General features: G+C 41.2%; 2 protein-coding genes across 8 annotated transcripts; one reads left to right on the forward strand and one right to left on the reverse strand.

Moving 5' to 3' along the window:
• Window positions 1-2,135: 2,135 nt before the first annotated feature.
• On the forward strand, window positions 2,136-211,210 carry UNC13B (unc-13 homolog B). 7 transcript variants are annotated; one of them, XM_045882625.3, is made up of 40 exons: window positions 2,136-2,489; window positions 49,917-49,946; window positions 55,361-55,460; window positions 59,806-59,923; window positions 61,093-61,216; window positions 65,236-65,309; window positions 78,734-78,791; window positions 107,760-107,994; window positions 111,985-119,991; window positions 122,141-122,455; window positions 124,929-125,019; window positions 168,856-168,902; window positions 171,744-171,822; window positions 174,015-174,089; window positions 174,588-174,807; window positions 177,372-177,599; window positions 178,203-178,344; window positions 182,360-182,529; window positions 182,993-183,108; window positions 183,432-183,595; window positions 186,335-186,485; window positions 188,060-188,128; window positions 189,530-189,619; window positions 189,961-190,089; window positions 195,851-195,978; window positions 196,620-196,705; window positions 201,909-202,035; window positions 202,287-202,383; window positions 202,603-202,746; window positions 203,071-203,148; window positions 203,667-203,744; window positions 203,986-204,074; window positions 204,310-204,462; window positions 204,582-204,705; window positions 204,814-204,870; window positions 205,058-205,138; window positions 206,005-206,152; window positions 208,799-208,891; window positions 209,290-209,449; window positions 209,616-211,210. In XM_045882625.3, the coding sequence occupies exons 1-40, from the start codon at window positions 2,468-2,470 to the stop codon at window positions 209,899-209,901; spliced, it is 12,783 nt and encodes a 4,260-aa protein (XP_045738581.2). In that variant the 5' UTR covers window positions 2,136-2,467; the 3' UTR covers window positions 209,902-211,210. The 7 variants fall into 7 exon arrangements, with proteins under 7 accessions (XP_045738581.2, XP_045738579.1, XP_054365246.1 ...); XM_045882623.3 differs by lacking the exon at window positions 111,985-119,991 and adding an exon at window positions 207,674-207,730 and having other exon boundaries at window positions 2,145-2,489; XM_054509271.2 differs by lacking the exons at window positions 49,917-49,946; window positions 111,985-119,991 and adding an exon at window positions 207,674-207,730 and having other exon boundaries at window positions 2,145-2,489.
• On the reverse strand, window positions 63,748-64,710 carry LOC129046068 (threonylcarbamoyl-AMP synthase-like). Its single transcript, XM_054509533.1, is given in 1 exon segment — window positions 63,748-64,710. A coding segment is annotated over 1 exon segment (963 nt).
• Window positions 211,211-218,778: the final 7,568 nt, after the last annotated feature.

Here is a 218,778-nt window from a genome sequence, read left to right on the forward strand (position 1 = left end):
GCTTTGATGAAGCAAGCAGCCATGTTGGAAAGGCCCAATGACAGGGAACTGAGACCAGCCAATAGCCAATAAGGAACCGGGGCTTTCAGTCCAACAGTCTAGGAGGAATTGAGCCCTGCCCACAATTATGTGTGTGAGCTTGGAAGTGGATGCTTTTGCAGTCAAGCTGGCACTTTGATAGCAGTCTGTAAAAAGCCCTGAACCAGAGGATCCAATCAAGCCATACTCAGTTTTCTGACCTACAGAAACTGTGAGATAATAAATGTTTTTTTTTTTTTTAAAGATTTTATTTATTTATTTGACAGAGAGATAGCGAGAGCAGGAACACAAGCAGGGGGAGTGGGAGAGGGAGAAGCGGGCTTCCCGCCGAGCAGGGAGCCCGATGTGGGACTCGATCCCAGGACCCCGAGATCATGACCTGAGCCGAAGGCAGACGCCTAACGACTGAGCCACCCAGGCGCCCTTTTTTATTTTTTTTTAAAGATTTTATTTATTTATTTGAGAGAGAGAGAATGAGAGACAGAGAGCATGAGAGGGAGGAGGGTCAGAGGGAGAAACAGACTCCCTGCCGAGCAGGGAGCCCGATGCGGGACTCGATCCCGGGACTCCAGGATCATGACCTGAGCCGAAGGCAGTCGTTTAACCAACTGAGCCACCCAGGCGCCCAATAAATGTTGTTTTAAGACACTAAGTTTTGGAGTAATTTATTACACAACAATAGATAATATACCAGGTGGATCTGATTGGCTTCAAAGTTCATGCTCTCTTCAATTTTATAAAGGACAGCTGGGCTAAATAACTAGGTAGCCCAACCTCTAGCAGTCCAGAGAATGCCCATTATTTTTAGGGTCAGCATCTCTGTTGACTAGGCTGGCTCAGTTGACTTGGTCAAAATCTTCCTCAGGGTATTGCTCCAAATTTGGATGAACGCTGGAAGGATCAAGTCTTCTTCATTGCATTTGCTGTTGCTTGCTATTGCATTTGGAGTGTCACTCATAGCAACTATTCCAGTGAGAGAAATCATATGATAGCTAGGTTTGCTTTTGGAGGGCAAAGACCCTTTTAGATTGACAGACCCTCCCTCGGGCTGGCAGGCAGAATCCCATGGGGCCAAGAGCTTGCAAATGCTGAAATCTGAGTTGGGCTAATGAGGCCTTGGAAAGCATCTCCTCTAATGGTGCTCAGCCCTGGCATCACATTAGAATCACCTGGGGAGCTTTTACTTTTTACTTTTTATTTATTTATTAAAGATTTTATTTTATTTATTTGACAGAGACAGCGAGAGGGGGAACACAAGTGGGGGGGGGATGGGAGAGGGAGAAGCAGGCTTCCTGCAGAGCAGGGAGCCCGATGTGGGGCTTGATCCCAGGACCCTGGGATCATGACCCCAGCCGAAGGCAGACGCCCAACGACTGAGCCACCCAGGCGCCCCTCCTGGGGAGCTTTTAAAACATAGAATCCCTGAGCTTTCACCCCCACCAATTAAATTAGAACTGTGGTGTGGAAGGGGTGTTGGACCTGTACTTTATACTCTGTCTTCCTGTATTCTGCTCCGGTCTTTTTCACATCCTCACATGTTCACCTGTCATCTTACCAGAAGTCCTAGCTTAAAAGACCTATCTTCCCTCTATCCTTCATTCAGTAAATATTTACGGACTGATTTCTATATACCAGGTACTACTATAGCCATTGGAGATACAATGGCATGCAAGAAAAAAAAGGTCTAGATAAGAACTGAAGTCTCCAAACATTTTACTGTATGCTCACTCAGTTATTTTCCTTTTTTTTTGCTGTAGTTGCTAATTAAAATATGCTTGCCTTGTGGTACGATCTTGTTAAATTATTCCAGATAGAGTCTCCATCAGCCGTAATGGATAGACTAAGAAGTCGGATGGAAATTCTTCAATGAAAAGAATCTTCTTGGGTGGGAGGAGCAGAGGGTTTCAGTTACCTCCTCACACCCGTGAGGGAAAGCCCCTCCCTCTCTGTTCCAAGATTTATTAGTGGGCGGAGCTGCCTTCATTCTTGCACGTAAGGAAAGAGAAGGAAACCCCGCCTCTTACGTGCTTATGGGAGGCGGGGTCGAAGGACTGGGCGTGAGTTGATTGGCTGGGAGGCGGAGCGCCACGGGTTGGCTTCTTCCAGAGGCTCGCCGGGATCCCGGTGGAGGGAAAGGAGGGGGTTAGTCCCGGTAGTTCCTGCCTCCCAGCGATGGCGCCGCCGTGCCGCGCCCAGTCTCCTGCCTCCCCGCCCGTATTCACAGCTATTGGGAGCCCAGTCAGACGGTGAGAATTGAAGCGGGTCCGAGGGAGCGGCGGGACGCTGCCTGCCACCGGGACCATGAGGAGCCGTCAGACCTGTGGGGCCGATAGCGGGAGCAGCCGCGGCACCTGCTGAGAGGAAAGAGGGAGCGGCCGGGTGCGGCGGCGCGGCTGGGGTACCGCGGAGGCTCGCCGGTGCCTCGGCCATGTCGCTGCTCTGTGTACGCGGTGAGTGTGTGGAATCGGGGGGGAGAGGGACGGGGGTCGCGGAGGGGTCTCCACATGTTTCCAGTGGGCTTGGGGTTACCACCTTTTCCAAACTTCACTTCCCGTCAGTGCCTCGGGGGGCGATTATGTTAACTCAGTTATAAACATTTAAAGAGGTTCTTTCTACTCTTCCTTGTTTTTCCTCACTCTCCTGTGAGGGACTGTAAACCTCTCCATTTCGGTGGCCATGTGACAGAGTTGTTGGCTGGAAGGCCCAGATACTATTAAACAGTGACTGGGGCTCTTTTCTAGTGAGAGTGGACTAGCTAAGAAACCGCCAATAGTTGGTGTCAACAGTGGGCAGTCTCCCTTTCTTTTTCTTCCTTTTCCCTGCACCGTGAAACTGCAGACGGATTAGTAGAAGGTTCTTTTTATCGCTATTTGAACGCGATGTGGTACAGCTGTCACATCCCTTCTTCCATTATATTTCTTGGCTTGCACCTTCTGTTGCTTGTCTCGTTCCCTGCTTCTTTGTAGTGTAGGCTAAGATATGCTAATATTCGACTTGGGAAGGTGTGTTGTCTTCTCTCCTTTTGGAGCAGAACATAAGTCTTGTGACCTATATGTATATTTATTAGCTTCTATTACAGTGGCTAAAGGGCCTTTATTGCTTTTTCACTGAGGACACTTGACCCATCTAAGAAGATATTTTAAGGCAAGGGCTTTGGGGTTTAAGATGAGGCAAGGTGCATGGATTAAGCTCTATGAGGGTAGAGACTGTTTCTTACTGGTTTTTGTATTCTTGGTGACTGACACAGAAGCTCAATACTGGCTTTGAATAAATGCATGCAAGTACTGTGATTTTAGAGATTATCTGATTAGAAAAAGCAGGGTTTGGATTACGCATTGAATTTGATCTTGGAAAATTTAAGTTACAGCCTATCATATCAGTTTTCAACAAGATGTAGGATAAGGTGGCTTGATGGTGAGAGAGAATTTATCTGCAGGAGCCTTTTCCTGGGGGCGCCTGGGTGGCTCAGTCGTTAAGCGTCTGCCTTCGGCTCAGGTCATGATCCCAGGGTCCTGGGATTGAGCCCCGCATCGGGGTCCCTGCTCTGCAGGAAGCCTGCTTCTCTCTCTCCCACTCCCCCTGCTTGTGTTCCCTCTCTCGCTGTGTTTCTCTCTGTCAAATTAAAAAAAAAAAAAATTGTTAAAAAAAAAAGCCTTTTCCTGGTACCCTTCACTGGATAGAGTTCATGGTTTTTTTGGCTCTGTGGATTAGAAGCATTGTTATTTGTGATCTCTCTGATGGGTGTTTCCCCCAGCTGCTGGCAAAGGGAACTGTTTTGCTCCCTTCTCTTCCACTCTTCCACTGTTTTGTTAAATCTCCATTAACCCAAAATGGATTTGACTATTTCCAGGGATTACAAGACAATTTTTTTTCTTCATGGTTGATTTTTTCATTAATGAGAATTTTGCTTTGCTTTTAGTAAGACATTTTCTCTCAGCAGCTGGGAATCTATTTATTCCTTTAGATCCCTGCTGTTGAGTAGCAGGATTTGGGAGGCTGGGTTTTGCAACGTCCGTTGGACAGTTTAAATCTCTACTGCTATACCGTATTACAGTGCTAGTTCTTATGAAAGAGTCTTTAGGCAGCAACTCTCTTAAACCAGAAATTCCTATTTAATTGCATTTAAATAACTTCAGAGAAGGAGCTGCTGCTGTTGTTCTAATATTGGGCAACTTTCGTTGTCTAGAAATTCTGCTATTTAGGGGCGCCTGGGTGGCTTAGTCGTTAAGCGTCTGCCTTCGGCTCGGGTCATGATCCCAGGGTCCTGGGGTCGAGCCCCGCATCGAGCTCCCTGCTCCGCGGGAAGCCTCTTCTCTCTCTCCCATTCTCCCTGCTTGTGTTGCCTCTCTTGCTGTGTGTCTCTCTCTCAAATAAATAAATAGAATATTAAAAAAAATTCTGCTATTTAGCTAACCTCTTTCCCTTTTCACATTATATTAGTCGAATGTCTCTTCTTTTGAACCTGGGGGATTGGAGACCAGGAGGTCATTGTTTTTTGAATGGAGATCCTGAAGATTATTAATTACTGAAACAAGCAGGTACCTCGTACAGAAGTATTCATATTAAATGGCAAAGTATCCAATCTGGGGAAACTTACAGAAATAGATCAAAATAAAATCTTTCTAAAATGATATTCCTGCATTATACTTTGGCAGTTAGGAATGTTCATGTTATGAAAGAAGCCTGTGTAATGATATTGTATAACTCAATATCAGTTCATCTTGGAGTAGAATTGAATTAGAAACTTTTTCCCTGTAGTCAAAGTTCAAACAGTAGTAGAAACTGATGCAGAAATGAGCAAACTGGTATTTAATTATCCCCAGAGATCTAAAGAAGTCAGTTTTGGGCACCCCTCGTTGGGTGTAGAGATTACTTAAAAAACAAAACTTCATTCCAGAGGACAGAACTGGGACAAGTTGATCGGTGATTGAAAATTATAAGAAATTCTACATCTCTCCTAAGAAGTACAAAATTACCAAAGGCACAGTCATTGGAAATCACTAGAAGAGGGGCACCTGGGTGGCTCAGTTGGTTAAGCATCTTCCTTAGGCTCAGGTTATGATCCCAGGGTCCTGGGATCGAGTCCTGCATTGGGCTCCCTGCTCAGTGGGGGGAGTCTGCTTCCCCCTCTGACCTCCCCCCACTCGTACTCGTGTGCACGCTCTCTCTCTCTCAAAAATCTTAAAAAAAAATTTTTTTTTCTTTAATTTTTTTTTTTTTAAAGATTTTATTTATTTATTTGACAGAGAGAGATAGCGAGAGCAGGAACACAAGCAGGGGGAGTGGGAGAGGGAGAAGCAGGCTTCCCGCGGAGCAGGGAGCCAGATGTGGGACTCGATCCCAGGACCCTGGGATCATGACCTGAGCCGAAGGCAGACGCTTAACGACTGAGCCACCCAGGCGCCCAGTTTCTTTATATAACCCTTTAATTATGGCTTATTGCCTACAGGTTAAGGTCTCTCAATAGTCTGACTCCAGCCCTCCTTTTTGGCCCTATTTTCTTTCCCATACTTATACAGATATTTAGCTGTAGCACTAACTCTGCTCATTACTGCCTCTGCACCACTGTTCTGGATTTGTACCCCCTTGAAATATTCTTTTTGAATTTTCTGCTTATCAAAAATGTATTCTTGGGGCACCTGGGTGGCTCAGTCGTTAGGCGTCTGCCTTCGCCTCAGGTCATGGTCCCAGGGTCCTGGGATCGAGTCCTGCATTAGGCTCTGATATAAATAAGTAAATAAAATCTTAAAAAAAAATGTATTCTTCCTTTCTCAGCACAGTTTAATTTTTATGTTGAAAAGTTTCTGAGTTCTTGTCCTCAGTGATCTTTTTCTCCTTTACACTTTTTTTTTAAAAGATTTTATTTATTTATTTGACAGAGAGACTGAGAGAAGCGGGAAGCCTGCTTCTCCCTCTCCCACTCCCCCTGCTTGTGTTCCCTCTCTCGCTGTGTCTCTGTCGAATAAATAGAATCTTAAAAAAACAAAAAAAAACAAAAAAAAAACCTTCATTGCAGGGGTGCCTGGCTGGCTCAGTCGGTGGAGCATGTGATTCTTGATCTCTGGGTTGTGAGTTTGAGCCCCAAGTTGGGTGTAGAGATTACTTAAAAAAAACAAAACAAACTTCATTCCAGCGGCCAGAACTGGGACAAGTTGACCAGTGATTGAAAATTATGAGAAACTCTACATCTGAAACTAATGATGTACTATATGTTCGCCAATTTAAATTAAAAAAAAATTAGAAGGGGCGCCTGGGTGGCTCAGTTGTTACGCGTCTGCCTTTGGCTCAGGTCATGATCCCAGGGTCCTGGGATCGAGCCCCACATCGGGCTCCAGCCCCACATCGGGCTCCCTGCTCAGCGGGAAGCCTGCTTCTCCTTCTCCCACTCCCCCTGCTTGTGTTCCTGCTCTCTCTCTGTCAAATAAATAAAAATTAAAAAAAAAAAATTAGAAGAAACGATTTTAGTTTAATGTAAGGAAGAACGTTAGAGTTCTTAACAAAGGTAATGGATTAGGAGGTTTTTTTTTTTTTAGGACATTTTAAGCAGAAACTGAATGAGTGGTAAGGGTGTTCTAAAAGAGATGTTGACATTGAGTGGGAGGGTAGACTTGATGAATTTTAAGAAACCGCCCGTTCTTTTCTTTTCTTTTTTTTTTAGAAAGGTAAAAGTAATAGTTTATTTTTTTCTTTTATATATATATTTTTTATTCTTATGTTAATCCCCATACATTACATCATTAGTTTTAGATGAAGTGTTCCATGATTCATTGTTTGTGCACAACACCCAGTGCTCCATGCAGAACGTGCCCTCCTCAATACCCACCACCAGGCTAACCCATCCTCCCACCCCCCTCCCCTCTAGAACCCCGTTTGTTTTTCAGAGTCCACCGTCTCTCATGGTTCGTCTATCCCTCCGATTTCCCCCGCTTCACTCTTCCCCTCCCGCTACTCTCTTCTTCTTCTTCTTTTTTTTTTCTTAACATATATTGCATTATTTGTTTCAGAGGTACAGATCTGAGATTCAACAGTCTTGCATAATTCACAGCGCTTACCAGAGGACATACCCTCCCCAGTGTCTATCACCCAGTCACCCCATCCCTCCCACCCCACCCCCCACTCCAACAACACTCAGTTTGATTCCTGCGATTAAGAATTCCTCATATCAGTGAGGTCATATGATACATGTCTTTCTCTTTTTGACTTATTTCACTCAACATAATACCCTCCAGTTCCATCCACGTCGTTGCAAATGGCAAGATCTCATTCCTTTTGATGGCTGCATAATATTCCATTGTATATATATACCACATCTTCTTTATCCATTCATCTGTCGATGGACATCTTGGCTCTTTCCACAATTTGGCTATTGTGGACATTGCTGCTATAAACATCGGGGTGCATGTACCCCTTTGGATCCCTACTTTTGTATCTTTGGGGTAAATACCCAGTAGTGCAATTGCTGGATCATATGGTAGCTCTATTTTCAACTTTTTGAGGAACCTCCATACAGTTTTCCAGAGTGGCTGCACCAGCTTGCATTCCCACCAACAGTGTAGGAGGGTTCCCCTTTCTCCGCATCCCCGCCAACATCTGTCGTTTCCTGACTTAATTTTAGCCATTCTGACTGGTGTGAGGTGGTATCTCATTGAGGTTTTGATTTGGATTTCCCTGATGCTGAGCGATATTGAGCACTTTTTCATGTGTCTGTTGGCCATTTGGATGTCTTCTTTGGAAAAATGTCTGTTCATATCTTCTGCCCATTTCTTGATTGGATTCTTTGTTCTTTGGGTGTTGAGTTTGATGAGTTCTTTATAGATTTTGGATACTAGCCCTTTATCTGATATGTCATTTGCAAATATCTTCTCCCATTCTGTCGGTTGTCTTTTGGTTTTGTTGACTGTTTCCTTTGCTTTGCAAAAGCTTTTTATCTTGATGAAGTCCCAATAGTTCATTTTTGCCCTTGCTTCCCTTGCCTTTGGCGATGTTTCTAGGAAGAAGTTGCTGCGGCTGAGGTCAAAGAGGTTGCTGCCTGTGTTCTTCTTTAGGATTTCGATGGACTCCTGTCTCACATTGAGGTCTTTCAACCATTTGGAGTCTATTTTTGTGTGTGGTGTAAGGAAATGGTCCAGTTTCAATCTTCTGCATGTGGCTGTCCAATTTTCCCAACACCATTTGTTGAAGAGACTGTCTTTGTTCCATTGGACATTCTTTCCTGCTTTGTCGAAGATTAGTTGACCATAGAGTTGAGGGTCCATTTCTGGGCTCTCTATTCTGAAGAAACCGCCCTTTCATAGAATTCACTTAGTCTTTCTTTAAAAATTTGGCACAACTTTCCTCATATTACTGATATCTTTTTACATCCATAGGGTCTAGTACCACATGAGCAATTTGAGTAAACTAAATCAAGGATTTTCTTTAACTTTTGGTGTCTTGGTGTTTGTCACTAGTTTTTCCAAATCAATTATAAGCATTTTGAGATTGAGTCTTTCCATATTTTTTTTTTTTAAGATTTTATTTATTTGACAGAGACATGGTGAGAGAGAGAACAGAAGCGGGGGAGTGGGAGAGGGAGAAGCAGGCTTCCCGCTGAGCAAGGAGCCCAATGTGGGACCCGATCCCAGGACTCTGGGATCATGACCTAAGCCGAAGGCAGACTTAAAGACTGCGCCACCCAGGCGCCCCTCCATATTTCTCTTTTTTTAATTTTAATTTTTAAAAGATTTTTATTTATTTATTTATTTATTTTATTTATTTTTTTTAAGATTTTATTTATTTATTTGAGAGAGAGAATGAGAGAGAGCATGAGAGGGAAGAGGGTCAGAGGAGAAGCAGACTCCCTGCTGAGCAGGGAGCCTGATGCGGGACTCAATCCTGGAACTCCAGGATCATGACCTGAGCCGAAGGCAGTCGTTTAACCAACTGAGCCACCCAGGCGCCCAGAAATAAAATCTTAAAAAAAAAAAAAAAAAAAAGAAATCTTGGCATTTGCAACAACGTGGATGGAGCTAGAGAGTATTATGCTAAGCAAAATAAGTCAGAGAAAGACAAATACCATATGATTTCACTCAAATGTGGAATTTAAGAAATAAAACAAATGAGCAAAGGGGGAAAAAAAGAGAGGCAAACCAAGAAATAGACTCTCAACTATAGAGAACAAATGGTTACCAGAATGGAGGTGGCTGGGGGGATGGATAATATAGGTGATGGGATTAAGGAGTTGCACTTACTGTGATGAGCACTGGGTGATGTATGGAAATGCTGAATCACTACTTTGTACCCCTGAAACTAATATTACACTGTAACTAGAATTTAAATAACGTAAAAAAATACATTTCCAGAAATTTTTTTGCAAAATTATTTTCCATACTGAACATTAATTACTTGTGTTTTAAACCATTGTCACTAGTGATGAGAACTATACCAGGTCATTTATATTTACTTGCCCTTAGAAAAGCTTATATTTATCATCATTTATTAGTTACTTAATTAACTGAAAGAATACTACTGGGAAACTCCTAGAAAGTGAATTCTGGGCGTGCCTTGGTGGTTCAGTTGGTTAAGCATCTCACTTTGGCTCAGGTCATGATCTCAGGGTCCTGGGATCAAGCCCTGGGTGGGGCTCCCTGCTGCTCAGTGGAGAGTCTGCTTCTCCCTCTCCCCCCTACTGGTGCTCGCTTGCACGTGCTCTCTCTCAAATTAAAAAAAAAAAATCTTAAAGGTGAATTCTGATGGACATTCAGGACACATATTGATTATAGGTCTGTTTTAGGCTGAGGGGACCTCAAATATATTTTGGCTTACTGCCACTGTGGAAAGCAGGAATAGTAATGATTTTTTCCTTTCCTTTTTTTTTTTAAGATTTTATTTATTTGTCAGAGAGAGCACAGCAGGGGGAATGGCAGGCAGAGCAGGCAGAGGGAGAAGCAGGCTCCCCGCCTAGCAAGGAGCCTGATGCGGGACTCGACCCAGGACCCTGGGATCATGACCTGAGCCGAAGGCAGACACTGAACCAACTGAGCCACCCAGGGGTCCCAGATTTTATCTATTTTTTTTTTTTTAAAGATTTTATTTATTTATTTGACAGACACAGCGAGAGAGGGAACACAAGCAGGGGGAGTGGGAGAGGGAGAAGCAGGCTTCCCGCTGAGCAGGGAGCCCGATGCTGGGCTTGATCCTAGGACCCCAGGATCATGACCTGAGCCGAAGGCAGACGCTTAACGACTGAGCCACCCAGGTGCCCCAGATTTTATCTCTTTTTTAAGTAATCTCTATACCCAACTTTTTGGGTTCAAACTCACAACCCTGAGATCAAGAGTTGCACTCTAGAGGGGCCTCTGCAGGAAGCCTGCTTCTCCCTCTCTCACTTCCACTGCTTGTGCTCCCTTTCTCGCTGTGTCTCTCTGTCAAATAAATAAATAAACTCTTCAAAAAAAAAAAAAAGTTGCACTCTACCAACTGAGCCAGCCAGGTGCCCCAGAATAGTAATGATTTTAGAATTTTCAGGCAAAAAAACAGTTTAGGGGCGGGCGCCTGGGTGGCTCAGTTGGTTGGGCGACTGCCTTCGGCTCGGGTCATGATCCTGGAGTCCCGGGATCGAGTCCCACATCGGGCTCCAGTCCCACATCGGGCTCCCTGCTCAGCAGGGGGTCTGCTTCTCCCTCTGACCCTCTTCCCTCTCATGCTCTCTGTCTCTCATTCTCTCTCTCAAATAAATAAATAAAAATCTTTAAAAAAAACAAAAACAAAAAAAACCTTGGAGGGCTCATTTTAAAACAAACAAACAAACAAACAAAAAAACAGTTTAGTCAGGTATTTTCTTCACACCTTATTTTTTCCCTAACATTGTCATCTGCCTCTGCTAACTCCTTGCTGCTGGTTCCTCTATCAGATCATGGTTTGAGTAGTTAGTTCCTGCCCTTAAATGCAGTTGCTGCTGGGTTCTTTTCACTTAGCTATGGCATCAGGAAGTTGATTGTGCCTTGTCTGAGCCAGGCAGCAGTGGAAGGGGGAAAGGACCAATTTCCTCTGCCATGGATAGCTGTTGTCATGAATTGTTCTCTTCCTAAAAAGCAGTACATTCTGTAATTCCTAGTTTCTAAAAGTGGGGTTTCTGGAAGTTGTACTTTTTAGGCCAGTGAGCTGAGTTTTTACCCTATATTGCCTGTGCTATATATTTCAGACTTTGCTATGTGACTTTGTTTAAAGTTTGGGCTGTGTATCATTAGTAAATATTTGTTGAGTACCTTCTCTCTGCCTGTTTATGATACATATCTATATAGTAGATAAGAGCCCAAGGAATCTAGATGGGCTTTAAAACATCTCTTCTCTCTTCCTGTAAGCAGCCTGAGATGATCTCTGAAAATGATTTGCTATTCCCTTGACCCAGAAAACCCTACAAAATCATGCAAATCAGGAGGTTCAAATCTTCATGTTCACTTAAAGTACACACATGAAACTGCCCAGGCCATCAAGGATATGCATATCTGAAAAGCCACCAAGTAGCTGAAGGATCACTTTACTGAAGTGTTGTGTGCATTTCTTTTGCTAGAATGGAGTTGGTAGGTATGCCCAGGCCAAACAGTGGGGTTGGATGCAGAGTTGGTGGCCCAAGAAAATTGCTGAAGTTTTACTGCACATGCTTAAAAATGTGGAGAGTAGGGGTGCCTGGGTGGCTCAGTCGGTTGTCTGCCTTCGGCTCAGGTCATGATCCCAGGGTCCTGCAATCCAGCCCCACATCGGGCTCCCTGCTCGGCGGGGAGCCTGCTTCTCCCTCTCCCTCTGCCTGCTGTTCCCTCTGCTTGTACCCTCTCTCTCACTATCTCTCTCTTGCTCTCTGTCAAATAAATAAATAAAATCTTTAAAAAAAAATGTGGAGAGTAATGCTGAACTTAAGGGTTTAGATGTAGATTCTCTGGGCATTGAGCACATCCGGGTGAACAAAGCCCTCAAGATGAGATACTGAACTTACAGAGGTCATGGTTGGGTTAACCTGTACATGAACTCTCCCCGCCACATTGAGGTGATTCTTACTGAAAAGAGCAGGTTGTTCCTAAAGCAGAAGAAGAGGTTGCACAGAAGAAAATGATACCCCTGAAGAAACAAAAATTTATGGTCCAGGAGTAAATCAGCATAAAATAAATGCAAATAAAAGTTAAACAACAAAACAAAGCAAAAATCACCTTTCTTAGATAAATCCAGAATTAGGACTATTAAGTCTGACCTAGATAAGCAGAGTAAGTTAAGTTCTTACTGGAGTGGAGAGATACTGCACTATTTTTTTTTTTTCTAAGATTTCATTTATTTATCTGAGAAAGAGAGAATGAGAGAGAGAACACGGGAGGGGGGAGGGTCAGAGGCAGAAGCAGACTCGCTGCTGAGCAGGGAGCCCGATGTGGGACTCAATCCTGGGACTCCAGTATCATGACCTGAGCCTAAGGCAGTCGCTTAACGAACTGAGCCACCCAGGTGCCCTGCACTATTTTTTTCTAACGTTCAAAGCGAGATTCTTTAAGTTGGAGAATGTTTTAGATGGTCTAGTGGACTGTTTTTATTAAAAGTCAGGGAAGATTTGCTATTCGTTTATCAAACTTTTTTTTTATTGATTTACAGTATATGTACAGAGAAGTACACAGATCTTAAGTGTATGGCTCACTGAATCATCACAAAGTGAACATACTCACGTGACCATTACTTTGGTCAAGAAGTAGAACACTGCTAACACCTCAGAAGACCGTCTTAGTAATCCTGTTAATCATTATTTCCCCCCACTTTCCCAAAGCTAACATTGTCTAACACCAGAGTAGTTTAACTTGTTTTTCTTAAATAATTTTTTTTAGTTATGTTAGTCACCATACAATACATCATTAGTGGGGCGCCTGGGTGGCTCAGTTGGTTAAGCGACTGCCTTCGGCTCAGGTCATGATCCTGGAGTCCCAGGATCGAGTCCCGCATCAGGTTCCCTGCTCGGCAGGGAGTCTGCTTCTCCCTCTGACCCTCCCCCTCTCATGCTCTCTCTCTCTCTCATTCTCGCTCTCAAATAAATAAAATCTTTAAAAAAACAAAAAAAAACACAAAAAAACAATACATCATTAGTTTTTGATATAGTGTTCCATGATTCATTGTATAACACTCAGTGCTCCATGCAATATGTGCTCTCCTTAATACCCATCACCGGGCTAACCCATCCCCCCACTCCCCTAAACTTAATTTTTTAAAAAAGATTTGATTTTGGGGCGCCTGGGTGGCTCAGTTGGTTAAGCGACTGCCTTCAGCTCAGGTCATGATCCTGGAGTCCCTGGATCGAGTCCTGCATCGGGCTCCCTGCTCGGCAGGGAGTCTGCTTCTCCCTCTGACCCTCCCCCCTCTCATGTGCTCTCTCTCTCCTCTCATCCTCTCTCTCAAATAAATAAATAAATAAATCTTAAAAAAAAAATTTGATTTTTAAGTAATCTCTGCACTCAATGTGGGGCTCAAACTCACAACCCTGATATTAAGAGTTGCATACTCTCCGAACTAAGCTGGCCAGGTGCCCCAGTAAACTTCATTTTTTTTTTTTTTTTTAAAGATTTCCATTTATTTATTTGACAGAGAGAGACCCATTAAGAGAGGGAACCCAAGCAGGGAGAGTGGGAGAGGGAGAAGCAGGCTTTCCGTCAAGCAGGGAGCCCGATGCGGGGCTCGATCCCAGGACCCCAGGATCATGACCTGAGCCGAAGGCAGACGCTTAACGACTGAGCCACCCAGGCGCCCTGAGTTTGATGTTATTCTAAACAGCATTGGGCCTAACTGAATGGCTTTAGGCAAGATCAATGCTTTGACTTATGTTTTACAAATGGCAAGTTTGTGGTGAATAAACTGGGGTGGAAGCCATGGCTAGCAACACTGGAAGCAGGGACCACTTGGAGCATCTAGGTAAGAGATGGATAGTGACTTGGACTAGGGTGGTAGTACTAGAGATGGTGAAAATATCTATAGCAAAGTGTTGCTGAGCTAATTGTTGTGACAATGATTAGCACTATCCCAGGCCTAGAATGAGTACTTATTTTACTATAAAAATAGTATTAATGGTTCTCATTCAGCTTTATGCCATCTATCATCTAAGTCAGGAAGCTGGAAGTCATCCTAGATTTCTCAATCAAGGAAGAAAATACAGAGAGGAAAAAAAGTTGTTAGGTTCAGTTGAGTTTATGGTGTCTGTAGAGTAAGTTACCTATAAGATATGTTGAGATGAAAGTATCAATAATCTTGCAAGATGACCCTAAAAATAGTACCTGAAAATGTAGATCTATAGCTTTAGAAGTCTTGTTAGAGACTTGTTAGAGACTTGTTAAATATTTGGGAGTTGTAGGTGTTTGGTAGTATAAAGCCATTAGCTTGAATAAAATTGCCTATCTTTATAGAGGATAAAAGAGGAGAAAAATGAGCTAATGCTGTAGCTAAAGGAATGGGCAAAAGAAGAGTTGATAGGTGGTCCGAACTGCAGGAAAATGGAGAATGCTTTGTCAGTGCCTGAAGCCTGGAGTAGAGGGAATTTCAAGAAGGAATGATTGGAGGATAGAGATGAATGATACTGGTTGAGGGTAAACAAACCAAGGTCACTGGGTTTGAAAACTAGAGCAGTTTCATTAGAATAGTGGGAGAGTAGGCATCATATTACATGGTTCCAGGAGTATTTGGGAAGTGAAGTGGAATTAGCAAGTGTAGGCTACTCATTTAGAAGAATTACAATAAAGAGAAGGGTTGAGTGTGTCTTAAGAGAGAGGATATTTGGATGTTTGGAGCCTGAAAGGGAAAGTCAAGATGAGAAGGGGGTAAAGGAGAGATGATGAATGATTTTCCTATAAAGTAGGGTGCAAGATTATTAGCTGAAAATGAGGTGGTGGGGATGATTAGCAAGTTTGAGTAGAGTGCTAAAGGTTTCATTCACTCATTCTTCCAGCAGCTATTGTGCCAGGTACTTGGGGCAGAATTGTGATTAAAAAACAAAACGGGCACCTGGGTGGCTCAGTCAGTTAAGCGTCGCCTTCGGCTCAGGTCATGATCCCAGGGTCCTGGGATCAAGCCCTGCATCGGGCTCCCTTCTCCGAGGAGAACCTGTTTCTCCCTCTCCCTCTGCCTGCTCCCGCTCCACCTGCTTGTGCTCGTGCTCGCTCTCTGTGAAATAAATCAATAAAATCTTAAATAAAAAAAGTATTTGAAACAAAACCCTTCCTTCTTGGGAATTGTACAAATTAGTGAGGGACCTAGACATTAAGCAAGAAGAATCATACCAATTAAAAATTATAACTAGAGAAAAATACAACCATATTTGTACTACAAATGTGAGAATGTGAGTACGTAATGTTTTGAGAACATGTGATAGGGAAAGTTACCTACTCAGTTCAGAGAAGCCTTACCTAATGAAGATTGAATTCAGATCTGGAGGAAGAGGAAGGCTTACCCTGGCAAGGGAAGGAAAAGAATATTCTAGGCAGAAGAAATAGTATGTACAAAGGCCTTGTGGTGAGGGTGAGGAGCTGAAAGAAGGCAAGTATTCCTGTTGTGCACAGAGGAAGAGAAAACATGGGTCAAAATGAGGCTAGAGAGGGGTGCCTGGTTGACTCAGTCAGTAGAGCGTGGGACTCTTGATCTTAGGGACGTGAGTTCAAGCGTCATGCTAGGCAGGGACCCTACTTAAAAACAAAACAAAAAACCGAGGCCCCAAATGTGGGGCCCTTGTAGGCCACATTAGAAATTGAGTGGGAATGAGACTGAGGGAGGGGCAGAAGTTTATAACCTGAAAGCATGGGATTTGTAATTAGATTTGAGTTTGAATTCTTTTTTTTCCCCCCCAAAGATTTAATTTAATTTAATTTAATTATTTATTTGACAGAGCGCAAGTGAGCTCACAGGTAGAGTGGCAGGCAGAGGGACAAGCAGACTCCCCGCTGAGCAGTCCCACTCCCCATGTGGGACTCCATCCCAGGACCCTGGGATCATGACCTGAGCCAGGCACCCCTGAATTCTTTTTTCTATCACTGAGAACTTTCGGTAAGCCTCTTGACTATTAAGTTACAATTTATTTTATTTTCTTAAAAGATTTTATTTATTTATTAGAACGGGAGAGAGGATAAGCTGCAGTTGGAGACAGTTGGAGAGGGAGAGAGAGACTCCCTGCTGAGCAAGGAGCCCGATGTGGGGCTTGATCCCAGCACCCTGGGATCATGACCTGAGCTGAAGGCAACTGACTGAGCCCACCCAGGCGCCCCAATTTATTTTATTTTTAAAGAGTTTATTTATTTGTGAGACCAAGAGAGCACACATGAGCAGAGGGGCAGAGGGAGAGGGAGAAGCAGACTCCCTGCTGAGTAGGGAGCCCTTGCGGGGCTCAATCCCAGGACTCCAGGATCATGACCCAGCTGAAGGCTTAACCAACTGAGCCACCCAGGTGCCCCTATTAAGTTACAATTTAAAATGAAGTGTTGGGTGCCTGGGTGGCTCAGTTGGTTAAGCGACTGCCTTCGGCTCAGGTCATGATTCCAGAGTCCTGGGATCGAGTCCCGCATCGGGCTCCCTGCTCCGCGGGGAGCCTGCTTCTCCCTCTCCCACTCCCCCTGCTTGTGTTCCCTCTCTCGCTGTGTCTCTCTCTGTCAAATAAATAAATATAATCTTTAAAAAAAAAAAAAAAAAAAAAAAAATAAATAAATAAATAAAATGAAGTGTTACTCTCTGTTCAGTGTATCTCATTGAGTTGAGAATTAAACTCTAAATGAGATCATATGTGGGAAAGTCCCTTGGATGTTATAATAACTTTTACTTTTGGATAGTCTAGTTTTTCTCCATAGAGGCTTAAGTATTCTTTTAATTTATTTTCTTTTATTCTTATGTTAAGAGGCTTAAGTATACTGAAATTTAAAAACAAAGAGGATGTGATCAGTTCCATAAACATTTATTGAACACTTAACTATGGGTGAGGCATTGAACTAGTCACCTTGGGTATGTAGAAGTGAGTAAGAAATGGGTCTGAAGAAACAGCCAAGATGGGGAGATAGCCATTTATACAACTAAATGTATTGCAAGATACAGTTTGGTAATTTCTAAAACAGAGGTACAAAATAAAATGGGGTGTAGAAATGGAGTGATTGATTCCATCTGAGAGACAGGAAAGGCCTTAGCTAGGGGAGGAAGAGGAGGAAGGAGGTAAAAGTGGAGTCAGGTTTTTCATTGTGGTGTCATTAATTGGAATATGAAACAAAGAATAACAGCTGGGGAGATGATGATTTTGGTTTGGGACAAGTTAAATTTGAGGGTCTTGCAGTCCATGTTTTACAGTGGGAAACATGACTAGGGAGATCATGGTTGAAGGTGTAGATTTGTTCTATTCTTTGTGGATCTGTTGGGTGGAAGAATGGTGGCAGGGTAAACATTTACTTATAATATACCATATTTCATCAACTCTAAGAAGCTAGAGATTGTAAGACACACCACTAAGGAAAAAATACTATTGATTGTACTACAACATACCTTTGACCTTTTTTTGCTTTAAATTTTTTTTGAAGTTGAAGTGTAGTTGACACAATGACATATTAGTTTCAGGTGTACAACATAGTGATTCAACAACTGTATACATTATGCTGTGTTTATCACAGGTGTAGCTACTGTCTGTCACCATACATGCTATTGTGTATAGTACAGTATGTATGTGCAGTACCATTGACTATATTCCCTATGTTGTGCCTTTCATCCTGTGACTTACTCATTCTGTAACTGAAAGCCTATACCTCCTACTCTCCTTCATCTCCTTCATCCCTTTTGCCATTCTACCTCCTTCCCTCCCACCCCTTTGTTCTCTGTACGTAAGGGTCTGTTTCTGTTTTTTATTGTTGTTTGTAATTTTTTTTTAAAGATTCCACATATACATGAAATCACATGGTTTTTATCTTTCTCTGACTTAATTTCACTTAGCATAATACCCTCAGGTTCATACATCTTGTCACGGATAACAAAGTCTCATTCTTTTTTTACGGCTGAGTAATACTCCATTGAGTATATATATATACACCACATCTTCTTTATCCATTCATCTATTTGTGGACACTTGGGTTGCTTCCATTTCTTGGCTATTGTAAATAATGCTGCAGTAAACATGGGATGCATATATCTTTTTGAATTAGTGTTTTTGTTTTCTTTGTGTAAATACCCAGTAGTGGAATTACTGGGTCATATGGTATTTCTATTTTTAATTTTTTGTGGAACCTCCATATTGTTTTCCACAGTGATTGTACCAGTTTACATTTCCATCAGCAGTGCAGGAGGGTTCCTTCTTCACATCCTCTCTAACACTTGTTATTTCTTGTCTTCTTCATAGTAGCCATTCTGACTGGTTTGAGGTGATATTGCATTGTTTTTGACTTGCATTTCCCTGATGATTAGTTGAGCATCTTTTCATGTGTTTGTTGGTCATCTGTGTGTCATCTTTGGGGAAAAAACAACAACTACATAATTGATTTTAAGACACATTTTGATTTCAGTTGTTAAATGAGAAAATGTCCCACCATCTTAGAATCAGTGAAATACTGAAGCTAACATTTAATGAGCCTTTTTCTCTTTGCCACGCTGTCTGCCAATAAGCAGGTAAGCATTAATAATTTAACTCTAGGGGTGCCTGGGTGGCTCATTCATTAAGCGTCTGCCTTCTGCTCGGGCTGTGATCCCAGGGTCCTGGGACAGAGCCCCGCATTGGGCTCCCTGCTCAGCAGGAGGCCTGCTTCTCCCTCTCCCACTCCCCTCTACTTGTATTCCCTCTCTTGCTCTCTCTCTCTGTCAAATAAATAAAAAAAATCTTAAGAAAATAATTTAATTCTGATAATAATCTTGTTAGTTTATCTTTATTTTCATTTTACAGATGAGGGCACTGGGCTCACAGAAATTACAACTTTAACATACTGTAAAGCTGAATTTAGATTTTTTAGCCACAGTATAAGCTCAAAATTAATAATACAGGGTAATGCTTTGGAACATGAAAAAAATCTTTATAAATGTTTAGAGGAAGATAACTTGGTGCACTGTTGGTTATGAATCAGAGTGTCACTATAGCTGTGGTTTCTGTTTAGGAGGTATTCAGGGGCAGTATAATAACAGGTGTTTTATAGATTGGAGAGTTCATTATGGCTCTACTGTAATATTGTTTGCAACTTAAATTCCTTTTATTCTTGGGATGACATGTGGTATAATGGAAAATCCAGGATTTTGGATTTAAGAGAACACTGTTTTGAGTCTCACTAGGTAGTGACTAAAATTTTATCTATTAGTCTTTTAACTTCATTCAGAATCATCTGAAATGGGAAATAAAATACCTGTATCGGTCTTACTGGATTGGAGTGAGGGTCAAATTGACGGATAAAAAAAGTACTATGTAGTTTTAAAAAACTCAGTGCAGAGTGGTAGGTATAATTATTCTGAAAAGTTTAGGAGCTGGAAACTATTCATAAAGCCTGACCTAAGGGGCACATGGGTGGCTCAGTCGGTTAAGCCACTGACTTGGTTTTGGCTCAGGTCATGATCTCAGGGTTGTGGGATTGAGCCCCCACAGGGCTCCATGCTCAGCGTGGAGTTTGCTTGAGGTTCTTTCTCCCTCCCCCTCTGCTGCTCCCCCCATGCGCACACTCTTTTTCTTTCTCTCTAAAATAAATAAAATCTTAAAAAAAAAAATTAAAGCCTGACCTAAGATATAAGAAATACTTGGGAATTAACTGAAACACAGCCGCCTTTCATGTAAAATGAGAAAGGTAATCATTATATTGGGACATTAGAGATAAAATTGTAGACTTTACTACTTGATTAGGTTTGGCAAGGTGCTGGTTTGCTGGCCTGAGGCAAATGATACTGGTCTTGAATATACCTAGTTAAGAGAACTGTCATGTTGGTAGATGCATGATATCTATCTATCTGTCTATGAAAGTTTTTGTTGCTGCCAATGCCATGGTTTATTCAAGAGTCTAAGTGCTCTCTGTGAAGGTAACTTCATATGCCTGTTTTCAGCTGAAGCATAAAGCTGCCTTAGAGAATGCATATTAAGGCCTTATTGTGTACCCCATACTGTGTTGCTTACAAAGATAAACACATCTGGTTCATCCTCCAACTACTTTGCACTCAACAGGGAAGACAAATATGAGAGAACATGCCTGACACAAAACAGAATGTAAGTGACATTATAGAGGAAAACTGAAAGAGAACAGATTTCATCTGGGGAGTGATAAGGGAATGCTCTTCGGTAATAGTTATTTTTTCTCATATGGGCAATATATGTGCACTTCAGAAATTTTGGGAAATACATCATCAAGAGAAAAATAAAAATCATAATTCTACTGGTCTGTGTAGGGTGTGTGTGTATATATAAACTTTTTTCTTTTTTTTTTTTTAAGATTTTATTTATTTGCCAGAGAGAGAGATTGAAAGTGCATAAGCAGGGGGAGCAGCAGGCAGAGGGAGAAGCAGGCTTCCTGCTCAGCAGGGAGCCCAATGCGGGACTCAATCTCAGGACCTTGGATCATGACCTGAGCTGAAGGCAAACGCTTAAGTGACTGAGCCACCCAGGCATCCCTAAACTTTTTTCTTTTACATAAAATTGTATCCTACTTTATGTACAACTCATCCTGATTTCTTTTTCCTGGTGGAATATTATCATATATATTAGAATTTGATAAGTCTTCTCTGGGTTATATCTTTACTTTTTGGAATATGGAAAGGATTTTTAGAATCTAGTAAGCTAAAACTCTAGTAAGCTAAAATGTACTAGTGTGATGATTTATTGAAGTTATGATAATAGTTTATAAGCTATTTGAGAAAGTATGTGAAAAAGTAGTCTGGGGCATATATTAATTGCTATATCAATAAATCTAATTTGCTCACTATTAAGAGATCAGTGTAATGAAATAAACCACAATAAATCACAGAAATGAAATAAGGCACCAATATTTGATATTTGAGGATGGTGCCAAACAAGTCTTCATGGTGTCAGTATCTGTTGCTCTGGTTGGAATGATCCAGCCATTTCTAGCAGTACTGCAGTTGAGAGTCACTTACAACTTCTAGGCTTTCAGGGCAATAACAGGTGTTTCTTGCTATGATCTGTGAATGCTGTTTTATAATGTTCAGAAAACTTGCTTTCTTTATTTCTTGAGATCTAGGTCTATGCATGCTTTGTTGCAACTAGAGAAGGGAGGTAAGCTATTAAAAAATCACACAGACACACACACATCCTGGTAAGGATTGACAACTGGCTGGCTCAATTGGTGGAGCATGCAATTCTTGATCTTGGGGTCATGGATTCATGCCCCACATTGGGTATAGAGATTACTTAAAAATAAAAACTTAAAAAAAAATTCCTTGTCAATAAATTTCTGGTTGTATTTCTAATTATATCTCAAGGACAAAGTCCCAGAAGTTGGGATTATTAGACTTCAATGAATGAGTATTTTTTAAGGTTCTTTATACAATTTGTCAAATTACTCCGTAGAAAGAAGTTTATTTACTACCTCATATCAATTTATATTTTCATGAGTTGTGTGTAAGAGTGCTCATCTCATCAAACCCTCACCAGCATCCAGTTTTCTGTCTCTATTTTGATACCTTATTTTTGTTTTGCTGTAAATTTCATGAATTTTTTTTTTTTAAAGATTTATATTCATTTATTCATGAGAGACAGAAAGAGAGAGAAGGAGAGGCAGAGGGAGAAGCAGGCTCCCGAGCAGCAGGGAGCCCAATGCAGGACTTGATCCCAGGACCCTGGGATCATGACCTGAGCCAAAGGCAGACGCTTAGCCATCTGAGCCACCCAGGCACTCCTTTAGGAATTTTTCTAAATGTACTTTGTACATGTATGAAGTTAAATAAACTTTAATGTTAGAGTAGAAATTTTTTTTTTATGAATCACCTATTGGTGCCTTTGCCTATTCTTTTTTTTTTTAAGATTTTATTTATTCATTTGAGAGAGAATGAGATAGAGAGAGCATGAGAGGGGGGAGGGTCAGAGGGAGAAGCAGACTCCCTGCGAGCAGGGAGCCCGATGTGGGACTTGATCCTGGGACTCCAGGATCATGACCTGAGCCGAAGGCAGTCGCTTAACCAACTGAGCCACCCAGGCACCTGCCTATTTTTTTATATTAGTGTTTTATATTGATTTGTAAGAGCTCTTTATATATTATCATTAATTATTGATATTTTGATATGTTGATTAATTAGTATGTTAATGATATATTTGTATATAATACTTGCAAATAACATTTCCATTTTGTAGTTTGACTTTGAATTTTATTTATAATGTTTATACAGCATCAACATTTCAAGGTATTAACCCAACTTAAATATAAAACACACACACACACTCACACACATACTTTGATGACTTGAGTTCTAGCTTGTAGCTAGTTTGAGTATCTTAAACAGGACCAGGGAACCTTTTACAGGATAAGTGATGTTCAATAAACATGTGATTTGATTTAATATATGTATGTATCAACATTTATCCTGTGGGCTTCTCTGTAGGATAATTACTGGATTTTAATAAAGACCAAGAAATAGGAGTTATCAGCAAGATAAGGTATATTACTATGATAGTTTTAGTTATTAAAATTAAAACATTAGGCTGAGTGAACTAAATAATGTCCTGATTGTTCTTTATATTCCATTATAGCCTGTAAGACAGTTGCTTAATGAAGGAGTTAAGTGGATAAATGGCTAGACTGACCTTGTGCAATCCATGTATAACTAAGCTTGAATTATTTCTGATAAATAGTAACCATAGAAATCTGATTGTATATTAATGTAAACTCTATTCCATCTAAGGTTTATTTATTTAGAAAACATTTAAAAAGGTATGTGAGCACTTGTATGTGCTCAGTTATAACCTGGACTGTGTTTACTTTAGAATTAGTCATTGGCTTTGTTAGTTGAAGTTTGACGTAAGTACTTGTTTGTCTTTTGGTTTGAGAAGATGCTTATAGGTAGTAAATCTTGATTCTTGCAGAAATTTTTTTCAAGGGCTGGGTAGCATATTTATGTATTCTTCATTAGTATTCTGTTTAAGTTATGATAAATAGCTATGAAGTAAAGTAGAGGCTTAGTAGTGATATTTTTAAGACTTTTCTAGAAATGTGTATGAATGAAATCATAGGTATTTACTTGTTTGCAACTTTGATTTTTCTATTACTTTATGCCACCATATTTTTTTTTTTTTTAAAGATTTTATTTATTTATTTGAGACAGAGAGAATGAGAGAGAGCACATGAGAGGGGGGAGGGTCAGAGGGAAAAGCAGACTCCCTGCCGAGCAGGGAGCCCGATGCGGGACCCGATCCCGGGACTCCAGGATCGTGACCTGAGCCGAAGGCAGTCGCTTAACCAACTGAGCCACCCAGGCGCCCTATGCCACCATATTTTTATACAATTTATTTTTCTTTGCCTTGGTTTATGTGGGCATAAATTGAAGCTTTAGCTGTCAATTTGGTGTGATTTTGGCATTAATACTGCAGGGAGAAAGCTGTGACTACAAGACGTATATAGGCTTTTGAATCTGGGTTTGAGTTTCAGGTATCGCTGTTTTAAGTCTGAAACCTTGGACAAGTTACGTAACATCTCTGTTTTAGTTAATCTCTAAAGTGGAAATTGTGCACTCTATAGCAGTATTTTTTTCAAACTGTAGGCCTGATTCATTAGTTCTGAAATCAGATTAGTTGATGAAAGGAGAAAAAGACACAGAAAAAAAAGTTGCATTTAATAAGGGAAAATATTGTTTTGTGAGACTTTTGTTTCATAATATGCATACATACGTAATACATATGTGGGTAAGCAGATGGAAGCTTTGTTGCATTTTAAGATATATTTCTTACCATAGGCAGGGTTAAAAAAAGTTTAAAAAATATTTTCCTATGAAGTTATTAGGATTAAGTGCTTAACATAGATAGGCACTGAAAGAAAGATGGAGAAATCGTATTGAATATTTTGGCTTTCTTGTATTTTGTTGTGTTTATACAGATTTGATCTTTGTTCCAAGAGCTATAAAATAAAAAACTGGATTGTCACTTCAAATTTAGAAAATCACTTGACACAGAAAGGTTTTGGGAAAGTATGGTTTTGGGAACTCATACATAGTAGGTGGGAGTCTAAGTTTATATGACCACTTGGAGTGCAATTTGGCAATGCCTAGTAAAGTTGAAGATAGTGTACGCTACAGCCTAGTGATTTCAATTCTTGTGGTTGTGTCAAGGGAGACATGCAGGAGGATGTTGATTGCTGCATTGTTTGTAATGGCAAGAACTTAAACAACTTAAAAGTCCCATCTCAGAAGTTTGGATAAATGTGATATGTTAATAAAATGAAATGCTAAACTTAGTTAAATGAATACAGGAACCTGTATTAATAATGATCAATCTCAAATCAAAATGGGTAGAAAAGCAAGTTGCAGACAGATATAGTATGACACCATATATATATATATTTTTAAGATTTTATTTATTTATTTGACAGAGAGAGACAAGCGAGAGAGGGAACACAAGCAGGGGGAGCGGGAGAGGGAGAAGCAGGCTTCCTGCGGAGTGGAGAGCCCGATGCGGGGCTCGATCCCAGGACCCCAGGATCATGACCTGAGCCGAAGGCAGACGCTTAAGGACTGAGCCACCCAGGCGCCCCGACACCATATTTTTTTTAAAAAAAATTCATCTATCTGAGAGAGAGAGCAAAAGAGAGCGCGCGCGAGAGCGTGCATGAGTGGGAGAGGCAGAGGGAGAGGGAGAGAGAATCCGAAGCCAACTTCACACAGCATGGAGTCCCACGAGGTGCCTGATCTCATAACCCTGAGACCACGACCAGAGCCGAAACCAAGAGTTGGATATCCAACCGATTGCGCCATCCAGGTGCCCCAACACCATATATTTAACACTTAAAATCATTCAAAAACAGTACCATATATTGTTTATGGATACAAATATAAAAATAAAAATTTGGACTGGAATGATACATATTAGTGTCAGGATAATGGACACTTACAGGGAGGGAAGGAATGGGATTAAGTAGGAATTTTAGTTGTATCTGTAATAAATTTTGGAGAGAAAAAAATCTGAATCCTATATGGCAAAATAATGGTCTGGCCAGTCTGGCTGTTAGGTACATGGGTGGTCATAATCTTCTTTTGTTTTTCACTGTCTGTTTTAAATATTGAAATAAACATGCATTTTCTTAAAAAGTTTAGTGCTCAATTCATGACACTGATAAAACACTCAGTGGTATCTATTAAAAATAGCACATTGTTTTATAATCTAGAGAATAATGAATTTTCTATGAACGAGGGCTTAACCTACTTAGGTGATCTTCCAGGCTTTCCAGTAATAGGGAGGGAGGGAGAGAGAGAGAGTGTGAGAGAGTGCACGAGCCGGGGGAGGGGCAGAGGGAGAGGGAGAAGCAAACTCCCCGCTGAGCAGGGAGTAGACATGGACACGGAGCTTGATCCCAGGACCCTGGGATCATGACCTGAGCCACCCAGGTGCCCCTCCAGTAAGATTTCAGTTCAATGTAGACATAGGTAAAAATACATCAAGTAGAATTATTGGGTGTATTTCCATGATAAGGAACCAAAGCTTCAACCTAGACATTTTTCTTTGTATGAATCTGTCTCCTTCCTATGCATGTTATTTGCCCACTGCTCTACAAGCATGAGTCACAGATTTGTGATTACCCTTAAGAGGCCCCTGTAGTTTTTCAGATAGACTTTTGTTATAGTTAAGCTTTAGTATGTCTTAGCTTGGCTCCTGCCCTTACTATGTTATATATGTCCTTTGCTGCATCATCATAAACAATTTCTTGACGATCCTGGTTAACTAGTTGTAGTACTTACTCAAAGATCTGTTGTACCAAGCATTGTAAGGCTGCATTATAGATTCTCAGTATGTTATAGTCAAGTGCTGTTGGATAGAACTTTCTGCAATGATGAAAATGTTCCACGTTGGTGCTTTTTCAGTCTGGTGGCCGCTAGTCACATGAAACTATCCGGCTCTTCCAATGTGGCTAGTATGACCTAGGGACAGAATCTTTAAAACTTAAATATCCATTTGGGGTTGCTGGCTACCATACTGGACAGTGCAGCTCTAGTCTGTTGAATGCTAGGTTTGGGGTACCTGGCTGGTTTAGTCGGTAGAGCATGCAACTCTTGATCTTGGGGTTGTAAATTCGAGCCCCATGTTGGGTGTCGAGATTACTTTAAAAATAAAATCTTTAAAAAAAAAGTGCTAGGTTTGATTACTAGCACATTAGTGAATTTCCTGAACCTGTTTTCCTGTGTGTAAAAGGGGACTAATAATTCTTGCCCTAACCACCTCTGGGGATTCTACAGAAAAGTTAAAGGAGAGCCTCTTGAGAAAAGACCAGTCATATGGGATATTATATATTAAAAGCCATTAAACTGTACTTTTTATTTGACTGCAGTTTTACTTTTTTTTTTTTTTTTAAGATTTTATTTATTTGAGAGAGAGAGAATGAGAGAGAGCACATGAGAGTGGGGAGGTCAGAGGGAGAAGCAGACTCCCCGCTGAGCAGGGAGCCCGATGCGGGACTCGATCCCGGGACTCCAGGATCATGACCTGAGCCGAAGGCAGTTGCTTAACCAACTGAGCCACCCAGGCGCCCCTGCAGTTTTACTTCTAAGACTTTATTCTAAGAAAGTAAAATTTTTGTATACCCCTGATTATCTGTCATCCAAGGTTATTTATAATTGTATTAATTTTCTAGGACCACTAACAAAGTACCACAAGCGGTGGGTGGCTTAAACAACAGAAATTTGTCTCATAGTTCTGGAGGCTTGAAGTCCAAGATCAGGGTGTCTGCAGGGTACTTCTGAGGGTTGTGAGAGGATCTTTTTCATGCCTTTCCCCTAGCTTCTGCTGGCTTTCTGGCAATCATTGGCGGTTCTTGGCTTGTAGAAGCATCTCTGCCTTATCTTCACATGGTATTCTCCTTTTATGTATGTCTCTGTGTCCAAATTTCAGGATATCAGTCATAATGGGTTAGGGTCTACCCTGAGGACGTAATCTTAACTAGCTATATCTGCAGTGATCCTATTTCCAAATAAGGTCACATTCTGAATTCCTTGAGGTGAGGACTTCAATATTTTAGTTTTAGAGGAACACAGTTCATCGCATAACAATAATATCTGATAAACTGGGTGGCTTAAACAACAGACATTTAGTTTTCTCAATTCTGGAGGCTGGGAAGTCCAAGATCAAGTTTCTAGCATGGTTGAGTTCTTGGTGAAAGCCATCATCTTGCCTTGCAGGTGGCTGCTTTCATACTGTGACCTCATATGGTAGAGCGGGAGAGAGCTAGCTTTTTGGCCTCTTCTTGTAAGGATACTAATCCCAGTATGAGGACCCTACCCTCATGACCTCATCTAAACCTAATTACCCTAAAAGGCCCCACCTCCAAATATCACATTGAGGGTTAGTGTTCAGCATATGAATTTTGAGGGGACACATTCAGTCCATAACAGCTAATAAAAATCATGTTATAAATGAATATCTAATAACATGGAAAAATGCTTCATAAAACATTTTTAATGGGGAAAAACAGATTGTAAAACCAGCTAGGTACAGTAAGTTCCAAACTAGCTAAGTAAAATTAAAATAATATATATTGATAAAAGACTAAAAATATATACATAGTAATGTTAAAATGATTAACATGGTAGAAGTGTGGAAAATGTTGATCTTTTTTGATGTTTTCAATGACTATGTAACAGTTTCATAATAGAAAAAAACCATAATACATTTCTAAGAGTGGAATTGCTAGGTTAAAAGCAAAACATTTGAACTTTTTGCAGTTTTTTTTAGCAATCTCTATACCCAACTAGGGCTCAAACTCACGACCCCAAGATAAGAGTGTCATGCTCTTTGGATTGAGCCAGCCAGCCACCCTAGAATTTGAACTTTTTGTGTTTTTTTTTTAAAAGATATTTTATTTTGGGCGCCTGGGTGGCTCAGTCATTATATGTCTGCCTTCGGCTCAGGTCATGATCCCAGGGTCCTGGGATCAAGCCTCACATCAGGCTCCCTCCTCGGCGGGAAGCCTGCTCCTCTCTCTCCCACTCCCCCTGCTTGTGTTCCTGCTCTCGCTGTCTCTCTCTCTCTGTCAAATAAATAAATAAAATCTTTAAAAAAAAATTTATTTATTTATTTTTAAAGATTTTATTTATTTATTAGACAGCAAGAGAGGGAACACAAGCAGGGGGAGTAGGAGAGGGAGAAGCAGGCTCCCCTCTGAGCAGGGAGCCCGACGTGGGGCTCCATCACAGCACCCTGGGATCATGACCTGAGCTGAAGGCAGACGCTTACCGACTGAGCCACCCAGGTGCCCCAGATTTTTATTTATTTTAGAGAATGAGCAAGAGAGTTTGCGAGCAGGGGGAGGGGAAGAGAGAGAATCTCAAGCAGACTCTGAACTGAGCACGTGGAGTCCGGTGTGGGGCTCGATCCCATGAGATCATGACCTGAGCTGAAATCATGGGCCAGATGCTTAACCGAGCCACCCAGGCACCCCTCCAAGCTGTTTTTTTTTTTTTTTTTTTTTTAAAGATTTTATTTATTTGAGAGAGAGAATGAGAGAGAGAGAGAGCTTGAGAGGGGTAGGGTCAGAGGGAGAAGCAGACTCCCCGCTGAGCAGGGAGCCCGATGCGGGACTCGATCCCGGGACTCCAGGATCATGACCTGAGCCGAAGGCAGTTGTTTAACCAACTGAGCCACCCAGGTGCCCCCCCAAGCTGGTTTTTAAGTATTGAGTTTATGCTAGTTATTCTTCCTTTTGAGTATATTCTCCTAAGTTCTTATCATTTTACTCTTCTCCTTTTTGTGTTCCTTTGTCTTGAACATTTCTGTGCTCTCCCTCTAGATATTTCTTACTGTGTTAAGGGATCTAAGAGAGACACATTCAGCAGATTATTCAGGTTAATAAACACTCTTTATTCTAAACCAGGGCATCTACCTTGATGCTTTATCTGCTTTCCTTTTCCAATGAGCAAAGTAGAGATCTGAGGAAATCTCAGTATATACAGGTCCAGGCCTAAGTACCTACTTGATTATTTTTTTCTGGCCCTAGCACTGCTTAAATCCCCTGGGCCACGGGTTTCCTAAAGAGAAGGCATTATTGGTGCTCTGTCAAAAGAGTAGAGATGAGAAAATTACTACTTCCTGGTCTCATAATTTTGTAATTCTTTTAGTCTGCTTATTTAGATTCAGAGAAGAAGTATCAATTATCAAATTGCAGGAATGAGGCCAACAGACATGTGAAAAGATGCTTATCACTTATCAGGGAAATGCAAATCAAAACCACAATGAGATTTCACCTCACACCTGTCATAATGGCTAAACTCAAAAACACAAACAGCAGGTGTTGGCGAGGATGTTGGGTGGGGGAAGGAATCTTCTTACATTGTTGGTGGGAATGCAAACTGGTGCAGCCACTCTGGAAGACACTGGAAGTTTCTCAAAAAGTTAAAAATAGAACTCTGTGATGCAGCAATTGCACTACTGGGTATTTACCCAAATAATACAGAAACACTAATTCAAAGGGATACATGCACCTCATGTTTATAGCAGCATTATTTACACTAGCCGAGATAGGGAAGTAACCCAAGTGTCCATTGATAGAAATGAAATCTTAACATTTGCAACAACACAGATGGAACTAGAGAGTATAATGTGAAGTGAAAGAAGTCAATCAGAAGACAAATACCATATGGTTCTACTTATATGTAGCATTAAGAAACAAAGGAGCAAAGGGGAAAAAGAGATAAACCGAGTAATAGGCTCTTAACTATAGAGGACAAACTAATGGTTACCAGAGGGAGGTGATGGGGATTAAGGAGTGCACTTGTGATGAGCACTGGGTGATGTATGAAAGTGTTGAATCACTATATTGTACACCTGAAACTAATATAACACTGTTAACCAACTGGAATTAAAATAAAAACTAAAAAAATAAACGAATAAAAGGAGGGGCTCCTGGGTGGCTCAGTTGGTTAAGCATCAGCCTTCCGCTCAGGTCATGATCTCAGGGACCTGAGATCGAGCCCCATGTTGGGCTCTCTGATCAGTGGGGAGTCTGCTTCTCCCTCTCCCTTTGTGCCCCCCCCGTCAAATAAATAAAATCTTAAAATAAAAGGAAAAATACAAGAAATTGTAGGAATGAGTTGAATACCTGAAAATATGAAATGAGCCAAGGAACTCAGTTACAGGTTGGGAAGTTAAATTTAAGATGGGTCTAGCAAACATTTCAGGACTGAGATATCAGTCCTTTGCTGTTTTTTGTTTGTATTTTTTTTCTTTACAGATTTATTTTAAAGAGAGCATACGAGTGGGGAGTGGTGGGGGGCAGAGGGAGAGAGAGAGAATCTCAAACAGACTCCTTGCTGGGTGCGGAGCTGGAAGCGGGGCTTGATCTCACAACCCTTGAGACATTACCTGAGCCAAAATCAAGAGCTACCCAGGCACCCACCCTTTGCTGTTTTTGTTTGTTTGTTTGTTTTTGTTTTCATTTTTTGTTGGGTTTCAAAAAAAAGTTGACTACTGGAGCCCTTTGTGGGCCTGAATGCTAATTAAATTGTTGGTTTGGTATTGAAACTGGAGAAAGAATGTCCTTCAGCTCTGATGGTTAGAGTCAAACAGAATCTGGACGTCAATAGCACACTGTCTGGTGCAGTCATTGCCTTACTAGATTCTGAGACCCTTGAGGGCAGAGACAATATCCTTATCTCTCTTATTCTGTTATGTGGCACATTGCCTGACAGTAGGCACTTAATATTGAAGGGATGGAAAATGAAGAACGAAAACGGAAAAAACATCTGTGTATTAGAGACTGTTAATGTTCATCTGTTCTGCCTTGGCTCCAGAAGCAAATTCATAATCCTTCGCAGAATTTATTTTCCTAGTTCTTTCTTCACCATCTCTACCTCTACTACATTAATGCAAGTCACTGTCATCTCTTGTCTGGACTACTGAAATAGCTTTCTAATGTATCTTCTTTCTTCCATTTGTGCCTTTTTTTTTTTTTTTAAGATTTTATTTATTTGAGAGAGAGAATGTGCAAGTCAGAGAGCACAAGCAGGGGGAGCAGCAGGCAGAGGAAGAGGGAGAAGCAGACTCCCCACTGAGCAGGGAGCCCAACGTGAGGCTCGATCTCAGGACCCTATGATCATGACCTGAGCCTAAGGCAGCCACTTAACCGACTGAGCCACCCAGGCGCCCATTTGTGCTTTTCTGAGGTACATTCTCCAAACAGTAATCAAAGCTATTTTTTCTAAAAATGTAAATCAGATCATGTCACGTGTCTACTCTGGTCTTCCAGTGGCTTCCCAGTATATATCTCTCACTTTTAAAATCTGTTCTATTTCCTGAATTAGGAGAGCTGAGATTCTGATACTGGAGGATTCTTTTACAGAGTGTTTCTATTCCCCATCTCCTCCCTCCCACCACTGAAAATATGCCTGGAAAAAACAACATTAGCAGGCAGAAAAGCTTCAAAAGAGAGGAAGAAATACGTTTTAAGAATCGAGATCCAATTAAAACATGAATGTGAAGATTCTTCTACCTCTCTAACCACCTCATCCAGTTCCTCAGGAAGGCTCTCTAATGTAATACATATGACATGCACCGACTGAGCCTTTCTCTAGGTCTGAAGGAAGAAATAATTACTAAATTCCTTGAGCCTCTTCCACTCAAAATGAAGGAATCTAACAAGGATACCTATCCATACTATCCAGGCCATGAGAATGGTAGTCTACCATATTGATTAAGAGTATAGCTAGATCTTGAAGTCAGATTGCCTGAATTTGAGTCCCAGCTCTATGAACTATATAACCTTGGGCAAGATGTTTAAACGCCTCTAAGACCCAGTTTCCTTATCTGTAACATGCTTATCTGAAAGTTTCTGTAGGGATTAAGAGAGCATTTAAGAGATTAAGTATAGTTAGTGTGTTTTCAAAAATGTTGTAGTTACTGTTTTTACAGTTCTCACTATTACCACTATAATCCTACCCCATTCCAAGGAAGTGTTTTATTTATTTCCATTATAGCATTTGTGTTGTAACTTTCTATTTCTATATTTATTTTCCCATAGACTTTAAGAGGCTCATTTTAAAATTTGTATTCCACAGTGCCTAGTATACTTGATATGCCATCTATATTTGGGTTAATCTGAATAAAGACTAATGTTTGAGTTCCTCTAAATTAGTGGACTTTTGTACACAGTACACAGATTTAAAAAGTATGGATAAAACAAGCAAGCTTTTATATTGCCTCCCAAGATCTGGTGGGGAAGAAAGGGATAATTCCTTTGCTAAATATGAAAATTGAGAGTTACATTTTTTTTTTTTTGCTGTATACCGACATCAAAGAAGGATGGGTAGAATTCTTTTGACAGCCTTTGGGTCCCCAAAGAACCTGAGCCCTTCAACCACCAGTTCCATTGTCTCTAGCTGTCCCAATGAAATGGCCGTTGGTCCTTTTGTTTTATGGGGCCAATTAAATGTCTTGACTCTTTAATATGTCTAGGCATTCAGGGGCTAGGCACTGATAATCCCTTCTTAAAAAATGTGGAAGTAAAAAGCCAATCATACATTTATATTTTATATGTAGCATTGGCACCTAAACTCAAAACTGCTTTATTATAACTAGATTGCATCAGCCGATTTTATATGTAAGGCCCATAGATTTCTAATTAGGGAATTGTTAGCTGGGTTACTAAAGAAAGTCTTGTGGCAAAAAGGTATTTATATTATCTGGAAGAGTGTTATAGGTTCCACAAAAGAAATTGTCTCAGGGACTTCTTACCAAGATTACACTCAATGAATTTTAGAGAAATAAAATGATGGGGGAAAAAAAAAAGAATCCTGTCCTTAAAGAGCTTTTGCTCATTATGGGAGTTAGGATTTGGTATAAATAACAGCTGGGCGGGGGAAGAGATAGAAAGCAAGAGGTACATAAAAACTGCTGTGGGAATTTGGAACAAGGAGACAGTATTTTTGACTGATAGTATTTGGGGGAAAAATTGGGAAGTTTAGTAGGAGAGAGAATATTCGTGTTTGGTGTTGAAAAAGGAATATTTTGAACATGTGGAAATGAAGTATATTGTGAACGTCCTTATTAAAGACAGGAGTCATATTAATAATACGTAATCTTCTTGGCTGTTATTTTTTAAAAAGATTTATTTTAGAGAGAGAACACACATGCAGAGGGGAGGAGCAGAAGAAGAGGGAGAGGGAGAGAATCCCAAGCAGACTCCCCACTGAGCATAGAGCCTAATGTGGGGGCTTGATCTCACAACCCTGAGATCTTGACCTGACCCTCCATCAAGAGTGGGATGCTTAATCAACTGAGCCACTCAGGCGCCCCCTTCTTGGCCATTTTTGAAAGCAGTATGAGTAGTCATCATAATACCTGACATTTATTGACTGCCTATTCTTTTTTTTTTTTAAAGCTCATTGCTTCTTTTTTATTTTTTATTTTTTATTTTTTTAATTTTTATTTATTTATTTTTTTTAAGATTTTATTTATTTATTTGACAGAGAGATAGCGAGAGCAGGAACACAAGCAGGGGGAGTGGGAGAGGGAGAAGCAGGCTTCCTGCTGAGCAGGGAGCCCGATGTGGGACTCGATCCCAGGACCCTGGGATCATGACCTGAGCCCAAGGCAGACGCTTAACGACTGAGCCACCCAGGCGCCCTTGAGTGCCTATTCTATGCCAGAATCTGTTCTAAATGCTTGACCTTTATTAACTCAGTTTTCAAATACCTGTTATCTTTATTTTAAAGGAAATGAGACATGAGGCCCAGACAGATTAAGTAATTAACTTGCCCAAGATCACACAGTAATAAATGGAAGTAGCTTGGGTTTCAACCTCTGTAGTCTGATTCTAGGACTAACTACAACTATTAAGCTGGAGGTTTTCTCTCTCTCTCTCTCTCTTTTTAAAAAGATTTTATTTATTTATGAGAGAGAGAGCAGGGCAGGAGCAGAGGGAGAAGGACAGCAGACTCCACGCTGAGTGCACAGCCTGATGCAGGGCTCTATCTCAGGACCCTGAGATAATGACCTAAGCTGAAGCCAAGAGTTGGACGCTCAACTGACTGAGCACCCCAGGTGCCCCTAAATATTTTCTCTTTATAATCTTTTTTTCCTGCCTTTTTCTTTTCTCCTAGATGTTGCTTTTTTTTCTTTTACGTTTTTATAAAAGTTATATGTGCATATAATTTAAACAACCAATCAGTAAACATTATAAATTTTGTTAGGACAAACAACATCTTCCCCCCTGCCCCTTCTCATTAGAAGTTTAAGTTTAGTGCTTGCTACTACAAGCAAGGTATTGGAGGAGAAGCTGTGTATTTGCTCCACTCTCCCCTTGAGATAATTACTGTTTGCTTTCCTTATGCTGTATTTTACCTTGGGGTATAGGGTGGCTGGCATTCAGTGCATCTCCAGTTCTATAAGGACATGTCAGCCATGAGTTGTAGCAGTTGCTCAGCTCTCCCAGTCTTTGGCTTTCCTGTCAAGAACTTCATCACCTTTTCCTTCTTAGCTTCATCTTTCTTTAAGTTCTCACTGCCTAGGTACAGGCTGCTATCCTCTCTCACTTGGGATTCTGCAACAGCCTTCTTACTGGTCAACTTGCCTTCCTCCAGTTTATTTTCTACACTGAAGCCAGAATAAATTTTCCAAAATGTAAATCTGATCAGGGCCCTACCCTGCTTAAAATCCCTCAGATTCCTAACCTGGTTTACAAGACCCTTCATGGCTATCCCTGGCTTTCTCCTCAACTTTCGCCATTTCCTATCCTCACTCTTTAAGTTCTGATTATAATCAAACTTCAGTGATTTCTTTCTTTTTTTTTTTTTTAAGATTTTATTTGTTTATTTGACAGAGTGAGGCACAGCGAGAGAAGGAACACAAGCAGAGGGAGGGGAGAAGGAGAAGCAGGCTTCCCGCCGAGCAGGGAGCCCGATGTGGGGCTCGATCCCAGGACCCTGGGATCATGACCTGAGCCGAAGGCAGACGCTTAATGACTGAGCCACCCAGGCACCCCAAACTACCAGTGATTTCTTAAATGTACTATTTTTTCCCTCACCTTTGATGATACCTGTAGAAGTAAAGATATGAAGATAACTGTCAAATGTGCAACCTAGCTTCATAAAAACCAGCAAAGCCACACAACTAGGTTTCCTAGGAAAAACAGAAATCAGTCCAGTCCCTCCAAGTAGAACTTAGAGTTTGGGAACTAAAAGGTTGTTCAGGAATGAATGCAATTCTAATAAACAGGCTATCTTGTTACCCCTTAAGCTTCAGGAATTTGTTAAAATGGAGCAGAGACAGTGTTTTGTTCTTCTCCTTGATTTTTTTTTTTCTCCTGTAATTTGGCCTTACTCCCAACTCTCAGACTTGTGTCTGTGAGTTACATTTCTTTCCCCTAAGTAAGTTGCTGACTGATTTGGTTAGTCATTGCCCCTTATAAATGTTTACTTTTGGCACAGTTTTTTCTTCAGGACATTTGTTAAGCTGCTGTGTAGTCTACTGATTGACTGCCTTTGGACCTGAGAATCACCCTTGATAAAATCAAAGGAGGACAGGATCATGGGGTTACATTGTGGGCACAAGTACTTAAAAATGTGAAGAATTGCACTGGGCTGCTTTCCTTAGCTGAGGGCCAATGATAAGGTATTTATTTTAGTGAGGCATCTAGAGCATAATGGACTCCTTTTTCATATGTGAATGGTTAACTGGCTGGGCATAGAGTTCTTGGCTTGTAATCTTTTGTCATTAGAAGCTGTAGATAGATGGTGCTTTTTTTCTTTTTTAAGATTTTATTTTTAAGATTGGTCGGTGGAGGGGTGCCTGGGTGGCTCAGTCGGTTAGGCATCTGCCTTTGGCTTGGGTTGTAATCCCAGGGTCTTGGGATCGAGCCCCGCATCAGGCTCCTTGCTTGGTGGAGAGCCTGCTTCTCCCCCGGCTCTCCCCCTGCTCATGCTGTCTCTCCCTCTTTCTCTGTCTCTCAAATAAATAAATAAAATCTAAAAAAAAAAAAAAAAAAAGATTGGTTGGTGGAGCATGTGACTCTTGATCCCGGGGTTGTAGGTTCGAGCCCTCTGCTGGGTGTAGAGGTTACTTAAAAAAAAAAAATAAGGTCTTAAAAAAACAAAACAAAATAAAACTTTTCTCATGTTTACTTCAATATGCTTATCTCACTGAGCTTCCTTTTTATCTGCCTCTTATCAAGCTTCCTTAGTATTTTATTTTTTTTATTTTTTAAAGATTTTGTTTATTTGACAGACACAGCGAGAGAGGGAACACAAGCAGGGGGAGTGGGAGAGGGAGAAGCAGGCTTCCGGCGGAGCAGGGAGCCCAATGCGGGGCTCAATCCCAGGACCCCGGGATCATGACCTGACCCAAAGGCAGACGCTTAACGACTGAGCCACCCAGGCGCCACCAAGCTTCCTTAGTATTTTAGTCTTTTGTTTTACCTTTTCTCTTTTGCTTTTGTGACTCCATTAAAAAAAATGTAGAGAGGGGCGCCTGAGTGGCTCAGTCGGTTAAGCGTCTGTCTTCGGCTCAGGTCATGATCCTGGGGTCCTGGGATCGAGCCCTGCATCGGGCTCACTGCACGGCGGAGAGCCTGCTTCTCCCTCTCCCTCTGCCTGCCATTCTGACTATCTGTGCTCTCTCTCTAGCTCTCTGTCAAATAAATAAATAAAAATCTTAAAAAAAAAAATGTAGAAGCTGTGAAATCTACCTAAAATCTTTTTTTTTTGCAATCCATAATTTCAAAAGTGTTTCTTTACCTTTGAATGTTATGTTCTTAATTGTTTTAGAATCATTTCATGGTCTTTTTTTTTTTTTTTTAATGGTCTTCTTAGAAACAATTTAAAGATTTTATTTATTTATTTGAGAGAGAGCACATGAGAGGGGGGAGGGTCAGAGGGAGAAGCAGACTCCCTGCCGAGCAGGGAGCCCGATGTGGGACTCGATCCCGGGACTCCAGGATCATGACCTGAGCCGAAGGCAGTCGCTCAACCAACTGAGCCACCCAGGCGCCCCTTAGAAACAATTTAAATGGGGGCGCCTGGGTGGCTCAGTTCGTTAAGCGTTTGACTTTTGATTTCGGCTCAGAAAAAAAAAGATTTTTTAAGTTTATTTGACAGGGGGAAGGGTAGCGGCAGGCAGAGGGAGAAGCAGGCTTCCTGCTGAGCAGGGAGCACGATTTGGGTCTCGATCCCAGGACCCTGGGATCATGACCTGAGGCGAAGGCTGATGCTTAACTAGCTGAGCCACCCAGTCGCCCCAGAAACTTCATTTTTTTTTTTTAAGATTTTATTTATTTATTTGACAGAGATACAGCTAGAGAAGGAACACAAGCAGGGGGAGTGAGAGAGGGAGAAGCAGGCTTCCCGCGGAGCAGGGAGCCCGATGCGGGGCTCGATCCCAGGACCCTGGGATCATGACCTGAGCCAAAGGCAGACGCTTAATGACTGAGCCACGCAGGGACCCGAAACTTCATTTTTTAACAAAGGAGGATCATCTTTTACTTAAGGACCAAATTTTATTTCATTTTTTTTTAAAGATTTGTCAGAGAGAAATAGTGTGCACAAGCAGGGGGAGCTGCAGGCAGAGGGAGAAGCAGGCTCCCTGCTGAGTGGGAAGTCCAATGCAGGGCTCCATTCCAGGACCCTGGGATCATGACCTGAGTTGAAGGCAGATGCTTAACCAACTGAGCCACCCAGGCACCCCTTAAGGACCAAATTTCATTTTCCCTCATAAAAATGAATAGCTTGAGACAGTGTAAAAGTAGTAATTTGTAAATATGTGATACATGGAAGAATGGTTTAATATATAATATGGTACTTAAAACATGATTATTTTAGGGAACGATTAAAAATGATAGTTGTAAAGACTGAATAGACATGAAAAAATATTTGCTATCACTTTGAGAGGAAAATGATTTTTCACTGTATAGTTTTCTTTTTAGAGTGTTCACATTTGCTAGTTACTCATAAAGGAGGGGAAAGGAAAAAGGACACCTTGTTTGCCAGTCATAATAACTAAATCAACTCCTGTGGTCATTTGACAGAGGTCACAGTAGTGCAATTTTATGTCCAATAATTTGACAAATGTAAAAGTATAATACAGCAAAATATGCAAATTAATAATTGCAGAGATATATATACACACATATGTATATATAAAATATGTACCGTGCCAGATTGAAATGGCAGTGGGATTATATGATTTCTATCTTTTGAAATGTTAACTTCTAACAAAAAGGAAATGGTGGTTATTTGAGAGTTGGCACACTCCTTTAATGCTAGATTCTAAAGCAGGAAGGTTGCAAATAGGGACTCTAGTGCTGCAGCGCTTTAGGAAGTGTTTCTTGCAGGACAGGCTTGAACAAGGCAGGTTAGCCATTCCCTATGTCTGAGGAACCAGGTCACTGGCAGAGTCAGTGTGAATAGAATTATTTCTTGTAATCCCAAGGGTGCCAGTTGTAGATCTGATTTTTCAGCAAGGTCAGAGAAACTCAAGAGCTGAAGTTAACAGTTTGAGGGTTAGGCACTGTGTATCTTCTCTTATTTCTGCTTTTTTTTTTTTTTTTTTTAAATTTTATTTATTTATTTGAGAGAGCGAGAACACATGAGAGGGGATAGGGTCAGAGGAGAAGCAGACTCCCTGCCGAGCAGGGAGCCCGATGCGGGACTCGATCCCGGGACTCCAGGATCATGACCTGAGCCGAAGGCAGTCGCTTAACCAACTGAGCCACCCAGGCGCCCTTATTTCTGCTTTTTATTTGTAAGGAGCCTGGGGCCAAATGCTCTTCCGGTGGATTCTCTCTTTAGTCCTGACTTCTAGGGTTTCCATGTTTGCTGGAGTATTAAAGAGCCTAAGTGTTCAGTTATGACTTTTTTTTAATGCACAGTAGTAGTGTGGAATTAGATGATAAAAGGGGATTGGAGCCCTTCCCAGTTTTGTCTGTGAGAATACTACTTTTAAATTAGTTTCATAATTAGATATCAGGTTTGTTTATCAATCTATTTTTTTAACAATTTGAGGAAATAGTTGATAGTGTAGAGCCATATAATGTTTTATTTTATTTTTTTAAAGATTTTATTTATTTGACAGCGAGAGAGAGAACACAAGCAGGGGGAGCAGCAGAGGGAGAGGGAGAAGCAGGCTCCTTCTTGAGCAGGGAGCCCGATGTAGGGCTCGATCCCAGGACCCCGGGATCATGATCTGAGCCGAAGGCAGACGCTTAACAACTGAGCCACCCAGGCGCCCCTTATTTTATTTTTTAATTTTTTTTAAAAGATTTTATTTATATGAGAGAGAGAGCACCAGTAGGGGGAGTGACAGAGGGAGAGGGAGAAGCAGGCTTCCCACTGAGCAGGAAACCCAACGCAGGGCTAGAACCCAGGACTCTGGGATCACGACCCGAGCTGAAGGCAGACGCTCAAATGACTGAGCCACCCAGGCACCCCTAATGTTTTATTTTAAATACATATTTAATGTTTTTCAAACTTTAAACCTTTCAGACTTCCAAATTAATACCTGTTTGTTTTAATAAGTGAACAATATGAAGATATGTAAGGATTTAAAAACTTTTAAAAACTTGGTAACCTCACATCTATCCCTATCTCATTTCCTGAGGTAACAGCCCACATGATGTGTATCTTTCTATGCCTTTCTTCCTATTTATAACAAATATATAAGCATATATACATATATATTAGTTTTTTTGTTTCCTTTTTAATTTTTTTTTATTTATTTATTTTTCCTTTTTTAAATAACAGCTTTTTTTTAAGATAATTCACATACCCTACAATTCATCCACTTAGTTTACAATGCACTGGTTTTTGTATATTCAGAGTTGTGCAGCCATCAGTGCAATCAGTCCTAGAACATTATCACCCCAAAAGAAACACCTTACCCATTAGCAGTTACTCTGCTTTTTTCCCCCCAAGCTCTCTAGCCGTAGGCAACTGCTAATCTACTTTTTCTCTTCATACAATTACTTTCCTGGACATTTTATATAAATGGAATTATAAAATATAATTGTCTTTTGTGGCTGGTTTCTTTCACTTAGCATGTTTTTGAAGATTATTCAAGTTTTAGCTTTCATCAGTACTTTTATCCCTTTTATGGCTGATTAAGATTTCATTGTTTGGATATACCACATTTTGTTATCTGTTCATCTGTTAATAGATGTTTGGGTTGTTTCTGCTTTTGAGTTATTATGAATAATGCTTCTAAGAACGTTCATGTACAATTTTTGTGTAGGTATATATTTTTTTAAATTGAGGCAAAACTCATAAAACATACAATTAACCATTTTAAATTATAGTTCAGTGGCATTTAGTATATTTAAAACGTACAATCACCAACTCTTTCAAGATTTCAAATGTTTTCATCATCCTAGAAAAACACCCCATAATTAAGTAATCATTCCCTCTTCCTCCATCTCCTGGTAACCACTAATCTGCTTTCTGGCTTTTCCAATTTTGGATATATTGTATCATGTAAAAGGAATCATACTGTATGTAGTCCTTTGTGACTGGCTTCTTTAATTTAGCATAATGTTTTCAGGCTTTTTGTATGTTGTAGCATTTATCAGTATTTCTTTGTCTTTTTTAAGATTTATTTATTTGAGAGAAAGTATGAGTGAGGGGAGGGGCAGAGGGAGAGGGAGAAGCAGACTCTGCTGAGCAGGGAGCCCAATGCGGGGCTCGATCCCAGGACCCTGAGGCCATGACCCAAGCTGGAGAAAGATGCCCAGCCAACTGAGCCAACCAGGTGCCCCTCAGTATTTCATCTTTTTTATGGCTGAATAATATTCTGTATGGATATATCACATTTTATTTATTTATTCATGGACATTTGGGTTGGATACTATGAATATTGCTTGATATTATGAATAATATTGCTTTAAACATTTGTATACATGTTTCAGCGTGGGCATATGTTTTCATTTTTCCTGGATATATACCTGAGAGTGGAATTGTTCCTAAGAGCCAAATGGTAGCTCTGTGTGTAACGTTTTGAGGAACTGTGAACTGTTTTTTAAAGTGTCTTTACCATTGTGCATTTCCAACCAGCAGTGAATGTGGATCCTAATTCATCCACATACAAGCCAACAGTTATTAGGGTATTTTTTTATTTTACCCATCCCAGTGGGTGTGAAATGGTATCTCATTTTACTAATTTTGATTTACATTTTTGTTTTGTTTTCATATACATTTCCCTAGTAACTAATGATGTTGAACATCTTTCATGTGTTTATTGGTCATTTGTATATCTTTTTTGGAAAAGTATTCAAATTCTTTGCACATTTTTTATTTATTTTTATTTATTTTATTTTATTTTTTTTTAAAGATTTTATTTATTTGACAGAGAGAGACACAGCGAGAGAGGGAACACAAGCAGGGGGAGTGGGAGAGGGAGAAGCAGGCTTCCCGCCGAGCAGGGAGCCCGATGCGGGACTCGATCCCGGGACCCTGGGATCATGACCTGAGCCGAAGGCAGACGCTTAACCATCTGAGCCACCCAGGCACCCCAATTTCCTAGTTTTGATATTGTACTATCATTATGTAAGATTATGTAAGATTTCTGTAAGATTTAACTATTGTGGCAAACTGGGTGAAGGGCACATTGGACCCCTCTATTATTGTTGCAACTCTCTGTAAATTTATAATTATTTCAAAATAAAAGTTAATCCTATAGTAAACATTATACTCAATATTGAAACGTTAAAAAATAGTTATTTATGTGTATACACACACACACACAAAGGAATATCACTTAGCCATAAAAAGGATGAGATCTTGCCATTTGCAACAACATGGGTAGACCTAAAGGGTATTATGCTAAACAAAATAAGTAAGAGAAGGACAAATACTATATGATTTTACTTGTAAGTGGAATCTAAAAAATAAATTAATAAACAAAATGCAGAAACAGACTCATAAATACAGAGAAAAAACTGATGGTTGCAATTGTGGGGGTGGGATGTGGTAGGATGGGAGGGGAGATGGGCAAAATGGGTGAAGAGAAGTGGGTGGCAGATAGAGGCTTCCAGTTATGGAGTGAATAAATTACAGGGGTGAAAGATTAAAGCATAGGGAATATAGTCAATGGTATTGTAATAGCACTGTTTGATGACGGATGGTAGCTATGCTTGTGAACATATGGACTTGTTGAATCACTGTTGTACACCTGAAACTAACTATATGTGAATTATACGTCAATAAAAAATTTAAGTTCAAGGAGTTAATATTTAAAAAATTCCTGGTTGGGACGTCTGGGTGGCTCAGTCGGTTGGGCGTCTGCCTTCGGCTCAGGTCATGATCCCAGCCTCCCTGGATCGAGCCCCCATCAGGCTTCTTGCTTGGCGGGGAGCCTGTTTCTCCCTCTGCCTGCCGTTCCCCCTGCTTATGCGTGCGCATGCTCTCTTTCTCTGACAAATCTTACAAAATTCCCACTTAAAATCAAACAATTCAAGGATGCCAACTTTTATTATTTACATTCAGTAGTTTATTAGAAGTCCTAACCTGTGCCATAAGATCAGAAAAAGAATGAGAAGATTTTAGGTTTGGAAAGAAATAAAAAAATGATAGATGATGTGATTTTTCTATTAAGAAAACTAGAGAATCTAGGCCTAAAAGAAGAGCGTAACAGAATTATTACATTTAAGATAGTTTACAAAAGTTAGCTGCATTTCTATGTAGTACAAATATCATTGGCAATAGCAAAAACAAAAGAATGCTGTAGTGAAATCTAGCAAAATATGGGACAAAATTAAATTTTGTAGGAAATTATAACCAAGACATTAAAGAAGGGTTAAATAAGTAGACATGCTGTTTTCAAGTATAAGAAACCTAAAAATTTCTGTGCCACCCTCCAGCGGAAACAAATATTTTATTATTTTATTTTATTTTTTTAAAGATTTTATTTATTTATTTGACAGAGACACAGCGAGAGAGGGAACATAAGCAGGGGGAGTGGGAGAGGGAGAAGCAGGCTTCCTGCTGAGCAGAGAGCCCGATGTGGGGCTCCATCCCAGGACCCTGGGATCATGACCTGAGCCGAAGGCAGATGCTTAATGACTGAGCCACCCAGGTGCCCCAACTTAAATATTTTAAAAATGTAAAGTTTCCTCATTTGATTTATAGATGTTAACTGTAGTTCTGATCAATCTTTTTTTTTTTTTTAAAGATTTTTATTTATTTATTTGATAGAGAGAGAGATAGCGAGAGCAGGAACACAAGCAGGGGGAGTGGGAGAGGGAGAAGCAGGCTTCCCGCTGAGCAGGGAGCCCGATGTGGGACTCGATCCCAGGACCCTGGAATCATGACCTGAGCTGAAGGCAGACGCCTAACGACTGAGCCACCCAGGCGCCCCTGATCAATCTTAACACTGATTTTGGGAACTTCCCATTTGATTCTAAAATTTACAAAGGTTTGGTTATCATCTGAAAACCTGTTTATGTAATAGTGACATTAAGAAATTAATGGGGAAAATCCTTATGTGAAGAGCTGCAAAAAAAGAGTAAGCATAACAGTGTAGAACTAGGCAGGAATCTCTTGCCTTAGCTGGTATCAGGATTTCAAGAATAACATTATAGTTATATAGAGAGAAGTATGTGATACTTAAATATACATATATTATGACAAAGTAATAAATAGGATGTAGTTCAGATTTGATACAGTATTCTAAGATTTAAAATAATGATAGCTGAACCAATCTTTGTTACTCTCTAGGTATAAGTATCCAAATTCCAGAATAAATCAGTAAAACGAGGTCACCAAGACTTCTAAGGATTTTATTTTTCAAGTAACACCAGTGGAGTTTGACTTTTCAAGTGAATTTCTGGTCTGTTGCTTTTACTAAAATATGCATGTCATGAAAACATTTTAATTTACAAAATTAGGAGTTAATTTAAAAATGGGAACTGAAATAAATGCTTTTTTACATTTCAGTGTCCTTTCACATCAATTCTTTTATCTCCCTCAATATACAAAAACCTTCATTTTCCACAACAGACATAATATTCACCTTCTATCTGAAAACCCCGAGGGCTAAGATATTACTTTTTTTTTTTTTTTTTTTTTTTTTGTCTAAGGGCCCACAGATGAGCAGTGTCAGAGGCAAGTCTAGAGTCAAAGTCTGGTTTCTTGTCCTATGCTTTTCCCAAATAACTGCAATGATTTTCTAGCATTAGCAGCTGCTATTTTTGTTCCACTTCTGTAGGATTATTATAATATTTCAGGAGTTGTCATTGAAATGTTGGGAAACACTCAGATTTTAGGTGCTGTATCTTCATGACAAATACTTAGAAAAGCATGTTTCTATGATAATGATTTTCTCAGGGGCCTATGTTTATTATACCTAGGGCTAGAGTAGACCTTGAATTAGCAATGATTCCATCCAGTTCCAGAGAGATACTTGCAAACACCATGGAGCAAACACCATGTAATTAGCCCATTTTAATAGAACAAATAAACATAAGACTAATCAATAAAAGTAGACTTTTGCAAACATAGGAAAATCTAATGAGAATGACAACATTGCAAAAAGAAATTTTATTAGCAGATGCTGATGCATGAATTTCCCCTTGATATGCACTGTTTTGTGGATAGATGTGCATTTTTTCTGGAGAGCAGATTTGTAGCTTTTGTTAAATTATCAAAGGAGTCTAACTTTTAAAAGGTTAAGAATTTACAGTAATACACAACGGGAGGGAAGGCATGTTGGCACAGTTTCAAGGAGGAGCAAGTGATGATAAAAAAGAGAGGGACTGGGGCGCCTGGGTGGCTCAGTCGTTAAACGTCTGCCTTCGGCTCAGGTCATGATCCTGGGGTCTTGGGATCGAGCCCCGCGTTGGGCTCCCTGCTCCGCGGGAAGCCTGCTTCTCCCTCTCCCACTCCCCCTGCTTGTATTCCTGCTCTCACTGTGTCTCTGTCAAATAAATAAACAAAATCTTTAAAAAAAAAAAAAAAAGAGAGGGACTATACCTAGGAAAAACTGAAAAGCAAACAAAATGTATCTACTTCATTTCTGGACTTTCTGGTATCCTTGTGCTGCTATCTTTCCAAAGGAGATTTAGAAAGATTTCCTTTTTTTTTTTTTTTTTAAATTTATTCTTAAATAGGAAAAGCTCTGGATTTAAGATACTGTAATTCCTTTGTTTTAGCCCCGTGTCTAACTAGCTCCAAATACCTGTACCCAAACTCTTGGAGATTTTGCGGGGCTAGTGGACTTTGCCTGTCTTTGGAATGTTGGGAAACACTCAGACTTTAGGTGCTGTTATCTTCATGACTAACATGTAGAAAAACGCTCTCCTCTATGATTTTTTTCATGGCTTTTTAATGCTGTTTCTTATGTTTCTTTTCTTATCTATATTTTACCCATTTCCTTAGTCCTACTTCTGTTTGATGAAGTCTTTGATTATTATCCCACCCTCCTCACCAGTCCTTTCTTTGTGGCACATTTTATCTGAACACTGCATTTTGGTTTCTAGACTGACAGTGCATTATATGATTGGATCTTTACTCTGTGTGCTTGCATTTTTTTTTTTCCCCAACTTCCTTAGGGTAGAGACTATGGTTTTTCATTCTTTCTCTTCCTTCTGCTGTTGCTGTGGCATTTTGGTGAAATGGAAAGAACTAGATTTATAATCAAAAGACATAAATCCTTTATCAAGTTCCATTATTTATTATCCATATGATGTTGCCAACAGATTCTTAATCTGACCCAGCCACAGAAACTCTCTGAGCTTGACTTTTGCTAATCTGTGAAATGGAGATAAAAAGGAAAATTAGCGTAAGCTCCCAACATATGTTAACAAGAACGGTCCATTGTGGTGCTCTAACACCCTGGAAATTTACTATTGTCCTTTAGAACTCTACTGTTAGCCATTCATGACCTTCTACTGGAATACCAACTTCTCTACAGCTTTCTCTAAACAACCCTGCATCTTTGTTTCACTCCCTCAAAATTGAAGTTGGGAGCATGTGATTACTGCATCTAGGTCGGCTGCCTTTGGCTTCTGTCGTGTGTTTTAGGTCCTGCCTCCCATCTCTCTCAGGATTCCTTCAGAAGAGTGTTTTGATACTAAGGCGCCCAAAAGACAAATAGCTACCTCATCCATTTAATTCAGTCTTTAGGCAGTTTTTTTTTCTTGCTTAACACCATTGTTTTAATTTGTAATTCCCTAATGACATATGATGTTGAACATCTTTTCATGGAGTTACTTGCTATCTATATATCTTCTTGGGGTGAAGTGTCTATTAATGTTTTTTGCTCATTTTAAAGTCAGGTAGTGTGTTTTCTTAACTGTTGAGTTCTAGGAGTTCTTTGTGTATTTTGGGTAACAGTCCTATATGAGATGTGTCTTTTGCAAATACTTTTTCCCAGTCTGTGGCTTATCTTCTCATTCTTTTGACATGGCCTTACACAGAGCAGTTTTTAATTTACTGAAATCCAGCTTATCAGTTACTTCTTTTGTGAATTGTGCCTCTGTGATATGTCTAAAAAGTCCTAATCATATCCAAGGTCATCTGAGTTTTCTCCTATGTTATCTTCTAGGATTTCATAATTTTGTGTTTTACATTTAGGTCTATGATCCATTTTGAGTTAATTTTTGTGAAGGTCTGTCTCTAAGAATTTTTTTTTTCCCCACCATTTACATGTCCATTAGTTATAGCACCATTTGTTGAAAAGGCTATCGTTGCTCCATTGTATTGCCTTTGCTCCGTTGTTGAAGATTAGTTTACTGGGGCACCTGGTTGGCTCAGATGGTGGATGGAGCATGTGTCTCTCGGGGTTGTAAGTTTGAGACCCACATTGGATGTAGAGGTTGCTTAAAAATAAAATCTTAAAAAAAAAATTAGTTGACTATATTTATGTGGGTCTATTTCTGGCTCTCTGTTCTGTTCCATTTGATCTATTTGTCTGTTCTTTCACCAAAATGATACTGTCTTGATCGCTAATAGCTTTATAGTAAGTCTCCAAAGTTGGGTAGTATTGGTCTTGAACTTCAGCATAGAGTTGGCTATTGTGGGTCTTTTGCTTTTCTGTATAAACTTTAGTCAGTTTGTCCATATCCACAAGATAGCTTGCTGGGATTTTTTTTTTTTTTTTAGTAAAGGATCTTCTTTTACTTTATTTTGAAAGTAGCAGGCCAATGAATGAAGGAGTAAGTGACATTTTAAAGGTTAGCAGACTTTGTCAGAATTCTGTTTAATTACATAGTTACGGTTTATCACATGATAATACAAATATAAGTGAATCACATTATAGTGCTAACAATATTAAATAACTCTTGGGTAAAAACCATCAGATTTAGGTGTTCAAAATCTCAGTCATGCAGGGTTGTGGTGTAGAGTAGTTTTTTTTTTTTTTTTTTAAGATTTTATTTGTTTATTTGAGACAGAATGAGAGAGACAGAGAGCACATGAGAGGGGGAGGGTCAGAGGGAGAAGCAGGCTCCCTGCCGAGCAGGGAGCCCAATGCGGGACTCGATCCCGGGACTCCAGGATCATGACCTGAGCCGAAGGCAGTCGCTTAACCAACTGAGCCACCCAGGCGCCCTAGAGTAGTATTTTTGAACTGCTTTTTTTAAGTGATGGAGGAAATTTTAATATTTTTTTTTAAAGATTTTATTTTATTTTATTTTATTTTGAGAGAGAGAGAATGAGAGAGAGCACATGAGAGGGGGGAGGGTCAGAGGGAGAAGCAGACTCCCCACCAAGCAGGGAGCCCGATGCGGGACTCGATCCAGGGACTCTTGGATCATGACCTGAGCCGAAGGCAGTTGCCCAACCAACTGAGCCACCCAGGCGCCCGGAAATTTTAATATTAACTTGCTGGGATTTTGATTAGGATTGTATTGAATCTCTAGGTCAAGTTGGAAAGAACTGACATCTTGACAATATTGAGTATTCCTATCCATGAGCATGGATTATTTCTCTGATTACTTCTTTCATATGTTTCATCAGTTTTCCTCATCTAGATCTTGTACTTATTTTTTTAGATTTATACTTAAGTATTTAATTTTTTTGTGCTAATGTAAATGCTAAGTGTGTTTTTAAAAAATTTTTTTGTTTTTAAGTAAGCTCTATACCCAATGTGGGGGTGGAACTCATGACCCCTAGATCAACAGTCACATGCTCTACCAACTAAGCCAGCCAGGTGACCCCCTTTTTCCAGTTTTAAATGTGGATTCTTGATTTCTTAGTATTGACTTTTGAGATTTCTTCTTACAGTCCTTTATCAGTCTTATTATACATGTTTTATAAATATTTCCTCTTAAACTTGCCTTTTTTTTTTTTTTTTAAGGTTTTATTCATTTACTTAGCACATGTGTGAGCCAGGGGAGGGGAAGAGGGAGAGAGAGAATCCCAAGCAGACTCCACACTGGGTGTGGAGCTGGACTCAGGGCTTGATCCCATGACCCTGAGATCACGACCTGAGCTGGAATTAAGAGTCAGAAGCTTAACCGATTGAGCTACCCAGGCACCCCAAACTTGCCTTTTTTAACAGTGTCTTGAGGAATGCATGTTTTAAATTCTCAGTCTAGTCTATCCATTTTTTTCTTTTAACGTTCATGATTTTGTACTCAATTTAAGAAATCTTTGCCTAGCCCAAGATCACTAAGATTTTCTGTTTTCTCCTAGATATTTTATAGTTTTGGCTCATATTTAGTAATATTCATGATTCATTTTAAGTTTTGCATGTGGTATGAAGTAAAGATAATGTTATATTTATATATTCCATATATATATTTCAATTTTATTTCATTGATCTATGTCTGATTTTATGCCAGTGCTACACTATCTTGATTACTGTAGCTTTATAGTAAGTCTTAGATTAAATGAAACTATTAAAGAATAATTGGGAAGAAGGATTGATGTGAGACTACAAGGGACAGTCCAGTGGGAGACATACTTTGATTCAGTAAAATAGATTTTAGCATTAAGTGTTGCTTGAAAATGGAGAGGGTCTTGTAAAAACGTACTGAATTACCCATTCTCTTGGATGTGTTAGGCAGAGCTTGGATGTCAGCTAAGGTGAAGCTTTCAGTTGTAATTTAGGACAAGGAGAGGGGCAGATCTATACCCTCAAGTATCCTTTTCAGGCATTGTTTTGGGATTTCCTTTTATTTTCCCCCTACTCCTGCACACTTAGTCTTAATCTTCATTGATGGGAAAATATTTGGTGTTTACTGGAATTTGGCAGTTCTCCTGCATCTTTGTTGTCTTTGACCTTTCTTAGAAGCGGCATGCTGCAATCCTAATGTGGGATTCTTTCTTTTGCAGTTCTGCACTGATGTTTTGTAAATAGCTCTTTGTGGTCATTTGGATAGGAGCTTTTCTTGTTACCTTGTTTATTCCCAGCAAGAAATTACTTCTCCCCCTTGTTTAAAATCTGTTGTCTAAATCTGGCCTGTTGAGCTCTTTTGGCATGAATGAAATGGGGGGAATTTCTATGATGGGCTTTAAATGAGAAACATATATAACTTAAACCTTAGATATGTGAAATGAAACAGGTTGCCTGCCAAAGGAGTAATTGAGTTTCCTCTATCATTGTCAAGAGGCTGTAAGAGATTTCTGCATTGAGGATGAGATTAGATTGGATGATTTGTAAGGGCCCTTCTAACTCTCTGCCTTCAACCTTTGGTGAGAAGTCTCAGCATCTTTTCTCTTAGACTTAGACTTACAAATCTAGTCTAAAACTCTAACCTTGGCATATAGTAGATGCTCAAGAAATGTTGGTTTAGTTAATGAATTTGCAAAAATTCTTCATGGTGTCCTCTTTTTTTCTCTTGCAGTTAAAAGAGCCAAATTCCAGGGCTCACCAGGTAAGGCTGGCCTTTAATTATATCTTTTCCCTTCATACTTGCTGTGATTTAAAATCAGCCTTTAGGGGCGCCTGGGTGGCTCAGTCGTTCAGTGTCTGCCTTGGGCTCAGGTCATGATCCCAGGGTCCTGGGATCAAGCCCTGTATCGGGCTCCCTGCTCAGCGGGAAGCCTGCTTCTCCCTCTCCCCCTGCTTGTGTTCCCTCTCTCACTGTGTCTCTCTCTGTCAAATAAATAAGTAAAATCTTAAATAAAATAAAATCAGCCTTAAAAAAATCAATCTTTTAAACAGTCATTAATTTCATTTAATTCATTGATTAAATAAATTCACAAAATTTATTAAATTATTAAAAATCAGTATGGGGAGATGTTGGTCAAGGAGTACAAAGTTTCAGTAATGCAAGATGAATAATTTCTGGAGAATTAACGTACAACATTTTATAATTAATGAGTACTGTATACTTGGAATTTGCTAAGAGGGTGGATCTCAAGCTGTCAATGTGCACATACACACACTTGAAAAGAAAATGGTAATTATGTGAGTTGTGATGAATATATTAATTAGCTTGATTATGGTGGTTATTTCACAGTATGTATCAAATCAAGTTGTACATCTTAAATACATACAATTTTAAATTGTCAAACCTCAGTAAAGCTGGAAAAAATCAATGCTGTTGTAAAACATTAAAGAAATCTATCTAGTGAAAACTTAAAGTCCCCTCACCTCAATTTTACTTCTCCCCAGTAACTATTTAGAGGTTTGTATATACCTTGTCAGATTTTTTCTGTGTATATGCATGTATAAATGAATAGATTAACCTTTTCAACCTGCTTTTATTCCAACAACACGTTACTTTGAGTGTGTGTATACATATATCTGGTTCTTCCTTTTCTTTTTCTTTATTTAAAGTGAACTTTGGGGGCACCTGGGTGGCACAGTGGGTTAACCGTCCAATTCTTGGTTTGGGCTCAGGTTGTGATCTTAGGGTCTAGGGATTGAGCCCCACATCAGGCTCCATGCTCAGCGCAGTCTGCTTGGGTTTCTCTCCCACTCTCCTCTGCTCCTCCCCACTGTGCCTGTGTCTCTCTCTCTAAATAAATAAATCTTAAAAAAAAATAAAGTTAACTTTATGCCCAGTATGTGCCCAGAATTTTGTTATAAGTTTGTACCCTAGGTTGCTGATTGATGAATACTTAGCTTGTTTCCATTTTTTACTATTTTAAGCAAATACATGTTTTTGTGCACTTATCATTGTCTGCTTTGCAAATGTATCTATACACTAGAGTCCAGAAATAGAGAATTGCTGGGTTAACGGTATGCATTTTTAAAAAATTTGGTAGCTGCTGCCACATTGCACTTCTGAAAGTTTTGGGGGAGATTATACTTAAACTAAAAGTATATGAGTGTTGATGAGCACTGGGTGTTATACGCAGCTAATGAATTATTGAATACTACATCAAAAACTAATGATGTATTCTGTGTTGGCTAACTGAACATAATAAAAAAAAAATGAGTGTTTATCCAAATCCTTATCAACATCAGGTAGTATGAAACTTTTTAATCTTTGCCCATCAGAAGGTGAAAATAGTATTTACTTGTTTCAATACACATTTTCTTAATTATGAATGTCAAGTTACAGAGACTTATTCTGGTTATTGCTGGGGAAAAGGGAAGGTACTGGGATTACTTGGAAAAAGTGAACATGATTGGGAATCCATGGAATGCTGAAAAAACCAAACCTTGGGTACAGTAGGAACTAAGACAGTTACTGAGCCTATTCTCTCCACTAGCTAGGTCTCTCTTTCTTAGAATCTGTTTTGTTTTCCTTTCTCTTCTAGCTGGCTTTCTTTCTTTTTTTTTTTTTTCAAGATTTTATTTATTTATTTATTTATTTATTTATTTATTTATTTATTTGACAGAGAGAGAGGGAACACAAGCAGGGGGAGTGGGAGAGGGAGAAGCAGACTTCCCGCGGAGCAGGGAGCCCGATGCGGGGCTCGATCCCAGGACCTGGAATCATGACCTGAGCCGAAGGCAGACACTTAACGACTGAGCCACCCAGGCACCCCTCTAGCTGGCTTTCTATGCTTAACTTTTTTGCACGCAGCCCATGATGGCTGCTCCAGTGGAGTATATATACTTCTCTGAGCTCCAGCACCAACTACCAGTTGTGTCACTATTTCTTTTTCTTTTTTTATTATGTTATATTATTCACCATACAGTACATCATTAGTTTTTGATGTAGTGTTCCATGATTCATTGTTTGTGTATAACACCTAGTGCTCCATGCAATACATGCCCTCCTTAATATTTCTTTGTTTTCCTTATTTAAGATCTTTTGAGAGGGAATTGGATTGGTTTCTGTTTTTTTGGCCAGTTCATGGCATCTAAATCTGGTCTGGTCAGCTGTGGTTGAATGTGGGGGGTGGAGTATAAAATCATGATAGGAAACATAGCTCAGTGGTCTATTTCACTGCTACTGGAGATGGTTGGGGATTCTCTCATGTGGGTAGGCTTGTATTTTCATATATCTTAGGTATAATTCTGGTAAACTTCCCATGTCTAAGTATAAAACTATATAATTTTTTAATAATTTCATAAGGATTTAATAATAGTCCTAATAGTTAAAATAGCTATGATTTATTGAGCACTTGCTGTATCAGGGCATTGCCTAAATACTTTCACAAATGTCTTATTTAATTATCACAACAAACTTAGAACATTGTAGTATTCTCACTTTTATTATTTAAATTTTTTGGGTGGGGGAGGGACAGAGGGAGAGAGAGAATCTTTTTTTTTTTTTAAGATTTTATTTATTTATTTATTTATTTGAGAGAATGAGAGAGAGAGAGAGAGTACATGAGAGGGGGGAGGGTCAGAGGGAGAAGCAGACTCCCTGCCGAGCAGGGAGCCCGATGTGGGACTCGATCCAGGGACTCCAGGATCATGACTTGAGCCGAAGGCAGTTGCTTAACCAACTGAGCCACCCAGGTGCCCCGAGAGAGAGAATCTTAAGCAGTATGACCAGTGCAGAGCCCAATGTGGGGCTCAGTATCACAACTCTGAGATCATGACCTGAGCCAAAATCGGAGTCGGACACTTAACCAACTGAGCCACCAGGTACCCCTAAAATTTTTTTTTAAATGGGTATAGTTGACATACAATGTTATAGTTTTAGGTGTACATCATAGTGATTCTACAAGTTTATACATTATGCTGTGTTCATCACAAGAGTAGCTACCATCTGTCACCATACAGTAATATCACAATACCATTGACTCTATTCCTTTTGTTGTGTCTTTTATTCCACTTACTCATTACATAACTGAAAGCCTCTATTTCCCACTCCCCATTTTACCCTTCCCCACCCCTCTGGCAACCATCAGTTTGTTCTCTTTATTTATAGGTCTGATTCTGCCTTTTTTTTTTTTTTTTTAAGATTTTATTTATTTATGAGAGACAGGGAGGGAGAGAGCAAGTGAGGGGAGGGGCAGAGGAAGAAGCAAGCTCCCTGCTGAGCAGGGACCCCGACACAGGACTTGATCCCAGGAGCCTGTGTTCACGACCTGAGCCAAAGGCAGATGCTTTACTGACTGAGCCACCCAGGTGCCCCATAATTCTGCTTTTTGTAAAACTGCATAATTTTAACGATGCTCCAGAGAAGATTTACCTTCTGCTAAAAGTGCATGGCAGGGCCTATTTTCTCACACTCCTAACATTAGGTAATCATTTTAAGTAATCTTTGCCTATTTGATGGGTCAAAAATGATAGTCTTTTTTTTTTTTTTTTCATTTTATAATGTTAAGATTAATTTCTTACACAGAAAAGTGAACTCTCAGTTCAGTGCCTCTAATCACGGTTCATGTAAATGTAGTAGGGGGAATGCAAAAGGTGCTGTGTTTAAGCAGTAGTACTCAATTTATATTCTCAGGTTAAAGAATCTCCTTTTCCCAACTCTGTGATAATATTGCCTTTTTTTTTTTTTAAGATTTATTTATTTGATGGGGCACCTGGGTGGCTCAGTCGTTAGGCATCTGCCTTCGGCTCAGGTCATAATCCCAGGGTCCTGGGATTGAGGCCCACATCAGGCTCCCTGCTCGGTGGGAAGCCTGCTTCTCCCTCTCCTGCTCCCCCTGCTTGTGTTCCCTCTCTCTCTGTCTCTCCCTCTGTCAAATAAATAAATAAATAAAAAGATTTATTTATTTGAGGGGTGCCTGGGTGGCTCAGTCGGTTAAGCCACCAAGTCTTGGTTTTGGCTGGGGTCATTATCTCGGAGCCTGGGATACAGCCCCATATCGGGCTCTGCTCAGCATGGAGTGTGCTTGAGATTCTCTCTCTCCCTCTGCCCCTCCTGCTTGTGCTGTCTCTCTTTCAAATAAATAAATAAAAAATCTTAAAAAAAAAAAGAGTTATTAGAGAGAGAGAGAGAGAGAGAGCACGAGCGCACAGTGGGGGAGGGACAGAGAGAGGGAGAGAGAATCCCAAACGGACTCCTGCTGAGTGGGGAGTCTTTGGGTGGAGGGGTGGGGAACTTGATTTGACCTGCTGAAATCAAGAGTCAGATGCTCAACGGACTGAGCCACCCAGCTGGCTTTTTATGTAAGTTGTGGTTTATGCCAGCCTGAATAGATCAAGCGTGGAATTCCTTTCCTTTATGAGGCTTTTTTCTCAATTCTTGTCCCTGTCAACAGCTAGAGGTAGCCCTTTCCTCTCCTTCAATCCTTTATCATTTTTTCTCTTTCTCTTATGGTATTTATTCCTTTTTTTGTTAATTTATGTATCTTATCTTTTCTATTAGATTAATTAGATTTGTTTTTTTCAAACTGAAGATGGGTTATAAAATCAATTGGTTATGATTAATTTTTAATTTTTTTTATATTTTCTTTATTTGACAGAGAGAGACACAGCGAGGAGGGAACACAAGCAGGGGGAGTGGGAGAGGGAGAAGCAGGCTTCCTGCCGAGCAGGGAGCCCGATGTGGGGCTCGATCCCAGAACCCTGAGGTCATGACCTGAGCTGAAGGCAGACGTTTAACGACTGAGCCACCCAGGCGCCCCATGATTAATGTTTTAGTAGTTTAAATAACAGGAAATATCAATGTATCACATCTTGTATTTCATGAAGCTTTTGTTTTCATGTGTGTGTGTGTGTCTACAGGGTCAAATATGTATTTCTAAAATTTGAAAAACTATTATAACTTATACTTTTGAGAATAGAATGTATTTTATAATTTTTTTACAGCTCTGTATGCTTAGAATGATGCCATATAGTACAATATATAGTTTTACTTTTTCTTCAACATAAAATACTTTAATTTGGGTTACTCAGTTCCAAAGACTTTGTGAGATTGAGTAACAATCTGAGCACTAAGTATTACATCTTCATTGTGCATTTTTTTTTGCTTTTTTTTTAAAGATAAATTTAATACATATGTAACCTTGAAAGTGCAGAATGTGAAGAGCACAACCGTAGCAGTTCGTGGTGATCAACCTTCTTGGGAACAAGATTTTATGTTGTAAGTACCTTGCAGCAGTAGCTGCCTACAATATCTATGAAAACTACAGAGTTACGGGAATAAGTGAGGGGTGTTGTGGAGTGAAGTACATCTGCAGTTTTGTTCTCTCCTGCATTTGTAATTGATTCTACATTATGTGAATTATGAATGCAAATAAACTCCCAATTCATTTATGTGGGTAAATATACTGCCTAGTCAGATTTTCCCAGTGGTCAGAATTAGGATATAGTACAATATACTTAGCATGATAGTAAACATAATTTAAATCTTGCTTCGATTCTCAGAAGGCTCCTTGCAGGAATGTGTTGTGTGCACATGCGTGTGTGTGTGTGTGTGTGTGTGTGTGTGTGTGTGAGAGAGAGAGAGAGAGAGAGAGAGAAAGAGAATGTGTATGTGTGTGTATACCCAGGCTACCTGCTATTGAAGATGAGGATTTCTGTGCTTAAAATCCTTTTGCTTTATGGAGTGAAATGTCCTACCTTCTTCTAATAAATAAAAATGAGTAACCATTAGGATTTCTTACATATGACACAAAATGTAGCATATTATTGTAAGCTCTGGCTTTAAAAACTTGACACTTCGTTTTTTTCCTCTGAAATTTGAGGCATTTTTTTTCTGCTCTAGAAAAGGGGAGAAAAATATAGAATATCATTTTGAAGGACTACACAAATCTTTGAGCTTCTCTGAGTGCCAGTTACTTTACCTGTAAAGGTCTGTCTTTCTTACAAGGTTATACTTGTTTTCTGGGAAGTTAGGCATGAGGGTGTCAAACAAGAAAATGTATTGAAATTGCTGTGAGTTTTGAAATGGAAGTGAAATTGACTTTCCAAGTTTTGTAGTGCATCTCAGAGGCACATAAGGATGATTATTTTCACGTAGATACATTCCAATCCTTCGGGATTTTGATGTATTGCTTCTTACAGTACCATTTAGGAAACTAGATTATAAATACTTTAAGGGTAAGATTATGAGTGGCTGGGCTAATAAGACAGTAGCAGAAGGGATAGAAAAGGATGGAAAGAAGGTGTTAAGGAGATAGACTTGTCTTGCATGATTGGGTAGGTATTGTGTTACTCATTAGGATAGCGGACAATATAAATTCACTTATGGACAGACTTATATTTGAGGTTCTTATAGGACTAGTAGGAAGAGAGGTACAGAAGATAGGAGCTTGAACCTGGCACTCAGGAAAGAAGTAGGGGTTGGAGAAATATTTTAGTAAGTTGGAGCTGTAGGCTTAGATGAGGAAGCTTGGGGAGATGGTGAGTAAATTGAGAACAGGGCCTGGGGTAAAGCCTGGAAGGGCACCAGCATTTAAAGTGGGACAGAGGGGACTAAAAAGGAATGAACAGAGAGATAGGAGAAACAGGAAACTGAGAGAGAACTGGGGCTTCAAGAAGAAAGAGAGCCAATGTTGTCACATTTCTCACTGGTTGTCTCTCTCAAAGTTATAAACCTCATTCATTCCCTTTCTCAGTTACAGTGCCGTGAGAGTGAGACTGTGTGTTTCTCTATACCTGTAGTGTGTATAGTCAGCTATGAGTGGTTTATTCAAGTCTCTTCCCATGGCTGTTTGGCATATAAAATCCAGAAATCCTACCTTCTTCTGATTTCCAATTGGCAGTGATAATCACTTACTGTTAAAACTGTTCCCATTGTGTGAAACCTAGCGATCTTCTGTAGCCTCTCAGCAGAACTAGCTTTATTCTTATGTGTTTATTTTCCAATTTCCTGTAGCACTTCCTCTTTCAACCCTTCTGTGATATGTGTGAATTTTTTTCGTCTCCCACGTTGAGATGCTGTGTGAATTTTGCTTTCTCCTCTGTTACACATGGATTTTATTAGCTACATTTTCCTCTTTTGTGCTCCTATTCCTTATTCCTCCTACCCTGCTCTTTTGTTACTGGCAGCTCCATTGCTGGTCTCTTGTCTCCCTTTCTCCTTTTTCCTTCTTCCTGATGTATTATATGGCAGTATCTAATACTCACTTTTGTATTTTTTGTTGTTTATCTTTAATATTTCTGTATCTTACTTCCAGGACTAGATTATTCATTTAAGGGTAAGCAGGGCATCTTTAGTTACTGTGAATTTGCCTAGCTCCAAATCTTGTATATGTATATGCACATATATTATTGATTATTTAATAGAGAAAAGAAGTTTCCCCAGAGCTCTGGGGATGAGGCATAAACAAAGCTCTCAGACTTCTTTTAAGTTAGGCCTGCTGGACACACATAGATGAGATGAGAAGCTTCTTATGGGAGATATCCTCTTGGAGTTTTATTCCCCAGAGTTCCCTAAAGAACTTTTTTCTATCCAAGCCAAGCTGTAAAGACCTCTGGCTATTTCTTTCATCTATTGGCTTGATTGAGATGTTGCTTAGGACTTGCTTTAGGAACATTATATATGTATCCCCATGCAATTTTTCTTTTCCAGATTCAAAAGATTTGGGGTTGTCAGATGTCTTTTCCAAGGCAAATTGATTAATTAGGCTGAATGAAACTGTGGGACAAAAGCTTAATTTCCCCACACTGTGAACACCTTAACTTACTGGCTGGGTTTAGTCACCCACTTTGTGGTTTTGAACAGCTCTCAAGATAGTTTAGAAGGTTTTAGAGATAAGAATTAGGTCCTATATTGTGTGTCTTGCTCAAAGTACCAAACCATACGTATTATATGTGCTGAGGAAACAATTAAATGAACAAATGAACTCAGTACATTCTCTGTTCTAGTGTATTTAAGTAAAAGGGGTGAATTTTCTTTGCTTCCCTTGTTTTCAGCACATTTGATGAGAAGTCTATGGCTGTCTTACCACATCCTAAGTGTGTGATTCTGAGAACATGTATTTTATTTTTTTTAAGATTATTTATTTATTTGAGAGAGAGAGAAAGAGAGCACAAGCAGGCGGAGGGGCAGAGAGAGAGGGAGAAACACTGTTGAGCAGGGAGCCTGATGCAGGGCTTGACCCCAGGACCCTGGGATCATGACCTGAGCCAAAGGCAGACGCTTAATTGAGCCACCCAGGTGCCTGAGAACATGTATCTTAATAGAACAGGGAAACCAAGCTTTCTCTAAAGTGTGAACTTGAAACTTCATGTGATGGATAGCTGTTGTCTCCCTGAGAATACCTTTCTGCTTTTTTGCTAGAATGGGCCTTTTTTCATTTTTCTTGCATTTCCTTTCAAATAACCCCGTATTTCAATAAGAGCTTTCTGGAGGATGTTTTTAGCATAATATAAGTGTTTGCTTGTTCCACTTTAAGACTATAATTACATTTGAGTTGGCCCTTCCAAGCTGATATTCTACCATGTATGATGCTGTTTTTGCTTAGTGGTTATGTGGCTCTTTCTGGAATGATTTCTTTTCAAAAAATTTTTTCCTATTTGTTATTACAGGATAATCATTGTGTTTATCTCTATCCTCTGACAAATATTTTGTTTATAAATGACAGTGTCTATTTTAACTGGGATCTCCAGGGGCTGAGTGGAGTGAACTGGTATACTCCCAGTGTCCCTTACCTGCCTCTGACCACAATTTCCCATCAGATTTAGATCTTCTCATGGGCTGTTTTACTTCTGCTTGGACTCCCTTTCATAAATCTTGTAAAGAAGCCTTGCCTTTTCCTAAGTTTCCTATATATAGTTTGTAAGTTGAGGGCACTGTTACTATAAATAATAAAACATAGAGGGTGCCTGGGTGGCTCAGTTGGTTAAGCGACTGCCTTCGGCTCAGGTCATGATCCTGGAGTCCCTGGATCAAGTCCCGCATCGGGCTCCCTGCTCGGCAGGGAGTCTGCTTCTCCCTCTGACCCTCCCCGCTCTCATGTAGTCTCTCTCATTCTCTCTCTCTCAAATAAATAAATAAAATCTTCGAAAAAAAAAAAAACATATAAAACTGCTTGGTAAGGGTAGAGATTATAGACTTGCAGACCTGGCAGTAATGCCCTCCTTACTTACCCCCATTTTTTTTGTGAAAACGCATTAATCTAACGATGTTTGTAGTTCCAGAGGCGAGGAGACGGATGGACAAAGGCATTTTTGTATGGATCCTTACATACTTTTCTAGGAACCTAAAGAATGGTTGTAGCATTCTGGGACATTTTGATTTTCCCTGACAATAGGATCCTGGTGAGAAAGTATTCAAGGTTTAGCAAAACAGGAGATGTAGATGTAGGAGATGTATATTTCATATTATTTGGCTTTTTCTTTTTCCTCAAATTTATTGTTTTTAGTAATCTCTACACCCAGCATGGTGCTCAAACTCACAACCCTGGTATTATGCTCTTCCTACTGAGCCTGCCTGGCACCCCTATCTGGTTTTCTTTAAAGGGATTTATTCTTTCCTTCAGTGAGATTAGTCGCCTGGACCTGGGTCTAAGTGTGGAGGTATGGAACAAAGGACTGATCTGGGACACCATGGTGGGGACCGTGTGGATTGCACTGAAGACTGTTCGTCAGTCGGATGAGGTTAGTCAATGCGTTGCCCGTTTGGAGGTATAGTTCTAGCCCATGCTTGTCCCCATCCTAGCTCCATTCAGCTAATATTCACCATGCATCTCAGATTGCTCTGTCCCCCTTTCTAATTAGTGAGCATGCAACTAGCCTATTCTTAACCTCACACAGAGGTTCAATGGATTTTATTTAAGTCTTGTCTTCTCTCTACCTTATGACTGTACTCAGAGGTGCCAGAACTTCTCTTTAGCCATATCAGGTTGATAGCCCCTTCTGAGTACTGTATGTGAGGAAGAAGGAGAGAAGAAGGGGAGTAGGTGTGTGTATGTGATTTAGGATACCTGTGGTTTCTGCATTCTCCTCTAAGAAGCTATCTTGGGATAAGTCCCATTAAACTTCCTCAGCCTGGATCCCGTTCTCTGCTTTATTTCTTTGAGTCACCAATTCCCAGGGAACTGGTTTCAGTCTTCCATCTTCCACATATAACCCTAACAGAGTTTAAGGAATTAACATGGGTGGCAATTGTTATACACTCTGTCTCTATACATTATTTCCAAGAGTGGTTTTCTACTCCATTTTCCCAGATTAAAACATAACTCAGCATCATTTCCCCATAGACACTCACTTTGAACCTGAAAAAAATGTACTGTATTCCTGTTTGGCTTACCATTGACTATGTGTTTTCTCTGGGAGTTGGGATAGTGCAGGTGTGCCTCTCTTTCCTAAAGTCTTTTAGTTCTGGCTCTCTCTACTTCCCCAGGCAGATGGGCCGTTCATTTTTATTGTGGCTCCAGTTCAGATCTATTTTAAGTAGCAATGTTAGTAGCTCTTTACTGATTAGAAGTAGTAACACATATTAAGTGACACAGTCATTAAAAATTGTGCAGATTAAATACTGATCTATAAAGATATTTGGTTTTTGAGTTTGGGTACTCCAGAATTCTATGTTCAGTGGGCTTGCAGAGAGCTGAGCACGGTGAAAGCTGCTCTTCCACCAAAGAGGGAGAACAGAAACCACATAGCCGCAGAGGCAGGTGGTGACAGTGGTGTGTTTGCCTCATCAGGATGTGAGTGGTCCCCAGGAGCTCTCCAACAATGACATTGAGAAAAAAACACCAGCTCTTAAAACAGGAGGAGGGGAGCCATGAAGAAATAAAGTTTAATCTTAGATCTCTGTTTTCTAGGAAGGGCCTGGGGAGTGGTCCACGTTGGAGGCAGAGACATTGATGAAAGATGATGAGATCTGTGGAACTAAAAACCCAACTCCTCATAAGATTTTGCTTGATACAAGATTTGAGTTGCCTTTTGGTGAGTCTATTGAATTAGACTTTAAAAACCATTTAACGCTTTTTACCATATTGTTAACAATTGTTTGCTAGTCTCATTACTGTATTTTTTGTATTGTCAGCTGTCCCCTTTGAGGGCATTCTGTCTTCTTCTATCCTAGTCCCTATAACACCTAGCCCAGGAATGGTACAGGCTGTAGATACTCATTAAATAATCCACACTAAGCGTATTCTCTTCAAGTCAATAGGTTTCTCTGACTATTTTAATGACTTAGGAAATACTTGCTTGTTAGAGAGCAGTGATTTCTTCTTTTTTTTTTTTTTTTAAAGATTTTATTTATTTATTTGAGAGAGAGAGAATGAGAGACAGAGAGCATGAGAGGGAGGAGGGTCAGAGGGAGAAGCAGACTCCCTGCCGAGCAGGGAGCCCGATGCGGGACTCGATCCCAGGACTCCAGGATCATGACCTGAGCCGAAGGCAGTCGCTTAACCAACTGAGCCACCCAGGTACCCGAGCAGTGATTTATTCTTTTGATAATTTAACATTCATTGTCTTGAAGTGAATGTATACCTTGTGATTTGTCAATTTAAACATTGAAGTAGCATTAATAAATAGAAAAGTATTTAAAAAATAAGTCAGAGAAAGACATACCATATGATTTCACTCATGTGGAATTTAAGAAACAAAATAGATGAACATAGGGGAAGGGAAGGAAAAATAAGATAAAAACAGGGAGGCAAACCTCAAGAGACTCTTAACTCTAGGAAACAAACTGAGGGTTGCTGGAGGGATGGTGGGTGGGGAGATGGGGTAATTGGGTGATAGGCATTAAGGAGGGCACTTGATGTAATGAACACTGGGTGTTATATGCAACTGATGAATCACCAAATTCTACCCTTGAAACTAATAATACACTACATGTTAACTAAATTGAATTTAAATAAAAAACTAAAAAAAATAATTTTTAAAAACAAAAAATACATGTTCATGGCAAAAATAGGTTTTTTGTATATATATACAGTTTTGCTAGAGAGTGGATCTGTGGAGCTCCTTACAACTGTCAGTCCATCCCTCATTGCATTTTATTTTACTTATTTTTATTTTAAGTAGGCTTCATGCCCAATGTGGGCTTGAATTCAGGACCCTGAGATCAAGAGTCGCATGCTCCACAGACTGAGCCAGCCAGCAACCCACAAGGCATTTTAAAAAGACATTCCTCTTTCAACACTGCATCATTTATATCGTGTCATTGGTGGCAGTGTACATTTCTATCTAGATTTTGAGTTTCATGAGGGCTCTTGTGTACTTTATTTTGGTATCTTTAGAGTTTGCTTGGCACATAATAGGTGTCTGATAAATGGTTTTTTGAGTAAATGTTAAGGTAAAACCTCAGATAAGTGAGGTCTGTCTTTGATGTGAGTTAACGTGACTGTGCTAAGCTTGGGCCTCTGTGATAACCACATTTGGCATACAGTTTTCAAAGGCTTAATAAAGGGAGGCGCCTGGGTGGCTCAGTCTGTTAAGCCTCCGACTCTTGATTTCAGCTCAGGTCATGACCTCACAGGGTCATGAGATCGAGCCCCAAGTGGGGCTCCCTGCTCAGTGCAGAGTCTGTTTCTCTCCCTGTCCCTCTGCCCCTCCTCCTGCTCGCATGCATGTGTGTGTGCTCGCTCTCTCAAATAAATAAATAAATCTTCAGAAAAACTGAAAATAAAAGGCTTAATAAAGGGTCTTTCTATGGGAAGAATTTTAGCTTACAGTGTGCCATATTTTGGCAATGGAATTTTCTTTTGGATAATTCAAAAACCTGTGAAATACTCTATTCAGTTATATACCTTTTTTTTTTTTTTTTTTTTAGTCAAGAATAATTCTGTTTAACACTTGGTATACATATGAATAAAGGCTTTGAGTACACACTGGATTCAAATAAAGGTATTACAGGCATAACTCATTATAATTTATTTTACAACTAAATAACAAAAAAGCTACTAGCTGAAAAGAACAGTGGAGATTTGTTTTCCAGTATTCTTTGATTTGGACTTCCCTACCCCCGCCCCTTGCCAACTGAGCTCACTTCTCACCATTAGTCCAAAATGCTGACTTCTCTCCACCAGGCCTTCTGGCACACCACACCACCGGCCTCTCCAGTTCAGAGAAAATAGTGTCGGGCCTGTGGCTCAACAGTCTTTATCCTACTGTGGTTCCAGCTTCGGTGCCTAAGTACATGCCTTTGGTCACTGGAGACTTTTAAACAGCACCAGCTGGTGCTCTGGCTGATTTGGACCTTAAATGCCACTACCCGCCAGACAGGGGGCTCCAACTGGATTCCAAATCTGTTCCTCAAATTATTTTTCAAAAAAGATTTTTGAAAAAGAAACTTATTAGAACAAGGCCATCTTAGGAATGTTCTCAAATAAAGTCTCTACGTCAGCTTTTGGCTGATATTTAAAATTACGGATAATGAATATGACCTCCCCATCAGGTGTGAGGCGAAACCAGCAGCTTCTGGGGCTTGGTCTACAGTGTTCAGAAAAAGGCAGTGCCTTAAAGAGTCAGACTAGTGACGTCGCAGCCCCAGTGGCCTCTGTCAATGAGGCCTTGCCAGTCCCCAGCGGACAGACACACAGTGTCCAGCACCAGTCCTCGGGCCCTCCCCTCTTCCTGAGATGCAGAAGCAGGATCAGTGCGAGGGGAGCAAGCAGCCGGTACTTCTGCTGGAGGATGGCTGCAGTACTCTCCAAGGCACGGCCTGGACGAATGATGTCAAACTTTCCAGGTACAGACAAATCAACCACAGTTGAGCCCAGGCGATACTCCGGGCTCTGGCCATCCCCAGTTGGTCCCCCATCAATGACCAGGGACAGCTGAGGCCAGAGGTCCTGGAACTCCTCGCCATTCAGAGAACTGGCCTGGGAGCTGAGGTTGGCACTGGTGAGAGCGACTGGTCCCCCAAACACCTGGACCAAATCCTGTATGAAGGCATGGTCAGGAATCCGGATGCCTACAAGAGGAGTAAAGGGGTTCAGGTCCTTATTGAGCTCCTCCGAGCGTTCCAACACCAGGGTCACTGGTCCTGGTAGTAAGTCTTTCAGGAGTCCCTCAGGTACCCTCACATGGCAGTACCCGTAGACGTCGGCCACGCGGCCCAGGCAGACGGCCAGCGGCTTGGCCTCGCTGCGGCCCTTGAGGCGGTTCACAGCGCCCAGTGCCGCCGAGCAGCTCGCCGAACAGGCCAGGCCGTACAGCGTGTCGGTGGGGACGGCCACCACGGCGCCAGCGCGCAGCTCGGCCACGGCGGCCCGCAGCGCCTCGGTTCAGCCGGCGCGCTCCAGGCTTGCGGCCCGCACGGCCCCACTCCCCGGGAGCCGCAACAGCCGGGCCCCTGGCGCCGCCGGAGCAGGGCTCGGCGGGCGGAGGAGGCAGCCCCTCCGGGCGGAGCCCCCCGGCCCCTCGCTCAACCCCACGGTGGCAGCCACCGTGGCCCTCAGCCCCGTGCACGGATGCGCCGGAGACATCCCTATATGCCATTATTTTTTAAAAATAGTAACATGAATTTTTTTATTATGTTGAAAGTTCAGAAAATACAGGTATGCAAAAAGAACAGTAAAATTTCGTGTGTGTGTGTGTGTTTAACTGATTGAGCTATCCAGGTGCCCCAAGATTTCATTCCTTTGCTGGCCGAGTAATATTCCTCTGTGTGTGTGTGTGTGTCTCACATCTTCTTTATCCATAGAATGGAGTTTTCTGTTTCTGCAAAGAACCATTATTGAGATTTTGATAGCAATTGCATTCAATATGTAGATCACACTGGGTAATGTTGACATTTTAACAATATTAAGTCTTCTGATCCAATGGGAATAATAGCACATTATTTTGGTTTTTTTTGTGAAGATTCAAGATCAAGTTCATGGCAAGAACCAAGCCCACCAGTAAAATTAGTCCATCACTTTCTAACTTTGATTATTTGATGAAATAAAGGATTATTGACCCATGATTAAACTAATAACCTAGTAATGTAGTTTCTTCTTTTTTCATGGTAGATATCCCAGAGGAGGAAGCCAGATATTGGACCTACAAATTGGAACAAATCAATGTCTTGGGAGCTGACAGTGAGGTAGGAATTGCCTTATTTGCAATACAGAGAGATGGGGAAAATTTCTTTCTAGGACACTATAATTTGCCAAGGGAGGGACCCAGGAGCATGTTAAAAAATGAAGGAATTTAAGCTGCATTAAGGAAAGAAGGCAACTGGAAGATCACTGGACATTCATTAGAAGGACCTGTCTCCCACTTTTTCTATTTTTCTCGTTGTCCCCCATAAATGGCTGAGTTGGCATTTAGTCTGACTCTAGACTCTGAGTGAGAGCTTATACTAGGGCAACTGTCCTCTTGTTACACAGATGAGCAGAAGGCATTTCGTCTGCTAATCCCCAGATTTTTGGATGTACAGTTGACCCTTGAACAATAGGAATTTGAACTGTGTGGGTCCACTTGTACACAGATTTTTTTTTTTTTTTAAAGATTTTTATTTATTTGTCAGAGAGGGGGTGGAGAGAGAGAGAGAGTACAAGCAGGGGGAGCAGCAGGCAGAGGGAGAAGTAGGCTCCCCGCTGAGCAAGGAGCCTGATGCGGGACACTATCCCAGGATGGTGGGATCATGACCTGAGCCCAAGGCAGACGCTTAACTGACTGAGCCACCCAGGCATCCTGTACCCAGATTTTTTTTTTTTTTTTGGATAAACACTGTGCTGTAAATGTATTTACTCTTACGATTTTATTAACATTTTTTTCCTCTAGCTTATAAGAATACAGGATAGAACACATATAACATGCAAAATATGCTTTAATTGACTGTTTATTGGTAAGGCTTCCAGTCAAAAGTAGGCTATTAGTAGTTAAGTTTTTGGGGGATCAAAAATTATATGTGAACTTTTGCCTGTGTGGAAGGTCAATGCCTGTAACTCTCCATTGTTCAAGAGTCAACTGTATATTGTTATTTGTATGTTATTTTTAGGGATGCTTAGGGTATTACATTGCTTGGTCCTGTCTTATCTCGAGAGAGAAGTCTGGTGCACAGAAGGGAACACAGTCAACTTAGTCTGAGCCATCAGGAATGGGGGATGTGTTTGTTATTGGTGGTGAAGGGAAAAGATAAGATTTTCATTTTTGGGCATGTTGGGCTGTTAGAAAATTGGTCTGATTATAAGGTAGAATTTGGAGTGCCAGTGGATATTTCAATGGAAATGTCTGATAAGGAACTTTAGGAAAGAATATGAAACTCAGGGTTAGATAGGGTGAGGAGCTATAGGCATAGAATTTGGATTCATGAATGGTAGCATTGATTCATAATGGTAGCATTTGGAGTCCCAGGAATAGAAGAACTCACTCAGGTAGAATATATAGAAAGTATTGAAGAGGAATGAGGACAAAACCTTGGGGGAACATCAAAGATAGAATATGGAAAAAAAACAAAGAGATGGAGAAAGAGTTGCCTGAAGAGAGCAAGTAGGAGAAAAAGGTTCATGGAATAAAGGAAAAAAGGGTTTTAAGGCAGAAATTCTTGATACTGTCAAATGTTATTAAGAACAAAGATGATAAGTAATGAAATGGAGCTGTTGCACTTGGCAATTAATGACCAGTATCTTTGGATTAGTGCAGGAAGCCAAAATGAAGTGTTTTGATGAGTATATGGGTTTCCTAAGGCTGCCATAACAAAGTACCACTAACTAGGTGGCTTACAAAAACAGAAATTTATCTTCTCACAATTCCGGAGGCTAGAATTCTGAAATTAAGCTATTGGCAGGGTCAGTTCCTTCTGGATGTTCTAAGGAATTGTCCTATGCCTCTCTTTTGCCTTTTGGTGGTTTTCAGTAGTCCTTGCTGTTCCTTGGCTTGAAGATACGTTGTTCCAATCTCTGCCTCTGTTATCACATGCCTCTCTGTCTCTCAGTCTGTCCTCACAATGTGTTCTCTTGGTGTGTCTCTGTCCAAATTTATATTTATGTTATAAGGGCAACAGTCCTTGGATTAATTGGATTACATCTATAGAACCCCATTTACAAAAAAGTCACATTCACAGGTACTGGGGATTAAGACTTCATCATATTTTTTTGAGGTACACAATTCAACCCACAATGAGTTAAATCAAAGATGAAGAAATGGAATTTGTGACAAGTGCAAACTACTCTTGTCAGGGTTTTCTCGTAATTTAACTGAATCCTCTATAGGCTTCCTATTATTAAACTACATAACTCTTCTCATGCCCAAGCCAACATCTCAACTTTTCTTGTTTATTGAAATCTCCACATCTTTCTTTTTCCCCTGATAAATGCCAGATCGACACTATCTTTGTATCCATTTTACCCTTCGTGCTTTTTGTTTTCCCATAGCTGGTATACAGTTTTCCAAACTCCCATCTTCTTTTTTTTCCTAGTAGAGAAACACATTGCTGAATGCCTAGCTGGCTCAATTGATAGAACATGCAACTCTTGATCTTGGGGTTAAGTTTGAGCCCCACATTGGGTGTAGAAATTACTTAAAAATAAAATCTAAAAAAACCCCCCACATTGTACTTTTGATTTTATAGGCTTACTGTGTGTCACTATGTAGAATCAGATGAAGAAGTTAAAACAATAAAAAACCAAATGTAACTTATACAAATATTGCAGAATTTTATAAGTTCTAAAAATGGTGGTTCTTCGTCTGTGGTTCTCAACTTCCTCTAAGATTTTTGCTTTTTGTTTCTATTCTAGGATTTGGAGTTTACTAAGTTTACCTCTTCTATTCCTTCCTTTATAACCCTCTTGTTGTTTTAAATTTTTTTTTTTTTTAAAGATTTTATTTATTTATTTGAGAGAGAGAGAGTGAGAGACAGCATGAGAGGGAGGAGGGTCAGAGGGAGAAGCAGACTCCCCGCTGAGCAGGGAGCCCGATGTGGGACTCGATCCCGGGACTCCAGGATCATGACCTGAGCCGAAGGCAGTCGCTTAACCAACTGAGCCACCCAGGCGCCCCCTCTTGTTGTTTTAAAGATCTGTTTATTTAAGGGAGGGTGAAAGAGAGAAAGGGAGAAATGTGGGTGTAGGGGCAGAGGCAGAGGGAGAGAGAGAATCCTCTAGCAGACTCCCTGCTGAGCATGGAGCTGGATGCGGGGCTTGATCCCAAGACCCTGAGATCATGACCTGAGCCAAAATCAAGAGTCAGCTGCTTAACTGACTGAGCCACCCAGGTGCCCCATCCTCTTGTTTATTTAATAGTTTTTTGAAATAGAATTCACATACCATACAGTTCACACATTTAAAGTATACAATTTAGTATATTCAGAGTTGTACATCCTTAGAATATTTTCATTACTCCATAAAGAAATCCTGTGCCTTTAGCCATCATATTCCAATTCCCTCATCTTCTGAGTCCTAGGCAAACACTGATGTACTTTCTATCTCTCTACATTGGCTTATTCTGGACATTTCATATAATGGAATTATACAGTATGTGGTTCTTATGATTGTCTTCTTTCCCTTAGCATAATATTTTCAAAGTTTCTTCCATGTTGTGGCATGCATCACTACTTCATTCTGTTTCATTGCCAAATAATATCCCATTTATGGTTACACTGCATTTAATCCATGTATCAGTTGGTGGACAATTGGGTTGTTTCCACTTTTGGCTGTTATGGATAATGCTGCTATTAACATTGATGTACAGATTTTTTTGTTTGGACATTAGTTTTCTCTTGGGTATACACCCAGGAATGAAATTGCTGGATCACACGGTAACTATGTTTAACTGTTTTAAAAATGCTAGACTTTTTTTCCAAAGTGGTGGTACCATTTTACATTCCCACCAGCAATGTGCAAGGGTTCTATTTTCTCCACATCCTTGCTAACTCTTATTGAATATAGCCGTCCTATTGAGTGTGAAGTGGTATCTCATTGTGATTACCACTTTATTTAAAATTTTTTATTTTTATTTTTATTTTTTTTTAAAGATTTTTATTTATTTATTCATGAGAGACAGAGAGAGAGAGAGAGAGGCAGAGGGAGAAGCAGGCTCCCAAGGAGCAGAGAGCCCGATGCGGGACTCGATCCCAGGACTCTGGGATCATGACCTGAGCCGAAGGCAGACGCTCAACCATCTGAGCCACCCAGGCGCCCTATTTAAAAATTTTATTACTGAGATTTTCTACCATGAAAAATATATAGAATTACTCTATTACTCTTCCTTCTTTTTTGCTGGAATATTTTAAGACCAATCCCAGACATCATCATGTCTCACCCATAAATACAGATGTATACATCTTTATTAGATAATGCCTTAAAAAAAATCCCACGTGCCTTTAACACATCACATTTAATAATTTCTTTTCGTTTTCCTTCCTTCTCTCTTTTTTTTTTTTTGAGAGAGAGCATGAGGTTGGGGAGGGGGAAGGGCAGAGGGAGAGAGAGAATCTCAAGCTGACTCCATGCCCAGTGCAGAGCCCGATGTGGGGCTCCATCTCAGGACCCTGAGATCATGACCTGAGCCAAAATCAAGAGTCAGATGCTTAACCGACTGAGGCACCCACATACCCCAACATTAATTTCTTAATGTCATTTAATACTTACTGACTTCAGATTTCCTTTATTGTCTCAAATCTGTATTTTTACAGTTGATTTGTTCAATTCAGGATCCAAACAAGTTGTTCATACTATGTTTCTTAAATCATTTTTACTCTATAACTGTTTCCTCTTCCCCCATTTGTTTTATAGAATGCTACATATTCTGGATTTGGCTGATGATCCCCAAGGTTTCATTTACCATTTTCCTCTATCTCAGATTCTTCCTTTAAACTGAAAATTGTATCTAATAGTTTGAGAATTAGATTGAGACTTAGATTGAAGTTTTTTTTTTTTTTTTGGTAGGGCGATGTTGTCTTATCTCACTTTAGTGATGTTAAAATTCAACAGTGGAGATGCATGTATTACTTCATTTACTTTCACAATAAACATCATCCATGCGGAAAAAAAAATTCAGCAGTGGATCAGTGGATTCAACTGGTGTCAGCCAGTTTTATCCATAATAAAACCTTCCCACCAGACTTTTCTCACCTGGTTTTAGCAGCAATCATTGTTATTTTAGTAGGGCTTGCAAAATGTTGATTTTCTGATTATAAAAGAACTTTCTCTTACAAGGTATTTGGTTCACTTGTAATAAAGTCTGTTCAAGAAAAATATTCTCTTGGGCGTCTGGTGGCTCAGTTGGTTAAGTGCCTGCCTTCGGCTCAGGTCATGATCCCAGGGTCCTGGGATCGAGTCCCGCATCGGGCTCCCTGCTCAGCAGGGACCCTGCTTCTCCCTCTCCCTCTGCCACTTGTTCTCATTCTCTCTCTCTCTGTCAAATAAATAAATAAAATCTTAAAAGAAAAAAAAAGAAAAACATTCTCTTTGTCCATTTTCAAAGTAATAGGCAACTTCCTAAGGCAACAAATGCGTTTTCTTTTAGTGGTGTATCACTATGAATTTATGGATTTTGATAGTGATTTGTTTCAATCCATTGCAGTCATTATTCTTTTTGATACTAAAATCTCATCTTGGTTAGTGGGATCTTCTTCAGGTTGGATTGTGTGTGCTTTTTCTTTTTTCTTGTTTTTATCACGTAAAAATTTTAAGGAAACATAAAAATAGAGGGAATAATAAAATGAAATCTGTATACTTATTCCCAAATGATTCAGTAATTATCAAGATCTTGTCATATTTGGCCACAAAATCATTTAAAAAAACACAGGGTCTTATCTGTTTATTCTCAAGTGTATATGTAACAGTTTTCATACACAGGAACCCCTTGGCTCAGAAGCACTGAGTCAGGTTTGGCTTAGGGATCTACCATTTGATAGAGTTGGATTGTACCACCATTTATTACTTTTCCTACTCATGGGCAATTAGGTTTCCACTATTACAAATGTATGCTACAGTGAACATCTTTGAGTCTATTTCTCTGTGTTTATGTATGAGGGATTCTCTGAATATATACCCAGAAAAGTAGAATTTTTTGGTTGTTGGATAGGCTCTGTTCAGTCTTACTAGATATTGGTAAATTGTTCTCCAAAATAATTGTACCAATTTATATTCCGTTTTCCTGCTTCTCTGTATACTTACTGATACTTGATATTACCAGATTAAAAATTTTTGCTAATTAATGGGTTTAGGCCATTATTGTTTTAATTTGTATTTCTCTGTTTATTGGTGACATCCATTCATTCATTTACTCAACAAATAACGTAACCAAACACTAAATACCAGGCATTGTTTTAGATGTTTGGTAAAGGTCAGAGGTTAAACAAAGATCCCTGTTCTCATAGATCAAATAGAAGGAAACAGACAATAAGCAGGAAATGAAATAAATATGGTGTTAAAGTATGAGAAGTACTGTAAAGGGAAACCTATTTTCTCCGTGTAGGTTTTGCATTTCTTTTGTTAGATATTTATTCCTAATCATGTGTTTTTTTTAAAAATTACATTTTCTAATAGTTCATTACTGTTGTGGTGAGCGCTGTGTATTGTGTAAGACTGATGAGTCACAGGGGCACCTGGGTGGCTCAGTCGTTAAGTGTCTGCCTTCGGCTCGGGTCATGATCCCAGGGTCCTGGGATCGAGCCCCGCATCGGGCTTCCTGCTCTGCGGGAAGCCTGCTTCTCCCTCTCCCACTCCCCCTGCTTATGTTGCCTCTCTTGCTGTCTCTCTCTCTGTCAAATAAATAAATAAAATCTTTAAAAAAAAAAAAAAAAAAAGACTGATGAGTCACAGACCTGTACCCCTGAAACAAATAATACATTATATGTTAATAAAAACAAAACAAAACAAACAAACATTACATTTTCTAATAGTTCATTGCTGTTATAAGGCAATGCTTTGGTGCTCATTTTTAGTATTGACCTTATTCAGCAACTTTTTAAATTTTATTTTAATTCCAGTATTATTAACACACAACCTTATATTAGTTTCAGGTGTACAGTATAGTGCTTGAACAATTCTAGGTATTACTCTGTGCTCATCGTGATAAGTGTACCCTTAATCCCCTTCACCTAGCTTATTCCCCACCCCGCCAACTCTCCTCTGATAACCATCAGTTTGTTTTAAGAGTCTGTTTGGGGCGCCTAAGTGGCTCAGTCATTAAGCATCTGCCTTTGGCTCAGGTCATGATCCTGGGGTTCTGGGATCGAGCCCCATATTGGGCTCCCTGTTCAGCAGGAAGCCTGCTTCTTCCTCTCTGACTCCCCCTGCCTGTGTTCCTGCTCTCGCTATCTCTCTCTCTGTCAAATAAATAAATAAAATATTAAAAAAAAAAGAGTCTGTTTTTTTGTCTCTTTTGTTGTTGTTGTTCATTTGTTTCTTAAATTCCACATTTGAGTGAAATCACATGGTATTTGTCTTTCTTTGACTTATTTCATTTAGCATTATACACTCTAGATCCATCCATGTTGTTGCAAATGGCAAGATTTCATTCTTTTTTGTGGCTGATTAATACTCCACTGTGTATATGTACTACATCTTTTTTATCCATTCATCTGTCTATGGACACGGGTTACTTCCATAATTTGGGTATTGTAAATAATGCTGCTATAAACAGAGGGATACATATAACCTTTTTTTTTTAAATTTAATTTAATTTTTTTTTAAAGATTTTATTTATTTATTTGAGAGAGAGAGAATGAGAGACAGAGAGCATGAGAGGGAGGAGGGTCAGAGGGAGAAGCAGACTCCCCGCCGAGCAGAGAGCCCGATGCGGGACTCGATCCTGGGACTCCAGGATCACGACCTGAGCCGAAGGCAGTCGCCCAACCAACTGAGCCACCCAGGTGCCCCATATAACCTTTTGAATTAGTGTTTTCACACTCTTTGGGTAAATACTCAATGGTGGAATTGCTGGATCATATGGTAGTTCTATTTTTAACTTTTTGTGGAACCTCTATACTGTTTTCCACAGTGGCTATACCAGTTTGCATTCCCACCAACAGTGCCCGAGGGTTTCTTTTTCTCCACATCCTTGCCAACACTTGTTTCTTGTGTTTTTGAGTTTAGCCATTCTGATAGGTGTGAGGTGATATCTCATTGTTTTGATTTGCATTTCCCTAATGATAAGTGATGTTGAGCATCTTTTCGTGTGTCTGTTGGTCATCTGGATATCTTCTTTGAAGAAATGTCGGTTCATGTCTTCTCCCTGTTTTTTAATTGGGTTATTTTTTTGGTGTTGAGTTGTAGAGGTTCTTTATATGTTTTGCATACTAACCCCTTATTGGATATGTCATTTGCAAAAATCTTCTCCTATTCAGTAGGTTGTCTCTTTGTTGATCTTTTTCCTTTGCTCTGCAGAAGCTTTTTATCTATTTATTTTTAATTTTTTAGAAGATTTTATTTTTTTATTTGTCAGAAAGAGTATGCGCATGTGCGCCAGCACAAGCGGGGAGAGTGGCAGGCAGAGGGGAAAGCAGGTGCCCTGCTGTGCAAGGAGCCTGATGTGGGACTCAATCCCAGGACCCTGGGATCTTGATCTGAGCTGAAGGCAGACGCTTAACCAACTGAGCCACCCAGGCATCCCAAAGCTTTTTATTTTTAAAAAAATATTTAATTTTTTAAGGTAAGTTCTTTGAACTCATGACCCTGAGGTCAAGAGTCCCATGCTCTATCAACTGAGCCAGCCAGGTGCCCTAGAAGCTTTTTAATTTGATGTAGTCCCAATAGTTTATTTTTTCTGCAATTCTTAATAGTTTTACTAGTTTAGAGATTCTCTTAGATTTTTTTTTGTGTAACTAGTTCCCACATCTTTGAAAATAAGAATAGTTTTTAATCTCTTTCCAATCTTTATGCTTTATTTTTTTAGCATTTGAAGTTTTATACATATATTTTTATTAACAGACTTTATTTTTTTTACAGCAGTTGTGGATTTATAGAAATGCTGAACAGGGGGCGCCTGTGTGGTTCAGTTGGTTAAGCATCTGCCTTCGGCTCAGGTCGTGATCTCAGGGTGCTGAGATGAAGCGCCCGTCAGGCTCTCTGCTCAGCAGGGAGCCTGCTTCTTCCTCTCCCATTCTCCCTGCTTATGCACTCTCTCTGTCAAATAATTAAATAAAATCTTAAAAAAAAAAAAAACAAAAACAAAAAAAAAGAAATACTGAACAGATGATATGAAGTTTCCTTATTATCTCTTTTTCACCCCTCCCTATAATTGTACCTCTTATTAACATCATACATTAGTATAGTAGATTTGTTATAATTAATGAAGAAATATTGATATGTTATTATGAACTTAAAAGTTAATGTTTTATTATATTTTATTAACTACAAATAAAATGAAAAGTCATGGTTTTTTCAAGTTTCCTTAGTGTTTACTTCATGCCTTTTTTGTGTCTCAGGATCTCACCCAGGACATTGTGTTACATTTAGTTGTCATCTCTTGGCTGGTCATTTTCTCAGACTTTGCTTGTTTTTGCTGTTCCCTTATTTTAAAAAGTTAATTGCATAAAACATCCAGTGTAATTTTTAATACTTGGAGTGAAAGTGGGAACCTTTTTTTTTTTTATCCTGACCATAAGGGGAATACTTACTAAATCCTAAAGTACGATGTTTGCTATAGGTTTTGATAGGTACTTTATCAGATTAAGGAAATTCTATTTTCTTGTCTAAGAATTTTTGTCATGAAAAAGTAAGGGATTTTATCAAGGCTTTCTGCATCCATTAGGCCACAAAGTTTGTCTTTAATCTGTGTATTGTGTTGAATTACATTAACAGATTTTCTGATACTAAACTATCCTTGCATTTAAAGCACAACTGGTTATGATATATGGCCATTTATATACCAATATATATGCATATGCACACATACACGTATCTATTTACATAGTAACATTACAACACTCATATATTATGGATAAATAATATGTGATGGATTTAGTTTAGTAGTATCAGATTTTTCCATTTATATTCATGATGAGATTGGATATAATTATGTAGGACATTTTGTTTTCCTGGGGGAGGTGTGTATTTTTTTTTTTTTAATTTAAATAAACTCTACCCCCAATGTGGGGCTCAAACTCACGGCCCTGAGATCAAGAGTATGTTCTACTGACTGAGCCAGCTAGGTGCCCCTCTGGGTTTTTTTTTTTTTGGTACATATAGATAATAGATTTTTCCTTAGCTCTCTTAATATTTTTAATTAGGCTTTAGTTGGTCTTCGTCTTTCTGCTTTGAGCCTGTAGGATATTCATGAAATATGTCTTCTGAAAATATCTACTCTTGTCTCTCTCTTTTTTTTTTTTAAAGAATTTATTTTTTGGGCGCTTGGGTGGCTCAGTTGGTTAAGCAACTGCCTTCGGCTCAGGTCATGATCCTGGAGTCCCGGGATCGAGTCCCACATCGGGCTCCCTGCTCAGTGGGGAGTCTGCTTCTCCCTCTGACCCTCCTCCCTCTCATGCTCTCTGTCTCTCATTCTCTCTCTCGCAAATAAATAAAATCTTAAAAAAAAAAATTAAAAAAAAAAAAAGAATTTATTTTTTGTCACAGAGGGAGAGCACAAGCAGGGGGAGAGGCAGGCAGAGGGAGAAGCAGGCTCCCCGCTGAGCAAGGAACCCGATGTGGACCTGATCCCAGGATTCCGGGATCATGACTGAAGCCGAAGGCAGATGATTAACCAACTGAGCCACCCAGGCATCCCTCTACTCTCATCTTTTAAATTTGAATTCTTCTAGTTTAATATTTAAAGTTACAGAATTTGGGGGGTTCCTGGCTGGCTCAGTCAGTAGAGCGCATGACTCTTAATCTCAGGGTTGTGAGTTCAAGCCCCATGTTGGGTGTGGAGCATACTTAAAAAAAATTAAAAATTAAGTTTCAGAATTTTCTCACTGTTAGATCTGTGTACTGCCTACAAAGATCATCATCATTTGTAATGGTTACTATTTATAACTAAGTCTGTTTTTTACTTTGGAGTGGTAGGTTGCCTAACCTTCAAGAACTTTTTGAGCATTTTTATGATTGGCAGATTTACTATTACTATTGTTTAAGTTGTGCTTAACTTCACATTATTCCCTATTGGAATTAGTAATAGCAGTATCTACCTCTGATATTTGCATCATAGTTTATTGCTGATAAAGTACTTCACATATAAAAGTATATTTACATACAAAACTGTTTTGTATTTTGTATTCAACTACTTGAAATGCCCTTTACCATTAATACTCCTATGTAAGCCACCATAAACCTTTGTCTGGATTATTGCAATAATTAGTCTTTCCTTCTTGTTCCCTATAGTTCACTTCACATAGCAGCCAGAAAGACTTTTATTTTTTTATTTTATTTTTAAAGATTTCTTTTATTTATTTATTTGAGAGAGAGAGTGAGAGAGAGAGAGAGCACAAGAGGGGGGAGTGGGAGAGGGAGAAGCAGACTCCCTGCCAAGCAGGGAGCCCGATGCGGGACTCGATCCAGGGACTCCAGGATCATGACCTGAGCCGAAGGCAGTCGCCTAACCAACTGAGCCACCCAGGCGCCCCCAGAAAGACTTTTAAAGTGTAATCAAGGGGCACCTGGGTGGCTCAGTCATTGGGCGTCTGCCTTCAGTTCAGGTCATGATCCCAGGGTCCTGGGATCAAGCTATGCATCGGGCTCCCTGCTCGGCGGGGAGCCTGCTTCTCCCTCTCCCACTCCCCCCTGCTTGTGTTCCCTCTCTAGCTCTCTCTCTCTCTGTCAAAAAAAAAAAAAAAATCTTAAAAAAGTGTATTCAATTCAAGTCATAACCCTCTTGTGTTTAAAATTATAAATGGCTTCCCAATACACTAGAATAAAATCCAAACTCTTTACCATGATATACAAACTCTGTCAAGGCCTTTGTACATAATGGGTACTCAAGAACTATCTGCTGAAATTGCGCTACTGGGTATTTACCCCAAAGATACAAATGTAGTGATCCGAAGGGGTACATGCACCCAGTGTTTATAGCAGCAATGTCCACAATAGCCAAACTATGGGAAGAGCCAAGATGTCCATCACAAGATGAATGGATAAAGAAGATGTGGTGTATATATACACAGTGGAATATTATGCAGCCATCAAAAACCCCCCACGATATCTTGCCATTTGCAATGATGTGGATGGAACTAGAGGGTATTATGCTAAGCAAAATAAGTCAATCAGAGAAAGACATGTATCATATGATCTCACTGATATGAGGAATTCTTAATCTTAGGAAACAAACTGAGGGTTGCTGGAGTGGTGGGGGGTGGGAGGGATGGGGTGACTGGGTGATAGACATTGGGGAGGGTATGTGCTATGGTGAGTGCCGTGAATTGTGTAAGACTGTTGAATCACAGACCTGTACCTCTGAAACAAATAACACATTATATGTTAAAAAAAAAAAAAAAAAAGATAGTAGGAAGGGAAAAATGAAGGGGGGGAAATTGGAGGGAGAGATGAACCATGAGAGACTATGGACTCTGAGAAACAAACAGGGTTCTAGAGGGGAGGGGGGTGGGGGGATGGGTTAGCCTGGTGGTGGGTATTAAAGAGGGCATGTATTGAATGGAGCACTGGATGTTATACGCAAACAATGAATCATGGAACACTACATCAAAAAAATAAATAGAGGGAAAAAAAAAAACCCCAAAAACTATCTCCTGAATGAGTGACTCATTCATTCACAGTGTTAGAGAGTTTTGTCTTGCCCAGTACAGCAGAGCATAATAATAAGTGGCAGAGTCAGGATGAGAACTCTAGATCTTATATTTGCAAATTGCTGGACCAAATTATGTCTTGAATCCTCCAATAGGCTCTGATCAAACTATTCTATATATTGGACTTGTACCTATGTTAACTTTGTTTATGCCTTTCTCTTCTTGTTGTGCCTTTACAAATCTTGCCCATCCTCAAGACTTGCATTTAGTTCTGCTCCCTTTTATAGAACTTCCTCTTTTTTTTTTTTTTAATGACTTAAGTAATATGTATTTGTTTTTTTGGTTGTGATGGTGGTGTTGGGTTGGGAAGGCTAGAATATAAGTGGGAAGGGGACTCTAGTAGGTATTAGATGTTGCATTACATGCTTAAATAAGTAATATCACTTCCCACATGACCTTGTGAGGGAAGAAGCACTATTACATTTTTAAAGATGAGAAAACTCCGTTTCAGAGAGGTTTTCAGTTCCATCATCCAAATGAGGAAAATCTTTACGTTATCCATAAGAAAACTCAGAAGAATGTTTCCTAAGCACTCTAAGGCTCCTCTAAGCCTTCTACAGCTGCCTGGCAGAGCTGGTACATACCTAGGTTCCCTTGGTCAAAACAGTCTCTCTGCTGTCCTGCTTTAGCCTGTTATATTGGGCAAGGGCCATATTTCATAGTCTGGCCTATATGTCAGGATCATACAGGGAAATCAGCAGGATGACTTGCTTCTGTTCAATAAAACTTTAGTCAAACGCTAAACCTTTTTACAGGTAGCTGTGATTGTTTTTCCCGCCCTGTATTTGGGCCTCTTACCTGTGTTTTTTTTTCCTCTTTCTTTCTCCTTTCTGTTTCTCTAGTATTCGATTCAAGAAGAAAGCCAGAGGAAGCCATTGCCCACTGCTGCCGCCCAGTGTTGTAAGTGAGAAATTTGTTTCTGAATATCATTAATCACAACTTTCTGTCAGTTCTCGAAACATGGCTTTTTTTGAGTTGGGGAGGGTGGAGATGTAAACAAAGATATTCTGGAAGCACACCTATTCAGGCCCATATCTCCAGTGGCTATCTAATCATTAGCTTTATGAAGAGTCCTTTTGGTTTTGTGTGGCTGTAGGCTGGGCAATGGTGCTCATCTTTTATCTCCATTTGCATGCTTTTACCATGGAGGAATGATTTTTCCCATTTTATCCTGTTTACCTATTACTGTTCTTTTTTTTTTTTTTTTAAAGATTTTATTTATTTATTTGACAGAGAGAGACACAGCAAGAGAGGGAACACAAGCAGGGGGAGCAGGAGAGGGAGAAGCAGGCTTCCCGCTGAGCAGGGAGCCCAATGCGGGACTCGATCCCAGAACCCTGGGATCATGACCTGAGCCGAAGGCAGTCGCTTAACCAACTGAGCCACCCAGGTGCCCCAAGAAAGTTTGCTATTTTTTATATGACTTATTGCTAACTTTTTTTTCCCCATATAGGACTTTAAATTTATCAAACATTTAGAGTCATAGGAGACCAGAAGAATCTGAATTGAAAACCAGGTTATGAATTAAAGTCTATAGGTCCTTTCCAGAACTCATAGTAATGAGCTAATTTTGATCTTTTAAATCTTTAAAAAAAAATTTTTTTTGAGAGTGTGTGTGTGTGTGTGAGGGGGAGGGGCCAAGGGGGAGAGAGAGAGAAATAGATTATTTTTTTTTTAAAGATTTTATTTATTTATTTGACAGAGACAGAGATAGCAAGAGCAGGAACACAGGCAGCGGGAGTGGGAGAGGGAGAGGGAGGCTTCCCGCTGAGCAGGCAGCCCGATATGGGACTCGACCCCAGGACCCTGGGATCATGACCTGAGCCGAAGGCAGACGCTTAATGACTGAGCCACTCAGGCACCCCGAGAGAGAGATTCTTTTTCTTTTTTTTAAAGATTTTATTTATTTATTTGACAGAGAGAGAGATAGCGAGAGCAGGAACACAAGCAGGGGGAGTGGGAGAGGGAGAAGCAGGCTTCCCGCCGAGCAGGGAGCCCGATGTGGGACTCGATTCCAGGACCCTGGGATCATGACCTGAGCCGAAGGCAGACGCTTAACGACTGAGCCACCCAGGCGCCCCCGAGAGAGAGATTCTTAAGCAGGCTCCATGACCAGCACAGAGCCCCATGTGGGGCTTGATCTCATAACCCTGAGGTCATGACCTGAGCTGAAATCAAGAGTCAGTTGCTTAACCGACTGAGCCACCAGGCACCCCTGACCTTTTTAATCTTTTTTTTTTTTTTTTTTGACAGAGAGAGAGAGGGAGCACAAGCAGGGGGAGCAGCAGGCAGAGTGAGAGGGAGAAGCAGACTCCCCACTGAACAGGAAGCCCAATGCGGGGCTTGATCCCAGGACCCCGGGATCATAACCTGAGCTGAAGGCAGATGCCCAACGATTGAGCCACCCAGGCGCCCCTGACCTTTTTAATCTTTTAAACCTTTCTCCAGGACTGCTAATGAGATGTGAAATGGAGCGATTGAAGTTTCACTTCCCATTCCTTCCTGCACCCATTTGATGAAGTGCAGTTGAAGTGATTAGAGATCAAATGCCAAGAGAGCTGGTGGAAATAAAAGGCCATAAATAATCAACAGGTTTGGGGCGCCTGGGTGGCTTAGTAGGTCAAGTGTCTGCCTTCAGTTCAGGTCCTGATCCCAGGGTCCTGGGGTCAAGTTCTGTATCGGACTCCTTGCTCAGCGGGCTCAAGCCCACTTCTCCTCCTGCCAACTTCTCTGTCTGCCTGCTTCTCCTTCTGCCTGCCACTCCCCCTGCTTGTGCTTGCTCTTTCTGTCTGACAAATAAAAAATAAATGAAATCTTAAAAAAAAAATCAAGTTTAATAATTTTCAAATGTTTATGGGCTAATATATTTTTCTGTGAATAGCCTGCTTAAGAATCTCTCTCTCGGGGTGCCTGAGTGGCTCAGTAATTAAGCGTCTGCCTTCGGCTCAGGTCATGATCCCGGGGTCCTGGGTCAAGTCCCAATATTTTTATAGCTCTTTTTTCCTCCACTGTATGATGCAGTCAGGAATCACACATTTTATTTGGTTGTCCTGACTTTTTAATATACTTTAATAATCATAAAAAAAATCCTTGCCTGTTTGGTCATTTATGACAGTGGTATATTTTTTTTCCAGTTAGAAAATCATTCGAGGGGTGCCTGGGTGGCTCAGTCATTAAGCGTCTGCCTTCGGCTCAGGTCATGATCCCAGGGTCCTGGGATCGAGCCCCGCATCAGGCTCCCTGCTCAGCAGGAAGCCTGCTTCTCCCTCTCCCACTCCCCCTGCTTGTGTTCCCTCTCTCACTGTGTCTCTCTCTGTCAAATAAATAAATAAATAAATCTTTAAAAAGGGGGAAAAAAAATCATTCGATTCAACAGTTCAATTTTTGGGACTTTAATCAAAAAGCAGATAAACATTTGTTTATAAAGATGTTGATTACAGAATATTTAAATAACAAAGTTTAAAAATGATATAGTTAATAGTAAATGATAATCACAAGACTGAGTATTATGCATTAATTTAAAATTATGCTCTGAATAATAAAAGGGACTGTTTATGAAATTTTAAAGGGGCCCCTGGGTGGGTCAGTTGGTTAAGCATCCCAGTCTTGATTTCAGCTCAGGTCATGATCTCAGGGAAGTGAGATCAAGCCTGCTTGGGATTCTCTCCTTCTCCCTCAACCCCTCCCCACTTACACACTTTCTCTCTTTCAAAATAAAATAAAATCTTAAAAAAAAAACAAACAAAAAGAAACTTTACATTAAAAAGTATATAAAACTGGGGCAGCTGGCTGGCTTAGTCAGAGGAATGTCAGAGGACTCTTGATCTTGGGGTTGTAAATTCAAGACCGATGTTGGGTATAGAGATTATTTAAAAATAAAATCTTTTAAAAAGTATATAAAACTTTCTGTATATGTGTGTGTATATGCCAGTTTCAACTAACAGGGACAAAGAAGGAAGGAATGAAGGCTCTTGGACTTCTTGGATTCTGCAGGATCAGACCATAGCATTATTTGGCTATGAACATGTGCTTTTCTTGAAGAAAGGAATGACTTGGAAGGTGATTCAGAGAATATCAGGGCTGCCACTCCCAGCACAGGCCCAGTGGGATGCTGTTTCCTTCTGTTTCAGAGGGAGGCCACTGAAAAGAGCCATGGGGGCAGAGCTATACTGGAGAGCTGTGGGGGTGATGGTGCTTACCCCAGTGGGTCTGGAAGTTGGGACATCAACCAAAGAGAATTATTCTACAGCCTTAAGATCTAATGTAACTTGCCTTGCTAGGTTTTGGACTTGCTTGGGACCCATCAGCCCTTCCTTCTTTTCTTTTTCTTTCTTGTAGAATGGGAATCTCTCTCTTAACGCCTGTCCCTCCCACCATTGTATTTTGGGAGCCTGTAACTTGTTTGGTTTCACAGGTTCACAGCTGGAGAGGAATTTTGCCTCAGGATGAATCATACCTGGAATCTCACTCATATCTAATTAGTTGCTATTTAAGCGAGACTTTAGACTTTAGGATTGATCTGGATTTAAGACTTGTGGAACTGATGGGATGGAAAAAATGTATTTTGCATGTGATAAAGACATGAATTTTTAGGGGGCCAGAGGTGGAATGCTGTGGGCTGAATTGTGTTCCCCTAAAATTCATATGTTGAAGCCCTAACCCCTAATGTGATTGTATTTGGAGAGAGAACCTGTGAGGAGGTGTTAAACGTTAAATGAGGTCATGGGGGGCCCTAATCTAATAGGACTGGTACCCTTTTAAAAAGAGGAAGAGACACCAGAGCTCTTTCTACCACATGAGGACACAGCAGGAAGGTTGCCATTTTTAAGGTAGGAGAGCTGTCACTAGAAATTGAACCCTGCCAGAACCTTGATCTTTGACTTCTCAGCCTCCAGAAACTGTGAGCAAATAGATTTCTGCTGTTTAAGCACCCAGTCTATGGCATTTTATTATGGCAGCCTAAGCAGATTAATACATGTATATAAATGTATTTATATAATTAGGGGAATATCTGGAAATAGACATACCAAAATATTAATCAAATTTGTCTCTGGTATGTGGGATTGACATTTTTTTTTGTTCTTCCAATTTTAATCTAAAAGAAATCAGTAAGTAGTTCCAAATGAAATTCCAGCAGGTTATTTTGAAGGACTCAAAAACTTACATTTATATGGTACTACCTATTTTTTTCTTCTTGTTTTAATTCAGTATAATTAACATAGAGTGTTATATTAGTTTCAGGTTTAAAGTATAGTGATTCAGCAGTTCTATACATTACTCATTGCTCATCATGATAAGTGTACTCTTAATCCCCTACAGCTATTTCACCTATTACCCCACCCACCTCTGCTCTGGTAACTACCAGTTTGTTCTCTATATTTAAGAGTCTGTTTTTTTGTTTGTCTCTTTTTTTCTTTGTTCATTTTCCTTCTTAAATTTCACGTATGAGGGGTGCCTGGGTGGCTCAGTTGGTTAAGCGTCTGCCTTTGACTCAGGTCATGATCCCAGGGTCCTGGGATCGAGCCCCACATCGGGCTCCCTGCTCAGCGGGGAGTCTGCTTCTCCCTCTGCTCCTGCACTCTCTCTCTCTCTCAAATAAATAAAATCTTAAAAAAGAAAAATTCCACATATGAGTGAAGTAATATGGTATTTGTCTTTCTCTGACCAACTTATTTCACTTAGAATTGTATCCTCTAGATTCATCCATGTTATTGCAAATGGCAAGATTTCATTCTTTTTTATGGCTGTGTTATATCCCATTATGTATACCATATCTTCTTTATCCATTCATCTATGGCATTATGACTTTTTTTTTTTTAAGATTTTATTTATTTATTTGACAGAGAGACACAGCAAGAGAGGGAACACAAGCAGGGGAAGTGGGAGAGGGAGAAGCAGGCTTCCCGCGGAGCAGGGAGCCCGATGTGGGGCTCGATCCCAGGACCCTGGGACCATGACCTGAGCCGAAGGCAGACGCTTAACAACTGAGCCACCCAGACGCCCCTCTTCTTCAGTTTCTTGATGTGTAAAAGGGGAGAGTTGGTCTAAATGGCCTTTAGGTTTCTTTTCTTTCTTTTTTAAAAATTTTTTTGTCCAGGGTGGGGGCGAACAGCATGGGTGATAACATTTTTAATTCCTGTGTGTGAGGTAAACCGGGGTGCTTGGGCCAGGCTGGTGTTGATCTCCAACGCCTGGCCATGGGATACAGCTGGGTCCTTGGGCAGGCCTCTGTAGCTGTCATCGGCCCAGGTGACCTCGTGGTCAGGGTACATGGCTTTGATCTTCTTGGTGGAGATGGAGTGTTGGGACAACCATAACCGATGGAATAGCCATACACGTGGATCTTCTTGTCCTGACTCTGGTGGGAGATGGGCCCGCCTTCCAGGCACTATAACTATAGCCCTTCTTCTGCATCTTGCTCGATAGTTTGTCATAGATGTCAGTTGAAGATGCCGTTGGAATCAATGTCCACATCAGCGATCTGGGCGAGGTCTGCTGCCACCATGTTCCCCACAGCCTGCCCGCCCCTGCAGACTTTGTTCTCTAGGTTTCTTTTAGCTGTCATATCACATGACCCTATAACTTCCTAGTACTGAGATACCTTCACAGGTGTGGTCCCTCTACTACCTTTTCTTTTAGGGTCAGTCATCTGCAGTTACTTGTGAGATGCCTTCAAAATGTTTTCACAAATGACTGGACTGCTCCTATAAAGAAGCCCTTTCTCCTAGCTTTGGTTTGAAGGTGTGTCTGACCCCAATTATTTGGATATACTCTTTTGTTTTTGTTTTTTAAAGATTTTATTTATTTATTTGACAGAGAGAGACACAGCGAGAGGGAATACAAGCAGGGGGAATGGGAGAGGGAGAAGCAGGCTTCCCATGGGGCAGGGAGCCCCATGCGGGGCTCGATCCCAGGACCCTGGGATCATGACCTGAGCCGAAGGCAGATGCTTAATGACTGAGCCACCCAGGCGCCCCTTGTTTTTGTTTTTGTAAGAGAGGGAGCAAGAGGGAGAGTGCATGGGAGTGGGAAGGGGCAGAGGGAGAGGAAGAGCGAGAATCTTAAGCAGGCTCCACACCTAGCACAGAGCCTGATATGGGGCTTGATCTCACAACCCTGATGACCTGAGCTGAAATCAAGAGTCTGTTGCTGAACTGACTAAGCCACCCAGGTGCCCCTCATGAATTCTTTTTTTTAACTCAGTGTTTTATAATACAGTTCTGTTACTGTCTTCACTCAAATTGTCCCAAATTTGGCCTATGGGAATCCCTTTAAACCAGATCCTGTGTCCTTTTGACATGGCCCCATCATTCTTTAATACTTCCATTCCTGGTGCTGAATGTTCCAGGCTCATCTTGTCCTTTTATTGCCTCAGTCTTAGAATAAGTCACTTCTCCAGTGAGCCCTGGTTCGTTTTAATGGGGAATGGTATTTAGAAATCAAGATCTTGGAACTGGTCATGCTTATTGCTACTGGAGTACTATTGCTTTTTGGCTCTTTGAATGGACAGAGCTAGGAAAAGAAACTACATACCTAACTCTGTGTTCATACTGTTATTACCAATTAACACTCTCACCTTCCATCATTCCATATTTATGTGTTCCTTTTTCTCTCAATGAGAACCCTTGTTCCCAAGAATACCAAATTATGTATTCATTTGCTCTGTCCTATAATGTGCATAAGCAAATTTCGGGATTAATGTACCAATGCTATTACTAACAACAAGCCTACTAATTAAAGTTCAAGGTTCTTGAAAGTTGTTTTTTACCTTTGAATGTAACTTACATAGGATTACAAAACTATCACACCTAAAAATTTTAACAAAATTTCATAGTGGCTTCTGATATCTACTCTCTATACAAAATTCTCTAACTTTCCCAAAAATATTTTTGCCCTTTTTGTCCTAGTTTAGGATCCAACTAAGGTTCATTCATTGCATTTGTATGTGGTGTGAGTTAAGGGTCTAAGATCATCTTTTTGCATGTGGATATCCAATTGTACTAGCATCATTTGTTAAGAAGGCTGTTATTTTTTTCCCCATTGATTGCCTTTATATCTTTGTTTGAAATCATTCTGATTACCAGCACAACAGCCCATTACTTTTATTCCAGGACTTCTTAACAGATTTGATTTTATAGAGTCACATAAAAGAGAGTGAATGTACTTCTTTTTTTTTTTTTTCTAAGATTTTTTATTTATTTATTTGACAGAACCAGTGAGCATGCACAAACGGGGGACTGGCAGAGGGAGAGGGAGAAGCAGGTTCCCCACTGAGCAGGGAGCCTGATGTGATGCAGGGCTTGATCCCCGGACCCTGGGATTTTGACTTGAGTGGAAGGCAGATGCTTAACCGACTGAGCCACCCAGTTACCCAAATGCACTTTCATTTTTAAGATGTGTTCCTCAGCTATGTCCTCAGCTGAGGGTTGGTGGCAGATACCGACAGATCCATGCTTCTTGAATGTTTGAACCTCATATTTACTTTTGCAGGTCTTATCTGCATGCCAGCTTTCTCATATTTAATTTTTGCTCAATTTATTGAGATATTCTGAGGCTGTGCAATTTGGTCTGCATATTAGAAATACATCTCACTTGTAGCAAATGGTATAATGTGAATATTTACCTTAGTCACAGGATTACTAACTGTGACTAAGGGTTACATACAGGAAGTTGGTGTAGAGAGTTAAACTGGTTTATTCCTTTTCCAAAGGTATTTAAATTTTCTAAGGTATTCAAACTTCATTCTTCAGTAAGGATATTTCTACCTATGTTTTGTCAAAGAATGAAACAGCACACCATGTTGCCACACCAGACAATCTTAGGACTACTGATTTCTCCAACTTTCTGCTATTTTCAATTTTTTTTTTTTAAAAGGCTCCACACCCAGCATGGAGCCCAACACAGGGCCTGAACCCATGACCCTGAGATCAAGACCTGAGCTGAGATCAAGTGTTGGACGCCCAACCAACTGAGCCACCCAGGCGCCCCGTGCTATTTTCAATTTTTATACATGTCTGGTTGTTACAGCCCACCCGCTGTATCATCAATGATGGTATCACTGGTTGCAATTGAGAAGTGAATCAAAAGTGATTTGGTATCTGGCAAGGATTTGATGGGATGACTGCTTACATATTCTGCCAGGGTGTCAAAATTAGCACAACCTTTCTAACTCAGTAATTTCACTTCTAGGAGATATTCAAGGAAAATAAGTTGAGATGCAAAGGAACATTTACATATAGACTTTAATTATAGTGGAGAAAAATTGCAAAAATATTGAAAGAATGGGTAATTGTGGCATTTCCATGTGATGGAGTACTATGCTTTTAAATAGTTTAAGATACAGGAGATAGTTATGTGAATAAGTTTTAAAAAGTAGGATCCTAAGGTGATTAAATAGTATGATCTCAATTATCTAAAAAGTAAATTATATTCACCTAAGCATAGGAAAAAAAAAACTCCAAGGAAATACAGTTTTGTTTTTTTAAAGATTTTATTTATTTATTTGACAGAGAGAACAAGGAGGGCGAGCAGGAGGCAGAGGGAGAGGGAGAATCAGGCTTCTCGCTGAACAGGGAGCCAGCCGTATGCTCCCAGGACCTTGGGATCATGACCTGAGCTGAAGGCAGGCGCTTAACCAACTGAGCCACCCAGGTGCCCCGGAAATACAGTTTTAATAGTGGCTCTTAGGGATAGGATTGTAGGAAAGTTTTATTTTTTTCTTTATATTGTTTTGTACTTTGCAGTTTTTCTCTAAATGCATTTTGTGTATGATAATTAAAAAAAAAACAATAAATATTAGAAAATGGTCCCAGGCCTGACAGTGTAGAGGCAAGTCATGTAGATTTACTTTTTCAGTTTGGATTTGAGACTTAATTGAACAATAGTTGGTTGTTGAGGTTGACACAGTGTAGTTTAATAATACTAGTGATTCCTTTGGGCACCTGGGTGGCTCAGTTGGTTAAGCGACTGCCTTCGGCTCAGGTCATGATCTCAGGGTCCTGGGATCGAGCCCCGCATTGGGCGCCCTGCTTGGCGGGAGGCCTGCTTCTCTCTCTCCCACTCCCCCTGCTTGTGTTCCCTCTCTCGCTTGCTCTCTGTCAAATAAATAAAATAAAAAAAAAATACTAGTGTTTCCTTGATAGAGAGTTCTAAGTAGTTCTTAAAATTTCTGTGTTGCTTTTATTAGTGATATACCTAGGGTCTCTCCTAATCAATTACTATGTCTGAAATAAAATGGTTTTGGGGTTGTTATTTTTTTTTTAAAGATTTTATTTAAATCTTTTTTTTTTTAAAGATTTTATTTATTTATTTGAGAGAGAGAATGAGAGAGAGCACAGGAGAGAGGGGAGGGTCAGAGGGAGAAGCAGACTCCCTGCCGAGCAGGAAGCCCGATGCGGGACTCGATCCAGGGACTCCAGGATCATGACCTGAGCCGAAGGCAGTCGCTTAACCAACTGAGCCACCCAGGCGCCCGATTTTATTTAAATCTTAATGATTTAATGACTGAGCCACCCAGGCACCCCTGGGGTTTGTTATTTTTATTTGTAATATGACCTTGAAGATAGCTTGAACTTTTGAGATACAGGCCACCATTGGTGTTTCAGAGATTTCTCTGATTGTGAAGGGTGTGTTTCACTGGTTTTGTTACAATATTGCTTATAAGTAGTGACAGATCAGATCATAAACCAAAATTTCCTGAGTATGAATCAGTCTTTTAAATTAGTAAAATAGGGCATAACTGAACTTATTGTTTAACATTTTTCTTAAAGTATGAATACGTTCAGAAGAGTTGGATGTGAGTCACATCCATGAATAATAGTGACCAAGTGTTGAGAAGTATTACCAACAGGTTGGCTACCAAGTTGTGACATCTTATTTGGACACCACTAACTTCAAAAGGATCTTTTTTGCCAACATACCAAAAGGAGACATGTTTGTGTAAAATGACTTATTTTACCTTTCCAACTCTTTTTGTTTTATTTCCCAGTGATCCATAATGCTGATATTGTTGATTCTTTGACAGGAAGCTGGAGGTGTTCAGTGCTTCCCACTACTGTTAAGCCATCAGGCCTGACATGCAGTATCCCTAGTCTGTACTACATTCAAATAGTCCTCTAATATTCTCCTATTATTCTTGGTTTCCATCTAAAATTGTCCACTGCCATGCTGTGACTTTTTTTTTTTTTTTTAAAGATTTTATTTATTTATTTTGACAGAGAGAGAGAGAACACAAGCAGGGGGAGAGGGAGAAGCGGGCTTCCCGCTGAGCAGGGAGCTCGATGCGGGGCTCGATCCCAGGACCCTGGGATCATGACCTGAGCTGAAGGCACACGCCCAACAACTGAGCCACCCAAGCACCCCGCTATGACTTACTTCTAATATTATTTCTTTTTTTTTTTTTTTAATTTTATTTATTTATTCATGAGAGACAGAGAGAGAGAGAGGCAGAGGGAGAAGCAGGCTTCCAAGGAGCAGGGAGCCCGATGCGGGACTCGATCCCAGGACCCTGAGATCATGACCTGAGCCGAAGGCAGACGCTTAACCATCTGAGCCACCCAGGCGCCCTCTAATATTATTTCTAATAAACCTTTTTGGGGAGGCAGAGAAATGGGCCATTCTATCTATAACCAGTTATTCCCCATCTGGAAGATTAGATTCCAGTGTACTATACAGATGATGGTATAATTCTTTGACCAAAATCAAACAAAAAACTCTGGGCTGATACTGCCAATGCCGCTCTTAATCCCATTTCTCCCCCTACCATAAACAAGACTAACTTTAAGCTTATGGGGTATTCTGGTTGCCTCCCAATGGCGCCAGGACTTGTTTCCCGGTCAGGTGATGATGGATTCTAGTAGGCAGGAAATTTTATCTGTTTCTGATTCAGAATTTCTTTCTTCCATTCTGGACCCGCCCCATGCCAGAAGGAGTAGACCCAGTTAGCAAGTACTTACTGCGTCAGGGTATGATCATATGGAGTAGACCATGAGACTGCCACCCCCGCATTTTATACCAGAGGACACCAACTTGAGAGGACTTTTCACTTCATGACAGACCTAACCACCTTGCACAGCTCCAGATAAAAAGGAAGCTTGGCTGGCATCAGATCCTGTGGCCTCTTCTCCAGTAATTTTCTTTTCTGTATTACTATTTTGAGATAACAGTAGCCACCATACTGATAGCCCCTACCTATCAGGAGATCTAACTCTTAGAGAACTTTGTGGCCTCACAGTCTCAACTAGGAGTAGTGTCCTTTTAGGAGCATATACTGGGTGAATCCATGTTTTATGATTAAGAATCTCTCACCATAATTTTTGAACGGACAGAACTCAGCCTGTCCTCTATATGTTTTTGCAATGCTATGTTGCTATTGCATGGCAGGGTCCTTCAATACATTAGCATGGTATACTAAGACTTCTGATAGTTTTCTTAATGCCTGCACTGAAATTGGGTGATAGGTGTTCAAGATAGTCCTGGGAGACCTGGGAAATTATTGAATTCCTGTGTCCCAGGTTTGTCTGGGACACTGTCACTTTGGATTTAATTACAAATATATCCACTCCCCCTAGCCATAACACTTATGCTATTCATTTAAATTCAAAGCTTGGTAAGTGGGCTGTTTAGTCCCTATGCCAACTGGCTTTTAGCTCCATCCATTGTGGTGCTACCTCCTAAGGTATAGCTCCATAACTTTCCCATTTTTTGTCATAATGTGGCTTTCAGTACATGTGAATTTTAAGGGTTCTGTTCAATGTCCTCAATGTTAAAATTTGGTCTCATTTCAAGTCACTTGTAATAAAAAGTTGGGCAATATATTGTTTTCCTTGTTATGAATCTTGGTGGCCACTTTGCATGGTATCATGAAGAAAGCAGCCCAGAGTCTTTTTATCAGGTCTTCCCACCAGTTATCTTTTGTGCCACTTGTTTCTAGGAAGTGGGTGAACTGGGGTTAAAACCTTGGTCTATTTGAGTATTAAGGTCCATGTTCTTTTCCCTACCATCCCATGATGACAAAAATCTCATGGGATATAATTTGTTTAGAAAAATATGCTTTTCTTATTTGTCTTCTGCCTTCTGTGTTATTTTAAAATTACTTCATTTATTAAATAGGAAATATGCATATGGCACACAAACTTTAAAATATTAAAGAGAATACAGTTAAAAAGGTCTCCCTTCCATTCCTATACCTAGCTACTTGGGTCTTCTCCCAGAAGTAGTCATCATTAGCAGTTTCTTATGAATCATTCGAGAGATTTTACACATGTCCAAATGTATGTTTGCATACATGAGAGATAGCTTTTGATTATTTTTTCCATCCTTTGACTTGGTCTTAGAGTACCATGTGTTAAAATAAAACATTCACAGCTAACTGTGAGTTGAACACCCCTTCATCAGTTGGGTTCTTTTGAGTTCTTACTGTGTTTTAAAAATTTCTTGAAGCCATAGGGAATAAATTGTTTATTTTTTGGGTTGCTTCCCATGGCAAAGATCTGTTTCCCTGAAATCCTGGCCTTGAATACAATAGGAATGTTTCCTCTGTCCTCATTCACCTTGCTAGAATGCGTTTCACACATTTGTTGCTGGGTTAAGAAATTCTGGCATATCATGTCCAGATAATGTGTTAGAATTCAAAATTTGTGAGGAAACTTTGTGGTTACTTTGCAGGGTGTTGCAAAGAATTGTCACCCCCCACCCCAACATACTAAATCAGTCCCCTTTTTAGTCTAAACTTAAAAACCCAAAATATGTAACATCTTCACTGTAAAAATTTTTTTTTTTTTTTTTTTTTTAAAGATTTTATTTATTTATCTGACAGAGAGAGACACAGCGAGAGAGGGAACACAAGCAGGGGGAGTGGGAGAGGGAGAAGCAGGCTCCACGCAGAGCAGGGAGCCCGATGTGGGACTCGATCCCAGGACCCTGGGATCATGACCCGAGCCGAAAGCAGTCGCTTAACCAACTGAGCCACCCAGGCGCCCCTTCACTGTAAAAATTTTTAAGTGATTGAGAAATGTGTAATATAAAAAGTTACAGTTCTCTGTAATACTCCCTCTCCAGTCCACTCCAAGATAACTACTTTTCGTAGTTTGGAGTATACTCTTTCAAATTGTTAATTTTTCTTAAAAAAAAAATAAGTTAAATTGTAATTATGCTTGGGACACCTGGGTGGCTCAGTTGGTTAAGCGTCTGCCTTCAGCTCAGGTCATGATTCTGGAGTCGCAGCATCGAGCCCCGCGTCAGGCCCCTGCAGTGGGAAGTGTGCTTTTCCCTCTCCCTCTGCTTCTCCCCCCTGCTTGTGCTCTCTTCCTCTTGCTCACTGTCTCTCTCTCAAATAAATAAGTAAAATCTTAAAAAAAAAAAAAAAGTCAAAAAAATTTTAATTATGCAGTATCTGAATATGTGAGAGAATACTTGTAACATTTAAGTTTTGGAGAGGAATAATGGAAATAATAGCCCACCACCCATCATTATCTTCTAGTAGAGTTTAGTGTGATGTACTCTGCATGTTTTCTTAGACTTTCCTTTTTTTCCTGGTTGGTAGGATTTTTTTCTCCACTAGGCTAGTGAGTTGCAGGAGCAAGGACTTAGTCTTCTGTTTCTTTTGGAATTTGCACAGTTATGTCTCACTCTGTGATATGTTAGGTACTAGGGAGTGAAGCTTGGTTGTTGGCCTCTGAGAGACGTCAGCCCATGTGGATTTTTGGGGAAAAGCTTTTCTGGAGAAAAAAGAAAAAAGATTATTATTGAAAAAGTGTAATTTGCCGTATTTGTTGGATGGGAGGATTCTTTTCCTTTGGGTTGAAAATTTAGTTTATTCAGAACGTATAGATTTCCTGACTCATAATCAGGTAACTGATTGGTGATATTGGCAGTAACTAAAGCTTTGTCAACTCTATTGTAAGGTAATTTATAAGTATTAAAGTGTTCATGTTTATTCTTGGTAGAAATAAAGACTTTTTAGCAGATCCCAGGTAGAAAGAGAATTGTCATACTTTTCTTAACTTCTGTTTCGACACTTGGAAACTCCAGACAAGCATTACAGAGAAGAAACTCAAAGCTTCTGGGTACGAGTTTATCCATTACATGTTTTTGTTTCCTCCTCTCCAAAAGCTTCTATATTTTCATGGAGTATTCTTGTTTTTAATGAGTTGATACATAGACAAGAGAATGTATTTGTCGAGTTCAAGGAAGAAGGGTGGGAGGATGGAAAAAGAATCAGAAGATTTAGCTCATAACCTATTTATAGGTCAGAAGAGGACAAATACACAAATGCAGCAACTTGAGTATGTTATTTATGTGATGATCCTCAGGTGCAAAGCAGTACTCTGGAAATAGAGAGGAAAGTGCTCGGGTGGCAGAGGAATAAGCAAGTAGTTAAGAATAGCATAAGTTTGGGGCGCCTGGGTGGCTCAGTTGGTAAGCGACTGCCTTCGGCTCAGGTCATGATCCTGGAGTCCCAGGATCGAGTTCCACATCGGGCTCCCTGCTCAGCGGAGAGTCTGCTTCTCCCTCTGACCCTCCCCCCTCTCATGTGCTCTCTCTCATTCTCTCTCTCTCTCAAAAAAAAAAAAAAAAAAAGAATAGCATAAGTTTGTTCAAGAGATGAGTTTAGAGATGATATTTAAGGAGCTAATTGAAATGTGTTGATTGAAAGGAAAGATTATTCATAGTAGGATACATGGAAAGTATGAGGAGAGGATTAAAAAGATGCCAAATTATATGCCGACCATATTGGCTTAGAGAGAATAGAGTGATACCAAAGTTGTACTTGCTACTCTGCAGAAGGAAATGAGTCCCTCTTTTGTACATCATTTTTTTCAAAGAGTGAAGATATACAGGGCTGGCCCAATTTGGCAGATTCACTCCTTTGGTTGCCCTTTCTGAAAAAACCCAGAGAACATACAATGCAAAGAGTGAACTATAATGTAACCTATGGATTTTTCTTTTTCTTTTCTTTTCTTTTTTCAAATGTATTCACTCTAGTAATATATGGAATAGTTTCTGTTCCCTAAAATTTCCCTGTGCCCTACCTGGCCCTACCTGTTCATCCTTCCTTCCTCCAAAACCTAAATTGAGTTTTGAAAGATTAGTAGGAGTCATTCAAATAAAGGAGAAAAGAGTTTATGGTACTAGGACACTAAGCATGTTGAAAATTCTGGATGACTTGAGGGAAGGGGATAAGTATGGGGCAGGGTCAGAGATGAGGCATAGAGTCTTCATATCATGCTGGGTTTGAAAGCCATAGCGAACTGTTTATATTTTATCTTGAAGACAGTGAGGAGCTTTTGAAGACTTCAGGGGAATGAAATAATATGTTTTTTGTAAAAGTGCAAATGAATCTCCCCTTCCCTATTATATATTCTTCTATGTATTTTTATGTACCTTTCCCATCCAAGTACTAACCAGGCCCGACCCTGCTTAGCTTCCGAGATCAGACGAGATCGGGTGCGTTCAGGGTGGTATGGCCGTAGACTATGTACCTTTCCTTCATAGTACTTAATATGTTTAATTATTCGATTAATATTTTTCTTCTCTAGGCCATAAATTTCATGAGTAAGGAAAACGCTTGTGTATTCCTAGTACCTTTGCTCAATAACATTAGTTGAATTAGTCCATTTCTATTAAGTGGAATTACTGAGTTAAGGAATACACATTTTAGGTTTTTTAAATTTTATTATTTTTTATTTATTTTAAGATTTTTAAATTTTTATTTATTTGACAGAGAGAGAGAGACAGTGAGAGAGGGAACATGAGCAGGGGAGTGGGAGAGGGAGAAGCAGGCTTCCCCCTGAGCAGGGAGCCCGATGTGGGCTGGATCCCAGGACTCTGGGATCATGACCTGAGCCGAAGGCAGACGCTTAACGACCGAGCCACCCAGGGTGCCCTAAGTTTTTTTTAGATATTGTCAAATTATACTCTAGAAAGATTGTATCTATATTTGTACTGCTGATACTCATTTTCTCACATCCAGCCACACTGCCCCTTTTGCCCTCCCCCCCTTCCCCTCTGTCTCTTGATCCTTTCCTTCTACAAACATTTTTTTAAAAGTTTATTTATTTTTAGTAATCTCTACACCCACCGTGGGGCTCAAACTCATGACCTGAAGATCAAGATTTGGGTGCTCTTCTGACTGAGCCAGCCAAGCGCCTTACAAACATTTTTTTGATACATTCTTGGTTCTGTTCTAGGTGCTTGGGATATATTTGGAAGCAAAACACAACCAAGATCCTGGGTGGGAGGAAACAGTAAATATAATGAATAAGGAAATTATATAGGAATTTTAGAGAGTGAACCAATAAAAGAGTAGATGGTGAAAGGCATTTGAGAATGCTATAATTGAAATTGGGTTGTAATTATAAATAAGGTAGTTAGTGTTTAAGCCACAGTGAGAAGATGACTTTTGAGTAGAACTTGGAGGTGGGGGAATTAGTGATGTGGCTCTCTGGGGAAAGTGTGATGCACAGAGGAAATAGCTGGTTCAAAAGCTAGTTGAGGGGCTCCTGGGTGGCTCAGTAGGTTAAACATCCAACTCTTGATCTCAGCTCAGGTCTTGATCTCATGGTTGTGAGTTCAAGCCCTGCATTGGGCTCCACGCTGGGTGTGGAATCTACTTTAAAAAAAAAAAAAAAAAAGTCTAGTTGAATGACTGAAAAGGGGTAGGAAGAGGTCTGCTGGATGTTGGTCTGTTCTGTTTCTTCATCTGTGTGCTGGTTACTTGAGTGTGTTGACAGTATTCGTTGAATAATACACTTACGGGGTGCCTGGGTGGCTTAGTTGTTAAGCATCTGCCTTTGGCTCAGGTCATGGTCCCGGGGTCCTGGGATTGAGCCCCGCATCGGGCACCTTGCTGGGTGGGAAGCCTACTTCTCCCTCTCCCACTCCACCTGCTTGTGTTCCCTCTCTTGCTATCTCTTTCTGTCAAATAAATAAATAAAATCTTTAAAAAAAGAGAATAATACACTTATGATTTGTGTACTTCTCTGCATCTTATGCTTCAGTAGAGCCTCTATATTAAAAATAAGGAGTGGATGTTGAACATTTCAAAATTGCTCAGTAGTACCTACCCAATTGTTGGTGGGTATTTTCCTTTGACTTATAATATGATGAATTCATTAATCAGTTTCTATTAATAAATCATCTTTGTTTTCCTGTAATATACCCTATTTGATTATGGTAAATTATTCTTTTAGTATAATGGTAGGTTAAATTTGCTTGTATTTTAATACATATGTTCACAAAGAAGGTTGGTCAGTAGTTTTTTTTGTACTAGAGTCATTGAACATTGTTTAAGGAAAAATGTTTAAAAGGAACTTAAGAATGGGTACCAACCAAATAAGGAAGAATAGGGAACATTTATTGAGTAATTATCATTTGTCTAGCACATGGAGTTAAATGGTACATACATGATTTTCAATATTTGTGCAAATTTGAGAGGTAAGTGGTATTACTCTTCATTTTTTATAGATGACAAATACAAGGGCAGAGAAGTTAACCTGCCTAAGGTCACACAGCTACTAAGTGATGGCTTTAAACCTAGGTTTATCTCGTTCCAAAACTCAAAAACATTTCCATTATACCAACAAACTGTGGAAATGAAGGACATTCCAGCTTCAGAAGTTGAGGGACAAATAAGGGAAATCAGGCTCATTCCTCGATCTCCCAAGTGTGGCAAGCACAGGAACTGTGAGAATATGTTTGCCAATAACGACTTTGTTTTGGGTGAATGGTTTACAGTGTGATTTGATATTTATTTGGTATCAGATTATAGAGGACTTGAAAGCCAGAAAGATAAATATACTCTTTTATACATAGTGAGAAGGTTATAAATTATTAAAAAGGCAGTGATGTGATTAGAAGCTGGATTTAGGAAAATTAGTTGCCATCTGCTAAGTAGATTGAATGGGACAAGGAGACAGGGATTAGAAGGTCATAAATTCAGCCAAAATCTGTAGTAATTCAGGCAGGAGGTAATGAGTTCCTTGATTAGAACTGTGAAACCTAGGAGGAAGGGTCGGTCAGTAGGAGGGAGACTTGAGTGGAATTAACTATTAAGCTTATTGACAGATTGGACATGGGAGATAAAGTAGAGAGGAATTTTGGAATGGTCTTGTGGTTTCTGGTTTTGAAGTGTTGGGAGTTCAGTTGTTTTGGGCTTAAGGTACACTTAGTAAAGCTAATCTGCACGGAACTCATAACATTGCAAATACAATGTCATTGCCAGTGGAGGCTGTAGTTTTCTAGACCGCCTGACTCTTAGCATCAGATGCCACTGAGCTACAGGGTAATTGGTTATTCACTTGTTAAATATGTGAACTGAAGAGGTTTGAGGCTCTAGAGAGGTGGGAAACATTAGCATGCTCATTATAATTGTCAATTTGACACACATTTGTTATGTGTGAATGCCCAATTTGAGAATGTTGCTGGTTGTGTTAGAAGCTCTTAGTGTACTCAGTTTTTTCTGTAACACATTTGGTCGTTGTCTGTTCCTTGCTTGCTTCTTTTTGGCATCTGTGATAAGCAGTGTCTACTACCTTGCTCACATTCAGTGTTTTATTGTATGAACTGTGGCATCTCTTGATGTCTCCTTATTCCATTGTATGTGCTTCCATTTTCTTAACAGTCTCTACTCCAGCTTTCATTCATTAAAATTTCTATTGAGGTTTTTAGTAACCTTTTTATTTCTAAATCCAGTAGGCCTTTTTGTTTTATTTTGTGTGACTTCCCTATAGCACTTAACACTTGTTAACCACTGCCTCCTTGAAACCTTGTTTTTTTTTCTGATTCAGAGACCACACCACCATGGTTTTCTTCCTCTTTGGTTTCTTCACAACCTCCTTCATGGACTCTTCCTTTTTTTTTTAAGTCAGATTTATTAAGGTATAACTTACATACAGTAAAATTCTCCCTTAGTGTACAGTCCTATGAGTTTTGACAAACACATACAGTTTTGTAACCACAACCATAGTTAAGATAAAGAACAGTTCCATCAACCCTAAAAGTTTTCTAGACCCCTTTGTAGTCAACCTCTCCCACTCCTGGCCCATGAAAACCCTAATTTGTTTTCTGCCCATATTACCTTTTCCAGAAAGTCATATAAGTGGAATCATATTGTATGTAGCTTTTTGAGTCTGGCTTGTTTCACTAATCATATTGCATTCGAGATTCATCTGTGTGTGTCAGTTCATTCCTTTTTATTCCTGAATAGCTCTCTACTATATGGATATACCATGGCTTGTTTATTCAGCAGATGGACATTTATGTTTACAGTTATTAGTGAATATGAATTAAGCAACCGAACATTCATGTATAGGATTTTATGTGAACATGTTTTTGTTTTTCTTGGGTAAATACATATGAGAGGGATTGCTGGGTTTTATGATTGTATATATAACTTAATAAGAAATGCCCAGTTTATTTTCCAAAGTGGCCTATCACTTTGCATTCTTGTAAAAAGGAGAGAGTGGGGGGCAGAGGGGCAGAGGTAGAAGGAGAGAGAGAATCCCAAGCCGACTCCCTACTGAGGGTGGAGGCTTGATGCAGGGCTTAATCTCAGGACCCTGAGAACATGACCTGAGCTGAAATCAAGAGTTGGCCGCTTAACCGACTGAGCCACCCAGGAACCCCGCCTTATTGTTTTTTCTCACTTACATTGTAATTTTTATCCATTAATTTACAAATATTTGTTGAGTTGCTGTTTTGTGCCAAGCACTGTTTAAGCACTAAGGATACAGTAAGGAACAAAGCAGAAAAATCTCTGTCTTCATGGCAGCTTGTATTCTGAAAACTTACAACTCTACTTATCTTTCCTCAGCTCCACAACCATATATCCACCTGTCTTCTCAAACATTTTCATTTGAAATACCTCGTAGATACCTCAAAGCCCCAGTAATCTAACACTGAATTCATCATTGCCTTCAATCTGCCCTTCTCGTCTTTCTCTTCTTAATGAATGATGTCATATCCATCCAGTAGCTCAAGCTAAAAACCTAGGCAATATTATTTAGGCTTTATCCTCTTCACCTCCCGCATTTAATTACTTATTAAACCCTACTAATTTTATCTCATGAATGTATCTCTCCACTCCCTCTGCCACTTTCCTAGTGTAGGTCATCATTAGGTGAGTGCAGTAGCTTCCTTATTGGCCTCCCTGACACCAGTCTCCAGTCCATCTACCCTACAAACTTTTGGCCACACTGTACCACCATTCTCTTTCTAAAATGGCAAATCTGATTCTTCTCTCCCATGCTTAATACCATATGATTTTACTCATATATGGAATTTAAGAAACAAAACAAACGAACAATGTAAAAATAAACAGATAAACTAAAAAACAAACTTTAAAAAAAAAGATTTGATTTGAGAGCGAGCGAGCACAAGTGGGGGAGAGAGGCAGAGGGAGAAGCAGACTCCCTGCTGAGGAGGGAGCCCAGTGCGAGGCTTGATCCCAGGATCCTGGGATCATGACCTGAGCTGAAGGCAGACTCATTTATTTATTTATTTATTTATTTATTTATTTTTAAGATTTTATTTATTTATTTGACAGAGACACAGCGAGAGAGGGAACACAAGTGGGGAGAAGTGGGCTTCCCGCTGAGCAGAGAGCCCGATGTGGGACTCGATCCCAGGACCCTGGAACCATGACCTGAGCCGAAGGCAGACGCTTAATGACTGAGCCATCCAGGCGCTCCTAAAAAACAGACTTTTTTTTTTTTTTAAAGATTTTATTTATTTATTAGAGAGAGAGAGAAAGTACAAGCAGCGAGAGTGGCAGGCAGAGGGAGAAGCAGGCTCCTCGCTGAGCAAGGAGCCTGATGCGGGACTTGATCCCAGGACCCCAGGATCATGACCCAAGCTGAAGGCAGACGCTTAACCGACTGAGCCACCCAGGCGTCCCTAAAAAACAGACGCTTAACTATAGAGAACAAACAGATGGTTACCAGAGGGGAGGTGGGTGGGGGGATGGGTGAAATAGGTGAAGGGGATTAAGAGTACATTTACCGTGGGGTGTGTGGGTGGCTCAGTCGGTTAAGCGGCTGCCTTTGGCTCAGGTCATGATTCCAAGGTCCTGGGATCGAGTCCCACATCGGGCTCCCTGCTTAGCAGGGAGCCTGCTTCTCCCTCTCCATCTGCCTGCCTGCCTGCCTGCCTACTTGTGATCTCTCTTTCTCTCTGTTAAATAAATAAATTAAATCTTAAAAAAAAAAAAGTACACTTACTGTGATGAGCACTGACTAATGTATAGAATTGTTGAATCACTGTATTCTACACCTGAAACCAATATAACACTGTGTTAACTATACTGGAATTAAAAAAGAAAAAGCTGTGATGGCTCTGCATTAACCTCCAGATAATTCCAAATTCCTAACGTTACTAAATTTCTAAACATTGCTTGGCACCTCCTTTGATTAGTTTCTTTCATAACCCTGCAGTGTCCTATACAGATATGCTAGAACTATTTTCAAGTTCACTGAATGTGCTTTTGTGTGTATAATTTACATTTCCTGGAACATCCTAACCCTTTAATTGGTACTTATGCCTAGCAAAACCTAACTATCCTCAGTAATTGTCCTATTGGCTAGTGAGATGTTTTAGTGTGTTTTTGGAGTGGGGAAGGAAACTTGCTTAATTAAACTGGTGTGGTTTCTCTTATAATGGTACCACATTGAAGTGACAATAGGGAACTGATTGGTCAGAGAACATAACTATTATTTTCATGGCTTGGGGTTGGACCTAGTAGATGGCATCAAATCATTAATTTGATTTAATCATATAATAGATATTTATTGAGCACCTACTATGTATAAGAAACTGCTCTGCAGTGTTTCGGTGCATTCAAGGATGAGGCATCATCCTGCAATGAGAGGCTTCTTTGGGTCCAGAGTTTTAGTGAGAAACAGCATTGTTACTTGCTTGGAGCAATCTAGGTTGATAGGCTGAAGGTTGTTCTGAAGTTCTATGTGATTATTTTACTTTTCTTTTTTTTTTAAGAAGCAAGGTAATTACCCTCTCACAGTTGTTATGGCAACTATGATGTAGCCCGGGAGAATTTTCTTTTAAACTCCTTCTCTCCCTATGGTTAGAAAGTTAGGTAAATTATTAAAATTTTTAAAAATGGCATAGTAAGCCAACATAACCTTCCTGAGGGATGAAGAGAAGAGATGGAGTTAGTAGGAAGAAGATAAGTATAGGAAGAAAACTGATTCTTAGTGTATAGTTACATTAAACAGACTGTGACTGGTTAGTAGTCCCATATCTCCAGGATTGGGAGTTAGCTCAGGTAATGAAATGAGCTTCTGTTGGCATCATTCAGTGCTTCCAGAATTTTGAATCTTAACTGCAAATTTTCAAGGGAACTGCACCCTTAGAACACTGAGGACTTTCTAACCCAAACAGACAATCCCTCAACAGATACTAGGGCTATCAGCGTGTGGGTCTTCCTGATACCTATTTATTAGGAACCTATAAGGGCAAGCAAAAACTTGGCAACATGACAAAACAACAAGAAATGCCAATTGCTTGCCCTGTTCCAGAGGCCTGTACTACGTACTTTACACGCATTTTCCCTTACAATCCTTCGGTAACCAGTGAGACTCATAATATTCTTATATTACAGTTGAAGAAATATCTAAAATATCCTTTTTTTTTTTTAAAGATTTATTTATTTGAGAGAGCGAGAATGAGAGAGAGAGAGAGTACATGAGAGGGGGGAGGGTTAGAGGGAGAAGCAGGCTCCTCGCCGAGCAGGGAGCCCGATGCGGGACTCGATCCCGGGACCCTGGGATCATGACCCGAACCAAAGGCAGACACGCAACCAACTGAGCCACCCAGGCGCCCTAAAATAACTTTTTTAAGACCATATAGCTAGTAGTGGCAAAGCTAGAAGAACTTAGTTTTGGCTTGGGTACTCACATTCTTAATTATGAAGCTAAATTACTTCTTGTTTCTGGGGATAAAGACCTATTTTTAGTGATTGTGTGTGTGTGTGTGTGTGACATTAATTGCCTCAAATTCAGTTTTGGGTATGGAATAGGATTTAAATGTAATTAACATTGAATATTCTATTTTGAAAAGTGAGTAGAAAATGTTCAGTTTTCTCTCATCATTCAAAGCTTCTGTATTTTAATGGATTTTATTAAATTTTGTAGACAGTTGAAAAAATTCTGAGCAGAGGCTACAGTGTTTTATTACATATTAGAAGATTAGATTTTTTTATTTAATTTTTTTAAATGAACATATAATGTATTATTTGTTTCAGGGGTGCAGGTCTGTGATTCATCAGTCTTACACAATTCATAGTGCTCACCAGAGCATATACCCTCCCCAGTGTCCATCGCTGCTCAGCCACCCCATCCCTCCTACCCCCCTCCACTCCAGCAACCCTCAGTTTGTTTCCTGAGATTAAGAGTCTCTTATGGTTTGTCTCCCTCTCTGGTTTTGTCTTGTTTCATTTTTCCCTCCCTTCCCCTATGATCCTCTTCCTTTTTTCTCAAATTCCACATATCCGTGAGATCATATGATATTTGTCTTTCTCTGGTTGACTTATTTCGCTTATCAAAATACCTTCTAGTTCCATCCACATCATTGCAAATGGCAAGATTTCATTTTTTGATGGCTGCATAGTATTCCATTGTATATATATACACCACATCTTCTTTATCCATTCATCTGTTGATGGACATCTAGGCTCTTTCCATATTTTGGCTATTGTGGACATTGCTGCTATAAACATTTGGGTGCTCGTGCCCCTTCGGATCACTACATTTGTATCTTTGGGGTAAATACCCAGTAGTGCAATTCCTGGGTCGTAAGGTAGCTCTATTTTCAACTTTTTGAGGAACCTCCATACTGTTTTCCAGAGTGACTGCACCAGCTTGCATTCCCACCAACAGTGTAGGAGGGTTCCCCTTTCTCTGCAGGAAGATTAGATATTAATGCCATTCTTTGGCCTTTTAATTTTCAATGGAGAGCATCAAAATTAGACATAATCGCTCCCAGATAACAGAATCACTCTCTTTTCCACTATATCAGGTCTGAGATTCTCATGGAAATACTATGGTAGACTCAGGTTTGGAGAACAAAGAGACAGGAAGGATTTCTTAGAGACAGGTTGAATTTTTGTCATTTTGAATAAGGAAGGGTATATTAGCCCCTAGATGATGCTGTTCTGAGACCTAGGCCAGAGGGAGTTTTAAGAGTATAAAAGCAGGAGCACCTGGCTGGCTCAGTCAGAGGAGTGTCCGACTCTTGATCTCAGGGTCATGAGTTTGGGCCCCACATTGAGTGTAGAGATTACTTAAGTAAATAAAACTTTTTGGAAAAAGAGTGTAGAAGTAGTTTTTTGTTATTCTCTATATGGTGAATTAAAGCTAGGGTATTTTGTATATATGTCTCATGCTTGATAGAAGCAGAAGGCTCTCTACATGTTATGTAAAATTAATGGAATACAAGTAGGGCAGGTTCAAGGAAGGTAAGGTGTATAATCATTGGTGGGATGGGGAAACGGTCTTTGAATTATTCCTAAAGTTGTCTCTGTCACTCTTCTTTTTTGCTACCATTTGCGGTTTACTTAGGTCACTGGACCTATTTGGGCTGGGGAGAGCAGCAGAGTACGTAAGAAATTGAATTCCTTATAATTCTCTTGATTTTACCCTTTAACACACTCTGTCTGAACTATGAAGCTGGATATTCATGTGTACAAGTATACATAATTCCACTCCCTTCTCCTCCCCTACTTAAATCTCAAAGACCATTACTTGCAGTGGGATGTTATATCCTTTCATGCTGTTTTTTTTTTTTTTTTTGAAGACTCTGTGTGTGTGTGTGTGTGTGTGTGAGAGAGAGAGAGAGAGAGATTTCAAACCAAAGTCCCAGTTACAATCTTGGCAGTATCTCTAGATTTTTCCTTCCCAGAGATAGGTAATATCATCAGCACCTAGTGCAGGAAATCCTCTCCCTTGGTCTCTTGGCTAAGGAGTACAGTGACTAGAAGTTCCTTCTGGAAGTTTATTTTTGTAAACAAGGCACTGAGGACATGGTTTGACTTTCCTTGAAGGAGCCCAGGTAGGCTGGAGGCCATCTTCATTCTAGAGCTTTGAGAGTGGGCAGTCAGTTCTTTCCAGCAAGATACACAGCCTTAGGCTCACATCACTGGCTCTGTTACCCATCTTACAGGGGGATTGGTTGAGTCCCAGTGCTTAGGTATCCAGCAGGTGCTCAGAGGGGCACTGTTCTGTCACTGGAATTTCTTATGAATATGTACTTTCTGTGATTTGAGTCCTTAGTGTTTCCACTAGGGAACTGCTCAAAGGCAGCCTAAGAGAGCTGAGATAACTTAAGGTTTTCCAAGAAAAAAGTAACTAAGCCATAAAAAAAATGGTTTGAATTCTCTTTCCTTTTCACTCAGGCTGATAAAGTTCTACCTGTATTCTGGATTTGAAGACAGGGATTCAATCCAGGACCACCACATACCGGAAAGCCTCATTGTTCAGTATTTCATTCAGTATTGTTTGAGTGCCTTCTCTGTACCTGGGGCCCATTTTTGCCCTGAATTAGATTACTCGCCCCAGGTTTATTTTCTATCATTCCCTTCCATGTCCTTTTATGTACCTACCAAATGAGCTACAAAGTGTTTTTCAAAAATACATATAGCCTTTCTCACTGTTGGGCTTTTACTCATGCCATTGTTTTTATCCAGATTCTAGAAGGTATTTACCCACCCCCTCCGAACTTCACCTGTTGAAAACCTACCAGTCTTTCAAAGTTGTCTCCTCCATAAAGATTTCTCTGCTCACCCTAACAGGAAGTGACCTTACCTTCAACTCATATAGCATTTGGTTTGTACTGTTCTCATGATAGTTACTTCCTTGTATTTGTGTCCATATTTTCTCTCTCCTATTAGACTGATTGTATATTCCGAATCTTCTGTGTTATTTAGTCTTGTACTTAAAGGCACTCAGTAAATACTTGAATGAGTTAATTTTCCCAGCCTTTTAGTTTTCCAAGGGCTTTTCAATTTTTGCCCTCAACCTAGCTCACAAGTCCTCCTTAGGCTCAGGTTCTTTTTCTCAGTGAAGCCAGGAGTTTTCTGTTTTAGCTGCAGTCATGTTGTGAAGTAGAGTAGAGCCAGTAAGGGATTGTTGCTGCCACACTGAAAGCACAGTTCTTTCGTTCAAGCCTTTTTCTTAATTTCCCTTGTTAGTTTCTAATCAGCCTTGGTGGTGCCAGGAAGTTTTCTTTCTAGGGAGATCAGGGATAGTATCAGGGGAGAAAATCTGGTCTTTGCCCTCATCTGCCTTTTTTCTGTTTCTCTTCTTTGTCTCACCTCACTTCTTTGTATTTCTTTTTTCCTATCTCCTCCTAATTTTCATATTCTCTTCTATTCCTAGCCTCTTCTTTCCATAAAAACTCTGTTTCTTAATATTTGCCCTTTATTTCTTTAGTATAGAAATGTTGTCAGCTTTTAGGAAAGTTTTGGAGTATTCTCCTTAGCCTAGCAAAATAAAAAAGCAGAGCATTATTCAGGAGTAATAGGTCAGATGCAGTGAAAAACTAAGGGTCTGTCCAACATAGTTTCTGGCTCTGGATCGTGGGCTCCTAACTCTGGCTGAGCTACTCTCTCCTGGCCCCATAATCAGTGGGATTGTCTATCGCTGTTCCCTCTGGTTCTCTGGGGTATGTATTGATACTTCTGCTGGAGTTTAAGTAGACTTTTGGCTTTGTCTCCTTTGTTGCCTCTGCCCTCTGATCTGTATGCATGAAAAATCCATCTGACTTCTTCACACGGACTCCTTTTGTGGGTTCAGAAAGAATTAATTCTGAAAGACATACTGGTTTTTGTCCCTCGATCCTTTCTAGTGTTTAGAACAACAAATGCATCAAGATCTGAAACCAGTGCCTCTGAAGTCTTTTTTTTTTTCCTAATACGTGATCAGAGTTCTTTCTGAGCAGAATTCTTTGCATCCCCTATTGTTTGACTAGTACCCTTCCAGACCACTTGAAGGTTAGCCTATTCCTTCCTTCCTTTTAATACTCTTTATATATCTTTTTTTTTTTAAGATTTTATTTATTTCAGAGAGAGAGAGCATGAGCGGGGGGGGGGGGGGGACAAAGGAAGAAGCAGACTCCCTGCTGAGCAGGGAGCCCAATGTGGGGCTTGATCCCAGGACCCTGGGATCATGACCTGAGCCCAAGGCAGACTCTTAACTGACTGAGCCACCCAGGTGCCCCTAGCCTCTTTCTCATACTGATTTTTTTCTCCTGAGGTTCTGATCACTCTCCTTGTCTTATGTTCACACTTAAACTCAAAAGGGAAAAGCTCATGAGATCTTCTACCCGTACTCCCAGCTATACCCACAGTGTTGTCTGCAATCTGGTGTTCAAATATTCTTCGTTGCTTGTAAAACCCACATGTTTGTGCCCCCTTGTCTCTTTTAGTGGAATTATTATCTACTAGGTAGTTTGATGTACAAGCCAAGGTGTCATTTCCCTTTTACCTTCCATTTGTCCCCACGTTTTATCATTTGTCTGGATTTTTCTTTTTCTAGTTCATCAGTTCTTTTCCATTTCTACTGCATGGATGCAGGTTCTTATCTTCTGCTTGAGTGATTGTGAAAGCCTAATCTCATGGTCTTCAGAAGGCTCTCACTGCCGCATAACTACCAAGATTTTTTAAAAAATTACTAATATAAGGAGTTCATCATCTGCTAAAAGTATCTCCATTTTGGGATAATGAATGTTCCTTTTCCTCACTGAGCCAAATAGGAAATTGGCAAGACAGGACATCTGGGACCTTGTTAATTATACACATACGGGGTTGGTGTCAGAAATGGCTTCTCTATAAAATAAGCCACAGAGCACTATTAGGTTGAGCTCCCTTTCCAAGTACAGTGTTAAATATTTTTATTTTTGTTTGGAGCAGGATTTGTAACTGTGGTCATTTTAGTTAACATCAAGAATAAAACTAGTCAGTCAGGCGCTGGCCTGAAAAGCAGAAATAATTCTATGGTATTATAGTCACTGTTGTTAGATAAACTTGGCTGCATTGTCAGCAAGATCCCATTGGTAGTGCTTATGTTTTCCTCTTCCCCTTCAGCCCAGACTTTGGATGGAAATTCTGAGCCCCAGGGTAGAGGTACTTGATAGGAATTGTTAGAAAAACCTGTTGCTGCAGCAAGACAGTAAGATTGCTACTGTTCTCGGGGGCCTGGCTGGCTCAGTCAGTGGAGCATGTGACTCTTGATCTTGGGGTCATGAGTTCCAGCCCCACAATGGGTATAGAGCTTACTTAAAAACAAAAACAAAAACAAATAAAATTTGGCATAATACTTAAAAAAAAAGACTGCTACTGTTCTTAGTTGTATCTAGAACTTTTGGTTCTTCAGAGTCTTGGCTTTGCGCCTCCTGATATTTGAACACCTTCTGATGTTGGACTTGCTTACTGGGTTCAGCCATGTATTTTTAAAGTCTAACAACAGCAAGCCAACTCTAAATGAAAATTTCTCTTCTACCCATTTTGATAACAATAGAGGAATAGAATCTATGACGTTTAAAAACAGATTTTCACTAGAGTTGTGATAGCTGGAGAATCAGAATTCCAGAGAATTCTGCATTGGGAAAATACAGTTTGGAATTCCTCTAAGAGTCAACACGAAAATGAAAGCAAGGATCTTGTCTCATTTAATAAGGAAAGAAACTTACGAGTATTAACTGAAACAGTTTTGCACATGGGTTTGAGGTCACTTGGCTCACTTGCAGCTCAGCTTGCTCTTGTTCTCAAGGTCTAGGCTTGTGGTTACCTAAGTTAGAAGCAGAAAAAAATTCTAAATAAATAAAGCTGGGATGCTTTGACTGACTGTGTTTATTCCACAGCTTTTGAAGATCCTGATAGTGCCGTTGATGACCGAGATAGTGACTATCGCAGTGAGACCAGCAACAGCATCCCACCTCCTTACCATACGACTTCCCAGCCCAATGCTTCTGTGCACCAGTTCGCTGTGCCGGTGGGATTGCCACAGCAGCTGCTACTTCAGGGCAATTCCCGGGATTCCTGCAATGACTCTATGCAAAGTTACGATCTTGATTATCCAGAGCGGCGGGCTCTCAGGTGGGTTTTGGAAACCAAGCACTTTCTCTTCCTGATATGTAGTTTCCAAGATGCAACTGACAGTATTTGGATGCTTTAACCTGAGGTGGTAGTGGAAGTCTAACAGTATGATAGACCAAAATACAGCCATTTTGTATAGATTCTCAGTCTTTTTTCTCTTCTGTACATTCACATTTAGGCATTTCTGTCATTAGTATTTCTCTTTATGATCAGTGATTCTCAACTGGTGAGAGCACGCTAACTTGGGGTGGATGACTGAAAAAAACCAGCTCATGCCTCTGCCCAGCCCAGTGACTCTTCACCATGATTAAAAAAAGAAAATCACAGATGTTAAATGTTTGGATAATCCTTCCTACCTAAATATTTCTGGGAACTTCAGATGATCTCTTCATAGCAGATTCAGTACTTATGCTGGAACTTTAGAAAAATTTTAAATATATAAAATGTTGACATGGTTAAAAAATGTTAAGGTACAATACAGCATACAGTGAAGAATCTCCCACCCACACCTGTCCTCTCCTCCTCTACTCTGTCCCCTTCCTATCTTTTAGTTCTCACACCACCCTTGTTTCTTTCTTATGTGCCCTTCCATAGACTACTATCATATAATTTATGAGTATAAAAACAAATATTTACATATATGCTCCCCCTTTTTCCCCCACTTTAAAAAGTAATTCAAACAAAATTCAGAAAAATGTTATATTAACACCCATATTCATGTTGCCTAGATTCATTGTGTTAACATTCTGGCACATTTACTTTTTATTTCATTCTCTCTTAGATTGTGTCATTATTCTGTTTCCCCAACATTTTACCCATTGATTTTAGCATCCATTGATGATCCTTGTTTGAATCAATTATTGGTTGGAAGTTAATATTTTAAAAACCATTCCAGTTTAGCTCATACTTTTGATTGCTAAAATTCACCATACCATAATAACATATCATTTCTTTTTGCTCATTTTACCAAACTGGTGAATATTTATCCTGATCCTCAGTTGGTTGCCTGTCTGAGAGACAACATCCTATCTCAGTTTACTCTCATCTCTGGAAATACTTTCAATGAATTTTTTTATATATCAACCATCACATAGAATTTTTACTGTTTATAATCTAATTCTAAAAAAGAAATATGCCAGGAATCCTACTGTAGTTGGTCTCTGCTCCTTGCTGGTTTATTAGATGAAAATTTTATTTTTTAATTATTTGATTTTAGTTGTTTATATTGTCCTACTTTAAGGAAAAAAAAATAGCAAAAAATCCAATACTTTTGGCCCTCTTTTCCTCTGTATTTGTAAGCATTAGATGTGTAGGCCAACAGTAATAGTGGCATATCAACCTAAATGACTACATACTCTTCTAGAACACTGCATTTTAACCAGTTATTACCCTATTATTATTTTAGTTATTTCCTGGGCTACTGCTATAATAATACTTAGAGGAGCATTAGTGATACACTTTAAAGTGTAAATTTTTTGCTAAAGATTTTTTAATTAATCCCATATAAATTTGATTTTACTGTATCAGTATATGAAATGAGGTTAAAGAGTGAATATTTTTTTCATCTCCAGCAGAGAAAAGAATTAAAATTATTTATTTATTTATTTGAAAAAGTGTGTGAGCAAGAGAGAGCACGAGGTGGGGAGGGGCAGATGGAGAGGAAGAAGCAGACTCCCCACTCAGCAAGGAGCCTGAAGCGGGGCTCGATCCCAAGATCCTCGGATCTTTACCTGAGCCGAAGGCAGACACTTAACCTAAAGACTCACGCAGGCACCCCAAAAATTACATGATTTTTAAGTAACCTTTTATCATAGACATTTTTAACTTAAATTTTGAAATGATTTATCCTTCAGAAAGTTTTGAAGACATTTTATCACTAGCATTGAATTTTAAACTTCTCTCTTACTGTAGATATCAAGTTCTTGGAGATGGTCTAAGTCTTGAAGTTACACAGTTTTTTAGGAAGAACATTTAAAATCCTAAGGGAACAAACATGTTCTTAGTATCTGCCAGTAAATTAGAAGTGTAAATATAAATAGCTTCATTCACTACAGCAATGGCTATCTATTCATTTAAGTTGAAGTATAAAGACTTCTAGGCTGGAGTTAGTTTAGTTTGAGTTTTTGAAGATACTGGACAATAATGAAACTGGATGTAAAAAAAGTAGATTGGATTTCTTTGCTCAACCAAATGGGCTTTTGCCTAATGAATCCAGAATAACTGGAAACTTACATAAATTATGTAAAAATACATAATTTGGGGTTTGTTGCTAAAGTGTGTCTAGTGTTGAGAGGGGTCAAAAGAATATCTCTTGAAGTTTATTATTAATATCTCTTCAAGTCTCTCTTGAAGATTTTTAGTGACTAAATGACCACTGTGATCTTGCTTCTGTTTCCTAAATAAATGCAATTGGAAGTTAAATCTACACAGGAACATACTGAGATGATAAGCTCCTAGTCTGCAGGTCCTCTGTGTACCCCTACATGAGTACACAGGAAGGAGGCAGTTTCTAATCTAACTGAAAGAAAGGTCAGGTATCTTATGTATTCATTGACTTAAGTTGGAATGTAGCTTCTAGTGTTAAAATCAGTATAGGAAGGGGCGCCTGGGTGGCTCAGTTGTTAAGTGTCTGCCTTCGGCTCAGGTCATGATCCCAGGGTCCTGGGATCGAGCCTCCCTGCTCAGTGGGAAACCTGCTTCTCCCTCTCCCACTCCCCCTGCTTGTGTTCCCTCTCTCGCTGTGTCTCTCTCTGTCAAATAAATAAATAAAATCTTTAAAAAAAAAATCAGTATAGGGCAAGATACTCCTTTCACTGTGATCCTCAATGCATATATAGCTTTTAGATTTCACAAATTATACTGCTTTAAATAATTGTTCCATTGGGCTATAACAAGGTTTGACTTCTGACAGTCAAAGATTATTTTTATTATGTATATATTTATTTATTTGAGAGAGAGAGGGTGTGAGTGTGCTCATGGGAGTGGGAGCAGGGGGAGGAGCAGAGAAAGGGAGAGAATTTCAAGCAGACTCCATGCTGAGCACAGAGCCCGACTTGGGGCTCGATCTCACCACTTTGAGATCACGACCTGAGCCAAAATCAAGAGTCGGATACTTAACCAACTAAGCCACCCAGGTACACCTATTTTTTCTTTTTCTTTTTTTTTTTTTTTAAAGAAATATGTTTGGCCATACTCTTGGCTATACTGCCTCAAATAATAACTTTCAGCAAGTTAACAGCTTGACTTTTCAGACCCGAATTAATCAACAAATTTGGGTTTCTTGAAATCCCTTGATATGTTGAATACTTAACAGTTCTAAACCTGGGCATTGCAAATACATTCTAAATATTGAGGAAACATGTTCATTTTGCTTGTTTCTACCTTTCTTGAAAAATAAAAGCATCCTAAAAAGCTCATGGTAGTAAGTAGCTACGGTTATTACTATAGCTGTTCTTTTTCTGATGTGGAAAAACTCTGATTAAATTGCTTTAATATTGATTTAAGAACATAGAGATTTCTTTATCATATTTTTTCAGTCTGAATGGTTTTTATCATATTGACAATTTTATTTTAGTTTTCTCGTTGAACATGCACTAAATTTTATAATTTGTTTCTTCCTTTTCCCTTTTCCTTCTCTTTTCTTTGCCTTACTATTCCTCTGATTTTATTCTTTTACATCAGACAAGGTTTGCAGGCCCAAAATGACAAAATTAGGATTATTTCAGCTTTCTCTGGTGTTGACTATGAAGAGCAAGAAAATATATATGAGGAGAGAGAGGGGAAAATAACACAAGAGTTTCTAGAAAGCAGTAACGTAAAGGAAGCAGAAGTAAAAGAAATTAGAGCTCTTTCAAAAACTGATAAATATTGCAACCAACAAGAACAACTGAAGTACAAGAATTGGAAAAAGATACCACCTCAGGGTCAAGAAATTGAATATTCTGCTGCCTTTAATTTTGACCGTAAGTTTGAAACATCTGTGTTCTCCAGATATCCTCAGAAATATGATACAATAGATAGAAGGAAAAACAAGTCGTTATACCATCATTTTGGAGACCGTGAAAGAAGACAGTATGGTGATAGATCAGGAACTAAGACTGACTTGGAAAGTACATATCCTAACACTGAAAAGTGTAACATTTGCCACATTGAAAAAAAGAAACAAAATTACCCAATTTTGTGCCCTTATAAAAATGCTTTTGTGGTTAAGAGTGGCACGTGGACCACTAAGTTGCAAAATCATGATTATGATCTTTCTGATTGTTTTAAGAACTGTGAAAAGTCATCTGGCTTAAACCAGCATGTCACTAATTTCACTCCATTAGATATTCTTGAAGATTCTACTAGCAGTACTTCTGATGAACTTCTGAGTTCTCCTCTTACTGATATACAGGAAGGTTTACTGTCACCAACAAGTCCTCCATCCAATGTCCATCATATTGGAGGCTTACCTGAAGAATATCATGTAACATGTCCAGTATTCTCATTACCAAAGGTGAATTGTGATGCAAAAACACTTGGAGATCTGTCTGGGTGCCCCATGGAAGAGATGACCCCTTCCTCTCTTGAGGAACCCAAGAAGGACTGTGTTGATACAATGGATGAGCTTCAGTGTTTGGTAGAAACAGTATCAGAATATTTAGCAGAGAAGGAAGAAGAGATTAATAGATTTGGTTCCCTTTCAAAAACTAAAAAGTCACTTAAACACAACAGTACTGTTGATAATGAGGAACAGAAAATGCCTGGGGATCAAATGCCACCTTCAAACATTGTCAAGAATGACAAGGATAAGGCCATCTCTTTCCCTGAGCTGAATGGAGTGAAATGTGCTGTTGGTTTTTTGTTCAGTTCACTCACAGAAAAAGTGGGTTCGGGCACAAAGCATCTAACAACCTCTGTGGAAAAGCTGGTTTCTTTAGTTCCAGAGAAAACAGAAACTCTTAATCAAATAGAGACAGTTCATTCAGGATCTAAACCCAGAGCCGAGTCAGTATTGGGGAAGGATCTTTCCATGCAATCTCCATTATCCTCTCAAGCAGTTGATAATAAGGATTTTGGCAGAAATGACAAAACCTCTGAAAATGAGCACACAGGGAGTAAAACTGGAAATATAAGCTTTCAGGATGTAACAGAGACTGTTGGAAGGGACTCCACTCCACAGAGTCAGAGTTCAGTTATAAAGTCTGTTTTTAGCATGCTAAATCCATTAAAGATCTTTTCAGAAAAGGATGAAACCAAAAAAGATGATGGCCAGAACAAGCCAATAAGAAAGGAAAACTTTTTTGAGTGTGGATCAGAGTCAAATCAAAGGGAAGACCCTCTTGGCAATAACAGTAGTATTATCACTCTCGGTAGGAATGATGGAGAAAATACAAGCTCAACCCAAATGCCCACAAGTGAGGATTTGTTGTTGTCTTCCCCAGCGGCCAATGAACCTTCAAACTTAGGCGGTTCTGCAAATAAAAATGTTGATATTGAGAGTCTCTTGGAAATAAAACCCTGTGTAGATCTGTCTCTATTACCAGATCAACCAAAAATATGTGCTAAAGACACTCGAGGACAACCTTGTATAACTGGAAGTACAACTGCAAATAAAGAGTCTTCTTCAAAGCCATTAGAAGGGGACAAAGTTACTAGTGATGATGATTTTCTTGAGCCACTCAGAAAATCATTTAGCCAGTTTTTGCTCAATTCACCTGAGACCTGTTCAAAGGAAACTTTGTCAGAATCTATGAAAATTCACCAGTCGGAGGAGGATGGGTGGGAGAGGGACCCTAAGAAAGATGGACATTCCTTTTCCTTTAGTGGAAAACTACATATTCCATTTTTCAGAGTTCTTAGTCATTCTGAAAAGCAGGAGTTAGGAGAGAAAGGAAGCATTTTTCCTTCATTTAAATTTCCTTTCACTGACAGCCATAACACTGTCACTGACGAGAGATTTCCTGATTCAGCAGTAACCATTGATGAAGAGATCCAGAGAAACTGCCATGAAAATGCCAAACTTGGTTTAATAAAATCTAGTTCAGTTCCAAATATTCATAATAATTTAGGGAAATTTGATGATACAGAAACATGTAATAAAAACGACCAGATAAATTTTCCTGAAGATGACACACTTAATAAAATAAAGACTAATTCAGTTCCAATTATTAGTAATGATCTTGGGGAATTTGGGAACATAGAGAAATTAAATTCAAGTGACCACGCAGCAGTAGATAACTGTCACAGAGATACCTCAGCCTCCCTTGGAATTGTGTCCAAAGAATATATTCCTTCAGATTCTTCAAAAGAAAGTAAAACTCTTACACAAATGACATCTTTAACAGTATCAGACTGTTCATTAGCATCTACTACCATTTCAGAATCCACCTTGGTTAATGAAATTAATGAAGATAGACTTGTAGATAAAGCTTCCAAGACAAGAACCCAAGGAGGCCTCCTTTCTGGTCTGTTTAACAGGTTTTCTTCTCTCGAAAATTTGTCTAGTCAACAAGAATTAAATTTGAAGAGTGATGATTCTCATCATAAGAATAATACCCCAGGCTTACTCTCTGGAATATTTAACCTGATATCCAATAACAGTGTGACTGTTCATAAACCAGATGAAGCAAGGTCCATGTCTTTAGGCAACATAAAAAGTTTGAATGGAAATAAACATTTATCTTTGGAGGAGATCCCTGTTACTTCATGTGTGACTTCTGGAAACCAGAAGAACCATGTTGAAAAAGAAGAAACATCTGGCTTTATAAAAAGCTTTGTATCTTTACCTAAAGAAAATATACCGTTATGTGATGCTTGGGTTGATAGTCATCATTGCCCTCCCACATGGAAGAAACAGCAAAAGGAAACCAACTGCCCCTCTTCTGAGAACAGGGTATTTCACTGTGCTCCAAGCACTCAGCGGGGCCTCTTAGAGGAATCTCTGGCTGAGAGGCTGACACCACACCATGTTCTTAAGGCGAAAATACATGAAAATTCAAACAAGTTAAATCCATCTATATTAAATACTAACATTCTTAATATATCAAACCACTATCAGGCTTTTGAAGAGATGAATAATACTTTCTGTTATGAATGGGACTCTGATATAAAAGATTTCTCCAAAAATTCCAGAAAACTTCAGCCAGTTTATTATATGTTAAATCAAAATGCATTCCCATCAGGTGACGTTTTCTTGTGGCCTGACTCAGAAAATTCGGCAATAAATTTTTGCCAAAAGGATCAAAATGCAAATGTCTTGGAGTGGAAAACAAATCCAAACAGTGTCATTTGGCGTGACTTACCATATGAATCATTGGAGCAGTTAGCATTTAATGAAGATAACTTATTAAGTGATATGTGGGCAGCTCACTCATTATATGGAAATTCTTATTTTCCAATTAATGAGACGAAGAATTCACTAGAAGAATTACCCATTGATTTAAGTTGTTCTTCAGGTTATGAGAAGACTACATGTTCCATAGTTGATCAAGAATTATTAAGAATGGATGAAAACTTTGTTTTTTCAAGTGTTGGTTATGAATACCAAGAATGGTTGTCATGTCTTGAAAGTGGAGTGTGGTGGCCATCAGAAGATGGAGATTATGGATATTATATGTTCCATGATGGTCAGTATATGTATTATCTCCTCACTGATTCTACTGGGCAGTATGCATATTTATTTATACCTGATTGTTCTTATCAAGAGTATTTGAATTGTGGTTTACAGACAAATGATCTATCAAGTATTATGTTGGATGACAGCATTATTTCTGCCTATGGTTTTAAGGAAGATGAATTATTCTGGTGTGTTAAAGAGGAACCAATTGATGACCCTCTTGATTTATCTGTAGTTTTGCCAAGAAGTGAGGGACCAGTGTATCTAAATTTAGGAACCTTTTCACAAGTATTTGAAGAGTCAGGTTGTGGCCAAAAGGATCAACCGTTAGATTTTTCAGGCTATAATCTTAAGAAGTTTAAAGGAAATTTTGGATCTTTTGAAGAAAGGGTATGTGGTTCTGAAGACTTTGAATATATATTGGATCTCAGGAATCAGCCCCAAACTATTGGAAATCACGACTTAAATAAAAGTCATTTTATAGAAGGAGATAAGAACCAGTCTCCAGCAAAGGATTCATTAGTTTACCCTTCTCGTTTACATTGGGTTCAGTCTTCTGAAGAGGCTACCTCTTTGGTTCATCCTGAAAATATGACTAATAGTCCACAGCAAACAGGAGAAATGTCATCATTGAACAAAGTGACTTCATTATTTTCTGCTTTAGTTGGAAATACTTTGTATTTTGTTGAGAATGAATCCTTAGAGTCTTTGGTCATGAAGAAAATGGATCAGCAGTCAGACTTGGCAGAGCTCACAAATAATGGTCTTCAGTCATTAATCTTGAATAAACAATTAGAGAGTAACTCCCAAGATAAAGAAGAAAGTCTTCTCAAGAAGGATTTAGAAAGACAAATAGTATCCAATGTGCAGCAACCAGAAATTATTAAAAGTATGAAGCAAGAATTCCCTTTAAATAAAAGTTTTCAGGTAAAAAAACAAAGTTTGTTAAAATCTGTTATCCAGGTAAGCCAAACAACTCCTCAGGCTAAATCAGATATAGAAGATAATGAAATAATTACAGTTGACTCTATTTCAGTTCCTCTTGCATCACAGTTTAGTAGGGATGAACCCAAGAACTGTGAGATTCCTCAGGACCAGTCTTCCAAAGAGTCTGAGAGAACATTATTTAAAAGTGCATTGAAACTCTTTGGTCGGGGAGAAGACTCTTTAGTAAGTACAGTATCAAATGGAAAACAGGCATCTGGATTTTTGAACCTCTTTAAAACCCAGGTGAATAAAGAAGGACCACCAAATTTAGAAAAGAATGGTGATAAAAATAGAAAGATACCTTCTCAGCAAAAGAATGAATCTCCTGGTGTTTCTAATTTTTTTGGTACCCTTGGGGATTTATTTAAAACCAATGCATCTTCTATACAGACAACTGAAAATATGTCTGTTTCTTCATCGGTTAATAAGGATGAAGTCAAATCAAGTCCTAATCCTGCACAGCTAATTATCCAGGATGTTGGGAACTTTTCTGCTACACCAGTTGCCTCTAAAAGGAAGGTTCGAGTTAGGAGTCTGAACAAGCAGATTACTATTGATGACAGTGGGCTAAAAGAACCATCGACTAGGGATATACAGAGTAATAATTTGACTGAGGAAGAGGTACATTCCAGAGACTACCTAATCCAGCAATCACCAAGTCAGTCTTTCTCAGCAAATTGTCTTGAAGAGTCTTCCAGAGATTCTTCAATAAAAACTAGTGGTGTGTCTACAGTGACAGAAGTTTCAAGAAGTAATGAATTATCTTTTGATATTCTCAGCCCAAGAAATTCAAAGGAACAAGATCATTTTTCCAACCAACACTGGAGTTATTCAACTCCCACAACCTCTCCCTCTCAACCAGAGTTGCCCACCAGAAAGAGTGTATTTTCTTTCCTGACTGGATCTGAAAAATCTGAGAACAGAGCCTCTGCTCCTCTACTGAGAACCAAATCTCAAGCAGAAGGGCTGTTTACACTTCCTTCCTTTTTTTCCACTACTAACTCAAGCAGCAAGAAGGATGCCTCTCGTAATAGCTCTTTTAGTTTCTTCAACTTACCATTTTCGGATGGAAAGCAGCAGACTTCTGGGGAAAAACACAGCCTTTCAACTGTTGCTCCAGTGACTTCCCAGCCCTGTAAGAAGCCAAGTGTTTTTGTAGACATGGGTGGCACAAGAACTGGAGAAGGTTCCAGTGGCAATAGAGATAGTATAGTCCAGGAGGTGGTTCATGAACAGCAAATGGCTCCTTGTGTTTCCATTAGCAACACCATCGGGGTTACTTCCCTTACAGATGTGCTCAATGTAGAGAAGGACTATCAGGGAAAACTAGATTCTAGGAACGGACTAGGGACATCTTTAGCAGATTTCCAGATGAATCAGTTGCAAAATGACATTGTTCCTCATTCACCAGAATTTCAGGCACAGACTGAAACACTGCTCATTGGTCCAGAGACCCTTGGGGTAGCTCCTTGTGAAGAAGAACCTTTCATACAGGAAGCCTTCCCTAGTGGCTCATTGGCCAAGTCTTTTCCACATGATAACCGTTTGACTGAAAAGCTCAACAATTCAGACACTTGTACTAACCACCACCAAAATGAAAGATTTACTGGTGACCTCTTAAACTTGCCATTGGAAAAGGCCCCTGATGAGGTCTTAACACAGATCCCGGAGCCAACCTCTTCCTCTGTGGAGCCAGGGTGTACAAGGCACCTCCAGAGTAGAGAGGCAGATAAAGAGGAAGACAAATCAGTGTTGGGCTCCTCAGTAGAAGTGCTTTCAGGGTTTGTGACAAAAGTGAAATCTTTCTCTGGGTGCTTAATTGAACCTCCCAAAACTTTCTCTGGACTTTTCTCCTCTCCTAAACCACCAAAGAAAAACTCCTTTTTCTCTCTTTCTTCTGGTGCATCATCTCAGTCCCTCAAAGGTGAGTTATTTGGAATTTTTAAAAGTCCCAAACCAGACACATACAAACAAGAATCACCTATCCCACCTACTGCATGGCCTCAATATGGTAGTTGCGGAGATACTGTAGGATCAGTACCTCCAGAAAATCTGTGGAGAGAAGCTTCCTCTTCAGCACTCAATTCAGAATCTACTCTCAGTGACTGTACAATGACTGTAGTTAGTGCAAAGTCAGACTCAGAGACCCTGACAGATGATACTAAACCAACAACTGAAATGGAAAACAATAATATCCCTGACAATATTCTAGAACCCCAAGATTCTGAAATAATTGGGGCTGCACCTTCTGTTTCAGGGGACGATGCTGGGCAAGGAGTATTGTCTCTGAGTGATGAAGGAGACATGGGGTTGTTGCAGGGCACAGACACAGAGGCATCACTGGAAGCAGAGCATATCCCATTGCCATCACATTTGGATTCAGATCCTACCTGTATTGCCAAAGAGCTTCCTCCTCCGGTTCCGCCACCTATTCCTCTTAAGGCAAAGCCAGCTATGCAGTCTGCCTCCACAAACCAAGACTTCTTGGAACTACAGGCAGCCAGTTCACTGGAAACCAGTACTGCACTGTTCAGTGAGGCAAGTGTTGGCCAGAGTGCCACACCAGAAACCCAAGGATACCTTTCCCACCCTGTGCTAGAGGAACCTGCTCTTTGTGCCAAAGAAAGTTATGGGATACTCGATACCCAGAAAGATCTACCTGCAGTCCTCCAGGAAACAGAGCAGCCAAGACCTCATTTTGAGATCCCAAACATGACCAATTGGCCAAAATTCCATTTCCCATCCTCTGCCACTGACTGTGGGAAACCACTGAGCTCTTTCTTTTCCCCATCTCCTTCCTCTGGCGATAGAGCAGCAGAGCCTGGTTTAATGGCCAGTTTTAAAAAGTTGTCAACTCTATTTGAGGGAGGTAATGAGGGGAAAAGGAATATAATTGCAAATGATCTAAAACTAAGGTTTGGAAAGAAGCTGGATCTTTCATTCACATGGCCAAAAGAGAACAAAGGGGGCCCTGAACAAACGCCTGCAGAATTCTCTTCTCCAGCTTTGGTTATCAGCAGTGATCAGGACCTTAACGCTAGGGAGGTTGACAAAGCTTTAGAGTCTTCTCAAATGTCTGAGGCTAATGCTGAGCCAGCTACTCAACCCTCTGGGACCTCTGAGCAGCAGGAGACCAGGCCAAGTATATGTGCTCATGAGTTTTCAGGGCCTGGAGAAATGGAAAACCAGCAGGAAGTCTCAGCATCAGGAGAACACTGGGGTTCCAAAGACAACCTTTCTAGCTCCACCTATCCTTCAGGGAGTCATAAGGAAGAACACTGCACTGTTACTGAGCTACTTCACCAGCCAGAAACTCAAAAGGAGGAGGTGATGCCTGCTAGTACTGACTCTCTTTCAAACATACAGCAGCCAGTTACTCTCCATGGCATCAAGGAACCAAAGACCGACAAAAGGCCTGTTCTCAACCTAAGCATCATAAATGATTTTAAGAAATTGACCATTTATGATGCAGTGACTTAGTGGTAGTCTAATGGTAGCCTGCTTTTTATTTTTCCTATGTCTTTCCTAGCATCTGAGCTTCATGTTAATTAGAGGTTAAGTAACAAGAAATAATGTGTGGGTCTTTTCATCCTCTCCCATCTCTCTAGTGCCAAATGTAATTCATTTATTGGGAGAAGGAATTTACTGCTAACGGAAAGGCTGGGCCCTGGGATTTACTCCCTCTGGTTTGCTCTGCCTTGTGTAAAGTGGAATGGAGAATGGAGGGCAGGAAGAGGCAGCAAGTAGTAGTGTGGCATATATTAATGATAGGCTAGGATGCTTCCTTGGGCCTTCAGCACTTACATCTATACTAGCTGGGAGAGATCTACTGTGCTTTGCCTTTCCAAGTTTTCTAAGATGCTTTCTCCAGTGGCAATGAGGTTATTAAGTAAAATGCAAGATGCAAAGGTTGGGATAATTTATATTCTATATCCTATTCCACATGGATTTGCATAGCTTCTTTCAGTCTTTGCCTTTTCGTACCCTTAAGACTGGTGTCTGGTAAATGCTTTGAGTAAAGTGTCACAGGAGCTTAAGGCTATCATTTGCTGTAGTTCTTTATTCTGGAGCATTGTGCTGGGTCCATATGGAAAAGATCCTGTTATTTCCCCTAAGAAGAAGCACCAAATACAGTACAGCTTAAGAATGCTGCCAGGACCTCTTGCCCAAACCTGTCCAAAGTGGCTGGTTTTAGAGATTGTGTGTGTGTGTGTATGTGTGTATACACATGTGTTAGGAACTGTTCATAACAGTGACCTGGTACCTGTCCTGCTGCCATGGGACAAAGGATCAGAAATTAGCCTGAAAATACCAGGTAATTGGGAGGCACCATAGAGAAAATATCCCTGGGAAACAACAATGATTTATCTTCATTTAGTCAAGGGTGAACATAAACGCTTTAGTTAAAGGCTTGACTCTGTGGCAAGGATCTTTGTCCTTTTGCATGGAGGCTTTCTAGAAAGCAGAATATCGGAAGTGAAAGGGGGGCCCCTGACTTGGGATAGAACTATCCCTATGAGCTGGGATAGATCTTACAGACCAACGCCTAGAACCTCTATCTTGAGTAGGACTGACAGCCTTAAATTCAGTATACGGCTCAAGGGAGTAACTTGTGGATACTGCTCTTCTTTCTAATCATGATTCACTCCCACTTTCTCTGCTATAGGTGCTATCTCTCATAGCAGGGGAACAAATTTCCTTTCTGGGTATGGGAATTCAGGTGATTGAGAAAGGGTTGGGCTGACCTCTCTTCAGGTATAGAAATGCATTATTATGGTCCTGACCCAGAGCCAGGAGTTGGGATTTTGTCCACTTTATCGCAAACGAGCCATGTCCTGAGAGCAACTGTTACAGGTGGGCAAGTTTATCTTTGGGACATTCCCTGTGCTGCCAGGGATATTGTTGTAACATTCATGTTGATGAGACCATTCCCCAGAGGAATTTTTTTGGTAATAGATTTCATCTCCTAATGGTTTCCATTACCTCATTATGTAGATAGCTGCGAGATAATTGAAGGAACATTACCAATCTCCTTTGCTCATCCTAAGGAACAGACATTCACATTTACAATTATAGAGGAAGAAAAGGGGCATCAATTTAGTAAATAATAAAAAAAGGGAGTAGAGTTCATCCATTTTACTTTATGGAAATTAGAAAACTTTAATCACAGCCACTGGATAAGTTTCTTTAGAATCCGGGTAAAGAATATTAGGTGTAGACAAGAGGCTACTTTTATATTTAGTAATTCTTAATAATTAAGGTTAAGCCCCTGCTTACAAAAATCACTTTCAGACAAATATGCTTCAAAGTCTTTCACAGGTTGAGGTTAAGTGCTATTAGAGAATCCAGCATGTTGTATTGGTTGTATTGTTTTTCCTTTGTGCTTCTGCTGACTAGAAACTAGTTCTTCTAGATTGTGAAGTTTGGTCCTGTCTTCCCAGGAACCTCCTATTTGTGATTCTTGCCACTGAAAGAATCATTATTTCTGGATTTATCCATTACTTTTGTCCTCGTCCCTAGTTTGCATGTACGTACTCATCTGTCTTCCTCTCATTCTCACAGCCCCACCAGCAGTAGTAGGTATGGCTCCTCCTGTAATGTGAGTCAAGGAAGCTCTCAGTTGAGTGAACTAGACCAGTGTCACGAACAAGATGATGACCGTCGGGAGAGGGACTCCATTAATTCGTGCCACAGCTCTGATAGCTTCTCTAGAGATGGCCATGCGGGTTTTGGAGAACAAGAGAAAGCCTTGGAGGTGACAGGTGAAGAAGAGAAGGGGAGAGCCTGTGAACCCAAGGAGAGGAAAGAAGATGCCACAATCCATCCTCCCCCAGATCTGGTGCTACACAAAGACCACATCCTAAGCCCCCAGGAGAGGTAGGTGATGGCTGCCTTGAGGAGTTCACGTGGTTTCCTCAGTACCTGCCTGTGGTATTTCTGGGTGTAAGTGCTTTTCATTTGTTTCCCTACAGGTGGATATGGTAGTGATCCAGGATACTGAGGTTTAGCTCTGCGCTGCTTCCTTTGATTTTTGGTATAATTCCCTAAATATTTTGAGGATCTCTGAAGAACACTTGGGTTCTTTGTAGTTAGCTGCAGTGTATTAGGCCGCCTTGAATCTGTAGTTATTGGCCTACTAATTGACCTATTTTTGGTAGCCTCTGAGTCTGGAACTGATCTAAGCCCCACAACTTCATTAAAAGGAGCTGCTTTGGATGAAATAGGCTTCCCAGCCTATTAATGTTTAAAAAAAATTTTTTTAAGATTTTATTTTTATTTATTTATTAGAGAGTGAGCGAGAAAGAAACAGCATGAGAGGGGAGAGGGTCAGAGGGAGAAGCAGGCTCCCTGCTGAGCCAGGAGCCCGATGTGAGACTCGATCCCAGGACTCCGGGATCATGACCTGAGCCAAAGGCAGTTGCTTAACCAACTGAGCTACCAAGGCGCCCCTAATGTTTAAAATTCTTATGTGAGCATTGTTTTGTTTTGTTTTTTCCTGGTGGAGAAAACCAGGACAGAGTAAAGAAAGAATTGGTCTAAAAGCCAGATCAAACTCACCCTTCTGCTTCCCCAGGGTCTAGCAGTGTGTCTGGAATTAATTGTTACCCATAAGAAGAAAAATTTTAAACTTGTCTTTTTAACAGTCTTATAATGAAGCTTAGTACAGTGTTTGAGTGTTATTGATACTGAGCTGAATTGGTCAGTAGATTTGCTCATAGGTTGGGGCAGAGTGCGATTTTTCAGTCTTGGCACTACTGACATTTGGGACCAGATAATTCTTTGTTACGAGGAGCTATTGTGGGCATTGTGGAATGTATGGTGGCATCCCTGGCCTCTGTACTACATGCTTGTAGCAACCATCAGTTGTGACAACCAAAAATGTCTCCAGTTGTTGTCAGATTTCCCATGGAGGGCAAAACTGCCCCCAGTTGAAAACCACTGGGGTAGAGTGATAAGGGCTAGGTGTGACTTGAATTCTCAAATTTCAAGGTCTATAAATAAAGCCTCCACCAAAAGGTCAGAGCAGTGAGTGCAGTTATAAGTGGTAGAAGTTTGAAGAATTGTTGGTGTATTTACTCCACCACTGAAGATATAAACTTATTTTCTTTTCTCCTTACTTTTTCCTGATCTTTAGTCATTGGTGGTGGTTCATCTGATAGACAAGACATCCAAGAGGTGTGGTTGATGACCCAGTGAAAAATGGCTCTTTGTAGACCTTAGATTTGGCAGATGCTATTGTCTGGGTAGAATTCTTGGTAGAGCAGCAGAAGGGCCTAGCACGAGTATTTGTCCTTCTCTACTGGCTGTGTCCTTTCAGATCCTAGCTGTGTAAGTGAAGTCCAGTTCTACCTTGGTCAGCAGTGCCCACAATATTTTAAAACAGTTGATACAGTTGGATGGCGTCAGAGCTTGACCTATATTTCAGATATCTAGATGGTGGATGCTTATTTGCTGCCTTGGCACTAGACCTCAGTGGGAGAGAGGAGAAGCATTGTCACCAAGAATTGACCACTATTCCACAGTTAAGAATCTAGAGGATGATTTGTTCTAATACAGCAAAGTGTTTCTGTCTCAAAACTACTTTGTTACATTTATTGTTGTTTCATTGAGGGTGTCCCTAAGGCAGCTCAAGGAACAAGACCATGGTAGGAAAAGGGCTGGGCTTTTTTTCCTTAGCATTTTTGTTGTAGTCTAGGAATTGGTAAGCCTTCCAAAATTCTTAGTGGAGCAGGAAGGGTTTGCAGGAACAAAATTCTGCCCTAAGGATGGATGACATGTAGAACACCCAAGGGAGACTGGTGGTCTTGAGAGGTAAGGCGCAAGGATTAGTCCACATGTCTGCGTAGTTTTTGTGCTAACATTGACTCAGGGCCCTTGCCATTGCTTTTACTAGAATCCTGAAACCTGACCCAGTGAGCTGGCTCATTGGGTGAGTGAAAAATGGGGAAAGAAGAGTGGGAATGGATAAAAAGGTAAAAGGAGCTGTCATTTTAGAGAGCATTTTTTCCCCACATTGTTTATTTAGGACTATGCTGTTTAGTGGCCTGACTCATGAAACAAGTCTAGGCATGAATACAGACCATTTTACTTAAGATTTGGCAGTTTTGCCTTGAGCAGTCACCCTATGGCCTGGGCTATTTTTTTTTTTTTTTTTAAAGATTTTATTTATTTATTGACAGAGACACAGCGAGAGAGAGAGGGAACACAAGCAGGCGGAGTGGGAGAGGGAGAAGCAGGCTTCCTGCCGAGCAGGGAGGTGAGCAGGGAGGTGGTCGTGGGGCTCGATCCCAGGACCCCGGGACCATGCCCTGGGCTATTTTTAAAGAAACATTCTTTTCTTTGTTTCAAGTTTTCCTGAGGAAAATGCTTCTTCGCCATTTACCCAAGCCAGAGCACACTGGATCCGAGCAGTTACCAAGGTCCGACTCCGGCTGCAGGAGGTAGGAAATCTGTTTTTCTAGTACTAGTTGGGACAATTTTTCCTTTGAAATTTGGAGACATATGGTGCTGAAGAAGCAGTCAGTGATTAGTCATCTTATAGTGTGCTTCTGGGAATGCATGACAAGTAAGTTAGAGCCTTAAGGGATGGGAGGTGGTTGTTGGCTTCCTTCTATGCTGATTAATGGAAATCAAATAGACCTAGTGGGTTGAGAGCCTGAAGGTTAAGTTATATGTTATTTTCAGTACCATTGTCACTTTGAGGCCATTTTATTTTAAGCTTAGGACAGGGAACCATTATAAAGCCTTTTAGAGTCCGTTGTCTCCCTTGGCTACCCAGTTCAAGGCCACTGGGCTGGCCTATTACAGAGGGCCTTTGTGATGGAGGATGTTTTTAAATGATGACAAGGGGCTGTCAGTAGTATAATACCTGGCAGATATTAAAAATGCAAGCATGCTCACATGTGTAAAGACACTTGAAAAATAATTTATTTTGAAATACTTCCAGACTTAGGGAAAAGTTGCCAAAATAGCAGTATAAAGAACTCTTAGATCTTTCTTGCCAAGATGCCCCAATAGTTGACATTACCACAGTTGCTTCATCACCCTCCATCTATTATGATTAATCTTTTTCTGAACCATTTAAGAAAAAGTTGAAGAGATGATGTGTTACTCCTAAATAGTCCTATTTGTATTTCCCAAAAAACCAAGGCTACTCTCCTATATAACTATAATGTAACTATCCACAGGAGGAAATCAACAATGGCAACACCATCATCAAAACACCATACAAATTTTGCCAGCTGTCCCAACAATGTCTCTTTTCTTTCCTGGTCCAGGATACAATCCAGGCTGACATGTCGCATTTAGTGGTCATACCTCTTTAGTCTCCTTTAATCAGGAACAGTTCTTCAGTTTTATCTTGGACAGATGGTACAAGCCTTTTATTTTGTAGCATGTTCTTCATTTGGGGTCCATCCAGTGTTTCCTCATGCTCAGACTCAGGCCATGCTTTCTTGGCAAGAATTACATAAAAATGATGTTGGGCTCTTTTTAATGAATTGTATCAGAAAGTACATGTGTCAACATGTGCTACCCTTCTTAATATTAATCTCAATCACCTACTTAAGTTTTTATTGGCCAGGTTTCCAACCTGTCAAGACATCTTTTTTTCCTTTTGTAATTGATGTAACTGGTACGTGTTTTGTGTACTCTGAGACTGTGCCAATATCTTATTCCTCATTGCATCTCTACCTATGAGCTAAGCATCCATTGATGACTTCTCTCTGAATCTACCATCACTAGTGGTGGCTGCCAAATGGTAACTTTCTATTTCCAGTATACTTTCTACATTCATCAGTTGGCATTCTCCTGTAAGGAAGAGATTTCCCTTTTCTCCCATCAATTTATTTATATCACTATGGACTCATGGATACCTAATTTATTATATAATGTATTGCATTTTACAGTTATAATCATTATCATTTATTTTGTTGCTCATATTGTTCTAGCTTTTTTTTTTTTTAAGATTTTATTTATTTATTTGACAGAGAGAGACAGCGCGAGAGAGGGAACACAAGCAGGGGGAGTGAGGGAGGGAGAAGCAGGCTTCCCGAGGAGCAGGGAGCCCAATGCACAGCTCGATCCCAGGACCCTTGGGATCATGACCTGAACCTGAGCCGAAGGCAGACGGCAGACGCTTAACGACTGAGCCACCCAGGCGCCCTGTTCTAGCTTCTTACAAGCACTGCTAATTTGACCCTTCAGAGAGAAGATAATGTTTTAATAATGATTGAAAAGGTAGCTGCTTTGAATACAGATGTTTGAAAATGCTTTCTTTTGTGTGTGTGTGTGTGTTTTTTTTTTATCAGAAACAATGACTGTTACCTATAAAAACCCATAACTGCATATTCTAAAATCTTGGAAAGAAACTGTTAACATGTTTATGGAGCCCCTGGGTGTCTCAGTCGTTAAGCGTCTGCCTTCAGCTCAGGTCATGATCCCAGGGTCCTGGGATCGAGCCCCGCATCGGGCTCCCTGCTCAGTGGGGAGCCTGCTTCTCCCTCTCACACTCCCCCTGCTTGTGTTCCTGCTCTCGCTATCTCTCTGTCAAATAAATAAATAAAATCTTAAAAAAAAGAAACTATTAACATATTTAAAAATATTTCTAATGAAAATTTTCAGTGAGGTTTGAACTTATTTGTTAAAAATATTTGGGAAGATATCAGAGAAAATGAGAATTTAATTAGCCAAATTTCAACAAAATCTTTGAATAATTGCTATGTAGGAACCAATTGCACATCTTTCATTTGACTGATGTATCTGTATCTTTTTGACAGCTTTGAAAACCAAGTATTGAAGTAATTGAAAGTGGAACCAGTCCTTCAAATAATTCTATAACAAAATGTTAAACCAAGATTTAAAAAATAATGACGCATATTGCATCACATTGCTTTCACTAAAAATGTTATTACTGCTGGTACTTCTAGTGACAGCAAAAAATATTTTTTATCATTAATAAATCTTAAATTGTTTCCTTTATGCTTTTTACATTTTTATAATGTAATGAATGTACTAATACAGTTATACATGTATGTAGGTTTTAGATTTGGAGTCTGTTGATCTAGATTGACATGAGATAAACATTTAAAGTGAACATTTATGGAGTCTGTTATAATACGAACTTTTTATTTCTAATTTTCCCCATAAGTAAGGGTCTCATAATTCTTATTATAAAGGAAAGTAAAACAAATAACATTCACTTAAAAGTTCTGAATGAGAAAAACAAGAATATATTGGAGCAGACACAGTTTGTTATGATTTTCTTCTTTTTAAGAGGCAATTTGGAGTCTCAAAAAGAATAGCTAAAAACAGTTGCCGAAGCTTGGAATCATTTAGGGAAAAGCATGGTTTATTTAAGAGTAACCAAGAACCATTGCTACTTAATTGAATAAGAGAACAACAGTAAATATATTCTTAACACAGGTAATGTAACTAGAAGCTGATTAGATGTGGCCAAGAGGATAAAGATAAGCCAGAGTTTAATGAAGGGTGTCAGATAGAGATAGAAGTACACTATTTATGCTTAACATGAGATTTGCTTGACTTATTGAGGTTGTGACATTAGGAAGTTAAGTACAGCACCCCAAATTTTTTTTCCTGAGTAATTGGAAGTTCCACCTAGTCACCCTTTAATGCTCTGTCCAATGTAATAATTGTTAGTTTCTTATTGCTCTAGAGTTGCTTTGTGCAAGTGCAAGAAAATATGAATATATATTGTAACCCCCACTCTTTTTTTTTTTTTTAAAACAAAATTGGTACACATACTGAGAACATCTTGTTTTTTCATTTGGAGATCCTTCCATATTAGCTCTAAGATAATTTTTTCTCCATAGCTACAAATATTTTGCTGTATGAAGGTCCTGCAAGTATTATAACTAGTATTCTGTTGATGTTAATTTGGTTCATTTGGTTGTTTCCAGTCATTTGCTATAACAAACCATGTTGTAAATGAGCACATTTTACATACGTCATTTTGCAAGTATATTTGAGGGGATATGTATTTATAAATTCGATAAAAATTGCCACATTGCCCTCCATTTGTCAGTAGCTTAAAACAGTAAAGGTTTATTTTGCTTATGCTGCTTGTCATCCTGCATGTCCAGGAGTTCTGCTTTAAGTTGTCTTCTCTCTGCAGTCCAGACTGGGGGAACAGCCTGCATTGAAGACATTGTCAGTATGAGTGGTAGAGTGAAAGAAAAGATATATGAAAGAGAACATAGCAAATTGCACTCTGGTTCTTAAAACTTCCACCCAGAAGATATGATATGTCACTTCTGCTCATATTTCCTTGGCTGAAGCAAATCATATAACCATATTTAACCTCAAGTGAACAGTATAGTATACTTTGAAAGAGAAAGAGAAGGATATTTGTGAGCAGCTTTGATGAGTACCCCAAAGGGTATCTGCCTTCCACAGATGCTGTACCAATTTATACTCCTACTAGTAATGTTGTAAGGGTGCTTTTTTTTTTCTTCCCAAATCCACCAATAGAGTGATTTGTTCAAATTTTTGGATTTTTGCTAGTCTGCTAGGCAATGTTTTCTCAGTAGAATTTAAGTTTGTGTATCTTAGTACAGTTAAGCATGTTTTCATACAAGTAAAGGCTATTAGTATTTACTGTTTTGTGAACAGTCTATTCATATTCTTTGCCCATTTTTTTCTATTGAACTTTTTATTCCCAGGAGCTTTTATTGTTTTCGGGAAATTAATCCTTGCCTGTGATATTAGTTGCCATATTTTTTCCTCAGTGTATCATTGTGAGAAAGTTTTTTTAACCTTAATGAGCCACATTTTCCTAATCCACAAGATGGGGAGAATAATAGAACCTTTTTTTTTAGGATTGTAAATTACCTAGTAAAACTATGATTTAAAAAAGAGGAAATCAGAAAAAAAATATACTTCAGTGACTCCGCATTGCCTTCATGATAAAATAAAACTTTCATTATCTAGCTCAGTGTGACTCCCTGTGTGGTCCATGGACCAGCCCAGCCCAGCCCAGGAAGTGTTTGTTTCTACTCTTTGATGAAATAAGTACTGAAATTGAAATAAGTAAGTGAGCATTTAGAGGCAATTTTGGATTGCTGTAATACCATGTGCACGATAATATCCTAGTCTCATTGAACAGGGTTTAGACAAAAAATATCAGTCCATGACATATTGGACTAAAAAAACCACATCCTCTACAAAAAGAATTGGAAAAGCACTGATACAGACCTCATATGCCTTTCTGGTCTTAGCTCTTTGTGCTACTCTATTTAGTCAACACTTCCAACATAAAGGACTGTGTTTTTCAAAATCTCGGAGACTTTGTACTTGCTGTTTGCCATGCATGGAATACTCTCTTTCTCCACTTAGCTAAATTTTTATTCACATTTAAAATGCAGTCAAGTGTCAGTTTTGGGGGTTAAGTTTCCAGACTCTGTGCGTACTTTTTCTAGATTGGCATTTACTATGATGTAGTGGAGTTACTTGTTTACTGTTTGATCTAACTTTCCTGTGTACTTGTAAGATCCTTGATTGCTGAGGCTATGCTTTTTATTGCTGGTCTTCTAAAGCCCGGTATAGAACCTAGCAGAGTGTTTAGCCAACCTTTTATGGATGCTTACCTAGCCAAAAAAGTCTGTCATCGTTTTCACAGAAGTCTCCACATGCATACTCCAAAGTATACTCCAAAATGTATACTCCAAAGTATACATTTATCTCTTAGTTAATTGTATTTTTAATTTTTTCCAGGGCCTACTAACTGTAAAATATTAGCTATTGGCATTAGCTATGTTTTCTTACATAATTTTTATATACATTAAATGTAAAGTTAATGAATTTAGACCATACTATGTGTGCATTTAAAATTTTTCTCACTTATTTTTTGAGCTTTATTCTGGGTTATAAATATTTTTTGAAAACATGATTTCACAATTATTAGATTAATAATATTACATTATGTTGATGTTCTATAACTGATATTTCTTTATAATTTATAAATAGTGCTATGATGGGCATCATTGTGCATGAATCTTTTATTTTGATTATTTCTTTAACTTAGCTTTCTCAAAGTAGATTCAGATAAATTACTGAGTTAAAGAATATATACCTTTTAAAGGCTTCTGATAAACTTCTGCATGTGTTTTCAGAAAGGTGTTTCCAATTTGTACTTTGAGTATTTGAATGTGCCAAATCAACACTGAGTATTATCATTTTAGAAAATGTTTGCCAACTTGGCAGAAGCATGGTATCTCCTTGTTTTAATTTGCATTTCTTTGATTGTGATTTGAATATTTCCCGTAAATTTATGGGACATTCATACTTCTTCAGCTGATAACTGCATTCCATAGGCTTTGAGGAACTACCATAGGAACCTGGCTACCCTTATGCCATTCCTATAAGCAGCTTGAGGGGAGAGATCATACGGGTCATCTCTGTATCTGGGCTGGCTGAGTACCTAGCCAAATGTACTTAATAAGTATTTGATGACATTGCAGTAATGTTAGTAGTGTGGGTGGAATGGATATGATTCTGTACCTTATTTGGCTTAGCTGCAGAAAAATCTGGGGGAGGAGGTGAGACTTAGCTCTAGAAACAGAGACTGCGGTGGCAGCAGGTGGGTGGGTGTTCCAGGTGGAAGGGACAGTGAAGGAGAAGACATGGAGGTAGGCCGTGAGGAAGCCTTGACAGAAGCTCTTGGGTTGCTAAAGAAAGCTGAAGGAGAGACTTATTTAGTAAGGAGGGATGGAACTGAGCAAATAGATTAGAAGGCCTGTGTTTAACTGGAGCAATCCCATGAGATCCAAGGTTGCAGCTGGTCAGCCTGAGAGATGCATCAGCATTTTCTCAGGGAAGATCACTCTCTCTCACGAAGTTCTGTTCTGTTCTTTTCTCATGCCATTATTGAAGTCCTGAAAAGGGTATCCCTTGGGGAAGAATGCTCAAGTGGAGCACCTTTGAGGACCCCATCTCTTAGACTTAGTTGCACCAGGAAAACATTCTTTCTGTAATTTTAAACTACAGGATTTTGCTCTGATCACAGCTGCCTGTCTTTAACTTTTACTACCTCAACTCTTTGCCCTCATTGAGGCCACCAGTTATCCCTTCTTTTTCTCAATCTGTCAGCCCTCTCCCTAACCATCGCTACTCTAACAATTAAAAAACTAAAGAATGTTTTGAATAAGTAATAAGTGTAAAAATAGAAAATTACACAAAACATAAACTTATACATGTATAATGCAGTATTTCCCTCCTACTTCAAACTTCCAGGCTTCTAGTCCCTGTCTCCCCTATCTCTTTGTTACCTGTGTTTTGTGAATCAGTCCACAGATAATCTGCATTTACAAGCATGTGTGTGCACATGCATGCGTGTGTATATTACAAACATTGTCCTTCACCTTTTAAAATTTAATGTCATATCTTGGAGATTTTTCCTTATTAGTCTAAATAGAGCTACTGCATTCTCTTAATAGCTAAGTAATATTTCCCCTGGTGGATGTATTATAATTTACATACTCTGTCCTCTCTTTTTTTTTTTTTTTTAAAGATTTTATTTATTTATTTGACAGAGACAGAGACAGCGAGAGCAGGAATACAAGCAGGGGGAGTGGGAGAGGGAGAAGCAGGCCTCCCGCTGAGCTGGGAGCCCGATGTGGGACTCTATCCCAGGACCCTGGGATCATGACCTGAGCCGAAGGCAGTCGCTTAACCAACTGAGCCACCCAGGCGCCCTACTCTGTCCTCTCTTGATGGATTTTTAAATTGTTTCTAATCTTGTGCTACTTACACTGTAGAAATGCAAATCCTGTAGTAAGCCTGAATACTTGAAGACCTCGCTCAACCACAGCTTTTAGCATCTGTCTTCAAACTTCGTGGTGATCCCTACCCAAGACCAGGCCCTACTACTGCTTCACAAACTAGAGAAAGCTCTCTTAGATGAGGGCTCTAGCTGTTGCTACAACAGGCCCCTTCTGCCCTTTGCAAACTGGAGTTCTTACTGACTTCTGAGACCAGAATCAATACATTCTCTACTGACTAAAACCTGGTTGTTTGCTAACGCCCTTTTTTTAAAAGTAAACTCTACCCTCAACGTGGGGCTTGAACTCATGTCCCTGAGATCAAGAGTTGCATGCTTTACCGACTGAGCCAGCCAGGTGCCCACTAAAGCCCTTTCTAAAGGGGGGAGGGGGGGTAATGCCTTTTTTATGCCCCATTACTGGGTCAAGAATGAGGCTTAGTTTTCTCAGTCTGTCTCTGCCAGTTCCAGGCCATTACTAGATATTTACATAACCTATTCTCATACTCACCTTCCTTGTTGCAGTTAGGTCCCAGCTGTTCCATAACTCCTCATTCAATGAAAACTTTATTACCTACATCACAGTTTTCCTTTTGATCTCAACTGCTGCCACCATCATTATCATCATAACCATACTTATTGGATATTACTATTTTTTTTGAAGATTTTATCAGAGAGAGAAAGAGAGAGCACAAGTAGGGGGGAGTGGCAGGCAGAGGGAGAAGCGGGCTTCCCACAGAGCAAGGAGCCCAACACAGGACTCGATCCCAGGACCCTGAGATCATGACCTGAGCTGAAGGCAGACATTTAACTGACTGAGCCACCCAGGCACCCTGTCTTTTTATTGTTGAGTTGTAAGATTTCTTAATATATTCTGGATTGAAGTCCCTTATCAAATGTATGATTTGCAAATATCTCCCAGTCCTATTCCTTTTAAACTTCTTTGGACCTTTCTTGGATTTCCCACATTCTGCCTTAATTGTTCCCTAACCTGCAACCTTTCTTTCTCCTCTTTGTCTTGCCTGTCTATGGAGAAATTGGCAACATCACGTGTGCCTCTGAAACAATAAGCTGTTTTTTACAGGGTTTTGAAGTAGCTTGCCCAGTTGGTAAGTAACAAAAGCATGCTCTTGAGCTGCCAGTTTTCCCTACAGCCTATGTCTATCCCTCCTTTTCTGTTCCTCTGATACACAAATCTCGCTCAATCCTTGGAATTCATGTGCATTGGTAAAAACTAAAATCTTAGGTAGACTGAAGTTCCAAAGATGAAGCTGAGTGGGTGATAATAGTGGTATCCTTAAGAAATTAAAATTTAGGGGTGCCTTGGTGGCTCAGCTGGTTGTGTCTGCCTTCAGCTTAGGTCGTGATCTCAGGGTCCTGGGATCGAGCCCTGCATCAGGCTCCCTGCTCAGCAGGGAGTCTGCTTCTCCCTGTCACTGTCCCTCTGTGCTCTCTCTCTCTCTGTCTCAAATAAATAAAATCTTAAAAAAAAAAAAAATTAAAATGTATTCTTTTACACATGAACACAGGCCCTCTACCTTTCCCACCCCCATCTTCACTGAACAGAGCACTAGTACCCAGAAAGGACACACATGGTTCTCCTGCCCATGTTCTGTTAGGAAGCAGACCAGAACAGAGAAGGAAGCTGAGACTGGCCTAATTCTCTTTCTCTAAAGCGACCAGCCAGTATGTTTCTTCTATTCCATTCCAAAGTCTCCTTACAAAGGAAAGGAAAACACCAGGGTACCTGGCTTCTGAATCTGGATTGTCTCCTTTTTTCTTCTGCTTTTTATATTCATAATACTCCCAAAACCCTGATTTCACCTTTTCTTACTGTTATGGGCTGAATTGTGCACCCCCCCATATGTTGAAATCTTAGTATCCAGTATCTCAGAATGTGATTGTATTTGGACAGAGGGCCTTTAAAGAGGTAATTATGGTAAATTGAAGTCATATGGATGGTCTCATGTCCAGTCTGAATGGTGTTCTTATAAAAAGAGATTAGGACGCAGATGGAAGAGCTTGTGAAGACAGAGCAGATGGCCATCTGAGGCGAAGGAGAGAGGCTGCAGAAGAAACTAACCTTGCTGACACCTTGATCTTGGGACTGCTAGCCTGCAGTATTGTAAGGAAATAAATTTCTGTTGCTTAAACCACCCAGTCTGTAATATTATGTTATGGCAGCCCTAGCAAACTAATACACCTTCAAGGCAGAAGGGGAAAGAAGATGATAGAAGAAGCTTCTGTGTCTGTCACCTGTGAGTCTCTGTTTCCTGAGGTCTAGTTGGTGGGAAATGTCGCCAGGCTGGTATATGGAGACCCCATTCACGATATACAATGTTTTTTGTATCTGTTTACAATTATCCCTCTTATTACTAAAATGTGTGGCTAAACTGGAAATAGAATTGGGTCCTTGCAGTAGGTCAATCTTAAAATCTGAGAGAACTCGAACAAATCACTATTTTCTATTTCTCAGTCTCCTCAACTGTAAAATTAAGGATAACTGTCCTCTCTTACAGAATTCTAGTGAGATCGTAGAAAAATGCATTTTTTTTTTTTTAAAGATTTTATGTATTTATTTGACAGAGACACAGCGAGAAAGGGAACACAAGCAGGGGGAGTGGGAGAGGGAGAAGCAGACTCCCCGCGGAGCAGGGAGCCCGACGTGGGGCTCAATCCCAGGACCTTGGGATCATGACCTGAGCCGAAGGCAGACACTTAACGACTGAGCCATCCAAGCGCCCTGAAAGATGCATTTTTTAAGTGTAAAGCTCTAGAAATAATTGCTTGAGAGTTACCAACAGGCCTGTTATTACGAGCATTGTTGGTTTTCAGGGCTCACACATAACCTTCCTAGCCTAGGACTAAGTGACCTGCCAGAGTTGTTGCTGCCCACAGCTGGAGCCTTTGCTACCAAGTGGGAACACAGTGAAACTGCTTCTGATGGCTAAAGCAGCAAGGAGCCAGTGCCATAGGATTTCAGGTTTTTATAGGGATCTAGACTCCTTGGTAGCACGGGGTTCCTGGGATAACTATAAGGGTCACTCAGAGGAGGCTATCTATCTAGTATACTGGTGCTTCTCTGGGGCCAGGGAGGAAGAAGTCAGTGGAATGCCTTACCCTGAGGAGTCTAGGGGAGGTGGACAAAGGCTGCCAAGGGCACTGGTGGGAACATTTTCTAAGAGCTGCTTTTGGGTGCTTATTAGGAGAAATGCTTAACATTTCTTTTTTTTTTTTTTTTTTTAAGATTTTATTTATTTATTTGAGAGAGAATGAGATAGCGAGAGAGAGAGAGCATGAGAGGGGGGAGGGTCAGAGGGAGAAGCAGACTCCCTGCTGAGCAAGGAGCCCGATGCGGGACTCGATCCTGGGACTCCAGGATCATGACCTGAGCCGAAGGCAGTCGCTTAACCAACTGAGCCACCCAGGCGCCCATGCTTAACATTTCTAAGGAGGTTTTTTTCCCCCGAAGTGCTCTGGACGTGTTTATGGCCTGGATCCGAATGTTTATCAGTGGTTGGTCTTCTATAAATCTTAAATCTGGTTCTAGGCTGTGACTGAACTTGTGAATTGTAAGATGTCACATCTATGCCTGAGATTGGGGCAGCTTTTTTGAAGGGGTAGAGTTTGGCTCTGGTTTCTGAGGTGCATATCAAAACAACTCTGAGGAATGCCATGATACCATTGACTTGCCTAGAGTCAGAGGAGGGTATCAGATACTGGTAGCAGGCTTAGCTCCAGCTGACAGTATTTTCTGGGCATAGTATCAGTAAAGAGGTAAAGAGTAAAGAGGGGTACTCTTATATAACTAGTCTGATTGACCTCTGTATAAAATTAAAAATTACTTGTTTCCAGATAACAAAGCAGCCCTTCTTGCTTTCTGTTACTTTCTCTGACTTGTGATGCTTGTTTGATCATCTAACCAATGGGAACATTTGATGATATTCGCTGGGAAGGAACTCTTCCTCTGTGAGAGAAAATCGTGTTGCTCAAGTTATGCAAAAGGAAACAACTGATAAAATTATTCCATTTTAAATCAAGCCAACCAATAAGTGGGTACCACTGGGTGTGTTGGGGCCATTTTAAGACATTTTCTTATCATTTAGGAGTTTATAGGTTAGAGGGGAGATAGAAATAATTAAAATATTTTCATTTTTCCCCAGATACTTTCCTCAGGTCTTTATTGTCATTTTTCTCTGCAGCATTCCAGTGTATGTTTTGAAACTTCCTATTTGTAACTTCCTATTTTTGTGACTTCCATTATTCTAGATTTTCCCATTCTCTTCCTTCCTTTTTTACCTTGCCTATCTCCTTCCCTGCCCGTCTCTCTCTTTTTTTAAAGATTTTTTATTTATTTGACAGAGAGAGACACAGCAAGAGAGGGAACACAAGCAGGGGGAGTGGGAGAGGGAGAAGCAGGCTTCCCCGCGGAGCAGGGAGCCCGATGCGGGGCTCGATCCCAGGACTTGGGATTATGACCTGAGCCGAAGGCAGACGCTTAACGACTGAGCCACCCAGGCGCCCCTGCCCGTCTCTTTCTATAGTTTTCCCCTTGGGCTTTTTTTTTTTTTTTTTTTTTTCCATCTCAAATCTGTCTCTGCTTAGCCTCTAATCCAGAGTCCTTAATTGAGCAACTACTATATGGCTACTACTGTGCTTCATCCTGGCTTTTGTGCTAGGCATCCAATTGACTTCCAGCTAGCCTTTCTAAGCAAATAATTCCCAAATCTATATTTCTAACCCTCCTTTTTCCCTTAGGTTCCACCCTTCATGTCTAGTTATTTACTATTTATTTTCACCACAATTTTCCAATGTTTGAAACTTCCCTCCTGGGCCTCTTCTGTTCTTTGTTCTCTGTATTGAAATCACCATCATTCTGCTAGTCACCCACTCAAAATCATGGTGTCATTCTTCCTTCTCTCTTGCCTCCCACATTGGATCATTTGCCAGACCTTGCTCTTTTTCTCTCCATGATTTCTTTTATAAGTCTCTTCTCTGTTCCCTTTTGTGTTCAGGTCCTCTCTACTGCTTAGTCTATAGTGTTAGCCTTCCAAAGGTTGCCTTGCTTTTATTTATTTGTCTTGGACTACATTGTGTATAACACTGCCAGCATTGTCTTCCTGAAACAGAGCACTAGTCATGGCTACCACTTAAGCTCAGAGCTCAAATTAGATGTCACGTCCTTTGAAGCCTTCTTCAAAGTCCCCAGGTAGGTAGATACTAATTTTTCTATTTTTCTATAGTATTTCATATACAGTCAGTTTTGGTGTTTATCATATTATCCTGGAAATATGTGAGCATTTTACCCCAAGATTATGTATTTCTTAATATATACTGTATGATTCCTTTTTTTTTTTTTTTAAAGATTTTATTTATTTATTTGAGAGAAAGAGAGAATGAGAGACAGAGAGCATGAGAGGGAGGAGGGTCAGAGGGTTTCTTAATATATACTGTATGATTCCTTTTTTTTTTTTTAAGATTTTATTTATTTATTTGAGAGAAAGAGAGAATGAGAGACAGAGAGCATGAGAGGGAGGAGGGTCAGAGGGAGAAGCAGACTCCCTGCCGAGCAGGGAGCCCGATGCGGGACTCGATCCCGGGACTCCAGGATCATGACCTGAGCCGAAGGCAGTTGCCCAACCAACTGAGCCACCCAGGCGCCCCTGTATGATTCCTTTTATTATTAAGTTCAGAAACAGGTCAAAGTAATCTGTGGTGTCAGACTGTAGAATAGTGATTACCTCTGCAGGGGGTGGGAGCTGTGTCTCTTAAGATAAATATTAGTCACTCACTCTAATCTTTAGAGTTGCTGAAGGCTGCCCTCTCACTCCAGGCCCAAAGAATAGGTGCTTTAATTGAGCTGTGATGCTGGAGGCAGGAGCTCTACCAGTTGGAATAAACTGGGGGCATGAAAAAGCAGGTTGAGAAAACTGCTTTGGGCCTTTGATATTATATGTATATTCTCCTCTTGCACTGGGTGAAATTCAGATGTTTAGTCAAGGATGTGACCCAGGAGCCAAGGGGTCAAGTTGCAAACTGCGCGACCTGTATTTTGAATTGGTCTTTAAAGATGTCTTTGTAGCTCAGCCGGGCTTATCAAGGTAGGAGGTATGTGGGAGTCTGAGTCTGAAGTCTTAGGAATTAAGAGTGGATATTCACGTCGAGTATCTTCCCTGCTTAATATACCTTGGGGGCCTAGTATGCATAGGTAGAAAACAGAGTTCAAAGATTTAGAGATCCTATTCCTGGCCACTTATTTTCTTGTTGCTTCTGCTTTCTACTTGGATTTTCCATGTCCATATATGTGTTTTAACTCCTTTGCTAGATTGCACTTGAGGTCAGGAACTGATTATAGTTTCTAGTATAGCTCTGATACTTAAAAGACAGTAAAGTTTTGCTTAAAACTATGAGATGATGTTATAAGGCAATATAAGTAATTGGTTGCAAAAGAAATAATTAATACTTGTAACAGAAAGTCGAGGGAGCAAACCCTTTGAGTTAGGGTGGTCAGAAAAGTCAGAGGAGGGGCACCTGGGTAGCTTAGTTGGTTAAGTGTCTGCCTTCGGGATCCTGGAATCAAGCCCCAAGTCGAGCTCCCTGCCCAGCTGGGAGTCTTTTTCTCCCTCTCCCTCTGCCCCCATTCGTGCTCTCTTGCTCACTCACTCCCTCTCTCAAATAAATAAAATCTTAAAAAAGTCAGAGGAATTCCCAGAGGGTACTAAGTCAGGAATTGTTATTAAGTATCAGGAAATGCCCAAGAAATAAAGTAATGTGAGCTTAGAAAGATGGAAATCAAGGGGTAACTTGCTTTCTGTGTTTATAAACATATGTTATAAGGAGATCCATGGCTCCGTATAAGTAACATTCTTTCTGTAAACAATGCGGTGAGATTTATCACCATTCCAAAACAGGCACATTCTGAAGTACAGTCATGGTGTATAAAATAAGACTTCTTGAAGCAAAAGGGAGGAGGTAAATTGTAACAAATAACTTTCCCTTATTCCTTAGGCTTCTTCTTCCCTTTGCTGGTTGTCATCTTCAAGCATGCTAGGGAAATGTGTTTATTTGGTCCACACCTGAGGACATTCAAACATAAATAGACAATGATGACAAGTTAGGGAGGGCATTCTAGGTGCCCTTGGAGCATCCTGGAGCATTTCTTGTGACAGGTGAGATAAAAACTGTTGATTGGTTTCTCCCTAAAACACTCTTCCTTCTTGGCTTTTGTGATATCTTTCCCTTCAAGTGCTTTTCTTATATCTGACAGCTCCATCTTTGTTTCCTATACAGCATTTTTCCTTATCTGCTTGCCCCTTAAAACTTGGTGATTCCTAGGGCTCTGTTTTCCACCTCTTTCTCTATACCCTAGATAATCTCACCCATGGCTTTACCCATAAACTGATGAATCCCAGATTGCTATCTCTACCTCAGTCTTCTTTCGTGATTCCATACTCATATATCCAACTGCCTATGGATCTTGTTTCCAGAATTTTCACAGGCACCACATGCAGTATGTTCAAATTGTACTCATTGTCTTTTCTTTCTCCTCCACCTCATCTCCTGTATATCCTTTCAGTAAATGGCACTACCAGTCACCCAAGCACAAAATCTAATACTCCTCTCCCTTGAAATATATAGTATAGATATAATAATGCCCATGCCATAACATTTACCGTTAGGTTATGACCTACTTAACGGCAAGGATCATATCTTTTCATCATGCCTGGTACAACACCTAAGTACTTAATAAGTATTCATTTATTACTTATTTAAAAAATTTTTTGGTAGAAATGTATTAGTAATTCTCAGATACACTGTATTCGTTTGTTGGGGCTGCCATAACAAAGTACCACAGACTGGGTGGCTTAAGCAGCAGAAGTATATTGTCTTATAATTCTAGATGCTAGAAGTCCGAGATCAAGGTGTCAGCAGGGTTAATTCCTTCTAAGGGCTATAAAAGGTAGGTATTCCTCTAACAAATTGTCAAAAAATGGATTGGGAGTAGGGAGGTAGTGTTGCAGGAGGGTATATTAGGGAGGATGAATATTTTGCTGTAACTCAAGTGAGAAATAATGAAACCTAGATTAAGGGTTGTAGAGAAGGGGACAGATTTTATAGATAGGAAGGTACAGTAGGTTGGACTTGGTGACATGTGATAGGCGGACAAAGGGTTTTGCAGGGGATTCTGTCACTGGATGGAGAATTAGAATATAGAGGCTTGAAAGATCTTGTGTCTGAGCAGAGGCATCTCCCTATGTGATTGGTATGGGTGAGCTGGTAGTGTAGGACTCTCATGCCACCACCACCAACAGGCTTTCCCTTGGTATTCCTTGCTTTGCAGGCTAAGTCTAGCTCTCTCTCTTGACTCACCTAGTTGAGTACTTCCCTTTCTCCCCACCATGCTTCCCTGTTACTTGTCAGAGATCATTAAGAGATTTGTTCCAAGTCTTCTCTTCCCCTTTGAACATTAGCTACCTTTTCATAATTCAGTGCTTCATACCAGATATTTTTGAATATATGGAGAATCCTATAGGAAAACCCCTCCTCTTTGAGGTCCCTTCATTGATTCCCAAGACACTTGGGATTCATGTGTTAGCTAAAAACATATTTTGAAAAACTTATGGAAGCAAGGTCCTATACCAAGAGAATTCTCCAGGTTTGGATTTACCCTAAGGTATGTATCAGAACAAGCACAAAGAACTGAAGGAGATACTTGATCAATATTAAGCCAGTTAGAATATAGTCACCTTATAGTACAAAGGGTTCATTTCCCCATGAAATTTCAAATTTTAGATTCCTATTAGAGAACCCTCTGATATGGCCCCTTGGCTTCCTTGGGGTATAGAGAATGAGGCAGGGCCAGTGTACTTTATGGATTGGACTGGGACATATATAAGTAGATACTAGTTCAGGACCAGCCTTAGTTCTAAATCTGGGAGCTGTGACTTTTGAGCAGGTTTATGTGAGAGGGCAGTAGACATGTAGACTACTTTATGAGTTTTTAATGATTTGGTCCTGGAATGGAAATGGGGCCACAGCCTTTGGAGGTACAGGCTAAAAACCTAACTGTTTAACCTGGTAGTCCCGAGGAGTTTATCCCTCTTTAAGTTTTTGCTAATCAGGGATGGTGCTTGACCTGATTGTAGGACTGAAATTGTCAGCAGTTTGTGGCTCCTTAGGCCTGCCTTGCAGCTTGTCTGGCCTGATTTAGTCTGTGTAGCAGCTATGTCCCAGTACATCAGTAAAGTCAGCACATCTCTGCCAGGCTCATCACTTCCCTAGAGTGGCATGTTCCTGAGGGAAGAAGGAGAATCACCTCCCATTGCCCATCATTCTCTGCTGCATGCAGTTTCTGAGTAGTTTATGGAGGGCATAATTCTAGGGGGAAAAAAGAATTTTCTCAGCCACCAGAACAAACTATATTCTTCATGAAACAGATCCTACTTATGTGACCCGTGTCAGCCTCTCATGTTGCTTCTGGCTTTACTTAGTGGTAGAGAAGAAAAAGAGTCACAGACTTATTCTGATGTAAGTCAGACTTTGGCTCCACCTATCCTTTACGTCCTTGTATGTGATTGTCAACATTGAGAGATGAGGTAGGCACCTGCTGGTCCTGACTCCGTCATTTTCTGGCAATGACACCTGAAAAGGCAGGCCAGGTTTGGAGCAGGCCCATTCTTTGCTTTTGGACCAGTCATATCTGGCCTGAGGGAGACTTAGGTGGTTTGTGTAAAAGGGGAGAATTGTGGTTGGTGAGCCCCTCCTCCAGTATCCCTGTAACTCCACTCAGATACTTTAACCGAGGATGAATTTTGTGTGCCAGGTGGTCTTCTGACTAACCCACCCATTCAGTTCCCCTTTAGAGCTCCTGCAGCTCTGAACCTTCCCACAACTCTGCGTGAGTGTCAGTGTCTTATGTTGAATTTCCATCTTGACTCATCTATCTCTAGGCGAAGATCCCTGCAAAGATTTAAATTGGGAACCAGACCTTGAGAATGTCTGTTCAGAGCATTTCACAGCTTCTGGATAAATGCCTTTTCCTTCTTAACCCAATCTGTTTTTCCAATTCTGCCCAGCTAGCTCTTGAAAAGCCCTGCTTTGAGGAAGCTTCCCAACTGAGGTGGGTGCTTGTGCTATATCCTACCTCTAAAAAGCACCAAACATCCTTTTAGCCTGCCCAGGATTTCCAAGAGCCGAATGCACTCTGACAAGGAGGCTGCATTGTTATTCATACGGCTCAGGAAACAGAAATTATGTGTCTATCCCAAAAGGCTAGTCCACAGAAGAGGTCTAACTGTCCTTTGGTCATATGATGTCTGGCAGTCCATGGGCCCTGTTGAATGGTAGAAGGAGCCTGCTTTATTAATTTTAATTTTAATTTTTATTTATTTATTTTTTTTTTTACCAGAGCTTGTACTGACAGCTATTTATCACTTTTCCACTTATTCTCTGTGCTTTTGCTGAAACATGGGAAGGTGTAAAGATACAAAGGTAATTTATGGTCAAAGCTATATGAACTTCTGTGAAGTTTGAGGACCATAACTAGAGATTGCAGATTTGTTGTGCCTCACGTTGTAAACACGTCTTCTCCTGTCTGAGCCTTTATTTTTCTGGAAAACCCAAGTTGATTAGAAGATGGGCTGAATGTGTTTGAGTAGGCAAATGGATAAGACAGGGTCACATTAACCTCAGGTATAACATCTAAAGCCTCAGCCAGGTCCTGGAGCCACTGGTGGATGAGGCAGGAAGAAGTAGGTTTTTTAGTCAGTGTCCTAGCTCTGAAGATCATTCTACTTCTCAGAATAGGAAGCCCAGACCCAAACCTGATAATGACAGCCACTTCTCTGGGCTCTTTATGAGTGGGAGGGAATTCTGATTTAATCAGTCTTCCCTGTATTTCTTGTTTTAAACCCTTTACCTCTTTCTTCTGGCTGAAATATGGGAAGCTCCTTAGTAAATTGGCTGTGACTTCCACTGAAATTTGACACTTTTCAAGTGATTTTTTTTTCTGTATTTAGATGTGGTTATAGTTGCGCTGTCAGTCTTTATCTCTTTTGTCATCCAGCCAGCTCCCGACTGGGTTAGGAGATATTTGCTCTGCTGTTAGTGTTGGCTGCATAATGAGGTGGATGGTTAAGAAATGGGTTGTTTAACGTCTCTTGGAATCTAAATTTTCTTCCTGGGTTGAGGGGGAAGCAATGTTATTGGAAAAAAGGCAGTAGGGAGGCAAATGTTGGCTCTGGAATCAACACTTTCTCCTCAGGATCTTGGATAAGCCAAGGAAATCATTCTTCATTTAAAAGCTTATTTTATCTACCATATAGGGCTGCCTGTTCCGCAGTGACAGTTTCTAGGGTGGCCCCCATAGACTGACTTCCTGATTCCTGGCTAACAAGGGCATGTTTTATTGTGGATTGTCATGAAGAATGTTGCAGGGCAGCAGAAGTAGCAAGGTTTGAGAGCCTGGCTTGGACATGCTGGATGAATGAAACTTGTCCACCTTCCTTTGACCTAAAGAAGAGAAGGGCCTTCTCACATTTAATCAGGTTCTAAGGAGGTAGAATCGCAATGGCTTCACTGGATTGTTACTGGTTAATTGGAGCCCTATACTGAGAAGAATTCTGACGTTCTTTGGACTCAAACAGTGTTTTTCCTGTCCTGTGGGTGCAGAGTGGAAAAGGGTATTGTATATTTGATGTATTTGGCATTTTATGCTCCATGGCTTCAAGGGTTCCTGGCTTATGTTTGGCATTATGTTGCAATGCACAACTTGAGTGCTCTTTGAAGATAAGGACATTCAATTTTCTGATGAGTCCTAAGTAGAATTGTTGAGTTATTAGGAATTAGGACCATGTGAGAGCCACCATGGAGATGGGGCTGCCATTGGCAAAGAGGGACTGCAAAATTTGGGATCATGAAACCAGGGCCTTGCATCTTTTTTTTTCTTTATAATTTTTTTTTTTATTATGTTAGTCACCATACAGTACATCTTTAGTTTTTGATGTAGTGTTCCATGATTCATTGTTTGTGGATAACACCCAGTGCTCCATGCAATACGTGCCCTCCTTAATACCCTCACCAGGCTCAGTAGCTCTTGGTCAATGTGATTTCACTTTAGTCTATTTAGTTCCTAATTCTGGATCCCAAAACAATCTCTGGTCCAGACTTCTGCAGTAGAGGGTCTACCTCAGCCCACCCAGCTTCCCCTACTTCTCCCTAATCATAGCCTTGGCATAGCCTAAGGGAGTTCTTGTTTTCCAGTTGGTTCTTTTGCTGTGGCTGTTCAGGAAGAACTGGACTAGGTAGGTATCTACTCTGAGAGCATAGTGCTATTTGATGTTACCTGAACTTGGGTACTTCACCTGTTTTCCAGCTTTGCCAAATGGAGAAAACAGATTATATATAGCAAAAAACCAAAACCAAAACCACCCCCCCAAAACAACCAACTAAACAAAAAAACCTATTTTGTTTCAGTAGAGGCAAGACTCCTTTTGTATCGTGCTCTGGCAATTTCTTTCTGTGTTCTATCTTCTCTCTGAGACTGGGAGCTCCTCAAAGTATAGGTCTTTGGTCTTACGTCCCTTTATATCCTATAGCCCCGACATGAGAGAGGTAGGTAGGCAGGGGAGAAGAAAGGAGAGGGGAGAGTGAGAGGAAGAAATGGGGGAAGGGAGAGAGTAAGATCTATATTTAGCGAGAGGGAGAGACACTCACCAAGGGTGTGTGAGTGAGCTTGCTGGCGAGGTTTGTGTGTGCGTGAGCGTTCTGGGAAAGGGGGTGTGTGCGCCAGGAACGTGTGAGGAGGGCTGGTGCCCTATGGGAGGTTGCAGGCAGGAAGCAGCTGGAGAGGAGGAGGAGCAGCAGCAGGAGCAGGAGCTGCCCTGCTTTCTGTCTCAGTCTTAAAGCCTGGAATCAATTGGGTTAGAATTCCACATCCCGTTGAAGTTTGGCTGCTATTGCCTTCAGCAGGCCAGTCATCAGAGTCCCCCTCAGCAGAGGTGTGGACCAGATTGGATTCCTAGGTTTGTAGCCAGCGAGACTCCTGCCCAGCCTTTCACTGAGGGGATTTCTCCGCTGGGCATTGTTCATATCATCAACTTTGCACCGTGGAGCCAGCCAGCTGGTGCAACTGAGAATAATAGCTCCTTGGCTCTGTTTGTCCGTTGGGCAAGCAGCCATGCTGTGTGGCTTAGAAAGTTCATCCTGTGGCTTCTCTGTCAAACCAAGGAGTGCTCCTGAATGGATTTCCTCTTAAAGACAGCACTTGCATTCTAATGGTTTTAATTTTTTAAAGAATTTGTGGTTTTAATGTTTTTTTTTCTTTTCATTTCCTTAACTCTTATTTTGGTTGCAGCAGCAAGGTAAGTGGTATCGAGTGTATGACTGACTCTGAACGACAAGCAGGGACAAAAGCAAAGCATTTGTGGGTGGAATTCAGAGTAGCTACATTAATTACATAACTGCTTGAGCCAGTTTGCTGGTGAGGGTCATTAGAATGAGTGAAAAATAGCATACTCAGCACTGAGGGTAGAATCTTCACGTGCATGTGTTGATATGCTGAGAATCTGACCATCGGTTCTTCCTTGGTACTCTCCTGTATGTTTATAAATAACTTAGCCACCCCTCTGAATGTGTGCATACTTTTATACAAATAATCTGTTTCTCCCTCTTGATATGTCCATATGTTTATAAACTGACCATTCCTTTCCTGTGTGTACGTACATAATAGAAACTCATTCAACTCATTCATTCATTTTACATGAATATACACAAGCCATATCTCCCTCCATGTGCATACATCTATAGATATAATCTCTTTATCTCATGCATGTGTGTATATACTCAGGTAACTTTCCTCTTCTGGTATATGCCTGTGTATATTAACAAACCCTTCTATTTTTCTAGTGTGTGAGTGTGTGTGTGTGTACTGTCCTTCTGTCTGATGTATTGATTCTTCCCTTTCATGTGTGTATATGCCATATAGACAGAAAAGTCATCTTGAGTTTTCTCAGTCTTGAGTGTGTATACATATGCATAATTGTCCATTTGCACCATACACGTATGATAAAAACAGCACTAACTTTATAGATCGAAGACCCCCTTTTAAATCCTAGTTCTACTCAGTGACCTTGGTCAAGTCATTTAACCTCTCTGAGCTTATTTTTCTCATTTATGAAATAAGAATAATCTTCCTTCCTGCCTCATAGGGTTATGATGATAAAATATGTCATGATAAAATAGGAGTCATGTAAACTGTAAAATTCTAAACAAATATAATTTTACTATTGTTACATGTCCCTCTAGTGTGAGTTGTGTAGGATAGTCTTTGACTCAGCTGCATTGAGATTGTGCTCTTGTCTGAGAGGTCTCTAAGTCTTCTCTGCAAAGGGGTAGCTTCTATTGAAGTAATTAGGTTTAACCTGTAGTTTTGCCCAGAGTATTGGAAAGAAGCTACCTATTGCTACAGAGTATTTAGAAAGAGTTAGATTGAGAGAGAGAAAAGGTCTCATCCTTTGGGCCTTAATACTTTGTTCTTTGTAGCCTTGAGGATTGAACCTGTCACAAAATGGAAATATGCTACCTCCAGCTAGGATCAAAGTGAGCAGGTGAAAAATGAGTAAAAGAACAGAGCATTCTGCTGCCCCTGAGATGGCAGCCTGCAATGAGCATTTGTGCCAGGTTTTAAAGGCTCTCTAGAGTGTCTCCTGTCTCAGCCTTCTAGACCTGTGTGTCCAATATGGTAGCCACTGGCCATGTGTGGTAGTTGAGTACTTGGCAGGCAGGCTAGTCTCAATTGAAATTTACTGCAAATGTAAGATATATACCAGAATTCAAGGATTCAGTATGAAAAAAATGCAAATACATGATGAATAATTTTTATATTGATTGCATGTTGAAATGATAATATTTTGGATAATGAATTATATAAAATATATTAAAATAAATTTTTTTTTTTTTTACTTTCTATGTGGCTACTAGAAATATTTAAATTATATATGTGGCTCACATTATGTTTCTAATGGACAGTGCTGCTCTAGACCTGTCATCCAGCAAAAGGATTGGGGTAGCTATTCCAGCTGGAAGGGCAAATGGAAGCCCCCTGATAGCAGCTCTGGGGATGACAGGAACCATGGCACAGCCGCTGCCACTATCTTCTTTATTTGTCCTGTGTGAGTCCCCAGGAAAATTTAAATGTATTTGGGGAGAAGTTTCCAACTTAGTTTTTACAATAAAAATGGGTTGTAAGCCATCAATCTAGAAGTAAACCTAGAACTCGAAGGCGCATATTGTTATGGAAACAAAAGTGAATTAGAAATTAGGAGACTTGGATTCTAATGCAGCTCTGCCATCACTCATTTATTCTTTACATGGCACTGAGTTCTCACTGTGTGCCAGGTCATATGTTTGGCATAGTAGTGCCCTGTGCTAGGCATTGGGAATTAAAAAACAAGGCACAGCTTCCGGTGTCATGAATTCATATCCACTGTGGGTCCTCAAGCAAGAACCTCCCATTTAGGGGTCTGCCAAAGTAAAACAGATTAACAACAACAAGGGTGTCATTTTTAGGTCAAGGGTTTAAACTTGGGTAATAGGACTTCTGAGAATCTAGAGTAGCTGCCCTGCCTATAAAGACTTACACATTTAAAATTTAGAAAAACACTGTGATACCTAAATAAAACTCCTCCATAAGCTAGATCACGATGTAGTATGAGATTCAAGATCTAGTATTCTATAAAAGACTCCTTTAACTCTAAACTTTTCTGATTTGGTGTTCTGATTCCTTTTATTCAATGGCAAGATTTTATTTGTTTGTTTTGAGCACCTATGTACCAGGCACTGTTCTAGGTGTGGGGGATATAGTAATGAGCAAAACAAAGTCCCTGCTTACATTCCAGAATAGGGAGGTGGTTAGAGAGAGAGATCCTATATTTGTTTGCTTGTTCATTATCTATCAGGAAGGTGGTAGTAAGTTCTCTGAAGAAACTATAGCAGAGTAAGGAGGTAGAGAATGTGGGGGTTTTTTGTTGGGAGGCGCTAGTATTCAGGGGCTAGCTAGATTCCTGCTCACATGCCTTCTTCAAGTCTACTCACAAGAACCATGAAGTAGTGAGGAAAAAAGATTATGATGAGTGCTTAAGAAAAAAAATACTGTGACATTTGTTAAAGACAGTAAGGCAGACTTTATTCAAGGTGATTATTACCTTGGGGTATTGTAATGGGGAGAGAGATTGAGCCCAACTCTGAATATAAGGAAAAGTGAGAATTTATGGCCAAGGAGCAGGTTGAGGGTCAGTGGATGGAAAATTACTAAGAGGAAACATCAAGGGTAGGGCGAAGTCTGGCTAAACTGACTTGACAGGAGTTTTGCTGGAGGTAGGCCAAGGTGGTGGATAAGGAATTTGGTCAGATATCAAACGTGAAGAGTTTTCATAAACTGACCCAGCAGGATTCTTAGTAAAAGTGGACTAAACAGAGCTCAAGGTCAGGGGCCTAGTCAGAAAGAGGACTTAGAGCAACCAGACTCAGTTTTGGTCAAAAGAGAGTCTTTGTCATGGGTATCTGACTCTGGGTGCGTATGTATTGTTTTATGGTTGGTTATATTCCTTGGTATAGTAAATCTTGGTACTGCTGAAAGGGAGCACTGAACAGGGTAAGAATACCAAGCTCTCATGGCTGGCATTCTTTCTTCATTTTGAAGTCTTGATATGCTAACCCTCTGAAGGCTGCATCCTCCCTGATGCTACTGTATGTTACCAGAAGTTCTGTCTCTCCTTTTGGATGTAATGCTTGAGGTTTTCTTTCCTTTACCATGTTTAGCTCCTGGCCTGTAAATGGGGTTCCTTCTAATGCTGACGAGGAGGGATGGCAAGTCCTAGGAACTGTAGTATCTAGTTTAATCTAGGGCATTCTTAATTCCTGTTGGCTAATCTCACTCTTTATACCATGTGACTCTGTCCACTTTCTCTGACAGTCTTTGTAAACATTGATTCTTGCCCAAAGATTACCATCCTAAAAGTACTGCTATCTGTTGTAGCCCTAGAAATCCATTCCTCCCACCTTATTAGCCATACAGCATAATTGGTAAATGGCCCAGGAATGATCTGACCTCTGTAGAAGGGTTGTGGGGAGGTGTGCTCAGAGTTCCTGGCTTTCTGCCTTCTGGGTTTGTTTCACACAAAGTGAGAGGCTGATTAATATATGCACAGAGAGTCCTGCCCTGTTCCCAGAAGTCCCCAGTTGTTTCTTCCCAGCCAAGATTTGGGTCAGAAGCAATTTTACAAGGAGTACTCCCATTCCTAATCACATTTATTTGATGTCAGAGAAAGACAAAAAGAGTCAGCCATTTCAGAAAACAGAGGGGTTTTTTCCTCTTGACTTTTTTTGGTAGTCTGGTGCTGATATGATTTAAGGGTTTACTCCCTGCCATAGTTCTCAGCTTTCCATCCTTGATGTTTTCTCCTTGGGATTGATACATTTTGTTTTGATATGTTGTCTTTTCAAACAGAGATATCCCTTGAATGGGGCTGCCTTATTTTTCCCAGCTTTAGGCATTCCTTAGGAAAAGATAGCAGAAAGGTGTGGTCATTTTTGAGAGTGTATGTATGAAATTTGGAGAGTTGACTAGAGGCTAATAGAGCAGGGCAGAATTAGAGCACTAGGTACCTTGAAGGAATCCAGAGGGTCAGCTTTGAGCTGGATGGACCCCAGTGCCTCATTATCCCATTCCAGCTCAAATATTACTTCTCTATGGCTTTCCCTGTCCTGGTTTTGCTGGGCCTCTAACTGTCTTCTCATTCCCCATCACTGGAATTAAATGCTTATTATTTATGATTTATTACAACTTTATTATAACATGTTTCACTTAATTTTGTGATTGTCTATATGCCTATTTCCCTCCCCAAACCTTAATATATTAGAGAGCAGGAACAGTATCTTATATCCCTGGCACATAGCTTAGTGCCAGACAAATCAGTTGAATTGATTTAGAGACCAAACTGTCCTCACTCTTTAGCCCTTGTTATTTCATTCCTGTGGACAGTAGTAGCAAAGAGAGTATAGGGAAGGAGGTGGACTTGACTTGGGCTTCCTGGCTTCCAGTATCCTATTGGGTTCTAAGCCAAGTGACTGGTTGATTCTCTGGGCATTACATTGAACTCCGTCCCCTGCTTCAAAACCTAAATATCTGGATGACTGAATGGGTTTGGTGCCTTTAGGGAACCCATATCCCCAGGAGGTGATTCTTAAGTTCATCTAGGGGCTGTGGTTACTAACTCATAAGAATTTTTTTTGTTTTAAATCTTATTTTATTATGTTATGTTAGTCACCATACAGTACATCATTAGTTTTTGATGTAGTGTTTTGTGGGGAGTTTGTTTGTTTGATATGGAAGCAAGCTCTTTCTTTGAGGCTGGGAGAAGTTGCTATGGCAGCTCTAGTTGGAAATTTCCTTTTTGTTAGTAACATAGGAAACCAGGCAGCTTTGCCTTCAGTCCTTCAGGAGGAAAGGACTCTGAACACAGTAGCCATGCCATTTGCCCCGTGTATGGCTAGCCAGACAGTGTTGAAGGCACTGTTCTCTCAGAGGAGACCCTTGGCAAGACTGTCCAGGAAGTTAAGCCAAGCCTATCTTGAGTATTGATCTGAAAAGCAGAGATAGGCCTGAAGTTAACCTGGCCTGCACTGAATCAGCTTCATTTTTGCTCCCGAAAAGCTGCCTTCTCTGGACCAAAGTGAGGGTGGTCTGAGCCTCACCAACATTAGAAAGGAAGTTTGCCTCCTATAGCTATTTGCCCCTTCCTCATGCTTTCAGACTGCCTGAAGGAGCATGGCAAGCCTTTTGTCACCTGAATAAAATGTTGGGAACTGAATGTTTTGCTCCTCTCTTTTTTTAATCTTAAGAAAAAACTTCTAGAAGAAAATGGGATTAACAAAGAATGACATGCTCCAGTGCTCTGGTTCCAGGCAATGCTGCAGACCATTAAAAGAGACTGGGAAAGATAGGGGTTTTGGGGTTGGATAGAAGTCATGGTTTACTCAAATCATACCCTTTTATAGGTGGTTGCATGCTTGGCAACATTCCTGTGACTATCTTTCCCACTTTATAGATGAGGAAACTAAGGAACAGAGAAGTCAAGTGTTTAATCCAAGGTTACTGATGAAACAAAAAACAACTTAAGTCTTTTGATTCTTAGTCTAGTAGCACTTGCTCATGGCTTCATGTGGTCATATGCAGACCTTCCATCTTCGTTTAGTAAGCAGTCTTTCTCTTTGAGACAAACTTGAAAGGCTGATTACCCAGACCAGGGACCTTGTTCAAACCTAATACCGGGTGCCAAGACCAAATCAGGTGAACCTAGACCTTGCACAGTTGGGGCAGGGACGGGGCGGGGTGGGGGGAGAAGAGAGGGGTGGTTTTGGAAGTACAGGTGCACTTGTGGAAGGAGAGAAGGAATAATTTGACCAGTCAGTCCTAGAATTGGGGGCTTTGTTGTCTAGGCAGCTAGGCACTAGCCCAAGACCCAGCAGTTCTGGTTGTGCACATAGAGTATGTCTTCTCTCTCTGTCTCCCTCTCTGACACAGATTATACTGAGTTGGCCGGATTAGGAGTATGGCTGATCCTGGCCCCTTGAGACATAGGAGTAAAGCAAAAATGCTTAAAAAGCAGTAATTGGACCTTGGCAGTGCCTCACAGAATGGATAGCATTTTTAGGTGAGGAGTTCTTAAATGAGGTAGAGTTTTTAGATGAACTACAGAGAAGGAGGGAAGACGTGAAATGGGAATTAATCTCGTTTCTTGGTCTCTAGTCTCTTGGTTCTTGGCCTTGTTATTTCCAGTAAAACGGGTCAGCTTAATCTTTGTCCCACGTCTTCTGACTCATGCTTCTGATTCTTTCTAGTCAGGGAAAGCAGAGTGCTTTTAATTTTTAAGCCCATAAACTATAGATGGTAGCCCTTCCTGAAAATGAGTTGCTGTGGGAGCTGTCAGCCTATGCTCTTCACAGGCCGTTTTCCCCTTTTAGGGTTAACTTGAGTTACTGGGAAAAGAAAAGGAGGCAGGAGTTTAGATTTGGAAATCTAGATCAAATCTAGAAAATGGGGAAATCATCTCTGATTGAAGAACATGAAGGATTGCATGTTTCCCACCAACCAATTTTACCCCTCCCAGGGTAACCCAGCAAAGCCAGAAAGTATTAGCAGTCCCAGGCATTCCGGGGCTCTTAGCTTTTCCCTTTGTACTTTCTACTCTGCTCCTTCCCTACCCTCTGCATGTTCCCAGTAAAAAAGGAATGGATACCCACTCCTTATAAGGTAATAGTCATCTTTACCTCTGTAGTAGTCACTGGTAGTTTAGGGTATAGGGGCAGGACTAGTGGGAGGCTAGCTTCACCTTTTTGGAGAATAGCAAAGTACCCTAGAGCCCTCTGTGATATAACCAGTTCCCCACCTGTCCCATGCATTGTTCTCTCCAAGCCGTTGGAGGGCTAGAGCAATCCTCTGTTACTCCAGGAGTGCTGAAAAATCACTTACCTGGTGCTCTGAAGGGAGGTATTAGACCAGATGCACCATGGAGGAGGAAAGCCAAACCTGTGTGTTGATTAGGCTGCACCAAGCGCCTGGGGACTATTAAATGGAGTTCAGGACTCCAGGCTGTTCCTGAGCTTCCTTCATCCCCAGCTGTGAGCCCACCATATGTGTGTCTTTGGCCACATGCCCCCCTAGATCCAAACATGCTTAATGCACCTGAGTCTGGACAGTGATTTTTGCTTATGCCATGCCACCTTATTCTAGAATTTTTAGAAAACATTTTTTTTTTTTCCCTCCAAGTTTTAAATAGTTGCCATGGTCTTTTCTCCAAGTGAAGGGTTGCTGTCACTATAAACACAGGCAGGAACCAACCTTGGAGTTGCTGAGTTTTCAGCAGAACATCTGACTGGGAAAACAAACATTCCATGCCTTGTTGCTGTCTTTCACTGTGTATGTAATTTGAGCTTTGGTAGTTAGGCATCTATTTGTTCATTCCTGAATCAGACCCTAGTGTTGAATTTTGTAAAGGTTCAGTCACTCATTGACCTTACCCACCTACTTCCCAGGAGTTTGTCTTAATCTTGATGCCTTTGGGTACTTGCCCAGAACACAAGGACTTGATACATCAATACCCTGATGGGAGGCCAAGGAAAGAGAAGTGACTGCCTACAGCTTTGAAGGCCAGCAGTGGGAGACAGGTCAGGGTTGACTTCTGCAGTCTTAGAAGGTAACATTATTATTCCTGCTTGACAGTTTGATGCAGATTTAAAACTATCCTGCTGCTTTTTGACCTGAGTGCCCTATTTCCCTTTTTTACTAGCTGCAGGATAAGAGTCAAGCCAAGATCCAGGGGCATGTACCAGGTTTGGAGACTACACATGGGATCATTCCAGGCAGTACTGTGGGCTAATCCCAAGGCATCACCCAGCCATAATTGCTAGAAAAAGACTGAAAAGAGCAGGGCAGTATATCTTCTAAGACAGTCTCTGTTAAGCACCCTGACCAGAAATAAGAGGAAGAAGCAAGAAAATACCTCAGACCCTGAGGGAGAAAATGAAACGATTGTTGCAAGAGTCAGAGGAAGAAATCATGGTCACCTTGGGACCCTCCTCCAGGCTTTCCCCAGATAAGGCTAAGTCAGAGACTGTGTGTGGCATCAAGGGCAAGTCCTCAGGCCCTATTGAATCCTTACCAGAGGATAGCTCCCTGCTCCCTCACTGTGGGTCAACAGCCTCAGCCATTGGTGGGGATAGAGATGGGGGCCTGGCCCAGCATTGCAGCTTTGAGCAGCAGGCCGGCAGCCAGTTTCCTCTGGGCTCTACTGTCTGTGCTTCGGGATCTGGCTCTCAGGACCTCTCCTCTGTCAGCATTAGCACAAGCTGTCAAGAGCCCTCAGAAAGGAATCAAGCCAAGTCCCTTTTGTCTAGAGGCTATCACCAAGGCTGCAGCTGTGAACAGCGAGAGCCTTTGGGGGATGTAGTAGACTATATAATCAGAGAGCTACAAGGCATCAGCCGTCTCCAAACTGAAATTGCTGAGCTGCAGCAGCACTTGAGCCAAGTCCGGGGTTCAGTGGATGAAGTGTCTAGCTGTGTAGACTCAGTTCTGAGTGAAATAGAAGGCTTGCAGGTGGGCAGCAGCTCACTGGCCAAGGTGTGTGGGGGGGAAATGGCCCAGGAACCCCATGTGGACAGCCCCGGTGAGGACGCCATTCTGTATCTGTATGGACTTCCTGAGCAAGATGGGGAAAATACCGTGGAGCTGGTACACAGCTTCCTGGCCATGCACCTCTGTGTTAATGGCATGCAGTGCAACAGGTACATCAAAGAGGCTTACAGGGCAGGCAAAGCCCCAGCCCCCAGGCCTACTGTTGTGAAACTTGCCCGTCTAGAGCATAGGGACTTCATCTTGCAGAAATCCATCCTTTTGCAGAGCGTAGGGGTCCGGATTGCCACCAAAGAAGAACCAAGCTGGCCACAGTGCTATAAGAATCCCCAGAAGGAGTCTCTATCGTTTTTGCAACTTCAGGATCATAATGCAAATTCTTTAAACCAGCATGAACCACTTTTTCAGATGGAAACAGGGGACCCAGGAGCATGTCAAATGAGGGCTCAGAATCAACACAAAGAACCTCAAACTCCTAAGCAGCAAGGCCTTTGCTTTCCACCCAAGAATAATTTCACAAAGCCAAGTGATATATCTAAGCCAGGAAATGAAGTAAAAGGAACATCAGGAGCCTCCCAAGTTATCAGTGGCAGTTGTGGTGAGCTGACAGGGAGAGAAGCTTCTCTGTCCACCTTTCATCAATTTGAGGAACCTTCCCCAGTGTTAATCCCAGAAGAGGAGGGCTCTGGGAAATCCCAGGTTTTCAAACAGTCCAGCCAAGGATTTGAAACAAAAAGAGCAAATAACTGCGGCAATAAAAGTGAGGCGGGCAGCTGCCTGTCACTGTCTGGGTTACTGAAGACAGAAGACAACCTCCTGGCCTGTGAAGCTGGGCTTGGTATTCTGAGCTCAAAGCAACTAGAGGACCTTTTGACAGACAAGTCCAAAAGGTTTGCAACTCTGAGCCATGACCACATGATGGAAGAAATTATCGTAGGGCCTGAGACCTTCAGTGACATGGTTCATATTGACTTGAATGAAGAGGAGGAACATGCTTCTCGGGTCCTTAAAAATGTCTTTGAAAAGTCATCTTGTGGTCTGGTTGGCTTGCAGGAGGATGAAGATGTAGAAATTAAGTTTTACAAAAGCAGACTGGGCCGAGCAATTGACCACTTTCGTTCAGCTCTGCAGGGCGTGTTTCAGAAGCTGGAGAATAGTGGGTCCATCAGTCCTGAGGACCTGGAAAGCAATGAGAGTGGTTCTCAGTCAGAGAACAGTGATAGACTTCTTGGGGCATTGAGTTCAGAGGGTGCCCAAGATTTCTCTGTGGAGAGCCCTGGGAGTCAGGAGAGTGAGAGCTTGCTCAGTGTGGTCTCTGGTGGAGTGGACATCTCTACACAGAGAGACCAAACCTTTCAGGATCCCAGCAACTTCTCTCTTGCTTCTAACTCTTCGCCTATTGCATATTCATTGCCAGGTTTTGCTCTGGCTCCGTTTCTGGGAGGTGAAACATGTTCCAGGCCCGAATCTCTCAAGCAGGGCAGACTAAACCTAGAGCAAGTGTGTGCAGAGACCATCTACCTCAACAAGTGCATCAACAATTTTAAAAATGTTCTGAGAGAGAAAAGACTGAGGCAGAAAAAACTTTTGCATGAGCTAGTACAGAAGGCAAACCATGTCTCGGTAGAAGACATACACTCAGGTATTCTAAATCTATATTTAATGGGGTCACAGCTTGCTGGGTATGGCCTCCATCAGGCTAGCGTGAGACCCAGCTTGGTGGTGAGTTTCACAAGGTGATGGGGGAGGTCCACAGCTTAAATCAGTCTAAATTACTTGAATACAGATTTTAAGCTAATCCTGTGGGAACTGGAGTGCAAGAGGGTTCTAAAGCACAGGAAAGGAGTTCCTGCCTCTAGGAAGCTTCCAGTCTATTGGGGGGTTGAGGGTGGCTTTAGAAACTACCTTTCCAGGGCACCTGGGTGGCTCAGTTGTTAAGCATCTGCCCTCGGCTCAGGTCATGATCTCAGGGTCCTGGGATTGAGCCCTGCATCGGGCTCCCTGCTCAGCGGGAAGCCTGCTTCTCCCTCTCCCACTCCCCCTGCTTGTGTTCCCTCTCTTGCTGTGTCTCTCTCTGTTAAATAAAGAAAATCTTAAAAAAAAAAAAAAAAGAAAAGAAAAGAAACTACCTTTCCAAAGAGGGAAGAACATGTGGGTAGAAGTAGTTTACAGCTGCAGGACTTTTAGGATATGCCACTGTAAAGTAGGTGTGGTGTAGGAGGCAGGAATGGGCATATTGCTCACAGGCACTGGAGGGGCTAATGCAAACACTGCATTTTAAAATTATTCTTCATGGGTTTCATGCTGAGATAAGATTGCCATTTCCCCAGCAGCCGATGGGCCATTGTGGGAATTTCTCTTATCCTGACCTTTCTTCTTCCCAGTACTGGACTTAACACAGAACCTTATTTTCAACTTGAAGCTGTCCAGTGCTTGCCCTACCCAAGAGCCCAACTGCCTTTCACAGGTCATATTCCTTTTCTTCCATCTCTGGCTAAAGGCTCCTCACCTAAACTGGAGAATGGAATGGTTTTGACTCAAGAAATGAGAGTACTTTTTTTCTAGGCAGCATGGAGATATGTAGTTTTAAAATTACTTCTCCCAATCAAAATTAAATATATCCAAAGAGCATATGCTGTATTCATCCAGTTTTAAATGTAAAAGGGGTTGTCCTCCTATGCATATAACCTGATTAATGTTTCTAAGGGAGAATTAAAATTATGAAACATATTGTGTTGATAGGGGTGTGAGGGAACAGGCACTCCTGCATTGCTGGTGGGATGGGAGTGTAAATTGGTATAACCTCTAAGGAAGACAACTGGCAAAATGTATCAGAATTCTGTATACCCTTTGAACCCTAAAATCATTTCCAGGAATATATGCTGTAGTTTTATTTTCACATGTGGAAAGAAACATTTTCACATATGTTCTATTTTTGAAGCATTGTTTTTAGTAGCAAAGAGTGAAAACAACCTAAATGTTAAAGACTGGTTAGGGGCGCCTGGTTGGCTCAGTTTATTGAGCTTCACTCTTCGCTTTGGCTCAGGTCATGATCTCATCGGTCGTGGGATGGAGTCCTTTGTCTCTGACTCTGCCCTCAGAGGGGAAGTCTGCTTGAAGATTCTCTCCCTCTGTCCTTTCTCCCACCCAGGCGTGGACGCACACACACACTCTCTCTCAAATAAATAAATCTTAAAAAAAAAAAAAGGACTGGTTAAATAACCTACTGGCAGATCCTAACAATGTTATACAGTATTATATAGCTATAAAAAGAATGAGGTAGCTCTTTACTAAAATGGAGAGATATCAAGGTATATTGCAATATGAAAAAGCAAGGTGTAGAACAGTATGTATGTCTACATTTGTATAAAAAAGAGTGGGAAAGAATACACAAACCCATAGTGTTTGTATCTGTTTGTATAGAATATCTAACAAAGATACATAAGAGACTGATAACCTGATTGCCCATGGGGAAAGGTATTGGGTGAAAAACTAAGGAGATGAAAAGTAGATTTTTTTCACCGTAAACCTTTTTTATACTTTTTAGAATTTGAATAATAAATATAATACCAAGTTATAAAATTAAGTTTAAAAATACAAAACTAAAATCATCATGTTCCTTTCAAATATCCCTAGAGCTACTCCTTATAGCTTATGAGAAAAGTCTAAATTCCTTCACTTGACATTCAGGATCGCTACAGTTGGTCTCTAGTTTACATTTGCAGGCTTATCTCTAGTTGTCCCACTATGCTCCACCCAAAAGGAAACTTTGCTGTCACAAATTCACCTTGTACTGTCTGTTCTCATCATATTCACATATACATGCTTTCTTTTAGCCTAAGGTGCTGTGTTCATCAAATCAGCCTAGCAGAATTTACTTAATTCTTCAGTATACAGCCAAAACATCACCTCTTCCAGGAAACTTTCTATAATTCCTCAGCTGTAAGAGATTTCTTTCTCCTCTTAACTTTACAGCCCTTTTTCCTTCTCCCTGGGCATTTAGAAATTATTACATTACAGCAACAACAGAAACAACAAATAAAGCAGTACTTTCTTACTAACTCCTTAAGCCTTGGTGGCAGTTGATGTTAGGTTGAGTACCCAGCACACTTGGGCTGGCTCTTCAGCTTGCAAAATTCCCCTTCTGAGCTGATAGCCTGGTGGGCAATGCAGGAACTTGTGGTACCTGAGGTAAGCAGTGGTGGCAGCAGCAGTGATAATGAGACAAAGGTTTTCTGAAGCACCAATAAGAAAGGAAGCCAAAGTTCTGGGTCCTAGTCAAGATCAGGTCTGGTCTGTGGGCTGCAGAGGGAGTGGTGGAGGGGTGGTGGGTCGAGGCCTGACTCCAGCAGCATTCCATAGGGTAGGAAGAATAGAGCAAGGTAAGCACATAGGGATAGCTTCACCCACAACAGCAGCACCCCAAGCTGATAAACTGATTCGGTATTAGTAACAATGGCTACTACCATAATGAAACATTTAAGAAATCCGCTTTCTTCATTGCTCTGCTTGGGGCCTTAGGGACTAAGCTTACTAGTAGCTTACCATTAATTTGAATTCTTATTTTTCATCCTTTTTCTTCTCTTTTGGGGTGTACATAGCACTGTTTTAAGTACTGTTACATGCATTATATAAAAATTCAATTCTTTTATTTCTACCACTCTACCAAAATAGCTTTTGTCAAGAACATTGGATGACCACTGTATTGTCAAACTCCTGTTCCATTTTTAGTCCTCCTCTTAGTCAGCAACTTGACATAATTGATTACGTCCTTCTTTTTATTATAACAGCTTTATTGAGTTATAATTTATATACCACAAAGTTCACCTTTAAAATCCCTTAAAAAGTGTACAATTGAGTGTTTTTTAGTAGATTCTTGGAATTATGCAACCATCAACTCCAGAACATTTCTATCACCCCAAAAAGAAACCCCTTACCTATTAGTTGTCACTATCCAATCTTTGCTTCCAGCCTCTAGCAGCCACTAATCTACTTGCTGTTTCTGTGGATTTGCCTGTTCTGGACATTGCATATAAGTGGACTCATATAATATGTGGTCTTTTGTGACTGGCTTCTTCCACTTAGCATGTTTTTAAGATTCAACCATGTTGTAACATGTATCAGTACTTCATTTCTTTTTGTGGTGGGATATGGATATGCCATATTTTGTTTTATCTGTTCAGTATTTGATGGGCATTTGGTTTGTTGTTGTTTACTACATTTTGGCTATTACGAATAATGTTGCTATGAACATTTGTGTACAAGTTTTTGTCCAGACATATGTTTACAGTTCTCTTGGGTATATATTAGACGTGGAATTGCTGGGTCATATGGTAACTCTTAAGTTTAACATTTTTGAGGAATTGCCATACTGTTCCCCAATGTGGTTGCACCATCTTACATTCCAACCATCAAGGCATGAAAGTTCTAATTTCTCCACATTCTTGCTAACTCTAAATTAATGTCTGTGTTTTTTATTATACCCATCCCAGTGGGTGTGAGTGGTATCTTATTATGGTTTGATTTGCATTTCCCTAGTGGCTAATGATGTTAAGCATCTTTTCATGTGCGTATTGGCCATTTTTATATTTTCTTTGAAGAGATGTCTATTCATGTTGAGTTGTGTTTTTGTTGAGTTGTAAGAGTTCTTTATATATTCTGGACATGTGCCTCTTATCACATATTTTGTTTGATTTGTAAATAATGCCTCCCAATCTGTGTGTTGTCATTTCACTTTCTTGATGGTGTTTTTTTTTTTTTGAAGTATAAGTGTTTTATTAAAAATTTTTTATTGTGGTAAAATATACATAATATAAAATTTATCCTTTTAACCATTTTAAGTTTGTTCACATTGTTGTGCAACCATCACCATCATCCAGAACTTATTCGTCTTCCACAACTGAAACTCTCTACCCATTAGACTAACTCCTCATTCTCCCCTCCCCCCAGCCACTGGCAACCACATTCTACTTTCTGCCTCTTTCAATTGACTGCTGTAGGTACCTTATATAAGTGGAATTACACAATATTTGTCATTTTGTGACTGGCCTATTTTACTTGGCGTAATGTTTGTAATGTTCTCAAGGTTCATCCATGTTGTAGCATGTGTCAGGATTTCCTTTTAAGGCTGAATGGTATTCCATTGTATGTATATATACACCACCTTTTTAAAAAAAAGAAATTTATTTATTTGACAGAGAGAGACACAGCGAGAGAAGGAACACAAGCAGGGGGAGTGGGAGAGGGAGAAGCAGGCCTCCCGCGGTGCAGGGAGCCAGATGTGGGGCTCGATCCCAGGACCCTGGGAACATGACCTGAGCTGAAGGCAGACGCTCATCCGACTGAGCCACCCAGGTGCCCCTATATACCACATTTTGTTTATCCACTCATTTGTAGGTGGATACTTGGGTTTCTTCCACCTTTTGGCTATTGTGAATAATGCTGGTATGAACATGGGTATATAAATATCTCTTTTGACTCCTTGCTTTCATTTTCTTTGGGTATATAACCAGAAGTAGAATTGCCATATTGTTTTCTATAGGGGCTGCACCATTTTGCATTCCTACCAACAGTGCACATAGGTTCTAATTTCTCTACATTCTTGCCAACAGTTGTTACTTCTCTCTCTCCCCCCCCCCTTTTTTTTTGTAATAGCCATTATAATGGGTATGAAATCGAGTGCAAAAGTTTTAGATTTTGATGAAATTCAATTTATCTATTTTTCTTGTGTGGATTGTGTTTTTTGGTTTCATAGTTAAGAAAGCATTGTTGAACCCAAGTTAACAAAAATTTACTCCTATGTTTTTTCCTAAATGTTTTTTAGTTTTAGCTCTTTTAGTTCTATGATCCATATTGAGTTAAATTTTTTATATGGTGTGGGATAGGGCTCTGATTTCATTCATATGCATTTGGATATTCCACCACCATTTGTTGAAAAAGACTCTTGTAGTCTTTCCTTATGCCTCAGTTCCTGATTTTTGAAACACTTTCTTCACTTGGCTTCTAGACCACCTCTCTGTATTGGTTCTACCCCAGTACTATTGACCGTTCCTTCTTAGCCATCTTTTTTGTTTTTTAAAATCTTTTTTTTTTTATTCATGAGAGTCAGAGAGAGAGAGAGAGGCAGAGGGAGAAGCAGGCTCCCCGCCCAGCAGGGAGCCCGATGCGGGACTCGATCCCAGGACCCCGGGATCATGACCTGAGCTGAAGGCAGGCGCTTAACCATCTGAGCCACCCAGGCGCCCTCTTTTTTGTTTTTTAAAGATTTTATTTGTGAGAGAGAAAGAGAGAGCACACAAGCAGGAGGAGCGGCAGGCAGAGGGAGAAGCAGCTCCCTCCTGAGCAAGGAGCCCGATGTGGGACTCGATCCAGGATCCTGGGATCATGACCTCAGCCGAAGGCAGACACTTAAGCAACTGGACGACCCAGGCGTCCCCTTCTTAGCCATCTTTGCTTGTCCCTCCTCTTCCCAACCTTGTAGCATCCCAAGATTCAATCCTGATTTCTTCTTTTTATTCATACTCACAGGCTAAGTAACCTATTTCAATATCATGAGTTTCATAAGGATTCCCACATTTATATCTCTGGCCCAGACATCTTCCATGAATGCCAGACTCTACATCTTAACTTTCTCATTTGGACGTAAATAGGCATCTCAGATTTGACATATCTGAAACCAAATTCCTGGTCCTTTTCCACAAGCCACTACCAAACCTGCCTTTCCTATAGTCTTCTTTACCAGTATATGACACCCCCATTCTTGCAGCTGCTCAGGCCCAAATCCATAGAGTCCTTGTCTTTTCCTTTTCCTTTTCTCTCATAGCCCACATCCAGTCAGTTAGTAAATCTGCTTGCTCTACCTTTAAAAAGTAACCTAAACTCCAAAGTTTATGGCAGCAATGTCCACAATAACCAAAATATGGAAAGAGCCCAGATGGCCATCAGCAAATGATAATACACACACACACACACACATTGATATACTGAATATTACTCAGCCATCAAAAAGAATGAAATCTTGCCATTTACAATGAGGTGGATGGAAATAGAGGGTATTATGCTAAGCAAAGTAAGTCCGAGAAAGACAAAATCCATATGATTTCACTCATGGGGAATTTAAGAAACAAAACAGATGAACATATGGGAGGGAAAGGGAAGGAAAAATAAGAGGAAAACAGGGAGGCAAACCATAAGAGACTATAAAACAGAGTACTTATTGAGTACTATAAAACAGAGTACTTATTGCTGGAGGGATGGTTGGTGGGGAGATGGGATAACGGTGATGGACATTAAGGAGGGCACTTGATGTAATGAGCACTGGGTGTTACATGCAACTGATGAATCACTAAATTCTACCTCTGAAACTAATAATACAGTATACGTTAACTAAATTGAATTTTAATATATTTTTAAAGATTTTATTTATTTGACAGAGCACAAGCAGGCAGAGGGAGAGAGAGAAGCAGACTCCCCGCTGAGCAGGGAGCCCGATGCGGGGCTCGATCTCAGGACCGTGGAATAATGACCCAAGCTGAAGGCAGCCGCTTAACTGACTGAGTCACCCAGGCGCCCCGAATTTTAATATTTTTTAAAAAGTAACCTAAACCGGGGAGCCTGGGTGGCTCAGTCGTTAAGTGTGTGCCTTCGGCTCAGGTCATGATCCCAGGGTCCTGGGATTGAGCCCCGCATCGTGCTCCCCGCTCAGCGGGAAGCCTCCTTCTCCCTCTCCCACTCCCCCTGCTTGTATTCCTTCTCTCGCTTTGTCTCTCTCTGTCAAATAAATAAATAAAATCTTAAAAAAAAAAAAGTAACCTAAACCTTATCAGTATCTCTACCTCCACCATTATCATCCTTGTCTAAGTCACCGTTTTCTCTTACCCAGATGATTTTGGTAGCCTAACTGGTCTCTTGCTTCTACCCTTGTTCTTCCACAGTCGGTTATCCCCACAGCAGTCAGAGTAATGCTTACAAAACATGAGTCAGATGATATATTATTTCTCTGCTCAAAAGCTTCCGTTGATTTTCTATCTCAGAATGAAAGTCAAAGTGCTTATGAGACTGTAGAGCCTGCAGAGTCCTATTTGAACTGGTACTCAATGCAAACTGGGTGGCGTTCCTCCACACCGTTCACGCTCTCACCTCAGGCTTTGCACTTTCTCTGTGTTCCGACTAGAATACTTTTTTCCTAGAATCCGAATAACTTCTTTGCTCATTTCCTTCAGGTCTCTGCTTAAATGTCACATTATCGATGAGGCCTCCCTGATAACCTTTTATAAAATTGTAATAGTGGGGTACCTGCGTGGCTCAGTTAAGAGTCTGCCTTTGGCTCAGGTCATGATCTCAGGGTCCTGGGATTGAGCCCTGTGTCAGGCTCCCTGCTCAGCTGAGAGTCCGCTTCTCCCTCTCCCTCTGTCCCTCCTCCCACTCATGTTCGCTCTCCCTCTCTCTCAAATAAATAAAATCTTTAAAAAAAAATATAATAGTAACTGTAACATCACCACAGGGGGCATTATCTCCCTCCTCCCCCTTACCTGAATTCTGAAGCAGAGTCTCTATCACGAGTGATATGGTGTGTATATAGTTCCAGATCCTGGAACCAAATTACTGTTTTGAATTTTGGCTTTGCCCCTTGCTGTGACTTCAGGCAACTTTCTTAACCTCTCTGATGATCTTTAGTTTAATTAACAAAAAAATGGAGATAATGATAGTATTTACCCAGTAGAGTGGTTGGGAGAAATAAATGAGCTTATTCAAATAAAATGTCAGATACATAATATGTTCACATAGTGTTAGCTACTATCATTGCCTTTGTCATTATTAGTCGTCAGCTCCTCCTCTAGAATAGAAGCTTCTCAAGATCAGGCAGTTTGTTTCATTATCTTTGCTTCATCACCAGCACTGAAAACAGTGCCTGGTGTGTAGTAGGTACTCAATAAGTACTTGTTGAAGAAATGAATCCTCACTATAACCCTGGGAGGTAGTGTTCTTATCTGCTTTTTACAGATAAGGAAATGCAGGCTCAAATAAGTTGAGTGCCTCAAGTCTTTTGACTCCCAAGGACAATGAAGTTAAGATTGTTTTAATAATGAGGAAGTATGTCACTTCCTTATAAAATGTATTTTCTGGAAGAGTGCAATCATTTTGGGGGGTCAGAGATTTTTTTTTCTTGGCAGAGTGGGTGTTCTATAGATACACTGCACTTAAAACTAAATCTGAGTGGAAAAATGTTAAGGCATTTTAGGAAGTTAGGAAGCACAAAAAGTTTGACTCTTAGCAAGAAAAAGGTTTTGTTATGTTTGTCCGGTGGATGGGACAAACTGAAGAGCTAGTACAGCAGTTCCTTGGAGTCTGAAAAATGGTACGGACTATTGGCTAAGAGACCTATGTTTTCTCTGGTGATGGGCAAAACACATGTTCTTAGAAGCTATTGTTTTCTAAGTCCTGAAAGTTCAGATTCCTTTCACTATATACAAATGATAGGAAATGTGCTAAGCCCTCAGGCTACAAGGGTAAAATTATATATATTATATGGAGAGCCTTGTCAGCAGATTCTTAGGCATTATGGGGAACTCTGGGAAGAATAGAAAGACACAAATTAACTTTGACATGATGTATAGTGTATTTTTAAGATAGTGGAGATAGAGAGAAACCTTTCCAATTTGAATCACAGGTCCGTTAAAGTGTTCCTTGCCTAATTTTCTTTTTCAAAGAGAACAGAGTACAGTAGGGGAGGTGGGAGTAGATGTAGAAGAGATATGGCCCCATTCCAGCAAGTGTCTTTTGCATTTCACCTACATTCCTGTAGGTGCACTGTTTTGGAGGATTCATATTCTTGAGTTCACTCTTCTGTCAAGTCAGGTGACCCATTAGGCCATTAGAAATAACTGAAAAATTGGAAACTTATGAATTAGTTTCTGATTCTCCCTTTTACTTATTATGTAATATCAGTGGGTCTTTAAAAGGGAGGGAAAAGAAAGTGGAGGAGAGCTGATCGGCCCAGGTGAATGGACTTGCCTTAGAGAAGGAAACCTGTATGTGTCCTAGTAAGCAATGTAGTCTGATGAATAGGAGAAGTAGTAATCTCTGGACTTGTATCTTCCTCTACTGTGGCTTGCTAAAGTCCTTCTGGAAGCATCCATATCCTTTGGAGTATTGTTCTGGATTTAATAGATAATCAGGCTTGGGGCTGCTGTCATGGTTTTATCATCTAGATCATGGTGACTTCTGTTGGGGCAGTGGCCAAGTGATGCCCCCAACTATAGCCTTTGAGCATCCTGGTCCTAGCCTTAACTTCAGGCCTTAACCTGTCCTAACTTAACTTAGGCTTTGGGAAAACAGGCCAGGGTTTGCTGGGCAAATGCATTGCCAAGCCTGCCTTGTAAAATGGAAAGGGTCCAGTTACCAGGCCTTTGGGGTTTGAGGACTTATCTCAGATCCAGAGTAAGTACACATAACTTCTGAGGAAGGAACTCACTTTGTGCTTAGCTAGTTCAGGTAGCCTGTTGGAGTGGCCCTTGGTAACAAAGCTTGTGGCCCTGGTTTCCATGACGCTGCATGCAGGCCAGTTTGGAAAAGGGTGACTGAAATCCCCCGCTAGACTTTGTCCTTTAGTTTGAGTAGCCAAACCGGGAATGGTCTAAACTAAAAGGAGGGGCCAGCCAATACAGGAGGTAAGGATTCTGGAAGCTAGGCTCTGTGAACTGCCCAGTTGTTCAGAGGACCTCTTCCTTTCTTCTTTGTTCCTTGAGATTTAGCTGGCATTTTCTTTGGGTTCCGTGCCATGGGACTGAATCTACTAACCTTTCTGCCCTTTTTTTCTGCTCTTTCTCTTCTTGCAGAAGGAAAGCGAGGAGCTGTTCAGGTTGTGCCTCTGGCCCTTTGGGCCTTTTTTGTTGTCTATTTTCAACCCTTCTCTCCTGAGCACGGTGTGCGTGTGTGCGCATGTGTGTGTATGCGTGCGCGCATGCACACATGTGTATGATCTGTGCCTCTGAGCTTTGGCTCATGCAGATGGTCTGTTTTTCCTGAAAGCAGTTTGTGGGCATGCTCCATTCTTGTATGCAGACATCCCTGGAGCACAGTGTGAGAATGTGTGTGCCAGCATGGTGCACATTCACTGTAGCATGTGTGTGCTTATACTCGTACTCAGTTTGACTACCCCGAACACTGATTGCCCTCCTCTTCTACTTTGCACAGTGTTTGTCCATTTTTTGCTTGTTACTGCAGGTTGGCATATGCTGTAAACCCTTGCTGAGCCCAGCATGCATATACTTTGTATTTGGGAGCAGGAGTTGCTGTGGGCATTTTGTGCCTCTTGCCTGGGGTCCTAAGTGTGAATGTGCTTTGTGCTTCTGAGCAGGTTTCTTGGTCTCTCTGTGAGCACAAGCTTCTGTAGACCTGTGATGTGGTTCCCCCATGCCATGTGAATGCACAGTATAACTAATGCTTTGTGCCTGTAAGCACTGGTTCTTGAAGACAGTGAGGGTTTGCTGTTGCCTGTGATTCCAGCCCTGGTGAACCGTGAATCCTTCTTCAAATGGGTGTGCACACGTTTCATCACCCTTTGTGCAGGATCCATGATCACCTTGTGTTTCCCTCAGGCATAAGTTGTGTCTATGAATGTACCTGCTGTAGGTACTTTATCTAGACCTCCTCTCACTCTCAGTCCTCCTTCAGTACCTCTGTGTGCATGCTCTATGCTTTGTCTGCAGGCTTTAGCGGATCCTTTGTCTCCTCTAAATGTGTATGATCTGAGCTTGTTGAACCCTGGTTCCCAGAGACCTTTTGTGACTTTGTTTCCTTAAGGTCTGTGGTTTCTGACAAACATCTAATTCTAGGTAGGAAATAAAAATCTGCTCAGTAGAGTGACTATTTTCAAAGGGAAGATAAGTCCTAGGTGGTAGGATTTGGGGATTTAGGGATAGGGCTGCCCCTCAGAAGCAACCTTAGGAGATGTGTATCAACCACTTCTGGTTTCCTTTTGGGCTTGGCTGTCGTTTTGCCGGTATTATCCCACCCACAGAACCAGGACAAGAGCCAGATAAGGTGAAATGGGTTCATGAAGGGCTGTAGGCAATAGGCAGATAGGCTTGCTTAGAATACAGACAATGTGAGAAGGGTCTTAAGTCCAAAGTTCATCTTGAGCCTACTGCTGACCCAGGGTAATTCTTACCCACTTTTACATCACCCTATATACATGGCTGTCCTACCTCTCCCTACCTCTCTTTTCTCTACTTTGTCTTGCCTAATTTTATCTATAACTTCTCCCTTCTGTGGCTCTCCCAAAACTTCACCCCCTGTACAAAGTTAAACACCTTACTTCTGCCTTCCCTGCTTTGGAGCTCGTTTGTTCCAGGATAATTAGCTGGAGCCCAGGTATCAGGAGGCGTGAAAGTTTTGGGGGGTGGAAGGGAACAAGGAAGGGGCAGGAAGCCCCAGACCTGCTAGCACTAGGTTTATTGAGCCTAAACAGCATTTACCATTGGTTCTCTGGAGAGCCCTGGAAGCTTTGGAACTTTGTTCTGTACACTGCTTAAAGGATTTTTTTTTCTGTGGGTTTGTTTGTTCATTCGTTTGTTTATGGAGAAACCTTTAAAAACTGTTCTCAGACTATTTCTTCCTTGAATTGTTTGGTATCTCAGTTTTCAATTTCTCATTATAGAGCTCATAAAGTCCACCAGAAGATAATCTAAGTATCTAATCTACCCTGGGTTCTCTTGTTATATATAGAGAGAGCTTATCAAATGTAGAGTGTCTATGAATTAGAATTTTAAGGAACCTAAGCCAAGTCAAATCACAAGATGAGATGGGAATCCAGAAAGACCAAGTCACCACTCTGTGACAGCAAAGGGAACTTACGAATATAACTAGAAGACTCTATATGAAGTTGTCCTTTTTCTTAAGAGGCCTGGAAGCCCCAAGTGGACCTTTTTTTTTTTTTTTTTTTTTTTTTTGTAAGCCTTGGCTTATTGTTATGTATACCAGTGGATTGTGTGAGGGGGATATAAGTTCTGGCACCTCTCACACTCCCCAGTGAAACCTTAGCCTTGAGATCTCAGTGAGCTTGACTTTATATCTTCCTATTCACTGGAGAGAAGGGAGACAAGGAAGTTCTCATTTCAGCAACCTGCTTGTTGCTCTGGCTGATCAGGGCATTGGCTTAGACATCAGTCTGTCTATGTCACCACATTTTGTATATAACCTACACTTTCCTGAGCTTCCTACTTTACTGCTCACTGCCTGACCAAAGAAAGATGGCTATCTCCCATCTTTTCTAGGATCTAACTTTTTTTCTATCTCTTTTTAAAGATTCCAGATGATGGTCACCCCTCTTTGCCCCAGTGGCTCCCGGAAGGGTAAGTGATTCCCTACAAGGTTTCTTTGGATTTTATAGTCTCTCACGTGACTTCCAGCTTTTCCCCTGGGAAGCAGTAGAAAAAGCTCCATAAATTGGATCCTGGGAAAGAAGAGGCTCTACTATACAGATTGGTTGGTTCTCTGGGGAGAGGAGAGAACTCTGCAGACTGATTGCTCAGAGACAGAAGAGAGAGCTTTATAGAGTGGTTCCCCTGGAGCAGGGAAGGGAGACTTGGGGCTTCCCTATCCTTGCCTCTAGAATTTCTGATTCATTGCATCTTAATAATGATATACCCTTTAGATAGAAGAAAGAGGAAACTAGAAAAATATCTGTGTTTAACACAGTTCTTTTTTATTCCATTGTTGATAGTGTAGTTGATTAGATTACTCTCTGGGTTCTGTCCTGAATTCAGCTGATGTGAGTCACCTACTTACTCCATTCCACTCTAGTCAAGACATAAGTAGCATCCTTTATGAGCTCAGTGTGTTCTGTCTGTGCTTCTTGTTTGAGAGTCTCAGACCCATGTGACTGCAGCAGAGAGTCATTTTAAGCTGCTCAACTGCTGCCTATAACTGACTGTTCTTGAGAGGAAAGAGTTTAAGTGCCTCCCCCTCCTTCCCCTGGCACATAAACTGCCCATTATTTCTCAGGATCTTCTTTCTCTCCTTGTCCCATATAGGCCTTTTGACATGAGAGTTCCCAGTGGATGCCTCCTCTCCCTCATGACCAGGGAAGAAATAAGATCAGATCATAAAGTTATCTACTATATGTTTACATGCTCCTTTTCTTTGTGATTTGTCTTTTTTAAATCAAGAGTTGGTCATTTGAATGAACTATCCTTTTTTCTGTTGTCTGAAGCTCATTTATGTTGCAAAATCCTTAAGTGGTACATATTATAGTTTTTAGAATTAACCACAAACTTGTGGTACCAGTTGCTTTTTCTACAGACCTTCTTTGGAACTTTAGCTTTTTTCTTCTAATGGTTGTAAAATACATACATGACAATGGAACATAGCTAAGTTATTTGTATATTTAATTTTTTAAGCTATTTTTTTTAAAGATTTTATTTATTTATTTGACAGAGAGACACAGCGAGAGAGGGAACACAAGCAGGGGGAATGGGAGAGGGAGGGCGCCTGGGTGGCTCAGTTGGTTAAGCGACTGCCTTCGGCTCAGGTCATGATCCTGGAGTCCCAGGATCGAGTCCCGCATCGGGCTCCCTGCTCGGCAGGGAGCCTGCTTCTCCCTCTGCCCCTCCCCCCTCTCATGTGCTCTCTCTCATTCTCTCTCTCTGAAATAAATAAATAAAATCTTTAAAAAAAAAAAAAAAAAAGGAATGGGAGAGGGAGAAGCAGGCTCCCCGCTGAGCAGGGAGCCCGATGCGGGGCTCCATCCCAGGACCCTCAGATCATGACCTGAGCCGAAGGCAGATGCTTAACGACTGAGCCACCAGGCGCCCCTTTTAAGCTATTTTTAAATGGGGCCATGCAGTGATTTTCTAAATGCCTCCCTGTTGTCTTTCCTTTAGCTTAGTCCTTGGAAGCTGTTACAGGTTTAAAACTTCCCTAGGTCTGGTAGTCTCATTGAAAGCAAAGTTCATTTCCTGTGTTTAGGAAGCTAGTTTATTAGAAATGAACATATCAGGTTGCCTGTTGCAACTCTTGGCCTTGATCTAGTTTGTGGCTCCATTTTTTGCCTATATGGCTGGCTGATAGTACCTACTTAATCTTCTGCAACATCTCTTTTTAGACCAGTCATGGTGTACCACCCAACTACCTTACCACCTTTCCCATCTCCTTGTTTTCATTAAGGCCAAGTACATGAGTTCTTTTTATTGAGGCTCAGAATAACAGCTTCCAAAAGGTCAGAGAAATTTTATAGTTCATTCCTTTTATAGAATTGGCATCAAGACCCAAAGAGAGGAAGTAATTTTGGCACAGGACATGTAGTGAATTAGTAGAAGAGTTGGGGATAAAATCCAGGTTATCTCATTGTGAGCATGGTGTTCTAGGACATTTTCTTTATTGTTATTGCATGTAGTTATGGAAAAAATGGCAAAGAACAACAAAATTAATAAGCATAGAAAAGGTATTATAAAAATTTTAGAAATCTCCAGTTGCTCCAGCTGTAATTTTTTTTTCCTGGTCCATGTTGATGTATCCATAGGACTCAGCCAGATTTTCAGAGTCCTTCTGTTGTTTCCTTCCTGAATGTCTTTTTTCCCCTCTAAGTGGCCTTTTGGAAATCTTCTATCCCACCTTTCCTGCCTCCATTTGGTTATGCAGACTCCTCTTTCCATGGAGACCTTTTTTCTTAAGGAGGATTGGATGGACAGAACTGGTGACTCTTTTACTCAGGATGGAGAAGGTCATCTCCTACATGTCATTAGCAGTCTTACTTAGGCAGCAGCTCTTCTGTAGAGCCATTCCCATGGGCTCTGTTCTAGCATAGAATAGGAAACACTTATCTTAGGGGAGCAGTGTCTCTGGCCTGAGTGTAAGGAGAGGCCCTCTTAACTACCAATTCCCTCCTTGCATTATGGAGTACAGAGGCCTTCAAATAGGTGCCTTGAAGTGTTGTTATGGGATAAAAGAGCTCTTGATTTTTGGCTAAAACTATAGAAGGAGCCTCAGAAGGGCACTCTGAGAGCAGATTCCATTGCTCATCATTCCATGGCTTTATTTCTCTCACTTTGTGTCTTCCTTACCCCTCTCAGAGACATATGGTGGAAATCAGTTCATCTTCCTCTGGGGAGAGGGTGAGCAAGGAAAATAGAACACTGAACCTGCCAGTAACAAGGCAGGACTGGAGGTCCTGACATATTTTCTTCTCTCCTCAGGCCAGCTGGAGGGCTCTATGGCATTGACAGCATGCCAGATCTACGCAGAAAGAAGCCACTGCCGCTTGTCAGTGATCTGGTGAGTGATTCTTTGCAGACTTAGGCTGCAGGCTTGGGGTATCTCCCATTGGGCCTCCCTTAGGACTGGTAGTGGTCCATTTAGTGACAGATTCTGGTCTGAAGATGTATCATCTAAAGCTTCACTGAGACTTAGTGATGTAACCTTAGTTGGACTTGTTCTATCTTACTCCCTCATTAGAGCCCCAGGTTCTTCATTAGCTAAAGCTCCTACCTAGAACTGTAGCATGGGCCCTTAAAGCTGGGCTCCAAAGTAGTCTTCTAGGTATCTTGTTCCTCTCTACAACCTTCTTTGATGATCTGGAATGGAAACTGCCTCTAGCCCTGACCTAGATCATTGAGTTTAGTGTATAATGAGCATGACTGATGCTACTCCTTGGATGTAAAGTGACAGTCTCCTCCTAGGATAGATTTTTCTGGAGTATTTCTATGTCCCTAGTACTTAACTCAGTGTTTTGCACTGAGACGTAATGATAAAAAAAAATTGTGGAATTGAATTGAAACAAGTTTAGGAGTTAAAGCTGATCTCAGGACCTCCAGAATGACTGGAAGGTCCCAACTTGGGTCATGCCTCCTGCGGCAGGATCAACTCAAGGAATTTTCCATAGCCTAGTGGGTGATGGGGGTGGAGTAGGGCCCAGGCTTTCCCAGAGTCCTAGAGCTCTAAAGCTAGAAGTTCAGTAAAACTTGAACCCCTTTTCTTATTACTGTTTTCTGCTCCTGTTTTCTACCCCCCACCAGTCTATTTTGTTTTTTCTATCCACTCCTTTTCCCATTTCTCCTCCATTCCCTGCTCTTTTTTCCCCCACCAGTTTCTCTATCCTTAGTTGGCTGAATGGAATTATCCTCTCCCGTTTTCTCTCTCTTTTTTTTTTTCTTTCCTTCCTTTCTTTCCTACTGCCTGTGTGTTTCTCCTTTCTCTTTTTCCTCCTTTCTAATGTATATCTCCTCTTACCATAAAGCTGGTTGGATGAGGATAAGTTCTGAGGTCATCTCTTCTTTATTACTTTCTCTCATTATCTTCCATCTCCTTTTTCTTCTCTTCCTACTTTTTCTCCACCTCTACCCACCCCCTCTCTCTTGCATACCAGCTGCTCTTTGCTTAACTAGTTGGATGGCAGTGTCTTAGTCATTTCCTACTCCCATCCTCCATCTTTTAACCTTGCCTATATTTCACTTCCTGGCTTAACTCTTCCTTAGAGCAGAAGCTCTAGGCCCTAGACAGCTAGCTGGGTTGAAGATAATTTTTAGTGGATAGAGGCAGAGGGGGTTGGGATGTTGTTCCCTACATTGATTAGACTATAGGGAAGAACCTTTCGGTTGCCTCTGCAAGTGTTTTCATGCTCTTGGGGGTGGCTTTAACATCATGTTGTTCCTTTCTCTGCTGTCCTCTGCACAGGCTATGGTGAGTATCTCCAGAGCCCCTTTCCATCCTCCGTAGGAATCCACATCTCAAACCAACTGGGCCCCTCCCAACTCTTTCTCCTGCTTAGGCTGATACTATACCTCCTGTCTACCCAGTGTCCATTGCCCTAGGGAAACCATGTGCCTCTCCAGGGGTTGTCCCTAAAGCCTGGGCTTGGCAGATACATTAGGTTCCTTTACATGACAGCTTGGCTAGCAGAGCAGTCCCAGCTCTCAGATTTAATCCCCTGCCTTGATTGACTGAGGTTACATTGCCCCTTTCACTTGCCAAGTGTTCTGCTCATTTGGGCTGCTGGCCTCTATAACCACCTGGGATTGTGTGGGTGTGGGTTGGTACCCAGGGATAAAGGATAGCATGGCATCATTCTCAGTGATGGTTCTTAAATATGACTCTGACATAGTTTATTCTGTTCTTAATGACCTGTTTCCTACTGTAATTCTAAACTTGTCATTTTCCTTTGCCTTCCTATAAACGAGGGGTAGGAAACCTACCAAGAGGGAAGGAAAGAGAAACTCTTTGGATGATAGGTGCCCTAAGAGAAGTTCCATTCTAACATTGTTAGAATAGTCCCGAGGATCTTGTGTTTTAGATCTTAACTTGGCATTTTTATTACCTAGAACCCATGGGCAGTCCCTGTGAATGACAGTCAAATTAGAGAGAAGGTAGTAAGTCAAGTAGTCAAGTCACTTTGGTCACTGAAACTCCCTTCCTAGGACTTTGCCAGCCCTTGGCAGTAGCCAAGGCTGACAGCAGGTCTTCTCTCACAGTCATTGGTCCAGTCCCGGAAGGCAGGGATTTCTTCTGCAATGGCTACACGCACCTCTCTCAAGGATGAAGAGCTGGTAAGTGACCCATGGGCTTTTGTGAGTCCACTGGCCTAAAAACTGGTTATCATCTTTATAGCCATACTAACTGAGAATTCAAGAGTGTTGGGCACACATCATTAATGAAATAGATAAAAAGCTTTGGGTCTGAGTTTTCCACGCTGGAAGAGGCAAGGAGCCAGAACAAAGGTAAGACCAAGTCTCACGTTGGAGTATGTGACTGATGAACTCAGGGTTTTATGGTGGGGCTAGTATCTCTGTTTCCTTAGAAGGCTTGAATGCTGGGAAAAGGTTTGGATGTAGCATTCAAGTCAGATCTCTCTTGGGTGACCAGGAGTGTGTGACATTGGGGGCTTCTTTCTTCCAGTCTTGGCTATGGGCTGGGCCAGGCTAGAGTATCTCCTTTATTGCCAGAGGAGAAACCAGGGTCTTGATTACCCTGCAAGGATCTCAGTTCTGGTATCTCTCAGCAGAGACCTAAAGTTGTTGGCGGGTGATGGGGTATGTGTCTTTCAGAAATCCCATGTGTATAAGAAAACCCTGCAGGCCTTAATCTACCCCATCTCGTGCACCACACCTCACAACTTTGAGGTCTGGACGGCCACTACCCCGACCTACTGCTATGAATGTGAAGGTCTGCTCTGGGGCATTGCCCGGCAGGGCATGCGCTGCAGTGAGTGTGGAGTCAAGTGCCATGAGAAGTGCCAGGACCTGCTCAACGCCGACTGCCTGCAGCGTGAGTGCCCCTGTGGTGAGGGGTGTAGAGCAGGGGCAGCAGGGCCTCTCCAAAATAGCCTTGCAACAAAGAGCTAGGATGGCTAGACTGTCATTCCTCTGGTTTCCTGATTGTGAAGCTCTTTCTCTTTCAGAGAAAGTATGGTCCTGAGTCAAGGGGCATTGCCTTTCCAAATAAGAGGTCTTATAGCACTCACTCAAGCACCTTTAGGAAAACATTTTTGAGCTTTCTTTTTTTTTTTTTTAAAGATTTTATTTTATTTATTTATTCATGAGAGACAGAGAGAGAGAGAGAGGCAGAGGGAGAAGCAGGCTCCCCGCTGAGCAGGGAGCCCGATGCGGGACTCGATCCCAGGACCCTGGGATCATGACCTGAGCCGAAGGCAGACGTTTAACCATCTGAGCCACCCAGGCGCCCATTTTTTGAGCTTTCTGTGGCCCTGTGGCAGAACTGGATCTCTTCTAGGATTCAGATGATCCCAGAATCTGCTTGAGTAGTGTACATGCTGCAGTGGCCATATTGCCCAAATGACTAGAGTATGTTTAATTGGGGACCAAAAGTAATGAGAGAGTTCTGTGAGTTTCCACACTTCACAGAAGAACCTCTTAAAGTATAGACCCTAGGGCCCAGGGAAGGTGGCATTTTTTTCCCTTGATTATAGATGCAGCTTTTAGACACAGTGCCAGGAACAGAACCATCAAATGGATCAGGCAGAGGTCCCAGAGGAGAATGTGCCAGACTCCCAAGGCCCTGACTAAATACGTGATTTGTGGTGCCATCATGGAGTGGGGCGAATAGGAACAGGAAAAGCAACAAGTTTCTGTCAAAGGAGTTGGCAGCCCTCCAAATTCTTGCTCCTTGCTGGGAAAGTATTTTTTTGCCCCTCCGGGTCTTTCAGGTGTTACACAGAGCTAAGTCATAGCAAAGAAAGTTTCAAGGATTGTGGGAGGAGAAAGGAAGGTTACCTTTAGACTCATAAGCACTTCATTATCCCAAGGAAAGATATGTGACATAAATGGGGCCCAGAGAGAGGCCTCAAAGAATTGTTCCCTTAAAATGTCTTTCTGTGAAGAGCCCTAGATTGGTGCCAGTGGCATGGCTACAGCAGACATGCAGAAACAGGTAGAACAAAGTCAGTGGAAGAGATGGGGCTCTGAAAAGACTGAATATGAATGCTGGTGATGACTTTGCCCAAACCCATCATAAGGGGGGGTGAGAAGCACAGGTGTCAGCAGACTCTTGCTTTAATTGCTGAGAACTAGCAGCCAGACAGACTGTATAGGCAGCTTGCTGGAAACCTTCTGAAATGCTGCTCTGTAGCAAGAGTGTCTACCTTTTTCTCAAGGGCCTTCTAGAGGTCCTAATCCAAGGAAGTAGCAGTGCATGGGATATGCTAGCTAAATGGCAAGACTAGGATGCAGCCCAGGTCATTTTTTATTTATCAGAAAGTATCTTTTGCCTAAAGCTTCTGTGAAGCGTAGGGTGGAATGAAATGCCCTACTATGGGCCTCCTGTGACGGAAGATCCACTTACCATCTTTCCAGGGTTAGGATGCAGATGTTTGCCTTAATTTTTGCTCCAGGTTTTGTAGAAAAGGCCTAAGCCTTTGGAGAATAGAGAGAGGTAAGGGCCAGTCTGCAGAGCCAGTAAAAGAAGGAAGGGCCCCTTTCTGACAAGCCCATTTGGTGAAATACATCAGAGGAGTCTGTTCTGCCATAATCCTTAGGACAGCAGGGAAAACCTGCTAGCCTCTGAGATGAGCTATCTGGCTTCACAGCCAGTGAAGGTGTCCCTCGGCATCTCTGCCAGGATAATAATGATGCTGGTAACAATAAAAACGACCATTTATTTGAGTTCCTGCTAGGTGCCAGGCTCTGGGCCAGATGCTTTATATATGCTAACATAATGCTTCTTACAATCCCAAGAGTTAAGTGCTAATTTCTTAGAAGAAACTGGTTTACCCAGCTAGGAGTGGTGGAGTGAGGATTTAAACCCAACCCTGTCTCATACCAAAGGCCGTACTTTTCTTTCCATACTACATTATTTTCTGAAATTAAAGGCATTAGAGTCCTGAGGCAGAATCCAGTGTATGCTCTGAGGAACTCTGGGAAATGTATCATGGCTTGAAAGTTGGATGAGATTGGTGGAGTTGTCATGTGCACCCACCCACCCTCCCTAATAACTGAGATACCCGTTGGTGGTATTTTGGCCTTAAACTTGAAGGGTACCTCTCAACCATGTGGGATAGAAGAAAGACAAGGCCAACTTCAGGCTAAGCTACACTTTTTGTTTCTTTCTTTTTTTGATGAAAAATTCAATATATATCTAAGTGAAATAGTATAATAAACCCCCATAATAATTATCAAGTTTTTGCTACTTAAATTCCACTAGCCAGGCATTAAACTTCAGCAGGTCCCATATTGATTAACTTTTCCCAGGGCCATCCCAGTGTTAAGCTCCTTCTACTTCTCAGTGACCTCTCCCAGGCCCCATTCCTCAGCTTGACCCTTGGTCTGGTGGGTGCCTATTGGTTATCTTACTTTCTGTCTCTGGTCATTATTCAGGGGCTGCAGAAAAAAGTTCTAAACATGGAGCTGAGGACCGGACCCAGAACATAATCATGGCCATGAAGGACCGCATGAAGATCCGAGAGCGGAATAAGCCAGAGATCTTTGAGGTTATCCGAGATGTCTTTGCTGTGAGCAAAGTTGCCCATGTGCAACAGATGAAAACAGTGAAGCAGAGTGTACTGGATGGCACCTCCAAATGGTCGGCCAAAATTACCATCACTGGTGAGCAGGCCAAAGTTTGAGAGGACAGGAAGGCCTAGGCTGTGGGGAGGAACCTGGGGAAGAAGCATCCTGAGTTGAGGGAACAGGGGGCTAGAGGGAAAGAAGATAGAATTGAGGGAAGAAGGGAGGGCCTTCCTCCTCTCCTAGACCCTGGTGCCATCAGGTATTGGGAGAGCAAGGCCAGCATCTACAAGTGCTATGAATGATAATGAAGGATTTGGTAACAATCTGATGTTATATACTTGGTTAACAGTCTCATATTACAAGAGCTAGGGGTGGGGGAAACAGGATAGGTAGGAGATCAGGGAATAGTTAAACTAGTGCTTTACTAGCTTGGTGGGTGTGGCTGAAGCATGTATATATCAATATAGGGGTAAGTGGTCAGTTAGGGCTCTGGTGAGCAGGTGGGATTCTTGGGCCAACCTTTGAGAGAAAGGCTGGTGGCCCAGGACTAAGCGTAGATGTGGAGGACTGAGATTAGTGTTCCCTTGCAAGGAGCAGATTGAGACTGCTCTAAGATGGAGAACATATGAGTGGTGCTATGGAGGACTTCTGACTTCTGGAGTATACTCTAAAGCCTCCTCCTCTGTAATTGGGTTGCAGTGGTGTGTGCCCAGGGCCTACAAGCCAAGGACAAGACAGGATCCAGTGACCCTTACGTGACTGTGCAAGTGGGCAAAACCAAGAAGCGTACCAAGACTATTTTTGGGAACCTGAATCCTGTTTGGGAAGAGAAGTTCCATTTGTAAGTCACAGAAGGCTTTGTCTTACCTGGGACTGTATGTACTTTAGAAGCAGCATTAAATCCTATTATTCTTGGCTTGGACCCTAAGAGGGATGGGGCAGTGGCACTGGAGAAAACCCGTTTCTCACAGTCTTCAATTGGGCAGTAGCCATTTATTTCCTGGGTTTCTTTTCATGGACTGTTATATCAGGATTACTTTACCCAGGCCCTGTCTTAAGTAGGGCTATTAAAAGGACCCCTGGGCACTCCATACTGCTTTTTCTAGTGTTAGAAAGATTTTCCTACTGCTCAGTGAGAAAACCAGGGACTGACCACCCTATTGTGTACCTCTCAGCCTTGGCATCCTGCCTAGGAAGGATTAGACTCTTCTGGAGAGTTGGGAAGGAATGTCTGAGTAATTCTGGCTTGAAGATAGAAATCTGGGGTCTGGAGAAGTTTCCATTTCCCTTAAAAGGCTCTGCTTTTTCTTCTGCCTCAGCTCCTACTCCTACTCCCCTTTCCCATTGTCTCATTTTCTTACAGACTATTTCATAAGACAGTAAGGGATGGTTGTTGAAAAGTGGCAAGCTCTAATCTAGGACATGGAATAATGTTTGGAGAATCTAGATGCTTTGTCACACCCCTAAGGCCTAGGACCAGGACTTAGAGTCTGAATTAGCTAAGCCGGCTGGTTATGTAGAGACCTTCTTCTCTTGGCTCCCTGGAGAACTCATGTGGAAAGGGATTGGGGCCTAGTACAGTTGGCCTCCAGTTCAGAGTCAGTAGTTACTGGGGGGGAGCACCTACTTCTTTAAGAATCTGAGTGGTTCCTGCTTGAATTCTTTTTATTCTAAATTAATTCTAAATGAATTGACTCTGTAGTCAGTTTTGCCTGTTTTTATCCATTTAGCAAATACATTCTTTTTTATTTTATCTTATTATGTTAGTCACCATACAGTACATCATTCGTTTTTGATGTAGTGTTCCATGCTTCATTGTTTGCGTATAACACCCAGTGCTCCATGCAATACGTGCCCTCCTTAATACCCATCACCGGGCTAACCCATCCCCCACCCCACTCCTCTCTCAAACCCTCAGTTTGTTTCTGGGAGTCCATAGTCTCTTGTGGTTCATCTCGCCCTCCAATTTCTCCCCCTTCATTTTTCCCTTCCTTCTCCTAATGTCCTCCATGCTATGCCTTATGTTCCATAAATTAGTGAATCCATATGATAATAGATTTTCTCTGCTTGACTTATTTCACTTAGCATAATCTCCTCCAGTCCCATCCATGTTGATGTAGAAGTTGGGTATTCATCCTTTCTGATGGCTGATTAATATTCCATTGTATATATGAACCACATATTCTTTATCCATTCATCTGTTGAAGGGCATCTCAGCTCTTTCCACAGTTTGACTATTGTGGCCATTGCTGCTATGAACATTGGGGTGCATATGGCCCTTCTTTTCACTACATCTGTGTCTATGGGGTAAATACTGAGTAATGCAATTGCTGGGTCATAGGGTAGCTCTGTTTTTAAATTTTTGAGGCACCACCACACTGTTTTCCAAAGTGGCTGTACCAACTTGCATTCCCACCAACAGTGTAAGAGGGTTCTCCTTTCTCCACAGCCTCTCCAACATTTGTTGTTTCTTGCCTTGTCAATTTTTGCCATTCTAACTGGTGTAAGGTGGTATCTCAGTGTGGTTTTAATTTGAATTTCCCTGATGGCTAATGATGATGAACATTTTTTCATGTGTTTGTTAGCCATTTGTATGTCTTCTTTGGAGAAGTGTCTGTTCATGTCTTCTGCCCATTTGTTGACTTGATGATTTGTTTTTTTTTAACTGTAGAAAGAGAAATTAGAGAATCGATTCCATTTACAATAGCACCAAAAACCATACCTTGGAATAAACCTAACCAAAGAGGTAGAGGATCTGTACTCTAGGTACTACAGAACACTCATGAAAGAAATTGAAGAAGACACAAAAAGATGGAAAAATATGCCATGCTCATGGATCAGAAAAATAAACATTGTTAAAATGTCTATGCTACCCAGAGCAATCTATATCTTCAGCGCCATCTCGATCAAAATTCCAGTGACATTTTTCAAAGTGCTGGAACAAACAATCCTAAAATTTGTATGGAATCAGAAAAGACCCCGAATTGCCAAGGAAATGTTGGGCAGGGAGGAAAGCTGGGGGCATCACGTTGCCTGATTTCAAGCTATATTACAAAGCCGTGATCACCAAGACAGCATGGTACTGGCACAAAAACAGACACATAGACCAATGGAACACAATAGAGAGCCCAGATACGGACCCTCAACTGTATGGTCAAGTAATCTTTGACAAAGCAGGAAAAAATACGCAATGGAAAAAAGACAGTCTCTTCAATAAATGGTGCTGGGAAAATTGGACAGCTATATACAGAAGAATGACACTCGACCATTCTCTTACACCATACACAAAGATAAACTCAAAATGGATGAAAGACCTCAATGTGAGACAGGAATCCATCAAAATCCTAGAGGAGAGAGGCGCCTGGGTGGCTCAGTCGGTTAAATGTCTGCCTTCAGCTCAGGTCATGATCCCAGTGTCCTGGGATCAAGCCCCGCATCGGGCTCTGTGCTCAGCAGGGAGCCTGCTTCTCCCTCTCCCACTGCCTGCCTGTCTGCCTACTTGTGCTCTCTCTCTCCCTCTGTCAAATAAATAAGTAAAATCTTCAAAAAAAAGAAAAAAATTCCTAGAGGAGAACATAGGCAGTAACCTCTTCGACATTGGCCACAGCAACTTCTTTCAAGACACGTCCCCAAAGGCAAGGGAAACAAAAGCAAAATTGAACTTTTGGGACTTTATCAAGATAAAAAGCTTCTGCACAGCAAAGGAAACAGTCAACAAAACAAAGAAGCAACCCACAGAATGGGAGATTTTTGCAAATGATACTACAGACAAAGGGTTGATATCCAACATCTATAAAGAACTTCTCAAACTCAGCACCCAAAAAACAAATAAGTCAGTAAATGGGCAGAAGACATGAATAACAAATACATTCTTAAACCCCTATTCTGTAGAAGACACTGTAGATGATATTGTGTATCTAAAATGTGCAAGACATGGGGCACCTGGGTGGCTCAGTTGGTTAAGTGTCTGCCTTTAGCTCAGGTCGTGATCTCAGTGTCCCGGGATCGCGTGCCCACTGGGCTCCCTGCTCAGTGGAGAGCTTGCTTCTCCCTCTCCCCCTACCCCTCCTCCTGCTCGTTCTTTCTCTCTGTCTCTCTAATAAATAAATAAAATCTTAAAAAAAATAAAATGTATAAGACAATCTGCCTTCAAGAAGCTCCTTGTCGATTTGTCTATTTTTCAGTAGACCAGCAGTTATACTATAGTATTTTAATGGAATGTGCAAAGATACTATGAGAACACAGAGAAAAAAAGCAGCAAATTCTATCATCGTATGAGGCAGTAGGATCCCGTAAGCACCTGTGAGGGAAGGAGAACATGTGGGGTACCTGGCCAAACTCCCTTTTCCAAAGCAAACATGATAGGAAAAAATAACAATTCAGCTGGGTTTTAAAGAATGAAGTTCACCAAGCACATACTTAGATAGATGGGGGAGCTGGATGGAAAGCTAAGCAGATACGACCAGATGGACATATCATGAACATTAACACCTTTACTGACTCTGGGAAGGGAACTAGCAGTTGCTTCCTAGGGGTCTTTAGCATTTGTCCACCTTTTGGTGTTGTTGATACAGCTAGCTGCACAGGAAATCAGAATTGTCCCTAATTACTCTTCCTCCCAACTCCCACCCTTCTTTGTGTCAGGGAATAAGGACTGGATAATGGTATGTAGAGCCACCCAGGCTGACTAGGATAGTTTGACTCACTTGGAACTTTATTACCACTGTTCCCTGACTCCTTCTCTTCCTCTGCAGGACCTCAAGTACAGTTGATGGAACTTTGGGAGGGAATTGGAAGTATTAAGAATGGGTGTTGCTTGGTTGGTCCCTAACAGAGCTTGCCTATTTCTCTCACAGTGAATGCCACAACTCTTCTGACCGCATCAAGGTACGTGTATGGGATGAGGATGATGATATCAAGTCGAGAGTAAAGCAGCGGCTAAAGCGAGAGTCTGATGATTTCCTTGGCCAAACCATTATTGAGGTTCGGACACTGAGTGGCGAGATGGACGTCTGGTACAACTTGGGTAAGGAAACAGGACCAGAGAAAGTTGCTGAGAAATGATAGTATGAATGGAAAATCTGGGGGAAAATCCTATCTACTAAAACCATCACTCAGTCCCTAAAGCATTCCTCTATACAGAGTCTGCCTTACCTGCAGAGAACCGATCATGTGTGGAGATGGGGGATAGAAGTGTGGAAGTGGCTGGAACTCACTCTGGCTGGACATTCTTCAGATTTCAGAAGGCCCTTTAATCTTCATGCTCACCTCTAATAGTTTTAGCTCCCTATTCTCTTAATGGCATAAGAGAATTTCTATGGGGAATATTTGGGATATTTATGGATGATGTGGTCACTGGAATAAGTTCACCCTATTAGGTGAACGCCTACATCAGTGCCTCTTTTTCCTTGGGTTAAGCCAGGATGGGGGATGTCTGTGTTCTCTGTAGTTGCATTGGTGTCAATCTCTGGTTCTTCTTTTCTTCCTAGAGAAGAGGACAGATAAATCAGCCGTCTCAGGGGCTATCCGACTACAAATCAGTGTGGAGATCAAGGGGGAGGAGAAGGTAGCACCATATCATGTGCAGTATACGTGTCTCCATGAGGTGAGCCAGCCCTGGGTAGATGGGGTGTCAGAAAGCTGTGCTGGGAAGGGCCCTTGTCAGTAAATAGAATTGCTGAATGGTTGAAGATCTGGGACCTGTTTTTTATTCATTGTGCTACCCCAGACAGCCCAAGTAATAGTCCCAGCCTTAGTTCTCTTTCACTAATGTAAGTGCAGCCTACTGGGACCACATGAGGAACTAGCAATGACTTGAAAGACAGAATTTCTTTGCCACCCTATTCACATTCTCCTGGACTTTACCACCAGTTTTTGGTTTTGTTTTTAATATGTATTTAACTCTTTCCTTTGCTGTGTCTCCTGCAGAACCTTTTCCATTACCTCACAGACATTCAGGGTAGTGGAGGAGTCCTGATCCCTGAGGCTCGAGGAGATGATGCATGGAAGGTGTACTTTGATGAGACTGCCCAAGAAATCGTGGATGAATTTGCCATGCGCTATGGCATCGAGTCCATATATCAGGCCATGACGTGAGGCTCCCCTGGGGCTTTGGGAAGTGGCTGCTAACTCATAGGGAGGCTAATGAAAGCACATGGAGAGAGTGAACAGGTCTTTAGTGGGGTAGTATACAGTGATTTGTTGCTTTCCTCCCTGAGCTGAGGTGAGGTGGGTCTGTGCCCCAAGGCAAAGAAAATATATGTATAAAGGGAGTATGTTTATCAGGAATTCAGGGAGAAGGTAATTATTTGTCTCCCCCAGGGTTCAGAGATAGGAAGGGCAAAGGGCATAAGAGGGTATGTCAGGATAAACTTGCCCAAACATCACAGGCCTGAGGAGATACCGCATGTGTGCTTATATATATGTGTGTGTGATAGACAAGCTTTCATAGATTGGCCTGGATGTCAGAGAGGTCACTAAACTATAGGGAAAGCAGCTGTGTCTGGAGTTGACCAAGACTCCTATGCCGGAAATTGTTGCCTACTATGAGAAGAGGTATTGTTTGTATATTGGTGAGACTGCCACTAGAGCTGTGCTCAGGAAGCAGCCCCAGGTAAACAGAGGGTAACTATTTCCCTGGATGTGCTTCATTTATTCTAAAAACTTTTATTGAGTTCCTTTTATATGTCACACATTGTTCTAGGTGCTGAGAACACAAAGATGAATAAGATGGGGCCTCTGTGCTTGGGGAACTAGTCTAGTAGGAAAGAGAGACAAACAATTACAATATAATATGATCAGTGCTATGGTAGAAGTAGTAACAGGGTATTATGAGAGCATCAAAATTTTAGGGGAGGCATGTGAGGGAAGCCATTAAAGAGATGACACTGAGTCTTGAAATACGGGAAAGGTAGAAGAGCATTTCTGGTAGGGCATGTGCTGGGGTGTTGAGATGCAGCCGAACATAGAATATTCATGGAATTACAGGAAGTTCATTATAGATGGCAAGAAAAAATATGGTGAGGAATGAGCTTTGAGAATGGCCTCCCTACCATTCTCCCTGTATGATTTCATTCAAACCTATGACCTTAACCACTACTTCAGGGCTAGGGACTCCCAATTTTTTTTTTCCAGATCACACCTTTTCCTGAATTTCAGATCCATTGTCTTGTGCTTCCTCAGTATGCTAAATTCCAGATCAACATCATCTCCACCAAATATGTGATATCTTCCTATATTTCCTATTTTAGTAAATGGAACAATTTTCTAGGCAGGTATCCACACAAATTTAGGAGTCGGCATAAACTTTTCTTTCTTAATTACTACTGTCCCTTTAAATCCCCACATCCAAACTCTAAAACCTGGATTCTATCTCCTAAAAATGTTTTTAACCTATCACTATTACTATAGCACAATAATAATGATAATAATAACAACTCCCTTGTGCATTTCCTTATGTCCCAGGCACTGGTCTAAGCACTTGATGAATTTTAACTCATTTAATTCTCATATTAACCCTGTGAGGGGGTATCATTATCTTTCCCATTTTAGGTAAGAAAACAGGCATAGAGAAGCTTAAGTAATTTATCCAAAGTCACTGAGTAAGTGGTGGAGTTGTGAGTCAAAACCAGTCTTGCTCTAGAATCTATATATATTTTTTTTTTTTTTTAAGATTTTTTATTTATTTATCTGAGAGAGAGAATGGGAGACAGAGAGCATGAGAGGGGGAGGATCAGAGGGAGAAGCAGACTCCCTGCCGAGCAGGAAGCCCGATGCAGGACTCGATCCAGGGACTCCAGGATCATGACCTGAGCCGAAGGCAGTTGCTTAACCAACCGAGCCACCCAGGCACCCCAAGAATCTATATTCTTTTTTTTTTTAAGATTTTATTTATTTGTTTGAAAGAGAGAGCACGCGCGAGAGAGAGCACGAGCAGGGGAAGAGGGAGAAGCAGGCTCCTCGCCGAGCAGGGAGCCCGATGCAGGGCTCAATTCCAGGACCCTGGGATCATGACCTGAGCCAAAGGCAGATGCCCAACCAACTGAGCCACCCAGGCGCCCCTAGAATCTACATTCTTAGCCATTTCTCTGTTCCATTTAGTGCTTCATTGCTTCTTTTCTGAATGATTGCAGTAACTCTTCAACTGCTCTTTCCGTCCTCGTCTCATCTCTCTCCAGGCTTTCTTTTCCAATTTATCATCAAAGGGAACTTTCTGAAAGACTAAGCTGATCACACTGTGCCTTTATGTTAAAATTTACTATGGTATTGAGGATAAACTCTTCTATTAACTATTCTGTGCTTACTTCTCTTCTCTCATTTCTTGGTATTCCTCTATCAAATAGCTGAACAGTGGCCATAACTGAGGTTTCCCAGATGAATCAGTCTATCATGAATATATTTGTCTTTTGCAATGCAATTTTCCTTTGCTGGCACACTTCTCCATTTGATTAATTCTACTAATTCTTTAAGACTTGGTTCAGCCATCTCCTCTTTGAGAAATCTTATTCTAATCCCTTTCAGCCCCCAACCATTCTGATTGAGGTGATCTTCTTGTATGTTTCTACAGTGGTTTTGCCTAGCATGCCTTTGCTTATTGACTTTCTAACACTTCCTTTCTCTGCCAGGCTATCACATCTTTTGATTCTAGCACCTAGAACAGGGCCTGGCACATGGTAGGCATTCATTGAATGTATATTTGAATGAATCAATTGTGAAGATCCTTGTATGCCAAGGTGATGGGAAGCTTCATACACACCAATGAGCTCTTTTAATTACTTAGTTTTTGCTGCAAGCCCTGAAGAGTCTTTGAGGCTGAGGATGCTATTTTTCAGGCACTTTGCATGTTTGTCATCCAAGTACATGTGTCCTGGTGTGCCAGCAGTGATGAGCACCTTACTGGCCAACATCAATGCCTACTATGCCCACACAACTGCCTCCACCAATGTCTCTGCATCTGATCGCTTTGCAGCCTCCAACTTTGGGGTGAGTGTGATGTAAAAACATACCTACTCATCTGTTATCAGTTAATAAAGTTTGATTTTTCCCAGTAGGCACTATAGAGTTGTTTAATATGCCTAAAATTCAGAGAGCTGCCACTTAGATGAACTTGTTTCCTTATGGGTGTGTAGACTATGCTAAGAGACTCTTCCTTATTTCATTATGGATAGGTAGACTTACTAATGGACTCTCCTCAGACATGGATACATGAGAGAAAGTGGAATAGCATCACTGTGGTTTCAGGGGTACCACCTGGGCTGAGGCAGAACCTGTCTAGGCCAAGAACTTGGTTGAGTCACCATGTTCCTTAGTCCTGCAACTCCACAAGTAGACCTTTCTTAATATTTTGTTTCTCTCTGACTCATACCACTCAAGTTCATATGCGACTGATGTCTAAGTGAAGATACCAATATATTCCTGAGCCTATCCCTTTTCTAGTGTTTGAACTGTTTACCCTATCCAGGATGTGCCCTTTCCTGGTTTTAAGTTACTTGAGAAGTTGAATCTTTATTCAGAATGTCACCTGACACAAGTTCAATGTAAACCGAATGAAATATCTTTGACCAACCACAAAGATTACCTCTTAAGGAATAACATTACTGAGGCTACTCCCAAATCTACTGGGTCTCTGAGCTCTGTTTTTTGGAAGTAACCATCTTCCCTTATTTTGATGGAGTCTTTCTGTAAATTAATTAACATCATTGATTAAGCCACTCAAATATGTGTTCCATTATCTCATCCCATTATATATATTTATGTAAGACCTAATGATCTATCATACAATCAGTGTATGAATTCTAGGAGTGCTATACCAGCAGCCTATAGGCATGTGATTCCACATTTAATTTTACCTTTTCTATAAAAATCAACTACTAAAATAGTGTGGTGAGCACTGGGTGTTCTGTAAGACTGATGAATCACAGACCTGTACCCCTGAAACAAATAATACATTATATATTTATTTAAAAATCATATAAAATACAAATAAATAGTGTATGTTATTTATTTTAACATTAAACAAGTATAAACTAAGGAAAATGATATGGAACATGGTTGAAAGAGAAACCCTCTGAGGTCTGCTTGATCACCTTCCAAATGAATCAGTTTCTCCCTCTTATCCTTACTGGTATGCTGTGGCTATTTAACTGTTAAGAGCTGCCTGAAGGTAAATCAGGAGACCACAGACTCAGGAACAAGTTGGAGAATGTGTTTTTTGAGTTTCCTTTTATTTGACTAAGAGGAGTTAGAGTCCCAAAGGGATGGAGATGCATGGGTCATCTCCTGTTGACTCTTATATAGAAAGAGCTGTTTCTCTCCCGGGGACTTTGTGTCCCCTTGCCAGTGTAAGAAAATTCCCCAGTTTGAGACAGAGCCACTAAGAGATGGAACAGGGGCCACCTATCCCAGTCCTCCGTTACATTGTTCGTTCTCATGGGCAGGGATGAGATAGGATGTGTCCCTAAACCAGTGTCTCCTCCTCACCCAGAGATTGTTCTGTTTCTGCTACAGTCTAGGGAACTCAGATTATTTCTCTCTTCCCTGTTGTTTCCTACCCTTAGAAAGAGAGATTTGTAAAACTACTGGACCAGCTGCACAACTCACTGAGAATTGACCTCTCTACCTATAGGGTGAGTGAAGACATGACTGTGAGATGGAATAACAGATAATATCAAGCTCTGTCTAGAGAGCCTGTAGTCCAATCTTGGCTATAAAGATTAAAGGCAAGGAAAATTGGTCCCTGTCATCACACCTACGTACATGCCAGTGCCACTGACATCTGTGGTTCTCCAAACTCCCAAAGACCATGCAGTGTGTAAATAGCAGGTGTGGATGTTTTTTTATAGGCAGTTGGCTTTCCAACCATACTGATGTCACTCTGTTAAATCCTCTGATGACATTCTCATTAGGGTTGATAATCTCTTCCAGAAATGCTCCTTTAAAAATTAGATACTTATATTTCTTTTTTGTATTTTTCATATTCTTCTTATTTTTCACGGGAGGTATGAGAATCTGGCTAAGGGGAGAGAAAGAGGAGCTTGGCTTGGGCAGTTGATTTGTAGCAAGGGTCATGTCCATTCCTAGAATGGAGGGAGGAAATAGATATACTAGGAGAGGGGGTACCAGGGACAGGGCAGGATAGGAAAACGGGCAGTTTCCCAATTCTTCCTAAGTCAGATCTTCTTAGAATGGCTTTGTTACTTGCTTTAAAATGTTGTGAATTTCCAGAACAGGCAATATACCCACATTAAAAAGTAAGTATAAAAATAACCTCAAAGTCAAAAAGAAGTGGAGTTTTAATTATCTGCAATTTCAGTGCCCTCCATTTGCATGAATAATGGAGAGTTGACAGTATATCTTATATTTGGCATGTAAGTAGCCATTTGAAGGTTTAAAAAAGCAACCCTTAAAATGGAGAGTGGCTCAACATCTCCCTTCAGCTCTCCTTGGCAGCTTCCTCCTAAAACTCATGCCAAGGGGAATGAAGTGAGGCATGGTGGGAAGGTCCTAAGGAAGTCACTCCAAAGCAGTTCTGCTCAGAGCTCTGCCATCTTCTGGCTCTGGAAGGAATGTGGAATAGTTGAGGTCCCTTGCGCAGAAAGTATATATCCTTGATCTAAGTCTGGTCTGTAGTGTGGCTCCACTTATATTCCAGAATATACAGTTACATTATAACTTTTGAAGAACTCACTGTTTAGGTGTAAGAATCTTCACCCAAGAAAAATGTGTGTATAAAATTGTGTGTGTTTGTGTCTGTGTGTTCATTTGTGCAAATGCTTACACATTGCATGGGAAGTAGGGTTGGTGTTGCTTGCCAGGCTGGGGATTATTAACCCCTGCTTTTGACAAGAGCCTGTCTTTGTCAGTAGAAAAGAGAGGGGAGACCTGTAGTTTTACAGCTTTTTTGTTCAGCTCAACTGGGGAAAATCCCAGTGGGTAGTAGTTAAGGAAGCTTTTTATTTCATTGCTTTTGGCAGGGAAGGCTTTCATATTTCTCTTTTCCTTTCTTAAATTTGCTTAATTTGCAACAGAATAATTTTCCTGCTGGAAGCCCTGAGCGGCTTCAGGACTTGAAGTCAACAGTGGATTTGCTGACCAGCATTACTTTCTTCAGAATGAAGGTAAGAGATAAACTGGGCTAGATGGTGATGGACTGGGCACCTGGCCACAGGAACAGGGAGAATAAGAATCATTGGGCACAATCTGAGGCTATAGTATTCATCACCTCTAAGCCCACATTTCCATACACCTGTTCCCTGGGTTACATCTGAGAAGACCATGGATCAGCAGGGATGGGATGGGCAGTTCTCCCAATCAGATATCCTAGCAATTTCATCCTAGGGCAGGGTGCAGGGACCCATCGAGAGATGCTGGGATCTGGAATAGTTTGAGGGGAATTCTAGGAGGAGATCCACTCAGGTGAGCAGGACCATGGGCCCATATTTCTTTTATTAATTGGCAGGTGCAAGAACTGCAGAGCCCTCCAAGAGCCAGCCAGGTGGTAAAGGATTGTGTGAAGGCCTGTTTGAACTCCACATATGAATATATCTTCAACAACTGCCATGACTTGTACAGTCGCCAGTACCAGCTGGTAAGAGGTTCAGGATCAGTTGGGACCACTGTCAGTGGCCCTTGGATCCTCAGTTTTTCTTTACTGTGGTTATGGTGGAAGGGAGCTCAGGACAAAGTCCTTAATGTTCTTGCGGGTGAGTAAAGTGTAGAGTGAGGACCTTCTAGACCACGTGAGACATTTGTGGATTGATAGGGACCATTGGACAAGATGTGACATAACTGAGTTGAGCAGAAGTGGCAACAGTAAATTTTAGTTTGGTGCTAATCTAAGTGACCAAAATTTGGGCAGTTTTAGGGGGTGAGTAGGTGAATTCTCAGTCCATCTCAGAGTCTCTTTTCTCTCCCAAGTTTATTTGTTCCAGGCTGCCTTCCTCTGAGATCCGTAGTTGTCTCTCTGAATTACCGGCTTGTGGAAATTTAACTTTTCCCTTTGACACTTCTCTCTGCACAGCATGGTCTTCTGAGATTTGTTCATTAGCTGACTGTCAAGGCTGACTCTTACCCTTCTGTGAGGCTGAGCTACTTCACTTGTTTTATGCTGACATCCTAACCTACTACCTGGTGACTGTGTATATTTTTCTAGATCCTTTCAATAGTATCTTTTATTTTCTAATTTCAAAGCCAGGACTTCTTTTTGGGTCTAGTTACTAGTTTACAATTTCTGTCTTAATAATTCTTTTCTTTTTTTTAAAGATTTTATTTATTTGTTTGATAGAGACACAGCAAGAGAAGGAACACAAGCAGGGGGAGTGGGAGAGGAGAAGCAGGCTTCCCACGGAGCAGAGAGCCTGACGTGAGGCTCGATCCCAGGACGCTGGGATCATGACCTGAGCTGAAGGCAGACACTTAACAACTGAGCCACCGAGGCGCCCCCTGTCTTAATAATTCTTGCAGACCATACATTTGCAGAATAGATTCCCTTTAGTCCGACAAATATGTATTGAATGAGTCAGGTCTGAGGAAAGCATAGTGCTCCTTCAATTAGTTCGCAGTTCCTAAGCATATAGAGAACTCTAATCAAAGCAGTCTGTGAGAAGTGCCTTGAAACCTCAGTAAAATTGAAGGGATTCCAAGAAGGAAGAAGTCAGATACTGGGAAAAGCTACTAAAACAAGGGCATTTGACATAGACCTTAAAAGGCAGTAGGATTTGGACAGCAAATGATGGGAGGACAACCTAAATCTCTTAGACATTTGCCCTGTGGTGAATACATCCAATTTGTAATGCTTCCTAGGAGTACCTCACTAAAGACTAAAATCTTGTTCACACTGCCTCCTCCCATTCCCAAATGCACTTTTTGTGCCAGCCATATCTTTAAGGCTTCCTCCTTTTAAGTTTTATAAAATGTCCCATTGGTTCTGAAGCTCATGTTTAGCTTTGTTTGTTTAGCTTACCACACTCTGGGCTCCTCTGTCATCCATCTGTGGATTCTCTTTGGTTGGAGAAGACACTGTTCTCAGCTTTGATTTTTCAACTATGCAGGGGTCTATCTGAATATTTAGTCTCTGTTCCCTAGCATGAGATGAACCTGAACTTTGAAAGAGGGCTTATAAACCATTCAGGTACTTTATTTAGCCTTTGAATTTTGCCAACTGTTTACTTTTTTTCACTCTCATTTTCTCATTATTCGTTATTTACACTGAGGTAAACCATCGGAATCTTTTTATTTCTTTCTACTCACCTTCAGTAATTGGTTCATTCATCCATTTATTGCCTTAACAAACTGAACATGTAGGGATGTGAAGTTGATTAAGACACATCTCTGTTTTTGGCGAGCTTATCATTTGGTGGAGGTAGGTGGCACAAATTACTAGATTTATTTTTTTTTAATTTATTTTATTGGGTTTTTTAATTATTATTATTTATTATTACTGAATCTCATTGTAGTTGCCAAAGGTTCATAGGGCGTGTTCTGAGAACCTACAAGAGAGGCATCTAAGCAGACCAGTGGTATCAGGGAAAACTTTTCAGAAAAGGTAAAGCTAGGGGCGCCTGGGTGGCTCAGTTGGTTGAGCAGCTGCCTTCGGCTCAGGTCATAATCCTGGAGTCCCGGGATCGAGTCCCGCATCGGACTCCCTGCTCGGCGGGGAGCCTGCTTCTCCCTCTGACCCTCCCCCATCTTGTGCTCTCTCTCTGTCTCATTCTCTCTCTCAAATAAATAAATAAAATCTTTAAAAAGAAAAGAAAAGAAAAGAAAAGGTAAAGCTAGGGGCGCCTGGGTGGCTCAGTCGTTAAGCATCTGCCTTCCGCTCAGGTCATGATCCCAGGGTCCTGGGATCAAGCCCCGCATTGGGCTCCCTGCTCACCGGGGAGCCTGCTTCTCCCTCTCCCACTCCGCCTGCTTGTATTCCCTCTCTCCTGTCTCTCTCTCTCTCTCTGTCAAATAAATAAATAAAATCTTTAAAAAAAAAAAAAAAAAAGAAAAGGTAAAGCTCAACCTGAATTTTGAGGAATGAGCAGGAGTTGGTTAATGAAAGGGGTTGGGGAAGAGAGGGATACCATATAGAGGTAGTAGAATGTTTGGAGGTACAAAATTGTAAATGAGTATGTTAATTTGAAGAAATATAAGCAGTTTATTTTTTTTTTAAGATTTTATTTATTTATTTGACAGAGAGAGAGACAGTGAGAGAGGGAACACAAGCAGGGGGAGTGGGAGAGGGAGAAGCAGGCTTCCCATTGAGCAGGGGGCCCAGTGCGAGGCTCGATCCCAGGACTCTGGGATCATGACCTGAGCCGAAGGCAGACGCTGAACCGACTGAGCCGCCCAGGCGCCCCGAAGTATAAGCAGTTTAATTAGGGTAGTTACAATGTCAGGCTTTGGAGTTCAGCTATCTGGGATCAGATCTTGGTTCTACTCTTTATAGCTATAAGACCTTGGACAAGTCATTTAACCTCACTGCCTTCAGTCTCCTCTTCTGTCAAATTAAGGTGATGATAATTTCTATCCAGTGGAGTTGTTAAGAGGATTAAATGAGATAACCCATGTAAAGTTCTTAGGGTGCCTGACACCTAATAAGCACTAAATAAGTGGTGGTAGTGGGGAGGTAATGGCTGCAAGGAAAGGGAATTGGTAAGGTGTGGGGTTGAGAAGAGAGGTCATATTATGAAGGCCTTTTAGTTGAAACTTATTGAAGGCCTTGACTGAAGGCCATTGAAGGGCAGAGGAGTCACGCTATGAGAGTCTCCTTGCAGAAAGATCACTAACAACTATGTGGAAGAGGACTAGAATAAAGATTAAAGACCAGTTAGGAGACCCTTGAATGATAAGGATAAGGTAGTGGCAGAAAAAGTTAAAGGAAGAGATGTATTTAAGTGATATTAAGTAGGCAGAATCCACATTCTGTGGGTTCTGTCCTGGTTTCTAGTAACTTCCTTGTAATGCAGGCTTATTAAGGACTGTGAAGACTGTGATGACAAATGGCATCGCACATAAAAGTCCTATCCCTCTTCTTCTAGGTGGTTCTAACTTTGCTTTTGTCCCAGTGGGAGATAAATGTCCATTCCAGCAGTGACCCCTCTTCTCCTGTCCAGGGTCTGAATGTAGAACTGCTTCTCCTTTCCTGAGATTCACCATTGTATTCCTTTACCTCTTCCCAACCAAGTCTTTTTTTCTTCCCCCAGCTTTACTGGAATATAATTGATGTATAACATTGTGTATGCTTAAGGTGTGCAATGTGATGATTTGATACAAGTGTATATTGTGAGATGTTTACCACAGTAAAGCCTGCACCTCACGTAATTATCATTTTTGTTGTTATGGTGAGAACATTAAAGCTCTGCTCTCATAGCATCTTTCCAGTATATAGTATGGTATTATTAGCTATAGTCAACCTTGCTGTACCTTAGATCCCCAGAACTTACTCATCTGAACTGAAAGTTTGTACCTGTTGACCAGCATCTCACCATTTCCCCTACCCCTCATCTCCTGCCAAACACCATTCCACTCTATGAATTTGATGTTTTTAGATTTTACACAGACGTGAGATCGTACAGTATTTGTCTCTTTCTGTCTGATTTATTTAATTTAGCATAATGCCCTCAAGGTCCATCCTGTTATTGCAAATGACAGGCTTTCCTTCTTTTTCATGGCTGAGTAATAATTCATTATATTTATATATCACATTTTCTTTATCCTTTCATCCACTGGTAAATACTTAGGTTGTTTCCATGTCTTGGCTTTTATGAATAATACTATAATAAACATGGAGGTACCATTAAATGTTTGAGACAGTTACTTCATTTTCTTTGAATATATACCTAGAAGTGGGAAGGCTGGATCATAGCGTAGTTTTCTTTTTAATTTTTTGTGGAACCTCCATAATGTTTTCCATAGTGGCTGTACCAATTTACATTTCCTGCCAGCAATGCACCAGGATTCCCTTTTCTCCATATCCTGGCCAGCATTTGTTATCTCTTAGCTTTTTGAAAATACTCATTCTAACAGGTGTGAGGTGACATCTCTTTTTGGTTTTTATTTGCATTTTCCTGATGTTTAGTGATATTAAATACTTCTTCGTGTACTTGCTGGGCATTTGTTGTTGTTTGTTTATTTATTTGAGAGAGAGAGAGAGCTGAGCAGGGAGCCCGATTCAGGGTTTGATCCCAGGACCCTGAGATCATGACCTGAGCCAAACGCAGACTTAACCGACTGAGCCACCCAGGCATCCCTTGCTGCTGGACATTTGTATGTCTTCTTTGGAGAAAGATCTATTCAAGTCTTCTACCTATTTTTTAATCAGATTTTTTTGTTTGCTAATGAGTTATATTAATTCCTTATATTTTGGATATTAATCCCTTACCAGATAGAGGGTTGGCAAATGTTCTCTCCCATTCTGTAGGTTGCCTTTTCATTTTGTTGATTGTTTCTTTTGCTCTACAGAAATTTTTTGGTTTGATGTAGTTCCACTTGTTGATTTTTGCTTTTGATGTTTGTACTTTGGTGTCATACCCAAAAAATCATTGCCAAGACCATTGTCAAGGAGCTTTTTCCCCCTGTGTTTTCTTCTGGGAGTTTTATGTTTTCAAGTCTTGTATTTAAGTCCTTAATCCATTTTGACTTAGTTTTTGTGAGCAGTATAATATAGGGGCCCAGGTTCATTCTTTTGCATGTGAATATCCAGTTATCCCAACACCATTTATTGAAGAGACTATCCTATCCCCATTGAGTATTCTTGTCTCATCAAGACCTTTTCTTATACAGCTAGGCAGATAGCTTCCTAGATAACAGTTCTTCCTCTTAATAGCATTCATGAGGTTAAGGGAAGTCCTTAACCCACTGAAGGTTGGACCCACTTGCATGCTAGGTCTGTGCAGTAACTCCTGCAGAACTTGAAGGAGTTTCTCAGAGCTGAGATGTATATGTACATGTGTGTTGATGTAGGGGAGGTGTTGGAGGAGACTGCCATTGGGGGTCACATGGAACTAGACCTATTTAGTAACACTGGAGGGGCAACTTACTTTGGCTGAGGAGTCACTATACTCATAGCTACTGAGAGAATGAAGAAGAGGGGCTGGCATCCTTATGTCTCCTATACTGACCAAACTTATCATATTAGTGCCCTGGAGCTGGGGAGAGAAGTTCTCTGGGATGAACTTTTTGTGTATAAGGACCTCCCAACAGTCACCCCTCTGACAGAACATGGGCAGTCTTGTGGAAGACAGGCTCTAGGAAAAGAAGCGTACCTGATTCTAAAGGAAGGGGTATGGGGAGGGGAAGAGAAAGAGGAAGACTGGAGACATTCTCCATATTCTACTGATTCTCACTGTCTCCTCTGGAACAAGAAACAGGAACTACCTCCAGAGGAACAAGGACCCAGCATTCGGAACCTGGATTTTTGGCCCAAACTCATCACACTCATTGTGTCAATCATAGAGGAAGATAAGAATTCCTACACACTCGTTCTGAACCAGTGCGTATCAACCCACATGTCCCTGTGTGGTTGGTGGTTGGCTTGTCCATCTGTCTAACAGCCTCTTTCTTTCCTATCTCTGTGTGTTTGCAGTGCCACCTCTTCCTCCTGTACGCCCATCTGTCCCTCTGTCCCTTGTATCTGTCTGAGTAACTGTTTCTGGAGACAGGTGTGGAAACATAATGGGGGGCCCTGCCCAGACTGAGCCAGCCTCCCTGGAGTGAGAGGCCCCTGGGAATGGCTGCCATAGGAGTCCCAGGGGATCCAGAGATCATGTGTGTATGTGTCTGTCCACTGTGAATAAAGTGGGCTTTCTGATGCCTACCTCCTTGCACTTTCTCGTCCACCTTCTTTAGCCTGGGCCTGCCTTCTAGCCTCAACCCTTCTCCCCTGGGCCTCAAATCCCTGCCTTCTGGGCATCCTCTTCCCTGGGCCCACCTTGCCTGAGGGGATCCTCTGCCCCCACTTGTCCTTCCACTGGCTCCTGGGTCCCTTTTCTCCAGATTGAGCCTAGTCCTGTTTCCTAGGCTTCTCCTCTCTTCAATCTGACCTCTAAGAGATTAGGCACATTAGCTTTGGAATCAGTCAAATCAAATAGCTCTTGCTTTGTTCTCTGACTGTGGCTTCTTTCCATCATCCAGGTTTCCTCAGGAGTTGAATGTGGGAAAAGTCAGCGCAGAAGTGATGTGGCAGCTCTTTGCCCAAGACATGAAATATGCTCTGGAGGGTAAGGGTGTGCCCAAGGCAGTGGGCTGTAGGCCTCTAGTCCAAGCACCTTGTTTGCTGTCCCTTTCCTCTCCCAGACAATTATAAGTTCTGGGTGAATGGTATGGTGAGAAACCAGAGGGATTCTAGGCTGACGTGTCAGGAGTCCTTAGGTAGGCAGAGGTTCAGCCAGAGTAATAATGGAAATGGCTGTGTGGATGTGGATTTCCCCTTCCAGCTTTAGAGCAAGTCCTGTTTAAGACTTTCTGTAGCCCAAAAATCAACTCATCCCATTCTGGGTAGTCTCAAGTGGCCCACTTCCTGGAGTATGAATGGTCTTGTGAAGTTTATCTTTACAGTTTTAAAGAATGGTAGAACCTTAAATACACAGATAAGATTATTTGCTTTTATTAGAGATTGCCTGACCTGGCTTTCCTAAAAAGCTGTTCTGGAGCCAGAAAGATACTTCTTCCCTACCTTCTCCTATAAAGCAATGTCATGGACAAATTACTATTCATCTTGTTCATTCAGCTTATTCTTTTATTCATTTCCTGCTTTGGTTCACAAAGATATCACTGTCTGCCTGTATCCAACTTTCCCATTTGTACCCTTCTGTGTTCACTTATTTAGCTGCCTTTCCTGTTGTTTATATATGTTAGTTTGTCTCCTCAGTTTGTGCAAGTGGACCTACAAGGAAAGGGAGCAGTCTGGGACAAAGACAAATCAGAGTCTGGATCTGTTATTTTGATGGAGTCGCAGGGAAAATGGGTAACCCTCAGACTTAAACTTCTGAGGTTTAGGAACAATAAGTTTTGAGGTTGAAAGAAACCTTGAAGATCTGTATTAAGTTTGAGACAGCCAGAGACTGTACATGCACATTCTGTAATTCTGCCCCAGAGCAGTGGCTGCCTCTTTCCCACACTGGGTCAAGCTTGGGGCTGTAGCCCAGGGCTTAGCCTTGCAGGCCAGTGAGGAAGTCACTTGTCCCCTCTCCAGGTAGCACTCAGCAAGCCTAATGGGGGGAGTATGGTCCAAGTTCTTGAAGAATCCCAGCTCTGATGGGTTTTGGGGGGAAAAAAAGATAAATACCTGTGAAAAGTGAATCAGTTTCACAAGAGGGATAGTATGAGGTGGGGCAGCGGTTTTCAAACAGAGGTATCTTAGGAGCTAAGAGAAAAGGGAATAGCCAGGTAGGGGGAGAGGGTTGCTGGGCTTCAGGCCTTTCATCTGGTGCCAGTTAAGTCAGTTCTGCTTTTGTCAATCTTATATGGGGTTCTAGGTGAGATTTCTTTTGAAAGGGGAGTTCTACTAATGTTTACAACAAACACAAAAGGATTGAAAACTGCTTTAAAGAAAGAAAGAATGTTGACCTGGTTGCAAATCTCACTTTCACCACCTAATCAGCAGTGTGTTCTTAGGCCAATTTTTGTGAGCTCGCATTTTCTTATCTGTAAAATGGGAGTGATAATAGCATCTGTTTCATTGAGCTGATAAAGTAATGTGTAACATACTTAGCATACTGCTTGGCATTTACTCGGCACTGAATAAATCTTATTAAGGACAATAAGAAACCCCATAGGCTCATAGAGCAGAGAGGCAGTGTAAGCATAGTAGCTTTTTTTTTTTTTTTGAGAGAGAGAGCACATGAGAGCAAGAGCTTGAGAGCTTGTGAATGGGTGAGGAGGGGCAGAGGAAGAAAGAGAAAGAGAATCTTAAGCAGGTTCCACACCCAATGCAGAGCCCGATGAGGGCTCAATCTCACAACCCTGAGATCGTCATATGACCTGAGCTAAAACCAAGAGTCAGACACTTAACCAGCTGAGTCACCCAGGCACCCTGCAAAGTAGCATTTTTTTTTTTTTAAATTTAAATTCAGTTAGCCAAGGTATAGTACATCATTAGTTTTTGATATAATGTTCATTGATTCATTAGTTGAGTATATCACCCAGCATTTTTTTTTTAAAGATTTATTTATTTGAGAGAGCGAGAATGAGAGAGAGAGAGAGAGAGAGTACATGATGGGGGGAGGGTTAGAGGGAGAAGTGGGCTCCCCGCTGAGCAGGGAGCCCGATGCGGGACTCGATCCAGGACCTCCAGGATCATGACCTGAGCCGAAGGCAGTCGCTTAACCAACTGAGCCACCCAGGCGCCCCTATCACCCAGCATTTTTATAAGATTTCACCTCAGGGGAAAATGGGGCATCTAGAACAAGGAGAGACTAGAAGCAGGGACTACAGATGATGTTATAGTAACTTAGGGCTGAGAGGATCGGGTTAGAGCAGAGAATTGGAGAGGGAAGAATGGGTTTTGATAGCCACTGGAAGGGAGTTGTAACAGGACTTCATGACTGTCAGAATATGGAGGCCAAGACAAGGCGAGGAGTTTGGAGACCTGGATGATAAAAGGATAGCATTGACTCCAACTCTGAAAATAGTATAATTTGATGATTTTGACAAATATACACACTTGTGTAACCACCATCCTAATTAAAATATAGAACAGAAAGTTTCTTCATGCCTTTTTGCAATAGATCTCAGCCCATTCACTAAGTGCTTTTTAAGTATTTTCTATATGTCAGGCACTGTGCTAATTGTTGGAACTGCAATGAGATGAATGAGGCATAGACCCAGCCCTTTGAGAAGCTCACACACCAGTCTAGACAACAGACATATAAATTGGCAGTTCCAGTTCAAAGTTATAAGTGCCACAAAAGGAATAAGGTGCTGAGAGGAGAACAGTGTAATCCACACCTGGGAAGGCTTCTAGGAGGACCTGAGGAAAGGACCTGGGAACACTTCCTGGAGGAGGTGATATACTAACTGAAACCTAAAGGATGGGAGGACTTAGCCAGTGGGGAAGGGAGGTAGTAGTGATGGGAAAAGGAGACCTAGAACATTTTAGGCAGAGGATACGGTATGTTTGGAGATGTGGGGTCTAGAAAGAGCTGCCATGCTTGGGGAACTGGAAGCAGTAGTTCAGTGTGACTAGCACGTTAGAGTGCAGGGGGAAGAGATAAATAGGAGATGAAGATAGAAAAATAGGGCAGCCAAATCATAAAAGAGGTGGCAAGCCATGTTTAAGCTTTTGGACTCCATCCTAAGGCAGTTTGGAGCCACTGAACAGCAATCCCATGTTAAGTGAGGGATTGACAAGGTCGGGTGCATAACGTGGAAAGGCCACTCACTGTGGCTATGGTGTGGAAAATGGTCTGGAGGAGGGAAGACCAGGTTGGAGACTATTACAGGAATCCAGGTTAAAGGTGGTGGGAACAAGACCTAGGCAGATGACTGTGTAAAATGGATAGATTCCAGAGAAATTTTGGAGGTGAAATCAATAGGGATTGGTGATTTAACTGGATGTGAATAAAGAGGAAGAAAGAAGACTTGAGGATGATGCTCAGCATTGAGCAAGAGGCTACGGTTAGTGTGTGTACTCTGTTCAGCTTCAGCTGGAGATGTTAAATGGCGAAAGATGGGGACTAGAGTTAAACTCTGGCCAAGTGAGATGTTCCATCAAAGTCTTAGTACCAGAACCAAAGAGAGATTTGGGGGAGATAGCAGTAAGCTGGATAATTGAAATCATGAGGTTGAAAGAACTCTTCAAAGATGAAAGATGCATGGAAGGAAGAATGTGGAAATCAGGGGCAGGGAAAGATTTAGAGACTTGATTGCCCCTTTTGAGAGATTAATCATCCCTGTACTTCTACCCCCCAACAACAACCTCAAGCAACTTTACTGGAGCATGACTCCATGGGACTTGTTAGAATAAAATGTGACCAGTGTTTCAGCAGTCATCCTGTAAGTTTCTGTACGACAGAAGTTAATATAGAAATTGAGGTTTGGGACCAGAGTACAGATAATGGATTGACAGAAAGGGAGAATTATATAAATACAGTAACTTAAAGGTCCCTAGAAGAAAGCAGTTAGGGAGTTTTGGAGTGATGGAACAGTACTGTCTCCACTTCTAGTAGGTTATTTAACAGGAAGGAAGGAGAGCCCTCCTCATGGTACCTTTTTATGTCTCTAGGTTCATGGACTGGTTTAAGGATAGCAGAGTGTGGGGTGGAAGAAAAGGGGCAAGCCCTGAGAAGTCTCTCTGATGTCCCCAGAAGTGGTGCTGCCTGCTGTTCCAGGAGATGAAATTTCCTGGGACTGGGAGCCTTTTGAGGCTGAATCCCAGGCTCCTATTTCCTCCTCAAGTGTCGGTTGTACTAATTCACAAGGGCCAACTGCTGCAGATTGGATTTCTGTCTTGATGTGGAGGAGCATCACCCATAGCAACTCAAAGTTAAACAGTAGAGAGTCACAAGGACCCTGACCTTCCTTTCTCTGTCACTCAGTACTCTTCCCCATTTACCTGCTTTTTACATTGTTATATGTAAGCACACAGTTGGCTTTTGTTATTTCAAATTAATGCTTTATCTATTAAAGGGGTGGATGAAGAGGACCTGTGGTTGTAGCCAGTGCTCCAGGCATTCTGGGCAGGGGTGATGTTTGTCCTGGATTCTCCTGAAGGTTCTGGAGATCCAGCTAGATGACCTTAAAAGTCCATAATAAGCATCCCAGTTTTTACAGCATGATAGCCCTTTCATCTGGCTGTATTTCCAAACTGACTATTCATGTTTGCATACTTTTTGGAGAGTTCATTTTCTGTGTCTCCACTGTGTTCTGGGGCACTTCAGTTTACCTCAAGATGCTGTTACACTCTGGCTGTTTAACTGCCCTTTCTATCAGCTTGGGCCCACTTTGGTTTTCCCTGTCTCTGTGTAGTTGTCATTGACTCATTCATGCCGTGTATAGCTGTTCATCACTGCATCTAAGCCCATCTGAGGGAATGGCCCAGCTACTAGGATTAGAGAAGTCCTAGGAAACCACCATCCCTTTCTAGTCCTGGGCAGTCTCCCCACTAATCAACATTAGCACCCACATCCCTTTCTCCTCTTCTTCACCAGAGGCCAGTATCTCAGTTGACACTTCCAGAAGATAGAGCAAGAAGACTATTGACCCTATCTGGGAGTTTGGCTTAGTCTCTAAAAGAAGATTTGGGCCAGGCTCTTGGAGAGCAGAGTACTGGTAGGGGGAGATGGTTGTGAGGAAGTGGTTGGGAGTCACCCTTGTTCTAAGACATCTGATAGAGCTGCCTGACCAGATCTGCTGCTTTGGGAAAGCTCAGAAACCGTGGCCTCTACTGCTGGGACCTGACTCAGCCTCCTTCCCCACCACTAGAGCATGAGAAAGACCGGCTGTGTAAGAGTGCTGACTACATGAACCTACACTTCAAGGTGAAGTGGCTCCACAATGAATATGTGCGAGATCTGCCTGCCCTCCAGGGGCAGGTGCCTGAGTACCCAGTGTGAGTCATCATGTGGGCACTACACAGGGAAGGGAAGGGGGTCCCTCCATCTTAGGGGGTGGGCAGGACCTGTGTCCTCAATTCAGTTTAGCAAGCAAGTCTTGAGACTGTCAGTTCTGGGCTCTGTTGTAGAAAGAGAAAACATCAAACTGTGCCCTATCTTCCCAAAGACCCTAGTCTGGGGGAGCTATTAGGCACATGGCATATGCCAACCACTGGCTCCAATCCCCAATTCTCCTGCCTGGCTGTAGGTGGTTTGAGCAGTTCGTCCTGCAGTGGCTGAATGAAAATGAGGATGTGTCCCTGGAATTCCTGCATGGGGCCCTGGAACGAGACAAGAAGGATGGGGTAAGTTGGAGGCTTGGATTGCACAGGGGTCAGGCCAGGTGTCCCAGCAATTAGCTGCCAGCAAAAGTTCCAGGGCTTTAGTTTCTTCCCTGTGGAATTCATAAGGAGGACTTCTGAGGGTCAGAGAGCCACAACTGCTGGGCAGAGCCCTTTTGAACCCTATACACTTGGGAAAAGGTAGTGGCTGAAGATGATGATCCTGTTGTTGGCCTTCCGTAGTTCCAGCAGACATCAGAACATGCACTCTTTTCCTGCTCTGTGGTGGATGTCTTCACACAGCTCAACCAGAGCTTTGAGATCATCCGGAAGCTGGAATGCCCAGACCCCAACATCCTTGCCCACTACATGAGGAGATTTGCTAAGGTGACCATGACCCTCCCTTCTCCCTTCCATTTGCCTTTACCATGCTCACAGCCTCATCACAGGCCCGAGCTCAATTCCTCTTTGTGGTGACCTCAAGTCTGGCATCACCCCATTCTCATTTGTTTGTGTCTGGGGCAGACTGGTGGGTTTATCTTGGTGTTGTTCTGAGGTTGAGAGGGAGCTTTGTCCCTTACTGTGAGATTCCCCTGTACCTCCCTGTTGTTGTTGTTCTGGGATGACAAATATGACCTCAGGCAAGATCCCTGTAGGGAGAGCTAAGGGTTCCCTCTCCTTTCCTTTTCTCTCTTTTTTTTTTTTTTTCAGACTATCGGGAAGGTGCTGATGCAGTATGCAAACATCTTATCAAAGAGCTTCCCAGATTATTGCACAAAGGAGAAAATGGTGAGGGTCAGGCCCTGGGACCCTAGAGAAGAAAGTGGAAGACATTTGAATCCTTGCTTTTGAGGCTATCCTCAGAGCTGAGGGTGGGGGTGGTGCTCCTGACTTGATTCCCAGTAGGGCTTCTCTTGAGATTATGACACAAAATAATAAGAACTTAATGATTAGGAGTTCCTCTGAGCCTCCATTTTGGTACTTTTATTTTCTACTAAGCTAGAGCTTTACTTAATCTTTCTTTTTTAATAAAAAAAAAAAATTAAGACATTCAAAGAGTTAAAAGGATAATACCATGAACACCTGAGGCCCACCACCCAGCTTAAAAACAGAAACATTTGTTTCTAGTCTTCATTCAAGGAGAACTGTGTAAATTGGTTCCAGATCTCAGTGCTTAGGAAGAGATGCATATAATATGTGTTGTAAATTCCCTGTGGTTTTTGGAGTAGTGTTGAGAGAGGTACCCTAGGCTGACAGGTCCTGTGCTGAAAGGAGTCAAGACTCAATGGCTCCATCTGTCCCCAAAGCCCTGCATCCTGATGAACAACATGCAGCAACTGAGGGTCCAGCTGGAGAAAATGTTTGAGGCCATGGGAGGCAAGGAGGTAGGTCTCAGGGTGTGGGGTTGCTACACTTTCCCTTTGTTCCTGAGCCCCCTGGCCATAGAACTCTATCCTCTCCTGACTGGGTATACATAGCAATTTAGCTTAGGGTCTGGGCTGGTTTAAGTTGAGGGATTTAAGTAGGCATTGGGGTAAAGGCCCTCTGAGGGAGGAGTTCGGGGCACAGGAGGGGAGAAAAGTGTACAAAAACCAGCTCAGCTGAGCACACTTTCTATGGATATAGTTGGACCCTGAAGCTGCAGACAGTTTGAAGGAGCTGCAGGTGAAACTGAATACAGTTCTGGATGAGCTCAGCATGGTATTTGGAAACAGGTCAGTGGCCCCAAACACACAGCCGTAAGAGCCAGGTGTGGCCCCTGGCCAGTCGCAAAGCCCGTGCCCCATACCCTCCATCCAGCTGCAGGTGTGTGGATCTTCCCTCTCCTCCTGTTGGCTGTTCCTGCTGGAGCTGACCAGGAGTATGCTGGAGTGGGACTGAAAAGCTGGCGCTGCTCCAAGGACAGTGTCTGTCTGGGCAGGGAGGGCTGCACTGTGGGCGCATGTGTAGTTTTCAGGTGCGGATTGATGAGTGTGTTCGACAAATGGCTGACATCCTGGGCCAGGTGCGGGGCCCAGGGAACGCGTCCCCCAACGCCAGGGCCTCGGTGGCTCAGGATGCAGATAGTGTGCTGCGGCCTCTCATGGACTTCCTGGATGGCAAGTGAGTACGGCACTCGACTGTCCTATGGGATAGGCAAAGCAGAGGCAGTCGGATGGAGAAGCCTCTCAGGGAAGGGGGCTCTCAGACTCTCTAGTCTTACCTGTTACGTGGGCCTACAGCCTCACACTCTTTGCCACTGTGTGTGAGAAGACAGTCCTGAAGCGTGTACTGAAGGAGCTCTGGCGAGTGGTAATGAACACAATGGAAAGGATGATTGTTCTACCCCCACTCACTGACCAGACGGTAAGGACACTCCCCTTCCACTTCCTCTGGCTGTCTCCCCTGTCTTGCCCCACACTTCCTGATCGAGTTTGGAGTCCTCTGCTTTTGACCGATCCCCTCTCTGCCCAGGGCACCCAGCTAATCTTCACTGCTGCCAAGGAGCTGAGCCATCTTTCCAAACTCAAGGTACTGTGGATGTATGGGATCCTTCTGAGGCTGGGGGTGACAGGGTGCCCAAGAGGAAGGAAATTTGAGCTTTGGAGACAGAAGAGGAAGAATGAGAGGAACGTGTAGTGTGAGTTGGCGGGTGGGGGAAAGACTGTCATGACAGCCCCAAGCTGTCCTGATGCTGTTGCTTTCTCTGGGTTTCTAGGACCACATGGTACGAGAGGAAACCCGGAGTCTCACTCCAAAGCAGTGTGCCATCCTTGACCTTGCTCTGGACACCATCAAGGTGGAGACCTCCCCCTTCTCCAGACAGTCATACTACCCTACCTCAGTCACACTACCTCGTGGCCCTGGCATTCCACTCTGCCAGACTGATGTCCCCTGGGCTCTTGCCACCCCACATCCAGAAGGGAGTGATTTTTTATGTCTGTTTCTTTCTCTGCTATGTCCATGTTTCTGCTTGGGAGCAACCAAAAGTTACCTCCTTTATGATCTCAGATGACTTAACCACAGACCCAGAGCACTTATTCCTGGGTTTTGAGTACAGTTCAGTTTACTTAGTTCCTCATACCCCAGATCTAGCAGAAATTTCCCTCTGCCACTTATATATAAATTCATTTGGGTTTTCTACTACCCATTCCTTCACTCAACCAGGCAACATATGCACAGGGCACTGTGCACTATGAAGGATACAGAGAGAATCAGATATAGTTCCTAGCTTTAAGATGCTTATAATTTGGTAAGGCTGTAATAAGGCAGGTACACATGAACCGTGATGCAGGGCACTTGGAAGAGATTTGTCATAAGTATAACGTTCTCTAAGAGTTCAGAGGGGTAAAAGAGCACTTTTGGCTACTCTCTCTGAAATGCTTCTATTCCATATCTTTGCTTGTCTGGATAGATCATACTTCACAGACCAGGAATGTGGCCATCCCTTACTGCTCCTACCCAAATAATACTCTTCACCTGAGAGATTGTGACTCTACGTGGTATTCCTGATCTTGTTGTTTATTGAATGGCTTATTGTCCTCACCATCCTCTTTTGGCATCTTCACTGAGCTTCTGCTCAGATGTGATTTCTCTGAGGACAGTGTAGAAAGCTGCCTCTCTGTAAGGGGAGAAGGCTGTAGCAGGTATTCTTTTGTCTTTCAGCAATACTTTCATGCTGGAGGTAATGGGCTGAAGAAAACCTTCCTGGAGAAGAGCCCAGATCTGCAGTCCCTACGCTATGCCCTATCTCTGTACACACAGACCACAGACACACTCATCAAAACCTTTGTGCGCTCACAGACTGCCCAGGGTAAGGCCTAAGAACTTTGGGTCCCTATCTCCACTCCTTGATACATTTCTGCCTCTAGGGAGTCAATATCTTCCAGCCCTTAAGGAGGATCTAGGTACTTCTTCAGAGAGCCTATCAAATTCAGATCCCAGGATTTCTTGAGGGACCTCAATACTCACCCCCACACCATACCCATGCCAGACAGGAAAATCACAGGGACCTGGGAAATGTGCCAGAGATCCCTTTCCCAGATATTGCCCTGCTAGTGCATGTTTATCAAGGAGTGTACCCTGTCTGTTAGGAAGTATCTGTCAGGAAGCCTTGAGAATGAGTGGTTGAGACACTGATGAAAACTCATAGCTTTAGAAATCTTGTTGGAAGTTGTCCTGGGGAGAGAAAGCAAAAGACTACAGATTGTCTGGTGTGGATGATGAAAAAGACTAGGAGAGTCAAACTATGGGAGCAGTTGAAGAGAGGATATGGATCATGGGGCTCTGTGCATATCTGAGGTTCCAGCCTCATGGGTGATGCTAATGCATAGGGACCCAGGCAGATGGTTTTCTCCCAGGGACTTCCAGTCCTTAGAACCCCTCCCTGTCTTAGGCCTCTCTATAACAAAACACATCCATCTAGATATGGTTCAGACTGAAATTCTGCCCCGGGCCCTGTGAAATTCTGCCCCTAGCCCTGGAGCAGGGCCTTCCCAGGAAAGACTTTCAGGCACATTTGTTATTTCTTCTTCCGGGGAAACCCAGGTGTGATGCCTGGAAGAGTGAATCTGATGGCGAGAGTGGGAGGATTTAGGCCTTCCTGAGCTGTGGATTCAGAGCACAGAGCTGACCTCAAGGGGAAGAGGGATCTAAGCAGTTAGACTAGAGTTGATGGAAGGTGAAAAGATGCAAGGGACTTGCTCCATTTTCCACATCTGTTCTTTTTTTTTTTTCCCACATCTGTTCTTATTTCAAGTCCAGGATGGGAAGAAGAGAGAGCAAAGAAGTTATGAACCTTGCCCAAGGGAACAGGGAGATCTTTTACAGAGCTGTACATGGAAAGACCTGTAACATCCAGGGAGGATCTGAGTTAATCCAGAAAGGCTTTTTAGAAATCCTGAGCTTCAGGCTAGAAGTAAAGATGAGGAAAGGCTGAAATGGGCATATATGTGGTAAGAGGAAGGGTGGATACTGCAGGGAGGATCCGAGTGTGTGTGTGTACCTTTTGTACCCATTGCTTTATCAGTTAAGGCCTAGGAAATTAGAGCCTACAATGGCTCTCTTTCCTGGCCTGATGGTCTCAAATACCTTCTCTCTGTATGTTCTTTTGCTTTTCCCCAATGATCTGGTTGACCTCTGACCCATGAAGTCTAATTTGGAGCATTGGGGCATTGACCCCAGCTCTTTGACCTCTCTTCACCCCATCTCTGTGCTCCATCAAAATATGTGTAGAGTTGCTCCGAATGGCTGTTAATTCCTTAGACCTCTAACGGATTCTTCTTTCTCTGTCCTGCTGCTGCTACTACTCCTTGACTTGCCTGTTCTCACTCAGTGCATGATGGGAAAGGTATTAGGTTTACAGCTAATGAGGACATTCGGCCGGAAAAGGGTATGTTGTATACCTTGCACACGTGAATCTAACATAAGCTAACACTGTTCCCTATGAACTAGAATGAGCTGCTTAGGCTGGCGGTAGGGGAGCTATGTGTCAAAGTCCAGAAGCTTTATCCCAAGTCTCAGAGATGAGCAATGTATTCATACAGTCTGAGATGGGGTTGACAGTAGTTCTATCCTCAGGATTCCCCCACCCCTCCACTTGAGGACAAAGTTTTACCTGGGGTGCAGGGTACTGGTATTTTCCCAAAATAGTGAGACCTCTGCTGAAGGGAGCCTACAAATTGGCCAGAGAGGGGTGCCTGGGTGGCTCAGTGGTTAGGCGTCTGCCTTCGGCTCGGGTCGTGATCCCAGGGTCCTGGGATCGAGCCCCGCATCGGGTACCCTGCTCCACAGGAGGCCTGCTTCTCCCTCTCCCTCTCCCACTCCCCCTGCTTGTGTTCCCTCTCACACTGTGTCTCTCTCTGTCAAATAAATAAATAAAATCTTAAAAAACAAGAACAAAAAAACTGGCCAGAGATTGGCACTGGGAAGTCGCTGGTAGAGAGGTCCAGGTGTGAATAGGACAAAGTCTGAGCAGGGCAGCCTCCCAACCAGGGGCCTCCTGGAATCTGAGGATAAGTGGGAGAGTAGAGAGTATTACCTTTGGCTAGAAGGGACCCACATTGTTCCATTGAGACACCATGGGGTGGACATAATTCCCAGACAAAGATACAAGGTGGCAGTACTGTCCTTCTCTCTAATGTCTTTCAATGAAAAATTCTTCAGCCTAGGAGATAAGAGAGGTTTGGGGAACCTGAGAGATTCCTGGTGCATTTTTGGAACATTTCACCGGAAATGTTGTCAGCCTAATGTATTTTAATACACAGCTTCATTCTTCATCCCCTAGCTTTCCCTTCTCCCATTGCTTACTTCCCTTCACCCCATGGCTACTTTGGGTGATTGCTTCAGGCTTTAGGGTGTAAGGTGGTGGCCTCCTAACTCCTCAGTTTTACCTGGGATAATTAGGCCTGAAGTCTCAAGAGTTCTTCAGTGAGGGATCAACTGTCCATCTGTCCTTCAGGGTCTGGTGTGGATGATCCTGTGGGAGAAGTCTCTATTCAGGTGGACTTGTTTACACATCCTGGAACTGGGGAGCACAAGGTCACAGTGAAAGGTGAGTGGCACAGACTTACAGGTCTCAGACCTTTTCTTATGCAGTGGCCTCATCAGTTGAAGGCAGGGGCTGCTTTATCTCAGTCCTCCGATTTAGCCCTCCTCCAAGGGGAATGCAACCTGGGGGCTTAAAAACTGGGAACACTTGGGGCGCCTGGGTGGCTCAGTTGGTTGAGCGACTGCCTTCGGCTCAGGTCATGATCCTGGAGTCCCGGGATCAAGTGCCGCATCGGGCTCCCTGCTCAGCAGGGAGTCTGCTTCTCCCTCTGACCCTCCCCCCCTCATGCTCTCTCTATCTCATTCTCTCTCTCAAATAAATAAATAAAATCTTTAAAAAAAAAAAACAAAAAACTGGGAACACTTGGTGGGATCCCTCACAGGCTTCCTTTGTTTGGGCAGTGGTAGCTGCCAATGACCTCAAATGGCAGACAGCGGGTATGTTCCGGCCCTTTGTGGAAGTGACCATGATTGGCCCACACCAAAGTGACAAGAAGAGGAAGTTCACAACGAAATCAAAGAGCAACAACTGGGCTCCCAAGTACAATGAGACATTTCACTTGTGAGTTATGGGGTAGGGAACCTGCAGGACTCTGGGATGGGGGTGAGCAGGGGCGTAAGACTTGAGAGGGGAAAGGAGGGATGGGTTGGATGGTGGCTGAGGTGAATTCAGTTGAAGACTATTTCAGCTCTGGCCTCCCTCCCTTTCATCCACCTTGTGCTCACAGCCTCCTGGGAAATGAAGAGGGACCAGAAGCCTATGAATTGCAAATATGTGTGAAGGATTACTGCTTTGCCCGTGAGGATCGTGTTCTGGGGCTGGCTGTGATGCCTCTGAGGGATGTGGCAGCCAAAGGCAGCTGTGCTTGCTGGTGCCCCTTGGGCCGGAAGATCCACATGGATGAGACAGGCATGACTATTCTCCGGATTCTATCTCAGAGAAGCAATGACGAAGTGGCTCGAGAGTTTGTGAAGCTCAAATCGGAGTCTCGTTCCATAGAAGAGGGGAGCTGAGCACCTGGGTTCCTGTGCCAACCAGATGGCATCAGTTCCACAAGTCCTAGCCAGTGAGAGTTACTATGTAGCCAGCTTGTTGAGAGGCTGACTCCTTCAGTTTAAGGAAATTAAAGGAAAAATTTGGGGTGATAAGAATATGGCTTTTCACAGAAAGGGTCATGAATCCCTGGCCAGCAGGTCTGTGGTGCTAGGAGCTGGGCTGTGGGGGTTACTGCATAAGGAGGTTTTCCATAAAGGGAGGGACAGACATTTATGAGAGTGTCAGCCATTCTTGGTAGACACTCCTTCACCCCACACCCCATCTCCACCCCTCTCCATGCCACATCTTATCCAGCTAGACCCGGACATATCAACCATTAGAAGAACAAGTTTAGAGAGCTTGGAGCATGTACCTGGTTAGCTAAATAGTCAGTTGAGCCTCCAGGTGTTGCTGAGCCCTAAAGTCTGGGGATTGGAGTATGGCCAGGGCAGGAACATACAGAATAGAATTTAGACTCTCCCTTGAGCAGGATCCACTGGTTTTGTGTGGCTCCATGAAAACAAGGCTTTGAGACTGAACAAGATACCTTCTAGAAATGAGCTGTGCTAATCTTTTCCCCCAAATTATATGTCATGAGTAGAATGAGGTTCACATGATACTTCAGAGCCCTGAGCAGAATATTCTTTGGAACACAAGCACCAGAGGCCACCTGCTCAGGAGTCCCCCTCCCTCATTCCTGTAGGAAGGGGAGCAATGATATTTCAGGACATGAGAGGCTATTCCTTTGTGTATGCACCTGAGGGCTAGTTGAAGGATCCAGAAGAGAGGGCTGTATTTTCTTCTTGGATAGGCTCTGAACAAAGCCAAAAATTGTAGAAACCAGTCTAGAAGGAGTCCTCCTCACCTATGGCTACTGCCTTCTGGTTGTCCTCTCCTTTATGGAAAGAATCTAGTCTTTGGCCTCACTCCCCTTCATCTAGGTCAGCTGGTGTTCCCCTCACAGATATTCAACCCTGCAGAAGGAGCTTGGACTATGGTCCTTCTGTATAGGCTGGATGGAGGCGGCATCAATATTCCTCGGGAAGTCAGAGACAAACTCTTTTAGGAGGTTGTATGGACTTCTCAGGCCCTTGATCAGAGATGTGACATGGTTCTTGGATATCCTTGGTAGCAGCCTCCTGGACCTCCTGAGGACTCTGTGTTATCCACAGCTGTACTGGCCATTACATGTAACCAGAAACTAAGTGTCTTTGCTGTTGTTAATTATCATATGTGCCATTGTTACAGGACATTTTTGGCTAGTCTGTAATAAATTATCTTATAGCAGCCTTTGGGGTCTGGTAATTCTGTTAAGGTGTGGAAAGCTGTAGAAATGACTATCCTGTATAATCCTGTATAACGGTAAATTTTGTACCTGGCGCTCCACTGCCTCGTCCCCCCAACAAGTGATGGAACCTAAAGCAGCTCTGGATAAGCACCATGCGGTAAAGCAGGTAATGGGTTAGCATCTTGGCCTTGACCTGAGAATACCAATCCAGTTAACAGTCATGGGACCCAAGGTATCAGCTTCCTGCAGAAAGTCCAGATGTCATGTGCTAGTAAGGGTGTGACTCTGGGGATTGGTAGAAGGCTGAGGCTGTCATGTACAGGACAGAGGAGTAGTCCTAGAAATTGGCCTTTCATTTGGGAAAATTCAAGGAAGGAAAGCTGGAGTAAAAAGTCTCCTCCTATATTGGAAGAAACAAGGTAAAAGTGAGGCCTCTTGGAACGGGAATCGGAGAAGCTGACACAAGAAAGTGCTTACCTAGTTTCTTAGCCCTTGTGGGGTGGGAGCTGAGTGGGAGCACAAGACAGGGGATTAACTCCAGCTTTCCAGTTCCTCATTTCCATTTGCTTGCTAAATAAATCCTTACAATTAAGTTCCCTAGTCATTTTTAAATTTCCTCCTTCTTCCCCAAGCCATTTGCCCTCTATCATTTCTGCCTTAAACTTACTTGTTGAATCCGTTGTCTCACCTCAGTTCCCAGTACCACAAGTGGAATAGTGGCTTTTAGTTCCTCTTGTCTGTATTACTGTGATAATCACCTGCCTCTGTTCTGCCCCTGCCTTCCTCACATATTCTGGTAAGTCTCTCTCCTGTTAAAACTATTCAGTGGTTATCTATCATAGCCTTTGGGCTGAAATTCTAAGACCCTCCAACACAGTGCAGACATCCCCCTACCATCCTGTAGCTATTCTAAAGCACTTCCCTGAAGTTACAACCCCATGCACACACTGTGCACTCCTACCCCTCTGTGCCTTGGCACATTCTGTTCCCCCTTGCTGGAATGGCCTGCAGGCTTTTTCATGGCCTTCTAGGTTCTGATACTTAGTGGCAGCCTTTAGGACCCAACCAACCCTGAACCCCTTCACAACAGCACTTTACATAGTTACAATTTACTTGTTTGTCTTCCTCAAAAGTCTGTGATCCACCCAAAGGCAGGGTCTGAGTATTTCATCTGTGTTCCCCAGCAGCCGGCACAGAGGGCGCTCAGGTACTTAGAGCCAGGCCAACAGCTGCAGGACCCCTTCGGGAAACCAAGGCAGGGTGGGGCGGTTGGCGGGCTCCTGAGGAGAGAGATGTGGTTGGAGGTGGGCTTGTGGGGAGGGGCGTGGTCAGAGGCGGGGCTCTGCTCTAGGCCCAAACCTGGGGCTCTAGGGCGCCTGCGCAGAAAGCGTTAAGATGGAGAACGCTGGAGTTGACGGCTGCGCGGCAATGGTGAGCAAGAAGCGCCCGAAGGTGGCGCCGGAGGAGAGGTTATTGCCATCTTCTCCCTTCCAACACTGAAGAGACTAACCCCGTACTACCTGACATTCGTACAGCTCTGTGTACTTCCCACTAATACCTGTCTATCCTCATACTTTCTTGTAAACAGTTCTCCCGATACTCCCCGAGGTTATTGCCCCCTCCCCATACTTGAAGTATACATAAGGGTTTCCCAGACCCTCAAGAGAAGATCTATTTGCCCAAATACCTAGCAAAGGGGGTATTTATTCCCCACTAAATACTTCCCAAAGTGGGAAACATTTATCCAGTTACCTTCTGAAACAGATAAGCCCAAACCCCTAGCTAAGGCACATTATATGAACTCATGGAGTTTTTCCACTTCTCCAGCAATATCCAGATTCACCGAGAAAAAGCATAAATCTTCCACCACATTTGACTTGAAAGTGGCAAATTAGCTATCATTCTCTGATATGGCACAGGAGACCTCCATAAAGAAAAGTCAAACTGACTGGGTATCCATGGCTTGCAACAGCCTTGCAAGTTTGAATTATTAGCTATTTAAAACCAGATTTCACATTTAAAAAATGCAGATTTCCAGTTTTTTGTTTTTTGTTTTTTTACAGGAAGATCTGTTAACTTTTAACTCACATTCCCACAAAGCAACTGGTGGTTGGAACTGAGAAGCAATTGTTAATTTACGATAGTTCATTACAGACTCCATTACTCCTTGTTTACTTACAGTGGGCTTTGCTTTATTTGCCTGGCATCTGGTAGGCATTTGAGTTTGTGCCGCTTATGTAGGACTTTGGTTGGGGTCATTTTTTGAGCCAACACTTTGAGCTTTTAATGGAAAGTGAAATCCAAAGGAGATGGCTAATATGTTTAGATTTTTTTGGTTTCTGCAGTGTTCTGATTAGGATCAGAAATCATCCTAATAGCTAAAACCCAGGGTGAAATCTGTACCAAAGTCTTTGTGGTAAGAGAATTCAATCAAAATACTTATAGGTAGCTCTCTTGTACATTTGATCTTGAAGAAAGCCAGTTTTGCCCAGCCCCTCTCTGGTGAGGTCAGGCCAAGGACAAGAGGTTACTTGTTTCTCTTTGAAGACCTAGTTTTGTAAAGGGCCTGGCTCTGGTCTGTACAGGAAGTGATGTCTCAAAAGTGCTGTCTCCCTTGTTCCAAAACACACGGATGGTAACCTTCTTTCCTCCCTCAGGAAAATAACAGGCCTCATAATAATCAAGAATGGTGATAATCTGGGGCGCCTGGGTGACTCAGTCGGTTAAGTGTCTGCCTTCAGCTTAGATCATGATCTCACTCACGGTCCTGGGATCGAGCCCCACATCGGGCTCCCTACTCAGCAGGAAGCCTGCTTCTCCCTCTCCTTCTGCCTGCTGCTCCCCCTGCTTGTCCTCTCTCTCATTCTCTCTCTACCAAATAAATAAATAAATCTTAAAAAAGATTTTATTTATTTGTTAGCGAGAGAGGGAACGCAAGCAGGGGGAGTGGGAGAGGGAGAAGCAGGCTTCCCGCTGAGCAGGGAGCCCGATGCGGGGCTCGATCCCAGGACCCTGGGATCATGACCTGAGCTGAAGGCAGACGCTTAACAACTGAGCCCCCCAGGTGCCTCAAATAAAGAAAATCTTTTTTAAAAAATGGTGATAATCTGCAAGATATATCTAATCAGAAGTAGAATAGAAGTACCTTTAATAATGGATTTTTTAAAAAAGATTTATCTTCGAGAACATGAGCGGGAGGGGCAGAAGGAGAGAGAATCTCAAGCAGACTCCACGCTGAGAGCAGAGCCCGACATGGGGCTCAATCTCATGACCCTGAGATCACAATCTGAGCAGAAACCAAGAGTTCTTTGCTTAACCAACCACCCAGGTGCCCCAATAGTGGATTTTTAAAGGAGCAAAATCACTTCTTTGAACACAAGTGTATGATCTACCTATTCATTGTGAATATTCAGACTCACTCCCTAAATGAAACTGCTATAGAAGCAGAACAGCAAAGCTGAAGAAGCCACATGGAATAATGAAAATGGTATTGAAGTAGAAGTGAAAAAACATGAATACTGGTATCAGCTCTACTACGTACTAATAAAGGGACCTTGCTTTTTAACTTCTCAGAGGCTCAGTTTCCTGCATCTGTTAAAATAGACTAATAATTCCTCCCTTGTCTACCTCAGAGGGAGCAAATGGGCTCATTTAAATGTGAAAGCACTTTGAAAACAACACTTTCTCTAGGTTATAAGGACTGTTATTATAAATGATCCTCTGAGTTCTGATTAACTTCTAGGGAATTAGCCTTGCATCACAGGTTCAAAATGAGCAAATCTTTGCTGGGCGCATCCTATATGCCAGATAGCTACCTAGGCACAAGGCCTAGCATTGAACAAAACAAAAACTGAATAAATTTAAGAGTGAGTCATAAGCATATTAAGTGCCCACTAAGTACCCAGTGCAGTATCACAGCATGGTGAAGCAATATGAAGAATCTAGATGATGGGTTTAGGTTTGCCACTATTCTATAGCTGTGTAAAACTAAACCTCCGCATCTATAAAATAAGGAAGTTAGACAAGGTAACCACTAAGGCTCCTTCTAAAATACGTTTGTCATTAGAGATTCTAATTGCTGAAGTTCCCTACTGCTAAAAGCTTATTGTCCTTGCAGGGATGATCAGACTAATGAAACTGAATGATCATAGAACTGTAGGACAATAGAGTACTAATGTCACACTAGATACAGCACAGTAGTGGTAACAACAGTGTTTTTCTGTAGGTAACAGTATTTAGAGAGGCTTCTTGGAAGACCAGGGAGTCCCAGAAGGATGGAAAACTTTGGATCTGAGGGAAGGAAGGAGAGTCTATTATAGATATTAGAAATTTAATGAATGGAACTGCAACAACATGCCATTTTTGTTTGTTTGTTTTCCTAGTTTATCGAATCCTTGCAGAAAAACAGCTGGTGCATTCAAAAAGGTTTAACTGAAGAGAGTTTAACCAAAGGGTTGTTTACAGAAATATGATCAGTATTCGCAGGAATTAGAAAGGAATGTTGAAATACATCAACAGTGGCAAGTTAGTAGGACTCCTAGGCCTGAGGGGAAAGAGGAAGGAGTGTTGTTACCAGAGCCCACTTACAGCTACAATCTGGAAGAAGGACTGCCTGATAAGAGCTATGGCCATAAGGGCTAAGCAGTTGCTATAAGCAGAAATGAAGTCAAGAAATAGATGCTCTTACCCTTCTCTCTCTCTTCCTGCTCTCAGGTCTCCAGCTAATGCTTTCCATTGGCAAAATCCAAACAGAAGCCTAGGGGTAAGGTGGTTTGGGTGATGTAGTTCATAGAGGTCAGCTTCCCAGAATAGGGTAGAGGGAGTTGGGTGGGAGGAGGGACAGCACACAGAATAACCAGCATAAAAGGGATCTAGGCAAGATCTGGACCCTTACCAAGAAAGTTTTACCTAAGTTCATAAATTCAAAATCTACTTTAAGGCTTAGTCTCCTTAGCTGTGAAATGGGGATAGTAATGCTTTTGTCCCAGGGTGATTGTGAGGATTCTATGGAGGGTGGGAAGGTATAAAACTGGAGACTCTGAGGTTAATGATGGTGGCCTGAACTTAGGTAGAAGCTTTGGGGATAGAGGAAGTAGATGACTATTCCAAGTTAACTCTTTTTTTTTTTTTAAAGATTTTATTTATTTATTTGAGAGAGAGAGAGAATGAGAGAGAGCAAGCACATGAGAGGGGGGAGGGTCAGAGGGAGAAGCAGACTCCCTGCCGAGCAGGGAGCCCGATACGGGACTCGATCCAGGGACTCCAGAATCATGACTTGAGCCGAAGGCAGTCGCTTAACCAACTGAGCCACCCAGGCGTCCCCAAGTTAACTCTTTATTAATGAGGGAAAATGTACAGAATTTAATAATTAATTACAAATGGGAGAGTGAAAGAAAGCATTGTCAAAGACGACTCTTAGGTTTCTGGCTTGGGCCACTAGATGAATGGTAAGACTAGTAACTGATGTTCAAAGACAGGAAATACAAGGGAAAGCACAGATTTTGGGTGTATGAGAGATGTGGAATAGAGATTCTTTCAGTTTTGTAAATGTAGATTTTTTTAATTGTGGTAAAATACACATTATGTGAAATTTACTACTTTAACCATATAAAAATATAATCACAATTCAGTGGCATTAAGTCTATTCACAATGTTGTACAACTGTCACTAATACTTATTCCAGACCTTTTTCATCACCCCAAAAGGAAACCCCATCCATATTAAGCAGTCAGTCATTCCTCAGTACCTGTAGATTTTGACATTTGTGTGACATCCAAAAACAGATGTTAAGTAGCTATTTGGATATGTAATACTGAAGCTCAAAATAAAAATTCAGACTGAAGGATATAGATTTTTGAATCATTAGCATATAGATAGGGAGCTCTTAACCTGCGGCCCATGAACCTGAGTGAAAATCCCAGTCTTGAATTGGATGTAAAATGTATATAGGTGTATATGTTTTTTTTTTTTTTAAGATTTTATTTATTTGAGAGAGAGAGCACACAAGTTGGGGGGGAGGGGCATAGGGAGAAGCAGCCTCCCCACTGAGCAGGACTCAAGTCCCAGGACCTTGAGATCATGACCTGAGCCGAAGGCAGATGCTTAACCGACTGAGCCACCAGGTGCCCCAGTATGTATGTTTATTTTTATGAAGAAAGGCATTAATCAGATTCTCAAAGGAATTTCTTAACCTGAACAAAGTTACTAATCAATGATGCTCATAGTAAATGAAGCCGGTGAGGGGATGGGGGGAAGTGGTTAAGAAAACTCAGGGAAAGTGAGTAGTGAGAAAAGAATGAGGATGGGACCTTGGGTAACATTTAAGGTATAGAGAGGTCCAAAGGGTGTTCTCTTAAATACAAGAAATAAAATTCATGTCTGCTTCAAGATAAGTAAAGGCTTTTAAAGGGCAATGTCATTTCCTACTTGTTAGATACACCTCACAGGTTGCCTTTGTCAAATACCCAAACATTCATTTCATAAACTCATTCATTTGTGCTCTTGAATAGATGGTCTAATTAAGTGACTAGCCATAACTTCTTCCTGATTTAGTCTTATTTTTGGCCATTAGATTGGTGGGGAGAGTATCATTTACAAAGTCAATAATAGAGAATTGACTAAGTTGTCATAATTTGCAATAAGCATGTGTGCACGCCTGTGTGTATCTAGTATATTGTGGACTTTATGATAAACCAGTAGTTCTCAAAGTATGGGATCTGAACCAACAGCATCAGCATCACCTGAATTTGTAAGAAATATTTGTTGGGTCCTACCACAGACCTGCTGAATCAGAAACTCACGGGACCCAGCCTTTCAGGTGATTCTGATGTAAGTTAAAGTTTGAGAACAACTGAGATAGACCATTCCTGGCCAACTTGTTTCAGTTCATAAGTAAAACCTGGTTTCCTGGTTCTTTCATTAACTTTTATTTGGTAAGATATGGATGGCAACATTTTGCAATGTCTGATGAGTTCCTCATGAAAAAAGTTGAACATTCTTGTCTATTTGTGACCTTCTCCACCACTCTGAATTACTGATACAAATACTATTCCCTACATGTTATTTTCTTCTTTGGTGTGTAGTACTTATCTTCAACATAAATTGCAAACTGTCAAGTTATTAAAATGCCATGGAAAAGGAAATAATTATTTATGTGAATACTCTGTCTTATCCATCCAGCCCTTTGTTTTGGAATCTCCCAGTCTTCTGAGTCATAGCCTTGGCTTCAGAGATTATGAAATGAACCTCACTGAAATTGCACCCTTCTTCTCTCTTCTCTACCCCTATCAAGACATTTTTCAGCTACGTGGCCTTGCCTAGAGATGCAATAGCTATGTACAAGTCCCTTGAGTTCCCTAACATTAGTTGCCGTAGTCAGAAAAAAAGTAGAAGCCACACACTGAATTTGAAGAGAATTGGACTTTGTTATCAAGGCCAATCAGGGAGTGTTTTCAGCTTCTGCTAGTTCAAGGAATAAGCCAGACAGCACTGTATTTTAGTTATTTCTGTTTTTCTAAGAGGATTGTACACTAATTGAAGGCATGGATGATGTCTTATCTTTGACCAT

This window comes from Mirounga angustirostris, unplaced genomic scaffold (assembly GCF_029215605.1).
Source record: "Mirounga angustirostris isolate CCGP_5_RB_7025 unplaced genomic scaffold, mMirAng1.0.hap1 SCAF_15, whole genome shotgun sequence".
NCBI lineage: Eukaryota > Metazoa > Chordata > Mammalia > Carnivora > Phocidae > Mirounga > Mirounga angustirostris.

What these genes read in the sequence shown, in the direction of transcription:
- UNC13B (XM_045882625.3), top strand. Translation starts at nt 2,468, where the DNA reads ATGTCGCTGCTCTGTGTACGCG. An exon ending in CTGTTCGTCAGTCGGATGAG is followed by an intron (nt 59,924 to 61,092) that starts GTTAGTCAATGC and finishes TCTGTTTTCTAG; the next exon opens with GAAGGGCCTGGGGAGTGGTC. An exon ending in CAGGTGCCTGAGTACCCAGT is followed by an intron (nt 202,036 to 202,286) that starts GTGAGTCATCAT and finishes GCCTGGCTGTAG; the next exon opens with GTGGTTTGAGCAGTTCGTCC.